This window comes from Rattus norvegicus, chromosome 19 (assembly GCF_036323735.1).
Source record: "Rattus norvegicus strain BN/NHsdMcwi chromosome 19, GRCr8, whole genome shotgun sequence".
NCBI classification, from domain to species: Eukaryota; Metazoa; Chordata; class Mammalia; order Rodentia; family Muridae; genus Rattus; species Rattus norvegicus.
Window position 1 is genome coordinate 670,828 of NC_086037.1, and position 286,957 is coordinate 957,784.

At 46.1% G+C, this 286,957-nt stretch overlaps 5 protein-coding genes and 2 pseudogenes across 21 annotated transcripts; 2 read left to right on the top strand and 5 right to left on the bottom strand.

The window, feature by feature from the left end:
• Nucleotides 1-7,326: 7,326 nt before the first annotated feature.
• Cmtm2a (CKLF-like MARVEL transmembrane domain containing 2A) lies at nucleotides 7,327-14,447 on the top strand. Its single transcript, NM_001013142.1, has 5 exons — nucleotides 7,327-7,590; nucleotides 7,694-7,852; nucleotides 11,009-11,110; nucleotides 11,803-11,882; nucleotides 14,100-14,447. The coding sequence occupies exons 1-5, from the start codon at nucleotides 7,432-7,434 to the stop codon at nucleotides 14,101-14,103; spliced, it is 504 nt and encodes a 167-aa protein (NP_001013160.1). The 5' UTR covers nucleotides 7,327-7,431; the 3' UTR covers nucleotides 14,104-14,447.
• A 6,602-nt stretch (nucleotides 14,448-21,049) lies between these two features.
• Nucleotides 21,050-33,568, bottom strand: Ctbp2-ps2 (C-terminal binding protein 2, pseudogene 2; annotated as a pseudogene).
• A 132-nt stretch (nucleotides 33,569-33,700) lies between these two features.
• On the bottom strand, nucleotides 33,701-42,171 carry Cklf (chemokine-like factor). 2 transcript variants are annotated; one of them, NM_139111.2, is made up of 4 exons: nucleotides 41,929-42,171; nucleotides 39,592-39,750; nucleotides 35,537-35,632; nucleotides 33,701-33,869 (listed from the first exon to the last, which is right to left on the bottom strand). In NM_139111.2, exons 1-4 carry the CDS (start codon nucleotides 42,004-42,006, stop codon nucleotides 33,747-33,749), a joined length of 456 nt encoding a protein of 151 aa, NP_620811.1. In that variant the 5' UTR covers nucleotides 42,007-42,171; the 3' UTR covers nucleotides 33,701-33,746. The 2 variants fall into 2 exon arrangements, with proteins under 2 accessions (NP_620811.1, XP_038953401.1); XM_039097473.2 differs by lacking the exon at nucleotides 39,592-39,750 and having other exon boundaries at nucleotides 41,929-42,166.
• Nucleotides 42,172-42,215: 44 nt separating this feature from the next.
• Tk2 (thymidine kinase 2) lies at nucleotides 42,216-66,518 on the top strand. 9 transcript variants are annotated; one of them, XM_063277837.1, is made up of 10 exons: nucleotides 44,469-44,641; nucleotides 45,369-45,406; nucleotides 48,682-48,756; nucleotides 51,042-51,095; nucleotides 53,420-53,509; nucleotides 55,417-55,490; nucleotides 61,724-61,812; nucleotides 62,363-62,442; nucleotides 63,877-63,957; nucleotides 65,574-66,518. In XM_063277837.1, exons 1-10 carry the CDS (start codon nucleotides 44,509-44,511, stop codon nucleotides 65,622-65,624), a joined length of 765 nt encoding a protein of 254 aa, XP_063133907.1. In that variant the 5' UTR covers nucleotides 44,469-44,508; the 3' UTR covers nucleotides 65,625-66,518. The 9 variants fall into 9 exon arrangements, 7 of the variants coding, with proteins under 7 accessions (XP_063133910.1, XP_063133906.1, XP_063133907.1 ...); NM_001106166.1 differs by having other exon boundaries at nucleotides 44,494-44,641; nucleotides 64,853-66,512; XM_063277840.1 differs by lacking the exon at nucleotides 44,469-44,641 and adding an exon at nucleotides 42,216-42,305 and having other exon boundaries at nucleotides 63,877-66,518.
• A 2,261-nt stretch (nucleotides 66,519-68,779) lies between these two features.
• Nucleotides 68,780-74,752, bottom strand: Rps20-ps7 (ribosomal protein S20, pseudogene 7; annotated as a pseudogene).
• A 413-nt stretch (nucleotides 74,753-75,165) lies between these two features.
• On the bottom strand, nucleotides 75,166-122,026 carry Bean1 (brain expressed, associated with NEDD4, 1). Of its 6 annotated transcripts, none has more exons than NM_001400978.1 (5): nucleotides 121,629-122,026; nucleotides 110,745-110,852; nucleotides 82,653-82,913; nucleotides 78,967-79,117; nucleotides 75,166-77,237 (listed from the first exon to the last, which is right to left on the bottom strand). In NM_001400978.1, the coding sequence occupies exons 2-5, from the start codon at nucleotides 110,767-110,769 to the stop codon at nucleotides 76,898-76,900; spliced, it is 777 nt and encodes a 258-aa protein (NP_001387907.1). In that variant the 5' UTR covers nucleotides 110,770-110,852; nucleotides 121,629-122,026; the 3' UTR covers nucleotides 75,166-76,897. The 6 variants fall into 6 exon arrangements, with proteins under 6 accessions (NP_001387907.1, XP_038954158.2, XP_038954155.1 ...); XM_039098230.2 differs by having other exon boundaries at nucleotides 82,653-82,916; nucleotides 121,629-121,758; XM_039098227.2 differs by lacking the exon at nucleotides 121,629-122,026 and adding an exon at nucleotides 121,037-121,329.
• Nucleotides 122,027-151,047: 29,021 nt separating this feature from the next.
• On the bottom strand, nucleotides 151,048-190,104 carry Cdh5 (cadherin 5). Of its 3 annotated transcripts, none has more exons than XM_039097688.2 (12): nucleotides 189,954-190,104; nucleotides 178,530-178,728; nucleotides 167,156-167,444; nucleotides 166,232-166,348; nucleotides 164,646-164,810; nucleotides 163,385-163,572; nucleotides 161,759-162,009; nucleotides 158,082-158,224; nucleotides 157,008-157,132; nucleotides 156,558-156,666; nucleotides 154,702-154,947; nucleotides 151,048-153,158 (listed from the first exon to the last, which is right to left on the bottom strand). In XM_039097688.2, exons 2-12 carry the CDS (start codon nucleotides 178,707-178,709, stop codon nucleotides 152,638-152,640), a joined length of 2,334 nt encoding a protein of 777 aa, XP_038953616.1. In that variant the 5' UTR covers nucleotides 178,710-178,728; nucleotides 189,954-190,104; the 3' UTR covers nucleotides 151,048-152,637. The 3 variants fall into 3 exon arrangements, with proteins under 3 accessions (XP_038953616.1, XP_038953617.1, NP_001100877.1); XM_039097689.2 differs by lacking the exon at nucleotides 189,954-190,104 and adding an exon at nucleotides 180,153-180,297; NM_001107407.1 differs by having other exon boundaries at nucleotides 152,480-153,155; nucleotides 189,954-189,995.
• Nucleotides 190,105-286,957: the final 96,853 nt, after the last annotated feature.

The following is a 286,957-nucleotide window of genomic DNA, read 5'->3' on the forward strand; positions in this document are numbered from 1 at the left end:
TTAAAGCAGACAATGGAACAGCTATTGCAGGCGAGCATTTGAGACTTTTTGTCGACAATTTAATATTACCCATATTACTGAGATTCCCTATAATTCTCAAGGACAAAGTATTGTGGAACTTTAAAAGAATACCTTCAGGGGCTAGAGAGATGGCTCAGTGGTTAAGAGCACTGACTGCTCTTCCAGAGGTCCTGAGTTCAATTCCCAGCAACCAGCTCACAACCATCTGTAATGGGGTCTGATGCCCTCTTCTGGTGTGTCTGAAGACAGCTACAGTGTACTCACATATATAAAATAAATAAGAATTAATTTAAAAGAAACAATATCTTCATAAAATAAAAAAAGGAGGCATTATATCCCCATACATCACACATTTATTTAAATCATGCTCTCTTTATTTTAAATTTTTAAAATTGGGGTGCCAAGGAACTCTCTGTTTAGTGTTCTAAGGCACCCTACAACTAGGCATACTTATGCCTAGGTGAAATAGAAGGATCCACTTATTAGCATATGGCATGGTCCCGATCAGGTATTTAATATGGGGAAGAGGGCAAGTTTGTGGGTTTTTTTTTTTTCTGGAGGATGCTGAAGGCGTGTGGTGGCTTCCAAAGTGATTGGGGAGACATGTTGATGCTGAGAGAAAAGATGATGCTGACCTGTGAGCTTGCCGAGTGCCCTGACAAAGATGATGGAAAGCTGTATTGGACATATGTCCCTGATCCACCTTTGCTTGCCTAAATCCCAGACTGGACAAGCTGCCTTGCTTCAAACTTTCAGACCTTGTGGGGCAGAGAACATAGAAACTGTGGAAACTGGCTTCAAAAACTTAAAAAGAGAAGTTATAATGACTCTTCTTTCCTTTAATGTAAACCAGTTATTCTGACTCAATCATGGACTGGTCTGGAAATCAATCCGATATTGGAAATAACGACCTTTATTTGAAAGGCTGGTTCTGGACATTTTCAGAGACACATTTGGGAACTAGCTGCAGTTCTTAAAGAAGATATGTTAGCAGCAGATAAAACTGGGACAGGATCTGGATGTAGAAAAATGACAAGACCTGGATTTCACACAAGTGTTAGTCCATGTGGTAAAGCTCTTCATCTTTTATTAATAGTCATGTTAAAATTTTGTATCTCCACAATATTTAACGTAAGTTGTATTGGTTGTACACTTTCTAATTGCGCTAGTGTATTGAAACCTGGCAGGTCTGCTCTGGTGGTTTATCAATTGGTTTTTGTTTTATTGCCTGTGAGTATTACAGGACCTTGGTAGTGTGAAAAAAAGGCTTGCGAGCACTGGAAGAAATGAGTAAGGCTTTAAACAGAAGCAAGAGGGTAGTGGGCTTGAATATTGCTGACATAGCAGTTTTAATTAATACAATAATAGCTAGCACCTTTGCTTCTGCAATTGCTTTGACACCAGAAGTTAAGACAGCTACTTTTTTTAATCATTTAGCAAAAGATGTGACTAATGCTCTAAGTACTCAAGAGGATTTAACTTTTTTTTTTTTTTTGGAGCTGGGGACTCAAGACGATTTAGATAGGCATTTTGATGCTCTTTATGATACTATTCAAATTATTGGAGAGGAGGTTCAGAGTTTAAGATTAAGAAGCCATCTCAAGTGTCATACTACATAATGATGGATTTGTATTACTTCTAAAATTTACAATGATAGTCACTATAATTGGGAAATAATTGGGAAATACTTTTTAGACACTTACAGGATGTTTAGTATATTTCTAACACCTGGATGTTTTAACTTTGCATAGTGAGATTATGAATTTAAAAAATGCTGCTCTGCTGAGCTTTGATGCTGCAAATATTGCTGATAAAAATTTTTTCATGGACTGAGGTCAAATTTCCATCTTGGTCAAGCTTCAAAAATGGCATATGTAGCTTGATCATGCCAGCCCTTATTGTCCTATTCTTGCCCATTGTGTTAAAGATTGTCTTTAACAACATCAACATGTTGGCAGTCAATATACATGGCTTGAAACTAAAAATGGACCCCCAAACAGAGCTGTTAATTTAACAGACTGGCAGTCAAAGTCAGGTAAGTTCTGCACAGAGCCTTACCAACCTAAGAGCATTGCTTTTGATAATGCATATTCGACAATGGGTAAGAAAGGCAATCTTATCAGAACAACCTAAGACAGATGCAGTCTTGTCAATGAAATGAAAAGGGGGGAGATGTGAAGAGATTTTTGGGGCCACTTGGCAGGAATTTGACATTGGGGCAGAACAAGGAAGTAGGCCTACTTCAGGCAGGAATTTGACATTGGGCTAAGACAGTGAAGTTAGCTCAGGAAGGAATCTTATTTTAGGCTACAACAAAGAAGTAGGCTTCAGGCAAGAAATATGACTTTGGGCTAGGACAGGGAAGTAGGCTCAGGTATCTTGGTCATCCTGATAAGCCCTTAGAAACAACCACCATGGGACTTTACTGCCTTGCTTGTTCCTTGACTATTTGTGTTTATTGTCTTGCTTGTTCCTTTAACCTGGAACTGACCTTATTACTTGCATGTAATTAAAATGGTATGAAAGCAGACTGGGAAAAAATAAACTCACCTCAGCCTCAGAACTGACTGGGGTCATGCTACAATGTTGTCTAACTGTATTTTCTCTTTTTAATCCTAGCTCCTGTGCTGGAGAACCTGTTGACTGACTAAGCTGACTTGGTCATGTTCTTTTAGGGAGAAAATAACCTTCCTGAAATCCAATTTGTATTTTATAGTCAGAGCTAATCTTAAGCCATACTAGCCCTATTCCTGCTATTCACATGGCTACTAGCTGCTGTGCTGGGGAAAAACTCCACTTTGTCAGAATTTGAGCAATGAATGAGAGAAAAGATAAGCAAATAAATTTGAGTTCTATGACTGTTGCATCTTTTAAACAAGTAGATAGACAGAACTGTCTTTAGAACAGCTGGGAAGTTTGGTATTTCAGCATACCTCCTATCCAGAAAACTTTGATAATCTCTCCTGAAGTTGCTTAGTGCCTACAGGAGTTGAAATCTAGGGTTCCGACAGTCATGGCAGAGCACCATCAGTTCTATTTGGCCCTTGCTAAGAAAGAACAAGAAAGTAGGAAGGAAGACACTTCTAAATCAGCTCTATAGACTAGAGCCTAGGAAAGTCAGGTGACCAAATCTCAGGAGAAAACCAGGTAGAGGTACAGCAAAATCACTGCACTCTTCCTTTTGAGCTTGCTTGCCAGGCATAAGTCTGTCTAGGTTGACTTGCTTCTCTTTAGGCAGTACTCAGAATAATGCTTGGTTTGCAAGGTTTCCTACCATACCCATTGCAGTAAGAAACTCTGTTATACTGCATCTGAAGAGTTGTGGGAATATCCTGCCTCACCTAACAGTGATAGGGATCTTTTCAAAAGGAGAACTGTGAAATGATCACGCTTCTTCCTTTCTTGTTTAACATCAGGTTTTTTCAGAGCTAAGGGTGGTAGCTGATTCTAGCAGCTTCTCAGTCTGGTATAGCCCTGTAAGAAACATGCAGGAATCCCTTTGTTTGGCAAACTCCAGTATGCAACCCTATTCATTTAGGCTAATCAGGGAATGCATTCTCTCTCACACACTATAGAGCCAGTAGGCACTGTAGACCAGTCCAAGATCATGTCATATTTCCAAATTAATTTGCATTTTGTTCCAACTGCAAGAAAACTGAAAGCCTTCTACTTAACCCTCCAAGGATTGTCATTGTTGAGGTTTCTGGTATTAGAGCTGACACAGACATGATAAGCATGAATAGTGTTGTTACAACTGAGTTGATAACATCCTAAGAACACAGAAAGAAGTCAGCTTGCTGTCAAAGACAAGGAATAGGGCTCTGTGCATAGAGGAGCTCTAGGTTAGGAGTTCCATGGGGTCTGTGGGAAAACAAGACAAATATGTCCTGCTTTAAAAATAAAAGGTGGGAGCAAGCCCCTAAACATGTTTTTAAGCTGTGTTTTATTCAGTTTTGCAGGCATCAATGTTGTTTAGGAAACTAAAACGTTACCGTAAAATAATGCTTATAGTTGCTCTATGATCTACCTAATTGACCTATTAGAACACATGAATTCATTTAATTATTTAAGCATTTATATATTTGTTTCACTTAACATACATATAGCTAGAGGGAGAACTCATCTGCCTAGGAAAGAGATCATTATGGAGAAGTTTAGAGTACAGAGGGTCCCTTAGGAAGCTGGAATGTTATTTTTTTTTTTTAAGGAAATGTGAAAAAATTGCTGTCAAGTAACTTTGTTTCTGAGATGCCATTAATAAACATTAAGCCAGGCACAATAGGTCAAGCCTTTAATTCCAGCACACAGAACTTTGAGGTCAGCCTGGTCTACATGGGGTCTCAGACCAGCTAGTGCAGCCTAGGGAGAATCCATGTAAAAACAAACACACAAACAAACAGAAAACAAATCCCACCTCAAACCCTAAATTCCTGGAACTTAGTTTTAAAATGTATTATCCAAATACGTGTTTTAATCTATAAAACTTTTACAACTAAAATGCACTACATATAAAATAGTGCAAGAAAAACTCCTGATAAATTGGTGTCCTAGTTACCACTCCATGCTGTGAAGAGGCACCGTGCGTGACCAAGGAAACTTACAAAAGGAAAGCATTTGATTTGGGGCTGGCTTACAGTTGCAGAGGAGGAGTCCATGACTATCATGGTTGGGAGTAGGGCAGTAGGTAGACAGGGACCGCATGGGAGCAAATGGCCAAGAGGTTCTATCTGATCTGCAGGCAGCAGATAGAGAAAGGAAAAAGAAACATCCTTTTGAAACCTCAAAGCCCACCCCCCCCACCCACCCAGTGACTCAGCTCTTCCAACAAGGCCACAGCTCCTAATCCTTCCTACACGGTCCACCAACTGGGAACCAAACATTCAAATATATGACCCTACGAAGACCCTTCTCAATCAAGCCACCATACTATCACTTTGAGTTTTCTGGGTGAGAGAACCATATTAAACACGGATATAAAAGAGGAGGTGGGAGAGGTGGTCAAAACTGAGTAAGTCAGCTTGTTCGAGGAGGAAGGGATCCTGCCTAGGTTGAAGGGCCTTGTGTGTGCCCTGTACTGCTCTAGCTCTATCTTTAATGTTCCTCGCTGTTTTATAAATAAGGAATCTAATCTATCTAGCCTCTAACTTGCTCTGTAGTTGGGGATAACCCTGAACTTCTGATTGCCCTGCTTCAACTCCTCCTTCCTCCATGCTGGATTACAGGTATGCACCAGCACCCTTGGTTTAGGCAGTGCTGGCATCCAGCTCGGGGCCTTGTGCATGCTAGGTCAGCATCCTGCCAATAACAAGCAAGTTGCCAACTCCCTGACTTAACCTCTGAACGTTCAGGTTTGCAGACACTCATGTTCTTAGACTGAGGTTAGGCACTTGACCCTGGCTCACAGGTTTAGATAAACTGAGCCTAAATCCTGATCCAATGGAAGGATGCAGGGAGTAGCTGATCAAATGCTGGAGGAATGGGAGGAGTAAGGGAACAGGACTTGGTTCTCGGTTAACAGTGTGGAGAGAAGTTACTCAAGGAAAGAAAACAGTTTAAAGCAGGGCTGATGTCTCAGTGCCACCTGCCACCAGGAGCAATGGTCCGAGCTCCAGCCTGGGGATCCACAGAATGGAAGGAGAAACTCAACTCCTTCCTGATGGCTCTAACCTCCACACATGCTGTGTCATGCACAGGACTGCGCGCGCGCGCGCGCGCGCGCACGCACGCACGCACACACACACACACACACACACACACACACACACACACGTAGACAGAGAAACAGATACACACATGAAAGAGAAGAATCAAGAAAAAGAGAAACTTTGAAAAGAGTTTAACTTCCTGCAGTTAATTTAATAATTGGTGATATTTTGTCAACCCCACTGGATTGTGCCAAGCTGGAGTTGAGATCTTGGAACAGAGCCCTTTGCCCTGAGAAACTCACACAGGGGCTAGAAGAAGACTTTCTAGGAAACTCATCAAGTAGCCCAGAGGGAAGCATTTATGGCTGCAACACCAGGTGCTGTGATCTCTGGTCCCAACCTGGCAACTCATTAACTGAGCTTTGTCTTGTCCTGCCAGGGTCCCCACACACCCAGCCTCCGTGTCTTCTTGCCTGTAAGGGCAGCAGCAGGGCACCTCCATGTCTTTCTTTTTGCCTTAGCCAGGTTTGCTTTCCCTTCCCCTCACAGACTCTGCAGCTGGGTTTTCTGCATCTGGAACCTGTCCCTTCCAGTTACTAAGAACTCCAGACCAGTCATCACCCCACCCTCAGCTCTGCTAGGCTCTCAGACCTGGCACAGTGGTCCTCAACCTTCCTATCACTGGGACCCTTTAATACAGCTCCTTATGTATGGTGACCCCTCCACCACAAAATTATTTTCATTGCTGCTTCATAACTATAATTTGCTACTGTTATGAGTTGTAATATGACTGTTTTCTGTTAGTCTTAGACGACCCCTGTGAAAAGGTCATGCTAAAGGTCATGCTAAAGGGTCGGGACCCATAAGGTGAGAACATCTGATCTAATAGCTAGTCAAGTTCAGGCCCGTGTAGGCAGCAAAGCCCACTGCCTCCCTTTTCTTGGAAAGAGAAACCTGGTGTACAGCAGCCAGGAGGGACCGGAGGCCTCTTGCAGCTCCTGACCTGGTGGGACAGGAATAGAAATGAGAGATGAAGCTGAGCTTGTGAAGTAATCTAGCCTTTCCTTCCCACCCGTGTTGTGTCGGACAGGTCCTGTGCTTCTCGGCAGCAGTCCTGTGTGTCATCGATGCATTGTTGGTTACCGAAAAGATGAGGCACAAAGCAAAAAGTTCCCTGGGGAAGAAAACTAAGCCCTCTACTACCCGACGGAGGCAGAAGCAGCGCTGAAGTCACCCAGCCCTCCACAGCATTTGGCAGAGACTCGAGATCATGTCCACCTATAGAATCACTCCCTCCAGGCCATCACGGAGCGCCCATGCCACGTGAGTGTGACCCTAAATGCAAGGCTTTTAAGTTGGCAACATTTCCGCGTTTTCATGTGGCCTTCTGGAAAAGTTGCGAGTTATACTTCCACTCAAGGTTGACCCAGGAGGTCTGGAGGGAAAGCACCCCAGGGAGTGGGAGCAACAGCCAGAAGCCAGTTACTCCTTTTCAAGGAAGGCCTGGCTAGGACCAGTGGGGCTCAGTGAGCGTGGGTGCACGGACTGCCTGGTTCCCGCTGGACAGAGGAGACCTTGCTGGTGCACGAGATGAGGTGGGCTCGCGCCAAGGAAGAGCAAGCGTTGGAATTCTGTAGTTCTAGTGGTCAGTTGAGAGCCTCCCTTGAACAGGTCTGGAGGCACCCGGCTCTCTCTTGAGCTGGGCCTGTTCGGGGACTGCACGCAAGGGTGGGCGGTAGGGAGTTAAGAACTGCTTTTAACAACCATGGCATCAGGAATAAGGTATGCATTTCGGCCCAAAGGAGCTCAGCGCAAGGAGGACACGACCCCCAAAAAAGGGATTCGACGCTATCTGTTTGAACTGAAAGAGGGCAATAAACAGTTCTGGCTGTCGGGACACGCCGTTACAAAGCTTATAACTTTGGTATATTGGATTGGAATTGAGGTGTTGTTGGGATGGGAGAGGACCTCGGAAATAGGTGAGAGTGCTTGCAGTAGGTCACGTGTATTAATTTTTTTCCACCCAGGGCTGCATAATCACTGCACTAGACTACTTTGAATCAATGCTCCCACATCCTGTTCTGGTCCTGGTCCTCAGTATGGAAGTGGCAATCTACATATTCTTCATCTTCCTTAATACCTTTGCCATCAACCGGTACATTACCTTCATCTTCTGGCCTATGACAGTAAGTAACGACTGTGGTGAAGGTGCTGTGAGTCACATTCTTACACCTGGAACTTGGGCTTAGGCTGGGAAGCTGGGTTGAAGAGGACTTACCCACAAACATATTTTTTTAATTATTTCTTGCATTTAAGTGATTTGATCTGTTTGGGTGCCTTGGGGGTGCACCATTTCTGCCTTATCTTAATCATTAAGTAAATAATTTGACAACAACATAACCCTGTTATTCCTTTATAATTAATTCATCTTTCCCCCACTTGTTTGAAATGTTGTTTTTGTCAGATGCTAAAAGAATCCCACATGTAAGATTCACTTCTTGTCTTTCCATTCCATTTCCTTGGTCTCCCTTTCCTCTTTCTCTCTTTTTAAAGGTTGTATAATATTCTGTGTGATAGGGATTCCACCTTGAAAGCAGATGTTAGGATAAAAATAAACATAGGTCTTCCTTACATTGAAAATAGAGACTAGAATGTTCAATAAAATGTTAGCACACCAAATCAAGCAGCACATCGGAGCAGCCTATCACAGAGAAGCATCATCCATCAGGGATGTAAAGATGGTTTTGTCTTCAAACTCTATCAATACACTTGTACTCTACTATATTGACAACAAAAATATAAGTTGCCAGAAAACTATTTGGTAATGATCAATAATAGCTTTTGTAAGAATCCTGACAAACTGGGCTTCAAGGACTCATCTGATCATAGTAAGAGGTGTCTACCCGGCATTGCATTTCTTAGTGAAGCCTTTCTTTATCAATCCTGCTGACCCTGTCTCTTATTGAACTGAAATCTGAGTATAATGTGACAAGAATGTGCAGGTGTGTGCAGAGTGGGGCGGAGAAATAAGGATTGCTCCCATGTAACATGAGTCTCTTCAGAGAGAACACAGAGGAATCTGCAGCCACAATTGGTCCAAATGAGTGACTAAGGTTTCTGGGGCCCAAACAGCAGTGCTGCTGCACGATAGCAGAGAGCAGTGAGAAAATGTGACCTTCACACCATGCAGAGTCTACCTCGTGTCTGAGAATAAACCTGCTGAAAGACAAGTTCAGCTTTATGACAAGATTATGAAATCTGGTGAATGGATATCAAGGGAAACCTAATGAGTTGGGAAATCTGCTGCAATCCCAGGTAGGAAGTTCTTACCGTAGAGATGGCAGACACAACTGCCGACGGATGAGCTCTGGTGCACAGAGGTGACTGACGAAGCTGTTATACTCCTGAATTCACAATAGCTGTGGTTCTATACACTCAATCTGGCCCATTAACACCCTCCATGGAAGGTTCAGGGGCTAACCTAAAAGATTTGTATGTAGTCACAGGATTGATGCAGAAAGAACAGACATTTTCTTCAGCTTGTAGCCATTGGTAAGATGCCTTGCTTCTGTATACAAATCCCCATCCATGCTCCCAAACCAACCACAGTGAACTACTCACTGGGGCCCAGGCTTGCATACGAGCATGAAGGCCCAAGTGGGCACACACACACACACACACACACACACACACAAAAGAGGAGAAGGTGGGGATAGTTGAGAGGAGCAGAGAATCCAGAATAAGAAGCACAAAGAGAAGGTGACAGGGAGAAGGGCCTGGAACATGTTTGAAATACTTTATATACATGTAGGAAAATATAATGAAGCCATAGTTGTTTATAACTACCATGAGTTAATTAAAAGACACCTGATTTACCACAAAGCTTTGGGGCTAGAGCAGGATTTAACTAATGGAATTGTTACAAGTTGAATGTTTGTGTCCTCCGTGAATTCATATCCTGAGACTGGGCCTTTGAGGGAGCCAGAAAGAGAAAAGAGAAAACACTGAGTGGGGACCCTGATATAAAACGATTATTAATATCATTACAAGAAGAGACAGTAGCATCTTCTGTCCAATGAAAGGTCATATGAGGATAGAGAGGGAAGGACAGCTGTCTCCAGCCAGGCAGAAGACTCTCAGCAGAAACCGGGTTTTCTGGTCCATGGATCTTGGTCCTCCCACCCCAAGAACGCTGAGAAGATGAGCATGTGTTGTTTGAGGTACCTAGTCGATAGCATTTCATAATGGTGTGCTGAGCAGACTAATGCAGACTCAGAGAATCCAGACTTCTATACATCCTGTGACTTGTGTAAGGCAGAGGTGGCATTGAAGAAGAAGACTAGGGCAGGAGCTGGAGTCATGGTGAAGCAGTTCAGAGCACTGGCTGCTCCTGCAGGGGAGCTGGGTTAGGGTCCCAGCACCCAAGCAGCTCCCAAACTGCAGGAAGTCTAACTCCCATGAAGCCAGTGTTCTCTCCTGGCCTCCTTGGGCACTGAGCAGATTTGTTAGGACTCCATTCTTTATAGGCAACACACTTATACACATAAAATATAAATTAAACTCTTTTCTTTTAAAATACAATTGGACAGAATATTCAATGAGAGTATGTAGGGATATTGGCAAGAAGATTGTACATCCCCCTAAAATTAAAAACAAATTAATATTTAGACCTTCTGAAAAAAATAAAAAAAAATGGGACAATGGGTACAAACACATAGAAATTCTGGGCTTTGTTTTGCTTTTTATTCTCTTTATTTTATCACCACCCATACATTCTGTGTTGGGAGAAGAAAGGTTGTATGCAGTAAGAGAAGACCAGATGCCCCAAGGGAAAAAGAGTTAATAAAGGAACAAGCCATCACAGAAGGTGGTCCAGGGGTGAGGCAGGGGCTGGGGTAAGAGGGAGCTGCAAGGCTCCCAGTGCTAAGTCAGAGGGAAAGAATGTCCTGCCAGCAACACTGCTCATGAAAGGCCCTGAGAGGAGAGAACAGAGATGATGAGGGGAGGAGCCCAACAGAGGTGCCAGGAAGTGACCTGGCTATGCATTCACTTACATGATTATTGATGGGCACCAGATAGCTGATTATGTAGACCAGATGGTATCTCGTGTCTCCTGAGGGCTGTGCCAGTTAAGTTTAGACTTTGTGCTCCACTCACAGGAGCCAGCATGGAGTGACTGGTTGACCTGCCTGGTCAGAAGTTCATTTGCCTTTATATGTTTTATGTTAAATGATCAGAGAGAGGGAGGCATTTGAAAATGGTTCCGTGGAGGAGATCGTGCTGTTTCCAGGGTGGACGGGTCACAGCTCTCTAAGACCAACTTCTCTCTCTCCCACTTTCAGGATCTATTGAACAGCCTGTTCTCCTGTGTGTTCCTCGCAGGCTCTGTATTCTTTGCTTTCAAGGCTAGACGAACATTGCCAAAGCCCTACTTAACTGCTATGGTAAGGTGTTTTCTGCTTAGCTGTGGATTTTCTTAAATCACTGTCAAATAAATCCTAGAGTCAGGCGCTGGGAGGGAGCTCATCCTGTAGAATGCTAGCCTTGCTTGATTTACCATACTGCAAAAACCTACCGTGGTGCCTCATGTTTGTTTATAGTGTTGCACGAAGGAGATAGAAGCAGAGGATCAGAAGTTCAAAGCCATCTTTGGCTTAAACGTGATTTCAATGCCATTCTGGGGTGTATGAGGTTATATCTCAAATGAACGAATACATAAAGCTTGGAGTCATAGCAAATTTTTTTTTCTTTTTTTTCCTTTCCTTTTTTTTTTTTTTTTTTTTTTTGAGCTGGGAACTGAACCCAGGGCCTTGCGATCGCTAGGCAAGCGCTCTACCGCTGAGCTAAATCCCCAACCCCTGCAAATTTTTAATGATCAAGACACAGTTTAAAAAGAAAACAGGTGGTGTTTTGGAAATTCATCCCGCTATCTGTGACATTCATGTATGTATAAAGAAGAAAGGAAAAAAGATGTGGGGCCGTTGGGCACAAAACGACAGATGGCAGACCTAGGGTCCAGGATTGGGAAGTTTGAGGGGTACACTGTGCATCAAGTCTGATAAAAGACAAGGGAGGGCCTCTGTGAGTTCCTCGTACGTATGACCCCCAAATAATGAACAGCCATTTGCTTTCCTAGATCTTCATGGGAGTTGCTGCAATCTCTTGTTTCCTCGATATTTTTCTTCAACTCCCACACTTCAGAGGCCTTCAGATGAGGTATTATATGAAATAGTGAAGGTTGTGTTATCATAGTTGATGGGAAAAGACACTTGCATTTCCATCGTGGTTGTCATTTGACCGACTAGACATAGATATACACCTGTGAAGTTATCCACCATAAGCAGCATATTTAAAACAGCCATACATGGCAAACCTTAGTCATAGACTGATTGCCCATACAACAGCGGTCCCATGAGATGATGTCACCTGGTGATATCAGCGCCATCTTGGTGTCTATATTTCTATGATAGTTTGCACAACAAAATTACTCAATAATATATTTCCCAGAGTGCGTCTGTGAAGTGGCACTTGATTGGCACCCAAACCCCTAAAATGTTCCTCATGCCCTTGTTAATTCCTTCTTCCTGCCTACTCCAACCCCAGGGGTCCACTCATCTGTTTTCTGTAATTTGTGTATTTTCTATAAAGTTTACTTCTGCTTTCTATAAATACAGCTTTTGTTGTAACAGCAGATGAGCTTTTATTTCTTAGAATGTCCTATAAATAGCCTACTGTGAACTCATTTGTCATCTTTCATCCATCATAATCATGAGAGTCATATGTCAATATATATCCGTATTAATACTTCATTCTTTTCACTAGCATTCCATTATGTGAATATGTTGCATTAAATAATATATAAAAAAGGTACCATCCCATGCTAGTGCCAGCTACTCTCCAGCCCCAGTGATCTCGCTGCCCCATGCAGCAAGCACTCATCTCATGGTTACCTGTCACAAACCCCTCTAAGCCAGTAAAATCAAAACTCTGGAGGCTTGTAATTTATCAGTCAGATTTATATCAGTAAATTCTCACCCCACAAAATGCCAAAAGAACTCAGAGCCACTTATTGGACAAATTGTCCTGTAATAATCCCTCCCTTAAATGATATTCATAGCTACCTGTGACTGTTTAAAGCCACATGGATCTGGGTCGTCCTTCTCTTCCTCCATCTTCCTTCCTTCCTCCCTTCCTTCCTCCCTCCCTCCCTTCCTTCCTTCCTTCTTCCTTCCTTCCTTCCTTCCTTCCTTCCTTCCTTCCTTCCCTCTCTCAGTACTCTCTCCTGCCTCTCCAAAACTCTCAGCCTGCCCTCCTTTTCTACTGTCCAATCACAGGCTCTAGCCTTGTCTTTCACCCACCCTCACCTGCTTACAGACAACAATCTACATGGATAGACCTGTTCCCCTGCCCTTCATGCATGTGTGCACTTGTGTGTGTGTACATGAGTGTGTGCACCTGTGTGTGTCTGTGCATGCCTGTGTGTTCCAGAGCATGTGTGTGGCTGTGTGTGTATGTATGTGGTATGTGTATGCATGTGCGTGTCCATGTGTCTCTGGGGATTAACAAATGCGTTTACATGTGTTAAGTTAGGGACCTCTCACACCTCTCACTGAGCTACATCCGAGCTCTAGTCACATGTTCTCTATCCATTCTTTAACAGGTATCATTTAGGTTCTTCCCACACTAAATGTATTTAGTAAGAGGAATTGCATGAAAATGCATATAGATTTAGTTTTCTTCTGACAATGTTTCTACCCATGTCCTCCCCCTCTTCCACTCCCACTCTCCCCTTCATCTTTCCCCTCATGGCAGCATTCAACTGAAGTTTAATAGTAGATTGCAGATTACTAAGAGTTAAAGAATTGTGAGGGAGCAGACGATGAAGAATTCTAGGCAGCCAGGATGTAGATGTTTTTGAGAAGTAGCAAGAAGCAGAAAACAAACAAACAAACAAACAAACAAAAAACAAGCAGAACAGAACAGGGCTTGTCTGGGGAAGAGAGGAAAGGGCTTTGGGAGGAGGTTTTACAGAAGACAACCTAGATGTGCTTATAGGAAGATGAAGAGAAGAGCTGTCAGAGGAGGGCAGACTGAGGGAGAAGGGAGATACTCGGAAGGGACAGGCCTGAGAAACACAGTGGAGTGATTAGCTGCACTTGAAACAGGTCACTTAGTCTTCTAAACCGCAAGCAGGAATCAGTTCCACATGTTAGCCATGTCTCTCAAGTCTACAATGTATGGCAGAAATCTTACTGTTTTTAGACCTCATTTTGTGGCTAGGGATATGTGTTAAGTCATGGTACAGCACTCACATACCTGAGACCCTGAATCCACCCCCCAGTACCGCACAGGCACACACCTTCCCATAAACTGATTGTTTCTATAGATTAGACTTGTATGACCGATGACTATGTCTCTGTTTTCTCCTTTTAGGTAATAACTGTGGCCTCTATGACCTTTTTCATCATGGCACAAGCCCATGAACCATATATCGTTATCACTGGACTTGAAGTCACCATCATTCTCTTTCTCATAGCCTTATATATGTGCAGACTTGACAAGATGGTGAGATAGCTCTTTGGCCTTTGCTTGTAATTGAGAAACTTCAACGTTAAGCCTTAACTACCTTTCCTGTCATAAGACACCTTAGTCAACTACGTGGTACTCCTAAATCTTTTAAGGTGATCTCTGCTCACTGCTAAACAGTCCATGATGTACTTGGGGAAGGCTCTCAGGGATTCAGGATACCCACAGAACATAAATTATCTTTACTGTATCTACCAGTAGGTGTGGCTGACCTTTCTCTTAACTGTAAATGTTATGAAATATAATCTGGTGGCCAGCGAGGGTACCTGGAAGACCCATACCAAAGTGTGCAACTAAGAAATAAACACCACAAAACAGACCTGGTATGAGGGAGGTTTATTTGCGGCAATGGAGGGGAATGAAGACCTGAAGAAAAGGGAGCAGGGAAGAGGGGACAGAAAGAGAGGAAGAGAGACTGATCAGGAACAGGTTAGGGGAGGGAGAGAGAGAGAGAGAGAGAGAGAGAGAGAGAGAGAGAGAAAGAGAGAGAGAGGTGGAGAGGAGAGGAGGAAGAGGAAGAAGGTGGAGGAGGAAGGAGAGAGGGAGGAGAAGAAGAAGAAGAAGGAGAGAGAGAGAGAGAGAGAGAGAGAGAGAGAGAGAGAGAGAGAGAGAGAGAGAGAATGCTACCTCTGCTGCTCCTAGCTCTGTTGGTAATGCAGGTGATGATGCTGGTGTTAGGTTCCTCCCTGGGAAGAGCCTAAGGGAATCACCTGCAAACTAACATTCCTCCCTTTTTGCTCAATTGAAATGAGGAGCTAGGAAGTGGTAATGGTGGTCAGGAGTGAGGTCATACTGTGCGGTTCCAGCTGGAACAGTCTGTGAGGCTAGACTGGAGCACCTGTGGGTAGCTACTCTAGAGCTGTCCTGGATGCAGATTTTGAGTAAACACCTATATTTGTCAGGAGGCTATATATACATATTAGAGGCAGAAAATATAAAGTTGAGTAGGTTAGGGAAAAGGTTTTTTCCCCCGTAGGTATATATTTGAAACCTTTGGGCCCATGGTCTTGGTAGTTGGCATAGGGGAGTACCAAAACCAGGGAAAGGGGGAGGAATCCCACCCTCTGGAATAGACAATAGGTAGAAAACTTATGCTATTAATCAACAGGGGTATTTATCCAGGTAGAGTTCATTTGACCCATGAGAGGTGGGTCCATGAATTCCCTGAAGCTTAAAAGAATCTTTTTAAATTTATAAAAAAATAAATTTGTTTAAAGCGTGAACACTATTTGTACTGGATGGTTTTGTGTGTCAACTTGACACAAGCTGGAGTTATCATAGAGGAAGGAGCCTCCCTTGAGAAAACACCTCCATGAGTGAGTTGTAAGGTATTTTCTCAATTAGTGACCAAGGTGGGAGGGCCTAACCCATTGTGGGAGGTGCCATTCCTGGGCTGGTAGTCTTTGGTTCTATAAGAAAGCAAGCTGAGCAAGCCAGGGGAAGCAAACCAGTAAGCAGCATTCCTCCCTGGACTCTGCATCATCTCTTGCCTCCAAGTTCCTGCCCTGTATGAGTTCTTGTCCTGACTCCCTTCAATGATGAACAGTGATATAGAAGTGTAAGCCAAATAAACCCTTTCCTCCCCAACTTGCTTCTTGGTCATGGTGTTTGTGCAGGAATAGAAACCCTAAGACGCTATTTAAAGTGTGGTTAGGGAAGACAAAAATCTTTCGTGGAGCAGAAGGTCAAGAGGGGCTTTCCCCTTCTATCCAGAAGACTGAGTGTACATACATTTAGCACAATGAGAAACATTTTTAAGTCTCTACTTAAAAGATGACCAAAGGAAAGTTAAAATCTTGAACTTGTAACTATGATAGTTGATCATATAGCAGAATGTTTTACCAGCATTAAGCTAATAATTGATCAGAACTCCACTACCAGAACCAAAGACTACCAGCCCAGGAATGGCACCTCCCACAGTGTTTAAACTCTGGACTTTCAAAGTCCTAATACAACAGTAACATAGCGAGGGGAAGAAAACTGAAGCATTTTTCATCTTTTATGTGCCTTAAATCACTTTCCTCTTACCACCTAAGTTTTTCACATCCTCCCAACATTCATAGCTTGCATTTACCAACCTCGAAACATTTTCTGAGATCCTCAAAACACTTTTTTAGATCCTCATAACTTAAGCTTTCATATCTCCAGACCCTATATAAATTTTAAATTTTTCTTATTCAGTTATGAGACACAGGTGGTTGATCACCGAAAGAAGTCACTGGGAAGTGAGTTTCTTTAAAGGAATAGCAAAAAGCTACTGTAGCCTGCTTCTCTTTTCTTACTAAGCCTGTGAGCAAGGCATACCTATTTGCTTTTCTAGCAAGAGATCTGGTAATTTTGTTTTTAAATTTTTTTATTTTATCTACTTTTATTTTTTACAGTCCAGTTATTACCCCCTCCCAGTCCACTCTCCCACAGTTCCTCACCCACCCACCCCTGCCCCCTCCAGGTCTCCAAGAGGATGTCCTCTCTCCCCTGCCCTCTGGAGGCCTCCCTACTCCCTGGGGCATGTCTTCTCCCAGACCAGGAAGTCCTCTGCTGTGTATGTGTTGGGGGCCTTGGACTAGCTAGTGTTCGATGCCTGGTTGGAGATCTCAGTGGTCTGGGTTAGTTGAGTCTGCTGGTCTTCCTATAGGGTCGCCCTCCTCCTCAGCTTCTTTCCCTAATTCAACCACAGAGGTCCCTGACTTCAGTTCAATGGTTGGATATAAGTATCTGCAGCAGTCTCAGCTGCTTGTTGGGCCTTTCAGAGGACAGCCATGCTAGGCTCCTGTCTGTAAGCACGCCATAGCATCAGTAATAAAGTCAGGTTTTGGAGCCTCCCCTTGAGATGGATCCCAAGTTGGGCTGGTCACTAGACTGCCTTTCCCTCAGTCTCTTCTCCATTTTTTTTCCTGCAGTTCTTTTGGACAGGAACAATTCTGGGGCAGAGTTTTGACTGTGGGATGGGAACCCCACCCCTCCACTTGATGTTCTTACTGAAGGTGGACTTTACAAGTTCCCTCTCCCCACTGTAGGGCATTTCATCTAAGATCCCTCCCTTTGAGTTCTGAGATTCTTTCACCTCCCAGGTCTCTGGTACCTTCTAGAGGGTCCCCCCAATCTCACATCCCTGAGGTTGCCTGTTTCCATTCATTCTACTGGCCCCCAGGCCTCTCTCTCATGACTGATCCCCTTTTCCCCTCCCCTTCCCCTCTCCTACCCAGTAGCAACCTTATCTGTGATAGCCAGAAGCTGGAAACAACCCAGATGTCCCACAACGGAAGAACAGATACAGAACATGTAGTTCATTTACACAATGCAATACTATTCAGCTGTTAAGAATGAGGACATTAGGAGTTTGTCAGGCAAATGGATGGAACTAGAAAATATCATCCTGAGTAAGGTAACTCAGACCGAAAAGGACATGCATGGTATGTACTCACTAATAAGTGGATATTAGCCAAAAAAATACAGAATACCTAGGATACAATCCATTGAACTAAAGAACAAGAAGAGCCCAAGTGAGGATGCTTCAATCCCACTTGGGAGGGAGAAGAAAATAATTACAGGAGGCAGAGATCTGGTAGCTTTAACTAGCTAATGAATTGACTAACATGGTGGTGGATTACCTCGGGGATAAGCAGCTAGTTGCCTGTTGTTCTCTAGCTGTCAAGCTACAGTTAGCTTAGCTGTGAGTATGACCTGAGAAGGGTAAATTATAATCCAAATGCCATATACTAGTTAAAATGAGAGAAATTAGTCCATAGTTTGCAACCTAGACAGTTTTCCCAGGCTCCCATGGTTTCCATCATAATGTGGGCAGAGACAGTCTGGCTATCAGGTTCTTTCCTGTGGAAGAGGAACATGGGAGAGATAACTTTACCTTGTCTTAAGCAACATGAGACAATTAACACTCTGGGTATCCTGTTTGTCCACAGTTCAGGCTGGGCCCTGGCAGTGGGCAAGACAAGTGCCCAGTGGTTGGTGTACCAAAATCCAGATGGAGTCCTTTATCACTGTGCCTATATCTTTTTAGAGACCTTGGAGGGGGGTGGTGATCACTGTTAGTATTTTGGAGTCTGTGTCATAGTAAGTTTAAATAAATATTTAATGCCATATCCAGAAGATTCCTGACAAGACTGAAAGCTAGTACCTATTCAGTATACCTGAGTTAAACAATCTGTTTGTTTCTAGTTATTTGCTCTAAATTGTACCCAGCAAACATAAAACAGGAAGTCAAATAAGCTTATCCTTGTAATTAACTGTATCAGTTCTTAGCATGACTTTAAATATAATCCTGAACATATTAAAGATATCATTCATAAGGTTACCCACTATTAGCTTTCATTATTAAAATTATAGTAGCTTTTGAGACTAGAACCTGTTAGGATAGGACCTTAAAAATCACCACTTTGAGTTGAAGCTCTTCTAGGATCAGAACAAAACTCTTCAATCTATGTTAGGGTTAGGGTTAGGGTTAGGGTTAGGGTTAGGGTTAGGGTTAGGGTTAGGGTTAGGGTTAGGGTTAGGGTGACTGTACACATAGTCCAGAAAGAGACTAGGAATTTTCTGATCTTCATATAGTATATATCATTATAAAAATTTATAGCTTATAAAAATCTAGTGCTATATTAGATCTTAATAACTTAAACAAAACCAAGGCCAAACATGTTTCTGTGGCAGTGATCTTTAATTTTTTTAATGTTGTAAACCTCTAAAATAATATTTAAAGCACCTTTTAAAAAGTGAAAACATAGAGCAACATTGTAAACAATTTGTCAAGACAGTACAGAAATCATACAAAATGGTATCTCAATTTTAAAGTATCTTTGGAGACCTGCTTCTCTGATCTGCTCATGTCACATGTTCCTGCCCTTAAGCAAGATGGAGGTGAAGCCATGACATCCCATAACAGAGATGGCTGCCAGCCATGTGACTGCCTTTAATCAAGATGGAGGTGAAGCTACGGCGCCACCTTTTCAGCCCTTAGCAAAGATGGCAACTAGACATGCATTGGTTTTATTCCAGAATGGAATCAGGTCACATGACTCAAGATTCGGTGAACACAGACTTTCAATTACTGTTTTGATCCTGGACTTAAAAACACGCTTGAGTTTGTAAAGTGTGAGCAGTTAGACATTTTCAGAGCTAGCAATAAGGTAGAACAGCATAAAATAGCAGTAGAACAGTATGAACAACTTCAAAATTATCCACACTTAAATAACATCTGAATCCCTATGAGATTAGATCCAGTGGCCAGAAAACCAGAGGATGAATTGAACATAGGTGGCTGGTGGCAGGAGAAACAGCATTCCCACAAAAATCCACATCAACTTAAAATATGAGACTCGTTGTTACCTTTTTAGTCTAAAAAGAGACACAATAATAAACAGTTCATTAGGGCTAAGAAATTTTATAATTGCTGCTTCATATCATGTAATCATCTTGAGATGGTAATGTTACATGGCAGGTATGTGGCTGATCGTTCTAATATTTAAAACATGTTTCCTAGTACATCTATCTATCTATCTATCTATCTATCTATCTATCTATCTATCTATCTATCTATCTTATCTGTCTGTCTATCTTTATCTATCCTATCTATCTCATCTATCTATCATCTGTATGTCTGTCTATCATCTGTCTATCTTTATCTATCCTATCTATTCTATCTATCTATCTATCTATCTATCTATCTATCTATCTATCTACCTACCTACCTATCAACTGTCTATCTATCTATGAATGTAGCATTCAAATTATATGCACATATACACAGAGTTAAACCCGTTATATACATAGAGTGGAATTTGAGTTAAGTACACACATATGTGTTCTTAAAAAGAGCTGAAAAAAAGCCAAATATTGTTGCAAACTAGACTTTAACCCATACCCAAAGGGCAATTTATAAATCCTTAGATGAGAGTTAATAGCATAATCAATCTTTTTTTGATAAAAAAGCCTTTAATTGTGCCCAATAAAATAAAATCAAACCCTTAGGAACAAACTTCAAGAAAAACTAGCAAGTTTGTGGAGTGAACCTAACATAAACATCCTGTTGCTTTTGAAGAGGGTTCTAGTTTCTGTTGCTTTCAAGTTTTCTGATTTGCCGCTTTCATTATTTAGATATTTATTTGTTTGGAAGAGTGCCCTGTAAAGAGGGTTCCTACTTAACTCTGGGCAGGTGCATTTGTGCAGTTATACCCACGTGGATAGATGGATAGAAAGGGAGCAGGCTCACTGGTCACTGGGAGGGCTGTGTGACAGTCACTTGGACTCAGCCTGTTCTGTTCCCAGGGAGCCATGCAGTCAGTCTTCAGATTCTTCCTGTCTTTGTAACCTCTGCTCAAAGCAGATCCTGTATTAAGGGCATGTCTTTTCTTAGGCTAATTGGGAATACAGTTCAGTACAGAATAGAGACTTTTTAAAATGCAGTTTGGTCAATGCATTGTATGATCAGTTTCTGTGTAGTCTGAGAAGTTTTGCAGCCACTAAAGTTAAAACCATACTTTTAGAAAAACACTTATGGAGAGTATTAATTGACCACTTCAGGCATGTATTAGTACTGGGTAAATATCTTTGACCTCTTCAGGCACAATACCCAGTGTCCTGATAAGCACTTAAGACTGCTGTGGCAAGCTGTTGCAAAGTGGCAAATACACACATTTCCTCTTTTCTTCCCCTTTACTGAAAAGGCTGTGAAAACTGTAAATCTTGTTTTTCTGATGAGATGGTATTGGAGTGTACCCAACTTTTAAGGTTTTCTGGAATACTAAAAAGAAAAAAAATACCTATGAACTGTTATGTCTTTAGTTTCTCTCTCTCTCTCTCTCTCTCTCTCTCTCTCTCTCTCTCTCTCTCTCTCTCTCGTGAACACTCAGTAAAAAGGTGTTCCCAGGATGAAAGGTCATTTATGCTGCATGCTAAAACCAGGAAGTAATTTTCAAAGTTAGGTGACTCCATATAAATTAGTTGTGATAACTATACTGGTAAATGTTACTGTTCCAGTAGTTAATATTTTTCTACAAACTGTCTCATTTTCATTTTTGTCAGTGAATAATAACAAAGTCAATAGAAGGCTGCTGCTCTAAGCATTTAGCATCCATAGGGTCTAGAGTACTGATCTCCATGTGTAGAGTTGATTTTTTAGAAGGCAGTTCCAGTTAAGCAAAGCCTTCCTCCCAAGAAAGCCACAAAGAGCTGAGAGGGAAAAACTAGTCTCTCCGTACATCTATGTTGTACCCAAACCTTGTGGTACAGAGTTGGGCTCAGGACTGAACCTTGTTCTGCATATTGTAGTTTCTTGAGTGTTCTTTCCCCAGTTTGTTTGTTTGTTTATTTATTTATTTATTTATTTATTTATTATTTATTTATGACCAGCGACCCTGACCACATGTAAGATAGGTACCCATTCTTCCCTGTGGGAAAGAATTAAAGAAGGCTTCATTTTTTGGACTCTTAAGAATGGTGCTTTCATTAGTTTCTATAGCAGACTGCTGGCTGGGAAAAGGCCAACATTTTTGGGAAGTCAATGCTATGTTAAGCTCTTGAGCTAAGCCAACAGCTATAAATTATTGTCCCAAGAAAATGTGATGCTGTCCTTTGTCAAAGATTATACATGGCTGGGTGGCAGGTGTAGGTATCTTTAGATGGACTGGACCAGTAATAGTTTTATAACTACATGGTTCTTTTTCTAGGGTGAAACCAGTACTTTGTTTTTATTCTGATGTTGTTCTTTGGAGTCAATTTATATATAATCCTTTCTAAAGGACTGTTTAAGCACCTGCAATCTAATTAAACAAAACCTAGGTACACCAGGGATTCAGATCTGACTTTCTGTTTCTGACCATTAGGTTTACTTTGCTAGATATAGCAAATGTTAAGTAAAATACTGGCATGTAGATGGTTGGGGCCTCTTTTTCACAGTCACTGACAAGATCTGTGATTGTGAAGGTAGCATTCTTCATGTGAGCTCTCCATGTGAGTTCATTTTATAGAGCAGTTAAGGGGGCCCACCCTCCTGCAAAGGTGGCAGCCAGGCAGGCTTACCTTGTAAGACACTTTGTTCTCTCTTGAACCTTGGAATTGTGAGACTTAAAAGCATTGAATGCTACTTTAGAAGGTAAGTACAAGTGGAAGTCTTCAGTCTGTGGTCACTTTGTAAATATTAGCTCAGGTTATCCCCCTCCCTCTCCCCCAAACAAAAAGAGTTCACATCCTACTACATTTGGGCATATTAAATCAAAATTCTAAAATAAACCAGTTTTGTTTCTGGAACTGACTTCACCTTAAAGCACTGCCTCATCTTCAGGATAGCCTGCCTAGTTTGGACTTCTGTGACGTCAGACACTACTAGTACCACAAGAGTTGGAAGCTGGCTGACTGACAGTGTGATGATATCCCAGCTTTTACATAGGTGAGATATACTTAAATGTCAGGACTTAAAAGAAGTTTTCATTACTTTTTATTGAAAACTGCACTGAATGCTAATGTCCACCTTTACTATAAACAAATACAGTAATGGAAACTCACACTAAAACAAGACATACTTCTATAGCCATTATTTTTCTGTTTGGGACAGTTTGAAAGTTTTTCTTTTGTCACAAAAACAGGAATGTACCTATACAAAGGCTCAAAATAGGCCATCTTTAAAAACAAAAAAGGCAATGATTCACAAGACTATGAATAGAACATGTAACTAGCTGATACAAATCTAATAGGATTTGTTAAAATCAGTCACAGCTAATGGCATGTCTGAAGTGTTCTTGTGTAAAATATCACATGAAGAAAAGAATTTAATCAATGTCTAAAAAAGTGGATTTGTTCATAGACAATCTGACAAGTTACCATAAAAAGTGTTTCCCGAGACATAAGGAAATACAACAGTATTCTTCTTGAACCCTTCTTCTCCAAGACTTTCCACTCAATAAAATAGCTGAGGAGCTGAAACTGAGAAAATATATTTGAGTACAAACAGCTTGTGAAACTTAATACTTTTTTCTTTTGTTCTTTTCCTTTTTGTATTATCAGAGGGTTTTACTGAACTCACAACTGACTTCACTGCTCAGATGTGAAGCCTTCTGTACAGGAGCTTTTGCTTCTTCAATCCTGTGCGCAGAGATGTCTACACCGGCAAACAATGTCCTCCCCATCTTGTCTTAATTTTAATCTTCCTATCAGCAAAGGAGGCACCAGCCCCTGGAGACCAAAGGGACTAGCCTTGATGGGGATTTCCTCTCAATTTTTTATTGATATTCGGAGCTCTTGATGCAACATTCTACAGCAAGCTGCCCAGGAACTGCTGTGCCCAGGGATTGATAAAGGAGAAGCTCTATTCTTTGTAATTTGATGCACAGATGAAAAACTTAACACACACTAACAGAAGTTTGGTCATTAATAATCACATCCTAGTCTTTCTACACTTCTGGAAGCAGATACCATCTTGTTTTTCTAGCTTTTGAAGCTTTAACACTGCAGTATCATTGATGTCCAGGATCAGTTTAAAAGACCATCAAATTCATCCATTTTCTACTGTCTCTCGGTCCCAAGTTTCTCTGAATGGACCTTCAGGCTTTCTCTGCTATTGCTCATTGGAGTGCTCTCGATTGTCCCCGTGTTTTGTGGGCTGGTTGAAGGGGGGAGCTTGAGAAGGGTGGGCCACTATGGGGAGGTTGTGAGTCACAGGGATGATTCCTTCCATAGCTGGAGGAAGCTCTCCTCAAGCCACACCTACAATGCCTGGTGGACACCTGTATGTGGCACCACTGAGCTCAGGATGAATTGTTTGCTGGTTAATGACTGACCTAGAAGCTGAAGTAAACGAAGACTTCTTTGTTGACAGTTTTGTAAACTTTCTGGGACCTGTGATTGTTCGACGGATCTTGGGGGCATCTGCTTCCCTCATTTCTAGTGATGCTTGTTCTCTGTACCAGGCTGTGTGTGGTGTGCAGATGAGATTTGGAGCATCCTTCAATGGGCCCTGAGCAAAGCTGAAGGGCTCAGACTCATGTACATCTAGAGCAGCTCCTTGTATCTTACCCTCTTTGAGGGCCGGAGCTAAGGTTTTCTCATCTACCAGGCCATCTCGGGCTGCATTCACAAGGAATGTTCCTTGCCTCGTCTGCTTGGTAGTGAAGTCATTGATGAGGTTGGTGGTTGTGCTCGTTCAGATTGCAGTGCAAGGAGACACAGTCACTCTGGTACAGCAAGTCCTGCAGGGTGTAGACCCTTTGCACGCCCAGAGACCGCTCTACCCCATCCTGTAAGTAGAGGTCATAAAATATGATGCTGAATACATAGGCCTTGTCTTGAACAGTAACTGCCTGCCCAGTGCGACCAAAGCCAATGAGGCCCAATGTTTCCCCTCGGATCCGAGCAGCTCCCGAGGCAACCTCCTGGATCTGTTCCACACTTCGTACCTTTGTGCCTTCTCGTAGGGCCTGGTACAGCCATGTGTTCCACTGATACAGATTGAGGATGTGGCAGACTGTCGAATCTGCTCTCTCCTCCACCACAGCAGATGGGATGTTGCACATGGCGATCCCGAGGTCGCCAACAGCCTGGATGTCCACGTTGTCTTAGTCACTATCAATTCAGCAATAACTCTCAGGGCCTTGAACTTCTCCAAGTCTTCCCGGGTGAGGGTGATAGTGTGGTACATCATGACACCTGCAGCCTCATTCAACACCACCTCATGGATTTCTTGAGTGGACTGTGCATTGCAGGAGGAGACAGTGGCCAGGTCCTTCAGGATGGGCATTTCCACAGTGCAGTCTCCATCAGTGCCACTAGGGGGCGGGGGTACAGGAGGTTGTTCATGATCTGGGGGCGGATACCTTCACAAACCCTGTCCAATCATTGCTGCTTGATTTTGTGCTTATCTACAAGGGCCATTCTTTATTGAACTTTGCAACTCTCTGATTCAAAAGGCAAAACAGTCTGCTAAGAACTTAGGGGAACTCACAGGAGTCTGTGTGCATTGCACCACTATGGACCCAATATAAATGTGTTCACAAACTCTACAGCTCATGCGATGGGCTGATTTTTCAGGAGGCGCAGCTTCATCGGTTCACCACCATTTACAGCAATGAAGCCCTTGCTTGAAAGATAAGAAATTGGAAGGGTTTCATAAATCTCACAGGGAATTCCTTTAAACAAGGATCGTCAGCAAAATTCCATAAATTACCCCCTGGCAGCCTTGAGCAATCACCTCCAGCACGCATTTTTGTTCCTCCTGCCTTTGTGCATAACTACTTGCAAACAAATCAAAGTAAGACCCACTCTTGGTTTTTCTTATATGGCAAGGTTCCGAAAACATCTGGAGGGGAGGCCTTGAAGCCAGGTTGTGCTGGGACTGAGGAGAATGACTTTCACAGTTCAGAACCCATCAAGATGGATTCTCACACGGAGGCTTCAAGGGCTGTGCTGACTCAGCTGAGTTGAAGGTGGGGGCCCACTTGAGTGTCCTCCTCACCACGGCGTCTCATGTCACCCAGCAGCTCCCTCCTGGCCATGGAAGCCAGCTGGTGAGAGGCAAGCTACAGGAGGAAGGCCAGCATAGTCAAATCTTAAGACATACTTCTTTTTAGAATATGCAAAGAAGTCAGAGATAGGTTTTTAGGAGTGGGGGAATAGAACTTTTAAGTGTAGAGCAGAGAATCATCTGTGTGTGTCAGTGAGAATCTGGAAATCAGTAATTTTAGTTTCTTTTTTTAAAATTTTTTTTAATTTATTCATTTATTATATATAAGTACACTGTAGCTGTCTTCAGATACACCAGAAGAGGGCATCAGATCTCTTTACAGATGGTTGTGAGCCACCATGTGGTTGCTGGGAATTGAACTCATGACCTCTGGAAGAGCAGTCAGGTGCTCTTAACTGCTGAGCCATCTCTCCAGTCCTAATCTTAGTTTCTGAATGGAGACAGCACTATTGATGCTGGTCAGCTGCAGGGAGGTAGGGGGAGGGGCGGGGAGGGGCGGGGGCGGGTCGGGTCAGGGCGGGTCAGGGAGGAGCAGGAAGGGGCACACAGGTCCACATGGGCAGGTCAAGAGCCAGTGCCACGGAATAGGAGTGTAGGTAGAATTTGGAATCAAATTCACAAATGATCCATTTAATTTAGGAGATTAGCGGCTAGATTTAGGAATAGCTGTTGGTGGGAACAGGTATATGCCCTACCCTGCCCTAATCTGTGTTTTTTTTTTTTCGGAGCTGGGGACCGAACCTAGGGCCTTGTGCTTGCTAGGCAAGTGCTCTACCACTGAGCTAAATCCCCAACCCTGCCCTAATCTGTTTTAAGTTATAGACTAGATGTGGGAGGGTTACCAGGCAGGAAGAAACATGGCTTAGAAAAAAGAGAAATACAGAATGGTGACTTTCGTTCCGTTTACCGGATTGTTGGCAATAACTGTACGCAGTTCCCATGGGCTGGAAGGATTCACCAGCTTGAGCTGAAGGCATCTAAGAACACAGGTAGGAAGGACTAGAACGAGTTGGTACAAGCTGTCCAGTCAGGTCATCACTGCCGGGTCCAGCCTCGACATAGGATCAGAGTTCTAAACTGGAAGCAGGGATATCTGGAAGGCGTATGTATAATAACTACACAGACAACTTTTCCATATAAGCTGACAGGCATTTTTCAAGGTTTAAAGCCCCCCGGGCCCCCCAGCTTGAAGCTGCATGCACTTTTGCTCCCCCCTCCCTCGTTGGGCTGGAGGTTGTGCTCTCTCTTGTTCACTCCCTTTCTCTCACTCATACACTTGTGTGGTCTTCTTCCACACACTCCACACACTCTTCTCACACACTTATTTTCTCTCACTCACACCACGCTCACTCTCCATGCACACCTCACATTCCCTTTCCTCACACTCTCTCATTGTCTTTAACTTTCCCTAGTCTTTGTTAACTCCAAAAGCAGGCAGAAAAAAGACATTGTATAATCATTGCCAGAGCAAATTCAAAAGAATTACCATATCCCACAAAGAACTAAGAATTACAGTTGTTCCCCAAAGTTTCAAGCTTCTCCTATTCCTAGGCCTGTGGCAAAAATAATAATTGCAAACTTATCATTATTTAAACTTTTGACTTATTATGCTGCAGAACTCAGAGCTCTGAGGTCAGCTACTTGCATTTTCCTGTGAAGCTCTAATGATAAATGACAAAGCTGCTACTTGCATTTTCCTGTGAAGCTCTAATGATAAATGACAAAGCTGCCGGACTGTGGCCAGAAGGAGTCAAGTTAACCCTTAACTCACCAGTTCTGCTAGCTTCCTGCTTCTGCACACTGCACACAATGACTCTCCTCAGAGTCCCAGTGTTGTGAATTAGTTTTACTAATATAAAATTTATGCATTCTATACTTTCTTATTTGTAAATATCCAAAGGAGACCAGGAACTACTCTCAAATATTGTTAAAACTCATTTCATAACTTCAATAGTTTTTCCTTTCTGAATTAGTGTTTCATGTTTGTGTTCCCTTATTCCATTTTTCCTTATTCCATGACTATGTCCCTTGTACTAATGCTTTTTCATGATTCCAGTAAGTTCCTTCACTTTCTGGTAATGGATCCTGTATGAATCTAGTAGTAGGTGGCTCTGTTTCATTTTCTAATATTTCTATACATGATTTCTTCAAACTTTCTTTGCAAGTCAAACATTAATCTGGAACTACCATTGTGTAGTTATTACATTGTTTCCAAGATGAGAGCACATGGCATGCACCTGGGCCATTAGGACTGTGCTGTGCTGTGCCCCTATGCCTCAATTTTTAATTGTTTAAGAATCTTTACATCAGTGAACATCTAGTTCCACAGAATTCACCAGAGCAGAAGGAGAAGGAAGTAGGAAAGTCAGATATAATAGAATAATTATGCACACTAAGGCCAATTGGAAAGCAGTCCATGCACAAATGAACTCTATACAGCTGTTGTCCAGGGCTAAGGTTAGGAGAAATGGGAACAACTTCTTTTACAAAGAACTGCCATGGGCTACTGACATGTCTCCACTCTGGAGCTGCCTCGGGCTTCTGAGGTGTCTCCACATGGTATGCTGTTCCTAGTACATCACAAGAATGAAGAGAGACCAGGACAGATACCCGAGCAGACAGGGCACACCTGGTGCCAGGTTTTCAGAGAGAGAGAGAGAGAGAGAGAGAGAGAGAGAGAGAGAGAGAGAGAGAGAGAGCAATCAGTAGAAGAATGAGGCCTCCAGGGAAGCCCTTTTGCTGACCAGAAGGGAAAACTCTCCAATTGGTCTGTGAGTGGAGAACTCCAGAAGTGAACAGAGCCATGAGGGCAGAGAAGGACAGAAAGGATTAGAGAGGAAGAGAGGCTGGCCAAGATCCCGTGGGAACAGAGAAAGAGGAGGAAGAGTTAAGAGCATCAAACAGTCTTCTCATATGCTGCTGCTGCTGTGCTGCTGCTGCTGCTGCTGCTGCACCTGGCTTGTTCCTGGATTGTCCCTGGCTTGCACCTGGCTTGCTCACACCTGACTCATCCGGTGTACCTGGTGGAGAGGCAGATGATGACTAGGCTGTTGCTAGGTGCCACAGAAGAGCTTAGCAGAATTGTCTGAAAGCTAACAATGTTCTAAAGAAATTTACATTTTCAATCGTGTTAATAAATTAGAGCATGTTCTTAACTTTGCCCATTTATTTATTTATTTATTTATTTATTTATTTATTTATTTATTTATTTATTTATTTAGCTATTTTATTCTGTTATTGAAAATAGATCCTTGGTTTAGCCTTCCTCTACAGCTCCCAAGTTCCTCTCCCCTGGAACCACTCCCTTTCTGTATCTCTTTAGAAAAGAACAGACTTCTAAGAGAAAACAACCAAACATGACAGAATGAAATATAAGATGAAGCAGAAACTATCATATTGAAGCTGGACACTGCAATCCAACAGGCTCAAATATTATCTCAAAATAAAAAATAGAGAGATAGGTGGGGCTGGAGAGATGGCTCAGTGGGAAATAGCAATTGGTGCTTCTTGCAGAGGACTTGGTTGGGTTCTTGGCACTCGTATGCTGGCTCTCAATCGACTATAACTCCATTTCCAAGAGACCTGGACTGCCTTCTGGATTCTCAGAGGGAACCGAAGTCTCCCAGAGAGCTGCCTGCTTTAAGTGCTGGGATTAGAGGTGAGGGCCACCACTCCTAGCAAGTCTGTCTCCTGAGGAGAGATCACTACTACTGGTCTGTATTTCTAGGAGAAAATCTACCCGTAAATATAGAAGTAAAGAGATGCTGATTTTGATCAGAACACTGAGGTAGAACCCCAGTTTTCTTTGTCTGAACAGCTGATTATCTCAGTCAGTCCCTGCGAGATTCTTGGATGTCGCCTAATGGACAAAGAACTCAATCTTTGTCATCTACTAAATTCTGAGATGTGTTAGTATCTCTTTCCACTCTGTTCTCTCATTCCTTTTTTTTTTTAAATTTTAAAGTGCTTTTCTTTTTAAAGTTGTATGTGTGCACACATGTGTGTGTTCACAGAGGCCAGAGAAGGCTGTCAGACTCCTGCAGGTACACTTAAAGGGGATTGTGAGCCACCTCTGCTGAAACCTGATTCCAGTTTAAGTGCTGAGCCATTGCTCCAGCCTCCAGAGGGCTTTGCAAATGGTAGGGTGGCTCACTAGTGCTCCTGTTGGATCCAGAACTCTCATTTTTCATCTTGGACTGTTTGTGACACCCATGTGTATCTTGGTTGTGTCCCTACATTAAACCTGTTGGCATTTCATTAGCATTTCAGCTAACTTTTAATCAATAACAAATTGTTATTTTAGTGTGTTTTCTCCCCAGGTAAGGTTTTGAAGTTTTCTTCTTATTGGTTTTTATTTTTACTTCTTTGCTAACTATGGGTCATTTTGATGACTGTAGTGAAGAGAAACATTTCCTTACTTTTTATTTTGCTTGTTTTATTTTGTTTTAGAAAGAGGGTCTCACTATGTCCTGGGTTGTCCTGGAACTCACTATGTAGACCATGGTGGTTTTGAACTCACAGAGATCTGTCTGCCTCTGTCTCCTGAATGCTGGAATTTAATCGAGGTGTTCGTCATTGGCTTGGCTTCCTACATGTCAGTTGATTATAGGAAAGCTTTTTATTTATTAATTTGATTGCCACCCAGCTAAGTTATTTTTCTCTATGTGATCTCCTAGTGGATTTAAGACTTGTGATTGTGCCAGTGAAAGGAAATAGCCTTGCCTCTCTTCAGATAGTCTCACTTCCTTTCCTGCATCATGATGAGGGATTCTGGAGTGATGGTCACCAGGAAGAGTACTCACTAACATGGCAGACACCTTTCTCTTTGTCACGTGAATAAGAACACGTGTGATACCCTAACTAAAGAGCTTGCTGATTCTGGGGTAAAGATGTTTAGTTTTAGAACGGCAATGAAATCTCAATTCTTATTTTCCAGCTCTCTCTTCCTCCTCTTCCTCCTTCCTGGGAATCAGAAAGAAATGTTCATGTTTTGCACATGTTCTCAAACACTGATTTAATCTCAGAACATTTCACTTATAATATGTGGATTATTTTAAGAGCTCTAATAGGAAATCACCCTTGCGGGTTGGGGATTTAGCTCAGTGGTAGAGCGCTTGCCTAGGAAGCGCAAGGCCCTGGGTTCGGTCCCCAGCTCCGAAAAAAAAAAAAAAAAATGTTAGGAAATCACCCTTGCTTTCCTCTGTGTGATATATGTTTTAAAAGTAAAGATGAATTTTTTTTAATATGGTAACATTTTTTCCCGTTCTGGGATCCATCCTGTGATCTCACACTTGCTAATCATCTTGTATATTAATCTTTGCTTTGGTTCTGTGAGATCTCTATTTTGTTTCCTTTTTCTAAACCTGATCAGGTTTCAATGTCAGTGTTCTACTGACTATAAAATAATTACTCAAAAAGGGGATGGGGTCCTAGCTCAATGGTAGAGGTTTTTTTTTTTTGTTTGTTTTTGTTTTTTTTTGACAAATGCAAGTGGATTCAGTCTTCAGAAAAGCAAATCTTCCCCAAATGTGTGTGTGTGTGTGTGTGTGTGTTTGTGTAAACAGCTGGAGCGTCATCAGAATATCTTTTGCTTTGAAAGGGCTGACCCTGAAATCAACCCTCGGTCTTATGATTCACTGTTTAAGAAATACTTTAGGGAAGGATCCTTTCAGAATTAAAATGACAAGCTAAACCCCATTTGTTTATGTTTGAGGAGATGGTTGCTGGAGAGGGTGCATGTGGAGGTCAGACAATAATTGCAGGGGATGCTTCTCTCCTTCTGCCTTAGGAGTTCTGGGGATTGCAGTCTGGTGTTTGGACATGGCTCTAGCAGTTTCCACACTTGGCCACCTTACAGGCCCCTTGCTTTCCTTTGTTTTTCACGTTGTTCCCTTTGAATCTCTCTATTTTGGGTTCAGTTTGGATCCTGAAACTTTCCCTCCCAGGTGGTTTGTGTCCCATCTCAGGTCCCTTCACTGTCAGGGATGGTTAGGAGCACTCACTCCCTCATCCTGACTTTAAATGGCTGCCCTCTCTCTCTTCCCTTTGTCCTGGATTCTTGCCTCTCATGTATTGCTTGACTAGTTCTTCTGGATGGTGGTTCTTATTGGTTGTGCTTGCTACTTTACAACTCTGTCATTACTCATTGTTTTCCTACTTTCATTTGTCAGGGGGAAATCCTAAGAGGAGGAGGACAGGGGACCCTGTAGTCCTGAGGATTGATGTGTAATACTGGGTGTGGCAGATCAGTATTTAGTTCTGGAGGCAGATGCAGGCAGGTCTGAGTTCAAGTCTTACCTGGTCTACATAGTGAGTTCCAGGCCAGCCCGGGATACTCTGTCTCAAAAACAAAAAGTGTGGGGACAAGAAAGGGAACAGCAAAGTGTGGCATAGGGAACAGTGGAGACTTTGCTCAAGCAACAGCTTTGTGCTCAACTCCCAAGGCCACCTACCCTCCCTCCACCCAGCCAATCAGCTGGCAGCTTCTGTTCACCATCCTCAAGACCTTCAACATCCCATTGGCTGAGCAGCAAAAGTGCTTGAAGCAGTCTCTGGATTCAATCACCTTGTCTGTGCTCTCAGTTTGTCTTTTGATGGTTGTAAGTACCCTGGATCGTTGAGGCGGCGTCACTTTCTCATGTTGGATGTGTTTCTTTGGTAATTTGTCGGTAATGTGATCTCTGTGCACTGAATGCATGGACTTACTAGATAGTGTGGTGAGTACTGAAGATCCCTGGCTGGTTGGTGTTCCCAGTACTGAAGGTCCCTGGTGAGGTGCAGCAGAGGCAACAGACACCTGTGACTGTGAAGGTGAGGAAGCATCCCAGACTCGATTGTGAAGAAGAGTGGCTGGAGTCACACTTGGACCCATTCCTGCACTCATGCCTGGTAGATGCAGGATTCATGGTGGGTTCCAAGCCTGATTATGTCAGGCTGGCCCTGCCCCTCCAGTCTGATGGGTGATCACAGGGCGATGGTCCTCTGTGGAACTGGCTTCAACAGCTGCTGGCAGGCTGTCCCGTGTGCACCTGTTTTTCATGGCTGCTGCCTAGCCTAGCAAGCAGTCTTCTGTCCTTGTGTGGAAAAGGTGCCTTGCCTAGCCTGAAAACTCAAGATCCAGCAACTACATCCACAGGAGCTGCTGCCAGCCAACCCAGAGAATCGGGGTTCTGGAGATTTGGGAGGTATGTGTAATGTCTATGCGGCATGATGCAAAATGCATGAAAGCAGAGGTCATCCCATTTCAGTCTATGACCGCTGCAGTAAAACATCCCACAAGAGATGTACAAAATGGCGCCCCCAGGTAAAATTGAGGCACCATTATATCTCCTCAGCCTGCAGCCATCCTAGGAGCTGTCCATGGTTGTAAATCTCCTTTCTTGCCTCTGCAGCACTCCTTCTCCACCATTAACCACGCCCCCCCAGACGGCCCATGGAGATGGCACCTTGGCAAAGACAGCTGAGGCCAGGAAGGACTTTCCACCCTAACCCATGGCCTGGATGCAGGGAAAAGGGGGTGAAAAAAAAGCCACCAATCTCTGAACAGGAAAACCTATCAATCCCTGAGTTCCCCAAGCTCAGGACTTGAATTTGCCCAGAGAAGCTCAGAGATCCTATATAAAGACTGCCCCTTTGTCCCATTCCATGCTACCCAGTCCAGCAGTTAACCCCGGATTCACATTTACACACCACGGTCCCCCCAATGAATGTCTTTCATTAGATTTTCTTTTCGATGTGACTCTCTCCTTGGAAGGAGCCAAGAAGGAAAGAAGCAATGAAGAGAGGAAAGGAGAAGTCAAGGGTCCTGAGCTCAGCTGGGAATTTCCTCTGTTGAGAGGGCTTCTTTGCAGAGCTATGTGGTTTCTGAGTTCCTGTGCCTCAGGACACCCTCCCACTGGGACCCTTTCCCCAAAGAGCTCTAGCTTGGGTCAAATCGACATGAAACTAGCCGGCACTCACATTGAAATGAGACCTACAGAACATATATGGAAGTATAAAGAATTTAATAACTAGTAAAAATGAGTATAAAATTAACTGTCATCTACATCAGTAGCAGACCTGTTCTGATAAGGTCCATGTGGACGAAACCGGAGTTTCTGGCACATAAGGGCACAATCAGCAACAGTACATATTACTGTCAGGAAACCAAACACCTGCAAACAGAGACACTGTCATCAGTTTCTGCCATGCAAATTCTCAGTGATCTGCCCATTGGGTTCCTTTCCTGTCAGGGTAGGGAGCTTGCTTTCTGTGCTACCGGCCAACTCTAAAGTGGGAAGTAACATTAGAGAGCTTTGCTAAGTTTCCCCCACACCCACCCGCAGTAAAGGAAAAGAGAAGCACAGTGAGCAGAACTCACTACCCCTGAGGTGGAATGCAAGTTGCCTCTCCTTGATTTGCTCTGGCGTGTGTGTGTGTGTGTGTGTGTGTGTGTGTGTGTGTGTGTGTGTTTTAAAGCCCTACTGACCATATTTAGCTATCACCCCACATTTCTCTCTCCAGTGGTCGGCTCTTTGCTTTTTCTATCACCAAACTTGTCTGGTGCTGGCAGCTGCTCAAGATTAAGTCCTGGGGACCATACTTGGGATACAACTTTTGTAGAAGTGGAGTGATAAGATGCTCCAGAGTGAACTTTCAGAGGCTGGGCACCATCCGTGTAAGGCAGAGGAGTCTAAACAGGTCTGAGGAAAACAGAATTGAGCTGAAGGGAAAGTGAGCGAACTGCAGTTCCACTGCCAGTGAGAAGTATCTGTTCCCTCTCTTCTGGGCTGGGCGGCATTCCCTTTACAGAGCATTGCTAGAATAAAAGTTATGTATGAAATAGTCTATGTTCTTTTGGGGAGAAAATAAAGCCTTTGAAATTAAATGTGTATTTTATAGTCAGAACTTATCTCAACCCACACTAACCCCATTCCTTCTGCTTAGTAGCCACATGGCTCCTGGCCACTCTGCTGGGGAACAACTCTACTTTGTCTCCGTTTAAGCAATGAGTGAGAAAACAGAAAAGTAAATGAATTTGAATCCTATGACTCATCTTTTAAGCAAATAGACAGAACCATCTTTAGACTGACTCAGACATACCTCCTATCTAGAAAACTTTGATAATCTCTCCTGAAGTTGCTTAGTGCCTACAGGAGTTGAAATCTAGGGTTCCGACAGTCATGGCAGAGCACCATCAGTTCTATTTGGCCCTTGCTAAGGAAGAACAAGAAAGTAGGAAGGAAGACACTTCCAAATCAGCTCTATAGATTAGAGCCTAGGAAAGTCAGATGACCAAATCTCAGGAGAAAACCAGGTAGAGGTACAGCAAAATCACTGCACTCTTCCTTTTGAGCTTGCTTGCCAGGCATAAGTCTGTCTAGGTTGACTTGCTTCTTTTTAGGCAGTACTCAAAATAACGCTTGGTTTGCAAGGTTTCCTACCATACCCATTGCAGTAAGGAACTCTGTTATACTGCATCTGAAGAGTTGTGGGCATATCCTGCCTCACCTAACAGTGATAGGGATCTTTTCAAAAGGAGAACTGTGAAATGATCACGCTTCTTCCTTTCTTGTTTAACATCAGGTTTTTCAGAGCTAAGGGTGGTAGCTGATTTTAGCGGCTTCTCAGTCTGGTAAGCCCTGTAAGAAACATGCAGGAATCCCTTTGTTTGGCAGACTCCAGTATGCAACCCTGTCCATTTAGGCTAATCAGGGAATGCATTCTCTCTCACACACTATAGAGCCAGTAGGCACTGTAGACCAGTCCAAGATCATGTCATATTTCCAAATTAATTTGCATTTTGTTCCAACTGCAAGAAACATGAAAGCCTTCTACTTACCCCTCCAACCATTATCATTGTTGAGGTTTCTGGTATTAGAGCCGACACAGACACAATAAGCATGAATAGTGTTGTTACCACCGAGTTGATAACATCCTAAGAACACAGAAAGGAGAAGTCGACTTGCTGTCAAAGACAAGGAATAGGGCTCAGTGCATAGAGGAGCTCTAGGTTAGGAGTTCCATGGGGTCTGTGGGAAAACAAGACCAATATGTCCTGCTTTAAAAATAAAAGGTGGGAGCAAGCCCCTAAACATGTTTTTTTTTTTAAACATTAATTTATTTTACGTATACAAGTACATGGTAGCTGTCTTCAGACACACCAGAAGAGGGCATCAGATCCCATTACAGATGGTTGTGAGCCACCAAGTGGTTGCTGGGTATTGAACTCAGGACCTCTGGAAGAGCAGTCAGTGCTCTTAACCGCTGAGCCATATCTCCAGCCACCACCCCCACCCCTAAACATGTTTTTAAGCTGTGTTTTATTCAATTTTGCAGGCATCAATGTCTTTTAGGAAACTAAAATGTTACAGTATAATACTGCCTATAGTTGCTCTACTATCTACCTAGTTGGCCTCTTAGAACACATGAATTCATTTAATTACTTAAGCATTTACATATTAGTTTCACTTAGCTAGAGGAAGAACTCATCTGCTTAGGAAAGATAGATCATTATGGAGAAGTTTAGAGTACAGAGGGTCCCTTAGGAGCTGGAATGCTAACTGTTATAAAAGGAAATGTGAAAAATATTTACTGTCAAATAACTTTGTTTCCAAGATGCCATTAATAAACATGAGGCCAGGCATGGTGGGTCATGCCTTTAATTCCAGCACACAGAACTTTGAGGTCAGCCTGGTCTACATGGAGTCCCAGGCCAGCTAGTGCAGCCCAGGGAGACCCCAAGTAAAAACAAACACACAAACAGAAACCACATCCCATCCCTACCCCACCCCTAAACTGAAAACAGCACACATTTAAACTAGTCATTTCCAGGATAAGCCCCTCCCACATTTGTCATGCAGTAGTTTGCCAATTGTTGTTTCTTCTGATCATTTCTCCAAATGGAAGCATTTTAACAAGAGCAATTTACATTTTTAGATTAATGTGTATTGTGGACAAATAAATCATCCTCAACATGGAATGGTCTATGCATGCTTACAATAAGCAGGCAGGAAGAAATTGATGAAGAAATTGTAGATTCTAGAAGAAAAGTAGTCAATTAAGAGAAAAGAGGCTTGATTTAAGGAAAGAAAAGAGTTGCAGCAGATAGTGAGACTTGTCTTGGGTGGATACTTTGCGTCAAGCCAGCAGGCCTCACCCCAGCCTGCAGCTGCGAATAGTTATGAGTTAAGCTGTAATTGGCTTGATACAAAAGTGTTCCAGGGAGTGCATAGATGGGGGGAGGGGAGAAGGATATGCATATGTCTGAATACCTACTCTCTCTAGAGGAAGTTTAGAATATCATGTTTGTTTATGTATTTTGGGGGTTTGAGACCTGATTTCAGGCTGTAGCCCAGGCTGGTCTGTACTTATCCTGTAGCCCAGGCTGGTCTGTACTTATCCTGTAGCCCAGATGGGCATCCAGCTCCAAGGCCCCCTGCTTCGGGCTTCTGCAAGCAGAGATCTTAGGTGTGAGCCTGCACAGCCAACTTTGAACACTGTCTTTTCATGGAAAGCTAAGAATGCAGCCAGGCACCGAGGCATAGCCCTTTAACCCCAGCACTTAGGAGGCAGAAGCACACAGTTCTCTGGGAGTTCAAGGGCATCTTGGTCTACACAGTGAGTTCTAGGACAGCCAGGGCTAGTGAGAGACCCTGTCAGAAAACAAAAAATATAAAGCCCCAAACTCCAAATATGCTGTGAAGCACGATGCAAATTTAATTACAAAAAAGGAAGATTTCATAGTAAGTTTGAAATGAACCTCAAAGCCCTTTAACGCTAGCGAGAGCCTCTGATTGCTCTCCTACTCAACCTGCAGGGACCCCAGTATTGCTACTGCTATCTGTAGAATTCCCTTAGGAAACAGGAAATTAGAGCACTGTGGCCTCTTGGTTATGAGTTGTCTTCCTTCTGTGCTTGGTCTTACAACCTTTCTAGTACCTGCCAGCCAGTCATGGCAAGCCACTTTGGAGAGTACCTACCAGGGCCTGTCTGCGATCACAGCCAGGGGTGGAAGTGAGGTTTACATATTTTAGTACTTTTCTTTTTGTCTATGTGACATTCTTTAGTATTTCTGCATGGTTTCATTCGCTGACACTGGGCCTCCTTGGTCCCTTGCCTGCCTTTCTTGGCTGCTTCTCTTCACTCTACATTCTCTCTGAGCTCTCGTTCTTTTCCTAAGCTGGTGATGTTATCATTTCCACCCAAAGATGCCATTGGGCTCCTTAGCCTGTTCTTCCTCAGTAGGTGGGTAAATACTTCTCCAAGGTCAGTATTTACACTGGGGAAGCTATGGCAGGTAGAGTGAAAGCTGAAGGCTAGCCTGGGATACAAAGTGAGTTCATGGCCAATTTGGGCAACACAGTATAAGACCTCATTTCAAAATAAAAAGTAAAAAGAGGGCTGGAGATGTAGCTCAGTGGTACAGTATCTACAAGTGGCAGTAGAAATACTAGCCAGTAGAGTAACAGTGATGACATTGTGCAGAAAGCAGATGTTGTATCCAGTTGCGAGTACTAGGAACCTCATTAGAGAATTCTTTTCTCCCTCCTATAGCTATAACCTTAGTCCATACCTTCATCATTTTATGGCTGGATTATGACAACAGTCTAGATGGTCTCTTTAAACTAAACCACTTCTAGTTTGGGCTTATTTTTGACTTGTATTATGTTATTATTTTGGGATAGGGTTCCTTTCCATCTCTCTGTGTAGCCAAGAATGACTTTCAACTTCTGATCTTCCTGCCTTTACCTCCTGAGATGTTGAGTATAGGTGTGTGTTTATGCTGCAGAGGGGATCGAATTGAGGGCTGTGTTCATGTGTGACAAGCACTCTACCAACTGAATTACACACCTCCAACCTGAAATTCTCATCACTTGCTTCCAAAGATGGTTCCAGAAGGTACCATTTAAAAGCATGCTTCTGGGTTGAGAACAGCTCTGAAGTCTTCTCTCCTTAGTTAGCAGCCTGGATATAAGTACTTCAGAATCCAAGAGGACATGACAAGTGCAGTGGATGAAGAGGTGGCAGCTTCCTGTTTAGCCAAAGGGGGCATGGAGAATTGGGGGTGCATAGGGCAGACCCGGGGAGACAAGGTACTGGGATGTGACTTGAGAAGAGAGAGGTAAAAAGTTCAGCTGTTCTTTGTTTTGTTTTGTTTTGTTTTGTTTTCCCTAGAACTAACTTTGCAATCCCTTGCTGAAGGGCCACTTGGACCCACCCGATAATTTCCATTTGTCTATTTTGACAGCTGTGGTAGCCACTGGAACGGTTGATGGGGCAAGCATTCCTAATGGTATGAGCGGGTCTTGTGACTCTTGTGTCTGCTCTCGGGACTATTTTCCTCCAGTTGAGTTGCCATGTCCGATTCCCATAGGGTAGCCTTTGCTTCATCCTATTGTATTATTTTGTCATGTTTGGTTGTTTTCTCTTAGAAGTCTATTCTTTTCTAATGAGAAACAGACAGGAATGGAGTGAATCCAGGGGGAGTGGAGTTAAGAAGTGGGAGCAGCAGAGGGAGGAGAAACTATACCCAGAATACATTGTATGAGAAAGGGATCTATATTTAATAAAAGAAAGAAGCAGAAAGGGGGGGCAGAAGTTAAGAACATGCTCTAATTTATTAACATGACTAAATCTAAATTTCTTTAGAACATTCATACCTAAGAGAATTCTCCAAATGGAAAGTTCAGCCACACCTACTAGCCCATACAATAAAAAGAATTCATGTTGTATGGCTGCCCCGAATCTCTGAGGATCTTCCTCAAGAAAAACATGGGGATCTTAGCAGTGAGCAGAGATCACCTTAAAAGATTTAGGAGAACCAAGTCGTTGACTACAGTGTCTTCCTATGGCAGGAAAGGTAGTTAAGTTTTAAGGTTGAAGTTCGTCACTTACAAGCAAAGGCCAAAAGAAAGATCTCATTGTCTTGTCAAGACTGCACATATATAAGGCTATGAGAAAGAGAATGATGGTGACTTCAAACCCAGTGATAACGATATACGGTTCAGGGGCTTGTGCCACGATGAAAAAGATCATAGAGGCCACAGTTACCACCTAGAAAGAGAAAACAGAGACTTAGTCGTTGGTCATGCAAGTTTAATCTATAGAAACAATTGGTTTATGGGAAGGTGTGTGCCTGTGTGGTACTAGGGCCTGGACCCAGGGTCTCAGGTACGTGAGTGCTGTGCCGTGGGTGGCTCCTGAAGAATTTTTGGTAACTAAATACAAAAGTTCTATGATTCAGGGATTCCTGTCTTGGTGATTAAATGGAAGGATTGTGTGAGTTAGGAGTCTACTTGTTTCTTGGTTCCTCTTTCTTCCAGCTGCTAGCCTAAAAATTAGAGCACATTAAATAGTCACACTGTGTAAAGATTTATGTGTATGTTTCAGGTGTGCAGTGCTCATAGAGGGCAGAAGAGGGTGTCCCATCTCCTGGAGCTGGATTTACAGTTGGCTGGGAGCCACTCAACATGGGTACCAGGAATAGAACCCTGTTCTCTATAAGGGCAGTAGCTGTGGCACTGAGCTACTGTCCAGCCTCTTATACTGTGTAGAGAAGTAGAATCGGGGGCTGGAGAGATGGCTCAGTGGTTAAGAGCATATAATGTTCTGGCAGAGGACTTGGATTTGTTTTCCAGCATACCATAGTGGTTCACAACCATCCATAACTCCACTGCCAGGAGATCGAATGTCCTCTTTTGACCTTTGAAGGTAATGAACATTCATGTGGTGCATATAAACACTCTCACATAAAATAAATCGATCTTTTACAAAAAAAGCATCTGGGTGGTAGAGACAGATGGAACTCTGTGATTTCTCAAGACCAGCCAGAGACATGGTATGAGACCCTGTCAAACCAAAACAGAACAAAAACCAAGTTATATCAAACGTAAACTTCCCCACTTCCCCTAACTCTCTACCTCTTTCAGTGCTCTGGAACTAAAATACCTTCTTGAATAAATAAAGCAAAGGTAACCTCTCCCTTGGCTCCAGAGTACTTTTCTGAATGTCTCATATGAATCATAATTTGGAACTATTTCTCAGAACCACAGATTTCTGGTATGGGGAAGGTTTCATATGCAATTAATTTACTCATTCATCTGAAGTTTGAATCTCCTTTACAACATCCTCACTAGTGGCCATCTGTGCCTTCTGTCATCTGGGAAATACTGCCTTCTCTATCGGTCATTTGACTTTGACATCCCTTCAATAAAATAAACTCTTTGTGTTGTGTGGAGACGTTACCCTTGTAACTTTTAACCATCTCATGTCAACTCTCCAAAATTTTAAATGATTTACTTTTCTCTGAGTTTTCTTACGTTCCTTTTACTGTGTGGTAGTTTGTGAGTAAAAACAAAACAAAACAAAACAAAAACAAAAACGAGTGTACGACTGACCGCTTTTACAGGTATGGCTGAGGAGAAAGTTTTATTGTAGATAGGATGGAGGCTACAGGCAGAGAGGGAGAGGGGGAGGGGGAGGGGGAGAGGGAGAGGGGGAGGGGGAGAGGGGGAGAGTCCGTCAAGAGACCAAGTGAGGAGCTGGGGACCAAGAGACCTGGCTGAAATGGCCAGTTTCATGGAAATGAGAAGCGGTGGGTGGGGGGGGGGGGAGGTTTAGGGTAGGGGCGGGGTGAGAAATTCTGGGAGGAGCTACAGGTACAGAGTGAGCCCTGTCCGGGTTTCTTTGGGACCTGGCAGTTTGTACTTCTCTAACTAGCTGAGAATATTACCCTTTAATGATGATCTCCTTTCTCCAAAGTGCTGTCAAGAACAGACTGCAATGCCCCTGTTATGACTGGAACCCTAATACCGGCAGTTTCCTCTTTGCTCTCTCTCTGGGTTGTATCCGCTCTAAGTTCCGTAACATCCAATGCCCGACTTACAGTAAAAGACCATCAATTAAAAAAAAAAAAACAACTTTATGGTTTCTGTGTGGTGGGACTGCAGCTGCCTTTTCTTGTATGTTATCACTAAGTTCGTAAAATAAGTGAAGGGTATTCGGACAGACCCATGGGTGTGTTCCTACATCATCTGAAAGGGAAACCACTCTACCCTATGGTTCTTCCCTGATCAGACTGAGCAACAGAGCAATCAATGCCTTGCATCTGGAAAGGTGTGGCTGGAAACCAGGTGGCCGAGCAAATGCCGCTCCAGGCTTCCGAACCCAGTCTTCTCTACCCTGGAGCACTCCGGACCACCAACCGCCCTGCGTTCCCGCCCGGGTCCTCACCAACCGCAGCGTCTTCACAAAGCATTTCAGACTGAGGCAGAAGGGCTGATGGTCTACGACCTTCTGTGGAGAGTCCATCTTGCCCACAGACCCAACAGTCAACGCTTCTCTTTCAAGCCTTCTCAGTTAATTGCTCTCCAGGACTCGCGCAACAACTTCAACTGCCGGTGCTGGGCCAGCAGTACTTCGGTCCACCTAAGTCCAGACGCGCGTGCGCACTAGCGCGGACCGCCCAATGGCTCCGCCCACTTACCGCTAAACTTCTTAGAGCGCAGACTTGGAGCCCCGCAGGTCCACTCTGCCTAACCCAGGCCAGAACCCCACCACTGCTCTGCCCTGGAGCTTTCCTGTGGCGAAGCACTGTTGGAGTAGGCGAGGTAAACCCAAGAATGCCAGCCCGGCCTCCTCACCATTTAAGCATCTCAAATGCCACCTTAGGATTTCCCTTGGTTACCTTGTCTAGTCGTTCCTCTGCATTTTTTGAGAGCCCATTCCAGATTATTAGTATAGCCCCCAGGAAAACTGATATTCACTGGTAGAAAGTTAGACTTAGGCAAGAGAAGTCCCAATGTTCTGTTACTCTGATTGACTATGAATAATGAGAACATATTACTTTATTTAAAATTAAAAAAGCTACAAGAAAGGAATTTGAACGTCTTCAGCACAGAAATTATTCTGAAGAGACAGACTGATGTGAATCCTGATGTGAATATCACACAATGTGCACATGGAACAAAATATTACATGGTATCTTGTAAATGTGTACAATTATGTATCAATTAAAATAAAAATATAAATTCTAAAAGCAAGGATCTGTCTGCTTCTCTGCTTGCAGAGTCTGGGGTGCTCATCAATAGTTATAGAATATAGAGCCTGAACTTATGGCTTATAGTCTGTCCTTGCTCTTAGAATGTGCAAGACTGTCTGTCTCTGGAGCACTTTTTGCCTCCCACTGCTCTTAGCTGTCTCACAGTTTCTAAAGGGCTCCAGTGTAGCCAGGACTACACCATCTCGGAGCACTTCATTTCAGACACAGGAAGTATGTGTCACTTCCGTTATGTGAGTTAAGTCTTGTGAATTCTCTTAGGTACTTGCATAACCACCTGTCCAAGTTTGCTTCTGTGTGATAAAACAAACACTAACCAAAAGCATCTTGGGGGAATAAAGGGTTATTTGGCTTACAGGCTACAGCCTATAATAGCCAAGGGAAGGCAAAACAGGAACTCAAGGCTAGAACCTGAGGTAGAAGCCGAAGCAGAGACATGGAAGAACTATCAGTGTTTACTGGCTTCAGTTCTCTGTCTTGCTCTTTCATAAATACCCTCAGCTCACCTGCCCAGGGACAGTACTGCCCATAGTGAGGAGGCCCTCCTTCATCCATTAGCAACAAGAAGACGCCCCAGAGACATGCCCACAGGTCAATCTGACACAGCCAATTTCTCAGCTGAGGTTCCCTTTCCTGAGGTGTTTCTAGTTTGTGTTGCGTTGATAAGAACTAACTAGTACACCGACCCAGTCCATTTCGACCTCTTTGGACCCTGCCCATCTAGGACCAGTTTATTCTGCTGAATCTGATCAGCAGTTACCAACAACCTCACCCTAAGATGCTCACAAAAAAAAAAAAAAAAAAAAAAAAAAAAAAAAAGGTTGACTTTGATTTTGAAGATTAGATTTGCCTTTGCTAGATGCCTGGTAAGTAAACAGGAAGCTCTGTTGGGGTGATGGCTTCTGGTTACAGATCTAAAAGCAAAAACTTGAAAATGTCTCTCTTCTTCATGCCCAAGATGACTGCCAGCATCTTGCCACCTGGAAGTAGTGGAAAACTTCTCTACTCACACATTGTAACTGCCCATATACAGTCAAGGTGGCAACATCCGGGTTTATTGGTCTTGAATGCGTGAATTATAGTTACCCAAGCTGCACTTAATCCGGGTTTATTTTTGCTCCCTGCTTACGCGTGGGGCTAACATGCTTTTTTCTTAACCCTTTTGGTCCATTCAGTAGAGATACTCGTTACGTTCTCCCGAGGGATCCAACATTAAAGTCCAAACGTTGCCAAAGACTGTGGGCTTGGGAAACAACAGCTTTCATTCCCTCTCACCTGTGTCCCTCACACTGCTTTTTGTGATGATGGGAATTAAACCGAGGGACCTTTAAAGTTCAAGGACAAGCTTGAAAAATGTTCCCAAGTTGACAAGGTTTACTTGCAGAGTCCTTAGAATGAAAATACAGGACCTCTGAATAGGTGGGGCTAGGTGTGGATGGGGGCGGCAACCTAGGAAGTAATCAGATATACTAAGGAACCAAAGAGATCCACCCCCCTTTGGCCCCCCGCCTCACCCTCCCCCCGGCATTATTAGCAATCGAGTCTCTAAGTCTACTTGGGTCAGGGCCATTCTGCTGTCTGTTAGCAGGACAATCCTGACTTTGAATCTCTTCCGCATAGTCTAGAGGGAGAAATACTAGCGGACCCCTTAAGGGGCGGGGCCTGGCGAGGGGTGGGGCGGGACCTGGCGAGGGGTGGGGCGGGGCTCCAGGACGCACCGGAAGGAAGTGGGACTTGCACATGAACCAGAAGCAATGCTGCTGCGGTCGCTCCGTAGCTGGGCTGCCCGGTCGCTACGCAGCATGGGCCCGGGGAGCTCAGGGAGCCCCGGGAGTCTCGATTCGGGCGCTGGGCCGCTGTGGGCACCTCGCCGCGCCTGTCCTCCGGGTAACTAGTACTTTTGTGCCACCTCGTAGGGGCGCCGCTGGACCCCGCCCCCTCACCTGCTAGTCCCTAGGAAGGGCCTGGGGACTGTGGAGCCCAAAGAACTGTCTGGACCCGCACTAGGTGGGGCCCAAACGCGGCTTCTCGACGCCCCCCCCCCTTTTTTTGTTCAGATTCTTTAAGCCTGGGGAGGTGGCTAGTTAGGGCACAGGCTGTATTTAATCAGCTCTCAGTGGATGCAGGTGTCTGCGGACCCAGAGGGCGAATCCAGGCTTCTGACTTTCTCCTACTCTTGCTGGCAGTGCGGATCTCTCTCTTCTGAAATAGAAACCAGGTGGCATGGCTTTCATTGGTCTCGGGCTGCTGCCAGGTGGGTTGGCAGTGTTGCCAGCCTTGGCCTAGAGAACAGACAGCCTGGGTCCCAGCCCTAAGTCTAAACCCACCCCTCGGAATCTCTCGAGTGTAGGTTATTCTTGTGTGCACTGTGACGACCCTAAGCACACAATCCAGGTGAAACGGAAAGTAGAATGTACCAAGCGAAGGGAAGTAAGCAAGCACAAGTGGACCTAGACCCAGCCTGCCATTATACAGTGTCACATACAGGACCCAACCGTAGAGAGTTCTAAGAATGGTAAACATAAGCCAAGGAGCAAGCATACAGAATCTGGTCATTTACCAGCACAGAGCAGAGTGAGTAATTGAAACATCGATGTCTTTTCTTTTCTTTTAGATAAAGATAGAGAAAAAGATAAGGAGAAAAAAGCAGTGGTAAGTTTCTCTCTGCATGCCTTCTCCAGCTACGAGCCAAACAGTGTTCGATACACAGTGAGAAAACAAACTCCAGACGATATCCAGGGATAAGGTTTCTCTTCCTTCTTGTGGCCCCAGGCCCTCTCCCCAGATCCCACCACTGTTAGCCATTTCTGTCGTGTACAGGTGGGAGTGGGGCGTTCAGGTAGTACTCTTCTTCCGGTATGTGTGAACTACAGAAGATGCTGATTGAGTAATGTCAACAGTTTTAAAATGTCCCTATTTGCTTCACTGCCGATTGCCCTGCCCAGATGGGGGCGGGAGGGGGGGGGAAGTGTTCCCATTACCTTTTGCTGTCTAGAGGAGACCAGAGAATCCATGAGGGTCCACAAGGTGGGCTCTGGGGGTAGGGCTATGAGGTCGAAGGTCAGAGGAAGTGCACGTTGGACAGGTTTAAATGTTGAGGCAATATTTTGGTTACCATCAGCCCAAGGGTTCTGTTTCTTCCTTTGAGATCATCTTGCCATGTACCTTAAACTTGTGTTCCTTCTTCAACCCCTGAATGCTGGGATTTTGGGTGTGTGTCACTACAAGTGGTCAGGGGCTCATTTCTGTAAGGGAACTGAAAGCCTGTAGCTCGAATGGCTTGGGAAAAGGTAGCTGGAGTACCTGATGCCTCTGGAGGGTAGAAGGTGTGCCCCCCCCTTTGCCCCTCCTGGGGGTCAGTGGGGGTAGTCAGGAGGATGAAATGACCCAGGAAAGGAGGAGTGACGTCACAGGGAGAGGAGGCTTGGTCTTCAAGGCTGGAGAAATGGTTCAGCAGTTAAGAGCTCTCATTGATTTTACAGAAGATTCAGGTTTTTGTTCCTAGCACACACATGACAGCCCACAAACTGTTTAATTCAAATTCTAAGGGATCTGAATCCCACTTTCCCACCCCCTTTTCTGGTCTTCATGGACAACAGGCATACATTGGAGAACATGCCATCTCTCCAACCCAACTCTGTCTCAGATAACTAAAAGTGAAAATGAGAGTAGGGGTGGATTTCAGTCAGTAGTGTGTGCTTAGCAAGCATCAGATAAGTTCCATTCCCAGCTCCAGAGAAAGGTGCTCATCCACACCAGTCACAGTGGCTGGAAATTAGACCCTGTCTCAAGGAAAGTGGGCTGAGTTGCAGCACAGACACAGAACTTTGGGCCAAGCTGTCTGCATACTTCGGCAGCACATCCTCCTACCTCTGCAATCGTCTGTTATTTTCTTTGCTACCCTCACATTTACTGTGAACACTGTGGAGGGTGGGACCAGATTTTCCATATGAAGTGCTAGCCACATAGTAGGCCTCCAGCCAGCAATTGAAAGAGTCAAAAATGAGGGATAGGTCAAAAGACAATGGTGTTACCTTTGCATTGAGTTTGTGGGTGATATTTTCTATGTGATGACTTAAACTTCTGTGGGCAGACACCACTCAAAATATTTTTAGATGTCAGGCAGAGGTTGGTGGAGTGGCTTAGCGGGTAACGTGCTTGTTACATAAGCATGGGGACCCAAGTTTGGACCCCCAACCCTTGCATAAAAAGCAAAGCATGTGCCTGTCACCCCTGTGGGGGGGGGTGGGTGGGACAGAGACAGGAGAATTCCATGCTAGCCTTAAAAAATAAGGTTGAGAATGCTCAAGGAAGATACCTGGAGTCTGTTTTTTGCATGCATACGCATGAGTGCACACATGTGCCCACACATATACACTCACAAAAGAAGGATCTGGGCTGAATATGGTGGTATATGCCTGTAATTCTATTCAGGAAGCTGAAATAGGAGGATTACAAGTTCCAGGCCAGTCTGGATTACATAGTGAACCCCCATTAAAAAAGAAAAAAATTGGAAGCCTTCCTTTGCCAGACTATCCTTTTTTCCTCTTGTGTTCTCATTTATATGTTGCTTGCTCTGTGGTGAAGGGTGGAGAAGAGGCTGAGCACATTTGAAGTCTACACTTACCATCCCTCTTGAGGATTTCATGGTGGGAGTAGGGGCAAGTGTTTCAAACAGTCTGAACAGCAATGGCGTCTTTGTAGTGAACAGGAAAGAAATATCAGCTATAGAGTGATGTCTAGCTTAAGTGCTGTATTGGATAAGAACTCCAGGCATGTGGTCTTCCCACGAACAAAGGTCATCTTCACGAAGGAACAGCAACAAAAGGCCCAGTAGTGCCCTCTGGGGCGGCTTTTTGTTCTTTACTTTACTCCTTTGGGTTCATTTTGTATTTACTCTGGGTTCTGTCATATGAGCTGACAGGGACCTGGGATTGGTGGATGGCCTTGCATCCATGGGAAGTGTCACTGTCCATTCTGGGCACTTGTTAGGGTCAAAGCTGGAGGTCTTTGCTGCCAATCAACAGTGTACTTGGTAGGGAGAGTTTTATATTGGGTGTGGTGAGGAGAGGTGTGATAGGTGTTATGTGTGAAATGTGACAGGTATCACAGGTCATAAGAAGACCTAGGTGTGATTAACCCACTGACCAGGTTTACTGCCTTGGCAAATCACCACATATGGTGAGTACTTCAGCCAGGGTGTGAAGCAACAGACCACTGTACGAAAGGGTGGGCATGTCTCTGTTCGACTCAGGATGTGTAAGAGTGTCTGAAGGAGCCATTTGTCTTATAATGAACTGTGCAACCATTGTAATTTGCTGGAACCAAAACCCAAATATCAGTTGAGGGCTTCTCTGTACAATCTGCAATTGCAATTGGATCCTGGACAGCACACACTGCTTTTCAGTCTCAAAGATACGGATCAGAGTCAGGTTAAGGAAGTGGAACACTTTTTTAGCTGACACACATCAGGGTGGATCTAGGGAAGGACTCCGAACTTGACTGGGCAGGCAAGTTGTGTTGTGGTTCAGGTGACAGGTGGTGGGTGGGGAGAAGGGAGTGTTGGTTTGAACTGAGGATGTAGTCCAGGGGTAGACAGCTTGATAGGCGTGTGTGTGTGCGCGCGCATGTGTGTGTGTGTGTGTGTGTGTGTGTGTGTGTGTGTGTGTGTGTGTTGTAGGTTTAACCCCTAGCTTATTGTTAAAACAGGAATAAGTGGGGCTGGGTCAGGTGTGGATGGGTCACATGGGTGTCAGAAGGGCTCAACATGAGGGATGCTTTTTCCTACTGTTTGGTGGGATGTTGGGGGGTTCCTGAGGCAGGGTCCTGGCCAGCACCAAGTGGGCTATTTACCCGAGCCTAGTTGTTCGGTCACGATTCCCTGGGAGCATCATCTCTATCCCTAATGTACATTTGTTTTCCGCCAGGTTTGTATTGAGGGCAATATTGCAAGTGGAAAGACGACGTGCCTGGAGTTTTTCTCCAACACAACAGACGTCGAGGTATGGCTCTCACAGTGGGTTTGCAGGAACCTGAAACACCTCAGTGGAATAAGTGATATGGGGCACAGGTAGCCCTGTCCAGCAGAAGACTGATGCCAGCCGCCAGTGTGGTCCACAGCCTCGTGGAGTGAAGTAGAAGGAGCTTTGTAAGACACCCCAGATGCTAACATGTCAACACGAAGTCAGTATTAAAGTAATAAATGGGCTGTTCACATTCTGTGTTTGATACTAAATCCCCGGGATCTGGACTCATAGTCCATAGTATCTGGACAGATAGTCCCCAAGTCATAATGTTTCAACTTAGGATTTTACTTGACTATACAGGGCTGCCAAGGCAGCACACGTTCAGTAAAACAGCACCGAGATGCTCAGTAGATTAGTATATAATGAATCTCAACTCAGGCTATTTTCAAGTGAGGATACAGCCCCCTTGTAAGAAGAGGAGCATCTGTGGTCAAACTTCAAGGTCATTGTGGTTGCATGTGGCTTGTGGCCCCTGTTTGGGGCCACTACACAAGTCCTGTTATCCTGAACAACTGCTTGCTTCTTGGGAGCTGGGGTTTGGGTGTGTGCCAGGCAGCATTAGCCTGTGTACCTATGGGATCCCTGAGCTCCCAGGGCCAGGTCAGCTTCCCTGGTGGACAGCACTTAACACGTGTTGTCACAACTTGTTGCTGGGAAAATCTTGTGTGACTCCACCGGGCAAGTATACTTGGGAGTTCTGCCCCATCTCCCTCCAGGTACATTTCCTCTTTGCAGATTTGGTGCTGTGACCTGTAGTTAATATTGACTGTCAGTGTTGGGCGATGTCTCATCAATCACCAGACTGGAAAAGGGTGTCTTAGCAACCCAGCACCTGCCTTGAGTGGTGACCCTCTGAATAGAACATGAGAAGTGCTTATGTTCCCACTGTAGATCTTGGGACCAGTTAGCAACAGTAGCCAAGCAGTAGCTAAAATTATCCAAAGCACCGTGTTAAGTGTTTATGGCATTATCTAATTGATTCTGTACTCATTTGCTTAACCCTTCTGAGGTAAGCACTATTAATTACCTCTGCTGACACGAGGAATCAAAGGATAACTGGCTTATAAAATTTATATGGTATGATAGTTAATTTTAGTTGGCAGCTTGCCAGAAATAAAGACTACAGCAGCCTCCCACACTGAAGTGTGGTTTCAGTTACTGGAGTCAACTAGGATCTGAAAGTATTAAGTAGAAACTTGTAGATGTAAACAGTCATAAAATTTAAATTGTGCATTGTAGTATGATGTACCCAGTGAGACCTCACCCTGCCTGTGTAAACCATCCCTCTGTTTAGTATAGGGGAAAAAAGGCACAGCATGTATCATGCTTGTTGTATCTGAAGCTTCAGGCATCCACTGGGGATCTTGCAACATAACCCCAGTAACAAGGAGGCAGGACTGGGCCTGGAGAGCTAATGAAATATTACCTGTATACATGTTTAGAGGGTGTTTCTGGAGAAGACTGATATTTAAATTGGCAGCCTTAATAAGTAGGGAATATCCACCTTTTTTTTTTTTTAATTTATTTTTTTTAACTTGAGTATTTCTTATTTACATTTCGAGTGTTATTCCCTTTCCCGGTTTACGGGCCAACATCCAATATCCACCTTTAATATAACAGGCCATATGGTTGGCCACAGTCCTGGATGGAACAAAAAAGGAAAGAAAAGGGTTTCCTCCTTCCTCAGAACTGCAGGCTTTCCGGCCTTGGGACTTTGAGACTTAGCCAGAGGTCCCAGGGTTTCAGCCTCATACTTAGCATCACACCAATGACCTCCCTGTTTTCAGGCTTTTGACCTAGACTGAGCTGTGCTGCTTGCTTCCCCAGAACCCAAGCTGTGGACAGCTTGTCATGGCACACAGGTCTTGGCCTCCGTAATTACACGAGCCAAGTTTGCTAATGAATTTCATCTTGTATGCCAGTTTCTATGTTCATGCAATTGGATCTGTCCCTGTGGAGAGTCCTCACCTGTCAGGTCATGTGTGTCGGGGTCAGACCCAGCTAAGGCTGGGGATTTCAGGGAGGCCACCTGTGTTTGTTTTCAAGCTGTGAAGAGCTTGGTTTACTTTGCTAAGCCTACTCCCCTTTAGACTGAACTCATTTGCAGTCATTTGCAGGTCATTTCTGGAAGCCATAGGAAGGACTTCCCAACCTAGAAGGAGCTGTGGCCATTCAGAGGGTTCATCCCACCCTTGTCCTATAGTGCCAGTCTGTCTGTATTCTAGACTTGGCACGCTGTCACATGTTTTCTGTCCTTCCAGGTGTTAATGGAGCCTGTGCTCAAGTGGAGAAATGTCCACGGTCATAACCCTCTGGTGAGTAGTTTGTCTGTTGCACAGATGCCAGCTTCCCTGAGAGCACCTAGGAATGCTGGTGCTGAAACCTGAGCCCAGTACAGTCAGTCTGACCTGACTGTTAGCTGATTTGGAGGAATGGAGAATGGTGAACCAGGGATTTCTGAGGCTTGGATGTGTTTCACGAAGCCCAGGAACCTCTAATGTTGTCTCTAACGTTGCAAGTGGCTTAATTTTCCTTGGACCTCATTCCAGATCATCAGGTTTCTAGATGAGCCTCCGATTTGGGTTTGGGCTTCACATTATCCAGTAATGGATCCCTGTGGTTTACCCCGAAGCTACCTATCTTCCTTCCCAAGGCAGGGCTAGAGAGTAAGGGACCATAATGAGCACGCGCCCCTTCTTCCTCCCATACTCAGAAAGCTTCGTGCTACCTGCTTGAAAAAAAGACTGATAGAAGGCAGATACTACCAGAGGGGATGAAGAAAGGAACCGTGTTTCTGGGCCCCATGCTATGGTATGGGGCGCTTAGTATTTCTCAACTAAGAAAATGGCTGTGTAGGTTAGCAGTGCCTCGCAGTGCTGTGGCAGCACCTCGTGGGGTTTGCTGGACTCAGGTCCACAGCAGACAGCACTGTGTCTGCTAGCACACAGCTGTGTTGCCTGGGCTTCAGGATCTGCTTGCTCATTCACTCAAAGAGGATTTATGACACACCTTGTACGTGGCAGACACTGCTCTGCACACCGGGACACTGAACAATTTAATAAAGTCTCCGGTCTCCTGGCCCTAAGATCCAGTGTGGAGATGAAGGAGACAGGTACTAGACTGTGGTGGCCGGTGACATGAGCTGTGAGGAGAGCTACAGCAGGTGAAAGGATGCTAGTTAGAGAAGACAAAAGCTCAGTTTTTAAATAAGAATCGCACAGGGCTGTGACACGAATCTCACCTGTGTGCATGTGGAGTAAGATGGGTCGTCAGCCATCTTTTGGTATAACAGAGAAAATCCACCGGCCTTCATACAGAAGCCAGAGAGGAACTCAAGGCTTGATAGCAAATAAGACAACTGTAGTTTAGATGTCTGAGACTAAAGGAGACACTTCAGAGACCAGAAGGACAGCCTCAGAAGGTTGCATTATGGGTATTATCTTCATCATCTTCATCATCATCATCACCACCACCATCATCATCAGATATATTTCCACTACTTTCTGCTGGTTGGAGATGCAAGACTGATGCTTGTGTGACAGTTATGGGTCACCGCACTGCTTCTGTGATATAGAAATTTACTTGTTTCTGCAGTCATCCAGCTTCTGTGCTGAGATTTTCTTTCACCCATAATTAGGAAATTAGTTCTCAGTGCTGAGGACTTGAGTGCCATGAGTTTACTTCAAGAAGAAAAATCAAAACCAAGCAAAACTAAAAGTGCAGAAAAGAAGCTAGCATAGTGTCACATGCGTGATCTCTCCACTTGTAAAAGTTGAGGCAGGAAAATCCCAAGTTCTTGACTGTCCTGTCTGTACAGGAAAACCTGGTCTTCCCTCTTCTCTCTCCAGACAGAACCCCCACCCATTTCCCCAAGTATGTATGTGCGCGCGCACGTACACACACCACACACCCACACCCACACCCACACACACCCCTACTCCCGCAACCCCCAAAGAGAGAAGCAAAAGATTACTTGAGAGCACACTGGATCAGGAAGTGCTTTTATCCACAGTAACAGAATGATTGAGGGCTGGCCTCTGTTTTATTAGGGTAGGTAGGAGAATGCATCTCTGTTAAGGTGACATTTGTCAGAGACCCACACATGAGTTAGGGAAGCACTGCAGACACTCGAAGGAGAAGTGAAAGAGGCAGGTACAAAGGCCCTGAGATGGGGGCCTGTTTGGCATGTTTGCAGAGCTCTATAGAAACTTGTGTGGCTGGAAGCTGATTGGCCAGAGAAAGAAGGGTAAGAGACAAATGGATGGCAGTGGATTTTTAGGGCCTGTGGTTCAGATGAGGGTTTGGATTTGATTTGAACACAATGCAAAGTTCCGACAAGGGAGATGTTAGCAAGCTCATTTTGGCTGCTGAATAGAGAACAGACCACAGGGAAACTCAAAGGCCAACTACGAATGTCTGAGTGCTTTTTCCTCAAGGAGCACATCCTGGTCTGGCTGTTAGGGGCTCTCTCATAATTGTGTTCACATCTGTCTCTACCCACCCTACTCTGAGAATCCTACAGCCTACATCTCTGGCCCTAGCCCTGCACCTGTAGGTTTCCTGGAATGGCTTTCGGGCTTCTAGACCTGGGTCCCGCATGTGCCACTTGGAGACAAAGTGTTTGTTTTCCATTCTGCAGAGTCTCATGTACCATAATGCCAGTCGGTGGGGCCTCACGCTGCAGACATATGTGCAGCTCACCATGCTGGACCAGCACACTCGTCCTCAGGTATGTTGTAGGTCTCATTTCAACCTGTAAACATCCTTCAGATTTGTTTTTGAAGGTGTTGTCAGATAGAGACATTCACTATGACATCCCTTTGGGCCTTTATGCTGTGCAATCTTTGACTTCAGCAAGGTCTCCTGTCCTCCAGGTGGTTGTCCTGGTGTCATCCTGTGCTCACGTTTGTAATCAGATGAAAAGTTGATAAGGATAACACTCAAAATGCAACCTTCTGAGGCTGTACTTCTGGTCTCTGAAGTGTCTTCTTTAGTCTCAGACATCTAAACTACAGTTGTCTTACTTGCTATCAAGCCTTGAGTTCCTCTCTGGCTTCTGTATGAAGGCCGGTGGATTTTCTCTGTTATACCAAAAGATGGCTGACGACCCATCTTCTTTCACATGCACACAACTGAGATTCGTGTCACAGCCCTGTGTGATTCCAACTGTTAACCATCCTTTAACACAGAGTTCCCTGGACTGCAGCATCACTGTCACCTGGGGACTTGGTAGAAGTGTGCATTTCCTAGCTCCTCCCCAGATCTACTGAGTCAGAAAATCTAGGGCTAAAGTCTAGGAGTCTGTGCAGAACTCCTGGACATGTATTCTGTGTGTCTGTGTTTGAGGACAGTTGATCAGACCTTTGTGAGGTCTGGCTTTCAGATCCCAGAAAGACTCTAATTCACCTTGGGTCACAACCAGGTGTAGGGGCAGGACAGGGCACATAGCAATACTTAGGCCCTTCCATTAGCAGGGGCAGAGTATCTTAGGCGGTAAGGTGGCAAGGGTGACCATGGTTGCTACCTCTGGGCAAGCTTTATACATAGCTAGATCCTTTCCATGTAGAAGACAGGATACCCCTATAGCCAATCATGTTAGCACAGTCATTAGGCTGAGCAATTTACTCCAAGTCTGGTTACCTGCAGCTGTAGGTCTCATTTTCTGTTGACATAAATATGTATCTTTTCAAATTGACAGATGTGAATAAAGTCTTTAGAATAATAGGAATTTGTCCTTTCCAAATGTTTTCCCAAAGCATAGAGAGCAGAACACCTACTGTTAGCACCTTCCCCTTGGCTTGCTCTGCTCTGTTCTGCCTAGATGGGCATTCTAATTACATCTGATGATACGTGAATATTATGGGATATGGGCTGAAATCTGCTAAGGAGGCAGAGATAGAGCTGGTTGGACTAAGCAGGAGAGAGATGGCTGAAGAGGGAGCCAGAAAAAGAAGGGCAGCGAAGGATAGGAGAGCATGGACAGAAGGGATGGAAGGAAGCAGATGGGTGAGCAGAGATCCCGGAGGGCCGAGAGGTAAGCAGACAGGAGGCTTGGGCTTGAATGTGCTCTGGGTCACACTGTTTGTCCACTAGGTGTCAGACAGGCAAGTCCCTCCTGCTCTCCAAAGGGGCATTGTAGACAAGGGAAAGATGATCCTTAGAGGGTGTGAGCAACATGCAGAAAGGTGCTGTCCAGCCTCTTCCCTGCTGGGCAGTTGACTTGTCAGTTTCAGCAGGCAGAGCCTCCCCAACCCTAGCCTTTTGGGGCTCTGCTTCAGACACTCAGGTCCTCATGTAAGCGGATTCCCGGCTCAGGGCTCCACTCATTAGACTGACAGTAAGACAGTGTTGCCAGCGTGTTCCGTACCCTAGTGAGTCTCCTCCTGTGAGAGGTACTGTGGGGCCGCTGGCAGTCCTGGGCTCCTTTACTGTCCTCTGCCCTGTAAACTTCAGGTAGAGGGAGATGCACAGGGAGCCTCATGGCAGATTTGGCTTCTGTCGTCCTGTCGTCCTCTCCTCACAGTCTCTGTTCAGCAAAGAGAGGTGTTTACCGTGTGATGGATAGGCAAGTGTTCAGGGCTTCCTGTACCTTCCTCCTCTTTACCTGAGAGTAAATTCCTTTTTCCATTCCTTTAGATGTCACCTGTACGGTTGATGGAAAGGTCAATTTACAGCGCAAGATACATTTTTGTAGAAAACCTGTATAGAAGGTACTGTAGCTTGTATAGTCCATCATTTATTAAACAACTGGTTTTGTGTATGTGTGTATATGTATATATGTGTGTGTAGGTGTAGGTAGATGTGGGCCTGTAGGTATGAGTGCATAGGTGTGGGTATGTAGGCGTGTGGAGGCCAAAGGACAACCTTGGGTGTTGGTTCTCAGGAACTATCCATATTACTATATTTTTTCCTTTAGTTTATTTAGTTTTATGTGTATGATAGTTTTTTGCTTACATACATGTATGTGTTCCAGTATGTTCACAGAAGACAGAAGAGGTTATTAGATTACCTTGAATTGGAGTTACAGATGGTTGTGAGCCATGTGGGTGTTAGGAACTGAACCGAGGTCCTTTGAAATATTAGCAAATGTTCTTGCTCACTGAGCCATTTCTCCAGCCCTCCACCGTGCTTTCTGAGACAGAGTTGCTCTATTGGCTTCGTTATTAGGCCGACTGGCCAGCATACCTCAGGGATCTGCCTGTTTCTTAGTCTCAGTGCTGAAATAACAAGCAGGTAGCCTCACGTCCATGCTTTTTACATGGGATCTGGCAGTTGAACTTGGCTCCCCATGTTAGTACAAATACTTTACCAGCAGAGCTATCTCCCCAACCCTAAACTACTGCTGGTGGAGTTGCCTATCCACCTGACGGATACGGAGCACCAACAGTATTGATGAGCGTCTGTTGCGTTATAATATTGTTTAACAACCCCAAAGTCCAGTAGTGACAGCCACCTTCCTTTATTGCCAGGTCAGTTGAGAGGTAAGACAGGTGGCTCCTTTTACATTGGCTGGGCTTAGCAAAATGTCTGGGAATGGGCTGGACTAGAATGGACTTGTTCAGGGTAACCCAGGCAACTCCTTTCTCTCCCTCTTGCCCATCATCCCCTCTGGGACCAGGAGTAAGCATAGGCTTGTCATCTCATGTGCATGGCATAGGACAAAAGTCCCAGTGGGAGCACAGCTGCATGTTCACAGTTGTTCCACCCTGTGCACATCCCATTGGTCCCACACCCAGGGTTGGCAGACGAGGGAGCTGAGGGGTTCAGGGTTGGCAGGCAAGAGGGCCGAGGGTTCTGTGGCACAGTGCAAGGCTGATGGGAGGATGAAGGTTGCAATGCTTGGAGCATTTAGTCTGCCTAGTGCTTATGCCATGTGTAGCTTCTGTCCTCACAGGCGAAAGCTTTTGTCTAGATGGTTGGAAGGCTTCTAGTGAACCCCTAGTGCTTTGGGCTCAGTGTGGGGTGGGGGCTACACTTCTGTGCTCAGGTATTGATGATTTGGGAGGGTCTTAGAGGAGTCAGGTTGCAGACTGAAGTCTGAAGTTTCAGCCCTTTCTGAGCTGTTTCCATCTTTACAGCCGTGAGTCTGGTTCCCCTTGATTCTTACCACTTCTTCCTGCTCTGAGCCTGCAGTACCACAGCCACTTCTTGGGCAGCTGGTTCTGACACTTGTGCAGGATGTTCCTGGCTCCCCAGATCCCTCTGTACTAACACAGCTTTCCTTAAGGTCCTGCCCCAGCCCTGTGTGTGTGTGTGTGTGTGTGTGTGTGTATGTGTGTGTGCGCGCGTGTGCGTGTGTGTGCGTGAGAGAGAGAGAGAGAGAGAGAGATTTCCTGTGAACCTGGGAGACAGCACTGCCTCTCTCTTGAAGGCTGTTTGCTGGGCTGGTTTGTGAGGTATTAACTTGGAGTACAATGGCCAGAGGTGAGGGGAGAGTTTGAAATCCTTGCTCTCTCCACCCCTTCTCCTTTGGCCTTGATCTGGGCTGTTTGTGGGTGGCAGAGGAGGAGAATGTAGCTCCCCCTTTCTCTTTTTCTCCCTTTTGTTCCTTTTCCAGCTCCTTTCCTGTCCTGGTGACTTTATGGTTGTACTTCTCTAGCACCTGTGGTTTGGATTTTTGTGAGACTCTGAAGCACAGAAGAGTTCAGTCTTTGTTTCTGTCCTTGTGAGCTGATTGTTTTGAGGTTGTGTAGCCTGCAAGAGAGCAGGCTTCCCTGAAAACCTTCCTGTTTTCTCAGAAGAAGCCAAAGACTGTTGGCCCACATGTGACCTTAGGTAGTTCAGAGGCTGCTGCAGCACTGGGGTGCTCTGAGAGCAAGACTACTACTTGCCTCAGGGTACAGGGCCGTGGGAGAGGGCCATGACCCTCAGACTTCTGTGGGAATGGCTTAGCTCCTTGCCCTCCTAACCACTCGGGTGTTTCTTCTGAATATCATCCTTTATCCTAGGATAACGTTCATATCTAAATGTTAGACATTAGTCTATATACTTATCCTGAGAAAATGGATGATCTTTTAGTAAATACCATGTTTATTGAGTGGCCTTGAGTGCCCCCTGCCACCCCCCAGTCTCATGCCCTAAGCCCTAAGGTCAGCAGAGAGAACCTAGACCAGGCATCGGAAGCAGCTTCTCTAGGTAGGTAATTGGCTTGAGAACTGGACCAGCTTTGTTCATCCTTAGACACTGGGGCATTTGTGTAGGGGTTAAGGGGTGAAGCTGGCCCATGGACTGGACCTGCTGCGATTGACTTTAGGCTCTGTCTGGCGAGGGAGGAGCTAAGACAGGATCACATAGCCAGCTCCATTCCAAAGGTGGAAGCAACAGTTCAAGACAAGGAATGATTATCAAGCAAAGGGTGAGGAATAGTGATAGGCTCCCAGAGTTCTCTTATTTAGGACAACCCAGAGGTGCCCCTGTTACCATACTGACAGGCAAGGCTCCTTAGTACTGCGGCCGAGGCCAGGACTTCAGTGTTTATCAAGCACCTTCTGGTTGAGGAATATGATGTGTATGATACAGGGAGCCCTCCATCCCTACACCTTAGCCCTTTTCCTGGGGAGGAGGCTTCTGTTGCAGGAACAAGACTGAACTCTGAGAATTGTCCTTGGGACTGAGGGTTTATGGTTCGAGGTTTCCTCTTTCTTGCACTCTTCCTGTGATTTCCATTTCACATGTGTTGCCTGAGGTTTGCTGGTCGGGTTTTTACACTTTTTGTGATAAAGGTTCCCAGACTTCTGTCCAGGACTAGAGTGGGGCAGCTGTCAGCCAAAGGCTTTCTGTTTTGACAGTGTAAAGGGTTTTCGATCAGAGCTTCAGAGGACCAATGGGAGGAAGATGGGAATTTGGGGTTCTTGTAAAGTCACTCTTCTTGTAACTCCAGCATGCCCAGTGTACTGGGTTATCACAATGGGGTGCCATAGAGAGATTGTCTAGAGCTTTCTGCCTCCTGTTCCCATCTCATCCTGCCGTATGAGAATTAGTCACCAAATGTAAACAGTGCTGAAAAACCAAATAAGAGCCAGGTAGACCCAGGATTGTGCAAAGTGCAGTTTACTAGGGATTTGTGGGCAGAAGTGTGTCTTGGGTGATGGAGCAAGATGGAGGATGGATCCCAGCACCCTTCAGCAGGAAGAGAGATTTATTTGTTCAGGCTGGCAATAGCACCTAGCTTTTCTTAAAGCTGTCAGGGTTGCTGGGCATGGTAGTGCATGTCTTTAATCCCAGCACTTTGGAGGCAGAGGCAGGCAGATCTCTGAGTGTGAGGCCACCCTGGTCTACTGAGTGAGTTCCAGGACAGCCAGGGTCACACAGAGAAACCCTGTCTCAAAAAATCACCACTAAATAAACAAAAAGCCGACAGTGTGTCCTGTGTCAGTTAAGCTATCTGAATGGCTATCTGAATATCTTTATTTCCTCTTTAGGGCTTGGAATACAGACCAGGTTCACATGGTGGATAAAATACAGTTGCAACCAACATGTTTCAGCCTGTACCATAAGTAATGAAGAACCTTAGTGGTAGCCTGTATTTGGACCAAAATGTCTTGGAAATGTCTTGTGGAAGCTCAGTGGGGTACTGAATTCCCCACTTCCTGTGATGCTCAAGGGAAAGGCTTGCTAATGTGCATGGTAGAGAGCCCTTTCATACACAGAGGTCTATTCATGGCTGACCTGGCAGTGCCAGGTTGATCTTTTCCCTAAGGTTCCTTGGAACCTTTTGCTGAGGATCCGGAGGTAGGGGCCTGGCTTTGCCATCTCTTATTGAAGATTTGGGTTTCTGGGAAAGCCAACAGATGTGAATTGGTGTTCTACCTTTCCTTAAAGCAAAGTTTCTCAGTGTTCTCAGTGTTCTTGCCTTTGGGATCTTGAACAAGTGAAGAGAACTGAAAAGGAGAAACCCACCTCTTAGGTGAGGTGGGGGCAGAGTGAGTGTAGTTATGCCAACAGCAGTCCGAGAGAGCTTTGTGTGCATTGCTGAAGAGGAAGATGAACCTTCATGCTGTCCTCAGAAAAAAGGAAGGTCTGAGCTGTGGCACTAACTGGGCTATGATGCAAAGCTGAGGGTGGTGCAGAAGCATCCTATGGCTAAAGAAGCCACACAGGAAGTGTAGAAAGCTCTGTGGGCAGAGGGATTGAGCAAAGGTTTACAAGATTGCCTGCTGGGTCCTCCTTTCCTAAGGACAGGCTAGAAGAGTGGAGTGGGCCCAGATGGGAACATGGCATTGGCTCACCCGGCACATGGGAACAATGGGCAGGTCCTCCCCACCTCCACTGTCCTGGCCCAGAACCAGGAGGCTAGGCCACAGAAACACACTGATCCAGGTTAGCCCTACAGGGAGGACAACTAATGCAGTAGGGAGCAGGTGGGACTGTGGTGAGGTTTGGGCCTGAACCCCCATGCTATCCTCAGCTGGAACTTAGGGCTGGGGCAGGAAAAAGTGTGTTTAATTATCAGGTTGCTGTCTTAATTAAAATAGTGTGTCATTGTGTAGCCTAGGCTAGTCTGGGACTAAGAATTTTATGTAGCCCAGGTTGGTGTCAATCATAAAGTCCTCCTGCCTCAACCTCCTAAGTGCTAGGGTGCCGCTGCAACCAGCCTTTGATTTGTTTTCTGAGCATCAGGTATTTTCAACTGAACTAAATGGAAACCAAGTACAAAGTATGGCGAACAGTGTGGCTGTCCGTGGCTCAGGTAATGAGTTGATTTGGCCAGGGATACTATCGCTGTAATGAAACACCATGACCAAAAGCAGCTTGGAGAAGAAACAGTTTATTTCACTCACTGGTCCATAGAACAGCTCATCATCAAGAGAAGTTAGAACCAGGAGGAACTAAAGCAGGGACAGAACCTGGAGGCTGGAGCTGATGCAGAGGCCATGGAGGGGTGCTGCTGCTGGCTTGCTGCCTTGCTCCTCATGGCATGCTCAGTCTGCTTTCTTATAGAACCCAGTGTGTATGTATGCTCATACATGAGTGTGGAGGCCAGATAAGGGCACTGAGTTCTGTTCATCACTTTTTTACCTTCTCGTGAGATAGGGGCTTGAATGAACTAAAGCTTGCCTTTTGGTTAGACTTGCCAGTCTGGGAGTTCTGTCCGTCCCAGCACCCCAGGGCTGGGTTTATAGGGACCCAGGGCCATGCCTGGCTTTTTTCCCTTTTCTTTCCTATGGGGAATTGAACTCAGCACTCAGCTCGCAGAGCTGGCACTCTTATTTACTGAGCCCTTTTCCCAGCTTTGCTTTTTTCAGTTTTAATATTTAAACTATATAATAATGCTGCCTCACTCTTATTTTGAGCACTGGTACTTTGCTCAAGTATGAAAAGTAAAGAGCAAAGGAGAAAAAGTCTACCGTCTGCAGCTTAGAGAACAACACTGCCAGCATGTCTGTGGGTTTTTTTTTTTTTTTTTTTGCAAATGTGTGGACATATATTTTTTGTGTGGTCAGGCATATGCATACAATTTAACCTCCCGTGTTCATTGAGCATCAAGTTCAGAGCCTTTCCCCTGCCTGCATATGGCTTTACTACCCCATCCTTCAGCTACTATGTGCTTTTGCTGCAGAGGTAGATCAACCACTGCATTTCTCATTATGCTGAACAGTGGTCCATGGCACAAATCCATGAGTATTTTCACAGAAAACGAATTCTAATGATTCTCTGATCCACTCCACTTGAAGGATGTCTCCATGTCTAGAGGGCAGACAAAGGTGCTTTTGTCTACTTGAGTTCAGTTCCAAAGTAGTCTCCATCAGTCACTGCCCTGGCAGCTCCCATCTCCTAGTGGTGGAGTCAGACAGATAGATGATCAGGATACCACGGCCATCTCTGGACCACACTATGCAACATGCTCTTGGTACTGCCCTTCCAAACAGAAGCCATCCCTTGGTTCTTTGAGGAAATGACATAGCACATGGGTGAATAAAAAACCTTTGACCTCTGATTGCAGTGGGAAGATGCCCGAGGTTGACTATGCGATTCTGTCTGAGTGGTTTGACTGGATCATCAAGAACATTGATGTCTCTGTTGATCTGATAGGTAAGACAGTCTCTCTCTGTCCCCTACCTGGAGCCTTCCCTGGGCACAGCTGGGGAATACTTGGGAGGTTCCACCTTGTAGAGACAGGAGGCAGGGACACCTATCACCCATGATTCCTTCTCTCAGAGCTCCCCAAAGGCAGGCAGAATTTAGGGGTTTCTTCCGCCTGTGAAGAAACTCTAGCCTTGGTTCTGTAAACTTCCTTCCCCTGGGTCAACTACTTCCAGGGGCCCCATCTGTTCTGATCTGATGGCTTTTCTGTATCATGTGGGAGGGGCAGAAATTGGGTAATGGCTAAAGCCAATGGCTCGCCAGACCCTGTCTAAGAATGGAATTCTTTAAACATCATGATGATACTGTGGGGCTGAGGACAAGAAAGGGGGTTGGGGTCTGATCAAGACTCCTGTTGGTCACACAGACTGAGCAGGCTTAGTAAGGCTCATGCCATGACCAAGGTAGCTCCTCTCCACCCCAGCCCATGTGCTGCCCTTGTCTTTGCTCCCACACCAGGAGCACAGCAGTCAGTGCCACTTGTGGTTTTACTTCTCAGTTTATCTTCGAACCACTCCTGAAATCTGCTACCAGAGATTAAAGATGAGGTGCCGGGAAGAGGAGAAAGTCATTCCGGTGGTAAGAACCAGAACCACCTCCACCTCATCCTGCCAGCCCTCCCTCCTCATCCATCATGACATTATCAAGGTTATAATGCAGAAACCAGGAAGTACAACAGAAGGGAACTCTGGCTTCCTCTATGGCTTTGGAGCCCTTGTGTGTCCAAGGGCCACTTTACTTCCTGTAAACACACACACACGCACATACACACACACGCACACATACATGCACACTATAGATTACGTATCTGCTCTTGTACAGTAGTTTGTCTTCATACACGCACATGCATACGCGCACACACCATGGACTTTGTACAGTAGTTTCTTTGTCTTTAGCTGTGATGTTACCTCCCCCAACCTTCCTTACACTGGGCTTAGGCCTCCTATGGTGAGAACCCTCAGGATAGCATATTGACAGTGTTTGTTCCCATTTCTCTTTATATGAACATTTTAGATTTTGGTCTTATTTCTTCTGTCTTTAACATGTGTCCTGGGGCCTGGCACCTAGAAGTGGCTCAGTTAATATTGTACCTTATATGCAGTTTTCCTTGAAGGATAATAGGGGCTTGGCAAGCTCTTTTGGGACATCATGCTGTTCTGGACTTAAGATGAAGTGGAGCGCTGAAAGGCCTGTCTGATCTCCTAAGCTCAGTCACGTTTTGTTGAGGACTAGCAAGGCACATTCGAGTCATGAAGGCCCAGGCCTTGCTCCGAGCACTTCCTTTGAGATCTAAAGGCAAGAGTGACAGAGGATGGAGCACTGTGGTCTGTGCTGTCATGAGGCTTGGCAATGCCATGCCTGGAGTTCTTCCAAGCCGTTATCCAAGGGCTTGACAAGGTCTTTAGGACAAGCTTGGCTCCTAGTACCCAGGGGGAGTTGAGTGGGTAAGAAGGCGGCAGCGTGGTTTGTGGCTGGCCTTTGAGACAGGGCAGAGTGTTGCTGGAGGAGGTACCAGGTAGCCAGCATACACTGGCTGAGTGCCTGAGAGTACATGTAGTCAGGGCTTCCCAGAGTGGAAGTAACAGAGGCATGGGGGCATCTGTCTTCTTGTCTTGGAGCCCCACATCAGGCTTTCCACAGGAGTGGTCCTTGTGGCCTGCTTGGGCAGTCTCTAATGAATGCTCTACAGGGAGCGTTTAGGACAAGCCAGAGGGAGAGTGTGTATCTGCTCAGTCTGGGAATACCTGTCATTAACACATGGTAGAACTGGGTCTCCCACTGGAGAAGTGGCAAGAAGTGGGAGCTGGGGAAGAACCAGTGGGCGGTTGGGGATGCAATGACCATTTAGATCACAGGCTGTTTCCACAGCCAGGCTGGTTGTTACACGGGCCTTTGTTCATGTCACTTCCTAATAGTCCTTGAGAATTCTGCTTTGCCCTGTCCCTGTGAGAAGACTGTTGGTGGGTGGGTTTCCCCCTTCCCGCTCCCACAGCTGTTGTATTTCTGTTGCAGGAATACCTCAGTGCTATTCACCACCTCTACGAGGAGTGGCTGGTCACTGGTAGCCTTTTCCCAGCTGCAGCCCCTGTTCTGGTAAGTCAGTGTTCCTCCCAGGGTGGAAACTTTCCTATGAGAGGAAAGTCCAGAGAATGTCACCCATGCCACAGAAAAGAGCTCTGGACAGAGACTCAGAGGGATGTGGGCTTGAGAAGGCTAGTTATTTTAGTAACATGTCATACACAGCATCACGACAAGAGTTTCCCAGTTGCTCTGGACCTGTGTTTGCATTTGGACCTTTGGGAATATGGCCTATTCTTTAGTGGGTGACACAGAGCCATCATCACGGTTATGTGACTCAGTATCTTCTGAAGCCATCTCAGTGGCTGTCCTTAGTTGTCACACAGTGGCACTTCAGGAGGTGCTGAGGTATACAGTGCCACACTCCTTTGCCTCTGAGCTCTGGGGCCCACTGTAGCAGTGTTTGTGTGTCCTGCTTATCTGTATGTCCTACTGCGTATGCTCTGTGCTCTAGTGCCCTTTCTGCATTTCCTCAGGCAGACAGGTGCTACTTGGGGCTGCCACATATCTAGCAGGGGATCATGGGCTTTTGTTTATGGCCTTGGTCTGTAGGCCACATAGACATTATAGCCCTGAGAGGGAAGTGTCAAGGGACTTCTTCACTGTGGGAGCGTTCAGAGTTTATTGTTTCCTTTACTGTGAAAAGCAAACCTGAAAGGGGTTTGGGAAATGGGAGAGTGGCAGAGAGCTTGTCTAGACATTGGAGTACCTGGGTTTAGACTCCAAATCCCAGTGAAAAGAAAGGGCATTGTTGCCAGGATGATTCTTCCATGGAAATCCGGTTGAGTGTTGACTGCCCTGGAGCCGGAGTCTATGGTTCTGACCTTCTTGGTCTCTCAGCCTCCTGCCTCCCTCCCCAGTGGGCTGGAGTTGGCTAGTGCAGCCTGTGATCTGTTTGTTTTATTTCCAGGTGATTGAGGCTGACCACAACTTGGAGAAAATGTTAGAACTCTTTGAGCAAAACCGGGCCCGGATATTAACTCCAGAGAATTGGAAGCATGGGCCTTAGGACTGAGCGGTGTACAAGCCAGTGTCAGGAACAGCCCAGGCAGGGCCAGGTCAGCTGCTAGGAACACTTGGAAGAATCTACTCTCAAAAGGGTCTGTATCTGATCAGATCTGTTTTCACAATGGTCTTTTCATTGTAGTACAAACCGCTTTTGTCTGTCAGATCCTTGCAATATACTTTCCCCGAGGTCCCCTCCTGACGCTGAAGCTCTGTGTAAAAACACTTGCTGTATCCTTGGGGGTTGTTCTGGTTCCTATGCATCAGGTCACCTTGTGGGGTGAGGGAGCAGTCTCATCCCAGGTAAGGATTTGAAACCCAGAGAGGTGCAGGGACTCTTCAAGGTCACAAGGCAGGACATAGTGGGGCTGGGACCATTGAGATACCTGGCTTGGGCTGCCTCCTCCTAAGCAGTTCCCCTCAGCCCTTCTGTTCTGAGCGCCCGCCGGCCCCCACCTCTGTGAGAAGAGCTGGCAGTTTGTGGATTCTGTCATCTTTCGGTACCGGACAAGTTTCAAGGAGACCAGACATCACTAGGCATTGGCACACCTCTTATTTGGCATGAGCCCAGGGTTTCCTGGCATGAAGGTACTGTAACCTCTCTTCCTTTGTCATCTGGCCCTCAGTGTCCACTGGGGAATCCTGGACCAGTCTTTGCACGGTGCCAGTGTCCTTGAAGATGAGGTCTTTCCCAGACTCTGCCAGTTTCATGTCATTCTATGTCAGAAAAAAAGGGCTTATGGGACCTGGACACTTTACCCTGTGCCGAGGGAGGCCAAAGGCAGCCAGCTGGGCTTCCAAGGCCCCATCGCTTTCTCCTGTCCTTGTGTGAGGACCAGTGCCCTTGCTCCAGTGAGAGTGACAATGGCCTTAACTCCTTTGAAGTGTTTTCCCATCTGAGTGGATGTCACGGACCACAGAGCATGAAGTCATTTCTATTGGATCAGAAAATACCTTAGCTTTGCTTGGCCATAACTGCACCAAAGGTGCAGCTGTTACTTGAACCAGTCGAGACCAAGAAAAAGACCGACATTCCCTGGACAGTGAGATGGAAAGTCATGGCTCTCCAACAAAGGCATTTAAGGCCTTGCTGCTCTTGACATTCTGGGCAGATGGAGCATCTGGAGAAGACTGGACCCAGATGATAGAAGGGGACGATAACTGTACTCTGGAGAGACACAGCGTGGACTGGGCGGGGCTGCAGATGCATGTGTCCAGCTGGCTCTGCTCTGCTCTGCTCTGCCTGTCTGTAGGTGCCTGGGATGCCTGCCTGGTAGCTAGAAAGAGGGCCAAGAGTCCAGCTCGTGGCCTTTCCTGTCTTGGACTTTTCTGTTAATATGAAGAAGAATAGCAGCCAGGGGGATTGTTTACCAGCACCTGCAGTCTAGCAATGGATAAACCGTAAACCTGGGAAAGGCAGGTTTGAACCAGCAGTCCTGATGGGGCATCTTTAGAATTAGCAAAGGAACAGTCCAGTACTTGCCCCTTTGCTTAACCAGAGCACCTGTTTTGGGAAGAAATGTGATGTTTCTCTTGCTCTATGGTAGCAAATAAATTCTGCAGCTAAACTATGATGTCAATTTTCTCTCTTTCTTTTTTTTTTTTTTTTTTTTTTTTTGAGTAGGGTTATACTTTATAGCCCAGACTTGCCTTGAACTCTCAGCAGTATTTTTATCTCAGCCTTTTGAGTTATAGGCATGTGGCACCATGTCTGGTTTGTGTGTTCATTTTTGATTTGATGTAGTTTTATTTTATTGTTATATGTTTGGGTGTTTTGCCTATATATAGATGTGTGCCTGGTGACCATAGAGGCCAGAAGAGGGCAATCTTTTGGGACTGGAGTTACAGTTGTGGGTTGCCATGGGGATGCTAGGAATTGAACCTAGGGTCCCTAGAAGAGCAACCAGGGCTCTTAACCCCTGAGCCATCTCCAGCCCCATGTGTCCATTTTCCAAACACCACGTTTCTTAGTATAGTGTGCATGGTTCAGAAAGAGCCTGCTGTCCTTGCACCTCGACACCGAAGAAAGGAGACCATCACCAATAGTGGCTAGGGTTTGCAGAACTTCCGGCTCATAGATCACACCTGAAACAGCCAGAACTAGCTTTCCCAAGGGGGCGGCTACCTATCAGGCAGACCTGGAAGGGAAAGGGTCATGGAACAAGTGCCAGCCGTAACATCTCATGGCTAGAAAAGGTTAGGTAGCACATAGTGGGCCACAAGGCCTACTAGACACAGGGCATCACTGCCTCCAGCTGTCTGGGTGGTTGGTAGAGTGTGGCAGGGATTGGCATCCCTAAAGAGCCAGAGTGTCCTTGCTTGATCCCAAGACTACTTGTTCCTTCCATCTGCGTCAGATTTTATAAACTGCATTTTGGAGGGTCACTTCTCAGGTTTTGTGAGAAATGACCTGTGACTAAATAAATTTGGAAAAAACTCTACTAAGCAAGGTCCCCTTGCTTCTGGCCTTCAGGATTCTGCAGGCTGAGTAGTAGGCTATTAGGGTATGGGGTTATTGGAGAGAGAGACTTCCCAACCTCTTGGACTCTGGCTTCCTAAATAAAAATGATTTTAAATCGTGTATGCCTGTGTATCTACATGATGTGTACATGTGTTCAGTGTATATGGAGTCCAGAATAGGGTCCTGGATGCCCTGGAGCTGTAGTCACCGTGGTTGTGAGCTGCTGGATGTGGGTGCCAGGGATTGGATCTGGGCTCACTGTATAGTTTTCAAAGCTCCTTTGCCAGGTAAGGTGAGGCAGGCAGTCAAGGGATAGTTCAGTAACTTGGGGGCTCTTCTGGGTTAGGCTAGGTACAGCTCCCTCTTCTATTAATAACAGGCAGTCCTAGCTCCTTTACATGCACATACTGTGCACACACTCCCCCTCCTAACCAGGTAACCTAGCAACATTGGCTCACTACCTCTGTCAGGTTGCACATTCACTCTTTGAAACAATGGGGTAAGTTTCTCTTCCCCAACAACAATCAGATGATTTCTATTTAAATATACCCCCAGTGTGTCTAGGTATGAAGATTAGAAAGGCCGATGTGGCCTCACGTGGTCTCGGGTAAACATGCAGGATAAGGCAAAACCGTACCCTGGATTAAGTTTGTAGGCATAATCTTCTATTTTTACCATCTTATGTCTCTATGCATAGCAGAGTGTCTGTATGATGAAAGTCAGATGCATTGTTGGAAAGGGTATGCACAGAAGAAAGATGATTAGATGTCCAAAGCTGTCAATCAAAACAGAGAACCACCTTCGCTCCACCTCTTAGTAACATACCATTCATTCTCTTGGGAACCATAATTGGAGCCTTGAGTATCCTCACCCATGCCAGTCTTGACAGTGTGTTCCTCTCCAATCTGTCACCACTTCCCCCTGATTAGAGTTACTTGGCTATGGTCTGTGTGGTTCAGCTGAAATGCTGACATGACACACACTTCTAACAGCTCTGGCAGTAATACAGACATGCCTTTAGTATACACTTTAAATCCCAAACAATGTAGGTAAGGTTAGTTTGTAGAAGGAAGCACCCATGCTTGAAAGTGATGTCTAATTGAGTGGCAGTGTGACAAATGAGAGATTTGACAGGATATCAACTCTCATGAGGAGAGGGAAGGCAAGAGCGGTGATGTAAGAGAGCAGCACAGAAAGAGAGGGGTGGGGCAGACTTCCCTGGGCAGTTTTACTGAGATATGTGGAAGGTGAAGACAGAACGAGCCAGGGAATGAGAAGTAATCAGAAGATTAGAACAGATTGCATAAGTTCTGAGGCCAAGCAGAGCAATTCAGTCAGATGCTGATAGAAGCCAGTTCTAATCAGGAGAGGAGTTGGAGTCAGAACAGCTGTGTTGAACCAGCCAGCTGGAGTTCACAAAGAACTAGAAAGGTGAACCTATTCAGCAGTAAGTCTCTGAGACGACAATTATATCTGGTAAGTTACATTTACACAAATTGGTGTGAGCTCTTCTTTTTTAACATCATGTTAATTTATTTAAACAGTTAGACATCTGCAACGGTGACTTCATCCTCCACTTCTGGCTCAATATAGGTGGAAGTAATCTGCTTAATAATCTCAGAAGGACAGTGTAAACCATTGAATAGCTTGCAGATCCTCATTTGGAAAAGATTTCGCTTGGGATCTTCACCACAAGGTGTTTTTTCTGGTAGTGATTCTCAATGTCTCGGTATGCATGCACATCAGCCTTTTCACATTCAGATTCTTTTCCTTTGCGCCTTTGATCAAATCTGCACAAATCTCCAGCGACTTCACATTGTAGGTGGTGAGCATGACTCAAATTCAGTGAACTGCCAGCCTCCTCAGGCTCCAAGGGCTTCTTTCCCGTAATCTTTAAATGCCATGGCAGAGGCATGGCTTCCTGACAGACTTACTCTTCAGCAGGAGTGAACAGCGGTGAGTCAGGATGGAGCAGACTGTACAGCGCTCCACAGCGTGCACCACTCTCAGAGAGCTCAGCCCTTATTTTCAATTCTTTGGATAAAAGGCCAAAACCTAGAAATACCTGCTGCAACCCTGACAGCTCTGACCATCAGTAAGAAAGGCAGCAGCTTCACAGGTTCTGGGATTAAAATGCAAGCATTTTTGCATGGGAGGGGAGTTCTTCTTTGGTATATCATCCCAAGTCTAGCTGATATTCAAAGTCATTCCTGTCCAATATTGTGAAACTTATTAGTTGAGAATGGAAGGCTTCTAGATGGGGAGAGACAAGACTCTAGGTCCTTGGCTGTATGGGCTGGCTTTGTGTGTCAATTTGACACAAGCTAGAACCATCACAGAGAAAGGAGCCCCCCTTGAGGAAATGCCTCCATGAGATCCAACTGTAAGGCATTTTCTCAGTTAGTGATCAATGGGGTAGGGTCCAGTCCAGTGCCATCCTTGGCCCGGTGGCCCTGTGTTCTATAAGAAAGCAGGTTGAGCAAGTCACATGAAACAAACCAGTGAGCAGCATCCGTCCATCAGCTCCTGCCTCCAGGATCCTACCCTTTGTCCCGACTTCCTTGAGCTGAGAAGGGCAAGTGGAAGTGTAAGGCAAATAAACCCTCTCTCCAAGTTGCTTTCTGGTCATGGTGTTTCATCACAGCAACAGAAACCCTGACTAAGGCACTTGACCAAGAAGTGTGTCTGTGTGCGAGGCGATGTAAAATGAGTCTCAGCCCCCCCCCCCTGCTTTTTTTGAGGCAGGATTTCATGTCACTAAGGCTGCCCCTCAAACCCAGTATGGAGCTGAGCCTGATTTTGATCTGATTCTTTGACTTCTATCTCCTGAGTGCTGACATGCACTCAGGTATCTTACCTGATACCTGATAATCACCAATCTCTTTCTTTGATTCCGCAGCTGTGGGCAGACTTGTTCCTTGAAGAGAAGCTGGAGTGGATTCCTTTTCTACTAGCCCAGACCTCACAAAACTGGCAGACTCAGTTTCCTCCTTCTTGTGGGATTATTCTGTTTGCTTTGGGTTTCTCATTAAGTTAACCATCTCCCCAGATCTAGACATTTTAGTCCCCAGCACTTGAAACCCATCAGCCTAAGAGCCACTCACTTCTAATTCTCAAAGGGATTCTAGAGAGAAAACACTGAGCATGGCTGCTGAAGTCTCCCCTCTGTCCTCACATGTTTGAACCTGTCCTGCTTCTCCATGGCAGCTTTCTGACCTGATGCCTGCCTCCACATTTCACCTGCTGAAGTCTGGTATATTTGGTGTTCAGAGACCCAGTTATACATTCTGGGCCTTCAAGAGAGTGATGGGCTCAGAGACAAACTGCTTTCACTAGCTGCCCAAGCACTTAGCCTCAGGAGAGCAATGAGGATTAGTATGGGGGTTGGAAAAGGGCTATTCAAGGACTTCTTTGGTCTCAGTAGACTGGAGAACCTTCACTTTCAGCAGGCCCTAAGATAAGATACTCACCCCCCCCCACTAACCTATGAACTTGGGCTTATAAAGGAGGGGGATCCAGTTAAGGGTGCATCCTGGGCAGAGGGTCCCAGGTATGAGACTTAGCACTGCACTGTCATCAAGCTCAGGTATAACACCAGGGAAAGGGCTGTTTTCTGTCAGAATAGAACCATATGTTGTTACATGTTCTCTATTCCAAACCTCCCTCACTCCTGTTGAGCTCTCTGCTGGACCACCCCTTGGAGAATAACCAGCCTTGACCCTGAACGTCCAGTCTCAGGTAGACAGCTCAAATACTCAGGAACAATCCAGGAACACAGAGGCTGGAATAGTTCTGAGGGAGGCGACAAATCCCTGGGCTGTAGTCTAAGGCCCTATGTGAGGTCACAGATCCACACCTTAGACTTTGGCCAAATTTATGTCTTTCATCAGAAGCAAAGCTGTATGAAAACAGGGTGACTGCATTTCTTGTGAGGGTCCTGTCAACGGCTTTAGGACGGGGTCTGCAGCTAGGCACAATGGACTTTGGAGCTGGGATTTTCTGGGCACAGTGTCCCCCTCCCTGTACCAGGGAGATAAAAGTCAAGATGGATTCAAGATGTTGTGCAGTGAGTCCACACTAGCTGGAGGCCAATTCTGACTTCATCTGCTATGGGTCTTGGTCAGCAATCATTCCCTTGCCTTCCTGGGCATCTATAATCACCATGTGGTCACCATCCACCTATGGTTGGTGATCACTGAGATGGATGGTTGATGAGTACAGCCAGGATGGGTATGGCATGATGGAGAGACACAAGGAGAGGAGAGTGTGGTGGTTTGGGCATGGCGGGTAGGATGATGGGGAGGGAAGAGGAAACAGGTTAGAATCTCATATCTGTGAGTATACAGTCCTCTTTGTCTCTTCCTCTTTTGGAAACCCCATCCTAGGATCAAGTATTTGGTTTACTATCCCCAGAGTGGCACATGCTCTCAGGACAGAGGTAATCAGAGACCCCCTTGTTCTGTCCCCAACCACAGCCCCTTAGAGACTTCAGGGAGTCCTGTACAGTCCAATCAGATTCCTGGGAGATCTGATATTTGCTTTCTGCCAGAGAGAGCATCTCTTCATTCTGGGTCAGAAACCAACCAAGTCAGACATGGGACATTTACTGTCGTTTTACCAGTGGGAGAATGGAGGCAATGTGGTGGTCAGAGTCCGGAGTCTTAGTCAGGGTTTCTATTCCTGCACAGACATCATGACCAAAAAGCAAGCTGGGGAGGAAAGGGATTGTTTAGCTTACATGTCCACATTGTTGTTCATCACTAAAGGAGGTCAGGACTGGAACTCAAGCAGGTCAGGAAGCAGGAGCTGATGCAGAGGCCATGGAGGAGTGCTGCTTACTGGCTTTCTTCCCCTGGCATGCTCAGCTTGCTTTCTTATAGAACCCAGGACCACCAGCCTAAGGATGCCACCACCCATAATGGGCCCTCCCATCCTTGATCACTAATTGAGAAAATGCTTTACAGCTGGATCTCATGGAGGCATTTCCTCAAGGGAGGCCCCTTTCTCTGTGATAACTCCAGCTTGTGTCAAGTTGACACACAAGACCAGCCAGTACAGACAGTCCATCAATCCATGCCCTTGGACTTCCTGGATCTAGCCATGCATGAGTTTAGTCACACGAACCGGTAAGTATTCTTTCTTGCCTTTTGCAACTGAGCGAAGTGGAGGGTGATGGTTGGGTGATGGAGGGTCAAGCTCTCCATTTTAATAGAAACCAACCCTATAGTCCTCCCCAGGCCTCTAGTACTCATGCTGACGAGGGCGAAAGTTTTGTGGCAGAGACTATAACCTTGGAATGTCTTATAGGTGTGCTGAGTGGACACATCTGTGCTATAGCCCAGTGGTCAAAGGTATACCTAGTCTCCAAGCGCAGCCTGACTAGGCTTTGGCTAGACAAGGGCTTCTGGGCCAGAGAGCTTGGGCTTAGGAGATACCATGTAGCTAAGCAGAACAGAACCCAGGACAATGGATCTTCTTCCTCTGCTGATAAAGCTGTGGTCTTCTACTCATATCCAGTCCTTAGACAACCATGCTAGTGTCAGAGGATGCAGACAGGAGCAGCTGAGCATGAGTGTGAGCTGTTCCTGGGTGTGCAGATGGGAACCCTGCATGCAAAGGGTCCTGGTGTGGGCACATAGGCTGTCTGAGTAAATGTGTAGGAAGGAGGAGGGAGTTATGCAACGGTGATGCGTATATGCATGTGGTTTGAATATGAACACAGGCTTAACCTGGCGATGGTGAATGTTGCCCATGGTGGCCACGGACTGCTGTCGCCTCACTAGTCTCTTGTTCTTTCTGCCTTTGCTTTGGTGAGGCCTGGTGCTCAGCTGTGGCAGAGGCCTTTGGTTGCTATCCAAAGCTTGGGACTTTCTGTGTCCATCCATAATGATTCAGTCACGTTATGGCTTTGTCTGCCAACAGCTGTGGCTTCCGGGTATGAAGTCCTCCTCTGATCAGAAGAGCCTGCATGGCAGGAATCAACACTCACTCCATAAAGGGCAGCCTCCAAACAGCGCTGCCAAGAGCCAGGTATGAGTGACACAGACCTGTCACATCCAGAAGCCTGACTTTGAGGCCTTCAAGGCATGGTGTGCCCCATCTCTTGGGTTGCCAATGGGAGAATTCGGTGGCCCGTATTCTCCCAAGCTTTCTTCATCCCTCTTTCCCCTTGCCTTCCATTCCCCTGAGGCTATTTCCCTGACCAGTACTTTTGATAGTATGGCTGTGTTCCAGGGGCTGGTCCTGCTTCCTCCTGGCATAGCATCCGAGTGATAAACCATCACATGCTATCTTTTAGGGATTCCAGGCGCCCAGCTGTTCTCCTTGGGCCCTGTCTCTGGCAAAGGGAGGACTCAGACTCCTCGTCGGAATGTGCAGAGCCTTGAGCATGATTCGCACAGCCCAAGGAGTATGTAGATAGAAGAGACAGGGAGAACCAAGAGGCTGATAGTTCCAGGGGTTTAGTCTTTAGAATGAGTATCAGTGTAGGTGGTCCCGGTGGGGGTCAGCATGTGGCTGGACAGACACCATCACCGTAAAGGAGGAGGAACCTCACAGAGGAACATATTAGCAAATAGAACAGAGGGGCAAGTGTTTTTGCATAGAGAGGGGAACAGAGCCAACAGGAATTGTCAGAAAATGAGACCCAGGGAGAGAGTCTCCTCTAGAAAATCAGCAGTATAAAGACAAGCGCAGGATCCAGATGTCAGTTCAGGCTCAGCATACAGCTGTGAGTGTCCTTTAAAAGCCTAGGCAGCAGTGGGCTTTAAAGTAAACCGGATTTCCTCCTCCTAGGGCGGGGTCTGTGACAAATGAGCAGTGGCAGCAGAGAGCCACCAGGTGGCAGTGTGTGCTTGAGTGTGGCCGGTGCTGGACAGCAAGCCTACATTTTGCCAGCAGGGAAATGGGATTTCCAGAAGGAACCTGTGGGTCCCTGTCTCATAATACCCCAACACCCCCATCTGCCTCACCTTGTTCAGGCTCATGCCCCAATTTTAGGGTGTGATTTTGGGGTTCTCTATGCTAGCTGAAGGAAAACATATCCGAGAAAGACAGTCTCTGTGTAAAAGGGGTGACCAGGCAAAGCCTCCCTCTGAAGGGCAATAGGAAAGACGAGTGTTTCTGCAGAAGGGAGCAAGGAGCTTGTTCCTATCTATTTTCCTCGGAAGGAGAAGGCCTTTGGAGGACTGAAGGCCAAAGGTAGTACCTTGTGTATGTGGAGTCAAGATCTGAAATTGGTGGCTCATCCTATCTTGCTTGCATCAGACAGGTCTCAGAAGTGGCACCATGTTTCATGAGAAGGGGGATGGGAGATGGCTTAGAAGGTAAAGTGCCTGCCATGCAAGCAGGGCGATCTGAGTTCAGATCCCCAGTAAGACATAAAAGTCCAGGTGCATGGGCTGGGAGGTGGACACAGGAGGTTTGGAGGACTTGGGTGGCCAGCCAGTCTAATAGGGGTCTCCAGGAACTAGGGGCGCAGAGACAGGAGGATTGCCAGCTGGACTACAGAGCAACATCTTGTTTCAAAAACCCAAATACAAGCAGAGAAACAAAAAGGAAATCCTGAGATTGTGCAGACACACCCCTCCCTGCAAGAGCGCCACCTGGTGCAAAGTTGAGGAACAGCCAGCTGGGCGTGTCAAAGGTCAGAGGCAGACTCAGACAGCTTGTTCAGAGCTTTCTCTGAATTTGCAGGACCAGGAACCCCCAGGGCGCCCATACACTCACTCCTCGAAGGCATTACTTCTTTCTATATCTTTGTTGATAATGAGCATTTATTTTGAGTACAGAAAAGATACATTGTTGCTTATTCAGCCTCATCTAGGAAGGAGAAAAGCTGTTTTGTAGATCCCTCCAACATGTTGAGTAGGCAGGGATGTTTTTCGTCCCCTGCCACTTTCCAGAGCTCTAGAAACAGGCTGCGTTTCTTAAGAGTCTCATCTCTGGGGTGCATTTTAAAGGCTGTACAGTACAACAGACAGACATTTTTTTGCCTAGAAAGCAGAACACCACAAAGGTGGGCAGAAGTGCTTGTAAACAAGGTTCCCTACCCCCAGGCCTGTGAATCCAGGGTGCTGCTCGCAAGATGCTACAGAACCTGTGGGCTGGGGCCCTTTCAGCTCTACATCAGAATAAATGCTATTTCTATATAAAATAAAAATCAAAATAGCCATCCTTGCCACCCCTCTGCTTAGGAAAGGGATTGCTGAATTTTCTTAGCCCTTCATTGGAGGAATTGAATGTGGGAAGGGGATCGGTAGGGATATGTCTGCTGCTTTGGGATGACTGACAGAGGTGGGAGTCGGGGAGGCAGGAGGTCAGCGGCACTGCTGACAGAATACTCCTCAAAGGTGCTTAGCTTTGGCAAGCTGGGTCTTCAAAGATCACCTTGTCACCTTGTCTTTGACGGAGACTGCTGGAGCTCACAGGCTAATATCTGAGCCTTTCTCCAACTGGTTGTCTCCACACACCTGCTTCCACGATGGGATGTTGGCAGGAGACACTGGTCTTCTCATAGTGACATGGAGTTTTTTGTGGGGTACATTTGTGGTTTTTTGTTTGTTTGTTTTGTCTCTGCATATGTCCCAGAGAGGCAAGGCCAGAACTCATCAACTCAGTCCCCAGTTGTGAGTTGCCACCCTGGCTGACAGCACTGGCTTGAGACCTCTTAGACTCAGGCTGCCAGGACTGGCTGGGCACTTACTGAGCAGTGGGCTCTTGTATGCCTCCTCTGAGTAGTGTCTAGGCAGCATGGGGGTGGGGGGCACCCGTACCTTGTTTTCCTTGAGCTCTCGTGGCACAGACATAAGAGCTGTGATACTCCTCCATGACACATGCCCAAGGGCCTGTCTCCCCCTGAAACTTAGGGTGGGTGTCTGAGCTAACCCCACTAGCACCGCCAAACTGAGGACATTGAGACAGGCTAAATGGGCTGTGAGGACCTCCAGGTCATGCCTAAGCCACCAGACCTGTCTTTCTCCACCTTGTAAGTGGCAGGATGGTGATGTTGTGGCTCTTCTGCCCTGGAGTTGAGGGATAGGCACAGTGCACAGTGGGACCTCATTGGGACCTGTCTCAGCTCCCAGTAGGATAAGCCCTGGGGTAGGTGTTATGGTAGGAAGCTGACCAAGCAGTCTCTTCAGGAGAATCAGATTGTAGCCACAGCCTAGAGGAGGCTGGGGAGAGGGTAGAAAGTAGGGCTTCCTCTCACCTCTACCCAGCACTGTTCAGAGAGGCACTACCACCAGGCACCAGGCTGGGAAGGAAGAGATACCAGGTAGGGAACGCTTCATCTAAAGAAAACCTTCCCAGGTGAGTTTGTGTGGTAGTGGGACCTGTGCATATACAGGTGTCTACATATGTGTGGGGTGTCAGTATATATTTGTGGTCATTTATATGCATGTGCATGAGTTGTGTGTGCACCTGTGTGCCTGGAGGAGACAGGGTAGCCTGGAATGACCGACCAGTGGGACTCATGGACTCAGTCACTCACACAATCCTTTCAGGGCTGGGGGTTGGAGCCTGGGTTGGGGTGAGTGAGCCCTGGGAGTTACTTGGCCGTGGTTCTGGTCCCGGCAATGGCAGCAGGTCAGATGGAGAGCCTCCTCCACACACGGCTTCATAAGGTGGCAGCGTGTCCATGGAGACAGTGTGGAGGCCACTCTGGCCATGGGTCCTCTGCTCTTGCTGATGGTGGCTGTGGCTGTGGCCGCTGTTTGAGTCAAGGGCGCCATTCAGCATGAGGCAGGAATCTGTCATCGAGTAGGGTGGTGGTGCATCCGTGGGGACATACAGCTGAGTGGCTCCTGGTCCCACGCACTCCTCATAGCTATGACAGAAGAGTTTCCACTCAGGGGTTAGAGGTTCCAAGGCCTTAGGGCAGGTGGAAGAGTCTATATTCTGTGTGGTGAGGAGCTGCTCTCATTGTGAAGTAGAGTCAGCCTCACATATGCTGGCTCCCATGAGACCTTCTGGTCCCCAGGGAGGGCAGTCTGACACCCTTAGCTGGGTTAGACTTTACTCTCATATCCAATGTGAACCTGAGCAAGTCCTTACACCCCTGCCCCTCTCTCTAGGGTTTAGATTCCCCGGAGCAAGAGCAGCTCCTGTCTAGGGAGGAGTCCCAGCCTGGGCATGGTGAATGGGCCCAGTAGGACCCCCTGAGATGTCTCCACTGCTGTTTTCTAGATTTAGGAAGGAGGAAGGAGTCACTGGGGCCCCTGAAACCATAGCTGTAGGGCTACAAGCATCTTCTGCTCCTCCCAGAGCCTCTGGTGGGAGGGAAATGACATATTTACCAGGACCAGGGTCTGGGAGAACCCAAATGGTTAAGAAGGCACTGTCACTACACAGGGTCCAGTGCCCCAGCGAAGGCTAGCCATGATTTCCATCCTAATGAATGGCTTTTGAAATCTGGAGATCTAGATGCCACACACAAAGGGCAGAGGCCTAGTGTCTAGCACGCTTCCTTCTGTATTCTTCCATTGTCCTGGCCACTGCCCTTGTGTCTCCTGACACAGTGGATTTTACTCCTCCTTCGCAGGCACTGCGATTTCTTTCCTTGTGTAAAGTAGGATGGGTCAATTAACTGGATTTTTCTTGGTGCTAAGAAGGCACTGTGGGTAGTACCGAGTGGACTAGAATCTCAGAGCTCCAGAAGGTGTACCCTGAGGACATGCCAATCTCCCTGTTCCCCTGGGAGCCCAGCTGGTTTAGCCTGAACGGGGAAGGAATTGAACTCTAATGGGTACCCCTCTGTCCTTGTGGTTCATCTAAAGGACAGGGTCAACAGGTGCTACTTCGATGGATGCAAAGGTATGGGGGGATAGAGTCTGGGAGGAGGTGGGGCTCTCTGTGAGTCAGAGCTATCTAGGCTCACATCAGATGGGAGTGGACTGCTGAGAGCCCATCCTGTCTGGGCTAACTGAGATCAGGACCTAGACGGGCTTACAGTTAGAGTGTGAAGTAGGTCAGGCGTGGGACTGACTGTGAGAAGGAAGGACAGGACTTAAAACAATGCAGAGGCCAGGGTGAGGACTGGAAAGGTAGGCTGATTGCACAGCACACAACGGAGACCCAACCAATGACAGGGGCTAGCCAAGTCTGGGGAACTCTGTGGCTACAACCACAATGTATGAGAAAGACTGATCTTGGGGTGGGTGTGGGTTCCTGGTGTCATGCACAGACACTCAGCATATTTTCCTCCCTGAATGAATACCGGTTCCATAGTCATGATCCTAAACACCCCACTATTCTTGTCCCCAGGGAGATCCCTTAAGGAACTTACTGGGGCTCAGGAAAATTGTCGTGAGACCACAGCAAAATGAGAAGGTTTCTCTCCCCATCACCCATCAACCTGAAGAAGGAAGCTGGTGTCCGTGGTGTCTCCCAAGTCATGTCTATCCTCAAAGGGACTTGCTTGGTTGGAGGGAAGAGGCCATGGCCAAGCCAACTGGAATCCTTTTGTATTTATACATGGGGAGCTGAGGTTCTTGCCCTGGGTGGGAGATCTTTTCATCCAGGGGACCCCTGTTCTCCCCACCATGGTGCCTCCTTACCCTGGTGGAGAATCTGGGTACAGCTCCCGGAGCACGGTGACATCCACTTCCCCCTCAGAGCTGATGTCCAAGGGCGGGGGCCAGTCCTCAGCAGGGCTACAGGCGTAGGGCATCCTGTGGCTGGAGTGGCTGTGTGTGTGTCCTCCAGATGCTGCAGAGAACAGAAGGACAGGCTGTGGTAGGATTTCCCGCAAAGTAGCCATAGTCTATCCAAGGTTCGGAGATTCCCACATGACAATCCCCTTACCGGACTCAGCTGGTTCTATCCCAAACAACACCACCAGAATGTGAGCCCTGTAGAGTTCTGGGAGTGGGGTCACAGAGAGGAGACTAGGCTGGTCCTATACTGGGAGCTTCCAGGGTGGATGACAGTTTAGCCCAGTGTAGTGATAGCACTAGATGGTACCTGCTAAGCTTTGATAAGTTAACTTGGTCATACCCTCTTCTCTCCAACTGAGCAAGTCCCCTTGAGGATGGAAATGACTCAAGAGATGTCATCAGGATGCTAGTACAGGACTTCGGGAGAAGAGACAGGTGTGCTCAGCACACATGTGACTCCAGAGATCAATTCCTAGTCTCCTACAAACCTCTCCTAACTTTTGACCCAACAGCAATGGAAGAATCTGGATGAGGAACCATATCTTGAGGTCCAATTCCAGGGTTATTCATGGGAATCAAGAAAACTCTCAGATGAGAATATTATGGGTATATCTATTCATTATTGGTGGCTCTGCCTGGCTGGAAGGTCATGACCCTTATTTTATCCCCCATATCGCCTGTATCTTAAAGGTCTTTCTATAATGAATACACATTACATTTCTACTAGAAGAAAATAAACCCAATAACAGGTTGTGAAAAAGGAGATGAGGTTTATTCCTCTTCAGGTGTCAGCTGAAAAATAGAAACTTGGAAGGATGTGAGAGAGGAGAGCCAGGGGGAATGAGACAAAACAACAGAAGCTAGCTAGAGCCACTGGGCACTGGAGCTGGGGTCCTGCACTGGTAGCACCGCCCAGAAGGATCTCTGGGCTCCCACAGGGTGGGATCCACTTGCAGAATGGAAGCTGGAGCTACCCCTGGCTTGGGAACTGTAGAACTCATCCTGGTTCTATTTGAGACTTACCACAAGGTCAATCCTTCCATAGCCTCTGAAAAACCTCTGGGGTACAGGTGGGGTGGACTACACACAGGTCCTGCTCTCATGGGTGTCACCCCTGTGACTGAGGCAGGAGGCGAGGATCCTGGTTTACTTTGCTGGTAGGGATAAGGAGGGCTGGGGATACCTCCCAAAGGAAGTAAACAGCCTTTGAGAAGCCGGGAAGCTTCAAAACAGTGGCTGGGCAGAGGTAACACATGTGTAAAAGGGTGGGTGCTAGAAGAGCATGAGGTGCTTGGGGGTGGGAGGGGTGGGAGTGGGGGTGGGGCAGTAGGGGCTGAGTGGGAGGAGCAGGAAGGCAGGAAGGATATGTTGGGTCTGCCAGGATAGTAGACAGTTAAGGTAGTACCTGGGCTCCTCGTGGGAACATAGGTCATGCCAGCCTGCTCTGGGCTGTATGTACCCTTGACTTGTCTGCTAGGGAAAGCTTGGCTCCTGCAGAAACTTGGGGCCTGGGCTGGCTGAACTTCCTTCTCTATCCATGCAAACCTGCTGACTTTTCTTTCTAGTCCTAGCTGGCTCAGAGAGCATGTCACTAACTGGCTGTTTTCCATTGCCACTGCTCTCAGTCTTGTCTAAGATTTGGCCTTTTGTTTCTCTCTAGACTTCCAGAGGAGCAACATCTAGGTCCAAAGGGCCTTTGGCATTCAAGTGTCTGCTGCACCCAGCCCTAAGCCTATAGGTGACCCTTTAGGGCTGTGTAGGGGTTAGGGTTAGGGTTAGGGTTAGGGTTAGGGGGTGAGTGTACCCAGGTCAGCTACTCAAGGCTCGCATCTCTAGTCTATCTCTTGCAAGAGGGTGACCCCAGGACCATTGTTCAACTGCTCAAGTTTGGTCAGCAAACTGAGAGGTGGAAGCACAGCTAGCCACTCAAGACTGTTGGGAGGAGGATTTTGCATGATGAGATTATGCAGAGGAAGCTCCAGGAATCAGCAGGTGCTCTTTCCCACCAGTCCTCGGTGCTAGCTTCAGGGGTCCCTTAACTGCTAGTTCTCCTGTTTCCTCCTCCTGCCTTGAATGGGGAAGGCCCTGCAGGTCAGCTACAGTGATAGGCCTCCCTTTTCTCATAGGGCAGGTGGTTTCTAGTCTGGGTAGTGGCTCTGGCTACCCCATGCATGCTCCTGTGGGCCTTGTTCCTGCCATGTAACACTGTCTCAGAACGGAACCATTCTGCTTCATGGGTGGTCCTTGCCAGGAATAAGATGGAGTCAGGTGGCCATATAAAAGTCCATGCATTCTGACCAGACGGACACTCCTGGGACTGGTTCCCCCTCTCCCCAATAACCACCAATGTATGACAAGAAACCCCCACAATGATTTTTCTTTGTGGGCTCATATTTTCACTGCTTATACCTTCCATCATTGAGTCATTCATCTATCTGTATAAGTTCTCGTCCTATCTCCACTCCCACCTGGACCTCAAGTTCCTATTAACTCACCCAGATCATCTATCTCACTCAAGCGTATGACTCAATTCACTTGTATATCTATCCTCTATACCCATTCATCTGTTTCTCCATTTGTCTATCCATCCGTCATGCCTTTTATCCATCCATTCCCTCTGCCCGCCTATCCACCGATCTATGCATTCAGTCCTTTATGTGCTATCCCTCTATTGGCCTATTCCACCCACCAATCCGTCTCTCCATCTCTTCATTCACCCACCCATCCATCCTTCTACTCATTCATTTCTCCTCTCGTCCATATCTCCACCTACCCATAACCCATCCCTTGTTCATCCATCTACTCATCTACATACTTACGCTTCAATGGAGCATCCACCTATCTACCCATTTCTCCATCACCCACCTCACCCAGCCTTCTGTCTTTTACTCATTCATTCTTATTCATCTCTCTACTCACTCATCTTTCTATTTGTCCATCCACATATCTCTCTACCCATCCACCCACCTAACCATCTTCTATCCATCCTATCATCCACCTGCCCTACCTACTCACAAATCCCTCTATCTCTCCATCCATCCATATCTCCATGCATCCATGAATCCATGCATCCATCTATCCATCATCCATCTATCCATCCATCCATCCATCCATCCATCCATTCTTGCATCCATCCATCCATCCATCCTTGCATCCATTCATCCATCCATCCATCTATCCATCCATCCATATCCATGCATCCATGAATCCATGCATCCACGTATCCATCCATCCATCCATCCATCCATCCATCCATCCAATCTTGCGTCCATCCATCCATCCATCCATCCATCCATCCATCCTTGCATCCATCCATCCAGATGCCATCTGGACCAGTATCAGCACAGCATGACCCAACAGTGGCAGGGGCTGAGGAATGTGGCACACTTTCTGTCTGGCTTTTAGCCTCTGTAGATCCTTCTCTTGGTAGACCACAGGCCTGTTCATGCTGTGGGACATGATATTGAACACTTGTGCACTCTCCCTATAGACCAGGATACTTTCCTGACCCCACAGCAGAGATTCTACCCTCTGGGCAACTCCTTAAGTCATTCCCAGTGGCAGAAGTTGTATGACTCAAAGCTCACCGTGGTCCTGCTCGTATTCTCGGTGTCGGCGTCGGCGGTGGCGGTGGTGGTGATGGTGGCGACGATGACGATGGTGGTGTCTCTGGATCCGGGCCTGTCTGTCCCTTCTGATGCTTCCCACAATGATGGTAATGCAGGAGAGAGTGATGACCACACCTATGACAGCGCTTGCCACCAACACTGGAGACACCAGCAGGTGGCTGTGCTCAGAGCTCTCGGAGAAAGTGGTGGGGTAGAAGTAGCTGGTACGATTGTATCGTGCTACTGTGGACAGAGAGAAAGGACACTCAGCTGGGTTCTAGGCTGCCACCTTATCTCAAACCTGATGTCCTGGGTTTAATTTATCTCTAAACAAATGGAGGATAGTCAGGGTCAGGCTTCTTTTCATCCTGGTTGTTCCTGCTGTGGGAAAGAGAAGCAGGACTCCACCCAAGTTCTTGTAAGGGCTTCTGTTGTAGGTTATCCTACTTCATTTCCTCTGCCTCCTCATAGGCAGGAAAACTCAGGACAATGGACCTGCTCAAGGCAGAACTGAGGCTCAAACCGAAGAATCTCTAGACCAGGATTCTCTTTTACCAAGATGCCTAAAACATCTTTACCGAAGTCTTGGGAAGGGGACGGGGATGTACAGAAGGCAAGAGTATAAGGACTTGGGACAAGTGTCTCAAGGAGGGGTCAAGTTAGCCAGAGTAACCACAGGCACCTGACCAGGCTCAGGAATAGCTCATTGGTGAGTCCCACCGAATTCCTCCAGCTCACTGAGGGTGGTGGTCCAAGTATCCCTTATCACACGTATGTGTTCCTAACTTCTGGACAACCATGGGACACAGATTCTCAGACTTATAGGACATCAGGGGCATGGCAAACATGGGAAGAGGGAAGGTAGGTCATGTCTGGATCCCATTCTGAGAGGGGTTTCCATTTGTCTGCCCACAGCCCATGGTAGGTATGCCTGTTGCTTAGGACTGTATCCATGCCTTGCATTTGGTAACTCTTTGTGTCCTTGTGTCTAGCAACCAGACTGGGTGTATCAGAGGTGCCTACTGTGTATATGATGTGAGTGGTTCCAGACCTGAGAACAGATGGGAGAGTGCTGAGGAGGGTTCAAGTTGCTTTGAAGCATTGAGGCTTCTGTCTTGGGTGGTAATCAAGTAGAGTGTGAATGGAAATCTGCTTGGGTAACCAAAGAAAGGCTTTTCATTCTATGTCAGGGTCTCTTGATCCACCTTTCAACGGTGGCTGCTTTTCTCTTCAAATCTCTTCCCAGCACTTCCCTCAAAAATTCCACTCAGTCACCTCAAAAGCCCCAGAACACAAGGACAAGTGGGTAAAGAAAGAATTCGGGAGTTTATCTTGGACTTGAACATGTCTGGCAGCATGTTGGCTCACGATGGGGGCTTTTGCAGCTCAGTGGTCATCATCAGTAGTGGGTAGGTCACTGTTATCCCTGCCTGATCCCCTGGTGGGATGTGCATTCCATGGTCCTTGCTAGGTATGCATGCCTCTCTTTGGAGTGTTCTCTCTCTCTCTCTCTCTCTCTCTCTCTCTCTCTCTCTTTCTTGCCCCTCCCTCTCTCCACCCCTCCCCCCTCTCTCTGTATGTATATATGCATGTGAGCACATGTGAACATGGAGGTGTATGCATGTGGAAACCTGAGGATGTCGAGGATCATTCTCTATCACTCTTCTACTGCATTCACTGAAGCAAGGTCTCTCAGTCAAACTCAGAGATTACCGGTAGGGTTGGTTTCAGTAGCCAGCTGACTGGAGATTCTCTGTCTCTAACTTCTGAGGCTGGGATTATATGGCCTCACAACCCACCCAGCATCTATATGGGTTTTGGGCATAATAACCCATAAGAAACTGCAGGCTCCAAGCTTGGGTACAAATGCTTTAATCATGCTCACACTTCTTGACACTCTGACAGAGAGTGTGGATGAAAATTGATTCTTGGGATTCTATGAGGGCAAATGCAGGCCAGTTTTCAGAAGCCCTACTATGTGTAGGCTCAGTGCTTAGATCTCACTTCTTAGAAGTTATTTTCATCCAAATCTTCCCACTTTGTGTGAAGACACTGAGACTAAAAGCTGTTAGATAGCTCAAGTGCCATTAGGTAACTGAGGCAGGCTCTCTGTGATGTAGTTCCCTCACTAAACAAGTCAGGAGGAGATGGAGAAGAAGCTGGCAGGGGCATTAAAACAACAGGAAATGGAAGATAGAACTGAGTTATGTAAGAATGTGAGTAATTTAATTCTCACTGGGATTAATGTATAAATGTGAGATAGCTGTGGCAAGATGTATATGACAAGCCTTAGAAAAATCACCGACTATGGTGGGAAATCTTTTAATGGAGTCAAAACATTACACTATAAAGGATTCAGTTATAGCAAAAAGGAGAAATGGAAGACATGAGACACACAGACAAAAGTGAAATGGCATGTGTAAACACAGCTGTATCAACTGTCATGCTGAATGTGACCTGTTAACCTGCCTGGCCAAGGGGCAGAGTCTGTCAGGCTGGGCAACTGTCTGTAGGCATCTCACTTGGGAACCAGAATTAAGAGTGAAGCAATGGAAAAAAATATACTGTGAGAACAATTATAAGATTGCTTGAGTGTCTGTAATCACTAAGAAAAAAGAAACTTTAAAACAGAAAGTCATTAGAAATAAAAGGGGCGTCTTATAATAAAAGGGTTAATTTTTCAGGAAGCCACAAAAGTTATAAACATATATTCACCTAACAACAGAGTTCCAAAATACAATAAGCAGGGGCTAGAAACATAGAGGGAATAGACGTAGTACAACAACGGCTGGAACTTCACTATTCCATTTTCTATAAAATTAGGTAGAAGCCAGGTGTAGAGGCACATATCATAAACCCAGCAAAGGAGAATCATGAGTCCAAAGCCAGCCTGTGTTACATAGTGAACCACAAACTAACTAATGAGATACCCAACCAACAAATGAACAACTAAGCAGAGAAAAACAGAAAATACAAGAGGAACAAAATTATAACAAATTGGACGGAACATACACCCACAACACTCTGCCTGACAGAACACGCATTCTTCTCCAGCACAGTGGAATGCTTTCCCGAATGAGCTGTATGCCAGGATGTAAGATAAACTACAATTTATTCTAACTGATCAAAACTATACAAAGTATGTTCTTTGACTACGAGGAAGATTAGAAGGACTAACATCAAGAAATTTGTGAAAATAATAAATATGTAGAAGTTACATAACACACCAATAAATTAATAACAAGTCAGAGAGAAATGCATAGGGGAAATCCAAACATACATTAAGGTGAGTTTGAGTGAACCCCTGTGCGATGATGCTAATGCAGTGGCTAGGGGGCATTTACAGCATCAGGTGCCTATATACTTTTAAATATGGCCGCACATCAATGAATAGCTTCTCCCTGAGAATGCTGGAAAGAGAAGGGCAGACTGGAGTCTGTGTAAGAAGAAAGAAGAGAGATTAGAGTAGAAATTTGTGAAATAGAGACTCAAAAGACTTAAAGATGCACAAAATAGATGAGTCTTAAGCTAAAAAGATCAAGTAAAGGAGGGTGGAAGGAGAAGGTTCAGAATACTATAATCAGAAACAAAAGAGGGAACATTACTACAGACCTTACAGAAATACCAGTTTCAAGGAGAACTGTGAACAATTAGATGCCAGCAAATTGGATATCTTGCATGAAATGAACAAACTTTTAGAAATACTCAAAGCTGGGTGAATAGACCTGGGATAAATCAAAACCTCTAAGCAGATTTATCACTGGTGAAGCAATTGAATGACTAATAAAAACAATTCCACCAGAACAATCCAGCAAGAGACTGCTTCATTGGTGGATTGTACCAAACATTTAAAGAATAAATAACTTCAATGGATACAAATTTTTCAGTTTGGAAAATGAAGAAAAAAGTTCTGGAGAGGATAGTGATGATGTTGTATAGCATATGAACAGACATAATACACTTCATCTGTATAGACAGAATAATTAATATGTATAATTGTTATATAAGTATGAATATATATATGTATATGAAATAATGCCAATTTTCACAGAATTCTTAAAGACACTAGTATAGAGGAGAAAGTTTATCAACTTATTTTGTAAGGCCATGTTTACCTGGATACAAAAACCAAAACAATCCAATATTTATAGAGCAAAGCCTCCTGTTACAATGCTAGTGAAATGCATTGCTTGACTTCATGATTTCTGATTTGGTGAACAGTTATTGGATACGACAAAAAAAGCATGAGAGATCAAAGGAAAACAGATAAACATAACATTTATAACCTGTTTGTACCAAATGGGACTACGAAGGACTGGGCAACACAATCTGCAGAATGGGAGAGAAATGTTCGTGAGTCAGATATCTCAGAGCATGTGAGAGTCTAGAATATATAAAGAGCTATCACCACCCTGGTAATTTAAAGATTGTACCATTAGAGGTAAACCATGATCAGAATAGACATTTCTCCAAAATACAACTGGCAAGTAAACACAGGAAAATGTGCTGGGTATAGTGGCACATGCCTTTAATCCCAGCACTTGAGGAGCCATAAGCTGGCAGATCTCAGTGAGTTTAAGGCTAGCCTGGTCTACATAGTGAGCTCCAGTACAGCCAGAGCTACAGAGTGAGACTGTAGTGGTTTGAATAGGAATGGCCCCCATAGGCTCATAAATTTGAATGCTTGGTCATTCGGGAGTGATAGTACTTGACAGGGATTATGAGGTGTGGTCTTGTTGGAGTAGGTGTAGATTTGGGGAAAGTGTGTCTTTGGGCTTTCAAATGCCCAAGCCAGGTCCAGTGTCTCTGTCTCTGTCTGTCTCTGTCTCTGTCTCTGTCTCTGTCTGTCTGTCTGTCTTTCTGTCAATCTCTGTGTTTGTCTGTATGTCTCTGCCCTGCTCGTGCAGATCTAGAAATAGAGCTCTGAGCTCCCTCTCTAGCACCATGCCTACCTGCATCCCACCATGCTTCCTACCATGATGATAATGAACTAAACCTCTGAAACTGTAAGCCAGCCCCAGTTAAATGTTTCCTTTATGAGTTCCCTTGGTCCTGGTATCTGTTCACAGCAATAGAACATTTGAACTTAGAGACCCTGTCTTGAAAACAAGCAAGCAAACAAACAAACAAACAACAACAACCCCTCCAAAACAACAAAAAACAAAGAAAACATACGGAGATTCAAATAGCTATAATCAGTGGGACCAATAACTCCGAGTACTGGGGAAGAAGGAGCATCTTCTAGACTGCTCAAGGGAATGCATAGGATATTGCCTGTTTTCCGAAAGCACTCTGGTCCTTTCCAAATGTAATCTCAGATGACCCAGCCACTATTCCCTAGGCATATACCAGGAAAACATGTCTGTGCAAAATTAATATTCAAAACAATACCATTATAACCCCCAAAGAACACAGAATACAGCTTCTTCTTTTTCAGTCTTTAGACTTTTTCTTAAAAACCACATCCTCAGAGAGTACTGATTTCAGAGGTCCCGTGGTAGTTTTGGTAATTGTGGATGCTTTGGGAGGCAGGGCTTCACGGGAGGTCTGTAGGTCACTAAGATGTACCCTCCCTGTGAGGTTCTGGTGGACTCTCTCACTTTCTGCTCTGACTAGAGATGTGCGTGCCGACACGCAGTCTCTACCCATTGTCACTCATGTAGTGAGGTGGCCAAACAAAACAGGTTGACTTTACCTGACACTATAGAATATACAGTGTGTGCTTTCTCCAGATGATGCCACTACAGTCTCTGAATGCCTCACTAGCTCATGTGTTTACTTAGTCATTATGATTCTGTGTCTTCATGCTCCTTGCCTACCTTACTAGTCTGTTAGCCCCTTGAACGCAGACCTCCCATCTGTCTTGCCTAACTCACTAGATCTGCAGCACGTGATCAAACATCACATAATAGATGCTCATTAAATATCTGCAGGATGACTGAATAAACTGCAGTGGACTTGGTTGGCTCTCTGTTTTCTATTAGGCTAGAATCCGGTTTCTCCTCTCTTTAACAGCTTGAATTTTAGATGAAGTGCCAACTTCTCATTTTTACTGTCAGCTATTGTTTTCTGTCTTTCTTCATGATACACAGATGAAAGGTGAAACTCCCCTGCACTTGCCTGCACCCCCGTTCCAAAGGGATTATTTTAAGTTGTGCTACCTGACCTCAACGTAGGGCTAATCTGTAGCATACCTTCTACTATTTCATGTCTATGCCTGTGACAGGCACTACTAATCAATCATGATTCTCCTTCCTGTTTGACAGCCTTACTATCTTTTTCAACAGGGCACTCCATGCAATGACTTAAGCTGCCTAGAGCTGGTCATGAATGGGTGCTTTTGGCCATCAGTTATTTTGTGTGACACATGCACCATGCTGTCCCACCCAAACTAATGGCCATGCTCTTGTTCTTACTTCAGAGTCAAGGGGAGGGACTGTGGCATGCGGGGGTGTGCACTACTAGGGAGCTTAGGGCAAGAGTCTTGTTCCCAGTGGGACTCTAGGCTATCCCATTCTGAACCTAGATGTGGGGACGGCTGGGAGCACAATAGTTATAGCATGATCTAAATGAGATGTACACAATACTAGAAAGCTCTCACTGTCAGGGTGGCAGGTGCCTAAACTGTAAACAGAAGGGTATGTGTGCATGTTTGTGTGTGTGCGTGTGTGACTGCACATGTGCATCTATACCCTGTTTCCTTTACTCAGTGTGCAGAACTTACTGCCGACAGTGCTAGCCCCATGGGGCAACCTTGAAGATGTCCCTCCCTCCACCTGCTGCAGCAGGAAATGAGAGCCTTGCCTTGCCCGTGGACTCCAGGCTCATTATGAGTTGGGTGGAAGATGGCATCTTCCATGCCTGTAGATGAAGCCAGTTGGCACCAGTGTCTCTTGCATGGCTGGCCGGGAAATTAATCTTCCAGTCACCACCATCCACAGAGGAGGCTCTGCTTTGAATTATGAGAGCAACTCTGGCAATTTCCAAACTCGGGACCATTTTATCAAGAAGATAAATTTGACTGCAGAGCAATAACATGACAGTCCCCCTTCAAACTCCCTCCCCCCAGCCCCTGCTTCTCTGTCCCCTACATCAGCTATGGCAAGGGCAGAGGAAGAAGCTTTGTCTTCTTCTTTTCCAGGCAACTTCTCCAAAGGTACCCAGGGCCAAGTGCACACCACTTCACCATGTACATGGTTCCCTGCTATGTCACCATTCCTCAGAGTAGGTGGTGGCTATCTCTACAGTAGTGTGGCTCTACCAGATCATTTCATTTAATTCAGTGATAGGATCCCTGGGGAAAAGGTAAGGGAACAGCCACAGGGAGATTAAGGAATCTCCTCAATGTTGTAGAACGCTACAGAAAAGGATCAGAGCCAATGGGAAGCCAGAGCCCCTGCTCTACATTTTGATGAAGGTCTGTGGACACCAGGTGCTGTATCCTGGGAGCCCAGGGTTTCTTGCAAAAAGAAAATTTCTCTTAAAATGATGCCTGGCTTTCAGGCTACTTTCTGTGTTGTCAGGCTGTGATCTAGGCTTACTAAGGCCAAGTTAGCAGACCATTGCTGGTGAGATACCAAGTTTCCAGAGGTGGGAGCTCATGTGTCTCAAGCAGGTACACGTGGAAGGGGGAGTTGCGTAGGACTGGGCCATGTGCCACTGCTCTGTGGGTGTTCTACCTCTGGATTTATTCCAGAACATCTGGAGACATTCTGGACTGCAGAGTGGGACTTGCAAGTACTGATCATACTGTAGCTTTAACAAGATGAGCATTTGGTACACAACAGGCAGTTGACACGTTCTCTGCACAGAGGTTTAGCTCATTTAAACCCCCAGAGGCAGGTGTCTTTCCACACAAGATAAGGAAGCAGAGGGTCAGGGCTAGTCAAAGGGATAGAGCCAGGGCTTGGGACAGATTGTGATCTGAGAACCTGTGATCTAAGAAGCCTTGGTTTGGAGTCACTGGAGAATGGGCACACAGCCTTTCTGTCTGTTACTCTCCTCTGCCCAGGGCTAGATCAGACAGGAAGCCCAGGAGCCTATGAATGGCACCAAGAGTGATCAGTGACTCAGGGGTCTGTGTGCCTAGAGGAGAATGAAGGAGCTGCTCTCTGTCATTCTTACGCATTGGCCCCTCTTCCTGTCCATCATTCATCAAACTCTCCAAGTCTGATTACAAGGTCCACAGATACGTGCAAGCCAGAGTATGCACATCGCCGATGAACAAAGGGAGTTCATCAGGCCTTGTGGGAATTTTTGTTTGATTTTACTTTGTTTCTGTTTTGAGACCCTATGTATGTATAGGGTCTTTGTACGTAGCCCAGGCTGGCTTGGAACTCACAATTCAGTTTCAGCTTTCCAGGCACCAAGATTACAGGAATATACATCATGCCCAACTGTAGGTCAAATCTTGAGGAAGGAGTTCAAATCTAGGGAAGATCACCAGTTCATAATAAACTGGTCTAGCAAATTGCACTGCACAAGAACTTTGGGGCCCTGATGAGGGTCAGGGCGTGTGAGGAATCACAAGAAGTGAAGGCTGCAGAGAAAACTGATGGAGGGTGGCCAGGAAGACACCATGGGGGCTCTTAAAAGTCAAACCAAGAGGCTGTCCTTTGCCTGTGGGCAAACAGTGGCATTGTCAGAGTGTTTTAAGGGTGACTATGGGCTGTAAAATGGGAGGTAGACAGGCCAGAGGCATGATGGGAGGAAGGAGACTTGTAAAGAGGCTGCTGTATCTAAGCATGGATCTGGTGATACAGGATGTTGAGCATATGCTCCCACACCATGCAGGGCAGACCACAGACCCTGGCTTAGGCAGATGCACTTGAAGCCACAGCCTAACACTTCAGAGATTTTCTTGGCTCCATCAACCTGTCTTATGAACAAGCTCTGGAGACATCCTAGTAATCTCCTATTATGCAGATGGGGTTCTGAGGCCTCACAGGGCTCAGGTGGTGTCACTAGTGTGTCACTGGTGGCCACTAGTGTGTCAACCAGGTTCTGGTGCTTCTGGGTTGAAGGTCCAGGAATGAGCTGGGATTCATAATAGTTCAGAAGGTCTTAAATAATCTGTGTGGATACCACTGTTACCCCATTTACAGATGAAGACACTTCACTTTGGGGGCTGAAGTAACAGGCTTAGGATCAAATGCCAAGTGCATGTAGGTCTGGGATGTAAACCAGGGCTTACCTGGTTTGTGAAGCAGTGAGGTACAGAAAAGCATTATACTTTGCCTGTGGATTTTCCTTCAGAACTTTATGCTCCAGAAGTTGGGACCTCAAATCACAGTAGTGAGTGGAGGTGATTTTCAAGAGGGCAGGGCTCAGTGGAAGGGAGACAGGTCATGGACCATTACTCTTGAAGGTACTGGTCTTGGAACAAGTTAGGTCTTATGGGAGTAGGTTGTAGGATTGTTATGAGAGAATTAATGTTGACCACTCTCTCTTCCCCCCTCTCTGTCCCTTCCTCCCTCCCTCCATTCTTCCATCCCTTCCTCTCGAGGATTTTAGTAGAAGCCAACGCCAGTGTCATACATCTACACCCTCAAGCCTGTGAACCAAAGTAATTATAAACTAGCCAACTTCAGGTATTTTGTTTGTCTGCAACAAATAGACCAAGACATCGGGAAAAGAGGATACAATGGAAGGGATAAGTATTTGTTCTATCCTGTCTCTAAGACTCATTTATTATGTGACTTTGGGCATAGTCCTCTCTGGACCTGCTGTCTGCCATAATTGTTCTCCCTGCAGGATGGATAGGTGAGGTTAAGAGGGAAGAGAGGGGTTGACAACCATGAAGGGAGATAATGAGATTCAAGATCCCTGTTAGCCTGAGTGCTATGGAGTAGTATGGAGAACTTAAGCAGGTCAGGGACACTGTAGCAGACCCTGCTACTAAATCTAATGCTGAGTACAGCATTTGGGCAGCCAAAGAGTCTTAATGAGCACAGAGAATACTCTTTCTAGCCCTAAGCTATCTGAGCCTCAGGGATGTGGAGAAGGCACAATGACAGCAGGATGCTGAGTCAACGTTTTTGGACCATCCTCCCAGGCCCACTGTCCCAGAGATTCTGGTGAGAGAAAGAAGGGGAGGAAGCAAGGATGTAGATCTGACTGTCACAAAAATTCCTAAGGCATTTGTCACAGGTGCACTTCCCTGCGAAGGTCTGGGCTCAGCAGGGCATCCCTTCATAACAGAAGTGGGCAGGGTAGCCATGCAGTCAGTGGAAGGAATAGAGGGAACATGGTACAGGTGTCAGTTTCCTCTACTTCCTATTGGCAGGTCCCAGCTTCCTGCAGGGAAGTGCAGAGGACAGAACTTGTTGACTTGGACTCTTTAACATCTCCTCTCCTGCTGCCTTGAATAACATCTCAGCTCACTTGCTGACACCCAGCCATGGAGTAGATGCTTCAAGAGACTGATATGAGGATGCCAGAGGGCTTGACAGGTCAGAAATGTCTCAGAGAGGACATAAGGGGTGGCACGCAGAACAAGATGAGAGGCAGGAGGACCAGGGACAAAACCACAGAGGAGTTAGGTCTTAGAAGAGCTCAGGGCACTCCAGGGGAGAGCGGGAGTGTCACCGCAGACCACGGTGGGGGTGTGTGTGGTGAGGATAAGCTACTTGCTGCTCAGGATTCTTCTTAAAATGGAGTTGTACCTCTGCAAGAAGTCAACTCATGGCCTATCAGGGTCTGTTTGTGATGTCCGGAGTGGGGGCAGATTGTGGTAGAAAGCAATGAAGTATAAGGTTGTCTACTTCACCACTTCTCTATTAACTAATGAAACCTTCTCAGGCATTATCTATCTAGGTGGCGCCTTAGTATCTACCTAGTAACCCACTTATCTACACATCTATTTACCCACCATCCATCCATTTATCAATCTTTCCATCCATCATTCATCTATCCATTTGTAAACACATCCCTTTACCAACCCACCATTACTTGTTTGTTTGTTCATCTGTCTAAACATCTACTCATCAATTATCCATCCACCTACCTATCATGTATCTATCCATAAATCCATCTTCCCACCTACCTATCATCCATTAATTGAGCCACCATTGTTTAACTATTTAACCTTCATTCCCTCATCCATTCATTTATCTATCCATCTATCTACCTGATGCATCCATCCATCCATCCATCCATCCATCCATCCATCCATCCATCCATCCACCCACCCACCCACCACTGGGTAACCTATTCATCCATTATCCATTTATTCATGCATCCTGAACCAATACCCACTAAGTGCTTATTTCATGCACATTCTAGGCTTACACCATCACCATGAATCAGACTGAAATGAACCTCTGAAACTAGACAGCGAGAGATCTCCCAACAGATGTTGTGGCACAGAGACGGGGAGACTCACTGTGTCCGTGGAGCCTCCTGGTCCCACTTCAGCAGAGCATCCTGCTCCCATCTGGTCTACAAGTCAGAGTTAACAGGAGAGCATGCCATTGTGAACCAGAAGGTTTTCAACCACAGTGTTCAGATATAATTGGGAAAATATATGCGACCACCCACAAGCCTTTAAAGATTCTCTAAACAGGAGCCCAGAGTGATTTATTCTACTATTAGGACACATCCTGCCTCTGAAATAAACACACTAAAATGAGCTCAGATGCCTCTCCACATACCTCAATCCCATATCTGTGCCATTTGGCCATCATTCCTTAATACTTTATTACTGGCTTGTAGAAATATTTATTCATGGGCTGGAAGTCCACTGAACCAATTTCACAGGCCAATTTCCCCATTCATGAGCCAGCTGCTGTTACAGACCAGAGCTGTGGTGGAAGAATATACTTGTCTCAAACCCAAGCCAGCTCTCATTTCCTTGCTAGACCCATCAGTGGCTTCAAGGGCTTCCTATTCCTTTTCCTCTCTATCTAGAGCCGGCTCCATATTTCTTCTCTCTTCCCCAGGGCCGCAGACTGAACCCATTACCTGTGCAAGTGTCCTGGACAAGCACTCTCCCACTGAGCTACACCTCCAGCCAGAGAAGCCAGGTTCCTAAATATTGGTAGAGTCACTGTGTATGCTGGATACATGGAGGTGTGAAGCTGGGCCAGGAAGCATCGTAAGTGTCAGGGTGAGGGGACTGGCTGGGGCCACCCATCAGCCAGGAGATCAGCTCTAACTTGCCAACTCACATCATGAGACTTAGAATCATGATAGAAAATGACCATTCACTTTAACATGGAATTTCTAGGAAGTCATGAATATTTAATCCATAGAATATTAAATTCACAAATGTTACAAATTTCAATGTTGTAGTCCCTGGAATATGCTGAAACAGCCTAGATCTGTGATGGCTGGGGCTTTCTTAAGTGCTGCCTTCTCAGAGTTTCACTGTGACCTTCTGTCTCAGAGTCTGGACGGAGGTAACTGACCTAGGAGGCAGCTTTATTCGAGGTGTGTCACTGCAGGTGCTGTCCGTCAAACCCGTTAGTACTGTCCATCAAACCCGTTAGTGTCTGTTCTAGCTTCCTTTACATTTGAGACAAAATACTCTGGCCATGAGAAACTAAGGGAGGAAAACGCTTACTTCTTACTTCATATTATACTTCCAGGTCACAGTTCATTACTCAGGGAAGTCATGGCAGCAACTGGAGGCAGGAGCTTGAAGCAGAGACCACCAAGGAGCACTTACTTACTCACAGGCTTAGGCTTAGCTAGCTTTCTTGGATAGTCCAGGACCACCTGCCTAGGGACGGTGCTACCTATAGTGGGCCGGGCCCTCATATATCAATTAATAATTAAGACAATCCCCCACAGACATGCCTACAGCCAGGCCGATCTAGATAGACACTTCCTCAAATGACTGCGGGCTCTCTGAAGTTGATAATTAAAGATAACTAGGACAGAAACTCCATGTAAAACATATTCAAGATAGGAAGATCATTAAAGATCTTTGTTTCCCCCAAAGAGCTGATGCACAGGGGAGCAAAAGACTGGCAGTCATATTTTTGGCACATGCCTATGATTCTAACATTCAGGAACCAGTTCAAGATCATTCTCTGCTACATGAGTTCAAGGCTAGCCTGGGCTATGTGAGACCTCGTTACATATGAACAAAAGAAAACGAAGCACAACAAAAGAGAAGAACATGGAATCTGCATAACTGATTCTCTTTTCTCTTCTTGTTTGGCCCACAGTACAGTCAGAGATACTTCTGCAACTGATTTCAACACGAGTAGAAACTGGTCTTTCCTCGTATTTTTTTTTTTGGTGCTAATTAGTATTATGTAAGAAAGAAAATCCTGATTATTTCCACGAGTCAGACCTAGGGTCCATGTAGACCACCACTATGTTATTTGCTATTGGAGAATGAAAAATCTTTTTGATGTAGGGGTTACCTTTCCCCACCCCCCACCAAAGAAATGAGAAGGTCCAAAAGCTTTAGGGAGAGGAAGTCCTGCAGGTGGTAAATATAGTGATTAAAACCCATGGTTAGTGACACAATGATGTTACTGATGTCCTTAATGTCCTCGTCTCTCAAATAAGGTTTGAAAGTGTTTCTGTGAATCGCACAAGACCATTGCACTTCATGAATGCAGTCACCAAGCTGGACATGATTATCAGAATACCATTTCAATTCTACTTGAGCAAGGAACAGTGAGACCTTGGAAAAACAGGAGTTCTTGCCTGGGATTGCTTTCCACATTCCCCACCGACTCTGTTAGCTTAAATGTAGCAGGTCGTAGAAGTCGGCAGCTCCCTGATACTGTGGATAAGAGACAGTACAGTTTACTTAGAGTGGTCAAGCAGCAGTCGTGGTGGGGAATAAACAGGGTTAGCTGTTACACTAGTCTGAAGTTGTGGCTCTGAGTGTAGCAAGAAATAATGGGTTAGTGCACTAGCTTGCACGGGAATGACCTGAATAGTCATTTCAAGGGCTTGAGAGGCTCTCCAAATCAGCTGGGATTGACTACTCTCTGGCATCTATCTAGTGGAGCAGAGCCCAGATCTCTTTGGCCAGTGGTCCTTAAGTTTCCTAATGCTTCGATCCTCTTTAATTCAGTGCCTCATAATGTGGTGACCCCCAACCATAGAATTATTTTCCTTGCTATTTCGTAATTGTAATTTTGCTACTGTCATGAGTCATAATGCAAATATCTGTGTTTTCCTATGACCCCTGTAAAAGGGACATTCCACCCACTAAAGGGAGTCATGACCCACATGCTGAGAACCTCTGTCTTAGGTTAATGCAGCCTTTATTTATGTGCAAAGCGATGTAATCTTACTGAGAGCAGAAAATGAAAGCCAACTGGAAAACAACCCGGGAAGCGAATGTTTCCCTGAGCCTCACACTACAATTTGCCAGTAAGCTGCTCTATCTCAAAGCATTTGAGTACAACCTCTTACTGTTCTATGGGTGAACACTGAGCACTGCAGATTCCAGTGAACTTGGTGGGAGTTGCAGTCTTAAGACTGCAACCAAGAAAGAAAAACCCAAGTAGAAAAAGCAGCAACTGTTTGGTGCAGTAGAAACCGATTTCTTACAGCTTTAACTCAAACCGTGTCGACAAACAACAGCTCCTATGGCATAAAAAGTAAGAATACATAGTTACTAATTTATCTAAAATGCTCAATGATCAACAGAAACACAGAAAGAAATAGGAAAATATGAGTTATAGTCAGAAAATATCAAATAGGAACAAAACAAAAACCAGTCAATAAAAACTGTCTGTGTTTCAGATGTCAGACTAGATAGACAAAAACTTTAAAGCAATGATAAATATGTGTAAGTCAATGAGGAAAGTTGTGTTTAAAGAGTTTAAGGAAAGTATGATTACAATGCTTCAAGGAATAGAATATTGGTAAACCATAATAAAGAACGAGATGAAGCCAGGCAGGGTAATACACACCTGCAATCCCAGCCCTTGGGAATTAAAGCCAGGAGGACCAGGGGTTTAATGCCATCCTCAGGGTTCTAGCTTCCTTTTTATTGCTGTGATGAAACATCAAATATCAAGATAATTAGACAAGATTTTGTAGGTATAATTTTTCTCATTCTCAAGTAATTTATTGATGAGTATTTATGTGTGTTTGTGTGAAAGTAAACAGATGTGTGGGTGCTCAAGGAGGCCAGAAGGTGGCACTGGATTGCCTACAGCTAGAATTATAGGTGGTTGTGAACCACCTGATGTGAGTGCCAGGAACTGAACTGGTCCTTTGCAAGTGTCCTTCGTTGCTGAACCATCTCTCTAGTTCCCTCATTTCTTCCCCTAGCTTCCTTAAAGATATAAGGTTCTGCAATAATAACTATAAAGCCGTTTTGTTATCTTCATGTTACATAAGGATACAGTGACTATGATAAATAAAAGCACAAAAACAGTCAGGGAAATGCATCAGATCAAAGCTTTACTGGATTGAATTATTACTATTCTGAAATAGATCATGATACAGGGAGAGACATGTATAATCCTCAGAAGACTATAACAGCAAATTAAACATGTTTATTTTAATGCCAAAGAGGCACAGGACATGGGCAAAAGGATGGAAGACAGAAGGAAAATACACTAAAATGACCCTAATACTAGTCCATTTTTTATTAATTTTTATTAATCTGTGTTTGTAAAAACATATGGGTAGATTAAGCAACAGAGAGTATCAATAGTGAATAAGTAGACAAGATCAACTGTACACTGACCTCAAGAAACACGTTTTAACTAGATTTAAAAAAAAAAAACCCAAACAGATGAAAATAAAAATGAGAGAAGAAATACCATGCAAGTAGTTGGCAAGATTTGTTTTTACATTTTTTTATTTACTGAATCTAGTCCGTGCGTGTGTGCACACACACATACGTGAGCCACAGCATTCATGTTGAGATCAGAACACAACCTGTGGTGTAGGTTCTCCTTCCATCATATGAGTCCCAGGGATGGGGCTCGGAATGTCAGCCTTGGTGGCAAGAACCTTAACATATGATCGATCTTACCTGCAAAGTTATGCTAATTTCAGACATGTTTAATTCAAGGTAAGAAATATTACTGGAGACAAGGGCACTTCCTAGTGCCAAGTCAATATATCAGGAAGATATAATTGTTGGGTGGATATACGGAACAATGAGTTCCCCCAAAAATGTGAGAATGTTGTTGTAATTGAAAAGCCATGGGGATTTCAACACTGCATCTTCAGTAAGTAATACAACAGCTATCTAGAAACTCAGCAAGGATCTGGAAGGTTTAAAGCACACTAGTAACCAGCTTGACATAATCGATACTTGAAGAACGACACAAGCAGCAACAAATTTGGAAAGATTAAAATGTACAAAATATGTTCTTTGGCTATAGTGTGATTAAAGTGGATACCCACATTAGGAAGATACATGAAAAATGTTGCACTGTCTTCTCCAACCACTGCACTCCTTAGTACAAGAGAAGGAATTATAGCCCCATGGTTGCTGTTCCTGCTCTCCTGACCTGGAAAAGATCCAGGGTTTTTGAGTCTAGCACACATTAACAGTGGCAGAATTTTGTCTCTATGTCCATAGAAGTTTCCCCAGTATCCTGAATTAACTGCACAAAGGTTAGCACTGTGCTACAGGTAATGTATCGTTAGTAGGAAGAGAAATATCTAGAGGAACTTTAATCCAGCAACATGGCCACTCTGGCAAGGGATCACATCCAAAGATAAGATCCGGCCAGAGAGCAGACACTCCCTGGATTACAGTATTATCTGGCTGGGCTATAGACATGCCCTTAGTACATACCTTTAATCTCTAACAATGAAGGTAAGGTTAGTTTGTAGAAGGAAGCAGCCATGTTTGTAAGTGATGTCTAATGGAGATGCAGCCAAAGTGATAAACCAGAGAAAGATTTTACAGAATGAATCAAAGATAAGGATATGCTGAGCTCTTAAGAAAATAGCACAGAAAAGCCAGACACAGGTGGTGGTGGTGGTGGTGGTGGTGGTGGTGGTGGTATGTGGCAGTTTTACAGGGACAGTTTTACAGAGACAGGTTGCAGAGAGAACAAGCTAGACATAAGTGAAGGTAGAATGAGCCAGAGAAAGAGAAGGAGACAAAAGATTAGCACAGATTGCCAAAGCTAATATGAGGCTAAGCAGAGCAATTGAGTCAGAAGCTGAGAGAAGCAACTGAATCAGTCAGCTTGACAGATTAGATTGGAGGGAGGTTAGAAACTTCTAGCCCTAGGTCTAGGGATAGTGACATTATAGAACCAGGCCAGCCCAGGTTACAGAGCAAGGTCAAAAGTCATGGGTTCAAATGCTACCTCTGTTTCTGGTTGCTAGTGGCTATTGAACTCTTTGAGCCTCTTGACTCATTTGTAAAATTGGAGCAGTATCCTCTGATATAAGCTAACCAAAACACACTGGCTAACAGGGTGGCTGGCTCATAACAGGTGTTCAATATATGGAATTAAACCTTAGAACCCTGAAGCTATTTCCTAGATGCAGATCTAAATGTGAAGGGCTACCAGATATGGTGGCACACACCTTACTTAAATCCCAGCACTCTGGAGGCAGAGGATCTCTTGAGTTCAAGGCCAGCCTGCTCTACAAATTGAGTTCCAGAACAGTCAGAGCTACACAGAGAAATCTAGTCTTCAAACAACGACACCCGCAGCAGCAAAACCAAACAAAAATAAATGTGAAGGGCAAAGCCATAACACTTGAAGAGGAAAATTCTATAAATACCTTCATGACTTTAGAACCTTTAAATAGGACACAAAAGGGTCTAACAATTTAAAACGTACGATGGATCTGCACTGAAGTGAAAAACGCTAATGGGAGTTTGGGCCACATAGTGGGATGCTGAGAGGGTTCAAGGATTGCCCAGGGACTGAGATGAGAACAGGGTCAAGGTCATAGCTGAAGTAGGCAGGGATGCTAAAAAACGACTCGTGGGAAATATCCCATCGTTAACCATGTGCCCCAGGATGATGCAGAACACCTCTCTAAGCTGTTTGTCAACTGAAACAGGAAATAATCCTTTTCCTCGTCTTCACAGAACCACCCTTTCCCCATGATTAGCTTTTTACCCTAACAGGCTTGTTCTTCGCTGGATACACAGGAGATTAGTCATGCCATCCATTACGGCCGCTCAATGTCAAACAGCACTAACAGCCGAACCCATCTGTGATGATGCAGGAAAACCAATTAAAAAACCCAGGCCTCTTGTTCATCAGAGAACCCAAGACAGCCTGCCTTTCTTCAAATGATAAGAGGCCCCATGGGAATCCTTTTCAGATAGAAATATGCAGTCCTCAGCCACAGCTGACAGGAAGTGTGTGCTGTTTACCAGAGTGTCTTTGAGTGACGGCTCGCTTCAGCAGTGCCTCTGGAACCTCCACTACCTGACTCAGGGTTGACCGAGTTGCCTTTGGGTCCCTACTTCTACAGCTGAAGTGAGTGTTCTTGGTTCCTAACTTAAACTCACAAATAAACCTTCATTCAGCTTTTGTGTATCTTGGCATTATCATCACATCAAAGCCAGCTTCAAACTGAGGCAAGGTGCCGTGTGTCCCTTCATTCTGAATGTACTTCATCAACTTGCTATACCCATGGCATTTGTGTGAAGATGGCAGTGTTGCAGCTGGGCCTTTCGTTTTTCAAATCCCAGTTCAGGAGCTAAGACAGAACAAAATCTGACATGGGCATGACAGCTAAACATTTCCTAAGCCAGGCTGGGAGCTTCAGCCTTACCCTTCTACTAAAGTCCCGTATTTTTGCTTAACCCTCGGTATAATTTATATTTCAAAAGAACTTAAAGATCATGGGGCCGGGCTTCTGAAGATATGAATTCAGTTGTAAATTACACACTGTCTGGGTTGCTGATAGTCATGTTGTTGTAGATAATTGGATTTCACGCTCAGCAGACAGGCCAGCACATCACTACTGCAGGTATAATTGATCACCCCGCTCCCTCACAATGCCACTGTCCCCAAGGTTGACAGTGTGCTGATGACATACTATGCATGTGTAATGGCCACGTGTCCTCTAATGTCCTTAAAATGTCAGGGTCACTGAACATATTTTAAAGTACTAGGGAAATTTCTGAAAAAGCTTAAATTATTTCATGAGTGCTCTCTTAAATGTCATTACACGTGTATTTACCGGAATCTGAAATGTCAGTAACAATAGAATAAAACCTTTTCCACAAGATGGCTATGTGATTGAAAGTACTCAACATAGTTTTCAAATTTGTAAAATTTTATTCTTGGGATGGCAGCAACAAACTCTCTACCCCAAGGAGTACAAGAATATATTTCATAATCTCATGTTCAGTTAAATATGCATAAGCTAAGTAATTGCATATATGAAAATAAACACTTATTTTATGGACTACAAAAGTAGGTATATTCTATTCATCCAAAGACACTACAATAAAAAACAGAGGCAATCCCTAGTCTGGAAATTTTGTGCAATAATATGTCTTGCTGAGAAGTCATTCACAATATATAAAGAGTGCCTAGAAATCAACAATAAAAGCACACCATAAATGGGCAAAAGATTTAAGAGGTCTCTTAACAAGACTATAAAGTACTATACAAAGTCACCATAGAAATTCAAGCTAAAACCTCCACACACTATTTCTGTTTCCTACGTGAATGGCTAAGATGAAAAACTTAAGACTATATCCATGGTTGTCAGGGCATACAGTGGTCAGAAATCTCACATTTGCTCATAAGAGGCCAGGCAGGAACAGCCACTTTGGAGGTGTTTAGCTTTTACCCTTGAAAGCTAAACACATGTATATACTTCCATTCAAGCTCCTTCTCCCAGGTGGGGTGTCTTTTATGTTCACTGGAATTGGGTCATATACTGAGATGGCCATGTGCAGCTACTAAATAAAAACTAATTAAATTTAAGAAATTCATCTCAACATTGTTTTTGAGTGCTCAGTAGCCACATGTGGCTTGGGCTGTTACCGAACAATGAAGATAGAGACCATTTTCATTACTTAAGAATGTTCTCTTGGATATCACTGTACTAAGACATCAAAAGCACAGTTAATTAGTTCATCATCTCAAAATGGAGAACACCCAGATACCCATTTGAGTAGAATGGTATATTTACGCAAAGGAATACTACATAGTGGAGAGACTACATGATCTACAATTATACTCAATAAGGTAGGTAGAGTGTGCAGTGCAATGTTGAGCAAAAGAGCACACTGCACGATCCCAGTACAGTGTGACACATGGGTAAAACTAGTTGTGGTTGCCATTGGCAAAGGATAGTGAGTGGGGAAGCTTACGAAGGAGATCTGGGTGCAGGTTAGACTGTGCTTCCCAGTAGGAACATGCTCAGTTTGTGACAATTCTTTGAGCTCTGCGCCCTGGTGATGGTAGATACCTTTCTGTATGCACACTGAAGTCAGTGGAGTGCTGGCAAGGGAAGGGGAAAGTGTGATGGGGAAAATAAAAGAGATAGAAGGAGGAAGGAAGGAGGGAAGGAGGAAGGAAGGAAGGAGGGAAGGAGGAAGGAAGGAAGGAGGGAAGGAAGGAGGGAAGGAGGAAGGAAGGAGGGAAGGAGGAAGGAAGGAAGGAGGGAAGGAAGGAGGGAAGGAGGAAGGAAGGAAGGAGGTAAGGAGGAAGGAAGGAAGAAGGAAGGAAGGAAGGAGGGAAGGAGGAAGGAAGGAAGGAGGGAAGGAGGAAGGAAGGAAGGAGGGAAGGAGGAAGGAAGGAAGAAGGAAGGAAGGAGGGAAGGAGGAAGGAAGGAGGGAAGGAGGAAGGAAGGAAGGAGGGAAGGAGGAAGGAGAAAGGAAGGAAGAAGGAAGGAGGGAAGGAGGAAGGAAGGAGGGAAGGAGGGAAGGAGGAAGGAAGGAGGGAAGGAGGAAGGAAGGAAGAAGGAAGGAAGGAGGGAGGGAAGGAGGAAGGAAGGAAGAAGGAAGGAGGGAAGGAGGAAGGAAGGAAGAAGGAAGGAAGGAGGGAGGGAAGGAGGAAGGAAGGAAGAAGGAAGGAGGGAAGGAGGAAGGAAGGAAGAAGGAAGGAAGGAGGGAAGGAGGAAGGAAGGAAGGAAGAAGGAAGGAGGGAAGGAGGGAAGGAGGAAGAAAGGAAGGAGGAAGGAAGGAAGGAAGAGATTCAGATTTATAGTTTGCCTGTCTCCAAGATGTAAATACTTCCACATGGAGATTTTAAAGCTACCAATAGTTAAATCATTTGCTCATTAAACCCCTAAATATTTTTTTAATTGTTGACTCTTGTGGGTGACATTTCTGCTTAAGAGAGAAAGAGAAAGAGGGAGGGAGGGAGGGAGGGAGGGAGGGAGAGAGAGAGAGAGAGAGAGAGAGAGAGAGAGAGAGAGAGAGAGAGAATGGAAAAGAAGGAAAGAGAAAATCTCTAGAGAATGAGCAGGGTAGGGAGGCTCAGCACTCCCTCCAGAGGTGGAGACTCAGGTACCTGAAGCTTGAAGTAGGGTAAGGGCTGCTCCAACCAGGAGCTAAAGTTAGGCTTCTCTGACTGTCCCTGGTGTATGGATTAGGGACATGTGGGATGGGAGTGGGGACCTTGAAGTGACCTTTGTCCCTTGAAGCAGTTCTGCCATTTTATCCCTTTCAAAGGAGTCTGGTCTTCCTATCCTGAGCTCAGAGTGGGGCCTCTCTCCTAGGGCAACTTCTCACCTGTGTGTGGCAACTGCACTTAATTCTGAGGCAGGAGACTGAGGGTGGCATCAACTCATACACTATGTGACCTGATCCAGCTTCTTCTCTACCCTTGTTTTCCATGCCTGTGGTAAGAGGGAGTTGGGACAGAGATTTGGGAGGAAGAGCTCCTGCAGAAGGGTTATATCTGGCCTCCATTACAAGGCTGGGTGAGCTGGTTTGCTTCTGGGCGAGGGGAGGGGGACCCTGATGACAGCTGTCAAAATTGCTACACAGTCACTGTGCCAGGCTGGGGCTCACGGGAATGGAGAGAAGCTTATTCCTTGGGGGGAGGAGCAGTCTTAGGAGGACCCTGTAGGGAAGTCTGAGTGTAGGTTTATAGCTACTGTGGGATTAAAAGTCAGGGAGGAATCAACCTTACTGAGCAGTCCCTGTGTTTACCAAACCCTCAGGTCAAATTGGAAACTTGGCCCAATTATGCCATTTCACAAGGGGCTAAGCAGAAGTTCAGAGAAGTTAACTACATTTGCTCCAGTGCTGGCTGAGCCTGGCTCCTTCAGACTTAAGTGCTGCCCCAGCATTTGGGCACACCTACTCCCACAACCGACCCTTCGACCCTTTCCTGCCGAAGACACATTCCATCCAGAGATGCAGGGGCTGAAGGCTGGTTGGGGGGCTGAAGTGTGACAGTTAGTGGGGTGGTGAGGAGTGTGGAGTTCAATAGGCAGAAGGATGATTTTCTCCTAAACTGTAGAGAACAGTCTCTAGAAGCTGATGGTTCAGGGACTCACGGGGAGGGGGGGATGCAGGATCCCTGGGCAGGTGGTTTCCCCTCCAGGTTCTGTTCCCTTCTTTCTGAAGCAGACAGGCTGTTCAATTCTTTGGTGGCATCATAGAGGACAACCAGCCTCTCCCTAGCTCTGGGAAGTGTTCCAGGCACAGGGAGAGCTGAGCACCGGGGTGGCTAACTCATGGGAGCCCTTGGCAAAGGAACAGCGATGTGCTTACTCATCCCTGAGCTGGAGAGTAGGCCATCCCTCCATGAACCCAGCTTTGGGTGACAACTCCAGGGATCACTCTTGTCTTGGCAAGACTACTGGGTGTGGAGATCTTTTGCCCTCCACCAACGCAATGCTCACTCTTGAGTTCCTTCTCTTCCCCACTTTCCCATACTTGTCCTGTCGGTGACCTCATCCCACTTCTCAGCACTGACAGCTCCCCAGTTTACACTCCCAGCTCCAGACTCACCCTTGAACCCCAGGCGCATATGTCTAGCTGTCTGCCTGCATCTCCACCCTGGTGTCTACACAGCATCCCAGATGCAATGTGCTTTCAAGTCCAGCCCAGTCAGGTTGCCAGCTGTTTCAGGATATTCCCCAGTTCAGTCACTGACAGACGGGTCCTTCCACATGCTCAGTTCCAAACTTCTCATCCTCCCTTCTCATCCACTCCATATCCGAATGGCTTCACTTTCCAGTCTGTTTCTGGCTTCAATCTCTGCCCTATGCCCTCTCACTACATCCTGGACTATTTCCTGGCCATCTGATTACCTCCATCTCTCCTTTGGTCCCCTTCCAGCCTCTCTTGCCATACCAGGGTGATCAAAACTTTTTTCAGCTTGTAATCCTCCAAAGATTCCCAGGAAGCAAAAGCTGAAATCTGACTGTGGCTTCTGGAGCCATGCATCATATGACTGATGTGCTAACTCTGGTTCTTTCCATGTACTCTTCAAGACCACTGTTCCTCCTCTGCTGGAACAAGCTCCCATTGTTGAATGTTCCCATTCAGAGTACTCTTCTACAAGACACCTGTATCAGTCTTCCCGCTGATAACCATCTACCATAACATCTAACGATGTTTGTATTTTTGACAATTGTATGTGTGTGGGTGTTTTGCTTACACATGTCTGTGCATCTGGGCTTGCATGCCTGTGGAGTCCAGAAGAGGGCATGGGATCGCTTCGAACTGGAATTAAAGTGGGTGGCTACCATGTGGGTGCAGGAAAATGAACTCAGGCCCTCTTTAAGAGCAGTAAGTACTCTTAACTGCTAAGCCATCTCTCCAGCCCCATTATGGACTTAACTCATTTCTACCTGCTACCTCATCCTGCCGTATTTGCTGCATACCACCCCAATACCTTATAAATAAACACATACCCTGTTTATGCTCATGTAAGTGTGTGCACACGTGTGTGGATGCCAGAGTACCTCCACTATCCCTTTCTAGTTTTTGAGGTAAGGTGTCTCCCTGAATTTGGAGCTCACTGACTGGATGGCCAGCAAACTCCAGGAATTGTCTTGTGCACATGCTACCACACCTGGCTCCACTTGTATGCTGATCCAGCTGTGGTTTAGTTAAAATTGAGACCTGATCACTCCCATTCTAGTCTGATCCCCCATCTTCTAGCTGTAACACCCTGATTAATTCCTTTACTACCTTTAAGCCTCAGTTTCCTTAATTAATTAATGGACACATTAATCCCTCTTTGCAGAACTTCTTCAAGGAAGTGAGGAGGCCACAAGAAACACGGATCCTAAGGCCTTACAAGTGTTTCCCCATGCTACCTCACAGCATCCCTTTAACATGAAAACCTTTATCAACTCCCATTTTATAAGTGAAGAAACTGAAACCCAGCAGTGAACAGCCTTCCCCTTGCTTCACCAAGAGATAGACAAAAAATAGTGATCTATGGGTATTTCCAGCTTACATTTAGAGTGACTCTGAGTTTACATCTAGGTATATTGGGAAAGAGTACCATAATTGATTAGTGAAGTCTGCTCTGGACACAGATATGGTGGAATATTGAGTGTGCTCCATTATTTTCCCCCTTTGCCTTCAAATCTTTCCTTCTGTTGATAGTTACAGAGGTAACTATGACAACAAGAATAGCAAAGAAACACTGTACTGTGAATGTCCCCCAAAGGTCCACGCATTGATGAGAAGTAGTAGAGCCCTTAAGAGGTGGGGCCTTGCCAGGGAAGTCAGATCACCAGGGACATGCCCTTGAAGAGGATGTTGGGAATCCATGAGGCAAACAGGTTTCCTCTATTATTGTTATGATGTTCTACTTCATCACAGCCCCCAAATCATGACCAACTGACCATAGTCTGAAACCTCTCAATCACGAGCCAAATAGCTGTGTTCTCCCTAAAGCTCATTGTTCTGTCACAGCAACAGAAAGCTAACACACGGTCCAAATCCCATTTTACCCCTAGAGCCTCACCTCTCTGTTTTCCCATCTCCACTGTTAAAGACATGGCTGACACAGAGACAGGTAGTCGGTTGGTTTCTTGAGCATCTTTTTAGAGCCTGACACCAAGCTCAACTCTCTCCCCTCAAATCTGAGCAGCAAACTGTAAGATTCCACCAGTTCCATTTTATAGATGAGCAAACTGAGGGCTTGGGAAGGTAAGTACTCCCACAGCTGGCAAACATCAGTGCTAGGGTGTTCCCATATCAACAACCCAACATTACCTTACTCTCAGGGGGTAGGGGGGGGCATCTTGGGCATATGGGGCCCTGCCACACTATGATTCCTGCCAGGCCTCTGGCAGCCACCATGAACGACAGTGATATGGCCTCTTGACTTCTCCACAGATTGTGGGGTATATCTCCCCCTCTTATTTGCTTTGCTACATGCTTAGTCTCCAGTCTCTTCTGCCCTCCAAACAACTCCTTCAGCTCCATCCCCAGAGGCCATAGGGAAGCAGTTTGCTACCACCACACAGGGAGCTCCATGGTGCTGCCATCTGCTAGATGACAAGGAAGAGGATATGTAGCATCTGTGCTTAGCGCCTAGGTCTCCAGGGAGTCCTAGGCTGTTCTGCCCAGCAGAGCCCAGATGGAACCGATTCTCCCATCTCCAGACTTCCTAGGTAACAACGGACCTCTTCCACACTCAGGCCTCCAGGCAAGACCTCTCTGTATGCTGGGAAAGGTTCACAGACATCACTTCAAGCAGGGGAGCCCCCTTTCCTTTTGCACCCACATGGCCTGCACACATCCAGTCTTCCCTAACACAGTTCCCCTTTTTCTTGTTCTCGCTGCATTTCTCCCTCAGTCTTCCCATCTTCCCAATGGGGCTGCTGGTGAGAGCTGTTGGAAGTGCCCTGCAAGGGGCAGAGACAAGCTGAAGTATCTGAAGGTGAAATGGGGTTGGATGTTAACAGACCTACAGCCCAGCCCCTTGTGACTGATGTCTGTCCAACTCCCAGGAGGCCAGAGGAGCATGCTATATCCCCAGGGGCTGCAGGCGTTGGCCGCTCTGGTTTCAGTCACCTTGCTCTCTGCTCCAGGTAGATGTGACCCCTCCACTCTCTGCAGACTTCCCAAGCTCTGACTCCTGGACAGAGGTCTTTCTTCGGGAAACCGCTGGGCTTGGTTTTCCCTTTGGTGGGTCTCACATTTAAATCACAGGGGCCGGGGGAGCAGAGAGGTGTGGCAAGGTCACCATGTGAGCTAACATGGTGGTCTCTGCCATGTTCCTCACTGCACAGAGCAGCTCTAGATGGAGGAGGGGTGTCAAAAAGAAGGGGGGTGTGGGCGTCCTAAGTATTTCTTTTCTTTATTGTTTTTAAAGTTTTACAAATTTAAGACAGTGTTTCCTTCTATAGCCCAGGCTGGCCTGGAGCTAGGGATGACCCTCCTGGGTGCTGCAGTTACAGGGCCGCTCCCCATGCCTGGCTGTTAAGAGCTCTGTTGGGGGCTTTTCAGGGTTTTGAAGTACCCCCTCCACACCCCTGCGCACCATACCTGAGTGAGGGTCTTAAGTCTGCATGGTGGCAAAGCCCACAGGGTATTGGCTTCATTCACGTGTCCATTTGCTTAACCAACATTTACTACCTACTAAGTGCTAAGCAATGAGCTTGGTGCTGAGGGCAACCAGAGGGCAAGGCCAGAGCGGTCCTGCTTTCTGGAAGCTCACCTTCTGTTGGGATGTGGTCAGGCAATTAAGCATAAAGGGAAGTGAGCAACTTCTAGACTTCTAGATTGTGTCTGAAGGGGCGGGGGACAAAGGGGCTCCAAATGGCAAACTGCTGGCCTCACTCAGAAACCCCAGGATTCCCTTGGGCAGTCAGCACTGATGGGTATATGCACAACAGGGAGACTGAGAGTCATTCATAATTCTGGCCTGAGGACTAGATTCAATGGTGGTACCCAAATCAATATATGTATGGTTTATATCACAAACTGATATAGATGTAGATACAGATGTAGATGTAGATGGTTTGGAAGGAAGATAGACCATTCAGTTTGGGGCAGGTTGAGTATGAGGTGGATCGGGGGCAGTAGAAGGCAAAGTGACCCAGGAAGAAGCTGGGACAGACAGGCTGGGAGGAATCTGCCCGAGGCTGCATCCAGAAGCAGGGCAACAGAGCAAGGATGAAGTCTGGCTGTGCAGAATAAGGAGGGGCCTAGGCTGGACCCTGGGTCTAAGCAACAGGGACAGGTACAGTTCCCCTCCTCCATGCTAATGGAGCCTCGATGGACAGGATGCGTGTACAGAGTGGCTGGAAGGATCAGGAGTCAGGAAGGGGGAAGCCACCAACAGTGTCACATACAACTGGGCTCTCCTTCTCCACTACCCTCCTCCCCCTCTTCCAGGTGGCCAGAGTTACCACATCTAGCTATACTCTTGGCAGATGAGCCTACAGCTGGCCCCTTTCCTGCAATATAAGGGGTGAGGACCCTGCCCAGATTCTGACTAAATCCCATCTGTGTGGGACATGCAGCCCTGGCCCCCTTCACTGGCATTCCCTTAGTACTCCAGGAGTTAGTATCTGGGGCTGTGACTATGTGAGAAAGATGTGCATAGCCCAGGGTGGCACAGACTAAAGGTAGAAACTCAGGCAAACCTTAGTGAGAGTGAAGTGAGAGTCAGTGTGTGTGGACACCAGGACAGCAGGTGGTGTCCTCTGATGTCACCTCAATGCATAGCCACGACTTCTCAACAATCACGCATTTTCTTCAGTCAATAGGGGCTTTCTGGTGAGAGGCGTGGGTTGAATTTCCTTAGGGAGTCAGTCTCAAGGACCCAAAGTCATTAAGCATCATTTGAGGGCATTTAAGTTTTGGAAGAACTGAAGGCTTCTGTTTCCCACAGAAACCATACATCACAGCGCACCATCACACTAATGTCCCTGGAAGGCTGGCAGTGTCTAACATTCTCATCTGATGCTTTGCTCACTTAGTTGGCCATGCGGTTGTGGGTGGACAAAGTGCATTCTTTGTATGCTTCAGGGCAACCTTGATCCACATTTTGAGAACAGGACAAAGTGTGACTTTTAGGTTCCAGGGAGCCCATTGCAGATGTTGGCACTGCCTGTGTCCCTGTGCCCTAGCCCCAGATTCAGTCCCTCCACACTAACCCTGGTCAGACTCAGTGCCTTGGCCAAACATCCTGGCGCCATCCTCACAGCTCCACCCTCTAGCTCCGTAGTAGCTGGACCCCAACAGTGATGGACGAGGAAGAGACTTACAGGGGCAAGGGCGTTTGAAGGACATGTAATCCTTGGAGCAGAACAGCGGAGCCAGCCTGCCCACGAGCACAGCTCTGACTTCTTGAGGGGGGAGGCCCCTCCACTCACCTGTGGAGACACAAACAGGCAGGTGATGGGATGCCTACAGCATCCACCATGTCCAGGGGCTAGGTGCTTGCATCACTTTGGGGGACAGGTCTTAGGAACACATTCCTAGTCTGGGATCCTTGGGCTAAAAAGTATGTGTGTGTGTGGGGGGGTGTAGATACAGGAATAGGTGAATGCTTGATGAGGTCACAATGATGGGGGTGCAGATCTCTCTCTTTGGTGGACCTGTAGTGGGACTGTAAAGCCATGAAATTCTACTGTGGACCATTCACTGTTCCCACATCTTCCATGGGCTACAGCATCCCCAGTTCCCTGGGGCTGTAAGGCGTGGATCAATTCTTAAAGTCTGATCCAGAGTCTTCATTTCACAGAGGAAAACAGACCCAGAGAAGGGAGAAGCTTGTTCACAGGTTTGTGGCTGGCTTTGGGAGGGTGTCCCCTGACTCCCAGCTCAAACTGTGTTATGATTGTTGCTCTAAGAACCAAGGTGCTCATTTGAGGCTCGGAGAAGTCATGTAGCCTGGCCAAGATCCCACAGCTGCCAACTAACAGGCAGCTTCCCTCTCAGATCTGCTTCCCTTTCCTGCCCCTGGCCAGCCAGCACGTCCCTTTAGAAGGTAGTTAGTGCATCAGCTTAGGAATAAACGCAAGTGGAAGGGAGATGACTCTTCCCTATCTGTGCTTTATCCCCCCATGAACTTGGTGTGACACCTAATTTTCCGTGCTGCTAGGCTTGACCGGCTACTTTAACTAAAGCTCCTTTACAAGGGGAAACATTTTCAAAGTAATATCCTCTCATGCTACACTAAGTAATGGAACCTAGCCAGTCTCTCCTTGTGTGTCCTCAAAGAACACAGCAAGGTGTTACTTCTTAGGGAGTGGCACGCTTGACTTCAGAAACTAAAATGCACTTTAAGAATTTTATTGTTGTTATTGTTGTTCTATTTTCGGATGGGCATTTCGCCTGCATATATGCCTGTGTCCACTTGTATATCTGGTGCCCTTAGGGACCAGAAGAGGACTTTTACTTCTTTGAAACTAGAGTTTCAGAGAGTTGTAAGCTACCATGTAGGTGCTGGGAACTGAACCTGGGTCCTCTGGAAGAGCAGCCAGTGCTCTTACCTGCTGAGCCATCTTTCCATTCCCCTAAAATGCACTTGTGGGGGTGACTGAGTAGGACCATTGATGCTGAGTCCAGGGTCTCTTGCAAGGAGGCCAGTGGGAAATAGCCTGTCCCCTTCCCCTCTGTCTTGAAGGCCACCACCCTCTTTGATTGCACCCTGTGGCCAGAATGTGAGCGTCAGACCCCAGGCTCTCAGCCTAGCCTTTTCATAGGGCTTTCTGCCCCAAACATGCAGGAAGTTTGGATGGCGCCCATTGCCTGAGCACACTGCGTGGAAACATTGACTTTTCTGTTTAGTAAGTGAACAAGGGAACTGTCTTTGGACTCCCTTGCTTTTCTCCCAGATCTCTTAATACTAAAGTCAATGCAGCCACTTCCTGGTATTGACTCTGGACAAAGCACTTCACCTCTCTGAACCTCATATCCTTCCCAGGGAAGCAGGGATAAGCTTGGAACAGACCCTAGGAACAGCAGGCGTGTGACAAGCCTCCAGGCGCTCCCTTTGTTCTCAGTGGGGGGCAGGGGAAAATACAACTGATCTGGGGACACCTCTGTGAGTGGCGGCTTGCCACTCTCCTTCCAACATTGTTCAGCTTTCCCCGTGTGAACCCTAGGCTGGCCTGACATTTACTCTTGGTGTCCATAGAAACCAAGGGAGAGAGTGGGAGGGGTGGGGTAGGGGGGTAGGGTTGGAGGTGATCTCCCAGGCTGCCCAGAGAACGGATTTCACACCAGAAGAGTCAAGAAAAAAAAATTTAAGGTCTGTGAAACTTGTTTTCAAAAATTACATTTGTAGATCTGCAGGGGTACTATGTGTGCATGTGCATGTGTATGTGTGTGTGTGTGTGTGTGTGTGTGTGTGTGTGTGTGTGTGTGTGTGTGTGTGTTGAGGCATGCCAGTGAACAGATATCTCATCCTATTGCTCCACCTCTCTCTCTCTCTCTCTCTCTCTCTCTCTCTCTCTCTCTCCTTTCTCCTCCCTCTCTCTTCCTCCTTCCCTCCCTCCCCCTCTCAGCACTTGTGCATATATGTGCACACACACATGCCTGTGTATGCCTATATGCATGTGAAGGCCAGAGGAAGGCATCAGGTGTGCTACTCTAGCATTATCTACCTTATTCCCTTGAAACAGGCTCTCACTGAACCAGGAGCCAGCGAGCCTCAGAGACCTTGTCTCTCTTCCCACAGCCTAGCTTTGGGTTACAGGTACACATGGCTTTCTTGGCTGGCTTCTCTCTTTCTCTCTCTCTCTCTCTCTCTCTCTCTCTCTCTCTCTCTCTCTCTCTCTCTCTCCCTTCCTTTCTTTCTCCCTCCCTCCCTCCTTTCTTTCCTTCTCTTTCTTTCTTTCTTTCTTTCTTTCTTTCTTTCTTTCTTTCTTTCTTTCTTTCTTTCTTTCTTTCTTTCTTTCTTTCTTGTGGGTGCTGGAATCCTAACTTAGGTCCTCATGCTTACAGAGAAAGCCTTATTTACTGAGCCATTTCTCTAGTCCCCCAAGAAATCTGTTTTAAAGACAAAAATGGATGTGTTCATCCCTTGCTCGAACCCCTTCCACAGCTCCCCTGCACCTTCAGGCAAATGTCCCATTCCTCACTCCAGCATCCACAGCCCCAGCAGCATCTTCTAACTCTCTAGTGTACTGGCCTAGTGCAGGGGTTTAAAAAGTGAATATTGAAGGTATTCCTGTAGGGCTGCTCCTGAGACCCAAGATGCCATGGGGAGGTGCATGTTACCTTCTCTTGAGGGGCTCTCCTTAGGGTGCTGCCTCTCTGGGAGGACTCTCTGGGGCTACCTGTTCCCCTCACTGGGCCCAGTGACTCTGAGGTGAAGGCTGATGTTTCTCAGGCCATAGGGAGGATGGGTGTCTCACAGCCCAGGGCCTAAGAACTCCCGTATTCCATGTGGTCTGTGGCTCAAGCAGACAGTCCTACGTGGGGAGGCTTTGGGGACACTTGGCTCTATATATGTGGTTTGTATGGCTAAATGCTTGTTAAGTGCTACTTCGATCACCTGCTCTGTTGGGACAGGGCCTTAGGCAGAGGAGAAAACTGAAGCCTAGGGTGGTTTACTTGGTCAAGGTCACAGAAAAGACAGGAAGAGGTGTATACACAGCTACTTTGCCACTCTTGGTGTCCTTCACTTACTGCCCCTGGCATCCATGGGGATCTGCTGTTGCCCTGGTGTTTTGGTTAGCCTACTGGCAGGCTACAGTTGGGCTCTTGGACTTCAGGGCTGTTTTCTCTACCTGGCCTACTGTTTCTGGCCTGTCTACTTGAAGAACTCCTATGTTACCATCAAATCTCAGCTTTGGAGATCTCAGATCAGTCACAATGGTGGCACTTTCCCAGCATGGGGACATCCTTGAAGCCAACTCGAAATGATCCTAGACACAGAACACCTTGGGAGGGTGGAGGATCAGCATGGTCTAGGCACAGTAGCTTGAGGCTCAGTTTGGAGGGTATTTCCCCAAGTACCTGGAGTGTTAGAGTAAGTCAACCTTAGCCTTAGACTAATGTATGGTGCTATGCAGCGATAGCCTTCAAATAATGATCCGAATGCCAAGAGCAGGCTTTTCCTGTAGACCTGATTATCTCCACACAGCCTGCTGTCTATGGCTACACTGATATATGTCACATCCAGGCCACCATTCCCTGTACTGCACACTGCAGTTTACACGTCGCCTCTGGCTGCACTGTCCCAGCACCCATTCCTTTCAGTCCTGCAAGGGGTCTCCTCAGATCCTTGGCAACAGAAAGAATGGCTTTTCTTACTTTTGAAATTTTTCCTTTTTTTAATTTAAAAAATTTTAAATTTATTTTCATTTTATGGATTAAGTCTTGCTATGTAGCCTATGCTGGCCTTGAACCCAAGTTCCTTCTGCTTCAGCCATTTGAACACTGGGTTACAAATGTGTATCACCACACTTAGGGTCCCAGGTATAATAGGCAAGCATTCTATTCCTGATTATTTATATGTGTGTGTGTGTGTGTGTGTGTGTGTACATATATATACACATTCCACATATATTCCACATATACATTCCACATATATTCCACATATATATCCCATATACATATTCCATATATATATATCCTTTAATGGGGTTTCTCCGGATTCAAAAGGAGAGGTGTTCAACCCTCAGTCTATTTTTCTCCTCCAAGTGACTTACAGGAAAGCCACTGCCTGGTGGCATCAGACACTCTGGGCAAAACCCCAGGACAATGGATCTAGATGTGTGCTAGGCAACCATGTGAACAAGCCTACCTGGGGTTCCTGTGTGTGGACAGAGCTGCCAGGCAGTAATGGGACAGTTGGACAAACCTGGTTCAGGTGGACTGAGACCATGATTTTTCTGTATGTAGGAATTGTACCCAACCTGTCCCAGCCAGTGTGGGCCCATTTAAGGTCACTATTATCCTGCCTGTCTCGCTCTGAGCCTAGCACCAGAGTCAGCTGTGACTCATCTCCAGACTGGATTGCCTGGTTCAGAATGCAAGGGAGGGTGGGCGGGTAGCACTCCAGGCTTTGAAGTGGCTAGTGTGTGGAGACCATGTCCTTTGTACATCCTTTTATGGTCCTGTTCTGGGCACACCTCCACTCTGGGCTTGCGGGATACTCAGACCTGGATAAGGAGAGTGTGGGGTCTCCTGGGGAATATTGCCAGGGGAGACACCTGCCTCACACCAGAGCAGACAGGGAGGGCTTCAGGAATGGGTTGGAGCTCTCTAATCATGTTCTAGGGACCATGAGACACACCTGCTCCATCGATGTCCCATTCTGTCAGCTTACCAGGTCCTCAACATGAAACTCAACTTTTATAGATGAGCGTTCTGAGATTCAGAATCAGAAGGAGGCCTGTCGAGGTGGTAAGCACATTGCCCTAAGAAGGCTCCTCGGAAGAGTCATAGCTGGGCAGGGTCAGCTTTTTTCATTTCTGGAGGACATTCGTGAGCTTAGGGTGACACTGACTGACAGGTGATGGGGGAGATATCTGTCACGGGTTCTGATGCTACAGAAACTCACCACTATAGTGGCAATGGTCACATATGCTGGGCAACAGGGGAGACAGGACAGAGACAGATGTGCAGGCGGGGGGGGGATAGTTAGATAAAAAAGAGTAGGTTTTGATAGGAGGGTGATAGGTGAGCAGAGATAAGATAAGCCATCTGGGGAGGAAATTCTAGTTGAGTGGAGTGGAGCATTTGAATGCCCTGGGTAGGAAAGTGCAGGGGAATTTGACAGACATTTGGATCTGAGATAGAAGGTGACGAAGGGGAGGTTGCGATCATGGTTCTGAGTCCACTCTGGTGTAGAGGGGCAAACTGCAGACTATGTGTAAGTGACATAGATAACCTAGCACCCTGCCCGGCCCACAGGAAGTACAAAGTGACTACCGAATGAATGAATGACGTCATCTCACAGGGCTTTGTTCTCTGGATCTGTGGGTGGGCATGTGATCACTCAGAGCAGGAAGGAAGTGAGAAATTTTCCTGGACTTGGTTAGATGCAATGCTCTTGCAACGGGTACTACCCACCTCACCCCTGCAGGTCTAATGCCACCAGCAGAACTTTGTTCTGTCACAGGAAGGGACCCAGCTGGGGCCTTCAATGGGGAGGTCTGTGCCTTGGTAAGTGCTGCTAAGTCATACACTATTTATAGTGTGGTTGACGTCAGGAGAATAAACTCAGGAGTTAGGGTGAGGGAAAAGATAGTGGCCACAGAGGGGGTAAGGGACCTTTAAACTCACTGGCAGGCCCCATGTGTGGTGTACTGGACTGGTCAAGATCTGTCTGGTGGTTTTGGGGTTTCTACTTGCACTAATTTACCAGAACTGTCCCTCTCTAGCAGTGGTTCTCAACCATTCTAATGCTTTGACCCTCTACCACAGTTCCTCATGTTCTGGTGACCCCAACTACAAAATTATTTTCATTGCCACTTCATAACTGTAATATTGCTACTGTTATCAATTATAATGTAAATATTTTGGTAGACAGGTGTTTGCCAAAGGGGTCACAACCCACAGGTCGAGAACCACTGCTCTCTCTGTAGGGTGTAACCCCACCACTGTGGCCAAAACGTAGAGGTCTAGTGTCTTAGGCAATCTCATGATCTAGGCCATCTGCAAGCTGGTCTGATCTTGACCAAGAGTACATAGAAGTCTGATTCAGGGCTTGGTAACACCAGAAGAGACCCAGGCAGGCATTATTTATGATAATGAAGTATGACATAATCCCAATGTGGCCACCACCATCAGTAAGAGAGGACTGAGAAATCTATGGTACCCATTTATAGTGGGATACTATATAGCCATGCAATAATGTTTTCCAAAAATCTTAATGACTTCTAGACCCTCAGTATAATGTTGGAAAGAGAATCTTGAGTATTTTAGGGAGAAAAAAACAGGTTATAGAACCATGCATGACCTTTATTTTGTAGAACAGAGTTCTAGTGAAAACATTCACACACAGCAAAAGATTAGGATGAAAACAGAATATACTAGAGGGATTAAGGAAAATTTTTATGCATTATATACTTTTTTATAATACCCAACATTTTTTTACAGTGAAATGTATTGATTTTATAATCTGAAAGATCATCAAAACGAAGATTCAGAAAAGAATCCTTTGTGGTAGAAAGTAACTGGAAGGAAAAAAATCAATGCCAGTTCATTGGGAAAAGGCTAATTTGCCTTTGAACTTTTATTACTGAAAAAGATTTTTTCCTTCTTTTTTCAGGTTAACTTCACATCTAATCTACTGATAAGAAGTTACCTTAAGATACTTGAAAATAATCTTTTCTGTGGTATAGGGGATTGAGCCCAGGGTCTTGTATATAGGACATAAGTGTTCTTCCACGGAGTTAATCCTGTTAATCCTCCCCACACTCTGGATTCTAAACATTACTTTTCATTTTTATGTTTGTTACTAAGTAACTCAGGTTGACATTGAACTCACTCTGTAGTCCAGAGTTGTCATGAGCCTGTGATTCCCTTGTCTCAGACTCTAGAGTGGCTGGGATTACAGTTTGCATCTTAATATTCATCAAGCTATCTACAATACTTAAGCAAGTCTTTTTAAAGAAATTCCTCATTTTACTTTTTGCATGTGTGTATTTGCATGTGTAGTCACGTGTGTGTGTGTGTGTGTGTGTGTGTGTGTGTGTGTGTGTGTGTGTGTGTGTTTGTGTGGCTTGGGGGGTCAGAAGAGGGCATCAGATCTCCTGGAGCAGGAGTTACAAGTGGCTGTGAGCCACCTAGTGTGGGTGCTGCAAGCTAAAACATGCTGGTCTTTGGTCAAAACAGCGCCAGGAGCTCCTAACCACTGAGCCATCTCTTTCAGCTCCTGAAGCAAGTCTTATTTGCCAAATATTTGAGGGAACAATGTCTCCCATACTGTAATATTTTGTTTTTAATCGATCTACACACTTGGCAAGAATAATAAAAATAGCAGACCTCATGTTTGACAAGACATCTTATGATTTTGCATAGCTTACTGAATGTTGAATGCCATTCTAGTCTCAGGAGACATGAGAGGGAGTCATATTCCTGAGAGAAGGTAATGGTTAAGTAAGGGCTATAGATGTTGGAGGTGATAAATGCTTCGGAGGAAACTGAAGAACTGTGGATAATGAGTGGGAGACTGCTCTTTTAAGTCAATTTGACTAAATGAGTTTGATAATTGTATGAGGAGAAAAAAAAAGAGGAGTGTCTAAAAACGCGATAGCCCACGGACAGTTAGCACCTTCATTTTCAGCTCTTAGACACAAAATCATTAAGATCTCCATGGAGGAATCATCTTGATAACTAATTGCATGCCGCCGAAGTTAAAATGTGTTAATTATCAATTTCACAAACCCCGTGTAAAATTACGATGAGTCACAGTGATGTTACCTATTCTATACCCAGTTCCTCAGCCTTCAGGAGCCTCAGTGTTCTGACCGACACCGTGGAGTGTCGGTGATTATAGGATGGTCCTGCCTGCCCCCACTGTACCAAAATTGCTCTTGTCTTAGATCAAAGCAAAAGTGCTTGTGCTTACAAAATCCTGTGTAAGGGATGTTTACAACACAGATACAGCATGGCTCCTGGCCAAGTTCCACTGAACATGGCCGTACCCCTCACATGCACTATTTCTTCAGTCTTCATGACTGTTCTGGCAGGTGTGCAATCAATACTCATTCCATTTTCAAGACAACACTGTGTCTACAAAGGGGGGGGCACCTGCCCAGAATCAAATGCCGTAAACCTGCCTGCTAGCTCCAAGAGCTGTGCTGGCAGCCACAACTCTTATCGTATGCTCACTTCCCAGGGGGCAAGCTTCCCTGGCCTCAGTTTCTCTTTTAGAAGCTGTGAACAGATTGGTTCCTTCCTGCTCCCTACCCCATGCTTGGCACTAGGCCTTCAAGAAACGGTAATGCCCTCTGAGGGCGCTCAGTCGATTATTGCCGAAGAAGACCCATAATCGCCCCACATCCCCATCACACTCCCTATCAGCTCCAAATACTGAGTGAAGCAGCAGAAAAAGCCTAATTAGCTTCTGATGAACTCCTCTGGGAAGAGGCGGGGAGAAGATTACAGGAGATGCAGGGAATGGGACACCCTAATGAGTGAATGGGGTGCGGGGATAGAGGAAGCTACGAAGAAAGGAGAGAGGGACTTCTGGAAGGAAGAACCTCTAGGCAGCCATTCTGCCCAGCAACAGGTAGACACACTTCCTGTTTTCATCCCAGCAGGAATGGGAGGTGTCCTTTGCTTTCTTTCCATGCTCCTGGTTCCCTACAACCTCTGTGCCACTCCGTGGATGCTCATATTTTCCCTAAGACCTAGGCACGTGACTGGTCTGCTCCAGGCCTAAGGTCCCAGCTGCCCACACTCAGGAAGATTCTTTACAGAAATCAGGCTCGATCTTAAGTTCAAATCATGCTGTCTGTCGCCAGCTCCAGTTCCTTCAGCAGGTTCATCATGGGCTCCTGGGCACTAATGGCCTGGACAGACATGTCATAGTCAGCAGGGAATCACACTCATGGTAATCTAATCTCACTGACCCATTGACTGAGCATCTTGAAACCTGCTGGAACCATCACCTGTGGCTCACCGAAGTCACCCCTGGCAAGCAATTCTCTCTTCACCTAAACCAGAGTAGATCTAGGTGTCTAGGTGTGTAAGTTCCTCTGTACACTGTGTGTGTGTGTGTGTGTGTGTGTGTGTGTGTGTGTGTGTGTGTGGTGTTGGTCTGGGGCAACAAGTACCAGCCAAAGGCAAAAGAAAAAAAAAAGGCAGAGTATCCCCTTTTAGTCAGTGAGACTCTTGAAACCTGGACATTGGCATAGGAAAGGTTTGGGCGGGACAGAAGATGTCAGCAAGTGCCTGAGAGAGAGGCTGAAGGAAAGTCTTGTTTTGCAAGATGTCAGGAGGTTCCCTGGGAGCCAAAGGCCTCCTTAGAGGGTGAGAAAGAAGGGGGCACCATGTTTCCTCACATCAAACTTGCTTTGCCTCAGAAAATGACACCTGTGGCCAAATGCAGTCAATGGCTAGATAGATGTGTGTCACGTTCCACAGAAGAATCGTCTAATGATCTGGATTCATCTTCCACACATTTTAGAGGAGGGAAACTGAGGCTCAGAGAAGTCAAGTGTCTTGCCTAAGATCACACAGCTGGGGAATCAGCCAAAAGGGTCTCATGGCTCCAAAGATCCTGCACAGTCCGCTAATAGAATCATGCATACTTTTCAAAGAGGGAAACTGAGGCATTCATTGGTGATGTCATCTAGTAAGCAGTCCTTGTAACTGAGGAGCATCTAGAGGGCCATCTGTTGGCCCTCGGGTGCACTTGAACTCTGAATGAAGACTCTTACAGACCCCTGCTTCTCTAGTATGTCACTTGTGCTCACCCCTTCCCAGGCTAGGTTTGGCTGCCCATGCTGGCACAGGAGTGGCTTAGGAAGATAGCCCAGTGATGACCCTACGAGCCTGTTCCTGGACTGCAGAGCCTGAAGAACAAGGAAAGGAGTAAGCTGGGGTCAGAGTGGGCATTGCCAAGCTTGGGAAGGTGAGTGACGGGTACCTCTGCGCAGTCAGCAGAACCGCCACTTCAGCTTCGGGTCCTTTGCAATAGACGCACGCGAAAGTCTGCCTTTCGGAGGGAGGGGGCGGGGGAAGGGAGCTGCGAGAACTCTCTTTCTGTCCTAGGTGCGACAATATGTCATGGTCCAGGTAACCCGGTCCTTGGAGCGTCAAACTTCCTGGCTTAAGGAGGTGGGAGAGGGTTCAGGCTCAAACTCCGTAGAACCCCAGCCCCTCTCCTCTCTCACCCAGACAAGAGTGTGCCCTAGTGTCTTTTCTTGAGTGGGCTGGTCCGCAACCCTCAAAACCCAGGGCGCAGGGTTGGAGACCCTGTCATGGGCTTGTACCCCGGGGGGATACTCGTCTGAGACTCAGGCAGACTCAGGATTCTTCGGGTTTCCTTGGGGTTCGTGGGTCCCGGTGACCCTTGTGGGGGTGGTCAGGAACCGCAGGCGTCCCGGGAAAACCGCTCAGTTCTCGCGCGGTGAGGTTCCGCTCCGGACCGCGTCCCCCGCCGCCCAGCGCGTCCCCAGCCGCGTGCGTAAGCAGCGGGTACCCCGTCTGCGGCCCTCCCCGAGCCCCGCGCCCCTTACTCGGCTTGGCTGCGGCGCTCCGCTCCGTGCGCCGCAGTGCCGGCTCCAGCTTCGGCTCCAGCTCCGGTCCCACTCGGGCTCCGGCTCCCGCTCGGATGCCACCGCTCGGGCTGGACTGGGGCGTCCCGCCGCTCCGCCTGGGCCTGCTGTGCGTGCAGGGGCGGGGCGCACCGGCGGGGCCCGGCAGAACCGACCCGCGCCCGCGATTCCCGGGCGAGCCGCCGCCGCCGGCTGTCTCTCGGGTCCTGCCCTGCCCTGCCCTGCAGCAGCAGCAGCCCCGCCCCGGCCGTCCCCGCGCCGCCGCTCGCGCCACCGTCACCCTCTCGGGTCCTCCTCGGCGGCGGCGCGGCTCCGGGGTCTCAGCTCGGCGGCGCCACGGCCCGGGTCATTGCTGAGACGGGGACGCGGAGGAGGTGGGAGCGCCGAGCCGCGCCCCTCTGCGCACAGCCAGCCCGACACCCACACAGAGGCGGGAGGGCGGGGCAGGGCGGCGGGGAGGCCGAAGGATGTAGGGAGACCAGCGCGCCGGGCAGACTTGTGAAGGGTGGACAGACAGACACGTGCAGAGAAGGGTGGGCCAACCATATGTCAGGGATGGACAGCCAGAAAGGTTGGACAGAGGCAAGAGCTAAGCGCAGAAGGCAGGGTGGGGGCAGCAGAGGGGGCATAGGCTGCTGGCTTTTGGGATGGGTAGAGGAGCCTGTCAAGGCCGCTAGTTGCCAGCTGTAAGAATTCTCTTCAGGTAGGCTTGGCCACGGCCTTCAATCTGACCTATCAGCAGGCCTATTTTCTTCTTCCCTTGCCCACCTGATGGCCTCTGTCCTGGCGCTCAGTCTTGCCAGGTGCAAGACTGCCTTGGAAGATGCCTGGCTCCGGGGAGGGACCAGGGCTCTAGCACCTCCCCCACATGCACCCCACTTTGTGGCCTCTGGCATGCCACAGCCTGTCCCCAGGCCTGTTATTTTTTTTCATTATTACTACAATAATAAGTTTGTTTTTTGCACACTCAAATATACTGGTGTGTTCTACTGTTACTGGTAGAATCATTTGGAATATTTGTTCACCTAGGAAAGTCCCACAAGGGCTGATACATCTTGGTGAGACTGCAGGGGTCTGCCCAGGGTGACACTTGGTAAATCTGACCAGTGAATCCATAAATTGAGTTGTTGCCAAACCTTTCCAAACCCGTATTTTATTAATGAGGGAGCTGAGGTTTGAAGGAGGAAGGACATCCGAAACCCTGACGCCTGCCACAGGCCAGAAAGCAGTTCTCGAAAATAAAACGCGATGACAAAGAGCTGAACATGTTGATGATAAAACCTTGGGGAAGCAGAGGAGCCCTGGGGACCTTGTGGAAGAGAACTGAGCCAGCTACAGGCCCCAACTGGGAGGTGGGGACAAAGCAGGCTCCAGGAAAAAACAGATGGCTTTGTACCTTAGCTCTGCTAGGCACCATGGCTCCTGTTTCCCTGTGGGGAGTCAGGGTTAGATCCCTTCCCAACCTCTGTGGGTAACTGTTCATTTGGGACTCTGCATCCTTGACTGGCTCCCCTCTGAACACCTAGCCCCCAGCTAGGGGTTCATCTCAGCTATTTAGGGCTGTCATGAGGGGAAGCTTGAGTGCGTGAACACTGAATGAAGGGTCAGAATGAAGGATCCTAAGAAAAGGCTTGGGTTTGTCCAAACTCAGACATTTCTTCTTATTTTGTGGACGAACATATAAAAGATCAGGAGAAGAGACGATAGGACCAAACCAGGGAGTGAGGACTGGAGGCTGACTACTAGGCCACAGCTCTGCCCACTGCACCAAGAATGGCCACGAACCCCTGAACAGACATCAGTTGATCCAGATGTATTCGAGGTAGAGTGGTCGCTCTTCGGCAAGCCTGAGTGTGTATGTGTTTTAGGGGTATGTGGTGTGGGTGGCACATTTGAGTGGGAAGTCACAGCCCAAAGAGTTCGTTGCATTATACTCCCACCATCTTATCTGAGTATCTCTGGTCTGAGAAACCTGGGCCTCGGAACCAAAAAGCCGTTTCAAGTGGACATGGGTGAGGCTAGGCCTTATTTAAATGAGTTGGATTGTGACTGCTTGGCCACTGTCTCTGTATCTGTACCCATCCACAGATGCATACAAGAGTAGAATTTGAGGAGGACATCAGAGAAAGAAGAAGGTGAAACCATCCACTCTAATACTGTATTTCCTCTCTCCTTAAAAATAAAAGTTGTATAACTGCACACATCCTTAAATAGAAGGAGCTTGCTGAGTGTGGCCTTTTTCCTCACCTCTGTCACAGTTTGAATAGTTGCCCAGTACTGTCCTTGAGGTTGATGCTGGATTTTTATTTAACCGTTTCTCTATTGGTGGACATCTAGCTTGTTTCCCTTCTCTCCTGTAGACAACGCCTCAGTAGACATCCTGATGGGTAAGTTCGTACATGTCTATGAATATCTTTTGTGCCAGCGGATGTGTCAGTGTGCTTTACGGACATCTGGGATGCATAGCAATGTCTGGCATTTTTTTCTGTCAAGAATCAAGCTGGGAGGGGGCAGAGGGAAGCCCTTCAGGGATTCATGTGGTCATGGTAAGGTTTGAACATCTTCCCAGAGTTCTAATGCATGAGGATTGAAAGATGGGTAACTTTAAGAGCTACCTGAGCTGTTATGGAAGGAGTGGGGCCACTAGAGCTTCATCTTTAGAAATTCTCCTCCCTTTGCAACACAAAGCCATTTCCACTCCCCCACCCCCTCCCCACCCCTCGACACCCAAAGTGTGGCCCTTGACCTTGGACTTTGGAGCCTTTAGAGACACAGGCCAAATGCATTTCTGTCCACTGTAAATTACCAGTCTGTGGTATAGCATTACACAACGGACTATGGGCACTTCTCAGGACAGTGCACCGAGAGTCTCCAAAGGCTGACTGCTGAGGCTTAACCCTAGAGTCACAGGATACTTCAGGCTACCCCAGTCACTGACAGGGAACTACACACTCCCCCAAAGCAGTGTCAGTTTGTAAAGTGCAGGTTCCTTAAGTCATCTGGTATACTTTTCTAGAAGTATGGTACAATGCTTTTCCAGTCTTGACCTATATCATAAAGAGCCCGAATCTCTACATGTCCTTGACCTTAGAGTGTAGTTAAGAAGCCCAGAAAACCTCTTCTGCCAATTTGATGAAGAACTTTCTTCTTTATATAAATTATGTTTTCATTGACCTGGAGCCTGCTCCGGTGGCACTAGTTATTGAAGAAGCAAGGGACCTTGGCTCATAACTGGTGGGAGGTAGTAGAGAGAGGGTCTTTAACATCCATACTTCTTGGGGACAGATCTGGTATGCTGAGACCTTGGGTAGCCTTGTGTACACAATCCCTCACCCCCCCCCCCCCCGCTCCATATACACATACACAGATGGAAAGATCAAGACCCTTGACATTTACTGATTCTCCAGTGATGTACGGCTGGGTAGGTGGCACCAAGAAAGAATAAGAGTTTTAATTTTTTTAATTAAAAAAAAAGCCAGGTGTCCTCTAAATCAAATATTGTCATTTGTTTCTCTAGGGCTTTGTTCCTGCTGTGGCTTCTGAGCTATTGTATTAAACTATAAGTTCTAGAAAATGGGTAGTGATATAAATTTTTATGTCCTTGGAGTTGTCTATGAGGTCTGTGGGAGCTGGGCTACAGCTATCCATAAATACACTAAAATAGGGCATAAGATCTTTTTTAAAATATTTTTTTATTTATATGAGTACACTGTAGCTGTCTTCAGACACACCAGAAGAGGGCACCAGATCTCATTACAAAAGGTTGTGAGCCACCATGCTGTTGCTGGGAATTGAACTCAGGACCTCTGGAAGAGCAGACAATGCTCTTAACTGCTGAGCCATCTCTCCAGCCCCATGACAACTTTTTAAAATAAAAAAAAATTAGAGCAATCCAAAACAATTAGTTTCTTTAGGACATGTTCGTACATGTCATTACACTCTGTTTATATCTGCTCGCATTACCTTCCCTGTCTCCTCTCCCCTCCTACGGACCAAAATAGTCCTTCTCCCTTTCTTCTTCCTTTCATGGAAGAGAAATTACTTTATCTTTAGAAATTTTATTTATATGTATGCATTTGTGTATGCCTCCTGCCTGCAGGTGCTCTAGGAGCCCAGAAGAGGGCTTCTGAGTCCCTGAACCTGGAGTTTAGTTGTAAGCAGCTTGACTGGGTGCTGGGAATCAAATGGGTTCTCTGGAAGAGCAGCAAACACACTTAACCCCTGAGCTGTCTGTACACTGTTCCCTCCCTCCCTCCCTCCCTCCCTCCCTCCTTCCCTCCCTCCCTCTCTCTCTCCCTCCCTCTCTCCCTCCCTTCATTTCTTAAAAACTTTATATATTTATATTTTAAATAGTCTGCATATATGCCTGCACACCAGAAGAGGGCGTCTAATCCCATTACAGATGGTTGTGAGTCAAAATGTGGTTGCTGGGAATTGAACTCAAGACCTCTGGATGAGCAGACAGTGCTCTTAAGAGCTGAACCATCATCTCTCCAGCCTCCTTTCCTTCTTTTTGATGATATTTCAGGTAACCTATTCTACCCTGGAACTTGGTACGTATTCAAGGATGACTCTGAACTTCCTTGTAAAACTACTTTTTAAAATTTTATGTGTGTAAATGTTTTGCCTGCAGTATGTCTACATATGTGGGCATCAGATCCCCTAGGACTGAAGTTACAGATGGTTGTGAGCCTTCCTGTGGGTTCTATGATCAAACTCAGGTCCTCTGGAAGAACAGTCAGTGCTCTTAACTGCTAAGCCATCCTTCTAGCCCCTGACCTTGAACTCTTGATTCTTCTACACCCACCTCCCAAGTGCTGGGGTTACAGGTTTTTGCTGTCACATCTTCCTGGTTTCGCATATGTTTAAACCTAGGTTCTGTATGAGAAAGAACAACAAATACTTCGTTAATGATTCTTTCACAAGTAAGTTAAATAAAAATTTTAGACATGTGTTCACTTTATATTTGTGTGCCATTTGTGATTTTTATCCTTAAATCCTTTATCCATTTACAGTAGTAAGCATGGTGATATTTTATCCAGATGGGTTTTCCTTATGCCAGACCTTCCCCCCTTTTATTGCACATACCTGAGTCTTGGATCCTGAGAAGGGAGGGAAATGAATATGGGCTTGATTAGCTCTGGAGGGCTTTTTGGAAGAAGGGACATTGATGGCTGAAAAGGGTTAGTACAGTAAAATCTAAGGATGAAAGATGAACACAATGTTTAGAAAATGAGAGAAAAAGCAAAGTTACTTTCCGGGACTGTTGTCAGAAGCAACACCCACTGCTAATACCCACAAAGTCCTGAGTCCGGTTCTAGACACACAGTGAGGTCTCAATCTATGTTACACACAAATTGAATGCTAACTTGCATGAGAGAGCAAAGAAAACCATGTTTCTTACAGCTTTCCTATTTGTTTTTGTTTGTCTTTTTTTTTTGTTTTGTTTTGCTTTTTCTCTGGTGGCCCCAGAACTGAAGTATCTTGAGTTGCAAAAAAGTATCAGCGTTTAAAATATATCAGCTGCCAGACACACAGTTTTTAGAGACTACATTTGGGTCTAATTAAGAATAATACTGACATTCCCTGAACTCAGGCGTTTAAGGAATTGTAAAGAGTTAACTCAGAGTGCAACGTGCAACCCATGGCCCTCTTCATTGTTCATTCTCCCTAATCAAGGGAGAGTAATTCACATGACAGACTGCAGCCACAAGAGTGAGGGTAGGACAGCTACAGGCTACAGAATGGAAGACTGACAGTGTTTAGTGAAAGAAGCCAGACACCATATGACTCTGTTTACATAAAGACTCAAAGAAGGAAGACTGCCGGCTTGAGAGTCTGGGTAGGTTCTGTTTGGGGCAATGTTTTAACTCAGCAAGAGCTTTGGGTGGACCCACAGTGGGTACTGGGTGCTGGGTACACTACTACATTTTTTTTTTGTGTGTGCAGATGCTCTGAACAGCAGAATGTTATAACTCTAACTACTAAACTATAATAATAATAATAATAATAATAATAATAATAATAATAAGGTAACCAACAACAATAATAGCAATCACAACAATACTAACTAATTCTAAATAATAATAATGTATCTGGTTGTCCTGCACAAGTCCAGCTTCAGAGAGAGAGAGTTGGGCTCGTAGCTTGAAGGTGGAGGAGGTGGGATGTGGGTGGGGTGTTGACATGGAATTCCAAACAGAAGAGGCAGAGGAAAAGGAAGTAATATTTATTCCGTCTGTGCAAGACTTTCTAGACTATGAAAATAGTCTCCTTTCTTCTGATCAGCAGTTTCCCTTATCTTTTCATTTATTTGAAGGCATCTCTTGAATATTACATATCTTGTTATATAGTGCTTCCCTCTGCTACTGACTCAGTCCCAGTGGGGTGGGGGTGGGGTTGAGGAGAAGAGTTAAGTGTTTGGGTGGGTGGGAATTAATTTCATCTTCAGCATGTGTAGAGATTGTACATCTCTGTGTCATCCTGGAGTTTTTAATTCTCTGTGTACTTTTTTTTCTTTTTTGGTTCTTTTTTTTCTTTTTTTTTTTTGGTTCTTTTTTTTTTTTTTTTTTTCCGGAGCTGGGGACCGAACCCAGGGCCTTGCGCTTCCTAGGTAAGCGCTCTACCACTGAGCTAAATCCCCAGCCCCTACTTTTTTTTCTTTTTCGCAACTTGCTCACTTAAAAAATATTGTTTCCTTTTATTGTGACTTATTTCCCGATAGAGGAAAATAAAGGTGTGTGTATGTTCTCCGGTGCCATAAGGCACCCGCTTGCCAGAGAAAACGTAGAATGTGTGTGCTTCGAAAAAGTGGGTTCGAGTCTTTCTGAAGGAGTTGGACTACGGATGAACGATAATACGGAAAACATCATCTGCGCATGTGTGTCTGTGCATCTTTCTGTGTGTCTATGATTTCCAATTCTATCTTAGAGGATAAAGGTGAAAATGAAACAGGGTCGAGTTGAGAGAGAAACGGGGCTGGCCTGGCACACAAGAGAGTTAGAGAAAGCATTGAGATGTGCCCTCAGCCTCTCGGTCTGGAGGGCCGGAATCACAAGACTGAAGTTCAAATCCTTCTCTTCCATATACTTACTGTGTATCTTGGGACAAACTGCTTGGATTTTTGGTGGGTTTTCACTGGAGTGGTCAGTGTGAAGGGTGACTTCTGCCCTGCCTGCCTTTCTTTCGTGCCTAGCCTTCTCCCCAAGAGCTTCTGATGATTCCTGGGAATTCAAGAAAGTTTCTAGCCACAATTGCCCCTCCACGACTTGGAATAGGGAATGTCAGAGCCCAGCACCACGGTGTTAGGGCATTTCCTATGTGACAGTCTACCTGCCAGTCATTTTCATGTCTTTAATTGACATATGATGACTATACCTACTTTCAGGGTGCCATGGGCTATTCTGATTACTAGTCATTTTAAACTGTCGATGACCTTGAAATGCCATAGTGAGAAGCTGTTTCCTGAAGCATGTACACTGATTATAACATTTATACCCAGTTATATCCAGGCGGGAGTAGTTAAATGTCTCTAGGTGGGGAGATGGATGCTTGTGAACTTGGCCTAGAGCTAAGGAGTTGTTTTCTCAGCATCTCTGTGAGGGCTGTCACCCTGGTCTCTTCAGTGTTGTATATGTGCACTTCTAGAGCAGAACACGCACTTGGACTGGTGGTTCATACTCAAGCTGCTGATGCCAGAGGATGACAAACGTGAGGCTCGCATGGGCTACACAAAGAGTTCAAAGATAGTCTAGGTGAATTAGTGAGACATTATCTCAAAACACTGAAAGGATTATAAAACGTGGGCTGGAGATACAGTTCAGTGATAGAGTTCTTGCCTGCTATGAACAAAGCCTCAGGTTTGAGCCAGAGAACTGTGGGTGGGGCTGAGTAAGGCAGGGTACACACTGGTCTCCTTACCACAACTCAAACTCTTGACGCATTGCTATTTGCCCAACTGCCTCCCATCCATCTTTGTCCTCATCAAAGCCCTTCATGAATGTCACTACTTAGGGTTTCTATCTATTGGACCCTGTGGCAGTAGGGTCCAGGTTCTTTCTGATGAGGGTCCTGCCTATCTGTCTAGGTTCTCTCCTAGCCACTGTCCATCTTAACTCTGTACCTTGGCCACTTTAGACACACAAATGGCCCCTTGGGAGACTTCTCTGGCCCCATTTTCCCCTGGGCTGAACAAATAGAGCTTTTGTCCGGCAGGCAAAGTTTGCTTGTGTATGTACTTGTCTCCCAGGCCTGCTTCTCCAGGGCAGGAATTGAGTTAGTTCAACATCAAGCCCTCAGTTTGAGGTCTTCCACAAAGAGCTGTGAATTTCTTGAGAACAATAGGAAACGAAATTGGGAAGTTAGGGCCATGTATGGTGGCATATGCCTTTTATCCCAGCACTTGAAAGGCAGGGGGAATCTCTGTGAGTTTGAGATCAGCCTGGTCTACAGAGTGAGAGCCTTTCCAAAATCACAAATTAACTAAAAAATAACAAACTATAGTTCATGGACAACCAGCAAAACCCAGTTTGGTGAGGACAATGTCATCATCTTTGCCAGGATGCTGCTGACTTCTACATTTATTATTTTTAGACTTAAACAAAAGCCATCAGATCAGTACAAAGAGTTCATGTATACCCTTTACCCAACTTTCTCCAATGCTAACAATATGATGCCAACAACATATGTAATCATAAAACATGGAAATTAACAGGATACATCACCCTAGCCAATTTTTTGAGAACGTTATTTTTCTGTTTCAATTCGGGATGCCGAGTCATTCACTGCTGTTGTGTCCCTTCAGGCCCTTTCAGTTTTGGACAGTTCTTCCTCTGTCCCTTGCTGTCATGGCCTTGACTCCACTGATAAGTATTGATCACGTTTACAGAAGCTTTTTATGTATTTATTTCCAATTCCTGTTTGGCTTCCAAATGACTGAAGTTTCCGGAAGTTTGCCCTCAAGACAGGCTCTGGGTAAGAATTCTTTCCTCCTTCTCCTTGCTTCCCTTGGGATCTTCTAGGGTCAGACAGAGGCACATCAGAAGGAGGTGATTAGTATTTCTTGACCTTGGACATTCCTTTCTGGTCTAGCCAACTCTGGCCACATCTGCGGTTGATTACACAATTAGCCATGCACAATGACCTTGTGATGGACGTGGATACCTTCTTGTTCCACCCCTTGTTCTGCACATCTTTCTACATTTTCCCCTCCTTGTTCCCCTTGGTAACAGATTGAAGGGAGGGGACCCCAAGCCTGGCAGGCCAGGAGCACACGCTTTCCAGAGGTGACGCATTAAGATTCTTGCCAGACCTGCTGCAGAGGTGGGTGCTGGGTAGGGAAGGAGGAGCACTGTGTGCTGAGTCATGCTCAGGGAGTGAGGTGATCATTGGTGCAGTCATCTAGAATGGGGCTCACCCTTGGTGACAAAGTACCAATAACACAGCCTCACTTATCGAAGTTTGGAAGCTCATCTTCCCATGATACACTGGGGTTTTTCTGAAGGAGGATGGAAAGAGATACAAAACACATTCCCATTTGTCTGACCTGAGCAAGCCCTCGCTTTTTAATGTGCTTATTGTTAACTCATAGAGATGGGATGAATCTGATGCAGGCCCTGCTCTCACTGTGCTTATATAGGGAGACAGACCATCCAGGAGCCTAATGCCTCGTGACACAGGCTCTCTTGGAGGAGTTTGTAAGAACAGGGAGAATGACTGCTCTTAACTAGTGGGCCATCTTTCTAGACTCCATACATTCGTTCTCCTCCCCTGCCCACCTTTTTTTTTTAAGACAATTTTAAAATTTAAATGTATCCGATCATATTTTTCCCTTTCCCCAAGTCCTTCTAGATCATCCCCCTTCCTACTCAACAAACTTTTACTTCTTTCTCAAACAGACAAATAAAAGCCCAACACAATTACAAAGTGCTGTAAACAAACAACTTTCCCCCAAACCCAAACCAAACCAAACCAATATTAAAAAATAAAAACAAAGCAAACATACACAAAACTCCAACAAACTGTTACCAAATAAAGATACACACGCACGTGCGCACACGCACGTGCGCGCGCGCGCGCGCGCGCACACACACACACACACACACACACACACACACACACACACACACACACACACACTGTGGCATCCATTATGTGTTGGTCAACTGCATCTGAACATAAGGCCTGTCCTGGAGTGTTTGATAAACCCAGTATTATCCCAACGGAGAAAAACTTTCCTGGCAGGTGTGAAAGACAGTTTAGTTTTTAGCTTTTACCCTAGTGGCTAGGTTTTCTTCCTTCCTTCCTTCCTTCCTTCCTTCCTTCTCTCCTTCCTTCCTTCCTTCCTTCCTTCCTTCCTTCCTTCCTTCCTTCCTTCCTTCCATTTTAAAAAATTTAACAAAATGAAATATAAAGTAACACACAAAAAAAATGATTACATTGTAGGTGGCCAAGAGAAACCAACAGAAGACAAGAGTTCCAGAGAAAGCACAGGAATCTGAGACCCACTTGTTTGCCCACTCAGGAATCTATACAAATACTAAACTGAAGCCATGACATAACCACAGAGGACCTGGTGCCATCCTGGGCAGGCCCTGTGCATGGTGCTTCAGTCTCTGGGAGTTCACATGAGTTCTGCTCACGTTGATTAGATCATATTGATCTTCTTGCTTTCCTCCAACTGCTCTGGCTCATACCCCTCTTTCTGCCTCCTCTTCTACAGGGTTCCCTGAGCTCTGGGGAGAGGTTTGATAGAGACATCCAATTTAGACTCAGTGTTCCAAAGTCTCTCACTCTCTGTGTAATGTCTGGCTGTGGGGCTCTATATTAATTCCTACCTACTGATGGAGGAAGTTTCTCTGATTATGAATAAGACATTGATCTATCAGTAGAGCAGAATATCATTGAGAGTCATTTAATCACTATTCCTTTTTCTAACCCCAGGTCCCTGGCCTATCTAGTCCATGGTCCTTAGTAACTCAAGCAGCATTAGTTATGGGCTCCATCTTGTGGAATGTGCCTTAAGTCAGATCAGTTACTGGTTGCTCACTCCCACAAGCTAGCCTATCTTGCAGGTAGGACAGCATTATAGATCAAAGGGTTTGTGGTTAGATGGGTGTTTGTGTTTCTTTCTTTGGTAGGATGCAGAGTCCCTTCCTGTATCTAAGATTCTGGAACATAGGAGTGAAGGCTCCATATAGACACCAGCTTGACGTCTTTATGTTCAGTGAGTTGTATAGTTGTTGCCTTTAGCCTTGTGGCCTTGCTGTCAGTCCCTGGAGAGCAACCTATCATTGTGACAATAGTCTGGATTGTTTGGAGATTCCCATAGGGGCCCCTTTGGTCAACAACTCAACTAGCTGTAACCCAATCACAGGGACTTGAAGCTTCATTTGGTGACAAGAGATGGAGGGTCGGGACTCTACCTTACCCATTATTTTGGCGATTTTATTAGATTGCTTTCATATATGTACATGATTTAGGAAATTTCTACTGTATTACATTTTCATTAACCCTGAAATGCCCCCTAACTTTAGGTGTTTCTCCCTGTATTTCCCTCTCATGGTACTCTCTTCCCTTCCCCTTCCTGCTCCCTTCCACCCTCCTTCTCATCCATTTACAATTATCATTCTATCTCTCTTTCTTAAAGAGATCTATCAGTCCCTTACATTATACCTACCCTCTGTGGTTCTATAGATTGTAGCTTGGTTATCATTGACTAATATCCACGTATATATGGATACATTCTGTATTTGTCTTTGCAGACCTGGGGTACCTCGCTCAGGATCTTTTTCTTTTTCTTTTTTTCTTTTCTTTTCTTTTTTTTTTGAGTTTCATCCATTTGCCTGCAAATTTTATGATATTCTTTTTTATAAAATGGTTGAGCAACACTCCATTGTGCAAATGCACCCTCTTTTCTTTATCCATTCTTCCAGAGACATCTAGGTTGTTTCCTTGGCTACTGTGAATAGGCAGCAATGAATGTTAAGCAAGTACTTTGAGGTAGAATTAAGTGTCCTTTGAGTATGTGCCTAAGAGTGGTGTAGATGGAACTCCAGGTAAATTGATGCCCGTCTTTCCGAGGAACCACCACACTGGTTTCCATAGTGGCTGGACAAGTGTGTGCCCCCACCAGCAATGGATGTGTGTTCTTCTTATTCCACATCCTCGCCAGCATGAGCTGTCAGTTCTGTTGATCTTAGCCATGCTGACAGATGTAAGATATTTTCTATTATTTGAGGCTATTGTGAAAGGAACTTTTTTTCTGATTTCTTTCTTAACCAGGTTTTCATTTGTGTATAGGCTACTGATTTTGGGGAGTTAATTTTATATCTAGCTACCTTGCTGAAAGTTTTTATCAGCTGTAGGAGTTTCCTGGTGGAATTTTCTTGGCCTACTTGTGTATAATATCATATCATCTGCAAATAAGGATACTTTGAGTTTTTCCTTTCCGGTTTGTATCTCTTTGACCTTTTTCAGTTGTCTTATTGCTCTAGCTAGAACTTCAAGTACTATATTGGATAAATATTGAGAGAGTGGACAACCTTGTCTCATTCCTTATTTTAGTAGAAATGTTTTGAATTTCTTTCCATTTAAGTTGATGTTGGCTGTGGGCTTGCTGTAAAATTGCCTTTATCAAGTGAGGTATATCCATTGTGTCTCTAGTCTCTTGTAGACTTTTATCATGAAAGGATGTTGGATTTTGTCAAAGACCCTTTTTGCAAAATCTAATGAGATGATCTTGTGGGTTTTTTTCCTTCAATTTGTTTATATGGTGGGTTATACTTACTGATATCCATATATTGAACTATCTCTGGGTCTCTTGGATGAAGCCTACTTGATCATGGGGGATGATCTTTTTGGATGTGTTCTTGAATTCAGTTTGCAAGTATTTAATTAATACTTGCAACTATGTTCATGTAATTCTTTTTCTTTATTCGGTCTTTGTGTGGTTTTGGTATTAGGGTGACTGTTACCTTGGAAAGTAATTTGGGCAATGTTCCTTCTTTTCTATTTATTTATTTTTTGGAATAATTTGAGGAACATTGGCATCAACTCTTCTTTGAAAGTCTGGTAGGATTCTGTGCTAAAACTCTCTATCCCTGGGCTTTTATTTTTGGTTGAGAGACGGAATGTCTGCTTCTACATCACTGGAGGTTATAGGGATGTTTAAATTGCTTATTTGATCTTGCTTTAAATTTGGCAAGTTGTATGTTTCAAGAAATTTACCCATTTCACGTAGATTTTTCCAAACAGGTTTTTAAATACATCCTTATGATTCTCTACATTTCCTCCATGTCTGTTGATATGTCCCCCCATTTTCTTTCTAATTTTGCTAATTTGGATACTATCTCTCTGCCTTTTAGTTAATCTGGATAAGGATTTGCCAATCTGACTGATATTTTTCAAAGAACCAGCTCTTTGTTTCATTGATTCTTTGTACTGTTTGTATCTGTCTCTATTTTATTGATTTTCAGCCCTAAGTCTGATTATTTCTTGCCATATACTCCCTTTTGCATATGATTTTCTCCCCTTTTTGTTCTAGAGTTTTCAGGTGTGCTGTTAAGTTGCTAGTATGAGACCTCTTCAATTTTTTTTTAAGTCTAAGTACTTAGTGCTACGAACATCCTTCTTAGAACTGCCTTCACTGTGTCCTATAAGTTTCAGTATATCGCTTATTCATTTTCAATCAATTCTAGAAAATATTTTATTTCTTTCTTATTTTCTGCGTTGACTCAGTTTTTATCCAGCAGAGAGTCATTCAGTTTCCATGTATTTGTAAACTTCCTATTCTTTTCATTGTTGTTGATATCCAGCTTTAATCTGTGGTGGTCAGACAGGATGCAGGGTATTATTTTGACTTTCCTGTATCTGTTGAGGCTTGCTTTGTGTCTGAGTATGTGGTCAGTTTTGGAGAAAGTTTCCTGAGCTGCTGAATGGTTATATTCTTTTATGTTTGGGTAAAATGTTCTGTAAATATTTGTTAGGCCCATTTGGTTTGTAGCATCAGTTAGCTACAGCATTTCTCTGTTTAGTTTTTGTCTGAATGACCTGTCTATTGGCAAGGGTAGGGCATTGAAGTCTCCCATTATCGATGTGTGAGAATCAATTTATGATTTAAGTTGTAGTTTTTAAGTTTTTAAAAAAGTGTGTGCCCTCGTGTTTGAGGCATAGATGTTAAGAATTGAAATGTCCTCTTGGTGAAATTTTCCTTTGATAAGTTTGTAGTGTCCAGTTTCGGTTCAAAGTTTATTTTTTCAGATAGTGGCTTATTTATAAGATAAATGGCTACACCAGCTTGTTTCTTAGGTCCGTTTGCTTGGAATATATTTTTTATAAACTTTTACACTGAGGTGGTATTTATCATTGATATTAAGGAGTGTTTCTTAGATGCAGCAGAAGGATGGATCCTGTTTCTCCATTCATTTTTTTAGTCTATGTCTTTTATTGGGGAATTGAGACCCTTGATGCTGAGAGTCAACAATTACCAATGATTGTTGATTTCTGTTATTTCACAGTTATTCGTGGTGGTGGCAGTGGTACATGTGCGCACACGTGCACACGCGCATGTGTGTGTGTGTGTGTGTGTGTGTGTCCCCTTTTTTAAAAAAAAACTTTGCTAATCCTGGATTAATTTTGCTCCCTCTGTTTTCTCTGATGTAAACTTCTTTAAGTTGGAGTTTACCTTTTAGCACCTTCTGTAGAGATGGATTTGTAGATAGATATAGCTTAAATTTAGTTTCATTGTTAAATGTTTTGTTTTCTCCAACTATGGTGATTCAAAGTCTGGACTGACATGTGCAGTCTCTCAGAGTCTGCAGCACATATTTCTTTATGAGTCTCCATTCAGAAGTTAGGTATAATTCTAATAGGTTTGACTCTATGTTACTTGGTATTCCCCTCTTACAGCTTATATTGAAGTATCCCATGTATTTCCTCGATTTATATCATGAAGGCAGGTTGGATTTTTCAAAGGCTTTTTTTTGGGGGGGTCTAATGAGATGATCATGTGATTTTTGTCATTCACCAAGCCTATATGGTAGTTTATATGATTACATATGTTTATATCGTGATTAAATTTTTGGATTTTCATATGTTAAACCATCCTGGATGAAGCCTACTTAATCATGGTAGATGATCCTTTTTTTTTTATTTTTTTTATTTTTTATTTTTTTTTATTATCTTGAGTATTTCTTATATACATTTCAAGTGTTATTCCCTTTCCCGGTTTCCGGACAGACATCACCCTCCCCCCTCCCCTTCCTTGTGGGTGTTCCCCTCCCAAACCTCCCCCCATTGCCACCCTCCCCGCATAGTCTAGTTCACTGGGGGTTCAGTCTTAGCAGGACCCAGGGCTTCCCCTTCCACTGGTGCTCTTACTAGGATATTCATTGCTACCTATGGGGACAGACTCCAGGGTCAGTCCATGTATAGTCTTTAGGTAGTGGCTTAGTCCCTGGAAGCTCTGGTTGCTTGGCATTGTTGTACTTTTGGGGTCTCGAGCACCTTCAAGCTCTTCCAGTTCTTTCTCTGATTCCTTCAACGGGGGACCTATTCTCAGTTCAGTGGTTTGCTGCTGGCATTCGCCTCTGTATTTGCTGTATTCTGGCTGTGTCTCTCAGGAGCAATCTACATCCGGCTCCTGTCCGTCTGCACTTCTTTGCTTCATCCATCTTGTCTAATTGGGTGGCTGTATATGTATGGGCCACCTGTGGGGCAGGCTCTGAATGGGTGTTCCTTCAGTCTCTGTTTTAATCTTTGCCTCTCCCTTCCCTGCCAAGGGTATTCTTTTTCCTCATTTAAAGAAGGAGTGAAGCATTCACATTTTGATCATCCGTCTTGAGTTTCCTTTGTTCTACGGATCTAGGGTAATTCAAGCATTTGGGCTAATAGCCACTTATCAATGAGTGCATACCATGTATGTCTTTCTGTGAGTGGGTTAGCTCACTCAGGATGATATTTTCCAGTTCCAACCATTTGCCTACGAATTTCATAAACTCGTTGTTTTTGATAGCTGAGTAATATTCCATTGTGTAGATGTACCACATTTTCTGTATCCATTCCTCTGTTGAAGGGCATCTGGGTTCTTTTCAGCTTCTGGCTATTATAAATAAGGCTGCGATGAACATAGTGGAGCACGTGTCTCTTTTATATGTTGAGGCATCTTTTGGGTATATGCCCAAGAGAGGTATGGCTGGATCCTCAGGAAGTTCAATGTCCAATTTTCTGAGGAACCTCCAGACTGATTTCCAGAATGGTTTTACCAGTCTGCAATCCCACCAACAATGGAGGAGTGTTCCTCTTTCTCCACATCCTCGCCAGCATCTGCTGTCACCTGAGTTTTTGATCTTAGCCATTCTCACTGGTGTGAGGTGAAATCTCAGGGTTGTTTTGATTTGCATTTCCCTTATGACTAAAGATGTTGAACATTTCTTTAGGTGTTTCTCAGCCATTCGGCATTCCTCAGCTGTGAATTCTTTGTTCAGCTCTGAACCCCATTTTTTAATAGGGTTATTTGTTTCCCTGCGGTCTAACTTCTTGAGTTCTTTGTATATTTTGGATATAAGGCCTCTATCTGTTATAGGATTGGTAAAGATCTTTTCCCAATCTGTTGGTTGTCGTTTTGTCCTAACCACAGTGTCCTTTGCCTTACAGAAGCTTTGCAGTTTTATGAGATCCCATTTGTCGATTCTTGATCTTAGAGCATAAGCCATTGGTGTTTTGTTCAGGAAATTTTTTCCAGTGCCCATGTGTTGCAGATGCTTCCCTAGTTTTTCTTCTATTAGTTTGAGTGTGTCTGGTTTGATGTGGAGGTCCTTGATCCACTTGGACTTAAGCTTTGTACAGGGTGATAAGCATGGATCGATCTGCATTCTTCTACATGTTGCCCTCCAGTTGAACCAGCACCATTTGCTGAAAATGCTATCTTTTTTCCATTGAATGGTTTTGGCTCCTTTGTCAAAAATCAAGTGACCATAGGTGTGTGGGTTCATTTCTGGGTCTTCAATTCTATTCCATTGGTCTATCTGTCTGTCTCTGTACCAATACCATGCAGTTTTTATCACTATTGCTCTGTAATACTGCTTGAGTTCAGGGATAGTGATTCCCCCTGAAGTCCTCTTATTGTTGAGGATAGCTTTAGCTATCCTGGGTTTTTTGTTATTCCAGATGAATTTGCAAATTGTTCTGTCTAACTCTTTGAAGAATTGGATTGGTATTTTGATGGGGATTGCATTGAATCTGTAGATTGCTTTTGGTAAAATGGCCATTTTTACTATATTAATCCTGCCAATCCATGAGCATGGGAGATCTTTCCATCTTCTGAGGTCTTCTTCAATTTCTTTCCTCAGTGTCTTGAAGTTCTTATTGTACAGATCTTTTACTTGCTTGGTTAAAGTCACACCGAGGTACTTTATATTATTTGGGTCTATTATGAAGGGTGTCGTTTCCCTAATTTCTTTCTCGGCTTGTTTCTCTTTTGTATAGAGGAAGGCAACTGATTTATTTGAGTTAATTTTATACCCAGCCACTTTGCTGAAGTTGTTTATCAGCTTTAGTAGTTCTCTGGTGGAACTTTTGGGATCACTTAAATATACTATCATGTCGTCTGCAAATAGTGATATTTTGACCTCTTCTTTTCCGATCTGTATCCCCTTGATCTCCTTTTGTTGTCTGATTGCTCTGGCTAGAACTTCAAGAACTATATTGAATAAGTAGGGAGAGAGTGGGCAGCCTTGTCTAGTCCCTGATTTTAGTGGGATTGCTTCAAGTTTCTCTCCATTTAGTTTAATGTTAGCAACTGGTTTGCTGTATATGGCTTTTACTATGTTTAGGTATGGGCCTTGAATACCTATTCTTTCCAGGACTTTTATCATGAAGGGGTGTTGAATTTTGTCAAATGCTTTCTCAGCATCTAATGAAATGATCATGTGGTTCTGTTCTTTCAGTTTGTTTATATGATGGATCACGTTGATGGTTTTCCTTATATTAAACCATCCCTGCATGCCTGGGATGAAGCCTACTTGATCATGGTGGATGATTGTTTTGATGTGCTCTTGAATTCGGTTTGCCAGAATTTTATTGAGTATTTTTGCGTCGATATTCATAAGGGAAATTGGTCTGAAGTTCTCTTTCTTTGTTGGGTCTTTGTGTGGTTTAGGTATAAGAGTAATTGTGGCTTCATAGAAGGAATTCGGTAGGGCTCCATCTGTTTCAATTTTGTGGAATAGTTTGGATAATATTGGTATAAGGTCTTCTATGAAGGTTTGATAGAATTCTGCACTAAACCCGTCTGGACCTGGGCTCTTTTTGGTTGGGAGACCTTTAATGACTGCTTCTATTTCCTTAGGAGTTATGGGGTTGTTTAACTGGTTTATCTGTTCCTGATTTAACTTCGATACCTGGTATCTGTCTAGGAAATTGTCCATTTCCTGAAGATTTTCAAGTTTTGTTGAATATAGGTTTTTATAGTAAGATCTGATGATTTTTTGAATTTCCTCTGAATCTGTAGTTATGTCTCCCTTTTCATTTCTGATTTTGTTAATTTGGACACACTCTCTGTGTCCTCTCGTTAGTCTGGCTAAGGGTTTATCTATCTTGTTGATTTTCTCAAAGAACCAACTTTTGGTTCTGTTGATTCTTTCTATGGTCCTTTTTGTTTCTACTTGGTTGATTTCAGCTCTGAGTTTGATTATTTCCTGCCTTCTACTCCTCCTGGGTGTATTTGCTTCTTTTTGTTCTAGAGCTTTTAGGTGTGCTGTCAAGCTGCTGACATATGCTCTTTCCTGTTTCTTTCTGCAGGCACTCAGCGCTATGAGTTTTCCTCTTAGCACAGCTTTCATTGTGTCCCATAAGTTTGGGTATGTTGTACCTTCATTTTCATTAAATTCTAAAAAGTTTTTAATTTCTTTCTTTATTTCTTCCTTGACCAGGTTATCATTGAGTAGAGCATTGTTCAATTTCCACGTATATGTGGGCATTCTTCCCTTATTGTTATTGAAGACCAGTTTTAGGCCGTGGTGGTCCGATAGCACGCATGGGATTATTTCTATCTTTCTGTACCTGTTGAGGCCCGTTTTTTGACCAATTATATTGTCAATTTTGGAGAAAGTACCATGAGGAGCTGAGAAGAAGGTATATCCTTTTGCTTTAGGATAGAATGTTCTATAAATATCCGTTAAGTCCATTTGGCTCATGACTTCTCTTAGTCTGTCTACATCTCTGTTTAATTTCTGTTTCCATGATCTGTCCATTGATGAGAGTGGGGTGTTGAAATCTCCCACTATTATTGTGTGAGGTGCAATGTGTGTTTTGAGCTTTAGTAAGGTTTCTTTTACATATGTAGGTGCCCTTGTATTTGGGGCATAGATATTTAGGATTGAGAGTTCATCTTGGTGGATTTTTCCTTTGATGAATATGAAGTGTCCTTCCTTATCTTTTTTGATGACTTTTAGTTGAAAATTGATTTTATTTGATATTAGAATGGCTACTCCAGCTTGCTTCTTCTGACCATTTGCTTGGAAAATTGTTTTCCAGCCTTTCACTCTGAGGTAATGTCTGTCTTTGTCTCTGAGGTGTGTTTCCTGTAGGCAGCAGAATGCAGGGTCCTCGTTGCGTATCCAGTTTGTTAATCTATGTCTTTTTATTGGGGAGTTGAGGCCATTGATATTGAGAGATATTAAGGAATAGTGATTATTGCTTCCCTTTATATTCATATTTGGAAGTGAGGTTATGTTTGTGTGCTTTCATTCTCTTTGTTTTGTTGCCAAGATGATTAGTTTCTTGCTTCTAGGGTATAGCTTGCCTCCTTATGTTGGGCTTTACCCTTTATTATCCTTTGTAGTGCTGGACTTGTAGAAAGATATTGTGTAAATTTGGTTTTGTCATGGAATATCTTGGTTTCTCCATCTATGTTAATTGAGAGTTTTGCAGGATACAGTAACCTGGGCTGGCATTTGTGTTCTCTTAGGGTCTGTATGACATCTGTCCAGGATCTTCTGGCCTTCATAGTTTCTGGCGAAAAGTCTGGTGTGATTCTGATAGGTCTGCCTTTATATGTTACTTGACCTTTTTCCCTTACTGCTTTTAATATTCTTTCTTTATTTTGTGCGTTTGGTGTTTTGACTATTATGTGACGGGAGGTGTTTCTTTTCTGGTCCAATCTATTTGGAGTTCTGTAGGCTTCTTGTATGCCTATGGGTATCTCTTTTTTTAGGTTAGGGAAGTTTTCTTCTATGATTTTGTTGAAGATATTTACTGGTCCTTTGAGCTGGGAGTCTTCACTCTCTTCTATACCTATTATCCTTAGGTTTGATCTTCTCATTGAGTCCTGGATTTCCTGTATGTTTTGGACCAGTAGCTTTTTCTGCTTTACATTATCTTTGACAGTTGAGTCAATGATTTCTATGGAATCTTCTGCTCCCGAGATTCTCTCTTCCATCTCTTGAATTCTGTTGGTGAAGCTTGTATCTACAGCTCCTTGTCTTTTCTTTTGATTTTCTATGTCCAGGGTTGTTTCCATGTGTTCTTTCTTGATTGCTTCTATTTCCATTTTTAATTCCTTCAACTGTTTGATTGTGTTTTCCTGGAATTCTTTCAGGGATTTTTGCGATTCCTCTCTGTAGGCTTCTACTTGTTCTCTAAGGGAGTTCTTTATGTCTTTCTTGAAGTCCTCCAGCATCATGATCAAATATGATTTTGAAACTAGGTCTTGCTTTTCTGGTGTGTTTGGATATTCCGTGTTTGCTTTGGTGGGAGAATTGGGCTCCGATGATGCCATGTAGTCTTGGTTTCTGTTGCTTGGGTTCCTGCGCTTGCCTCTCGCCATCAGATTATCTCTAGTGTTACTTTGTTCTGCTATTTCTGACAGTGGCTAGACTGTCCTATAACCTGTGTGTCAGGAGTGCTGCAGACCTGTTTTCCTGTTTTCTTTCAGCCAGTTATGGGGACAGAGTGTTCTGCTTTCGGGCGTGTAGTTTTTCCTCTCTACAGGTCTTCAGCTGTTCCTGTGGGCCTGTGTCTTGAGTTCACCAGGCAGGTTTCTTGCAGGGGAAAAGTTGGTCCTACCTGTGGTTCCAAGGCTCAAGTTTGCTCGTGGGGTACTGCCTAAGTCCTCTCCGCTGTGGCAGCAACCAGGAAAATCTGTGCCGCTCCTTCCGGGAGCCTCCGTGCACCAGGGTTTCAGATGACGTTTGGTGTTTTCCTCTGGCGCCTGGATGTGCACAGAGTGCAGTCTCTTCTGGTTTCCCAGGCGTGTCCGCCTCTCTGAAGGTTCAGCTCTCCCTCCCACGGGATTTGGTTGCAGAGAACTGTTTATCCGGTCTGTTTCCTTCAGGTTCCGGCAGTGTCTCAGACGCAGGGGTCCTGCCGCTCCCGGGCCCTCCCCTATGGGAACCCAGAGGCCTTATACAGTTGCCTCTTGGGCCAGGGATGTGGGCAGGGGTGGGCAGTGTTGGTGGTCTCCTCCGCTCTGCAGCCTCAGGAGTGCCCACCTGATCAGGCGGTGAGGTCTCTCTCCCACGGGGTTTGGGAGCAGAGAGCTGCTGCGGTCCGGGATCTGCCGGTGTGGGACTTCCGGTAAACACAGGAAGTGCCCGGCCTTAGAGGAATTTTGCCTCTGTGTGTCCTGAGTTCACCAGGCAGGTTTCTTGCAGGGGAAAAGTTGGTCCTACCTGCAGTTCCAAGGCTCAAGTTTGCTCGTGGGGTACTGCCTAAGTCCTCTCCGCTGTGGCAGCAACCGGGAAGATCTGCGCCGCTCTTTCCAGGAGCCTCCGTGCACCAGTGTTCCAGATGGCGTTTGGTGTTTTCCTCTGGCGCCTGGATGTGCACAGAGTGCAGTCTCTTCTGGTTTCCCAGGCGTGTCCGCCTCTCTGAAGGTTCAGCTCTCCCTCCCACGGGATTTGGGTGCAGAGAACTGTTTATCCGGTCTGTTTCCTTCAGGTTCCGGCAGTGTCTCAGGCGCAGGGGTCCTGCCGCTCCCGGGCCCTCCCCTATGGGAACCCAGAGGCCTTATACAGTTGCCTCTTGGGCCAGGGATGTGGGCAGGGGTGGGCAGTGTTGGTGGTCTCCTCCGCTCTGCAGCCTCAGGAGTGCCCACTTGATCAGGCGGTGAGGTCTCTCTCCCACGGGGTTTGGGAGCAGAGAGCTGCTGCGGTCCGGGATCCGCCGGTGTAGTAGATGATCCTTTTAATGTGTTCTTGGATTCAGCTAGCAAGTTTTTTATCGAGATTTTTGCATCAATGTTCACACAGGGAAATTTGTCTGTAATTTTCTTTCTTTGTTGAATATTTATGTGGTTTAGACATCAGGGTAATTGTGCCCTTGTTAAAAAGTATTAGGCAATGTCTCTTGTGTTTCTATTTTGTGCAATAATTTGGGAATGTTGGTTCTAACCATTCTGTGAAGACCTGGTAGAATTCTGTGCTGAATCCATGGCCCTGGGCTTTTCTTGGTTGGGAGACTTTTAATTCCTGCTTCTATTTCACGAGGGGTTATGGATCTCTTTGTATTTTTTATCTGGCTTTTGAAACTGTAACAAGCCCCAATTAAATGCTTTCTTTTATAAGAGTTGCCTTGGTCATGTGTTTCTTCACAGAAATGGAAAAGTGACCATGACAGACATGGTGCCAGGGGACTGCAGTATTTGCTGTACTAGACCTGCCCCTGAGGTTGGTTGGTGGAAAATGGAAGACTTTGAGACTACAAAAGCAGCTGGACACTCTAAGCAGGGCTTAATGGGCCAACCAAGTAGGTGCTTAGAAGACAGTGAAGAGGGCGATTTAAACTGTGGGGGCCCAGCTTCTGAGTCAAAAACTCAGAGGTGTCACAGGGTATTTGATCACACTATGACCTCCAAGATTGTGTTATTTATTGGAAAAGAAAGAGCTGTTTCTAGTTGTGGTGTGTGCACCCTTAAAACACACCTTTAATCTCTCTGGCTGGAATATAGACGTGACCTCAGTATACACCTTTAACCCCAAAGTTAGTAGAAGGGTAGAATGAAGTTAGTAGTGAAAGAATAAAGATTTTAAACTAGCCCCCACTGACCCTGCTGTGAGGACAAGTGCACCTCACAGCAAAGAATAACATAACATGTTTTGGGGTTGTAGCCTGGCTATAGCCACCACAAACCATCTGGCCTCGATAAGGCCTGACTCAACAGTCCTGAGAAAAACAAGAACTAGGGTCAGTTTGCCCCAGAAGCAGGGTGGCCTAGAGTTAAACTGAGCCCAAGTTACAAACCAATGAAATTGCTTTGTGTGACTGTTGCCAACTACCTATGTAATTTTCCCTATAAATACCTTCCCCTAATTGGGCTCGGGGTCAACTCCTCTGTCTCCTGTGTGAGATACGTGTCGTCTCCAGAGCTCAGGTTCCTCAAATACACCTCTTGTTTATTACATCAAGACCGGTTTCTCCAAGTTCTTGGGGGTTGCGTCGTCTCGAGATTTGAGTGGGGGGGTCTTCCCCACCCCGGTGGTCTTTCAATAGAAGGAAGCACCCACGTTTGAAAAATGATGTCTGATTGAATGGCAAAGTGACAGATCAGAGAAAGATTTTTCAGAATAGAATATGTCCAACTCTCATTGGAAGAGAGAGGAAAAAGACACTACTTGGAACAGTACAGAGGAGGTTCGGGGGAGAGGAAGGGTCCATTTTACCTGGAGAGAACAAGCTAGACACACATGAAGACAGGGAATGAGAAGGACCCAGAAGATCAGAACAGATTGCCAGAGTTTGAGGCCAAGCAGAGCAATTCAGGAGAGGAAACAAGGAAGCGGAGGAGAGAGGGAGGGAGGGAGGGAGGGAGAGAGAGAGAGAGAGAGAGAGAGAGAGAGAGAGAGAGAGAGAGAGAGAGGGAGAGGGAGAGAGAGGGAGAGGGAGAAGGAGAGGGAGGGGGGAGGGAGAGGGAGAGGGGAGAGGGGGAGGGAGAGGGAGAGGGAGAGATATATGCCAGATTGATTCAGTGCAGGGAGGAGTCTGATCCAGAACAGTCGAATTGAAAGGATCAGTCAGAGATCAGAAAGAAAAAAATAAAGGGTGACCTTATTTAGCAGTAAGTCTAAGAGGCTGAAAATGTTCTAGGCCTAGATAAGATTGTAGGGACGCTAGAAGCTTCCAAGACTAGGCCTAGGTTCGCAGACTGAGGCTATAAGCCTCGGAGATGATAATTACATCAGGTGAAATAAAAGCTACTATTACACAGAGGTAAACCTCATCAACCTGGAAGATACAGAGTGGAGAATATCAGGTGCTGAAGACAAGGCAGAAGAAATGGATGCCTTGGTCAAAGAAATGCTAAATCAAAAAGAAAAAAGAAAGATCAGTCATTAAGACATCCAAGAAAGACTAAAATGTTGATGCTTCATTCCTTCTTAGAAGGGGGAACAAAATACTCACGGGGGGAAATACAGAGGCAAAGAGTGGAGCAAAGACTGAAGGAAAGGCCATCCAGAGACTGCCCCACCTGGGGATCCATCCCATCTGCCTACACCAAACCCAAACACTATTGCTGATGCCAAGAAGTGTTTGCTGACAGGAGCCAGATATGGGTGTCTCCTGAGAGACTCTGCCAGAGCCCTATTGATACAGATGAGGATGCTTGCAGCTAACCATCGAACTGAACAAGGGACCCCAATGGAGGAGTGAATGGACTGAAGGAGCTGAAGGGGTTTGCAATCCCATAGGAAGAACAACATCAACCAACCAGACCCCACAGAGCTCCCGGGGACTAAACCACCAACCAAAGAGTACGCATGCAGGCACCCATGGCTCCAGTCACATACGTAGCAGAGGATGGCCTTGTCTGGCATCAATAGGAGGAGAAGTCCTTGGTCCTGTGAAGGCTCATTTTCCCAGTGTAGAAAAATGCCAGGATGTTGGGGTGGGAGTGGGTGTGTGGGAGTGGGAGCATCTTCATAGAAGCAGGGGTAGAGGAGAAGGGACATGGGGGAGGGAAAAAGTATTACATTTGAAATGTAAATATGTATATCCAATTAAAAAAGATGCCCACGAAATCAGGGACATCATGAGAAGAGCAAAGTTATGACTAATAGGTGTCTTATTTACAGACAAAGAATCTGTGGCTTAGAGAGATTGGATTGTGTTGTTATGTGAGGCTTGGAGCTGTTGACTTCTGACATGTCCGGATCTATCAGCTCACCTGGCCTGGGGCCTAGGCATTTTCCAGACGTAGGCTCTTGGAGCTAAAATGAGGAACCAGGAAGTTTGTCATATCACGCATCTCACACACCTCACACACACCTCACACACACCTCACACACAGACACCCGTTTGTTCCAGAGAATGGACTCTGCTGGTCTAGCTACAGATGACTTGAACTGTGGCATGTTGTACCTCAGGCGCATTCATAATTACCGCCCAGAGCTACATACCTATGTTTACAGTATTCAGGGGGCTTTTTTTCTCTGAGTTTGGGAGTTTTCTTTGTGAAGTCTCACATCCTGCTAGAGCCTCATGCGAAAAACAAACCCCCTTGCTCTGCACAGCTTCCAGGCTACTGTGTTAAACACACACACACACACACACACACACACACACACACACACACACACACACACACACACACACATACACACAGCAACCATGACTTGGGAGCATTGCAAGTTAGCTGGACCCGAGTCTAGGCTATAAAAGAACATTACAAAGTGTCATGAAATCCCTGGAAACTGGTGTATCTACAGACTTCTCAGACACTACAGACGTTTTCTCCATAGGCTCAGGGAGACCCACCCCAATTGTGTCTTTTATATCTGGACAAAGAAGAACGTTAGGCGTTTTATGTGCCACAGAATCATTTGGGCTGAGGGGGTGTTGTCTGTTTGGAAAAGCGGCCTTCTCTTGCGTAGATTCTTAAAATTGTTAGAAATTCAGGGGTAAAGAACTTCAGAGGTGAAGAGGTTAAAGCCCTATAGAGAAAGTTCAAAGACATTTTCAGAAGTAAGCAAGAAAGTTGACCCGCTAGTAACAGTTGTTCTGGGGTCAGAAGTATCGACTTCAAAACAGTTTGGTAGCAGGGAACAGCAGGCACACATTTTGTGCCAGCACTCCGAAGGGAGGTTGAGGTTGGAGGGTCTACAGTGTGAATCACGGTCACTTGGTGAGATCTCATCTCAAAACAAAATCAAAATAGTCAAGCAACCCATCCAATCCCTTTCCTGTCCTTCCAAAAACAAAAGCAAAACCCCCACAACTCAGTTTACTTTCACAAAACTCTCTTACATCAGTAGCAAAGCCAGAAAAATTGCTTTAAAATCATCTTTCAATATTTAAAAGCAATGGGGGGGGGGCTGATCCATTCTCCGTTTTGCAGTTACTTTACAAATGAACATGAAAATGTTTCTGTGGTTCTAAGAATGTATGTCAATAATAGAAAACTTGGAAGTGACTCAGAATTTCATAACCTGGGGGTGGATGTTTACCAGGAAATCACGGGGACCAGTGTAGTGTGCTTAATTTTGAATTTGATTTAAGCTCACCTCATGAATGGATTTGGTAGCTACAGCTGGGTCTTTTGTTTTGTAAGACTTAATTATTTTATCTTATGTGTGCATAAATGTTTGTTCCACATGTATGAATGTGCAGCATTGTGAGTGCCTGATACCCATGGAGAGAAGATGTCAGGGCTCCTGGAACTGGAGTTATAGACAGTGGTGAGCTGCCATGAGGTGCTGGGAACCAAACTCAGGTTCTCTACAGGAGCAACAAGCACTTCTAACTGCGGAGCCATCCCTCCAGCCTTTGCTCATTCATTTTTCTCTAAGTCCCTGTCACAGTCGACATAACCAAGTTCTTAATGTTGGAGATTGCCTGTGTTCCCAGTTTTGCTTTGTAAATGGCACTGCACTTAACATCAAGGTATATACACCTGGTACATGTCTCTTGGGCTTATTTCTTGGAAGGAATATTTTCAGGATGGCTCGGGACTTTGCTTGTGAGAGTTAAAGGCTTCATGTGTTACCCACAGGATAGCAAGATTGTAAGGTATTTTGACCTGAGAGGCCATAGAACCATGAACCGTGTAGAGACTTACTGGTTCTGGTCCCAATGGAACCCCCTGGACTCATTTGGAGTGTGTGTGTGTGTGTGTGTGTGTGTGTGTGTGTGTGTGTGTGTGTGTGTGTGTTGTGTGGTGGGGCACACTGACCGTGTTCTTCTAGGGTGGGGGAGAGGTGGCAGGTTAGAGAAGGGTTATAGGGTGCCTGTGATACTCATAAACTCAAGGACCTTGGGTTGCTTTAGGCAGTGTGTGGGAGTAGGTTCCTGCCTCTCCAAACAAGAACTTATTGAAGTTGTTTTGCCATACCTGAAGTTCATTCTTTTAAATACAACCACCTCTGTCAAAACAAGGAATCCCCAGGGCCTGCCATCTGTGCTAGGGTGCCAGAAATTGGGATAGTGGTTAGGACCGAGCATTTGTAAAAGCAGCTCGCCCCCTAGTGGGAAATTTCTGATTTCTCAATGGCCCGGAGTGTGGTGGTGCTTCTTGGCGGAGAAGTCTCCTGACCACACATATCTTTCTGGGAACCAGGCGGCAGGTTCTAGCCCCAACTCTGCCTCTTAATGCGTGGCTCTGACCCCATTGCACCGTGCTCTAGGCCTCACCTTGATCTTCTGTGAAATGAAGGTCAGGAGGACATCGTAATTTGGTCCTGGAGAGTAAGTAGCAGGGCTGAGACATTGCTCCTCTCTACTCGGCCTGAGCGCCCAGAGCGCTGGAGTAGGCAGTCAGATTCAAGAGAGCATTGGGTTTTTACCCTGCCATGGCATTCAGTAAAAGCCTCAGGCCTCAAAGTGGGCCCTCGGCCTTCATGAGAGTTCCCTGTGATTCAGGGTGACTGGTGAAGAGTCCAGATTTCATCTAGAGAGGACTGGGGAGTCAAAGGATTTGAGGGCGAATACTCTTTGGAAAAGAAGGTAGGGAAAGATCATATGGAAGGCAGACTTAGAGCAGAGGCCTCATCCAGACACTGAGCTCAAGGAACAGCAAAATGCAGGTTATCTCCCCTGGCAATTCTGGAAATAAATGCCAACCTCACCTTCATGTGGGTCCCCAGGGGCTGTCCCTGGGCCTGTTGCTTGCCTGCCTGCTTGTGTATCCTGGGCCCCTAAATAGACCGTCTTGTCTGGCCTCAGTGGGAGAGGATCTGCCTAGTCCCACAGCAACTTGATGTGCTGGGGTTGGGGATTGGTGGTGTTGTGTTAGTGTGTGTGTGGGGTGACACTACCCAGAGGGACCTTCCCCTTCTCAAAAGAAAAGGGGAAGGAAGAATGGGGAAGAGGTACTGTAACTTGGTCATAACTCTATCTCCCGCTTCCTGCACCTTGGAGCCCTGCTTCCAGGAGCATCACCATTGGGAAGAACACAAGGGACCATGGAAAGAGTAGCCCAGAAGCTGTGCATCTTCACAATCTGTTCCCAGGTGACTTGCTGAGCTACCTGGTGGACTATCCAGACAACTCTTTTTTTTTTTTTTTTTCGGAGCTGGGGACCGAACCCAGGGCCTTGCACTTGCTAGGCAAGCGCTCTACCACTGAGCTAAATCCCCAACCCTCCAGACAACTCTTGCAAGGCCTTGTTCATTTGACTTGACTGGGAGGAACTCCAGAACAGTCTTTCCTGTTCTGGGCTTGTTAGAAACAGTCCCCACCAGCTGCTTAACATGAAAGGTGTCTTTGCCAACGCCAGGGAAGAGGTGATCAAACCTTCAGAAAGGGCAAATGGAAGAGAAAGCTTTTTTGTAGAAGGATTTGAAAAGCACAGGCATATGCTTTGCGACCGAGATGCCCCTAACCCCCCATGTGTGTGTGCAGGGCTGTGTGTCTCTCTGCCCAGGAAAAGAACCTACTTCTTTGCTCATTACAAATGGTGTTGTAGCTCCCTTTCCCAAAACAGCAGCCTGACTGCTGTGTATAGTGGAGCATTGAGGAAGTGGGGGGCGGGGGTTGGAGGGAGGCTGAACGGATAGAAGGTTGAATTAGATCTCTCTCATTTTCTGTCACTATTATTTTTCTCTTTTAAAAGAATAGACCTTTTGGTTATCTGTGAACAAGTATGCTTAAAGTCAAGTGTCCTCCAAGGTCAGAAGATGCCCTGGAACTAGAGTTACAGGTAAACTGTCCAACGTAGATCCTGGGAACTGACCTTGGGTTTTCTGCAAGAGCAGTAAACAAGCTTAACCAATGAGTGATTTATATAGCCCCATAATCCACTTTCTTGGTGATTTACAAGCTCCCTTGTCATCTGAGTTCCTCTGACGAGAGCAGTAGCAGTTGTATATGTATGTGCGTGTCTGTGTGTATGAGATTGTGTGTGCATTTGCACACTTGCACGAGTATGTGTTTCAATCAGCTCTCTCAGTTCTAGAAAGGGAAGAATTTCAAGAGGTCTTTATTTAGATATAAAAAAAAGGTACAGTACATCTCATGCACCAGGGTGACTAATAGATAGTCATTATCCTTACAGCAATTACTACAAAAGGAAATCGAAACTTTCGGGAATTGTTCATCTAACTAAGAAACCTGAATCAAAAAATTGTTAGCCTAAATAGCAAACTGCTTATTATGCAACAAGCCTTATTCTATGTTTGTGAGAACTAGAGACTTATAAGTGTTGTTAGTAAAAAAAAAATTAAGAGAAACTAATTATTGATTAGACAAATGTCAGTGCTATCTATAGTCCCCTGCAGAGAGGCCTTGTTGGGGGAAGGGTCCACAAAGGAGGGTGAGCTGACAGCATGTTTCTGCCTCACCTGGACTTCTTTTTGTCTATATGTCCCTTCCTCCAGCTGTGACCCAGTGGAAAGTTACTCAGCTCCCTCCAAGGGAGAGATACAGAGACGCCACTGCTCCTGAAAAAGGACAGGGGCCTTGTATTCTGCAAGGCATGCCCGGGGCTTGGGGTTCATTCCCTGAGATGTGGCAACTAGGCAAAAGGCAAGTGGTGTGGTGGCTCTGTGGATGCAGTTACATTTGCTTTGGGGCATTGGCCAGGCTTTCGGAGGCTGCCTTTTGGGAGCCTCCAAGAGATAAGCAAACAGCAAAAGAAAAGGAAGGGTGAGTGACCAGGCGAGGCAGGTACCTCCCACAGGTAACCCGGGCAGGTCTTAGCTCTTCTGGGATCTTTCTGGTGAGTGGGTTGGAGGCTATCCTTGCTCTATGACCCTGTCACCTATGGTCTCCACTGTCCTTCCTGGGTGAATTCACAGTTGCTTCAAAATTCGACAAGCCATTTCCCTGAAGTGGACAGAATGGGTCATTGCTCAGTAAAGCAGTAAATAGGGCTGGGCCTGCCGGATCATCTCAGGACCCAAGGTCAGGAGCAGCTGACTGTCTCCTTCCTCCCTGGACAGGCCTGGGGAGGGGCTGGGGAGTAGCTGGGCATTGGGTAGATGTGAGGGAGACTCAGCAGTGCTGGGCCTCCTGAGAGCAGGCATAATGGATCAGTTACAGCCTCCCTCTGGACTGGGCTTGAAGTCCTGTTCAATAGCTCATGCCATCCAGTCTTCTGCCATCAGACAGACAGATAGCCTTACCAGGGGCTCGGAGACCCTTGCGGAAGACTAGAAGTTTAGCATAGTCAGTTTTGCTTGGCAGTTTTGAAGGGACAGGAGGTCTGGAATAGATTGGGAGTGTGTGTGTGTGTGTGTGTGTGTGTGTGTGTGTGTGTGTGTGTGTGTGTGGTGGGGGGGGGGCAGGATGGGATCCCAGAGAGAATACTAGTCTCGCTTTTCCAGTTTTTTGGAGTGGCCATCAATAAGATATGTTTCTGTTCCTGGATATTTAAGGGGCCTGAAATTTGCTACCTTGGGGATGGAAGTGTCTTTGGTACCCACAGGCAAGGGCCACTGGGTTGGAGAGTCTGTGTCACACCTTGGAAATCAGGGAAGGCAATGTCGGGTGTCTGATCCAGGTTGCAATGAGATTGGGTCCCCAGGCCCAAAGACCACAAACCCTAGATGATGAGCTCTTCCTGAGGATCTGAGCCATACAGCTCTGCCAGCATCTTGAACCTGGGTCCCCAGTCATTGAGGAAGTCATAGTCGATGTCAGAGTCGGAGGAATTGGTGCTCAGGGAGCTGAGGGACTCTGCGATGGACTCTGTGCCCTCGTAGCCGTAGATGTGCAGTGTATCGTAGGGGGGACCACCGCCATCATTGTCTGCCTCTTCTTTCTTCACCTCGATCATGGTGGCCATCTCTCTGGGCCCTCCGTGCAGGCTAGGCGCCAGTCGTGGAGGCTTCTGCACCTGTGTGTATACTGCTGGCCGGGCATCCATCGTGGACCGCAGAGGCTTGTTGGAGCCGGTGCGCACAGAATTAAGCACAGACACGTCGTAGCTTGTGGTGTCCATCTCGCCACCGCCCTCCTCGTCGTAGGTGACCAACTGCTCATGAATCTCAAGCGCACTCTTGCTATGAGCATGCGCCTGCTTCCGGAGCCGCCTCCGCAGGAAGATCAGCAAGGTGATCACTGCTAGCCAAGAAGTCCGAAGAAGAGATGTGGGTCAGACAGGTTCATTGGATCAGCCTAGACTCCCAGGGCCACTACTATGACTGGGCAAACAGATTTGGTTTGGCCCAAAATATAAGTCAGTGGCATATACCTACTGAAGACTGGGTGGGAATGGGTGTGGGAAGGTCCCCTGATCCTTGAGCTGTGGAGAGCTCCCTCAATGAGACCCAAGCCATCAAGTTTTCTAGCCTTGAGTTAGTTACTAATTTGTTAAATACAAAGAGTGACCCTGGCCTCCCCGAGCCCCAGTTTTCCTGTCTGCAGTGTGGATACATTGAATGCCCCCGTGACACTGGTATTTTGCGATTCTGTGATGTGGGTGGCATCAATACTTTCATCATCATCATCACCACCATCATCATCATCATCACCATCATCATTATCATCATCACCACCACCACCACCACCACCACCACCACCACCACCACCACCACCACCATCATCCATGAAAGAGAAGTCAGTCTCTAATGTCTCTGGCACAGAGGTCCAGGAAATGAACACACACAGTGGGAAGTTCAGAGGCCTGGAGCAAAGGCTGCCTGTACCTCATGACATCCTCGCTTCTCTGTGTGCGCCTCAGGGCTGGTACAGCATAGAGAAAGTACTTTCAAGAAGGAACATCCGCTCTCAATGGGAGAAGTCAGACTCTGCTGGGTGCTAGTGTAAAATGCCTTTCCTGGCAGCTTGCTCTTCACAAAGCCTTGTCTGAGATCTGTTTCTTAGGCAATGTCAGACCTAGGTGAAGCCTAAAGTGCCCCAAAGTGACAAGGCTCAAAATGAAACAAAAGCAAAAGCAAAAGCAAAACAAAACAAAACAAAAAAATGCAAACCAAAGCAAAAATGGACTCTGGAGGAATTCTAAAAAAGCAAAAAAAAAAAAAAACCCTCCAGCGACATTCCAGGCTAGAAGTCTCAAAACTTTCCATTATAAAGGAATTTCAGAAACAATTAAAGCTAGAAATGGTGGCACACACCTTTAATCCCAGCACTCTGAGGGCAAAAGCAAGTGAATTGGAGGTCCACATGCTCTACAGAGTGAGTTCCAGGCCAGTCAGGGGCTGTACAGTGAGATCTTGTCTCAAAATAGATGAGTAATACAGTAAATAATCATTTTAATGTACATCGGTGCCCCAAACAACACCCAGAATATAGTATGCACTCAAAATATATTTAGCAAATGAAGGAATGCCAAGTGTAGATTCATTTTCTTTTTTGTTTTGAAATTGAAGGTGATATTGAACCTGGTGCTTGACACATGCTAGTGACCCTGTCACTGCAATACACCAGGTTAATTTGAAATGGAGTTAGCTTGAAGAATGATTTTATGGCTCATCCTCCTTTCCCTTATTCCATATAGCACCAGGTTAGTGGGGTTACCTATTTATATCTCTGTATCCTATACATACAAGAACTGTGAACTCCAGAGTAGTGCAGGATAGGGCCAGAACCCTGCCTCTTCTCTGAAGCCCTCTTAATGTCTCCTCCCTGTCTATGAGACACTGACCTGTGATGGTGAGGATGCACAGAAAGATGGCTACCAGTGCCTGGATGCTGACACCCGCCTGTGCGGCCATCTCCTCACAGAAGGTGAACTCGCCCTGTTCGTTGCATTTGCACACAGCCACTGTTAGCGTGCCGGTTCCAGTCAGGCTGGGCATCCCATTGTCGGAGATGAGCACAGGCAGGTAGTGGAACTTGGTATGCTCCCGATTAAACTGTCCATACTTGACTGTGATGTTGGCGGTATTGTCTGCAAGCATCAAGACCACAGAGTGAGGCTCTGCCAGGAGCACCTGCCCTCTTGTCCCATGGGGGGAAGCTGCCTCTTTCTGCGTGATTTCATTGCCCTCTTTGTTTCCCGGCCTCATGTTTGAACCCTTTAAGCACAGGCTTGTCCCTTTGCAGAGGATGTACTTGGGTGACTGCTTTGACCCAGCCTAAGGGTGGCCAAGTCAGCGTGTAAGACCCCAATTTTCTGTTTCTGTGGTCAGTGGGTACACATCACTTTTTCCAAACCCATCCCAACAGGGGCTTTTGCTCAGCTCATTGCTGTATTGTTTTACACACACACACACACACACACACACACACACACACACACACACAGATACACCCCCACACACACTGCTGTCACTGCTATTCAGTACTCAGTGGCTATGGGCAAAGGAGAGATGGTCTACTTTTTTTTTTTTTTTTTTTGTAGGTTCCTGGGAGGTTGTAACACTAATGGTCAGAGGACTTACTTAGCCACACAGCCAAAAGCAAATTGGGAGAAATGAGAGACTCCAATATATAGAACATTTGTATGCAAACGACTCTGAGACCAACAGACCTGCTTCCTGTTGCACATGGGATATGAGTTTGGGGGTAGCTCCTAAATTTTCCCTAATGGATCCCAGTTCTTAGTTCGTTCAAGGTACACAAAGGGAATGGGATGATGGGTATTTTTGCAATGACATTTTCTGAGTATTGAGTTGAGTCATTAACTGTCAGCACAGCATGGCTGCCTTCCTCATTCTGTGGGCCATGATGCTCATCTTGCTTGATGCATCTGTGGCTGATTGCCTATATATGCCCCTCACTCTCAGGGACCCTCTTCCCTAGTTTTCCCCAAAGATGACAATGGGCTGTTTCAGTATGGGACCCTCATTGTGTCATCAGTAAGGGACAGGGAGATTTCCTCCCATGTTCGGATGAACAGTTGCTATAGTCATACCTGAGGGTGTACATTTTTCTTAGAGGCTGTGGAAGCCTGGCCACTTTCAGATGGAAATCAGCTTAGGGTCATCACTCTACGAAGTAGATCTTCACCAGGCCTCTGACTGGCCACTACTGACCTCACAAGACTCTCTGGTTTCTGACTGGCTGAATAGATATGCTGTAATATGATGTGATTGGTGGACCGGATCCTGTTCAGGGAACACTTTATGGTTGATACCCGTTCTAGCTGAACTGCAAACAAAGCTCATCACATTTCTGGGGTTTATGACTTCCTATTTCCAAGTTTGAGATCTTTGGAATGATCCCAGTATTAGAAGGAGCCTTTAGATAGTTTGGCTGAGCTGGCTGCCTGCATCCCTGTATCCATTCTGTGTTCCTCTTCAATGAAGCCTCTTTAGGGTAATGGTGACCCTCTGGATCATGTCCTATGGACCATGAAGCCTGGCCAGGAGGCTTCAACTACAACGTAGGCCAACTGTGCAATCTACGTGGTGAAAGTTGTACAGAACACTCCATAACTTAAAAGACCCTCTGGAGACCTGTCACCCCATGTTGGACTAGTACTTGATCTTAGTGCTTCAAGACTTTTAACCGACACCTCTGACCTTCTAAGAGCCGACCGCCTGCTCTGCGGCTTACCGTGGTTGTTGATGAGGGTGAAGTTGCTGTCCTCGTTCTTCAGGGCAAACTTGAACTTTGTGTTTACTGGCACCACGTCCTTGTCTGTTGCAGAGATCTGTACTACCAGCTGGAATGTGAGAGATGGGGAAGGATCAGTGTGGTTTCCGGGTTCAAGGATGGGTTTAGACAAGGCTGTGGCTGCCTGTCACCTGCGGCACTATGGTCTCCCCCAAGACACTTTGTCTTACTACCATCCTGCACTCACATATCCCTGACCTATTCTTCAGACACTCCTAGAGCCTCCATTTCTCCGCCTGAAAAATGGGAATAGCACTTTATTCAGGGTTGTTATGTAGTTACTTTATACTTAGGTAACTCTAGGTGGGCAGGAAGGTTTTCTCCCAAGTCATCTACCTGAAAACACACTACTTCTTGGTCCCCCATCTCCTCCACTCGAGGCCAACTCACCTTGCCCTGGGCAGCATTCTCACATACTTTAGGTTCGTAGGGCTGGGCAAATTCTGGGGCGTTGTCATTCTCATCCAAAACTTCAATGTAAATCTGTACAATGGATTCTTTACCTACAGGGTTACCTGCAGGGGAGACAGCTTGTCATTATACTGGGCCCAGCTGATGCTGGCCTTTGAAGATGTTTTGATGGACAGTCCTGGGGCAAAGTGTGGTGGAGGCCATTTTTTTTTTAAGGAGGAAAGGCCAAAGATGACATTAGAATGGGAGGAGGACAATGTGGGGGGTAGACCTTCATATGTAAGCAAACTTGCTGATAAGAATTCAAGAGCTAACCATCCTCAGCACATCTGAAGAGGTTGTAAAAGAGTTAGTAAGTAAATCAAGCAAACAGATACAATTGATTAAAACAATGCAATCGGACACATAATCATGCACTTTTAAAAGTAATGTTGTCCCCTCTCAGGAACCCCCATGGGACCTGGTTGCTGTGGGAAAGCGAACACTAGTTTGCTGGGTGATTGTTACAACTCCCCTTACTTCTGTCAGAATTCATACCAATTGTTGCAGAACGTTATAATCTCTACCTTTGAGAGCTGCTTCTTGGCTCTTTCACTGGTGCACACATAACTTTTTTTGTGCACAAAGGAGTGTTTGCCAAATGTGTTTGACACTAAGAATCGTGCAGCATTTGTTCCATGCACAGCCTTCGAGGCTCTCTGTGTTCTCTGGACCAAACCCTCAGAAAGTCTGTGTGTAGCATGTGCCTTTGCTGAGTCTCATCACAGAGACACTTGAACAGTGTGTTTTATCACAGAGCTTCTTAAACTATGATGCATTCAGTCTAAGGTGGTACTCTTATTATTCTGTCCTTCCGACAAGGTTTTGGGTGCTCTATATGATGGTGGTCCAAGGAGCACATTTAGAAATGGAAGGTCAAACTACCCCAATCAGAGAATGTTTCCCTGGGGCCCTTAGAATACATTTAGAGGTCCAGAATGAAGAGTCATGTCGGTTTTGAAAGAATGAAGGAAAAGAAAGGGCCCAGGTAGCTTGGAAAGTGGGGCCACTCACCCCTAGAATCCAATTCGTTGGCCTCCACAGTCAGGTTATACCAGGCGTGGGTTTCTCTGTCCAGTTCTTTCTCATTATAGATGTTCCCTTGTTTGGTTATTCGGAAGTATTGGCCTCTGTCACTGGTCTTGCGGATGGAGTATCTGTCAGGAGAAATGGGTTCATGGCTTTCCTTGTCCCTTGCTGTTTCCAAAGTCCTCACCATGACAGAGAATTTGACCCCTGTATCCTTCCCCATACCCCTTTCTAGTGTTCCCTACACTTACCACCCCGAGTGAGTAGCCTGTACATGTTCCCAAAGCAGGAGGATGCTTGACCTGAAGGATGTGTTATCTTATGATTGGATGGGGTACCCAAGACTCCACCCAGCTGCATTTCAAACTAAGTAACTTTAAAATCACTTACACTGCAGTTGGAATGTGTGTGTGTGTGTGTGAGACAGAGAGAGAGAGACAGAGAGAGAGAGAGAGAGAGAGAGAGAGAGAGAGAGAGAGAGAGAGAAGGTTGTTGCTACTACTGAAAAGCCATGGCAAAAAAAGTAACACAAAATATAATATGCTTTTTTGATAGGAAGAAGGCCTATGTCTACAGATTAAGCAATATTTTGACATAACTATAAAAAATAGCAATAATTAGGCATATTCTGTTAGTCCTTTGAATGTCCCAGTGATGTGAGAAAACTGAAGGGTTCAGACTCTCACGAACGAAAAGTAGATTCCCTAAGAGGAAAGGGAAATTAGACCCACTCCAGATGTTCCAACAAAGGTGAATGCTAGAACACACTGGTGGAACTTTTGAAGAAAAGTCTATGACCTGGAGATTGTACAAGTACATCATTCACAAAGATAGGTTCTGATTATGCACAGAAGAAATTGTTTTGAAGCTTTAAAAGTTGTCCTAATCAAAAGTAGAAACCTGGTTTGGGAGGAACTGAAATGAAGTTGTTGAAGCATGTATGAGTGATGCTTTTCATTAGAAAACATTTAAGATTTTGTAGACAGAAGTAAATCTGCGGTCAAATGTCTATGAGAAAAAAAAGGAGGGTTATAGAAAGATGAGGCACAAGAGGAAACTTGTCCCATCTGAGAAATAGGACATATAAAACAAGACAAGTGAGATCAAGCCCAGTACTGAGGATGAAAACAGCAAGCAGGCCGAACACAAACTCTGTTGAGATTAAAAAGCCAGCCCAACTGAGTGCTGTTTTCAAGAGACAGCTTAAAGCCATGCAATCTAGAAAAGTCAGAAGTAAAAGTCGGAGAATTTATCAAACAGAAACAACAAGCTTAACGTCACATGGCGTGGCACTGGGGACCAAAAGCATGAGAACAAACTAGATGGTTTCACAGAGGTGCAGAATTGCAGGTCCTGCACTCAGCTGTGGAGCACTGGCTCTGTGTGCACAGACCCTGGCTTTTAGCCCTTGCACTGGACAAAGAAGTTATAGGACATAAATGAAGGTAAAATAGTGGTAGATCTTAGTTAACTGGACAGAAAAATTAAAATACAGAAGTATTGATATTTCGGTAAAAAGAAAATGGGTGAAATACAACTGTATTATGTCACAGAACATATTAGACCACCCTCAATCCCCACAGCACTAGTACAAGAAAACCAAACCAAGCAAACCCAAGTCAATAAAGTCCCCAACCAAAGAAACAGCCAAAGTTATAATTATAAATCACTTGGAATAGATGACAGTGAGATTGGGTCCCCACATGCGTGAGGTGGACCCAAACTGGAAAGGCTTGCTTTGTTCTCAACAAGAAGACCTAATACTGCCAGGCCTGGTGATGCAGGCCTGAAATTCCAGGAAGCTGAGGCAGAACCTCAAGATCTGTCTGGGCCATCGTGTGAGTTCATGGCTGGATTGGTCCACTTACTGAGACCCTGTCTGAAAATGGGGGTGGGGGGAGAAGGTAGCAGAAGCCTGGGGGTGTGGTCTGAAAGGTAGGGTGCTTGGGAGGCTCTTGACCAGTGTTTGTATTGTAAATAAAGATTTTCCAAAATCAATATATAAAATTAATTCTTGGGTTGTCAAAACGGCTCAGTGGGCAAAGGTATCTGTGGCCAAGCCTGATAACCCGAGTTCTATTCCATGGTCTCACATGGTCCAAGGAGAAAACTGACTCCCATGGGTTACTTCTGACCTCTACATTTGTACTGTGGCACATACCACCTCTTACACACAGAATAAAGACAGAAAAGAGGAATAAAATAAAAAATACCTCATTAGGATATAAATATATTTTAAAACTATATGAAAACTACTTTTATGAAGCCAAGTATGGTGGAATGAATGTATGCTGTAATTTTGGTACTAAAGAGGAAGTGATAGGATTACAGCAGTTCAAGGCCAGTCGAGGCTACATAGACCCTATCTTTAAAAAAAAGGAGAAAAAAATATACTCGAGTGTGAGAATGGTCGTTTCGGATTAGATAAAAATGCAGAGAGAGAAGGGTTCGAGTCAGCAGAAAGCTGTTGCATTGAAGCAGAGTGTCACAGAGGAGCAGGCAGAGTGGGGAATTCAGAGGTAGGGTCAAGGATGGGTAAGAACTTAAATATATAACGCCAGTGATGAAATAATGACGTCAACAGGCCTGGCACAGCTGGCTTCATGTGTGGGATAAAATTGGATTGGATTGAATTCATTCTTACTACCAAATATTAGGAAGTCTGAGCAGATCTATGTATTCCCTTTGTCCCAGAGGGTAGAGGAGGGAAATTTAGTTAAGTCAGAGGAACAAGGACATGGGGCTGAATGTCTCATTCCACACCCTCCAAAGTCCACGTATTAGAAACTCTATCCACAGATGCATGTATTTGTGGTATTTGGAGATTAAGCTCTTGGGAGGTAATTACCATTAGGATTAGGATTGGGTCATGAGGGGTCCCCACGGTGGATTAGTGGCTTTATAAGAAGGTGAAGAAAGACCTACACTGGCAAGCTATTAGGTCTCACCATGTTACAGCAAGTAAAACCTCATTAGATGGCAATCAGGTGCTGGCACCATGCCCTTGGATTTCCAAGCCTTTAGACCCTTAAGATAAATAGAGCTCTGTGGCTCATAAATTATCCAACCCATGCTATGAAGTTGTAGTAATGGGAAACGAACTAGGAACAAGTATTGATGGACTGTGCGGAACATGATCCAAGGAAAACAGCAGCGAAAACACAAACAGTAACAACAAACGCAGCATCCGTGCATTGGTACATTTGTGTGGCCATGAAGGGAAGGAAAGGATACTCAGCCCACCTGAGAATCTGGTGGGAGCAGGAACTACCATAGATCTCTTTATAGAAGTGTATAGTTTCACCAAGTGAAAGCAACACTCTGGCTTTGTGTCTTGGGAGAAATCTCTCTAAACTAGTTTTGGTGATGGGGCTTCAGGTAAGCCATTCCTTTTGATGGCCTCATTAGACAGGAACTATGTAAGTCAAGGTCCAAAGTCCTTTAAAGAACAGAGGATGGCCTGGACCAGACAAGAGAGACAAGACAGGAGCTGGTGGGAGAAGAGTGTTAGTAGAAAGAGCCAAGGTTTAGCCTCAGCATCTTTCCATGGAGTTTTGGCAAGACCATGTCCTTCTCTGAGCCCTAGTCTGAGACCATTAGGCATAAGAATGACCATGCTAGGATCACCATGGCATCATCACTTCATGCCCACACTTCTTTACCCTATGCTGCGTTGAGCCTTGTCGGGGTCTTTGGCCACCACAGTGCCAATCAGTGGTTTCTTCTTGTTTTCGGGCAGGTGGAAGTGGTAGAAGCGTCGCTGGAAGACAGGGGGCTCATCCACATCTAGGACATTGATGATGATCTTGGCTTTGTTTTTGCCCGCAGTGCTGCTCAGGTATCCGAGTCTGATAGTGGGGTCTGTGGCCTCGATGTGGAACGTGTACTGCTGGATGAGTTCATAGTCCAGGGGCTGCATGGGCAGGAAGTATAGTGACTGGTTTTAGCCCATTTCGTTTGCCTGGTACCACCTCTGTACCTGAGCCTGTTCTATGAATCAAGGACATGCCCAATCCCAGTCCTTCTCTCAAGGGGGCAATACCCTAGTGGTTCTGTTCAAAGGGAGTAACTTTCCTGGTTTTGCTCAAGAGACTTCTCCTGTGTTTGTCTGCCTAGCAAATTTCTTCCTGTTCATCCTGAGGAATGAGTAGTAATTTGCTGTTGAGCAGTTAGTTAGTAAGAGACCTTCTCAGCAAGGGGCAACACCTTCTTGTCTGGCATTATTGTGCAGCCTTGAATACACCAGTTACATTTTTTGTTGTTGTTTGTATGCCTATCTTCCCTATTGTCTGAGAGCTTTGTGGACTCTGGTGGCTTTCTGTGCATTCTCAGTCCTCTACTTTAAAATTCTGGAAGCATAAGGCTCCTTCCTCTCCCTACTCTTCTAGATTCAGTAAGTCAGACCGCTTGCTGTCACAGAAGCCACTGTTCATGGCTACTTGTGCCCTTAGTCATACATTCTTTACATATGCTGATAGATTTCTACTATTGGGACACAGGGAGTTAATGTTGGGGGCACAGTGCTGGTGAGTTTTTAAATGTCAACTTGCTGTATAATCTGAAATCACCTGAGAAGGGAACCTCAACTGAGGAACTGTCTAGATCAGGTTACGTATGGGTTTGTCTGTGGGGGATTATCTTGATTGTTAATGGACCCAGTCCATTGTGGGCAGCACCATTCCCTAGGCCTGGTTCTGAACTGTATGAGAGGAGAAAACTAGCTGAGTGCATTCATTTCCTTCTGATTTTGGCTGTGGATGTGATGTGACCAGTTGTCTCAAGTTTCTGCCACTGTGACTTTTCCTTAACAATGGACTCAACTTGGAATTGTAAATCAAAAACAATCTTTCTTCTCCAAAGTTACTTTTGGTCAAGGTTATTTTATCACAACATGAGAAGTGAGACTAGAACAAGTGTTGTCTGTCAGCACTGCAGGGTTTGTGGCTGCTTAGCCCAGAGCCCGATCTTCCTGCTGCAACTCTGAGACATACTCTGGGCTCCACTTGTACCTGTTTATCAGTGATTGCCACCTATCCTTGCGCCTGAGGCTTCTAGGGAATACTACCCAGATAAACATTTCACACCCAAAGTATTGCCTCTGCTGTATCTCTGGAATAACTCAGGCTGAGACTGTGGGCTATAGTCTCCAGGAACTCCTGGCCAACTCTGAGCTGAAAAGAGCATACTCCTTCAATGGCCTGTGGCTCAGAAGTGATCCCTGAGCATGTCCTTTGGATACTGCAAAGTCCACAGCCCATGAATGGATTCAGTTCTGCAGGTCAACGTACCTTTGTGGGTTTGATGATACCCTCATTACGGTCGGGGTCTGTCTCAATGGTGAAGGTGTCCCTGTACTCGCCCTGCATGATGCTATATTTGGTCATCCGGTTCTGAGGCTCATCTGGGTCCTCAACAGAGAGAGAGCCCAAGGGCTTGCCCACACGGATATCTTCAGGCACCGAAAATGTGTATGTGGCTGATGAGATGAGCATAGGATACCGCAAAGAGTTAATGAGATAGATAAGACAATTGTCTCTTCATATTATCACACACACACACACACACACACACACACACACACACACACACACACCACATGCACACATTGTCCCTTCATATTATCATACACATGCATGCACGTATGCACACACAAACAATAGAAATTTTACCAAGGGTCTTACCCAGGCTAGGCAAGCACTCTATCACTGAACTATACCCCTAGCCTTTGGAATTTTGAGATTGAGGCTTGCTCTGTAGCCCAAGGTGGGTTTGAACTTGCAAATCTCCTGTCTCTGTCTCTTCAATGCTAGGGTCACAGGCATCTGCTGCCACCTATCTGGGTATCAAACCATATTTTGCTACAGAAAACAGGCAAGAAACTTAGGATTGTGTGATTCTGGGTCCGAAGATAAGGAGGCCTGCCTTGCCTTTTGCCCATCTGTCAAGCTAGCAGGGAGTTAGCTCATTCTGTACATTGGAACATCAATAGACAAGAGAGACAAATCTTGCCTTCAGGAAGTAATAGAGCTACTTTAGAACTAGATAATTTGGGGGTCAGCTGAGGCCTGAATTTCCACATAGCTAGTGGGTTCCATGAACATACCAACTTACTTTTCCTGCCTCTCTCACTCGGAGCACAGGAAAAGCTCTTGACACACAGTTTCTAAAGGGAAAATCAATTTGTAGGCATGTTTACAGCAGGCTTTGGTTGTACCCTATTCTCTGGGATTTTATAGCTGGGCCCTCAGTCTCAGAGGATCTGGGCGAAATTGCTTTTGTCTCACAATGGGACTTGAAGCATTGCAGTGCTATCAGCAAGGCTGTGATTTTTTTTTAAATCTGGTCTATGAAGGACTCAGCAGTGGACAGTTGGGTGACTTGGAGAGCAAGGCATTAGGATGCACCAGGGTCTCTATATTCTGGCTTCAGAAGTGCCCTGGGATATGGCAAGAAGTAGAGAGATTTGGGGCACTGTCTGAGAGCTCCCAAATCACTGAATCTGGATCGTCTCAGCCCCTGTCTACTTAAGGGCCTATGAGAGGGGCTTACACTGAGTAAAGATGGGGAAGTTGTCATTGATGTCTTCCAATCTGATCAGCACAGTGGCTGTGCCTGACTCTCCCCGCAGACCCTGGGCATCTTGTGCTTCCACCACGATCTTGTATTCAGCCCGTGTCTCTCTGTCCAAGTTTTTGTCCTTTGTGAAAATGAGTCCTGAAAAGAAAGTGACCCAACAGATATTGTGTTACCTGAGGAGCCTTGAGAAAATCTGAATGCCAAGATCCTTTCAGAAATACACCGGTGACTCCACTATATATCTGAGATTGAGATCCCTAGAACTATAGTCCACTGCCTCCATACCTTGCCCTGTATGGCTAAAAGTTGGCCAAATGTATGGTTCAGTATTGTTCCTAGCCAAAGAGAATGTAATGTTGAGAAAGACCATACTGCCAATTCCAGACTCAGAGTGAGATAGATTAGTGATGTCTGCCCTGGTACACATAAATATGATTGGCTATGCTGTGTCTTAGAACTGAGAGTGCTGTACTCGATTAATGATGTCTGTATTGACATATGCAGAAGTGGCTGCCCTTTTTAGTGCTACGAGTGCTGTGATAGATTAGTGACATATCTCTTGGTGCCCTTAGAAGTACCAGTTGCTCTGTGTATTTGCTCATCTTCTGGAAGACAAGTGTGTCTGGCTAGACTAACTGGCCTTCTTTCTTGCTTCCGCGGTTCGGTTCTTACAGTTTTTTAAATTTGTTAAACACCAAATTTGGCCTGAGAAGCCTTCTGTACTTGCAGACTTGAATCCTGTGATGAACTGCAACCTAGTAGCATGTAAATAAACTAAAGCCCTAACTTAGGAGTATGCTCAGCCAATCACAGCAGCTGGGCTTCAGTTAATCATAGGCTGCCACCTGTTCAAAGCTATTCAAATAAAGCAGACACCCCAGCTGGAAACGACCGAGCTGTTTCTAGACTGCAGGTTTTTTTTTTTCTTCCCTGCACTATAAATATCACCCAACTATGTGGCAGCCCTGGGGTTTCTCTGAACTTGTTTGGCTTCTGGGGTGTCCCAATTTGTGAACTGTTCTTTGCAAAAATTAAACTCGATAAAATTTAATTGGTCTAAAGTTTTCTCTTAACGAGGCACAAAAAAATTATGTGGCATGGCTGTGCCTATGCAAAATCTAATTCCAACTTCACAGCTACTGCACAAGGGACCATGAGCATTCCTGTTTTCTGGACAAAGGAAGCAAGGTTCTTAGGTGTTAGATAACTTTTCCAAGGGGCTGTAGGGCTGAGCAGCAGTTCTAGGCTCAAATCAGATGTCTCTGAACATGTACAAAGACCTTCCAACCACTATGTTCTTTTGAGTCCTGGTCTATGCTTGGGTGAAAAGGCCCTGATTTTCTTTCTGGACTTGAGTACATGTTTTGGGCAGTTGTCTGCTTTCTTCTCCCCTAACCCACTCCAATATGTCTTTATATTTATTATGCACTCCTTCTCTGGATCAGTGACTGGTAACACCCATCAGATTAGAGTTCTCTCTACATTGGCCCCTGCAATATTCATGCCCCTCTCCCATCCCTCTAAATAGGCACCCTCCCAAAAGGTTTAGTCATACAGACCAGAATTGTCGATGGCGAAGTACTCATTTCCTTTCACCATTTGGTACAAGACAGTGGCGTGGCCAGCCACCGTAGGGTCATCTGCATCCGTTGCTGTCACACGGATGACAGAGGTCCCTGTGGAGAGAGAGAGTTCTGGTGTTTCTGCTCATGACTGTGGTCCTCACCCTGTTTCCTGGTGATAGTAAATGGGGTTCTGCTGTTCCTACTTGCCCAAGCTGAGGGAATGAGGGTTGCTTTGTGCCAGAGGGGCCATCACGAGGACAAAGTGCCAGCAAGGGTGAGCCCAGCCAGATCAGTCAGAAAACAGGCAAAGAGAACAGGTGATTTGTATGTTTGCAGGAGAAATGAAGGTGTTTGGGTTTGAGAGAGTAACTTAGGTGATGTCTGGGTGGATTTTCCTTTTCTGAAAGTATGAGAATGTGGGACTGGGAAGGGTATTGCAAAGCCCCGAGAGGGATGGAGATCCTATTTCTCATCCTTTGGAGTTCTAGACTTCCTCAAGGAGGTCTGGTCCCATGGTCTTGAGCGCAGATCCTGGACAGAAGACTAGAGAAACACACTCTCTGTCTGGACCTTCTGGAAGCAGGTTGAGGATAGGTTAGTACCTCCCAAGCCCATATCTAGGGTGATTACACGCTCTGGGGTCAGGATCAGGGCCCAGGCTATAAAGAGAGTCAGTGCTCAGCACATTATGAGGATTAAAACCCATCTATGGTTAGGGTCAGGTTTTAGTTTGGGACTAGATCAGAGGTTAGCCTTTAAGGACACATTTCAAAATCATGTAAAGGTGCAAGACAGCATCACAATTACTTCCTTGAGCTTACTGGAGCCCAGCCTTAAGCATTGAGGTGGTTGATGTGAGAGGTGTCTTCAGGCTGGTGTTGAGGAGGGGAGGAGAGAGAGGAAAGACTAGGCACATACCTATAGCTGACATCTCGGGCACAGATGCGTTGAATACCTGGTGCGTAAACACAGGCCAGTTGTCATTTACATCATGCACCTTGACAGTGAAGCTGGAAGGTTGTTCCAGGTTTTTGTTGGTCTTCTTGTCCACAATGAGGGCAGTAAGGAAGTACTCAGAGACTTTTTCCCGGTCTAACCTCTCATAGGCAAGCACATCCCCTGTGTCAGCATCGACCCTGAAGATCTTGCCAGCTTGTTCTCCTTGGAGCACATACTTAGCATTCTGACGGTTCACATTGGACTTGATCTGGGGAAGAACAGGCAACATGAGCTGGGAATGGGCAGTGGGTGCATACACGAGTGTGCATGCTTGTGTGTGTGCACACATGTGACGATGCATGCATGTATGCTGACCATATGTGTGTGTAGTGCTGAGTAGGGATGCTCACCCTGACACTGACGCTTTAAACAAGAACTTTCAACTGGTCACCAGTGAGCTTGTCTTCACCAGGTCACTGCAAGCACGGTAGTGATGCATCTTTTTTAGCTGTGTCCAATGCCTAGAATGGCACATGGAGCCTAGTCACGCATTTGCCACCAGAGAATAATAGTGTCTTTCTCCCTTGGAAGACATGGGTTTTTACTATCTCATCTTTAAAATGGACCCAATTGGATTCCTAAGGTTGATTTGCACTAATGGATACAGCTTCCCACTTGGAAATGAATGCCAGGAAAGCTTGGCTTCTCTTGTTCCGTGCAAAAATGGGACACGTGCCGGTGATGTGCTAGAACTGGCTTCTATCAATATGGCTTTGAAGACTTGGTTAGAGTTGGGGAATATTTGTGATCAGGCTGTCAAATGTGGCCATATTAAAAATTAAATTATCTGAACGTACAATGAAATAAATCATCATCATAGATGGTTTGTTGACCCAGGATTTGGGCATTTGGAACCAGTCTAGGAGACATGCCTCTGGAGATGGTGCCTGTTGCAATTTTCCTAGAGAGCGTTGACAGGAATGAGAAGGTTCACACTGAGTGTGGGCATCGTCGCCTTACGTACTGGGCAAGTGAAGCAGCTTCGTCCACCTCTCTCTGATTTCTCACTACAGATGCTTGCACTGTAATGTCTTCCCCACCAAGACGGATTGCACCTTTAAACTGTGAGCCCAGTTAGCTCTTCCTTCCTGAACTTTTGTTAAGTATTTTCTCACAGCAACAGAAATGTGACTAATATGGCTATTCGAGAAGCAAAGATTTACACATGCTCAGAATTCAGATGGGGTAGGGCCGTGCACGTCTTGTACTAACTCTGCCTTCAGGGATGTCACAGAGCAGTTCAAAGGCTGAGTGTTTACACTGTGGGAATTGGCACGCTCTACACATCTGCACTCTCCCTGCAAAACCAGATGTCAGACATTTATCAGCACAGTTAAGTATTGGTCCCAGTAAATTTGCTTTTGGAATGAGGCACAAGACACTCTCTTCTTGGTGATTTGCAGTGTCTAACCTGCAGAGCAGAACTCCTATGAATTTTGTTTAACTCAGGATGTCCTGCACCTCTTAGACCTCTGAGCTTTCTTTCTTTTATACATGCTATTAGTAGCTTAAGGAAAAGCACTGTGTGCCTGGCACCTTGCACTGAACATCATTGAGGTAAATGATAGTAAATGCTAATAATAGACCCACAAGTCAAACAATAATACGAAGTTTGAGAGCTGAATATCCTATATTTTACAACTGGAGGATATTTAGTCTAAATCTTTATGAGCTCAAAATAGTACTTTTTCTAGAAGGCTAGAATGACCCAAACAGAATTCCACTTGAATAAAACAGAAATTGGATGCCTACCAGGTAGCAGGCACGCTATAGAACCCATAGATATCCAAGGCCCCGTTCTGGCTCTCAGAACTGAGGCTGACCCTTTGGATCAGATGAGGCAATACCCTTGTGTGCAGGTGTGCAGTTAGAACTAGTTAATAAGGTGGGAGAAGAGAGAGGGTGGTCAGGAGGTCAATACAGAAGCCTCAGAGGAGAAGGAGGTAACAAAAGGGTATGGACCAATCCTGGAGTTCCAGAAGTGTCCCTAGAGTTTAACAGTTGTTAGTTCCCATGTGCCTGTTTCCCCTTCACCTCAGCAGCACACGTTACACTAGTGTGGTCCCTTGTTACAACGAAGGGACCAAACGGATGAAGTATTATTGCTTAACACAGGTAACTTCTACAGATTTTCATGTTTTTTAATCTTGTATTTATGTCCCACTCACCATCCAACCATGCCATTTAGTTATGGTTTTACTTTGGTGGTAACAGTTTCCGAGAGTTGATTTTTGATGAACTTGATGGTTTGGAGGAGTGGTGGTCAGGACTCCCACTGGATGCCTTTCCATGTAAACTTCTCTGTTTTTCTCACCACTGAACTGGAGTATAGTAGATTTGGCCCCGCCCCTTTCTAATATCATTGTGTTTGGGTGAAATATCTCAATGCCAACAGCTGCCCTACCCTGGCAGGCTACTCCCAGCTGGCTCCCATTGTCCATCCAGGTTTATAAACAAACGCTCCAGACTTTGACCCTGATAAACACGCACTTCCTTCAGATTGTGTCCTCAGAGCCAGGAGGGGACCCTTGGAGTCCTGTGTTTGTGTCTTGTGCATACTCTTCTTTTATCCAGGATGGGGATCACGTGTGGTTCCTCTACTTCTCTGACCCCATGTTAGGTACCAAATAGATTCTGTCATCACAAGACACAGAGCATCTGACGCCCTTCCAAAGCTTGTCCTGTTTGGCTCTGGCCTGCACTTTCTGATAGTTCTTCATGACTCATCTTTCAGATCTCCATCACGGCTAACCATTCTCCTCAGAGGATGACTCATGTCCAGTTATCCCATTGGGAAAGCAATAGTTGGACTAATGGCATTTCCCTCTATGACACAGAGCTCACTGTGTAAGTCTAGATGTGTGTCTTTCCTTCTGACTGGTCAGAAGGCAGGATTTACATCAAATCCATTTCCAAAAAAGCCATTCTTGGAAGTCAGAGCAGCCTGTGTGCCCAGTCAGCGGGCTGTGGGTGGGGCTGTTAGTAGACACTTCCCAGACCACTCCACCTGCTTCCTTTAGCAGGAATTGGGGAGGCCATTCTGGTGTTGTGTTCAGACTTGTGCCTTCCCATCAAAGGTCCTCTTCAGCCTGTTTCTGTATCTCCAAAACACTTCTGTCCACACAGCTTGTGGGGTTCATTGATATATGCTGTTCCTCTAGATGTCAGGCTCTCAAAACCTGACATCGACCTCATGTTGTGTCACATGCCTAAATGTAGGAGTTGTGAAAAATTTGGCAACAATGAATACTTTCTTCATGCATAATGACAAAATTCATAATCCAACGTGCGATGGTATCTGTAGCAGTGTTTGCCTGTTCCATATCATAAAACTTCACCACTGCCTTGGTTCTCCACCCATGGCACATGGCATATGCACTAGGAGGCATTGTGTGTGCACTGGGCATTGTGTGCACACTAGGCATTATGTGTGCTGTTGTGCCACAAAACACCAACGAGTGACACCTGAGACACTTGGCTCAGATTTAACATTACTATATGGACTACAGTGACTTTCCTAGGCATACAAAGTTACAGTTCTTATAGAAATAATGATATGGTAAAAAGACCTTTAATGATTATATATATCCTTATAGGAGATAACCTTTAAATATATATTTATATTTAATATGTTTATATCCTTATATATTTATATATCCTTATAAGATATACACACATATTTATATAATATTAATTGGTAATTTATTTAAAATTAATTAATTAATTATTTAATCATTAATTTAAAATTAATTATTTATTTTTTGGAGATATGGTCTAACTATGTAGCCTTGGCTGTCCTGGAGCTTGCTATGTAGGTCAGATTGGCCCCAGACTCACAGAGATTCACCAGCCTCTCCCCCCAAAGCACCTGGATTAAAGATATATGCCACCATGCTTTGTAAAATAGACTTTTAACATTTTCTTGCCACCATTCCTCGGTGTAAAAGAGTCAACATTAGTGTGTCTTTGAATTGGATTGTGTCAGAGTAGTTGATTTTGAAAATTTCTGTTTGAGTTGTTGGCTTGAGTTTCATTAAAAAAGTAGTTAAATGAATTTTGTCTTTGAAGAAAATAACATAAAATAGTTCTAAACACGCGTCTGCTGTTGTGTGCTATGTTTTTATGCAAAGCAGTGTTTTCACACCGAGTATCACAGAATCAAAATATTGAGCCGGGGTGCCTCACCTTCAATATCAGCTCCTAGGAGACAAAGGCAGGAAGATTTTTGTGAGCTTGAGACCAACCTGAACAACATAGTGAGTTCCAGGCCAGCCAGGGCTAAAAGCAAGACCCTGTTCAAACAGATAGACAGGAAATAGACAAACATATCTATTGTTAAAAACACTGAATCCAACACACTTCATGCCTATAGTAACAAATATTCAGCCAAAGTTTTTTGAAATTTTAGTGTGTGTGTGTGTGTGTGTGTGTGTGTGTGTGTGTGTGTTAGGGGGAGGTGGTGTGTGTACACACATAGTGTATATACATACATGTGGTGGCCAGAGGATAGTCTTGGGTGTGTTTCGAGGCATAGTCCACCTTTCAGGGGGTACAATATGATCCCTTACTAGCCTGAAGCCTGCTAAGTAGGTTAGACTGGCTGGTTCACAAGCCCCATGGATCTACCTGTCTCTGCCTTCTCAGTGCTGGCATTGTAAGCAAACACCTCCATGCCTGGCTTAACAGTTATTTATACAAAAATAAGTGTCAATTTCTTTATGGTGCAAATTTGCTTTATTTTAATGAATGATAGTTACATGTATACCAAAGAATTGTCTAACAATGAGTTTCTTTATGATTTATTATCAGTAAGCCTGCTTTATGTTGACCTGTATACCTATTTTATATGTCTATATAACCTGTTACATAAAAATTCCCCAGGGACAAAGAGATTGTAAAGGGAAGAAGCTTGAGAAGGCCCACCCCAGGCCCAGGCAGAGGGTGGTAAGTGGTTTCTGTAATGGGTCAGAGAGAAAACAATTTTGGCTTTTTGGATCATATAGTCTTGGTCACACAGCACACTCATGCTGCTGTTATAACATAAAAGCTGCCATGGGCGATCAGTAAATTAATTAATGTATCTGTATTCCAATAAAACTTTATTTATAAGATCAGGCAGAGGGCCATATTTGGTCTCTGGGAAAAGGTTTTACATTCCTACTATCCAAGAGAGTGGTGAGCACATTTTTGCCCAGTGCTGTCTTCCTAGCATTCAGTCTAAGGCTTGGAACTGCTCATTCTTCCCCCAGTGCACCGACCTGGCCCTTCCTATAGCTGGAGTATGGATTCAAAGAAGCTGACATGGTGAGACTTCAACGCTGTCAGCTTTCTTCCTCATAGGGCTTAACAAGCTTAATCCATCACCCTCTGACTGCATGTGAAATCACTCTATGCACCCATTCCTTTGAATTAGAGTGGGTGATTTTGATGTTCATGACCCGTTGACACAGTGCGAAGGTTCATTCCTCATTTAGATAGTCTCTAAGTTCTTGGAAGATGGACTTCTGTGGATCATATTTTAGAGTTGGACAACAAAGTCACAGACCTTAACACTGCTTCTCCAGAGGTCAGGTCTAGGTCAAACACCTCATGAGTAGGGGGTCTTAACATTTGGGGAGCTGTGTGGAGTCATGGGGAGCCTAGCAAGGATAATCTGCAAGAACTACCCCTCCCCATTTTATTTTATTAATGTCAGTATCTAACTATATGTCTCAGGCTAGCCTTGAACTCTTGATATTTCTGTTTTGGTCTCTTGAAGGCTGGGATTTGAGGTTTACACCACTATGCTTGATGGAAAAGGTTTTTGAGGAGGCTCAGTGCCCATGAACAAGGTTGGCAGACGATGGCCTGCATGATCAGTGTTGTCACCCACGTGACTTTGTAGAAGGCTGCCAAGACCTTTTGTGACCTCTAAAGCAGGAACATCAAATACGGCCCTAGCTGATCCTTCCCTTAACTTTGAGTCTTCAGGCCAGACTGATCTCTTCAGCCTTAGCACAGGGTGGTCTTGTTAATGATTACTACTCTGCGGATTGACATGTGGGAGAAAAATGAACCACGATGCTCATGGCTGCTTCTGCCACAGGTACAGCCCTCATCATAACCATTCTCTTTTACTGTCCATCACCAGAGCCCTCCACCACCATCAGTACCACATTTCCATAATTACCACCATTACTACTTTCTCCATTCCCTTCACCATCTCTGTCAGCACCATCACCACTTCCACCACCTACTCCTTTACTTTCTGCCATGCCCACTGAATCAATACTACCACCAGTAACTCTGTAATGGTCTCCATTCTTGGGGTGGTTTGAATAGGAATGGCCTACACAGGCTCATATATTTGGATGCTTAAGGAGTAGCATTAGGAGGTGTGGCCTTGTTGTAGGAAGTGTGTCACTGGGGGTGGGCTTTTGGGTTTCAAATGCTCAAGTCAGGCCCAGTGTCTCTTTCTCTCTCTTCCTGTTGCCTGTGGATCCAGATATAGAACTCTCAGTTGCCTATCCAGCACCATGTCTGCCTGCATGCCACTATCCTTCTCTCCACGGTAATAATAGACTAAACCTCTGAACTGTAAGACAATCCTCAATTAAATGTTTTCCTTTATGAGTTACCTTGGTTACTATGTCTCTTCATAGCAATAAAATACTGACTAGAACAACTCTCATCTCTCTTTATCCACTTCACTAATATTGTGGCTTAAAACTGAAGTGACGCCCATAGGCTCATGTGTTTGAACACTTGATTCTCAGCTGATAGCACCATTTTAGAGGACTATAAAACCTCTAGGAAGTAGATCCTTGCTGGAGGAAGTAGGTCATTAGGGTGAGACTTGAGGTTTTATAGCATGGACCTACTTCCTGTCCAGTCTCTGCTTCCTGACTGGAGAACACTATGTAGCCCTATTCCTCACACTTGACCCATCATGCCTTTCCTGACGTGATAGACTGCATCCCTTTTGTCCTGTAAGCCAAAGTAAACCCTTCCTCCTTTAAGTTGCTTCTTGTGGGGTGTATTTAATAAAGGATAATCACACTAAATCCAAAGACCGAAAGAAGTTAAAGAGGAAAGATCGTGTGTGTGTGTGTGTGTGTGTGTGTGTGTGTGTGTGTAAAACATATTGTCCTGCGAATGGGAGGAAGAATAGATTTTATGGATGGACTGGGGACAAGTGGGGATGGGAACAGGAGGGATCAGTTCGGGGAGGGAGAGATGGAAGGAGAAAGTACAGGGAGAGACTACTGGAATAGGCAGCACTTTAGGGGGTGATATAGAAACCTAGTGCAGTGGGAACTTGGGAATGAGGAGGGTGACCCTAGTGAGGACTCAAACACAACGATAAAAATAAACAAAGAAAAAAGTTAATGAAGTGATACCTAATGGTAATTTGCTATACTCTAGATCTGAGAGGAACCCAGACACCATCAGAGAGGCCTCCTCTAGTAGTTGATGGGAGCAGGTGAAGAGACCCACAGCCAAACACCAGGTGGAACTTGGGGAACCACACAGAAGAGGAAGTAAGGAAGGATTGTAGGAGCCATAGGGGTCAAGGACACTAGAACACAGCCATAGAATCAACTAAACGGGGTTCATCTGTGTTCACCAAGACTGAATTAGCAACCATGGAGCCTGCATGGGTCTGCACTAGGCCCTCTGCATACACGCTTTGGTTGTTTAGTTTGGAATTCTTGTGGGACTCCTAGCAGTGGGAGTGGGGCTGTCTTTGACTCTTCTGCCTGCTTACAGGACCTGTTTCCTCCTACTGGGTTGCCTCGTCCAGCCTTGATATGAGGGTTTGTGCCTGGTCTTACTGTATTTTCTTATGCCACATTCAGTTGATATCATTGGGAAGCCTTCTCTTTTCTGAAGGGAAATGGAGGAGCAGTGGATAGAGGGGAAAGGAGAGGTGGGGGCAGGTGGGAGAAGAGGAGGGAGGGGAGGCTGCCGTTAGGATGTATTGTCTGAGAGAAGAATTTTTTTTAAAGAGAGAGAAATGTGAAAGTGACTAATACAAGTGTCATTATCAATGACACAGTCACCACCACACCATCCATGATCACTTAGGCTCAGTGCCTTGACGTGTAGAAAGGCAGTATATCCTGGTTGAAGTATGTGGTAGAGGAGACTGGTTCACTAATGACATCCAAGAAGCCAATGGGATATGTTCCCCTATTTTCGTCTAGGGAACATCCCTGATGACCTAACTTCCTTCTCCTAGGCTTCGCTCCTCAAGATTCCATCATCCTCACTGGGGCCACAACTTTTAGCACATGCTCTTTAGGGGACGTTGAAGACCTAAATATAACATTCTGTTTTAGTATATGTGCTGCCGAAGTGAGCACAACATTCTGTTTTGATCAATAATTAGTGTGTGTGTGTGTGTGTGTGTGTGTGTGTGTGTGTGTGTTGACCTCTGAGGACAACTTGTGGGAGTTGTTTGTTTCTCTCCTTCTGCCAAGTGGGTCTTGACAATTAGTCATTAGACTCTATGTGAATGCCTCTGCCCACTGAGTCATCTCTCTGGCTCATAAAAAAGCAAATGAAACAAACAAATTCTGTGTGCATGGACGTGAGGGCAGGTGTAAGTGTGTGTCACAGAACACATACAGAGGTCAGAGGACCACTCTCAGCATTCTCTTCTCTCTTGCCATATTTGAACTCAAGTCACTAGGCTTGCGTAGCAGGTACATTATCTGTTGCACCATCTCGCCAGCCCTGAGTGATAATATCCTGGCTCTGACTACCAAGAGCTCATGGTCATCTCCCAACACCAAATGAATGTAGCCAATCTGCAAGAGTCCATGCAGTATCTACAGTTCCTGTATTGCTCCAAAGAAGTTTCTTCTGAGACTGAAGGAAAGCTTCTGAGCCTTTAAGAATAAAAGCTGAGCTGGAAGACATAGTGTCACAGGTCAGGCATTCTTGTTTCATAATTGTGATGGTTGATGTTAATTACCAGCTTGGCTGGATCTTGAGTCAGTCATGAGACAAACCTCTGGGCCCACCTGTGGGGGATTATCTATGTGAGTATAACCTTTGGAGATTCCTTCGAATTCTTCTGTTAATTGAAGTGGGTCTACCCGCCCATTGTGAGAGGGATCATTCCCTGGGCAGAGGTCCAGGTCTGTATGCAGACAGAAAGCCAGCCGAGTAAGCATTCATTGCTTTGTTCTTGATCGTGGATGTAATATACCCAGCTGCTTTAACCCCCTGCTGCCCTGGCTTCCTCTTGATGACAGAGCGTACCCTTGAACTGTGAGCCAAAATAAACACTTTCTCCCTGAAGTTGTTTTTGTTAGATTTTCTAAAATCACAGCAAATGGAAAAGAAACTAAGACATAAAGGAAGAGTCGGACTCATGTACGATAGAAACCCAGCATGGAAAACACTAAATCTCATAGTTCCAGGTCTAGCATCTCAGGCTCAAGGCAGAAGGATGTGAAATCCAATGGGTTTAGGGAGCCTGTTCCCCATGGCTTGTCTGATTGCAGTCTCAATGGCATCTCTCTTGATCTGGCTCTATGTCTGCACTTCTGGCATATTTAATTTTTGGGAATCCCCATTAAAGATTCACCTTCATTCTCCCAGATTCATAGACTACCTCTCAGGGGATGCCTTCATGGACTCCAAACCTACCATGCTATCTAACTTTCCAGACTTTCCTTTGACATTTTAGTAGAAGCCTGTGACCCCACAATTGTTATAGCTCCATACCTGAAAACCAACCTCATATGAATGATACCCAGGTATAAGGCTGGCTTCAGAAGCAGCCAGACTACCTTAGATTGTGAACTCAGTGGCCTCTGAGTGCCTGACCAGTCAAACTCAGGGAAGGAGATCCCAATCCTGTGGAAATGATTCCATTGTCAGTCCTGTGAGAGTAGGGTGTTCTGGGGTTCTCTTCTCAAACAAGTCTGTGGACCTTAGATGGGTAGTGTCTTGCTGATTTCTGAGATGACCTAAAGGCATCTTTCCTGTCGTCCTGTTGTAAAGAATTTGACTTATTTTTAATGCACCAATTTAAAGGCTCACAACTAAGACCTTTCCTTGAGTCTCAAAAGGTTGTGTGTCTTTGAGCCTGTGTAAAGGAAGAACAACAGGGAAAACCCACAGCAAAGCTAGTTTGTTCAGCTCATGCTGTGTGGGAAGTAGAGCGTGTGTGGTGGGGGATTGGAGTCCCAGTATCACCTTCAACTGCACACTTATAATGACATCCCACTATGCCGGACTCCCTATAACACCACAGGTTGATAAAAAAAATTAGCACATGACCTTTGGGAGGCATTCTAAGGTCCAAATTATAAACTCTCTCACTTACTCATTTAGAGCACTGTCACCATGACCACCAGTGTTATTCCCATTTCCTTCTTCTTGTCTACCAACACCGCAAATATTGTTACCACTACCACCACCACCATTATTACTACTATCTCCACCACCATCAACGCCTCACTTTCCCCTTTACCATCCAAACTATTGGCACCATTACTACTCTTGTCAAGACCAACATTGCCAAGAGCGTCACCATTACAATGACCCTCCCTACCATAACCACTCTCATCTTCCCACTTATTATAAATATGATGGTCACTATCACCACTTCCACCACCTTCATTCATCATTATTATTGCTGCCTCCATTACCACCACTACCACCACCACCACCACCACTACTACCACCACCACATCATAGTCGTTGTCAGTCAGTAGAACTATTAACTCCCTTATTCCTCTGTCACTATCATAATTATACTTACCATTACTATCTGGCCATCATTGTCTTTATTATCTTTCCTTCATTTTCACTGGCATTACCACCATCATTTTTATTCCTATAGAAACACCTTCACTCTTATCAGACCCACCATCATCTCATCTCAACTGCCATCACTGTCACCAACCCAACCACTAACTCCCGTACCTTCTTTACTCTCATTACAATAACCTCCACATCTACCACCACCACCCTCACCACCACCACCACATCACCACCACCTCCAACAAAAACAACAACAACAACACCATCACTACTATCACCCTCACCATTACTACCATTATTACCACCACCATAATCAACATTACCACTACCATCCTTCTCCTTACCATCATCACCTTTCTCTTTCCTACCACAACTATCAGCATACATGTCGCCTTCACCATTCTCACCACCCTGTTCATCACCTCCTCCTCTTCAGTGACAACCACTGCTGTACTCATCACCATCTTGGCTACATGGTTGTGACTATGGTCCAGTGTTGATAACGACCATCACCCTGGAACCCAAGACTTACCTTTCCCACATAGTGGGGCAGCGACTCATTTTTCTCTTCATCTATGTGCATTTGATTCCAAATCCAGTCTCTCTTTTGGCGCTGGTGGACAGGCAGCATGTTGGGGCCTGCCATCGCTGCCACTGCCAGCAGGCCCAAGAAGGTGCCCAAAGCAGTGGCCAGCTCTGTGAGCCTCTGCATCCTTCTTGGAGGAGCTGATCTGGGGAAAGAGGATAGACACAATCAGGGCACAGTGGCCACTGTCCTATGGAGCAAGTGGCTCACTCTACATTCCAACATTCCTTTGTCTCTCTCCTTCTTTATCTGTTGATCAGCTGACACCAGCAGAGTGATATGCTGATCTAAGTAGAGAAGGCAAACCCAGAAACGATTTCTCCTTATACCCACATAGGATGACATTAAAGCAGATGTGGGGGTATGAGGTCCCAAGGAACCTGGGAAGGATACCCAGAATACTGATGTTCAAGCTCCCAAAGCACCATGGGGGCACTCAGAATATCACCATTTTGCAGATGAGGGAACTAAGGCACAGAGAGGTTAACTCCAGCTGAGAATGAAGCCCCAGCATCTGACCACAGCCAGTCAGTCACCTCCAGGGAGTGCTCATCATTGGCCTGGCTCTGTTCCAAGTGCTTTAGACACACGGTCTCATTTTCTCTACCTTCCAGCCTCCAAGGCTGGTGTAGTGGTGACCCTCATTTCACAAATGAACTGAGACACAGAGACACTTAGTAACACCCCCAAATCACCAGACTGTAAGGAACTGGGCCAAGGCTTGGACTAAGTCTGTGTGCCTCAAAATTCCAGCTCTTTCCTGACGTCTTCCACAGCTTCTCTGAGGTAGATTTAGTGGCTCCCCTAAACATCTCCAGCCTGAAGTCTCCTTTGGTATTGCTGTTGCTTTAGGAAGGCTCCTATGAAATCTCAAATATCTTTTTTAAAATATATTATTTATGTGTATGTGTTCCACAGAGCCTGGGAGGGGGCCCTGGATCCCCTGAAGCTGGGATTACAGATGGTTGTGAGCCACCATGTTGGTGCTAGGACTTGAACCTAGTTCCTCTGCAAGAGCAGCCAGTGCTCTCCGCCCTTGAGCCACTCCTCCAGTCCCAATCCCAAATACCTTAATCTTGAGGTTAGCTCCTCACTCTAAAACCTTTGGGTGATGGCTGGCCTATTGGAAGGGACTTGGGAGACTGGGGTACACAGGGCTGACTTCACAATTTGTTGGTTCAGTGTAAAGCAGAGTGTGGGTTTCCTTTTTGTTTTTTAATAGAAAATTTGAAGTAGAGATGAAAGAATTTTTTTTATTCTTTTTTTCAGAGCTGGGGACCGAACCCAGGGCCTTGTGCTTGCTAGGCAAGTGCTCTACCACTGAGCTAAATCCCCAACCCCGAGATGAAAGAATTTTAAACTACACAGGAACTACACAGGCTCTACACTCTGGAAGGCAGCTATAGGCTCAAATGGGCATCACTCAGAGATCAAGTTCTGCCTCTTATTTAAGTTTTAAGCGCAGAAAATTTCCAGTGCCTCATGGTGAGAGAGGCCTCGATGTCATCATCCCTATAGCTTCTCATCCCTGACCACCCCTGCCACCCACCCAGGGCCCCTGTCACTAACCTACTGTTCCTGGGATGGTATGGGGAATCGGTACAGGTGCCTGGAGAGAGATGAGGGACTTCAAGGAGCTGGAAGGGATAGCCTCCTGCCCTGCTATTGAGGGAAGGGGTGGGCCCTGCATATCACAGGACTTTCCTAAACTCTAGTAACATTGTCTCCAGACCATTGGTGCCACACTGGCCTCAGTAAGGGTTGGGCTGTCTGCGCTAATCTTAGCACCCATGGTTCCTTGTCTTTCAGTTCCTCTGAGTCTGTCCTAGAAGGAAGTGGACCCCAGTGTTCTAGAATGTTCCCCTAACCCCAATACAGGTGCTATGTGCCTAAGGGAGGTTCTGTATCCTCAGGTAATCATTGAAAAAGGGGTCTGCCTAGAAAATGCCAGGGGCTCTAGGAGTAAGATGCCAGGCAGGAGAACACAGTGACCAAACAGTGGAAAAGGGTAGTGGAAGCTGAAGGCCTGTTAGGAATCTGGTCCTGAGTCAGGGAAGTGACGCTTGACTTCACCTTGCAGGCTATGTGAGTCATTTCCTGCTTTCCTCGGGGAAGAACTGCCAGGCTTGGGTTTTTCTGTTCCCCTCAAGTAAGAAGTGACTAGGAAATAGAAACATGATACAGTAGGAAGTGAAACAGAAGATTGGAAAGAGTTCTCAGGCCTGGGGTGTAAGCAGAGGGCAGGAACCTAAACACTGCACTGCTAGGGGTGAGTACCTCCTGGATGTAGGATTCTTCTAGGCAGTAAGGCAGGCACAGCTGTGAGTCAGGAAGACCTGTCCTGGAGCTGTTCCCCTTCCTGTCCCCTACCCCCCGGCCCCACACTGGGACCAATAGGAAGATAAGAAAGTGGGGATTCCATTGGGAGAAGTACCTGTGAGGAGGAAGTGGTTAGCAGAGACTGGGAGGCCACGGGTGGCCTTTCTGAGGTGGTTTTCTTGTATTTTGTAGCACTGGGGGGTGTAACCAAGGGCCTCATGTGTGCTAGACAAGGGCTCTATCACTGAGTGAACTCCCAGCCCTGTCAAGAAAACTATTTAAGACCTGAGTGTAAGAGGGCCAGAAGAAGGAAGAGAATTTCAGCATGTAGCACTGGGAGGAATGACGCCCCAATGAAGAAGAGCAGTTACCACGTCTGAGGAAATGACGAAGTCTCCTGGGCCAGATGGAAATGAGCAGAAGGGCCAAGGCATTGGAGAGAGGTTATGTCAGTGTGACAAGTGAATGATGTCCTCCTCCAAATACCCATATCCTATACACTAGAACCTGAAAGTCACCTTACAAAGGGACTCTTGGGGGATATGCTTAAACAGAGTATCTTGCTTGAGATGGGGAATTGATCTTGGAATACCCAGGATAATCCCCAGGTCTTTTGAAGACAGAGGGAGAAGGATCAGGATCAAAAATCAGTATCAGGATCAAAGATGGCACTTATTGGTGGGTAGGCCAGTAATCTCAGCTACTTACGTGGCTGTGGCAGAGCTGTCTCAAGATCAAGGCCTTCCTCGGCTACAGGCTGAGTTCAAAGTCAGTCTAGGCAATCAATCTAGGGGGTTGGAGATTTAGCTCAGTGGTAGAGCGCTTGCCTAGGAAGCGCAAGGCCCTGGGTTCGGTCCCCAGCTCCAAAAAAAAAAAAAAAAAGAACAACAAAAAAAAAAAAAGGCAATCAATCTAGGGGAATTCTGTGTCACAAATAAGGATATAGCTCTGTGGGTAGACTGCTTGCCCAGTGTGTACAAAGCCTGAGTTTAATCTCCAGCACCAAGTAAATATATGGCGGCACATGCCCATAATCCCAGCATCTGGAAGGTAGAGGACCAGAAGTTCAAAGGTCACCCTCAGTTGCATAGGAAGCTGGAGACCAGCCTAGGACACTTGCTTCAAAAAAAAAAAAAAGAAAAACTGAAATAAAAGGAAGTGTGGAGAGAGGGCTCTGAATGTGGTTCTATAGTAAGGCACTTGTCTTGAATATGTGAAGGCCTGGATTCTGGCACCATAAAAAGATGTAGTGAGATGAGGCTGGGGTGCTGAGAGACTACCAGCTAAGGGGTGTAATGGCTGCAGGAGCTGAGAGAGGTCTGGCCATGGGTTCCTTCTGAGGCCTGTAGAGGGGTTACAACTCCGGCTTTATCCCTCTGAGAACCATTCCAGACTCCTGGCTTTCAGAATTGTAAGGCAATACATAAATAAACACGTGTGGCTTTAAGCCCTCAGATCTGTGGTAGCTTGTCACCATCATGGAGGATTATGGTCTGCTTACTGCGCTTGTTCCTGAAGCATGAGCATGCATGCACTTAAGCGGTGCGTGCCTATGATCCCGGGACTTGGGAGGCACAGGTGGAATGACTGTCAGAAACTTGAGGTCCGTGCGAGCTATATCACAATATCTGGTCTCCAAAGAGCAATAACAATATTTTCAGAGAGTTTCTGTAGGTCATTCTTTTTTCTTTCTCCTAGGCACTCTTCCTTGCCCTTACCACCTCTGCAATGAATCACAAAGCTTCTTCTAGGACTACTAGTCTTAGCCTTGGCCTCTGGCTGGGTTTGGCTAAAAATGTCCAGCTGGTGCTCTGGTGATGGGAGGAGAGAAGTGGGCCACTCCCTCCCTGTTCCTCTGGTCTCTCTTTCCCTTTGTGGTTGCAGCCTACAACATGCCAGATCCTAGTGGGCACCCTCAGTGGGATTTTGTCTCTGGGTTCTGCAAATGTTTCTCTTTTGCCCCTTCAGGCCTAGAGTGATAATAACTTTCCCCCATTGCTAATCTCTGGGTGCCTCCATATGTAGCTTGGTCCCTGCCTTACCACCTCCAGCCCTCACTGGAAGCTCCTTCAAAGAGCCCACATTGGACATTGAGTTCCCTCAGGGGACTCTGTGTGACACACAGAGCAAACACAATTTCTTTACGGGACCTGTTGGAATGAGAGATGAGAGAAGGGTTCCGAGGGCCAACGATAGCCACTGGCTATATGAGGAAATTATTCTTATATTAGGCTTCAATGAATCAGAGTTCACCAGTGCACAGGGGACACTAGCCTGTTGACCTTTGGCTGGCCACATAGAATTATCAAAGATGCAGAGCTGACCTTCTACTCTATGTCCAACAGAGGTCTTGTTGTGAACCCTGAAAAGAAAACCTCTAACCCACGAGGTTACCTGCAACTTCTCAACCTCTACTAGGAATGCCTTTTGCTCTCACTGTGTCCTTTACAGCAGGGGACAGGGAGATCTGTTCACTCTGACTTCTTGTCAGTCAGCTGTTGGTGAGGAGGGAGGGCCATAGAGTACAGGCCCGTGGGAGGTGGGATCTTGTGAGGCTGGACCCTATGGTGTAGAGTAGGCTGGCCTCCCTCAGCATATTATCTGATTTAAACCTTGCTATAGCTTTGAGGCAATTACCAATAGTCCCCCTTCTGCAGTTGAGGAGGAGAAGGCTCTGTGGGAGCTCAGACTGGAACAGCTTGTCTTGCATCACATCTCTCTCTCTGGCAATACTTGTCATAATAAGAGTTCTCAGTGCGTGGCTTTCATAGATATCACTTCATTTAAATCTCACACTCTCCCTAGCACGTTTAGGATGTAGAAATTCTCATTCCCATTTTGCAGATGAGGAAGTCTAGAGATTGCCCAGCGCACAATCTGCCCTCTTCTAAATTTTGATTTTCTACATACAGTCTCAGAGGGATCCAGGGGGGTCTTTCCATTCCCATAGCCACACTTACTATTACCTTTAATGTTAGAAATTCAGCAGAGAGGAAGGGTTTTGTGGGACAGCCATTGTCCTTTCTTCCTGTGTAGGGGTGGGAGCTATGATGGCTGTGGTCTCTCTGGAAGCTGAATCTCCTGAACGTTTAGCCACTGCCCAGGTAATGCTGTCTCTATCCTCTTATTTTCCCTAGCAGAGTCTCATCTCTCTTGGCCTTTCTTACTAGCTTCAAAAGGCTTAGAATGTCTCTGTTTGGAATCAGGGCACCAAAGATATCTGAACGGCGTGAGGACCTGTGTAATGACGTGCTGAGCATCTCTGTTGAGTAGCTGGGAACTTGTGTGAACACAGCAGCCAGGGCACAGTGCATAGTGGCTCAGATGTGGGTGTGGGACACTCATGGGTTGCCCGTATCCCTTGCCAGCCAGGAGCTGTGACAATGCCCTACCTCTGAGGACATGCTCATGTGTTGAGAGAAAAAGTCCAAGTGGATGACAGGGCTTGCTAGGGTTAGTCAGTCTAAGAATGCCACGTAGATTCTGATTTTGAAGACAAAGAATACCCTAATGTTGAGCATACACAGAGCTTGGGGCAGTGGGTATTTGTGTCTCTGAGAACCTGAATATGGCTGAACTCAACTATGCCCTGGAAGGTAAGGATCTTGGAGGCTCTTGGAGTCTGCATCTCGGGAGGCTATGGATCAAGATATCAGAAATGAGATACCTAGGCCAGATTCTGGGGACTGAGTTAGACAGGGCAGGGCCTCATGGCTGTATCTATTGCTCTCTGGGTTCCCTTTGAGGCTCCAAGTATAGTCCTAGCTAAGAGACCTTAATTCCAGGACCTCCTATTTCCAGAGGGCTCGATCACACCACTTTCCTGAAGGAAGCCAGGAGAGGACAAGATTACACAGTCACTTGCACACTAGTACCTATCTTATATAGGCCTTTGTACCTGTGGACCCAGGATGGAAACTACATCATATAAAAAGAACTTCAATGTGTGCTGGGAGGAAAGGATTTGAGAAGCTGTGAGAGGGTGTGTGGGTGTGGGTGGGGTAGTTTGGGGGACAGAACTGGCAAGCAGCCTGAGTCCCAGGAGGGAACTACGTTTTTGTTTTTGTTTTTCTCATTCACCTACTGTGGGACAAACAAGTAAAGTCTCCCTTCCCTTTGACTTTATAGCCCATCCGTCCCTGTCCATAGCACAGCCTCAAAGACCCTAGGAGATGGGTTCAGCCTTGAGTTCTATAGATTGCTGGCAGAAGGAGGGCTTTGGGTCCAGCAGAAGTGGGGAGGGGTGTGGAGTAGCTGCAGTGTCTCTGGGGCTCCCTGGGACTAGGTTCTGGCTTTGTAACTGAACAGATGTAGGAAATTTGGCTCTAGCTAGAGCCCCTCAGCGGGGTATAAGGCCAGTGTTTTGGGTTTGTCCGCCCCTGACCACAGGCATATGATCAGGGCCTAGTTAGATTTTAGCTGCCAGGTCCTGCCAGTTTGAGGAGGCTATTCACTATCCTGGAGGGTTCCAGGGTGAGTAAATGATCTGTCTATCTGTCTGTCCATCTGTCCGTCCACCTACCAACCTCCCTCCCTCTATCTCCCCAGGGCCTCATATCCTAGGAGCTGGTATGAGTGACCAGTGGCTCTGTATATAGACACATTCCCACAGCAATTCCACAGAGCCGACTCCCTTATGTCCTGTACAGGGCCCTCTCCTCTATCTACCCTACAGCCTTCAGTGAGGACTTGGGGCTGGATCTAATGGCTAAGTGGAACCCCAGGGAGGGCCTCTGAGGATGGAATGCTCAGCCCTACCCCAGTCCCCTGCAGACTGTGGACTCCAGCTGGAGGTCTGGGTCAGGGATGAAGGTCAGGGCGGTGGGTGGAGATGGCTCAGAACACATAGCGGGTGTGCCTGTGTTCCGTGGCTTTGGAGCCTGAGCTCTGTGTGTGGCCCTGGGCAGTCTCAGCCTGCCTACCCTACACTTTGAGCCTCAGCTAGGATAGGACTTGGATCTAAAGGTACACGCACCCCCATTCCTCTAGTGATTCCTACCTCCTCCTCTTGAGCCTCCATGTTTGCAACTGGGTTTTGTCAGTGTGGACGTTGGAAGGGCGAAGCCCATCAGCTATGAGCTGACCCCTTGGGGGCTTTCTCCTTTCTTGTAGCTCAATTTAGCATGGAGACCTGTTCCTAGAGGTTCCAGACCTGCTCCTTCCCTGGGACCGTTTCCTGGTTTGGCTTGAGGCTTTGTTCCTTTCTGAATCTCCCTTGTCTAAGCTCTTCTTGCAGCCTTTCACCTCTCCAGCATGAAGCCACGCTCCTGAGCCAGCCAGCAGACTGTCAGCCCCTCCAATTCTTCTATCTTCTACCTTCCTACCTCCTTTCCAGACATGAGGCATCCTAAAGGTTTCTAGAATGCACAGTGATTGTCCTATACCCAGATTGCTGGAGTGTCCTTCCTAGTTTTACTCTCTGAGTGAGTGCAGCACCAGGCCACCTCCTCCATGAAGTCTTCTAGTTGCCATCAACTCCCAGCCCAGCCTCTGCTTCTTAGCCTGAGCATCTTCTTCCCAGAAACATTCTGGCTCCAACTTTGTACGTCATCCTAGTGTTTGGGTACATAACCTCAAGGTAGATCTGGAGTCTGGTGGTGTAGAATCCCTCTGTGACTCAGTCTCCTATTCTGAAACTGCTTCTGGTTCTCTTTTACTCACAGGATTTAACCATGTATATTTGCAGACAGCACCTTGGGTGGTCAAAGCAAATGAAACCTGTGGTTTAACTGAAAAAAAAAAAAACACCTCTTGCTTATTCTCAAATACCCCCTCTAACTGCTGTCATATTGCTAGATTCCATTAAAACTTGATCTTTTAGGACAACAAAATAATTTTCCCTACAGGTCTTCAGAGAGAACACACATATCCCTGAGCTGTGAGTCTCTTAAGGTAAGGCTGCCAAAATAGAACTCATAGGCTGTTGCTGCTTACCTCTTCCCATACCCATGGCAGACATCACTAATCAATCACACTGTTAAAATACAACTTTTGAGATAGAGACTTCCAATAGGACCAGATCTTGTCTGCAATTTCACTGATTTATGGTGAGTCTTTGAGTGCTAGGTCATAAACTAGCTCTCTGTCTCCTATGGGGAGGCTCAAGCATCAGATAGAGGACTCCCACCCTAGGGAGTCTTTTGGCCTCCTCTGAGCATCCTCACTTGGGCTGGGTTGGTGAAGCAATTGTGGGGCATCAGAACAAGATCCATATGTTTGTCTGTTTGAACCTGACCTATGGCTCATGTGCTCTGTGGTCTGCGTTTTGCTCTATCTGGGCTTCAGTGGCTGCATCTGTAATAAAGGCAACAAACACTGAATCCCTGGAGAGGAGGTCTAGAAGATGTGACACCCCACTCTACACAGACAGCGCTCCCAAGTATGCGGGTGTCTTGACCTCTACCTACCCGTCCTCTCAGGTCTAGAGCTGTGCCTTCCACTGGCTGCCTCACATCTGACCTAATTTCCTGGTCTTGCCTTAGGCTCATCTCCTATTTCCCTGATCCTCTCCAGGGGTAAATGTTATTCATCACTATCTGTTCACCCCTGATCTCCATTTCTTCCTGCTAGCCTGCACATCTGCCAGGTTGTTCCTGAGTGGATTTAAGAGTCATCCTCTGACACAGAGAGATGGGAGACCAAGGCTGAGTTTGTGAGAGCTGTGCAAGTCTTCCTGGAATTCCAGGTCCCTATTCTTCCTTCAAGAAGTTCTCTGTCATTTCTCCTCTCAATGCCAACAGGGTTATGATGGATTTTTTTGTATTTCCCCAATAACAGTAGAATCAGTCTCAGGACAGTTCCTGCCTAAGTTATATATGATTGTCTATTCTCTAAATTCCAATACAGAGTATGGCTATGCAGTCAGCCTATCCCCTCCCCTTCTCACTCTATACTACTATGTGCTACTACGTGACCCCATGTCTGGCTAGCCTCTCTGGATCCCAAAGGTCCCATCAGCCATGTGGGTATTATTCACATCAACTGAGGGAGTGCCAGCAAGGTGATAGAAGCAACTAGAAAGGTCCACTCAGCCAAGGGTTGAGATTTTTGCTGGGATGGTGGCTAGTGTTTGCTGTCTCTGAGGTTCTCGTGCAACTGTGACTCATTTAACTTTGGGAGAAAAAGTGTGGCCCTTCGGGCTTCCTGTTCCATGTCCGGTTCTTGTTTAGCTGCACAATGGCCCGGCTGAGACTAAGGGGTGAGCAGGTTAACCCCTTCAAGCTCCCGGGAACTTCTTCCAGTTGCTTACTCTGAAAGTTAGAATTTGAAGGGCTGCCCTGGGCCCCTTGGCGTCACCTGGTACTCTCCGGTCCACAGATGGCTGGGCTTCGGGTCAGATGCAGGGGAGTTTTGTGACTTTCTTGCCCACCAGAGGACAGTTAATTGTTCTGGGTTGTCAAAATCCTCCCTGAGACTCGGCATTCCGCCACACTCGAGAGAACCTAGAGCCTACCAGTTTCTCAGATCCTTCAAGCTTCCTACCTTGAACCCGTCACCTGTTATTAGTGTCTTGCCTGCCTGCCACATTCCTCCAGGGGTAGCTAATGAACATGGATGCCCAGAGGAGCTTGCAGCAGGGGTAGCTAAGTATATGACCTCTTACTTCAGCTCCTCCTTTCACATGCTGGGTGCCACCCCCTAACAGGGGACTTGTGCCTGTGCTTTGGGGTTCCAAATCTTTGTGGTAGTCACACCCACCTATTGCTATGGGGCAGTGGGTAAACCCATTCAGGATTCCCTGGTTATCTATCTGCCTCTCATTATGATTTAAGCCCAGAGCTGAAGGTGTATATCACAAGCAAGGACTGAAGATGCTTTCTCAGTTTTATGGTCTAGGAGCCAGAGATCTCGTGTAACCACAGGTTCCAGAAAGAGCCTGTTCGTGGAGGATTAGATCTAAGGTCCAATCGTCATCCTGACTCAATTTTCACACCGACGCTCCTCCAGATCGAGGTTGCTTTCTCTGAGTACAGAGAGACCCTATTTCTACCTCCTTGGGACTGGATTGGTAAATGCAGGAGCCATTGTTTTATTGGAGTATTCTTTCTGCATGAACCATCTCCACTGTTCACCACAGATTGTGAATAGAATTACACCCAAAAATGTCCTCTCCTAATGAAGGTTTGGAGACCTTAGGTTACAGTCCCAAGGCCACACGGAAATGAGTAGGCTGGGATCAGTGCCGAGGGTCACCGTCTCTAAGCTGGGCTTTTGGCTCAGAGATCCTTGTCTCCAGGGCCAGAGACTTTACTGAGCTGCATGGCCACAGGGATTCTTGAGCTCTAGGCTCTGAGTATCTGCTGTTGGGGGAGAAACTACAGGCTTCCTTCCTGTCTGCAGCCACAAAAACACAAATCCCTGAGAGTCTAGGGGAGATGAGGGAAGAGGGTTCATAAGTGGGACCCCAAGTGCCCAGAGCTGAACCTCAGAATGCCCATCTTGAAGGTGGGGGACATTGACAGAGGGAACAAGTACCTGTTTCAGCTCCCCAAATTCTATTCTAGTTCGTTGAGGAGTTGTGGGTAGGGATAATGGGGGTGGGGAGGAGGTAAGTCAGACCCTGGTAAATCTACTCTTTTAGCCCTGGGCCAGCCTGTCCTTTGGGCAGAAGGCAGAGCTAACCCTGATAGATAGGGAAGGGAAGCACAAAGCTGTTATTTGGCCGTTCCACATAAAGCAGATTCCACTCAAATCCAAGGTCCAGACTCCAGTCTGTCCTAGCATGCTGAGGGACAGTGGAAGTCCTCTCCTCTTTGAGCCTGCTAGCCACAGAAACTTCGGGTGACTGGAGTTTCACTGAGTAAGACAGTCTACTTATAAGGCTGATGAGCCTTTCTCTCACATCAGCTCCGAGATGGCCATTTGCGTCCTTGCACACTAAGAGATATACATTCCTTACCCCTACTCTGGCCCCAGCAGAGACTCAGTCTCCGGAGAGGCAGTCGTCCCTTGGGAGTCCTACAATGCCCATCCCATATGGGGGAGCCAGGATGCTCCCAGTTTTAGCCCCTATGGGACAGGAGTAGAGAGAGGTTTGTGAGCCTCACTTACCTTGTCCGTGAGCTGAAGACTCTCCTCTTCAGTCTGTCGAGGGCTGAGCTTTGTGTAGAGCTCTGTTGATTGCCTCAGGAGGGGAGAGGGGAGCCACACCCAGGCTGGGAGGGAGGCAGGTTTTCCAACTGGCTCTGGCCCACTTCCCCTCGGGATGGTTTCCTGTTATTGTTCCTTTGTGAGCTGCCTTGCAGATAGGCAAGCCCTATGGTGGGGCGGCCTCAGCCTGGTTAGCCTGGCCCCGTGGATGCCTCGGACCTGCCTGGATATTCAACTCATACCTCAAGTCCAGATCTCATCTGAGGAGCTGTGAGCCTAGGGCTGGCTGTGGGGACCCTAGGCGTTTGCCAGATCGTTCAACCATACCTGGAAGGCAGGTGTCATATCCCCCACTTTACAGTTCAGAAAGCAGAGGCTTACTGGGTTGATTCTCAGCTCGACAGAATAACCAAGACAGAAACCCAGCTACCTCAGCTTCTCCACAGAGCTGACTTTCCATGAGGACTCTGCAGTATGGTGGAATGAAAGGGGGCTGTGGCAGTCTCAGGAGTGAGATACCTGAGAAACGGGACAGACAGTCACTTCCAGCACCAGAGTGCCTGTCAGCTTCTTCCAGCCAGGGTAGTATGGGTTTCAGTTACAAGGTAGCACCAGCTGTTGGTGGGCACACCTCACTTTACAAATACTGGGTGATTTAGTTTTACTTCTCATGTAATCATGGGTCAGCCAGAGATCAGTCTCCTCATCTGTATAATGGGGATAGTCCTAGGGTTGAATCATCAAAAGAAAGAAGAGCTAATAAGACAGCAAAGCAAAAGGTGGACTCGAGTCCCTCAGAATCAAGAGATTGGTGAGAAGAGGTCAAGATTCTCTTCATTCATTATGTGATGGGCTAGTAAAAATTTCAGGCTACTCGCTCAGACTGAATGACTTGGGATATATAGGGCAGGCCCCCTGAGTGTACCCTTTGGCAAATTGCCTGGGTTTCTTCATGCATAAAAGTTTGGGAAGTCCTCAACTTGTCCTGCTTTTCAGTGAGGCAAAGAGAGACATAGGAGAGCAGATTTTTCCAGGCATCGGCAACTTCATGGAGAAAACATGGGCAGGGTTGGGGGATTGGGAGGAGAGGGTTTTCTGCTTGGTGTAGGGGGTATTGGGGATGCCCATTAGGCACCCAAGTAGAAGCATTGGGCTTGGTGAGTGGGGATGGGTTTCTTATCCAAAGAGGAGCCATGTTGGTCCACCGCAGTAGACCAGCTTGCAGGGAGAGAGGGCTCATCCTCAGAAGTTTATGGATCGGTTACAGGAGGGCTCTGTAATAAAGGGGTTGTGGAAACTAATGAGGTCAGGAGGGAGGCCAGCTGGTTTTGCCTGGGTAAGGGTCTGACTAGGAGAGTTCCAGCCACTGACTGTAGCAGGTTAAACCAAACTGATCAGAGGGGATAGTCAGGGTGAAGGGGTGGGGGAGCATCAAGGCAGCAAAGTCCATGTAGTCATTCAGTCCCTCCAGGCCCTCTGAGAAGGAACTGGAACCGGGGCCCGGGACAGAGTCTAAATTATGTTAGAATGTTATCGTACTGAGACTGTGTGAGGACAGATGATGACATCAAAGTAAGAAGGGTGGCCAGGGAACTGTTGCTGGGGCTGTTCTGAGCTCTGAGTGGGATCCACAACATCCAACCACTGTGTGGTGTGTGTGCTTCCAGGATCTGTTCTGTTCCCTGCCCAGTATAGACTGCTCCCCCGTGAGAGCTGCCTGTCCTGGTGGTCTGTGTACTGGACAGATGGACACTGGTCTGTCAGGGTAGCACTTTCCACTGGGTCTCAACTCAGCGCTGGCAGGCTGCCAGGGGTGGGACTGTCCTACCTTCAACGCAAGCTCCTTTTGTACTCTAGCCCTGGTGGATATTTCTGCCCTGAAAACAGCCATCGTTGTTGTCTGTAAACAATAAACAACGGGCAGGCAAGCCTTGAATGTGTCCTGGACTCCAGGGATGGCAGTGGAGGTCTACATAGCAGAAGTTCAGTCCCAAAAGGCTAGGCTAGTGCTTCTAAGATCCCCTTTGGGTCCAATGCCTGATTCCACCCACTTCCTGATCCCTCCCCCACTCCAAGCCCATTGGAGGAGGGCACATGCTCAGGGAGTGGCACAGAACATTCAGGAGGCTTCCAGGAGGACAGGAAACATGATAGTCTGCCAGAGCAGATTAGACACATGCTGCAGGAGGAAGTGGTATGAGGGGCCAGGGGATGCTCACCTAGCCTGGCCAAGAAGGGAGTCCTGTGCGAGGAGCTGCAGGTCACGAGACTGGGAGACCCTGGGGCTAGATCCTGTTTGTGTGTCCTAGACCAGCCTATTGGCTTCTCTAGCTGCTCTCCTCACCTGTGAAATGACCTTCAGGGCACACTTTTCAGGACTAGGAGGAAGTCATGGAGACACTGGAAATCATTAACACAAGCAAGGCATACTGAACATGCGCTTCATATGTGTGTGATCTCTGGGGCAGGAAGGATGCCTCAGTGGCTAAGAGCATCAGTTGCTCTTCCAGAGGACCTTGTTTCTGCTCCTAGTACCCTTATGGCCACTAAGAGCTGTCCGAAACTCTAGTTCCAGAGGATTGACTGCCATCTTCTGGCTTCCTCCTGAACTGCAAGTCTATGGTGCAAAATATCCCTACGCATGAAATAAAACATGAGGCGTGATCCTCAAGCCTCAGAATCACTAGGGAGTTGGAAATGTAGATTCCTTGCCCTCACCTGAGGTGGGTGGAGACAGAGTGCCTGGAGATGGAACCCCAACATCTACGGTCTGGCAGCCCCTTAGGCCTTGTAGCTGAGCACTCACATGGAGGCCCACAGCCACACACACACACACACACACACACACACACCCCACACGCACGCACGCACACACACACACACACGCGTGCGCGCGCGCACACACGCACGAACGCACGCACACACACGCACACACACACGCACACATGCACACGCGCACACGCACACGTATGCACACACACATGCACACGCGCGCACACACACGCACACACGCACGCACGCATGCACACACACGTACACACACACATGCACACACACACGCGCACACACACACATGCACACACGCACGCACACACACACACGTGATGTGTGCTGCTGATAACTAGATCTTCATTTAGCCCCCGGGACATGCCTGGGGTTAGTTGTTATTAGCCTTGCACAGATGGGGAACATGAAGCTGGGAATTAGGTGCTGCCTGAGGTTTGAGAGCTATTGCTGGTGTTGTACCAATTCTGAAACAGGCTTTCCTCGTCGCAGGGAACCTCTTTACCCACCAGGCTTTCCTGCCCTTCGACCATGTGTCAACAGAACTCTTCCGGGTCACAGTAATTTTCCGTCAATAAAAGTTCCCTACTGTATGGGGCATTCGACTTGAGGGCAGGAAGGCCATGCCTTCCGAGTCCTCAGCGGTGATGCTGGATTTAAAGGAGGCACTTGAGCTCCACCTTCTGGGATCTGCCTGTGCTTTTCTGTTTCCTGCGTTCAAATCTTTCTCTTGTTTGAAGAGCCCCTTGATCCTCTCTCTGACTTCACCTCCTCTGTACCAGCTTTAGGACTCACGAGCTCACCCACGGCTCATCTTTCTTCTCCCAGCCAGGTGTGGTGCGCTTGACCTGGTGTGGAGACAGATGGAGTGCTCCCTACATGAGGCCTTCGGGTTATGCAAGCATCAGAATCAGGGGTGGGACACTGAGGGTGGACCTACAGCTTCTCCAGGGACTGTATGCCCCACAGTGTTCCCAGGAGTGTGTCCCACACTCCACTCTGCCTGTGTGCATTCAGTAGTGGGGATCCCAGTACTTCCCCTGCCCCCCCCCCCCCCAGCCCACTGCTGCCTTGTCTGGGAACCAAGTGACGAGCTGTTTCTTGTACGGTCAGCATTATTGCTAGTTTGTCTTCTCTTCTTGCTTTTCTTTTCTTTTCCTTTCTTTTCTTTTCTCTTCTATTTTCTTTTCCCTTCCCTTCTCTTCTCTTCTCTTTCCTTCTTTCCATCCTTTTTCTTCCTCTTTTCCTCCTCCTTTCTCCTCCCTCACCTACCCCTCCTCCTCTCCCTCCTCCCCCCTCCTCTTCCCTCCCCCTCCCCCTCCTCCCCATCCTTCTCCTCTTCCTTTTTTCCCAGATATCCCAGGCTGGGCATAGACTCATGATCTTACTGCCTCAGACTCTCAGATACTGAGTTCACTGGTTTGCACTAGTCCTACCTGGCTCTTGATACCTTTCCATTTGTCTTGTTTTTGCCATCGTGGGCTGACTGCTTGGTACTCCTGACTGAGCTTAGTGTCGCTGAAGAACAGGGAGCAGATCTCCTTTGGAGAAGCTGCCTGGTGGCAGCAAACTTCCCTATAGTCTGTCTGCAGTCAGATTTGGCCGCTTCAAAATTTTCCTTTTCTCCATATAGATGCTTCTGATATCAGAAGGTGTTCTGAGGCTCCTAGTATGAGTCCTCCTGTCTGCCTCCATGTCCTAGGCTTTAGAGCTTCTCTCAGATGTGATGGCCTTGAGAGCAGGGATTGGATCTAATCTTCTTACAGCACTGAGCGACTGGCCCATGTACTTGTGCCTGGCTCCAACTAAGCTCCTTCTTATATATGTCTGCCCGGCCTTGCTGAACACTGTCGATTAGCCCAAGGATGGCCACGTGCTTCCTGCTTCTGAGCCAAGCTGTCCTTCTCTTCTAGGATGGTTTTCCTTCCTCACCGTGCCAGCCAAGGCCTCCCAACCCTTCCATGCCCAACTCAAATGCAACAGCTTTCATTGAGCCTATCCTGTTCCCCTTCCCCACTTGAAAGTCCTCCAACTCTAGTTGCTCCATCTGTTCAATTGCAAAGCCTGCCACCGGAGCTCTGGGATGGTGACTCTTCACCGACAACTTGACGAGATTTGGAGTCACCTAGAAGACAAACCTCTGGATGCGACTGCGAGAGGGTTTCCAGAGAGCTTTCACCTTGTATATGGGCAGCACCAGCCTATGGACTGGCATCCCAGACTGAATTTAAAAAAAAAAGGAAAAAAGGAAGAAACAAGCTAAGCACCAGTCCGCATCTCCCTCTGAGCCAAACAGAAGTTGCGTTTCTCATGTGTTTCAGCGCAGCAATGAGAAGTCACTAATAGAGGCTCCTTCCTGGGAGTCCTCACCACGTTTCCCCTGGCTTGACTTGCCCAGGGTCTCAGCTCCAGCAGCTGAGCCAGGATCCCAACTTTCCTTGTTGTTTGGATCTCGTCCTCCCTGTGAAGTGCCACCAGATCTCAGTACTGGGCGCTGTTTGTCAATGTCTTCATCTCACTAAACACAAAACACACACAAACACCCACCCAATGGTGCCCAGGCTTTTCCTAGCTTTGTGCCAGGATGGAGGAAGCTCATCACCTACTAGGAGATGCTCAGATGAGCATGAGTCATTTGGAAGGGACCCAGACTGGGTTGGGTGACTGCTTTCATGCTAGGTATTGTCAGAGAGGTGACCTGATGTCCCCCAAGCGGCTTTGAAACCATAGGCCCAACCTAAGAGGTTCTGTTTTAGGAAGATCCCTGTGGGGTGGCCGTGTGTGTGTGTGTGTGTGTGTGTGTGTGTGTGTGTGTGTGTATGGTGTGTGTGTCTGTGTGTCTGTGTGTGTATGGTGTATGTGTATGGTATGTGAGTCTGTGTGTGTGTGTGTGTGTATATGGTGTGTGAGTGTGTATGGTGTGTGTGTGTATGGTGTGTGTGTATGGTGTGTGTGTGTATGGTGTGTGTGTGTATGGTGTGTGTATGTGTATGTATGGTGTGTGTGTATGGTGTGTGTGTGTATGGTGTGTGTGTGTATGGTGTGTGTGTATGGTGTGTGTGTATGGTGTGTGTGTGTGTATGGTGTGTGTGTGTATGGTGTGTGTGTGTATGGTGTGTGTGTATGGTGTGGAGAGAGAGAGAGAGAGAGGACATGAGAGTAGGGTGGGGGATGGGGGCATGGTCTGAATCTTGATCACAGAAGAGGCCAGAGGTTAAGGCAGTTAAAGCTGCAGCCTCAGGAGCCTGAGAAGGAAGAGGGGTGTTGGGCAGCCTGTCCCAGGCCAGGAAGGAGCAGAGCAAAGACTGCATTCCTGGTGGTGAGAACAATGGCAGTTAGAGAGCTTCTGGGGGTGGAGGGGGGCTAACTCCCCAGAAGAGTACTTTCCCAGCTGTCTTGCTTTCTCTCAGACATCCTTTCAATGTTGTTGAGGAAGTGGGGCCAGAGGACCAAGAACCCTGAAGCTGGAACATCCAGGCTGAAAGAGCTCAGCACGGAGCCTGACAAGGACCGGCTGAATTGTCCTTTTCAACTTTCCTGACGCCATGACCCTTTAGTACAGTATCTCATGTTGTGGTGACCCCCAACGGTAGAAGCATTTTGCTGCCACTTCATAGCTGTAATTTTGCTACTGTTATGAATCATAATGTAAATATTTATGTTTTCTGAAGGCCTTAGGCTACCCCTGTGAATAGGTTGTTCAACCCCCAAAGGGGCCAAGACCACTGATCTAGCTGCCCCAGACCAGCTGCTCAGCTTTTGCTACCTTATTTTCCCTCTCTGTAAAATGGGGGTGATTATGCGCCTTCTTCAAGGGTTGCTGGGAGAAGTTATTGAGAATATTTATGCAAAGTATGCAGTAGTTACTCAGTAAATTGGGAATGAAACAGCAGACGTGGAGACAATGGTGAGTTTACATGGAGCTAAGACTGTGTTCGTGGCATTTGTCTGATAATGTGAATGTGTGAGACCAGGCACAGAGCATACAAGGCATTTCTGTGGATGTGTCCCAGGTTCAGTATTTGGAGTGTAATTATATACTGAATGGTATAGCTGGGTCCGGGGAGGCCCACATCTTGGACATTGCTCTCCTCAATTCCTCTGGAATTCCCAGCTCAGGCCAGCACACAGACAGAGCCTCCTGTACTCCATCTCCTACAAGGGCCCAGAAAGGGTAAAGCATTGCTTGGGGTGGCCCAGCAGCTGGGCAGGACAGAATGAGACCAAGGACCAGCCTTCCTGTCTGGAGGGCAGGCGTGAGTCTGGCAGACCTTGGTGACCGGAAGCTGAAACTTCCGGTCTCCAGGCCCCACATTCCCTTCCCTCTCTGTCAAAGCATCCTGGAGAACAATGGGTAGGAGCCTTCCCCATCTGGGGGGCAGGAAGGTGGGTCTGGCCTGGCCAGCTTGTTGGGGCAAACAGACGCAGGTCCTACGCCAGTTTCTCACCTAAGCAAGTCTTCCAGCTCTGTTCACAACCCTTCCTAGACCCTCAGTGCCGTGCACAAAGCCTCCTGTGGCCCAAGGCCAGTCCTTTGAGCATAGTGCAGCCAGAGGAGAGGAAGTGTGAACTGTTCCTGCAAGTGCAGCTGCTAGAGAGAGCCTAGCTTAGGTGGAACCAACTCCTCAGGCTGGTATGGGTCTTGAGGAGCTCCAGTGCCCCCTCCTTCCATGTCACTGAGACCTAGGGGAAAGCAGGAATAATTTCTCTTACCCTACATTGTAACCTTGGTTTCTCCAGGGCAGAGGAGCTCAGTGGATGAGAGCAGCAGACCCAGAGCTCCCTTAATTTCGGGATCTTCCCTTGGCGGTCCAGTCTACCTCCATCTACTTTTGAAATGATTGAGTCCAGATTTCACAGGCAACTCAATGAGTAACTGCTCTCTACGGACTCCATATATTCTGATGAAGACTCTCTCCTTCCTGGTCTGGTTTTTCTGCAACTGTCACCAAGCTGGGGAGGAGACCACAGGTGACATAAAAGAGGGATGGCACTAACGGAGGCAAGGGGAAAGAAAGGACAGGAATGCATGGGGGCCTGACTTCCTTGAGGAAAGTCAGGTCAACTGAGGAGGAAACAGGGGTCTTCGGTCTAGACAGATGCCCCACAGGATGGTATTATTTCTGCAACCCCTCCTCCGCTCCCTATCTGATATCCTGGCTTCCTCTGGGATTCCCCAGCCTGGGTCAGAGAATTCATCTCTCTGATTACAGTTTTCCCAACCATCATACTGCTGTTAGGTCACAGTATTTGCAAAAGTCACATCCACTGCCTGCTGCCTGGGATTCCACTCCTAGCTTCTCCAACTGAGTGAGTAAGTGTGTGTGTGTGTGTGTGTGTGTGTGTGTGTGTGTGTACTCTCAAACCATATACTGATCCTCAGTACTTAAGAGTACTGACATCACCTTCTGAAGAAATCTAACCCCCTTGCCCAGCCCCTGGTGGTAATCTTTCTGACACAATGAGTTTTCACACAAATGGACTCATGTTTATGAGGCAGCCTTTTGTGACAGGTTTCTTTCACACTGTACAATGTTTTCAAGGACCGTCGTAATGTAGCATGCATCAGTACCCCGACAAAGCATGTTCACTCTATGGGTCTACCATATTTGGTTGATCCAATCCATCAGTTGAGGGATATCTGGGTCATGCCTTCTCTTTCGCCATCATGAATAAGGCTGCTGTGAACATTGCTGTACAGTGTTTTGTGTGAACATTTTTAATTCTCCCAGCACCATAGATCTAACAATGGATTTACCAAGTCACAGAACCCACAACTCCATTTTGAAACTTTACAGGTTTTGTCAAACCATTTTCCCAAGCAGAGGAGATAATGTTTCTCTGTCTCTTCACTAATGTATGCTGTTATCTGTCTTTTTATTGGACTGCTCTTGGTGGGCGGGCACGAAGTCTCATTTCTTTGTGATTTTGATTTGCATCTCTCCAGGAACTTTTCATATGTATATGAATATGCATAGCTTCTCTGGGAAAATATCTACTCAAATCATCTGCCTTTTAAAGCTTTAGTTGTGTTGTTTGCCTTCTTGTTACTATATGTTAAAAGAGTTTGCAAGGGACTGGAAAGATAGTTCAGCGGACAAGTGCTTGTCTAGCATGTGAGAAGCCTTAATTCAACCTCTAACAGTGGGAAAAAAAGCCTTGTTTCTCCTCCTCCTCCTCCTTCTCCTCCTTCTCCTCCTCCTCCTCCTCCTCCTCCCCCTCCTCCTCCTCCCCCTCCTCCCCCTCCTCCCCCTCCTCCCCCTCCTCTTCCTCCTCCTCCTCCTCCTCCTCCTCCTCCTCCTCCTCCTCCCCCTCCTTCTCCTCCTCCTCTTCTTCCTCTTTTCCTTGTTTTTAAGTGTTCTGGGTATAAGTCTATCATTAAATTCGTTAAATATGTAATTATAAATATTTTCAACTAAACTCCAAGCCTTTGAATTCTATTGATAGCGTTTCTTGAAATACAAATGTTTTCAGTTTAATGAAGTCCAATGTATTTACTTTTGCTGTGCTTTGATATTTAAGGGAAAAAGAAATATTTTTCTTCCCATTTTAGGTTTATGACTGAGGTCCTATAATAGCGACAAGACGATGAAGTTTTACATTATGACAGACATGAAGAACCAAAGGCAGAGGGAAACCTCAGTATTTTACGCTGACATTTGCCAGACTGTGGATAGTTGTAGGAACTGTGATGGAGGTGTAAGCCAAGGATCATTAACTGAGGGAGTCTTGTGAGGCCTGTGCATTCGGATTCCTTTCTGAGTCTCTACTTTGCATGAAGTAACAGCCTTCCTGCATATAAGGAGAATACTTCTTTTTGTTTATTTTAAGATAATATTTCTCTATGTAGCCCAAGGTGGCCTTAGCTCTTGCCTCTTCTTCCCAAGTGTTGGGATTATAGCCTTGCACCAACAGACTGGGCTCAGGAGGGGAGGTCTTGCTGATGGTCTCATGACCTACTTCACAGAGAAGCCTGGAGAGAACTTCTGCTTATCTCTTAATCGCCAAGGTTCTCTATTTTGAACTATAGCATCCAACCTAAGAAGCCATAGTCCAAGGATATGAGGGAAGGCTGTGATTGAGGTCTGTTTTCTGTGTGACTCACCCAGGCTGCCATGAACCCACTGACTTAGAGCTGGAGCGACTTTGTGGGACTGAACCTGTAACTTGCCCTAAACGCCTGGTTAACATCAGAACTCGCTTGAATTGTTGGGTGCGCAGTTGGTGTTGCAATCAGAGAGAATGTGGAAATAAAACCACTCAGCCTCCTTTGGGGCAGCCTAACACCTTGATTTCCAGAAATCCCCCCCCCCCCCAAGTGTGGCTCTTAAAGTGTGGGTTGACTAGAAACATTGGCAAATCCTGAAGGCCCACCAGGTTTGGGCGTCAGGGTCCCAGGAAGTGAATGACTCTTGCCTTAGGTTGCAGTGGATTGTTGGGGGTGGGGTACAGTGGGCTTCCCCCAGCCCCCCAGCACTAGGAAGGGAGTGCATATCTAGAAATTCTGACCTACTTGGCCTGGGATGGCTGGATTTCACTGGTTTTAAAGCTCCATGCGTACGTGCGTACGTGCGTATGTGCCGTGGTGTGCACCCTGTACTAGATCACTGCTTAGGAAGACAGTCCTCCAAGGTCAATCCCCCAGCGGAGAAGCAATATCTCTGAATGAATGAGGGTACCGAGGAGAAAGGAGGGGCAATAGTCCTAAATGCTGACATTCCTTCGCCCATCTTACTATCCCTTTATTTAATGCAACCCCTTATGAGATCCCACTGAGTTCATTTTGGAGAAGAAAAAGATTTTTGACGTCGCCATCTAGCGGCCAGTGGTGAAATAGACGTTTCTGAGTAATTTACAAAAGGCTTCCTTTGAGGAGTTTAAAGACTACTGATTGGGATGATATTTTCAGTTCGTAGGATACTTGTTTAGCATGCAGAAAGCCCTAGGTTTGATCTCCAGCACTTCTTAAAACCTGGCCATGGTGGTGCTCGCCGGAAACTCCATCACTGGGGAGGTAGAGGCCAGGGGTTCATGGCTGTCTTTGGTCACATTGTGTGTTTAACGTGTGGGTCATTCCATCTCAGAAAAAAACTATACCTTACTGGAGACGTGGGTCCCAGGCTGCACAGAAAATGATGAAGGCTTCACCTGGAAGGACAGCTCTGTCTACCCTCAGGGCTAACTGACATTCCTTGGACAAACAGCTGGAGGAAGATGCTGGCTTTCAGATGTCCGTGGTGGTGGCAGATTATTCCAGGTGCTGAGTGCCTCAAGGAGAAGGCAGATATGTTCTGACCAGAAGAGGCTTCCAGAAGCTGCGTGGGGCAGGGTGGGGCGGGGTGGGGCCGGGACAGCAGGAGGAGCAGTGATGAAGTCGTGAAAGGAACCACTTCCTAGACGTTTTGTTCAGGATCTTGACAAGGGCTCAGAGTGATGATGGCTCCTGCTGGGGCCAGACAAGAGCCCAGAAAGGATTTCAGGACTGGGCTGCTCCAGGGTCTCACTGCAGCAATACATGGGGAAAAAAAAACCTTTTCAAGAGGATAAAGGGGGTGTTGTGAGCTTGGGATGTGTGTGTACAAAGGAAGAGGTGATTTTTTTTTTCATATAAATAGTTCAGTGTGGACAGAACAGATTTAAGAACTTGAATTGCTGGAGGTAAGGCCTGGCCTGAAAGTCCCCATGAGATGTTTGCCCTTGTTGGCTAACATTAGTATTAGTATTAGTATTAGTATTAGTATTAGTATTAGTATTAGTATTGGTATTAGTATTGGCATTAGTATTGGTATTAGTGTATTAGTATTTTTGTATTTTGGCTAGGGTCCTTTAGCCACAAACACGCCTGCCACTTCAAGGGAAGCCAAAATTCCAAAGAACACAGTTCAGGAAACACTGACCAGTTAGAAAGTCTCCAGTACTGTGTCATGGGACCCTGTGAAGTGGCCTTTTGGATGAGCATGCCTCATTGGTGACTTAGAAGACACCCAATGTCTACTGGTCCAGTCAATAGGCCATGAGAACCCAAATTGGATGGAGATGGAGATGGAGTTATCGATGGCTTTGACAGGGTAAAAAGTAGTTCAACAAACTCTGAAATACTGCCACTGAGAAATGAAGACCCCAAACTTGGGCTTAAAATGCAGAGTGGATGTAGGCATTCTTTACTTTCTTGGACTATGGAGACTGAGTTCTGGGCCTAGCACATGCTAGGCAAGTACTCCATGACTGAGACACATTTCCAATCCTTAGTATTACCATTGAGCCCCAGTCAACTACAGGAAAATTAAATCAAATTTCATAACTTGCCTAAGATCATACAAACTAGCAGGCGTCAGAGCATATGAGGGACAGGACCCCTTTAGGGTCCGCTAACTCTGGCCTGGACAGAGCTGACTTGAAGCATCATGCTCATTCCTTTCTGAGCAAGCAGTGCATGGGTGGGGAATGGCTGTAGGACAGCTTAACTTAGGGCAGAATAGGAGGCAAGAGATAGCAAGTCCCTCACTGTCAGGGATGCTCAAAGTATGGCTGGGGAGATCCTGCCAGAGTTCGAGAGATGGCTCCTGCAAAAAAGGCTCAGGTCATTTTTTTCTTTGCAATTCAGCATTTCTGTCAGGACTCCTCCCCACCTGTGTGTACAATGTATGTGCATGAGTTCTTGTTTGGGTGTGCATGTGTGTGCAAGCTGGAGGTTCATGTTGGATGACTTCCCTAATTATTCTTCCCTTATTCTCACCGAATGTGGAGCCCACTGATTAGGTTAGTGAGCTCCAGGAGTCCTCCTGAATCTACTTCCCCAGGACTGGGGTTAGAGGCATGCTCTGCTGATCCAGCTTTTTATGTGTGGGTTGGGGATCCAAACTCAGGATCTTGGGCTCTCCTGGTAAGCTCTTAAACAACTGAGCCATTTCCCCTGTCCTTTGGTAGTTTTTAAAGTCCTTATTATGTGGGAGAATGGTAAGTTTGATATAGGGAAAGTATACATTATTTATACTATGCTAGGGTTTCTCCGAGGATACTCCTGAGTTCTGGGGGTGCCTGGGACAGATGTCACACAAATGTTTAGGGTTCACCCTGCAGCTAATCATCACGACTTTGGAAGTTTTGTTCATTTCTGTTTATGATGAAGGAATCGGGCTGCTTATACTACCTGGATGCCCAGTTGCTGGTAGCAAGATTTGTTATTCCATGCTGTTTTTAATGGGGTCTTATGACCTGATCCTCACTTTGGGGATGTGGTTTCAGGAACTGGGTAGACTTACTTTGGGATTAGAAAGCTATAACCACTGGATTCAAGGAAGTCTCCCTGGCATAGAGGAAGACAAACCCAAGCTATCAACTTAGCTTTTCTGTGCTCCAGTTTCCTCATTTAGTAAGGGAGGGAGTGGTCAGGAGACACTTGCTGAGGTGTGTCTGGCGCTACCTTCTGCACATGGGAAATACTCAGTGCTCATGTTCCTGCTCACTGGTCCTTCTTGTCACAGATGGTGCCAGTTCCCAGGCCTCATCCTCGAAGGCCAAGGCCATTGCCTCTCGGGACTCTGGCTTTGGAAGGCTTCCCAGGAGTCCTGGAGCTGAGCGTTCGTTATCTTTTCAGCCAGTATGAGACTTTTGCTTGGGGCCTCCCAGCTAAACTAGTTTCGCCTTAAATACAAGGAATCAATCCTTGTAGCCAAGCTGTTATTCCACCATTGATTTGGCATAAATTTGGAGAGAAGATGGCTAATAAATACTTGCAGAGGCGATAAACACTGGGGAGAATTATCTCTGAGGCAGCTGCTAGGGGTGGGTTAGGTGGGACAGTCAATTCCCATCTTCCCACCCCGAGCTTCTGCTCCCACCCTGAGCTCCTCATTAGCTGCTGGATGAACTACAGCAGCAGAGAGCTGGCAGTATTGCTTGGTCTGTGGTGGATTTAGGGAGGAAGTGAAGGAGAGGGGGGAGGGGGAGGAGGGGAGGAGGAGGAGTCGCTGAGGTCTTCCTGGGACTGCTGCTGAGACCAGCTTAGCAGCACAAGCAGTGAGGGGAAGGCCTGTCCCTCTTCAGTCCTTGCTTCCCACTACCCACTTCAGTGTGAAATCTAGGCCCCTACCTGTGTATTTATGGGTGGGCAAATTAAGCTCTATGCCTCTGTCTTAACACCTGCAAAGCATACATTCCTTGGGAATTCCCTGTGCAAGATGCTGGGACAGTGTGCTCCACAGTCAGTGTCCCTGCATGTGCCAGTGGTGACAATAACTATCACTTTAAGAGTCAAAGGAGAAACTGTCTCCAAGGTTTTCAGACCACAGAAGGCACTGAGTAAGGGTTTCTGCTATCTGGGGATACACTAAGAGGATTGAGGGGGGTCACCCCTCAAGACCTGTACCCTGTCTTTCCTTACTATAGCCTGCTCTGTTGCCAGCTCTGCTGCAGCCATCCCAGAAGAATGATTGTCATTGTCCTGGGATCCCCCGAGCCCCTGAATTTCATGGACTCAGTTTCATGAGTTCCCCACAAGGTGGCAGGCCAGGAAGCAGATACTGGGGACTGGTGTCACCTTCAAGGGCTTCTGCCAGCCAGGCTCCACTTTTTAAAGGTTCCAAAGCCCCCTGAAGTTCCTCTGGGGAACAAGTCTACAAAATACAACCCTCCATTAAAACAGAGCACCTCATCCATTCTTGCTCATAAAGGCTGCATTAGCTATTTTCCTTACTTCGGTGGCAAAATACCTGAGGAAAACACCGTAAGGAAAGGAAGGTTTATCTCAGCTTGTATCTGAGGGCGCAGCTGCAGGAGTGGGAGGCAGCTGGTCACCTCTGCAGAAATCAGGAAGCAAAGCGACAAATGCAGGTGCAAACTCACCCTCTCCTCTTTATTCAGCTGGGGACCCCAGCCCAAGGAATGGTGCTGCCTACAGTTAGTGACTCTTTCTACTTTGATTAACCCAAATCTAGACACTCCAGAGCAAAAGGTTCCAGAACTATGTTTTAGCTAGGACACATAGCATTAGCTGCAATAAGACCCCGTCCCCAAAGCTTGTTCACTTAGGAAAACAGTGGTTTGTAATGTGAGCTAGTAATAAGCGAGTGTTTTCCGAAGTGACCGAGGTATGGGGACTGGGTGTTATTGTAGCTAATGCTGCTTATCTTGGCTGACACATCATTCTAGAACCTTCCCCAACACTCAGTACCAGTCATTGTTGGCCACCAGTGACAATTAATTTGCTGTGCCTGTTCCATATTTTAATTAATACTTAGAAATCAAACTGAGTATTTTTTTTTTAATTGCAGACCCATTTCAGTTCATAGCCTTCTGCATAGTTCCAAAATGGACCCTCCAATTATGGACCAAATCTGGTTTCTAGCATGCTATCGGGTTTAGCTGCGTGGAACAGTTCTATCATTCAACTTCTCCCTTTTTCCATCCTTCACGCGCCAGCTATTCTTTATAAGAAGCCTTCCTCTTAAGTACCTCGTGACCTCAGGCCTCTCTCTCTCTACTTGCCGCCTCTACCTCCCTCGTGGGGCTTCTTCACAATACAGGCCAGTCTTGAGGTCAAACTTAGCTGCCCTCAAACTCTCCAGACTCCAGTCTGGTTGCCATAGCGATCTGTCCCCTATGCAAATCTGGACACATCACTTGCAGATCTAATACCTTTCTACCTGTGGAAGTATTTTCCAGGGACCCTCAGAACCAAGGGACCTCCCACCCCTTCGAGAGCTCAGCAACTCGAGATGGTACCTTAGGACTTGGAGGGATAAGGAATGTTAGACTTCAAGGGTCTTTAGAGGGTGCGTCCTGCCCTACCCGCCCCTCCCTCCTGCACCCCTGCAGCAGGTCTCTCTCATGGCTTTGAGGCATGGATGGGGTATGGGATGAACACGAGACAGTTCCCGTCTAGAAGGGGTGAGGTTATGTCTGTCTTGGAACACTTTCTACAAGATCCATTTAGCGAGGCCAGCTGGGGCAAACTTGCAGTCTCTTGGGAAGAGAGAACAGCAGGAGCGAGGGAAACGACACAACGGCGCCCCCTTCAGGCCAAGGTCAGTAGGTTCATTTCCACAGCTAGGCCTCCTGCGCTTGGTTCAGTTAGCTCTTACCTCAGATAGTGAGCAGGCTTCCTCTCTTTGAATACTCATCATTGAAGAATGGCATGCAAACTGTGAATTTACACAACTTAAATATATGGTTCAATGGGGGTGGGTGAAGAAATACATTTCTAATTACCCAAAACTTGCCTGATGTCCCTGCTAAGTCCACATCCACACTTTCCCTGCCAGAGGTGAGCATGAGACTGGCCATGCCAATTCTTCATGCAAGTTATGGAGCTGTATAAAAACAGGGTCTCCAGGCACAGGTCCCCTGTGTACAGGGTCTTTCTCAACAGTGTGCCTGTGTGATTCCTTTGTAGTTATTGTATGGATTTTAAACTTGCTGGAAAATACTCCATTATGTGCTGTGTACAATGCAACTTGGTACCTTTTGTTTACTCAGCTTTCCTTTTGTACTTGGGCTTTCCCCCCCTTCCTCTGCTTGAGGCAATTACAGACAGGGTATTTCCTCCCGTCAGGGTTTCTGTTCCATGCCTGGCATTGTCCTATTGTGCTCTGGTCCTGGTTATCAGTTCTGTTTTTCCCCTCTCCGTGGGCACCTGTTTGACTGCTGGGCCTTAGGGTGTTTGACCTGGACTTGTGATGGTATCGTGAGGTCTCTCACTACTTTGGGAGGCTCAGCTATGACTCTGTCAGCCTTAGTCTGGGGAGAATACTGGGGACTACGTGTGTTTGCTCCTCTGTTCTTACTGATGCTGACATTTGTGGGCCACCTTTTAGCACTGGGTGCTCTTGCCTAACTCTCTCTTCATCTGCATCCGTTGGCTGTCAGCCAGTTGGGAGGCCGCTTGTATGCCTCTAACCAGCCTTCAAGGATGCTTCTGGAACTGGGATATTTATCAGAGACAGATCAGGAAAGCCAGCACCATGAGACAGGCAGCTCTGTGCTGCCTTGGGGGACACATTCTTGGCTGTCTTCCCAAAAAGCTCTTGGTGTGGTACTGTCTGTCAGCATTAACAAGCATGGGTGTCCTTAAATGTTTTTATCTTTGTGTGTGTATGTGTGTGTGTGTGTGTGTGTGTGTGTGTGTGTATGTGTGTGTGTGTGTGTGTGTGTGTGTGTGTGTGTGTGTGTGTGTAATCTCAGAGTCTGGGAGGCTGGGGCAGGTGAGTAAAAGACCAGCCTGGGCTACATAACAAGACCGAGTCTCAAGAAAACGATGCAAAACCAACAAATTCGAGATTTCTCCTAGACGGTGTGGTTTTGCTTTAAAGGTGTATGCCTTGCTTCCATCCTTGTCCCCTCCAAGATCTTGGCTAACATAAGACAGCAAGGCAAGGAAGCACCTCCTTTGTAGATGGAAAAGGTGAGCTCCGTGTTTATTCTGCCTTTTCCCATGGCCTAGCTACAGGCAATGTACACTTTACCTCCTGCCCTAGAAAGGGCAGGAGCTATGTTTGGAAGGGACAGGATCCGGGGCCCCCACTTAATGCTGTAGGGTGATAAAGAGCTGGAAAGATATGACGAATGTTTGTTGACCATGCATGCAAATCTGAGCTGTAATGCGTTACGTTTAGCTGTGTTGATCCTGAGAAAACTGCTCTCTGTGCTTCAATGCCTCAAAGAAGCCATCTCCGTTTGTGATGGCCAACGTGGCAGATGCTATTCACCTGTGGTCAGAGCGCTTGGAGCTCGAGACCGATTTTAGTTTAATTTTAATGATTCAACAACATTTAAATCCAAATTGCTGGGACCAATGGCTGTGATATAGAATCCACCACTAGAGGGCAGTACTGGTTGTCTTCAAGCCACATACATACACAAAACCCCCAAACACAGTGTAATCCAATTTAGTGTTAAAAAAAAAAAATTAAAGCTTTGCCTGCTCTTTCTTTGTTTCCCACATGTATTTTCCCTTTCCTTTTGGACTACGGATGTCAACGCCTGGGAGAGACTGACCTTCTTAATGGGGACACTGGAGGGCAGCAATGGGCATTTCCAAAATGCTCAATCACAGGTTTCCTGAGGCCCCTGGCAGTGTTTTGTGTGTGTGGCTGATGGCCAGCAGCCTCGGGGGGAATGCCAGAAAGCTGTGTTTGCTGAGCTCTGTCCTCTTTTCCTGAGCTGGGCAGCTGGGTGGGGAGGTCGTGGAAGTGGGGGTTGGTTGTTTTATAAACAAGTTCAAGTTCCCTTGTCTGTTGGTCTCTGTAGCAATTGTGTTGTCAGTTGCTCAAACCGTTTTATTCTGCAGCCGAGTTTGAAAACGAGCGTAAGGAAGAACAGACAGCCCTGAACACGGAGTCAGGAGACCTGAGCGTGAAGCCCCGCCTAGCCACCTGCCTGCTGTGGACCTTATACAAATTGCATGGCATTTCTGGGTCCCTGGTCTCCTCTTTTGACACATTATGACCTGACGCAGAGAGCTGCATCTGCATGAAGTCATCTCCTTTTGGTTATTCGCTGGGCCTGTGCTAGTCAGTTGTTGACCACCTTAAAAGAATAACCGAGGGAGGATAATCAACTTTCAAGCAGCAAAGACTTATTTAGACTCATGGGTTTGGAGGGTGCAGCTCATGACTTACTGGGTCAATTGCTTTGGTCTTTCTTACGGTCAGGCAGCCCATCACGGCAACAATATGATAGCAGAGCAAAACCACTTACTTCATCGGCCAGGAAATAAACGAGAATGAGGGAGTGAACTGAGCAGTCTCTTCCAGAGGCCACCCATCCCCAGTGACCTAAAGACCTCAGTAAATCCCACCTCTCAAAAGTCAGTTTACCTTTCAACTGCACAGTCATGGGCACCACATCTTAACACACAGCCTTTGGAGAATATCACAGATGGAAACCAGCAGGGCTCAAAGCCTGGCCCACCTGCTGCCCTGCCTTTTCTGCCTGACCATGCTGCTGGCATGGACCCAGGAACCGTGTAATAGTAGGGACAGAGGTGGCAACAGCAAGGAGGAGGAAGGACTGCAGGACTAGGCACTTCCAGGCACAGTGAGTGACCATCGGCTGCTTGGACAGATGAACCGAGGGACCCCAGTGTCTTCATCTGATGGACTGAAGTGGTTCTGCTGACAGCTTCAGCACCCGTTTTGAAGATAAAGCAGGACCTTCATGATGAGCACATCTGGCACAGCAGGTCACCAGCCCATATTTGAAAAGCAACAGGAGGCCTGGCATGTCAGGAAAGTGCAGGAAGAGGGCCACCAGCTGAGGGTCTGGACACAAGGTTGTAGCAGTGGAGGGAGAAATGGGAAGGGGTGGTTGCAAGGGTCCACAGTCCCTGGATCTGGCCCAGAGGAGCTCTGGGAAGCTGGGTGAAGTTACACATGAGTTGTGCACTAGGTGTCTGTGTTCTTTGGGTTCTAGAGGGAAGAAACTAGATGAGAATTATTGTTTTTATATCTTTGTCTCAGGGAAACCATAAATGATTTCCTATTCACCACTGGGTTAACCTCTTAGGTTGCTTAGGAGTCTCTTGGCACTGTAGTGGAGTGAGGGGTCTGCATTTGTGTTTCCTGATGCACATCAGCCTTTCCTGTCTCATCTATTAGCCTTCTGCTCATTACTGTTTCCCATTTTTCTTTGCGTGTGTGTGTTTGTGTGTGTATGTGTGGTGTGTGTGTGTATGTGTGTGTGTGTGGTGTGTGTGTGTTCATGGATATGTGTGCTTGTGCATGTATGTATACATCTGTGTGTATACTTGTGCAGGCATGTATATGTGTTATATACGTGTGTGTGCTTATGCATGTGTGTGTATGTGCACATGTGTGTGATTGTGTATGTGTCTGTAGGCCACCGGTCAACCTGAGGTGACATTCCTCAGGTGCTATCCACCTTATTTTTTGAGACAGCGTCTCTCACTGGGATCTGGGTCTTGCCAGTTAGGGTAGGCTGGCAGGTCAATGAATCCCAGGAAACTCCTCTCCCACCTCTGTCTTCCCACCCCTGTATCACAATCACACACTACTATAGCTGGCTTTTGGTGTGTGTGTGCTGGGTATTGAGCTCAAGTTCATATACTTGCATGTCAAACACTTTACTGACTGAGCTACCTCCCTGAGCTCTCCACCTTCCTTGAGACCTCACTGTGGTCTCCCTCTGGGGACTGATTGTGAAGGTAGAAGAGTGTGAGTGTGTGTGTGTGTGTGTGTGTGTGTGTGTGTGTGTGTGTGTAGTAAGAAACCCCTCAGACTCTATTTGTGGAATTCAGTGTCTGAGAACCAGTCAGAGCTCTCACTATGTGGAATTGCTTCTCAACAGCCTGTTGCCTGGAGCCCTTCCTGAAGTTAGGATATAAAATGGCCTTCTTGTTGATTTGCTCACCTTGGGGTAGGGCAAGGCAGTGCCAGGCTGCAGGAAACAGGTGGAATCAGTGTCGATAATATTTATTAAATTTAATTGTTTGAAAACATCATCAACTCAATAAAGATTTGGTATAAAAATGACCCTTGTGGAGTAGGGAGAGGGCTCATTTGGCAAACTGCTTACCTTGTAGGCACAAGGACCCGAGTTCAATTCTCCTCAGGCAGGTGTGGTAGCATATATGAGTAATTCCAGCACTGGGGAGTTAGGTGGATTCCTGGGGCTTGCTGGCTGGCCAGCCTAGCTCACTGGTTAGGTACGCCATTGGGGGAGCCTCTCTAAACAAAGTGGGCTGTGCTCGAGGAATGAAATCTAAGTCATTCTCTAGCCTCCATGCACATCTAATTATGCATATGCATCCCACACATGCACATACATACACCGGTCATTTGACCAGTGAGATATTTCACTCCCAAGTTTTGACACTAGCATATATCTCTACAGTTGGACAAATATCCACTAAACAGGAACCCTTCATTGAGAATACTGGAGGCACACTGGAATTCAAGGCTACCAGTACTGTAACCCATTAGCATCTATACGGTCCAATTGAAGACTATCAAATGCAGGGTAGTCCATCCATATTAGTCCATACATGATCCAAATTATTCTATTTGCTTGCTGTGGCACGATTGATACACGAAGTCGTGCATTAATATTCCAAAAAGCACACACACACACACACACACACAGACGGACTTTGTGTGGGTTATGAAGTGTTTAAAACATTCAAATTGTTTTTTGACATTTCAAGACCAATGAGTTTAATACAGAAGCCTGGATTCCTAGTTTACTGGACAGCGTTGTCCTCACGGGGACCCAATCCCCATTTTGTTGCTACTACTTGGGGCTCAAGTGTTCCCTCCAGGAGGAGGTATATGCCCTCTCACTGTTTGTGATGGTCACTTGATTCCTTTGAGCATTTGAGTGTGTGACCCCAGGTCTGTACTGACCTATGCAAATCTATGCAAGAACTTCAGAGCCTCTGATGCATGGAGAAAACAGCAATGCCTCCTCCCTAGGGGTGAGGCTCAGAGGGAAACAGCACAGCCTTCCTCTGGACCAAATGTAGATACTGAGAGTGTACACAGCAAGTGTCCACCATAGCTTTCTCTCTCTGGATATTTATGGTCTGAAAACCATTCCCCTATAAAGCCTGTTCCTACTAAGATTAGCTAAACCTGTCCACTTGATCCAGCTGTATACCATAAACCCTGCCTCCTTTGTTTATCTGTATGTAATAAATGCAAGACCTTGCTCTGCTGTATGCATTAACCCTGCCTCTCTGTTTATGTAATAAAAACACTGTGTTTCCGGGGTGCTGAAGTATCTTCAACTGAGAGCTCAGGCCACACAACTTTGGCTTTTCTGTCTCTGTGTTTGTCTTTCCTTTATTCCCTTGTACCCCAGTCAGATCCAAGTCCAAAGAGCCGTGCTAGATGTGGCAGTGTTCTCTCCTGCATGGGTCTGTCCTTGAATCCAGCACTGGCTAGAGTCTGAATGCTTTGAGGATTCCTGGGTCAGGAGGCTGACTCTGATTCCAATAGTTGTGGGTGCTTTAGTTTGCTCCTCTGTTCCCAAAACACTCACCAAAAACAACTTGGAAGGGGGAAGGGTTAATTTGGGTTATGGGTCACAGTCCGTCACCAAAGGAAGCTAGTGCAAGAACTCAAGGCAGGAACCTGGAGGCAGCAAAGACCGTAGGAAATGCTTACTGGCTTGCTCCACGTAGTTCACTCTGATAGCTTTCTTATACAACTCATGACCATGTACCCAAGGATGGCACTGCCTACAGTGGTCTGGGCACTCTCATACCAATTAGAAATTAAGAAGATGCTCCCACAGACATGGCAACTGGCCAATCTGATAGCGGTGATTCTTCAGTTAGGGTTCTCCTTTTCAAGGAACTCCAAGCTTGTGTCAAGTTGACAACAGAAGCTAGCTATGATAGGAGTCTTTGTCCAGTTCGTTTCTCTGGACATGTATCCATTTCTCTGTAGCTGAGACGATCATTTGGTGGGCATTGTCCTCAGTTAGTGGACACTTGAAAAAAAATCCTAGATTCTTAACCTGTGGGTAGTGACCCTTTTGGGGGTTGCTATCCTGCATCCTAGATATCCTGCATATCAGATATTTACATTATGATTCATAACAGTAGCAGATTTATAGTTATGAAGTAGCAACGAGATAATTTTATGGCTGAGGGTCATCACAACAGGAGGAGCTGTATTTAAATTCCAACCAGTGTCTTAGATGGAAGCCTGTAGTGAGCAATGGCTGGCACAGGTGGTACTAAGCACCTTCTTCTCTGAGTTTGGGCCTTCCCAGCTCCCGTAGGACTGGTTGAAACCTCAGTAGCAACTACATTGAGGCTCAGCTCCTCCCTCCACCCAACTCTGTCTTTCTCACTTTCTCACAAGTATCTTGCCCAGGACACTTCCCAGCATCTCTTCCAGAGTGGTTCCTAAGGAACACATTCCAAGACTTGGCAGGTCTTTGTAAAAACCTGGCATCCTTTTGGCATGCCCCCAAACCATCTTAGAACATCTGGATTCTTTTACAGCTGAGAATTCCATAGTGAAACGGGCTTTCCAGCTGTGGTTTGTGGCTGAACGTCTGCTGTTTGCAGAGCAAGTCCTTGGATAATTTGGATACTGTTGTGGCCACCTCAGATGTTGATATAAAACAAGGAGAGACAGAGAGAAGCACATTCTATTTAAATAATCAAACTAAATCCAAGCACTTGCACACCACAGCTGCTTGGGGGAAAACAGTTCCAGCTTCTTGCCTTCTTCCAACCCGGGGCTTTCTGGTTTTTCCAAACCGGTGTTTGTCTTCTGGCTTCCACTTAGAAGAGAAGAAGACATGGGGCTTTGTCTTTTGGTTGACCAGTCCAATCAAGAAAGGCATCCTCGTCCAAAGATGAGGTTGTGACTTCATCACCCAAATGATACATCTCGTTTCAGAGTCTGCAGACATAGTGTCATCTTCAGAGTAAGATTTCAACTCTTTGGTCTGGGACTTGGGACAAAATCCCTAATTCAATGACTTCCTCTCGACACTGTTCTCATCTCCTACAAGTTCCTGCCCAAGCAAATCACCTAAATTTTTCTTGAACCTCCTGCTCCTTTGTATCTGTTTATCAATGCAGGAATGGATCTATCTCTCTACCTTTTGTTGTTGTTGTTGTTGTTGTTGTTGTTGTTGTTGTTGTAACATTTATTCACTCCCACACATAATGATACAAATACTTTTTTAAAAGCTGTGTATTTGAAAGTTTTAATGGAAGCCTCGCATCCAGCCCTGGCCCCTGTGGCTAGGAGTTGTTCTTGACATCTGCTCTAAGTCTTGCTTCTCCACTTATCCAAGCTGTTCTTGCTTTAGGACAACTGAACTGTAGGAGCAGAAGTCATTTGGAGAATTCATATTAAACTAGAAAACTTCAGGGGGCCGGCAAGATGGCTCAGTAGGTCAAGGCACTCTGCTGCTAAGTCTGATGACCTGAGTTCGATTCCTGAAACCCACGTGGCAGGAGGGAACTGACTCCTGCAAGTTGTCCTCTGACTCCCACATGCTTGTAGGAATAGAGAAGCCTGTGTTTTGTATGAGCATGGACACACGCACACACACGCACACACACACACACACACGAGCACATGCACATACGGGGAGGGGGGGAGAGAGAGAGAGAGAGAGAGAGAGAGAGAGAGAGAGAGAGAGAGAGAGAGAGAGAGAGAGAACAAATAGGAAAAATTCAAGTGTAAAAAAGAGAGAAGTGAGACTGGAAGTCATGGTCTTGTCTTACATTTTCACGAGTCTTTGTGGAATGGGTCTGGCTCCCTTCTCTCTGTCTCAGGGAGTTGGGCAGGGCTCTCCTGCCAAGACAGCATACACTCAGGCTGTGCTTCCTTCACTTATCCTAGGCCAGTGGTTCTCGACCTTATGCTGCAACCCTTTAATACAGTTCATCACATTGTGTGACTTCCCCCCAACCCCCACCATAAAATTATTTTTATTGTTATTTCATAATTGTAATTGTTCTACTGTTATGTATCAAAATGTAAATATCTGATATGCAGGATGGTCTTAGGCAACCCCTGTTGCCTAGAATGCAGTGGCGAGGATTAGGGGTGGGGGGCAGCAGCGGTGTGACCCGCTGGTTAAGAACCGCTTGGATGCAGACGCTACTTGCTCCCAGGACACGGAGGCCCCCTGAGATCTGTTTTATCTCTTTAGGTCCAACAAGGCACATTTAAAAACAGTGATCATTATGTGCCCCACCCTTCTCTCAGCCATCTCAGTCAGTCTGCATCTAGATGGGCCTGGTGCGTGTTTGTGAGGGAGGGGAGGAGGCTTAGGATCCACCTCTGGGGAAGCGATCAGCAGCTACAAGGGTTGGGCAGAGGTAGTGGCTTTGTGAGCAGTGTAGCAAGAGCTCAGCTGGCCTCAAAGATCTCTGGGTAACCCGAGTTAGGGTAGGCCTTCTTCACACCCCTTCACTGCTCAGTCATTGTCACGGGCTCCCTCGGAAGGAGATGGGACTCAAACGCGCTGCGGTTTTCTATAGTTGATAGCTGAACACTGTCTCCTGGCAGCAGGTCAGTCTCGGGGAGAGGAGGGAGCTTGGTTCCGAAGTTGGGGTACCACAGCATCTACCACCCACGTACTATCTCACTTAACTTTCTCAGAACTCTAAGGAGGCTGATTCTAGCGCAGTCTGCTTTACAAAGAAACACAGGGAGGCCCAGAGGAGTCTCTCTACCCCACTCACTCAAGGTCATGGCACCAATGATCTTCATCTTTTTGGAATTCCCCCAAGATCCTTTCTTACAAAGACTCTCAGTGTTTCCCAGTAGCTTTGTAGAATTAAAACGCACTGATGCCAAGGGCTGGGGACGTAGTTCATGGGTAGAACATTTGTGTAGTTTGCAGAGCTTCAGTTTTGAGCAGCACTGAAAAAACGAACAAGCAAAACCTTATAAACTCCTAACATTTGAGTCAGACATGGTTAAAAGGAGGAGCAGGAGGCTGGAAGCCTGAACTGCAGGTACCTTGAGAGGCCAGGAGCAATCTGAAAATGCAGAACTTAGGATTAGCCATTAGCTTTTATTTAGACAGATGAGAGAAGTTCTCCAAATATTTACATACCAGCTACCGTGAAATTCGAGTTAAATCTGTATTTATTTTGTATCTTGTCATCATAAAGTTGATTTTCTGTCCGAGAAATCTTTCCTAAGGGGGTGAGACTCTTTCCTAAAATATTGAAAGGTTTATTTTAATAGTTCCAAGGACTGTAGACTTTTACATCGGAGACCGTGAATATCTGTTACGGAGACTAAATTTATTAGAATGTTTGGAGGAAACTGTGTTTGTTCACTCCAAGTTGTAAACTCTGGTTTTCGTAAGAGGTTAGGCTCTCTCACCAGCTCTGTGAGAACGAGCCTGCTTGGGCCTCGCTCTAATGAGCTCCGCCCGCACAAAGCCCTGGGTTGCTTCTCAATTAGGGGGCATGCATGAAGTCATTTGTGGAAGATGAGTTTGCAGGAACAATAAATAAATGACTGGAATGGAGAACTTGAAAACAGTGCAGAACTTTGCAGCCTGGCGTTGACGGGAGCCCTGTAAATGGGGTTATGACACACGGGTACTAAGTATAACCCCAGGGTCCTTGCCAGTGATGTTATTAAGACAGTTTGCTTTGGGTGTGTTATGGGTTGAAATGCCCCCACCTCCCATTTATGCTGCAGTCCTAACTCTCAGAACTCCAGGATGTGACATTTGATGGAGATTGGTGACTTAGAGGCAGTAGCCAAATTAAAACGAAGGTGTGGGTGGTGGGCTCAACCTGCAGGACTGGAGTCTGTACACAGAAGGGCTATTTGGGCACAGACAAGTGTACACGGAGGAAGAAGAGGTGGACATACACATAGGGGGTTGACAAGCCACAAAGAGAGGCCTGGGATACATGCTTCGATCCCAGCTCTCAGAACAAGCCAGCTAGAACAACACTGTCCGCCACCAGAATAGAAACAACACATGCTAGTTTTTAAAGCTGCCCATTTGGTGTCCTTGGCTTCCATTGCCTTTGTGTATTAGTTAACGTTCCTCGTTGCCGGGACAAAATATCTGACATGAACAACTTACGGGCAATGATTTATGTCGCCTCCTAGTTTCACAAGGTTTTGGTCCTTTGTGGTGAAGATGCATTAGAGCAGGAAGCTCATGGTGGTATAAGCTTGTTCTGAACTGCGGCAGGAACCAGGGCCCAGATAGATTGGTAAAAGGCCCATCCCTGGTGATCTATTTCTGTCAGCCAGGCCCTAGTTCTGAAAGCTTTTAGAACATCTTCCACATAGGGCCACTAGTTGAATAAACATTCAAAACACAAGCCAGTGGAGGGGTACAATTCAGACCCGCACCAAGGCAGCATCTTGTGGAATTCAGTTCTCCAACCCTGACTCCTCTTATTCCAATGTGCTGCACTACTCCATTCTTCTTATCGATCTTTTGCCTCTGCTTCCTGATGAGAGTTCACATTGCCACAGTGACTCTCTGGAAATCTATTCAACATCCCTTCATCCCTGCTCCCTTGGCATCCACTCCTGCTGGTACCGCCTTGTTAGTACCGATCACGACCACAGAGAATGGCCTTGCACCTCTCACTGATGCTCCAATCCTCTCACTCTTGGTGTTTCTTTGACAAGAAGAGCCTGGGCTGGCCGTGAACTTACAATTCTCCTGCCTCAACCTCCTGAGAGCTGTGACTACAGGTGTGTACTACTGTGCCTGCTGTACTGGCCCTCCCTTCTCTTCCCCCCTCATTCACCTGCTTGCATACCCACATCTCTGTCCTGTAGGTCATACGTCATCCCCTCCCCACTCCTTGTCTGACAGTTACCCACAGCACCAGCCCAGTATGCCTATCCTCAGGTCCCCCTCTGCCCATGACCTTGCAAGCATAGCCACAAAGACAGGCTGTTCGGCGCCAGCAACACTGTAGGGAGGCTCTGGCACCAGTCCACCTGTCGGGACCGAGATTCATTTTCTTTCTAGGTTCTTGTTCTTTCTTGGGTATCATTTTTTTAAATGACAATTGGCTCCAGGTTGATGATAGCAAATCTGGAAAGTGAGAAAAAGAAATTTATTTTTCACTGGTGAGCCAGGAAAAAGCATTAAATATAAGCTGTGGGTGCAATTGGGAAGTTGGGCCCTGTAAGTGAGAGCTCTCTGTGTGTGTGTAAATCAGTGAATTCCGGCTCGTAGCTTTCAATATATGGCTGTGGACTGGTAGGTGTATATGGAAACAAGAGGGATCTGTATGTAGTTGCCCAGGTGGATTGTGTGTGTGTGTGTGTGTGTGTGTGTGCGCGCACAAACACTATTGTGCATGTAAATGGGTCTGATGAAGCACAAGTGTACACAAGTATTTGTGAGTGTGTACACATTTATGAGTGTGTGTGTGTGTGTGTGTGTGTGTGTGTGTGTATGGTGATGTTAGCTTCGCAGCAAGCAAGGGAAGGAGTTACTGTGGAACTCTCTTTAAGCAGTTGGTAACTGTGACACTCTCCTTGCTTCTCTGCTGGTCTGAGGTTTCTGAATTTCAGAGCAAAAGGAACTCTTCTTACGTCCCTAAGATTTGTCCTGCCCTTCTATCCTGCCTCAGGACTATCTGGGATGAGGCATCCTTCAGGAGATCTGCTGAGGAGGAGCATCCAGCATTCCCTGCTCATCTCTGTTCAAGCCAAGTGTGTTCCAGCTCTACCATGATCTAGCTGTGCCAGATTCTTCAGTTCCCTGGGTGAGTGAGCCATGTCCATCCTGCTGGCCCTGGCTCGTGCACACGGTTTCTGCCAAGAGCTTGGAAGAACATGCAGGGTCCCTCTGCCAGGACCAGGCTGCCAAGCCTCTTCCAGTTTGCACGTGCTAGGAGGAGAACACCCAGCTCACTCGTAATAGCCAGCTCCTTCCAGGGGCCCAGACTGAACGCAGCTGTGACCCAGGCCTGATCTCCACATGGCACAAGAATGGTCCATCCGTCCTTCCTTCCTTCCTTCCTTCCTTCCTTCCTTCCTTCCTTCCTTCCTTCCTTCCTTCCTTCCTTCCTCCTTCCCTTTCTATTTATATGAATACACTGTCACTGTCTCCAGACACACCAGAAGAGGGCATCAGATCTCATTGCAGCTGGTTGTGAGCCACCATGTGGCTGCTGGGAATTGAACTCAGAACATCTGGAAGAGCAGTCAGTGCTCTTAACCGCTGAGCCATCTCTCCAGCCCCACAAGAATGGTTCTTAATTCTACCCTCACCAGCTATTCCTACAGTCGGCCATAAGCTTGATTTAACCATGCAACCTGATAACCCCTCTTTCTACCTCTCGTTTTCCCTAGGTTTCCAGTTTAGAGAAAGGGGTGCCTGAGAGAGTGCCATGGGCTTAGCATGTCTTCAGAAGAGTGGCTGACACTGCTGGTGGAGTCCAGGGAGGGGACTCTGGATGGTGGCCTCATGATTTGGGGTACTTCCTCACCTTAGCTTCCCAACTTCCTCCTCCAGCTCCCAGACTGGATTCATCTCAACCCTCACTGAGAAGAGGGCATCTGGGCTATTTCAGGCTACTATGGCAGAATACGTCACCCAAAATACTACAGAAGAATACTTTCTCATGGTTCTGAAGACAGCCTAAGCACAAGTCCAAGACTGTACGTAGTGAGGTCCAGCTCTCTGCTTCATAGAAGGCTGTCTAGTTGCCTTGTCTTACACAACAGAAGAGGCAGGGAATCTATTTTTATGATGGTACTAACTCCATCCATGACTGCACTTCTCGTATTCTCCAATCTCTTCTCAAAAGTCCCTACCCCTAATATTGTTTTGTTGGCCGTTATACATACGGGGAGGATGTAAGCATTCTGTAGGTATGTGTGTTGACTCACTGAGAAGTATCTAGTCATCAAGACTTTCCAAAAGACCCAAAGGAGAGAGTTGTGTGGTGACAACCTAAGGGGCATGTCAGTGACTCTGCCCAGCAGTTCTGAGGACCAAGTGGGACTGAGGAATTGGGATGTAATTTCTAGTATAGTGAATGCAAAAGACATTCCCAGGTCCTATGACTTGGGTATGTGGCTGTCAGATCCAATATAAGGCATCCTTTTATATTTAAATTTCAGATGAAGAACAGGTACTTCTCTGTTGTAGGCATAGCCTATGCAACATTTGTGACATAGTCCATTTTGTAAGGTTACGTCTTCCCCAAAAGATGTGTTCAAGTCTAACCGCTGGAAGTGATATTCTCTGGAAATGGAATATTTGTAGGTTTTACTAAGTAAAAGTTGAGTCCAGCATGACTGGTGTCCTAAGAGAGAAAAAGAAGAGGCCATGTGAAGACGTGGAGACCCACAGAGAGAGTTTCACATGACTGAGGTAGAAAACAAAGTGCCATTCCCACCAGCCAAGGGATGCCAAGGAGTACTGGCACCACAGGAGCTGAGAGACAGGATGGAGTGGAGTCTTCTGTGAATCCTTCAGAGAGCTAGCTAGGTCTTGCCCACCTTGATTTCTGACACCCATCCTCCAGACCATGATAGAGCATCAAAGCCCTTGGATTTGTGGTACCCAGTTACAGCAGAGCTTGGAGGCAGATGTGTTTATAATTAGCCTCTGTCTGAAATGCAAACTAAGAAGATGCTGTTATTTGTTGACTTGGGCACCTCAACGGAGGGCATCATCTCTGGTGCTCTCTGTGAGACCATCAAAGGCATGTTGCCCTTGCCCCAGAGTGAGCGCCCCTGATGTACTCCAGATATGGGGGCAATATTGTTTGTCTTTTGGGGGAATCTTCTACTTAGTTCTGTAGGCCAGTTATCATACCTTCTGACTTCAATGAGACCCTCAAACTCTTGTCAGCATTGAGGCCTGTGGGGTGGGAGTTGACAGTACGATCAGAAGATCAGAAGCCTAGAATCATCCGGAAAGAGCTAACCTTAACTGAAGAATTGTCACTATCAAGCTGGCTGGTTGTCATGTTTGTAGGGCCATTTCTTAATTCCTAACTGATGTGAGAGGGCCCAGGCCACTGTAAGCAGTGCCATCCCTGGGCCATGGTGCTGGGTTCTATTAGAAAGCTATTAGAGTGGACCATTTGCCTTAAGCCAGTAAGCTAGTAAGCTCAGTTCCCGCCTCCAGCTTCTAGGTCAACCCCATTGACCTCCATTTTCTGGATGAGGTGTGACGTTAGCAGAGAGCTCTCAGGATATGTGGCTTTCCACCCAGGGGCAGGGCCTCTCTCTACTTTCGTCCTGCCGAGACCCATGGGGCAAGCTCCGGGAAAGCAGGAGCTTGCTTCCCTCCAGAAACTCACAGCTTAAACAGAGAAGGATGTGGGTAGAATGTGGTCAAAGCTATGAAAGCCAGAGAGCCACCCCAGGAAGGAGTGGACCAGATGTCACGTGTCTTGAGAGAGTGGCAAGGGTGAGGCCAAAGCTGACTTTGGGCCACTAGCTAGGAACTGAAGCTGTTTCTGTGCCTTTCCCAATGGCCCACCCTCTTGCCTGTTTCAGGGCTGATTGGAGCAACCTATAAATTTCCCCCATTCACAATCGCTGTAGCCTCTATGGGGCTGGAATTGAATGGAAAGTGGATGTGAAGGGTCCCTGGCTGAGCAGGTTTCTGTGGCAGGGAGGACAGCCTTGCGGGGACAGCTGTGTCACAAGGTTGCCATACCCCACTGTTCCCAAATCCTTCCCAAACTGTGGAATGATTGGGCTCGACACATTCATTTGCTGCCCGTTAAAAGTCCATTTTCTGAACCTAAGCTAGAGCCCGTGGGCGTGTTTGAGGGTCTCACTGTGAAACAGCCGCTGCAGCCACTTAACACACAGCATAAATATTAGTCTGTCCCAGAACGAGGCTCAGCTGCGGTTGTCTTTGGCTCACACATCTGGCTGAGCTGTTTGCCTTCATTCCATCTCTCCACGCCTGGCTCAGGGGACATTTCAGAATCCAGGCTGGGTGTGTTTGGCTGACCTGAGTCCACTTGGGGGATTCAGCCCCAAAATCCTGATGGGGAAAAAGAATTCCACCACTGAACAGATGAGAGGAGGGGAGAATGGAGGCGTGGGGTGTCTTGGGCCCATCACCTTATCTACAGAATCAGACGAGTCCCCAGGAAAACAATTCTCACCTGTGCAGCAGGAGGTCAATGCTATACTGGTTCCTTCTGGCTGCACCACCAAGGAAATCTAGTAGGCTCAGAGTGGAATGGCCCCAGCCCAGCCTGCCCCAATTGGGCCCACAGTCTTCTCTGGAGTTGTTAATTCTGGGTATGAGTCATAGTATCACCTCCATCATATGGTGCCTATGGACTCCAATGCTGGGTGCTGGGATCATGGTGACAAGTGGGACCATTAAGGTAGCAAGATAGATGAGAAATTCAGATCCATCACTAAACAAAATAATTTTAGTTGTAAGTGTTGGGAACAAATTCCATGGCAGGGAGAGACCAGAAGGCTCCTGGGGTGGTGGTGGTGGTGGTGGTGGTGGTGGTGGTGGTGGTGGTGGTGGTGGTGTCATGGCCTCTATAAGGAAGTGACAGGTTTGAAACTGTGTTCTTAGTATGCTTTTATTTCCTATGGTAAACACCACGACCAAAGGCAACAGAGGTATGGGTAGGTATTTCAGTTTACAGCTTACAGTTCATCATCAAAAGAGGCCGGTGAGGCACTAAAGGCAGGAACTTGGAGGCAGGAACTGAGGCATTAGCCATTGAGGAACACCATTTATTGGCTCGTTCCCACGGCTTGCTTAGCTGCCTTCTTATACACAGCAGGACCACCTGCCAGGGATCGCACCACTCACAGTAGCTGAGCTCACACAAGCCCATCACTTTGAATAATCAAGCCTCACAGACTTGCCTACAGGACAATCTGATCGAGGCAACTCCTTAACTCAAGTTTCCATTTCCTGCCTAGACTGTGTCAAGTTGACAATAAAAAGGGAAGGAAGGAAGGAAGAGAAGGAAGGAAGAGAGGAAAGGAAGGAAGGAAGGAAGGAAGGAAGGAAGGAAGGAAGGAAGGAAGAAAGAAAATCCAACCAACACAAGCTAGGATCTCCAACTTTTGTGAATCTCAGGTTCTGAGTCAGTACAGGGGTGATGGGGCTCCCCTGTGCTCATGGCCAAAGGTGGATCTCAGGGCCTCATGTGGTTCTTCAGAGCAGCCTGGCCATTGGAATTAGTAATCAACTTCCCTCGTGCCCTCAGATCAGTTTCCCAAATCTTTACGTGAGAGCATGCTGAGGGTGTAGATCCCTAAACTGAGAGCAGTGCTGTCATTTGTAGTCTCAGTCTGGAGCCTCTCTTGGGGCCAGGGTTTCGAGTCCAGCCTGAACATCAGAGCAAATTCCCATCTCAAAAAGTACCAGGCACACTGCTCCCTGTAGGATGTGAGAGATCTTGGGACTGGCAGATTTGCAGACACCTCAAGTTACATGGGTATCACATGACACACATGGTGAGGATCATAGCTTAGATGCCTGAGTGAGGCTCCTTCTATCCCTCCAACATCCAAGATAACTCTATAAATCAGGAAAAGCTTCTCTGAACCCTGCTGGCCTGTCTGCTTTCAGTCTCAGGACACTGCCCCCCACTGCCCACTAAGCTGTGTAAAATGCTGCTTTGAAATAAGCAGCTGCTGAGAATCCCAAAGCATTCGGAGTTTATGAATGTACAGGACAGGACATCTTTCTGGAGAGGAATATTAAGCCTCGCTCCTGGCCCCAGCATGATGCTTTGGAGGGAAGTGGATGCTGGGGTCCAGTAGGCACACGTCCTCCCATAAAAGAGGAAAGTCAGTCCGTCAGGAACAGAAGTGGAGCAGGTGGGCTGTATGTGACTGTGTGGGGATGTCCTGGGCTCTTCTGGCCACCAAGTCTAGAGGCTGAGCCAGGAGTCCCCCAGTATATCAATCCATACTCCCCACTTCCTGGTCTGCAGCTTTATTTCATCCAAATCCTTTTCTTGTCTAATCAGCATGTGTCACACATGCTGATGTAATAACAGCCTCTAATTATGCATCTCTGAGACCACTTGCTGTCTGCTGTGGGATGGGAAAAGGAGGAGGTTGGGGATAGGAGAGCCTCTCTCTCTCCCTGCCATGCTGCTTTATTCACAGTGCTGCCTTTTCTCTTCATGACAGAATTCATTCTGTTCTGGTGTTATCCCTACCTTCTGCCTCAGCTCAGGCCAGCAGTCTTGTCCTATCCTGTCCTGGCCTTGGAGAAATGGAAGAGGAGCCCATACAGTGCTGGCCTAGGGGGTTCCCTGCCAGGGCTTTGGAAGGTTGACCCACAGGCCAGCAGGGACACAGCCAGGGCTTCCTTTTCCTGGACTGTGGGTGCATTGCTCTAACCAAAGCCCTTGCTAGTGGCTTGCTGTGTTGGCTTCTTTCATAATACTGGTCTATGTCAGGATCTTCTCAGGGAGCAACCAGGTTGGGGGTCAGGCCAATAACCTAGTATGGCTGTTTCCTCCCCCTCCATCTTGTCCTAAGACATTTTCATAATAGAGATAAGGGTAATCAAGCCAGTGGTTCTCAGGTGTGATGGTGCACTGGAAATCTCAGTGCCTGGGGTCTCAGAGTCCCATATATACCCATTTGAACCAACCTCTTAGGAAAAGAGGTCTGGACATCACCACTTAAAACCTTCTCCCAGGCCAGGCTGTGGCAGTGCCTGGCTAGGAGTGCAGATGAGTGACGGACGACACAGAGCAGACCTTCAGCCATCGAGAGTCCGTGCGTCACTGCGGTCTATTGTGCTCAAAGTATCGCATGGCGCTATGTTAAGCTGTTCATTTATTGAAGCATGCGGACTAAAGAGTGCTTCATTAATTTAAGAAATCCGTGATAAAAGAAATACAAGTTTACCCACATAAAGGGGGAGTCGGTGAGAACAAGCAGATGTATTTGGTGTCTCCCCACCCACCATGGCCTGGGGAGAGGAAGAAGGAGAGGGGAGGAGGAGGAGGACGGTGAGAAAGAGGAGAGGATGAAGGAGGAGGAGGGTGAGAAGGAAGGTGGATGACAGGAGGGTGAGGAAGAGGAGGAGGGGGTGGAGGAGGGGAGGGTGCTAAAAGGAAGTGGTGAGTCTGTAGGAAGGAGAGGTGGAGGAGGTTGCCAGTGGCCTGTGGAGAAACTGTACTGGATTAGGAAGGGTTTAGCAGTTTGGAGATGTCCCCCACACCACATTGGGAGCTTGGTTGCTGGATCTAAGAGAGGCTGCCTTTGAAGGATTCCCTAAGCTAAGGCCCCAGGGGCTGCCTGAGCCAACACTTTTCACAGTGAAAGAGAGGGGCTGTGGGGGAAAAAGGCAAGTTCCTCTACTTGGAAAGGTGGGGGTAGGGTGGCGAGGTATGAATATTTAGAGGACTGGGGAACTGCTAAAGATATTGATCCCCCAGGCTTTTTCTCTGAGGAGGCAGGCTTACTTCAGTTTGAGCTCAGGGCCGTCAGCACTCCCTCAGTACCATCATCTCAACCATCTAGGCTGCACCCAGGGTACAATACCCCACCCTACCTCAAGAAATGGAGGTTAGATTTCGCATCACCAGGGACAGAAGGTATAAAGCCAGACTTAATTGGCTATTTAAAAAGGTGCCATGGTGTTAGTGGTATTGTGATAAGCTGGTATAAAACTCATACTTACTGTTCTCCCAAGACACAACTCACACAGTTAACCGCAGAACAGTGTTAGAGGGCCACAGAGGAGCCCAGCAGGTGGCCCGGGGCTCCTGTCTGAGACAGGCTGATTTACAAAGGAGAACTGTGCTCAGGGCCACCCTCCCAGCATAGGAACTTCAGAATGACAGTCTGGAGGCGAGAGATGCAATTCTTCCTGATCAGGATAAGGAGAATGGGTCTGGGAGGGATGCGTGTTTAGGATGATGGGACTGGAGGATGGGAGGTGGGGTTGGAGTTGTTAAAAATACAGATCCCTGGGCCTTATCTCAGTTTGGAGTATATTGGCCTGGGGATCTGGGAATCTGTGTGGTTGACATGCAGACTCTAGGGTGAGAGGTAGGGAGAGTCAGGGACCAGGGCTGCCCTGGGTAGATGTGCATAAAGTCAGCTGGAGGAGGAAACCAGGTAAATGTGGGCAGGGCCAGATTTCCTGCCATTCTCAGTCTGCTCTCGGCTCTCTGCCTTGGGGCTAACATTGTTCCTGGGGAGCACATTTCGAGTTCTTCCTCTTGGTATCTATGCCTGTGATGGGTTTCTTCCCCAAGCCAGGTCCCGTTTCAAAAGAAAAAAAATGTGTGTTTTGCCCTGAAATTGTCACATTTACTGGAAACAAACTAGTCTGTCTAATCTAAGCATCTAAATCTGCTTCCTTCCCCACTGCTCACACAGGACACATGGCTGCTCCGTTTGCACATTGCTTTTCTCCTGGATGAGCAAGTTGCCTACGATGTGAACAGATGAGCGGAAGGAGGAGGAGTGATAAGGAGAAGGAGATTTCAATGGTACCCACCTCGGGCAGTGGTCTGGAGACCCATCTGTGTTGGGTCAGTTTTCTGTGTCTATGAGGAAAACCCTAGGCAGTTGACTTAGAGAAAAAAAAAGGTTTATTTGGGCTCATGGTTTTGGGATTTTGAAGGTCACATTGCTCTGGGTCTGTGCTGGGGTAACACATTATGACAGGAAAGTGTGGCTGAGCAAAATTACTTCTGGCACAGGTTACAGAGCAAACGGGGAAAAGGAAGAGACTTGGGTACCTACAATTCTGTCAATGACCTAAAAGCTTCCTCAAAAGGCAGGAACTTCAGATTAGGCAGGCCCCATCAGGTTAGTGTTCAGTGTTCCTGCCTCACTCGGTCCAAATGACAGTTTCCGCTGTTCTAAGACCCTTCTCAGGGGCCACCAAACTCCAGGGCACATACTACCCATTTTGTTTTGTTGTTTTTCACATTCCCACTGCAGCTGGTCACAGGCTGCCATCTTTGCCCATTCCAAAAATGGTGTTTGCCTACCGGAGAGAAAGGTCTCATGGCCTCCATGATAAAACAAGATGTAGCATTCCTTAAACCCCAGCACTTAGAAGGCAGAGGCAGGAGGATCGCTGTGAATTAAGAGGCCAGTCTGGTCTACATTGTTGAGTTCTAGGCCAGCCAGGGCTACACAGAGAAATCCTGTTTAAAACACACATCACCATCACAACAATAGCAACAACAACAACAACAAAAATAATAAAGATAAAATAAAGATGAGAAGGATCTCTTCTCAGTGGTGCTCACTTTACTGAGTTGGAATTGGGGTAAACTGGTCAGCAACCTGGATTATGAACTGGCGTATTTTACTGAAAACTGGACTGAGGGAACACATTTAGCATCATGTATCTGTGAGGAGTCTGAAGTTCTCTTGCCTTAGTATTTTTCTCATTGCGATGACACTATCTGACAGAAATGCAATTTAAGAAAGAAAAAAAAAACCCACCACCCTTGGTTCATGGTTTTCAAGTGAAGGAGAAGGCTTGATGGAGTTCCTGGCAGCAGGAGCTTGTGGCTAGAACTCCACATTTTGGTGGCAGGAAGCAACGAGCTCAAATTGACACCAGGTGGCTATTACTCATAAAGCCAACCCTTTAGCAATCTACTTCCTCCAGCTAAGTCCTACTTCCTAAAGGTTCCACAAACTCTCCAAACAATGCTACTTTCTGAGTGCCAAGTGTTCAAATACAGGAACCCATTGGGGATTGTCTTACTCAGGGTTTCTATTCCTACACGAAACATCATGACCAAGAAGCAAGTTGGGAGGAAGCTTACACTTCCATACTGCTGTTCATCACTAAAGGAAGTCAGGACAGGAGCTCACACAGAGTAGGAACCTGGAAGCAGGAGCTGATGCAGAGGCCATGGAGGGGTGTTGCTTCCCCTGGCTTGCTCAGCTTGCTTTCTTATAGAACACAAGACTGTCAGCCCAGGGACAGTACCACCTACAATGAGCCCTTTCCCATTGGTCACTAATTGAGAAAATGCCTTACACCTGGATCTCATGGAGACATTTCTTCAAGGGAGGCTCCTTTCTCTGTCATAACTCTAACTTGTGTCAAGTTGACACCCAAAACCAGCCAGTACAACTGACCCCTTGTCAACTTGACACACAAACACATCACTATTAAGCCTCAACACTTATTTTCTTATTCATCCCGAGAACTAAATAACTTTAAAAGCCCCACAGTCTTTACAAATTCAAACATATTAAAATTCAATCCCTTTAAAATATCCAATCTCTTTTGAAATTTGAAGTCTTTCACAATTCAGAATCTCTTAACTGTGGGTTACACTAAAATACTTTATTACTTCAAGAGGGAAAAATATCAGGGTACAGTCACAAGCAAATAAAAGCAAAATCAAACTCTAACCCTCCAGTGTCTAGGATCCAATTGCCATCTTTTGGGCTCCTCCAAAGAGCATTGGTCACTTTTCCAGCTTTGCTCTCTATAGCACACAGCTTGTCTTCTAGGCTCCAGCTGCCTGTACTCCACTGCTGCTGTTGTTTTTGGTGGTCATCCCATGATATTGGCTTCTCCAAAGCACTGCTCTCTTCTGCTGCAACTGGACTGCACTTTCACAAATAGCCCCTCATGCTCTTTTCACGAGGCCAAGCTTTAACTGCTTTGCATGACCCCTACAGTCCTGGGCCTTCAACTGCATCTGAGGCTGCACCTTCATCAGCCTCTCCTGGTATCTCACAGTGCCAAGCATCAGCTCCTATCCCTTCAGGTTTCCAAAACTAGTACCTGGGTGACTCATATATTATCAGACTTGCCTACCAACACAAGGTACTGCCTCTGGAACACAGCTTCCCAGTGCTCTCAAGAAGCACTTCCCAAAGATTTCACCATAGTGATGCTGGTCTCTTCTTTCTTTTTTTTTTTTTTTTCTGGAGCTGAGGACCGAATCCAGGGCCTTGCGCTTGCTAGGCAAGTGCTCTACCACTGAGCTAAATCCCCAACCCCGCTGGTCTCTTCTTAATCAACACTAATTCCTTAGCTCCAGCTGACCAGCATCAATAGTCCCAGTAATGCAAAGGTTCGCTTAACTTGTTCTGGTATCTTGTTAATCACAGCTGTTCAGCCCCAGCTGACCAAAACCACAGAATCTTCACAATCAAAATAGCGATTGCCCTGATAAGAGTCTTTATTCTTCCCTCTGAAATTTCACAAACCAGGCTTCTATCTTCTGCACTGTTCTCAACACTATCTTCCAAACTCCTATAGATCATCTTATAGAGCTTAATATCCCAATGGCTCTTCTAGCCCAAAGTTCCAAAGTCCTTCCACTGTACTCCCCAAATAATGGTTGGGCTGTCATAGGAATGCCCCACAATACTGGTACTAGTTTGTCTTAGGGTTTCTACGGCTGTACAAAACATCATGACCAAGAAGCAAGTTGGGGAGAAGAGGGTTTATTTAGCTTCCACAGTGCTGTTCATCCCCAAAGGAAGTCAGGGCAGGAACTCACATAGAGCAGGAACCTGGAGGCAGGAGCTGATGCAGAGGCCATGGAGGGGTGCTGTTACTGGCTTGCTCCCCCTGGCTTGCTCAGCTTGCTTTCTTATAGAACCCAGAACTACCAGTCCAGGGATGGTCCCGCCCACAGTGGACTGGGCCCTGCCCCCTTGATCACTAATTGGGAAAATGCCTTACAGCTGGGTCTCATGGAGGCATTTTCTCACCGGAGGCTTCTTTCTCTGTGAGAACTCTGGCTTGTGTCAAGTTGACACACAACCAGCGAGTACAGGAACCTTTTGCATTCAAACCAGAGAGTGGGTGCACACACACACACATATGCATATGGACATGCGAGTGTGTGTGCATGAGTACTCGTGAGTGCACACACAGTGATTCAAGCCCTCTCCCTGCTATGGAGTCTATGGAGTGTAGACTATGATAAGAGCAAGGCCTTTAGAGGAAGTCATTCTTGCATTCATACCTTAGATCTGTTACAGGCTGTAACCTTCGACAAATTCTCCATCCTCTTTGAACCATCGTTTCCTGTTGAGAAACAGGATGCTCTTGATACCTTCTGAGCACTTAGAAACCTGGGAGACAGTTCTCTAAGTACGTGGCACCTCCTAGGAGCTCAATAAATGCTGGCTGGTGTGGTTATCATTATTGTCATTAGCAGCTCTGATGACTTCATTTTATCATCTGTTTGTGGGTGGTAGCTGTTGTCCCCTCCAGCTGTTGGTGCCTGTGCTGGGATCACCCAAGGCCGTGCGGCTGCCTGCAAGGGCATAATTTCATAATTAGGTTGGCAGATGCAGGATGCCGAGGACCCCCTGTCGGGGATCACAAATTAATTAGTGTAGTTTGTGGAGGAGGAGGCCCTTCCAATATGTTTGATGATGATAAGCCAGTTCTAGGTGTCTAATGACTCAGCGGAGGGCTGAGCCCTGCCAGCATCAGTGGGAGGCCATACTCTTAGGCTACTTAATATACCCAGGTGGTCTGGGAGGTTGGGTGGGGTTCAGTCACCCAGAATTGCAGCAAGGCCATGCAGAGAAAGTGTGCAAGTCTGTCAATTTGCTGGTTTATCCAGGGCTGGGATGCCGGCTGAGTATCTCAAAACTCCCAAACAAATCACCAGGCCACACTCATCTGTTATTCTCCTGAAGCCCCCGGGAGCCTAGGGATCCATAAATGATAACGTCATGTCCCAGGGCAGTGGTTGAGGACCACCAACACTGCAACCCCTTAGCACAGCTCCTTATGTTGTGCTGACCCCCCCAACCGTAGAAGGATTCCATTGCTACCTCATAACTGTGATTTGGCTGCTGTCATGATTCATAATGCAGACCAAAATCTTGTTCATCTCTTCACTGAATGCAGGTTGTCTGAGTGCTTCACAGGGTTGTGCTATAACAACTAAAAGTCCTGTGGGCCATCCCTGCAGAAAGCTTTAGGGGAACCTCTGTCTCCATCCTTGACCTTGCACTTGCAATGGTTAGCACTTTCTTTGTCAGTTTGAGGGAAGCCCAGCTGTACCCCATCCTCACCAAAACAACATGCTTTTCTTTTAGCCTCTCCAAAGGAAGGGCAGCGGTTAGCCCTTGTTTTGTTTCATCTTGAATTCCCATGATGACTAATAAATTTGAGTGTATCCTTTCTGCAATAGCAACTGTTTATATATTTTCCCTCTGTTCTAGTCTTGTACCCAGTTAAGAATTTAAGTTACTTGTCCTTTTGCTAATGATTTGTAAAAATTGGGGGTTCTGATGATAGATTGGTATAAAGGCCTGTGCAGCCCCAGGCTGTAGCCTGTGCATTCCTGCATCTTATTTTCTTTACCTTTTCCTCCCCTCCTTCCTTGAGGTGTGGTCTAATGTAGTCCAGACTGATCTCAAACTTCCTGTGTGGTTGAAGATGGCTTTGAACTTCTGACCCTCCTGCCACAACCTTCTGGAGTCAGATGAGCTACCGTTGCGCCACGAGGCCGGCCATGCCACAACCTTCTGAATGCTGGGATTATAGGTGTGAGCCACCATGCCTGGGTGTTTAGGTATTTTTCTTCAGGATGCTCTTGGGCACCTGAAAGTGCTGTGTGAAGAAAAGAGATACTGGGGCCAGAAGAAAGGGAATGTGTACGGTTTAAAGACATCTCCATGTACAGTGTACAAGGTGTTCAGGGGAGAGAATGCAGACAGCATGACCAGTAGAAGATGGATGCCGGGGGGAGCATTTGGAGGTGCTAGTGAACTGAAATCCCAAGATACCATAGGTACAGCTGATTGTGGTGTGGATGCTGGTAATCTTAGCGTTCGAGATTGGGGTAGGAGGATCTTGAGTTTGAGGTCAGACTGGGCTACAAAGCAAGGCCCTGTCTAAAAAAAAAAAAAAAAAGAATCAATCCAAACCAAATGAAACAGGACTTGGCACTTGGCATGTGAAGTCATAGATGAGGGTTGAAAGTGAAGGAATGAGTTTGAGGAAATGGGAAGGTAGGATTGGAGGACCTTTGTTGTGGAAGCCCATCTGTGAAGAGGGTAGATGGTTGCTTTTAGGACGTAATCTGTAAGAAATGTCTCAGCAGCTGGTCCAGGAGAGATGACAAAGGTTTTCTCTGTAGTGGAGGGTACAGATGGGTGACAGTGGTATCTCATCCTTCCTTCACTCGGGGATCTGCTGAGAGATAATTATAAAGTGAGTAAGAACACACCCATTGTCATGATAACACTGTAACTACCACCATGGGAAAGGGGAAAATTGGTGAGTTTAATGGAAAAAGAATCCCGTCTTTTAGACAGTGACAAGGGGACCAAAGAACAAGGGGCACATATGGCTGTGTCTTGCATTGGCTCCACAGGGTGGCTTTGGGATAAGCCAGTGGGGAGCCTGGGTACCAGGTCCTGAAACAGGGAGGTATTGAGCTTAGTGGGGTGGGGGGTGGGGGTTAGGGGGGACGGAGGGTGGGGGTGGGAGTGGGGGTGGGGGTGGGGACTGGGGGTGGTTAGTGACAAAGGGACAGAGCCCAGTTGGCATCTGGGTGTTATGTGTAGTTGAACAGACACAGGTCTCTGCCTCTGCCTCAGAGACTTTGCCTTTAGTTAAGTCCTTTAAAGTGTGTTTCTTCATCTTTCAAACTAGGCTAGCAACCTCTAGCCAGGCCTCATTTCTTTATCTGCCAAGCTGCATGCTAAGAAAGCCCCTGGCTTACTGTTCTGCTCCACATCTGGGAGAGCCTAGAATGTCTAACTGGAGTCCGCTACTGCACTCACTGTCCCTGACTCGGAAGCAGTTCATAATGCCTGGTGTGGTATAAAGAGGAAGGTTTTTCAGGGAACTTCTGTCCTGTTCTCCTGCAAAAGACGCAAGCTACAGGGACCCCTGCAGGGCCTTAGGGAGAGTTGCCTGTGTCTAGTTCAGCAAAGGCTTGCTTTCCCGTGGCCTCCAGTTAAGTGAACGTCACTCTCCATCACTCTCAGGTAGGTTTCCTAGCTATGCTATTCACAGCAGTCAAGGAGTTCAGACTCCGAAGGTGATTTCTCCCCGAGGAGCTGTTACAGTGGTCATTCTTGCAGAAGATTCAGTCTCCCTGGGTTTTCTGCCTGGTGTGGTGCCCTGGACCAGGGAGAAGGGAGCAGGCTCAGAGGACAAGGGCGATCAGGGCAGGGCTGTGGTCTGTAGGAGGCCTAGACCGGTGAATAGGGCTGAGATTGCATGAAAATAAGCACTGTTGTTGCAACTGGGCATACTTTTCCTCTTCTCTGCAAGACGAAAGTAGGCAGAAAACTCAGGTAAGTGCCTTAATAAGAGGCTGTCATAGGCTCAACAATAGCTATTAAAGACTATAATTATTTACATATGGGAACCCGAGAGGGAGGACTTTTAGGTGCACCTTTCAAGCCCACATAGTGCGGATAGCAGAGTTAATTTCCAGCTCTGGGATTGTACTTAAACATTGGTTACCAAGGGCATTAGGGAGTTAAAGATCCTTCGCAAGCAATCAGACTTCAAGCTAATGGAATTTCCACGGGCCTCTGAGGCACTGCGAAGACTCTGCACCCAGCACAGCGGTGGGCTTTACAGGAGGCAGACTGACCCAGAAGCCAAGCTCAGGAGAGTGCTGAGGTGTGCTGGATTGAGAGGGAACCAGCCTTGCTTTTTACAGCTTGGAACTTCCCTTTTAGAACGTCTGCGCTGGATGTCGATTCCTTTGACGGTCACTAGGGGGAGCCAGGGCTCTCAGCAAAGGTTTCTCTTCTACCGCTTAAATCTAGCCCAAGGAGATAGTTAGGCATTCAGGATTCTTTTCTCTCTTCCCCTCTTTTCATTTCTCTTTGAGACAAGGTCTCTACATGTAGCCCACGCTGGCCTTGGAGTCGCGGTCTCCCTTCCTCAGACTCTCGAGCACAACCATTAAAAATGGGCACCGCCACTCCTGGCTAGTATCCCGGATCCTAAAAGCTCAGTTGGCATAGGGACTGAGTGGCTGGTGACTGACCTGGAAGAGTGTGCAGTGTTCATGAAATCTCTTCCAGGAAAACTTCCAGAGGATCCTCCCCCCAACTATGACACCCCTGGCTTTCCTGAGCTCTATGTGATTTTCCTGGGCACTCGCATGGCCTCCCTAGGAAGAAGGAAGAGGAAGACTGGGTCTACCGGTTCTTTCTCTTCTTCATCTTCCTCTCAACCTCGCTTCCTTTATTATACATTTCTTATGTTCAGGGGTTGTTCCATGTTCCTGTTTGTGGGAGCTGGAGGATGGTGGACGTGAGCCACGTTAATGACGATTTGGAGACACAGGGATTTGATTAAAGCCTGGAACATTTGCGGGAACATGGTCTATGGAAAATAAAACCCCATTTGGTGAGCCGGTCTCAATCATGGCTCCACGTGGAACATCCAATGTGATATTCTGTTAATGCAGCCTGCTGGGAGGGGGGGCTCACATGTAAGATGGGGCCATAACCCCAAGTTACCCACAACCTTGTATGGGGAGCCACATAGAGCAATGGGAGAGAGGTTTTCTTATTTGCATCAACCCCTTGCCCACAAGCTCTTTGTCCTCAGATGAAACAATACATTCTTGTCTTTCTTCCAGTGCTCCACACAGCCCAGTTAGGCTGTTGGTGTGTACCACACCTCTGATCTGTCACTGGACAGTGGATTCCATCAGAGGGAGGATAGAGGGATGTCTAAGCAGCCTGCAGCGTAACACTTCTCAGGGAGTGGTTTGGGCTTCTCCATGGATGATGGTGCCCTTCATGTGGATAAGGACTTAGAAATGATTTTCAACTATGTGGACCAGTACTGGCCATGAGGACTTGGGGGTTACTCCGAGGAAGAACCTGCCTATGAAGCAGGTGGCCACAGGGTTCTGGGATACAGATACCCAACACTGAACCCTGGAGATGACTAAGTTCCAGGACAGAGTTACTGTTTTCTTCCCAGATGCTGCGAAGGGTAAGTAATACGGGGGGGGGGGGGATATTACCAGGCACCAGATTCAGTGTTTGCAGCACTGGGGCACAGATGAGAAAGGGACACTTTGAGAGCTCCGCCATCCTGTTGCTGATGTAATGGCCAGTGTCCATGGACTCAGCTTTGCCCTGCCCACCCACCCACCTGCCCTTCCACTCCCCATTGAAGAGAGAGCAAGTGGGATTTAGGCTTGGTCCTGCTTCTTTGGCAGGCAGCATTCTTCCATTCTGTTTAGCTCACTGTTTTCTCTCCCAGTTGCTACTGAGAATGTTTTCACATGCTTCAATAAGATATTTGGTTTTCCTTAAACATATTTTAATAATTAAACAGAAATTGAGTCATTTTAAAGAAGAACAGAGGCGAGCGACAGTACTGGTGGTTTGTATGCGAATGTGCCTCAAATCCCAGCTTTGTTCAGGGAGGGTGGGAAGCATGTTTAGAGCACAGTCTATGGAGACTCCAGTTCTGACTCTCACGTTGGGAGTTGGAGAGGGGGAGTCTTGGATCTCTCTGAAGTTAAATTTCCACATCTATAAACGGAGCTAAAAAAGACCTAGGTGGGTATCCGGGAGGAACCAGTGAGGCGACGCTCACTAAGTGAACAGCATAGGGCCAGGCATGCAACTGATACTTGATACTTGTACACCATTAAACGTTAGATTGCAACTGGGTTGGGTGGAGACCGTAGGGGAGAGAAGCAGTTTTTCCTCTCCCCAGTAGAGGAAGGGTGCATGGCTCTAGGGCATGGAGAGCAGAAGGAAATGGGTTCCTTGTAGGGTATTGGTGGGGGGGGGCGGGCAGGGAATATATGCAGATCTTGTGGACAGAAGAGCCCTTCTCACCTCTACCCCTGCTCTGCCACCGGAGTTCTCCTTCTAAGATTTAGTTTAGAATGAAGGGTGTTCATTAAAAGATCCTGGCTATTGTTAACCTTGGAGGCTCCTAGTTTGGAAGCCCGAGTTCTCTGCTGGGTGCTCAAAACAACAAGCTAGTTAGTGAGAGTGCTTGCAGCTGATGAGAATTGTAGCCGTCACCCAACTGGAAGGAAAAGGGGCTGTGCCTGAAAAAATAAGAGTGGCTCTCTCGTCTGCTCATCCATTCATTCATTCTCCACCTGCTCCGGTAGCAGGTGTTAATGTTACAGCTTTCACTGAAAACAGGGGCTCTTCCTTCTCTGGGACAAGCCTAATTATAGTTCTTTAAACTCAGCAAAAGGCAGACATTCCAGGCGCCTTGTCATTTGGATGTCTGTAAGAAGTCTGTGGTTCTTTGTTTTTTTGTTAAGTATTTACGTGACATTTGGTCTCTTCCTTTTCCTCTCTTCCTCCCCTCTCTGTCTCTGTCTCCGTTTCTCTCTCTCTCTCTCTCTCTCTCTCTCTCTCTCTCTCTCACACACACACACACACACTCACACACACACACACACACACACACATTGCTTTGACTTATCCATCTGTCTATGCACATTATTGGATTATTAGCCCTGCTAGTCTACTGGGGATTGAGTTCAGAACCTCACACATGCACACAAACACCAAACCACTGAGCTGTGTTTTCCAATCTTGCTCTGTTTCCTCAGACCTTAAGCAGGAGAGAATACCTAAAGCTCGAGCTTAGGCACATTTCCTGGGTGCTCTCCTTCCAGAGACAGACTTTTCACCTCCCACATGAAGCTAGTTTAGCTTCTCCATGATCCTCCACATCTCCTCAACTCATCTGGAAGCTTCCATGCACGCTGCTCTCCTTGTCTGGAGACTTCTGTCTTCCTCAGCATCTGAGACCTCGGTCCTCCTTTAGGTAGCTGTCTCCAGATTTTCTAGCCCTTTTCTGCTCTGGAATTCCCCATCCCACATTCCAGATCACCGCCTGGGACTAGAGGTCTGTTTCATGAGTCTCCCATTCGGCCTTAGTCCTGAATCTGCGAGGCAACTTGTGGCAGCAGGTCTGGCTTTAAGACCCACATTTGCAGAAAACTCTTTTATGCATGAAGGTCAAATCCAACTTGAGCAGCCGAGTGCTCTATGATCTCACTCATAGCTCATAAGAGGCATGCACTAAATATATGAGAAAGTGTTCAACATCATTAGCCATCCAGGAAATGCAAAGTCAAACTACATCAGAGAGTCCTTCTCACTCCATTCAGAATGGTTATCACGAAAAGAAATCAAACAATAATGAATTCTGGCGAGGACGCATGTGTGTGGGGTGGGATGGGGAATATAAACTAGTGTGGTCACTATGGAAACAGTATGGAGGCTCCTCAATTAGAAATAGGACCACCCGGTGCTCCCACGTACTGCCCCTGGGCATATAAGTCAGCATGTAAGAGAGATTCCCACACATCCATGCTTATTTTGGCCAGGTTGTGGAATCAGCTTATGTGCCCAGAAATGGGTGAATGGGTAAAGAAAACTTGGCACTAATACACAATGTGGTTTTATTAATTTATAATAACAATGGAATATGTAATTTTTAGGAAAAAGGGGTAGAACTGGAGATTATAATGTGTGAAATAAGAGATTCATGAGGACAAGGAGGGCATATTTCCACTTATATAGGAAAGCTGCGATCAGAAGGAAGAGTAAGCCATGAAGCAGGAGGGAGACAACTTGGGAAGAGAAAGGGAACTAGAGGATGAAGAGAAGGAGGGGTAGGGGATGAGAGCAGGTAATGGAGGGGAGAATGTACGTGGCATTCCTGGATGTAAATATTATAATGAATATAACACTGATTTAAAAGGCATCCCTAGGGTTACACAGCAGAGAGAAATAGAAAGGGCAACGACTTGAGTATTATGGTCTAGTCCTCTTGTCCATCTCTATGGCACAGTGCTAGACTCAGGGGGAGTCAAAGAAGGAGTCCCCTGAGCGCAAGCTACCCCAGAGATGGATTGAATGTGGAAACCAGTCTCATGGGCTTTAAGGGAGTATAGGCAAGTCTAATTGCAGCTGCTGCTGGCTGGCTCGTGTGTGTGTGTGTGTGTGTGTGTGTGTGTGTGTGTGTGTGGTGTGTGCGGTGTGTGTGTGTCTGTGTGAGTGTGTGTATGTGTGTGAGTATGGGTGTGTCTGTATGTGTGTGTGCATGCATGTGTGTGTGTCTGTGTATGTGCGAGTGTGTGTATGAGTGTGAGTATGTGTGTGTCTGTGTGTGTGAGAATGTGTGTATGTGTGTGTGTCTGTCTGTGTGTGTGAATGTGTGTGTATGAGTGTGTTTGTGTATGAGTGTGAGTATGTGTGTGTCTTGTGTGTGTGCATGCATATGTGTGTGTCTGTGTATGTGTGAGTGTGTGTGAGAGTGTGAGTATGTGTGTGTCTGTGAGTGAGAGTGTGTGTGAGAGTGTGTATGTCCATGTGTGTATCTGTCTGTGTGTGTGAGTGTGTGTATGTATGTGTGTGTGTCTGTATGTGTGTATGTGTGAATGTGTGTGTGTGTGTATGAGAATGTGTGTGTGTGTGTGTGTGTGTGTGTGTTTATACATAGCCCCTTGATGACTCTACCACATGCTTTTGCCACTCAGCGCTGTCCCTCCCACACTTAAGCTCAAAGCACTTCTTTTGCTTTGTTTTATTCCCCAAAGGCTCCGATATGACTTACAAGAAAACATTCGATAAAGTCATAATAAAATATAAATAAGAACAGCAAGGGAGGACACTGTTCACACTAGGACGACACATTTTCTGTATTCTGTGACCCTTCTGAACCACACTTCCCTCTATCCTCAATCCTTGGGTGTAGAGAGGTCTCACAGTCACAAGCTCTAAGTAAAGCACACAGTACTGTGTGCTTTCTGTGGCTTCAAGGTAAAGATGCAAGGCTTCCTCAGGCTCCCTTGTGCATGCATGATCAGTAGGTTCCTTCCCAATCAAAGCCACTAATTTGCAAGGCAAGTCACTGTCAGCTTTCCTTAAGGCTCTCACTGTGCTGTCTCCCCTCCTTGATCAGCCTTCTCCTGATGAGCTGGCTCTGCCTGCTTGCTTTAATCCAGTGGCTTTGTGGGCACAATGAGAATGTTATACTAAGGGACAATGTCAAAACCATTGAGGGCAGAGCTGAAGCATGTGCCAGGAGCTCCATGCCAGGCACTGGAAAGTGTTCCTCTTAGGACCCAAAGTGTGGGCTGCAGAGCCACAGGGCCACTAGTCCACTCCATTCTCACAGATGACTCAAAACCATTAGTTCAGCCACTGAATCAGTTTCTTTGCTTTGGGTTATCTGGAAGCCACTCTTCCTCCGGGAGAACCCTCAAAGGATAAGTGTGCTAAGCAATGGAGATGCCAAGTTATGCTTGGTAGGTGGCTGTGAGATGTAAGAGTCTGGAGGGAGTTGGCTTGGTTGAACTCAGAGGTCATCATGGTGACAGACATGGTGACATCTCTCTCCTCTGGTAGGTGAGTGACCTGTAGCTCTTTTGATGGAGGTGGCTTACCTAGCATGTGGGTAATTTTGTAGGGTCTGGGGACTGCACATCAGTGGACTTGATAAGACCATTTTGATGGATATTCTATTATTCCTTGGAGGATTGGGGTTAGGGAATCCTAAGGGAGAAATCTTGGAAAGGGCCACATTCAACTTCAGTGTTGCTCTTGACCGGCTTTATGGCCTTTGGCATACCGGATCTTCAGGCTTTGGAGCAAGCTGAGACATTGAGCTTGACACACACGGCATTTGCAGAAAAGGTCCAGCCCTACTAGGAATCTTCTCTCTATCTCTTACCCCAGGTGAGTAATTTATAAACAGCAGAAAACTTCGCCATAGCTCAGGAAACTAGACAGTCCAAGATAAAGGCATCAGTGATAAGATGTCCATTGGGGACGCAGTCTCTAGCTGGGCCTTGAATTGCATCCTCCTCAGGAGATGCTACGGAATCACAAGGTGGAAGAATAGGAGGGGTAGAGTATGAGTCAGCTCTCTGAAGCCTCCTTGACAAGCGACTAATCCCGTTCTCAAGGCCTGTAAGTTTCAGCACCCAGGGGACATTTAGACTGCAGCAGATCTGAATCAAATGACCCTTGAAAATTCTTCCTGCTTTGGGGACACAAGGCTTGGACACCAGTGAATCCTGGAATGATCTTGGAGTCTGTCTGTTAAGAGCTTAGCTTTTACTGAATGCCAACAAATATATAAACAGAAGCTTCCTACGATGGAACTTGACCTAGTAAATCTGAGAGGTGACACTTATGGACGGTAGTGATGTATGGTGGCCAAGGAGAGGTAGGAAGTTCCAGTCCCCAGGCCGGGGGAGAGCCTCCTGGACCTGCGTAATGGCCCGAAACCGGGGCCAATGAGATAGTTGGGCATGGTGAGGGAATGGCAGTGAGCAGAACACATTTTAAGATTCAGAGGGGAGAGTGGACATGTACCAACGGGTGAGGTCATGCCAGTTGCAGATTACCAAAGCAAGGGACATGGGCCTGGGACTCTCAGTCTCCCTTGGCTCCACTACCCTAGCCCTGATAATCCAAGGTCAACCATCTGGACTCTGATACCCAGATACATTTGAGGTGAGTCTTTAGTGGCCAGTGGGGGTGCTTATTGTCTTGACCCACACGTGGTTCAAGTTTCTGCTTAAGATCTTTCAATGATTCCTTACTGCCTCCTGACTGAGAGAGTTCACAGCAGTCTTTAAGGCACTGGGTGATCTAATCTCTCCTTTCTTCACTTCTCCACCTGCTTCCTTCACACTCCCTTCCCTCTCTCCTTTCCCAATCCCTTCATACATATCCTTTGTAGTTCAGTTCAGTCGTTGCCTCTCCCAGAAGCCCTCCCTGATGTTTGAGTCCCTGATGATCTTTCATGGTTCTCCATTGTTTAACACATTTCCCTTTTCACTTTGTCTCCCCAGCAAGCTGACAGCACCCCTGAGCTGGGCAAGGCCTATCCTTTTCCACTATATTTTGGTATTTGGCAGTGCCTGGCCCTTCGTAGGTGCTCATAAATCCTTTCTGTATGAATATCTGATGGAGTGAATCAGTACAGGTTGTCAATTTCTTCCTGAACCTTTGCTTGCTTCTGGATCCCAGCTGGGACCCTGAATCCCCAACACCCCACCCCCACTCCCCTCCCCCACCCCCGCCCGACGCTCCAGAGGCCCCAGAACTAAGATTCTACCACTTAGATTCTGCACAGGTTTTGTTCTGTGCGTGCCTATTTCTGGGTTTTCATTTCCACGGCCAGGTGCACAAAAGCACTCTGCGTTCCCACATCCCTGAGCCCACCCACCCGGTTTCTGATGCTGCGGAGACCCTCAGATTCTTCAATAGGAGGACCTTTCATCTTTGTGGGCTCATCCTTTTTAGAAATGCTTTTCAAAGCTGCTTGAAAGCCCCGAAGGTGCCGCTTTGATGTCTGTGTTAGCTTCACTGCAGGGGACAGGCAAGCTTACTTAGGTCCCCTGGGGCCTGAGGATGGGGAGGCAGGACCCTTACGGGATCCTAGGGAGGTATGGAGGGCTCAGGGCCAATCAGCTAGGACTGGAAGTGGCAAGGGAAATCTTCCTTACTTAGTAAGCTCCATTGTAGACATCCTCCAACAGCTAACAGCTTCTGTGTCCTGGCTTCTCCACACAGCCCGTCTTAGGACCCTGCCCCTACTGCCTGGGTGCTGAATATCGCCCCAGCTGTGTTCTCCACTAGAAATTTGTCCTTGACCAATGGGAACTTTGCTCTCAGGCCCCTCAAAGCTGACTGACCGGTGTTCTGCAGGGAGTGGTTATAAAGGCATGTCTTCCTGGCCTCAATTTAGTCCAACATCAGAGGGGACGTTCTTCAGAGATGTCTCTCTGGCTCAGCTGTAACTGTTATCATCGTCCACTGTGGTCAGCTTTGGCCATCCCACCATACTTGTGCTTTCTCAGGGCTCTCTCCTGGGTTTTCTAGGAGCTTCTCCAACTCAGGGTCCATTTACTGGAAACCCACGGAAACATTCTTTCAATCCAGATGCCTCAAAGCCTGTAGTCCCCAGAGAGGGAAGAAATGTTGAGAGGCCCAGCAGCCCCACAGGTCCCAATCCCCATCTCTCCCTGTCTACTTCCCATAGGGCCTGGGTTGAGGAGTCACTGCCATTGAGCTGGCTGAGCTCTTTAAAGTGCCTTTCAGAGAAGTCCCTTTCACAGATGTTCTAGATTTCACAGGAGCAGTAGGCAAGGCAGGTGAGGCATAGGATTGTGAGGAGTAGGGCCTGAATGTGACAGGCTTCTGACAAAGGCCATAGTAGGCAACATCTTGACCATCAGGTCTGAAGGAAGCACCCTACCTCCCTTTGCTGCAAGGGAGGTTGCCATATCTGCAAAACAAGATGGCTGTTCAGCCTTTTCCCGTTCAGACACAGATGTAGGAATTATAGAAGTGTCCTGGCTAGTTTTATATAAACTTGGCATAGACCATTAGTGAGGAGGGAGCCTCAGTTGAGATTCACAAGATCAGGCTATAGGCAACTGGACCTGGGTTCTATAAGAAAGCAGGCTGAGCAAGCCACCAGGAGCAGTCAGTAAGCAGCACCCCTCCATGGCCTCTGCATCGGCTCCTGCCTCCAGGTTCCTCCCATGATAGGCTACATTGCAAAAGTGTGAACCAAATGAACACTTTCCTTCCCAGTTTGGCTTTTGGCCGTGGTGTTCCATGGCAGCATTAGAAACTTTAACTAAGACAAGAAGCTTGAGGAAGCTCAGTACTCTGATGCCCAGAGAGACCCTGTTGATCTCTTCAATGGTCAATCCTTCTATCCTTGAGGAGTGAGCTGTAAGAACTTGAGAGAAGGGTGATTAGCAGGACAGAAATAGAAGGGAGGCCCCATCCCCAAAAATATTCCTTTATGCTGTTTCTTACAGTGCCCATGGGGCATCTTGACCACCTTCGCTGACCCCTGAGGAGACTCCTCACATCTGAAAGTGAGCTTCCTCCCTGGGGAGTTGACCTGTAGCTAACTCCTGTGTCCCGTATTTCTTGCTCATCAGCAGTGGGCAGAGGACAGAATGTCTGGTGCTCATCTTGAGGGTCTTCCTCTGGTACTCTCCTTGTTCTGGTTCTAGTAAAGTAGGCTCATGCTGAATTAGCCACCGCTCTACCCTTTTCCTGTGTTTTTTAGGGAGGGGCCAGGAAGGTCTGATATATAGATGAAGAAAGGAGGGGCAAAGGATTTAAATAAGGAGCCCATGGTCATCAGAAAGAAGATGGATGATGGAGCTGGGGCCGAAACCTAGACCCACTAACTCAGAGTCCTAGTCTTTACCTTGAGCTCTTCAACAAGTTAGAGATTATTAAGTATTTGGTGAGGACATGGAAGTCAGAGCTCCTACCTCAGGACTTGCCTCCTAGCCTTGTCCCGAGACTGGAGCCTAGAAGAGGACTTACTATAGGACTTTAGGGTTGTGGATTTGGTCTATGTGAGCCACGTACCATACTGTCGAGTGATCCCTTGTGGGCTTCCGGTGACAGCTGCAGCTCTATGTCCGGCAGCATCGCCGGAAGCATGGAAGACCGTGCCCTTCCTGCCCCAGCTGCATTGGGGTGCCTCTCATCTCGCTGATTGGAACTGCAGCCAGCATCCCCCACATCAGGCAGCGCTAACTCTAGTGCTGGGCGCCATTTCCCGAAGTCTCCCGAGGCCATCAGCACTTGATTCTATCACTGTGTGCTGATGAAACTTGGTGAGTGAAAACTTGCAGTGCCACTTGCAGTCTTTGCAGAGCTAAGCCAATGTGGGGTATTGCAGGAGGTCCTTTCTTTGCTATTTCTAGCATTCATTGGCTGTCTGCCTTCCTTCGCCCGTAGCTTCCCTCCATCTGCAAAGCCAGTGATACAATTGCATATTTCTCATATCCTCAGACCCCCTTCTCTCTCCTTACTTGGGGCATTCTGGGATAATCCCTCCATCTGTGACAGCTGATCACAGAGTCTTGATCTGCAATTCCCCTTTGCCATGTAATATCACCAACGTATAGGTCCTAAGAGTTGGGACCATGAGACACTCTTTTATCATATTACACCTGTCATGGCTGTTCTAGGAGCCCATTTTTTCCCCTAGATGCCTCCCCAGAGTCACTTTGCCCAGTTCTCTATTGATGATCTCTTGGGCAAGTAATTTGCACTTGACCCCCTGTCTTAGGGGTCATGTTCTAGGGCACACAGGATGGGGTTCGAGCCAAATCACACGCTTGGCAAACTTTTATGAAAGACACAGCAGAAAATATGAAATTCCCAAGTGATCCCTAAAAATATTATGTTGGAAAAAAGTTAGTAATCCCAGGCTCTGAGATGAGACAGAGAGCTGTGTGTTTCTGTAGGACATGGCCCTGTGGGTGGATTCTGTCAGGACAAGAAGCAGCTTTATTACCTAGCAGAAGGAAGTCTGAAGGGAGGAGTGTTACCTTCCACTGTACATCTTTCTCCATCCACAGGACTCCCAGATCTTGCCAGGTAACACACATGACTGTGCTAATAAAAACCTCCTCATTCTCCTCGCTTAGCAAAGCCCGATGCTAAGTAATTGCTTGAATCGAAGTTATTAATTGGGTTTCTAATATACTTCAGAGTTGGAGTTGGTTTTGATTAGTACCCATCACTGTTAAAATGGGACTGTTCCACATGGGCACTGGAAAAAATTTCCTGAACAAAACACCAATGGCTTATGCTCTAAGATCAAGAATTGACAAATGGGATCTCATAAAACTGCAAAGCTTCTGTAAGGCAAAGGACACTGTGGTTAGGACAAATCAGCAACCAACAGATTGGGAAAAGATCTTTACCAATCCTACAACAGATAGAGGCCTTATATCCAAAATATACAAAGAACTCAAGAAGTTAGACCGCAGGGAGACAAATAACCCTATTAAAAAATGGGGTTCAGAGCTAAACAAAGAATTCACAGCTGAGGAATGCCGAATGGCTGAGAAACACCTAAAGAAATGTTCAACATCTTTAGTCATAAGGGAAATGCAAATCAAAACAACCCTGAGATTTCACCTCACACCAGTGAGAATGGCTAAGATCAAAAACTCAGGTGACAGCAGATGCTGGCGAGGATGCGGAGAAAGAGGAACACTCCTCCATTGTTGGTGGGATTGCAGACTGGTACAACCATTCTGGAAATCAGTCTGGAGGTTCCTCAGAAAAATGGACATTGAACGGCCTGAGGATCCAGCTATACCTCTCTTGGGCATATACCCAAAAGATGCCCCAACATATAAAAAAAGACACATGCTCCACTATGTTCATTGCAGCCTTATTTATAATAGCCAGAAGCTGGAAAGAACCCAGATGCCCTTCAACAGAGGAATGGATACAGAAAATGTGGTACATCTACACAATGGAATATTACTCAGCTATCAAAAACAACGGCTTTATGAAATTCGTAGGCAAATGGTTGGAACTGGAAAATATCATCCTGAGTGAGCTAACCCAATCACAGAAAGACATACATGGTATGCACTCATTGATAAGTGGCTATTAGCCGAAATGCTTGAATTACCCTAGATGCCTAGAACAAATGAAACTCAAGACAGATGATCAAAATGTGAATGCTTCACTCCTTCTTTAAAAGGGGAACAAGAATACCCTTGGCAGGGAAGAGAGAGGCAAAGATTAAAACAGAGACTGAAGGAACACCCATTTAGAGCCTGCCCCACATGTGGCCCATACATATACAGCCACCCAATTAGACAAGATGGATGAAGCAAAGAAGTGAAGACCGACAGGAGCCGGATGTAGATCGCTCCTGAGAGACACAGCCAGAATACAGCAAATACAGAGGCGAATGCCAGCAGCAAACCACTGAACTGAGAATAGGACCCCTGTTGAAGGAATCAGAGAAAGAACTGGAAGAGCTTGAAGGGGCTCGAGAACCCATATGTACAACAATGCCAAGCAACCAGAGCTTCCAGGGACTAAGCCACTACCTAAAGACTATACATGGACTGACCCTGGACTCTGACCCCATAGGTAGCAATGAATATCCTAGTAAGAGCACCAGTGGAAGGGGAAGCCCTGGGTCCTGCTAAGACTGAACCCCCAGTGAACTAGACTGTTGGGGGAAGGGTGGTAATGGGGGGAGGGTTGGGAGGGGAACACCCATAAGGAAGGGGAGGGGGAGGGGGATGTTTGCCCGGAAACCAAAGAATTATTATTAAGTATTAAATAAATAAAAAAAAAACTGAAAAAAAAAATGGGACTGTTCCCACTGACTGCTGATTTTCCTCCGTAGTTTAGACACCATTGGATACAGGGTCTATTCTGCACCTTCCGAGCTTTGAACCATGCCTTTTCTCTCTCAAAGAAGTACTTCGTGATCATGGGCCCTTCCTTGCTAGAGTCAAACAACCAGTGGACTCCACTAGCTGGTGGAACAATTCTCCTAGTCATTTAAAAATAAACCTTAAAAAAACCATCAGGCCAAAAAAAAAAAAATAACAATTCTCCTATTCTCCCTGTTAACATTTCGCATAGTTTCCCCCAAATCGCACAGGTATTATATGTCTAAAGGGCTCCACTGCCCATGAAAAAATTCAGAATACGGCAGATAAATCTTAGGTCTCCATTTTTCTAAATCCTAATCCCCTCTCTTCCTCCCAGCGGGGTACTCTATAATGAGTTTGATGTAGTCAGCCCTGAAGAAAAGAAAAGCCGTTCACAGGCGCTCGCAGATCCATAGGCAACAATGGTGTCCCTGTGTGTGTTTTCCGGTTCACAAATGGCACTACGCTATTCACATCACTCTGCAAGTTGCTTTATTTCATTCTACAATGTGATTTCTGGGTCTGGGTCCAAACTGGCAATTCTAGTTGATTTTCTTTAAAAACAAAACAAAACAAAACAAAACAAAACTACCATGTTCTAAACTTAGAAAAAAATCAGTTAGTGGATATGTGGGTTAGTTACCAATTCTTTTTGCTCTTTGAATCAAGGCTGCAGGGCACACCCTTCTGTGTGTCTTTGTGTGCGTATGTGAAGGGGTCTACAGAGATCCCAGGGACCGAGACCATCTGGACATTGCCATGGGATGGTATTCGCAGTTGGAATGGAAGCCACTGTTCAGAAAGACTGTGCCGACTGGGGTACCCCACCTGCAGCCTGGGCTAGTACCCTTCTTTTCCTGTGTCCTCATCTGCACTTGGTAGTGTCTGACTTTTGCCAGTCTGGGCAGATGCTGTGTCTACTCTGAAACCAGGTTGGTCTCTGGAAAACTGACTGTTCTGTTACTCTCTCTCTCCCTCAGCTGCAGGGGAAGTCGACTAGGGAGGCATATCAGTGTAAGGTGTGGTGGGTTGGGGTACAGGATAGCAAGGTAGAGTCAGGGTAGAGAATACTAGTGAGGGCAGCCAGGATAACAGGGCTGGGCTTGCATTGAGCCTAAGAGGAACTTGGAGCTGGGAAGGCAGGACTGCAACAGCAGGTAGGAGTCCGAGGAGGGCTTTGGTGCGCAGTGGTGTTGGGAGCTGGCTGTCCTGGGAGTACAGAAAGGTGTTTGAGTGGGTGTGGTTCTGGGGTCCAGAAGCAGAACAGATATAAGTTAATGAATGAAGAGCAGACTAGATGCTGGATACTCTCTGCTGGCTGTGGCTGGACCACACACAGGTGACAGGATAGTGCACACAGATGTCATACAGACATAGCCCATAATTAAGGACGCCCTTCTCCCTTCATCGAGTACTATGCCTGTAGGTCTGACACAGCCCCTGTTTCATTCCCATCAAGGATTCTTCAGATGGATGGAGTCACAAAGGTGTGTGTGTGTGTGTGTGTGTGTGTGTGTGTGTGTGTGTGTGTGTGTTACTACCATTAGGGATTCTAGATCTTCCCAAAGAACAGGCATAATGGCCCTGGTGACCATTTTAAGGAGACTCAGGTAAGAGTTTTTTATTTGAGAGGGCTGAGTCCTGGGGTCTTTTCTGTTATCCTGTTCCCTTTGCAGAGAACCAGGGGGAGCACTGGACAGGAGATGCCAGTGTGATTGACAAAGGGACATCCTAAGCTCCACCTACTTCCTCTTCTTTCTTGCTGTGGTCTAGCTTAGGATTGGCGAGGGTGGGCAGAGGAGGCTGGCTGTGTATATGAGGGTGGATGTTTCCTTAGCTCAAGTGTTGGAGGAGCACTCACAGAGAGAGTGTGAGTCCAGCAGGCCGGCCACAGGGGAAGGGAATTGTGGTCAGAGGGAACAGCATATGTAACAGCACGGAGCTTCAAAAAATTCTGACCAGAAATGCACATTGTGGTAGAGAGGTGCGGGGTGGGAGAAGTGACCATCGTTCAATGAAACCCGAGGCATGGGCGACTGGCCAAACAGAATTTAGTCTTGATTTTGAAATCAATAGAAAACCTAACTCATCAAGTAGGACATGTGTCATTAGATTACCAGTCTCAGTACCTTATCCTGGACACTGGAGATGGAGAGAGTCGCATACTGATGATGACAACTGGGCACTCAGTTACGCTCAGAAGCCTTGCATATGTGGTTGTAATTCTACAATCTGTCCTAAGAGAAAGGCATTGGACAGCTATGGCATCGTTCCCGTACCTGTAGTCTACCTGGGGCATCTTGCCCAACTGAGGTCTCTTCCACCTGTCTGGAACGGGCTCCCATACTGAAAGCATAGCGTCTTCTCACAGACACACATCTTGGGGGCAGTCACGGCAACCTCAGAAAGCAAGGCCAGCCTTGTGAACGTATTTTCAAGTCTCTTATGTTATTACATCCATTAAAGACTCGATTGGCCAAAGCAAGTCACATTATTCCACTGTGATGCTGTAGCAATTATGGGAAAGGTTTATTTGCACTTGGGAGTAGTTTTCACTCCTCACAAAGGAGCTTTTTGTCTTCACTTTGTAGAAGAGGGGGAAGGGATGGTTTGTTCCAGGAATCGTAGCCGGCTTGCAGTGAACCAGGAGGTTTTGCTATGGGGTGGGATTGAAGCTGCCTGTGGTGGACTCTTCTTGACTTATTCAGAAGTCCACCATAGCCACTGGGCCATCCCAGAGGTAGAGACTTCTCTATTGATCATTCCCACCAGGGATGCCCTCTGTCCTGCCTCATGTGTGTGCTGACCAGCCTATGTGAAAGAGTCTCATGTCGGACCTAGGAATAAAACACCCGGTTCTGTGTCTGCAGTCAAATCCCTTTGCTGTTTAAGGGCCATTGACACCGTCTCTTCTGAGAGCATCCTTCTGTGATGACTTTTCTGGATCTTGGGTAAGTGGGAACGTGTGTGTGGGGACTTTGAGACCTGTGGGGCTAGGCCCAGGGTGTTATGAATAGCTTGGCTAGTTCCCACTATGGTTCTCTCAAACCTGTTCTGAGTCAGTCAGTCCAGAGGGGTTGTTTCCCCACTACCCATGGGGTGACGGTGTGTTCTGAGAATAAGCCTTCTCCTTGGTGACAAGCCTTGCTGAGGCAGAACGGCTCATTTTATAGACGTCTGCTTCTGGGATGTTATTTACCTAGTTAACAATCGCGGCACATGCTGGCTTCAGTCCAGGTTCTATCAGTTTTATGTCTCAGAAGGAACAACATGGAGGCCCGGGAACACCCTGGATATGGATGAGAGTGTGACCCAGGGTGGTCAGCTTTGAGTGGATGCCGCTGTGACTCTGAGAGAACCCATTACTGCACAGGATGGTACAATCCGTTGGAAGTGAGTCTAGGGTCATCCAACTAGCTTAGTAGCATCAGGAGCGGTGGGAGTAGGACGATACCACTTCCCCACCCATTCGTTCTGCAAGGCAGGCCTGGGTGAAATTGGTCCCACTCTGAATGATGTCAGAGGTCATTTTAATCTGCAGCTTTGTTTTTCAGACATGCTCAGAGCCCAGCTGAAGAAGAGCTGTCTGTTTAATAGGAGTCTGGGGAAAGGTTCCTGTTTATCAAAACACACCCACACAACAAAACTGCCGAGGAGTTCGCATTGCCAGAATCAGCCTGAGGCCAGGGTGAGGTGAAGAGATAGGATCTTATTTATTAAAGGAAACAAGATTTTCTCTTGCTGCTCTGCTACAGGAGCAGATGCTCTGAAGATTGACGGAATCCTAGGGCACAGGGAAGGAGTGTGGCGTGGGCTGAAGTACGGACTTATTCAACACCTTGGTTCGGGACTCGCCCACCAACCCTTTCCCAAGTAACCACTAATTTGCGCATGCTCAGTGGCTGTTCTGCAAACATGAATGGAGGCTCTCATCCAATCTCCTATTAGCCTTCTCTGGTAGGTGTTACGATGACATTCATTCGTTCGTTTGTTCGTTCATTTACTTATTTGTTTGTTTGTTTGTTTATTTATTTATTTTTAGGATCTCAGGCTTTGTTCTTCCACCTAGTCTCCAGGCTGCATCTCTGCACGTAGATGTTTCTTTAGTTTTCGATGCATCTCTGCACGTGGACGTTTCTTTGGTTTTCTGGTCTCACCCATTATTGTAGGACCCTTAAAGCTGGGGATAAACTTCACCTGAACCTCTTCTTCTTCACTCTCTCTTCCATGTTTTTCCTGCTCCTGGGTTGTTTGTGAGTGTCCTCAGATTATAAGGCTCTGGGGATTCACTGAGGAAAGCAGGGACTATGTTCAGAGCTCTCTTCTGGTTTCTCCCAGATCAGTTCCATAAATCTTTTCTGGTCATCTCTGATCTATTGTGGTGCTGTTAGCAGATGTATTGCCTACTTTTCTGGCTGCTGTGAGCAAATACTCAAGAAGAAACATTGAGAACAAAGAAGGGGTTATTCTATCTCAACGATTAAAGGACTATGGTTCATCATGGTAGGCAAGGCTTGGCATCAAGACTATGCGATGCTGGTCACATTGCGTCCACAGTCAGGAAGCAGAGAGGTGAGTGCCCGTCCTTATGTTTCTTCAGTGTTTTTCCTTTTCATTCAGCCCCGGACCCCAGCCTGTGGAATGGTGCCATTCACGTTCGGAGTGGATCTTCACCCTTGGTTAAACTTCTCTGGGTATGTTGTCACAGACTCACCCAGAAATGTGTCTCCTGGGAGATTCTTGGGTTTAAGTCTTCAACCCACTGGAGTTAGTTTGGTGTGTGTGTGTGTGTGTGTGTGTGTGTGTGTGTGTGTGTGTGTGTGTATGTGTGTGTGTGTGAGTCTGCCTGTGTGTGTTATATGCACATGTGTGTGTTTAATGCCACATGTTTTCCTTGACCATTTTGTATCTGATTTTTTTTCAAGAAAGGGTCTCTCACTGAACCTGGAGCTGACATATTCAGCCAGTGAATCACAGGGTATGCTTGTCTCACTAACACCCTAACCCTTAGTGTTAGGATTGCAAATATGAATCACCACACCAGGCTTTTACATACACGGGACACTAGAGATTCAAGTGCAGGTCCATCTATACTCTACCCACTGAACAATTTCCCCTGGCCTGTTAGTTTTTGTGTATAGTGTATGGCAAACGTATTAGTTGTTTAGCTTGTGCAGAAGGCCACAGACTGGGGGATTAGAGTTCTGGAGGCAGGAGTTCAAGATCAAAGTATAAACCAGGGTTTCTTTCTTGTGACATCTCTCTTTTTCTGGCTTGTGGGTAGTGCTGGTTCTTATTGTATCCACATATAGCTTTTCAGTGTGTGTGTGCAGGTGCAGGGTAGGAAGAGAGAGAGACAGAGAGAGACAGAGAGACAGACAGAAAGACAGACAGAGATGGAGAGAGAGAGAGAGAGAGAGAGAGAGAGAGAGAGAGAGAGAGAGAGAAAGAGAGAGAGGAAGAAAAAGGAGGAGGAGGGAGAGGAGGAAGAGGATGTAGTCTGACATTTTGTTTGTTTCATATATGGACACTAGTCCTGCTCCTCTAGCTCAGTGCTTCTTAACCTTCCTAGTGCTGAAGCCCTTCCATACAGTTCCCTATGTTGTTGTGACCTCCAACCATAAAATTATTTCATTGCTACTATATAATTGTAATTTTGCTACTGTTATGAATGGTGATGTAAATGTGTCTTCCGATGGTTTTAGGTGACCCCTGTGAAAAGGTTGCTAGACTCCCCAGAAGGACGGAGATCCACAGGTTGAGGAACACTGATCTAGAATCTTGTCTCATACACATGAACCATTTTATTCTTTTTGCTTTCCGGGCCCATCTCCAGTAGGGAGATAGAAAGATAGAAATTCAGGGCTTCAATAGTCAAAAGGTCCCAACAGGTGAATTTTGGGAGGCCCCAGTTCTGGGGTTCCTATTTTATTCTGCCATTATATACGTTCCTCAACCAACTGGAGCTTAGCAATATGTTTTCACATCAGGGAGTATGGATTTTCTGATACGGTTTTTCAATTTCTGGCTATTAGAGAGTTCTTCTGGATTCCATACACATAGTAAAATGGAATTTTCAGTTGGTAATGGGATTTTGATGGTGAATCATGTTGATATGTATTCCTGTTATTTTGTTGCTGTTGTTAAGATTTGATAGTGTATATAGTGATGGCTCTAATCATGCCATCTTCTCACGTATACACTGTTATACTTCACTCCTCCTCCCCTCTCTTCCCTTTTCATCCATTCATGTTCTCGTCCCTTACTTGCCCCCAGACAGTGCCTCTCCTGCTTTCGGGATGACTCCCTGTTCCATCGATAAGTCTGTAAGTGATATAACTCTGCTCTTCCTTGTAACTGAATAAAACTCCTTCACGTGTTCCACACCACATTTTCTTGACCAGCTTCTCTGTCAAACTGCCAACTCAGCAATATAAATATTTCAAGTCCACGAATGTGACATGTTTATATTGTAAAATAGCTTCGTGTTGTGGCCTTTGCTGCAACTTGAATCATTTCGTGTGGTATCTTCCCCACAGCCCCTGGTCAGCTCTAGAGGAATTAACTCAGGTTTTATTTACATGAGAACATTTAAAATTTCTCCCTAATTTTGAAGGATAGTTTTTTGACAGCTCTGGTGGTTTGGGTGTGTCTCGCCATTGCTTTACGCCCTACAAGGTTACCGCTGATAGCCTTATGGATGCTTCTTTAGATGCGATGAGTTGCTTTTTTCTTTAGCTGTTTCTTAAGATCTTCTCTGTAACTTTGACTCTTATTGTTTGATTATAGTGTGTTTATAGATGTAGGACTCTACGTGGTTCATTGGGCTTGAATTTGTGAGTTTAGTTTCTTCCTCAGATTTTTGGGAGTTTGGGGAGTTCGGGGTCATTAGTTCTTCATCTGTCTTATTATCCCCACCCCCACACCGTTTAGATTTCTATAGTTTGTGTATTCGTTTTGTGGATCTTTGTGAAGCCTCCCAAGGCTCCTAAGCTCTTCTCAGTTTCCTTTGTTCTCTCTTCCCCTGTCCCCACTATTTCCAAGTACTCAGTCTTCAAGTGAGTTGATCCACCTCCCTGTTTCTGTCCACTACTGAACTATAACCATGGATGCTATTTAGTATTTTTTTTCCATTTCGAATATGGTGTTTTTCAGCTCCAGGATTTCGTTGTGTTCATTTTGGTAGATCTTTAATCTTGTTCATGATTTTCTTCAGTTGTCTATTTGTGTTTTTTAACTTCAGCACAGTTATTTAGACTCCTTTGTCATGAGTTCAGCCATCTGTATTGCCTTAGGGCTGGTTTCTGGAGTTTTATTTACTCACTGTTTGCCATGCTTATGTTTTTATTTATGTGTCTCTGGAGCCTTTGCTGTGATTTGAGCATCTGAAAAATAACCTCCTCTCCTAATGCTTAGAGATTGGTTCATGTGCAAATGAAGGCTTCTACCAATAAGCCAAGATAGAGTGCTGAAACCCCTCAAACCTCTCCTGGGGATATGTCCTCTCTGGGAAGTAGAGGGATTATTATTATTATTTTTTTAAATAAATTAATAAAACAAGCCGGGCTTGTTCTTTTCAGGAGATGCCTCTCCCGTGCCCCCTGGTGTCTCCATGTGGAATTGCAGAATATTTACCCCAGCTTCCTTGAAGTTTGCCTGGTTGCAATGGCTTCCGTAACTGCCATTCACATCAGTGCTTAAGTCAGGAGAGAGACCACAGGCAGCTCCCAGAGAAGCCAAAACACTGAGTGCATAGCTCATTCTTCTGTTTTTAGCTTGAGGCAGGAATCCTGTATGGGGGCTTTCTCTCTTGGTTGTGTCACGCTGCACTGGGTCCAGGGATTTCTTACTAAATAAACAGTACCCCAGTTGGTGATGCTGTGAATGCATTGTAATATCTGTCTTTGCATAGACAAGAGTGACTGAGCATATGTGACACATGCACAGACATTACAGCTGCGCTCTGACCTTCACAAGGCCAAGGAAGAGGATGCAGCCTCCCCCTCCTTCCAACTTGAGCCCTGTTGTGAGTTTGCTCCCATTGCTTTTCCAATACTAATCTTCTGCCTGGTCTTTGTAAAGATCTCTAGTAGGCCTTGTTATCCCTATTATGCAGATGAGAAAAAGGAGGCCCAGGGATGTCAAATCATCCACTTCCTGTGCTGTAAGGAGTTGGGAGATGTAGGTGAACTCAGGTCTGCTTTCCTGCAAAATTGTTTCACTGTCCCCATGACAATGGATGCAGAGACCCAATCTTAATCATGTGTCCTCTAATCACCCTCAGTGTGCCTGGCAGAGTCTAGGAAGGGTTTAGTGTATAAGTAGGCTCCACGTGTAGCTAGTTGTTGCAGGGCGGTAGCCTCGCTGCTGTCTGCTGTCCCCTGACCTACCCCAGCTCCCTTGCCTGTGTGGTTAACTTCTCTTTTTCCTCTGCTTATGTTCTGGAAGTCTGGGTCAGGGTATGCTTTTGAGCCTGGGACAAATAAATAGAGGAAGGGTAAAATCAGACACCAGGCAGGACAACAATTTAAACATACCAGACAAGAACCCCCACTTCCTCCTGACAGTTGCTTCCACAGAGAAAATTGTCAGTGCATTGATTTTGTTACTCCAAGTCTCTTTACTGCCACCTGCTGAAAGTTAGTGGCAACATATGCATTTCTGATTATGACTCAAAGATACGCCCAAAGGCAGAGCAGACTCTTAGGCCATTTGCTTGGGTGGCTGTTCTAGAAGACAAATCTGGAACATCCAGAAGCATAGGAGAGGTTCGTGGATCTTCTTTGCTGATTGGGTTTAGGCTAATTGGTCCTATGTAGCCCCCAGTCTTTGAATGCACCACACTGGGTCATACCTGTTCCTGCACCAATGCTTGAACACAGCCTTGTTCGAATGAAGGGTGTTAGGAGCACAGCACAAACGCCTTTGAGCCAACAGATCTCTAGAGAAGCCAGGAATGTTAAGCACACATGATGGTCTTTCCAATGGGAAAGATGAAAAACATATTCTTTCATCTAGAAAGCTGGAAATTGGAAGTGATTAATAGCCAGGTGATCTGTGTTGGGCTATATCAAGCCCCTACAATCATGACTGGAGGTGGTTAGTAATCTAAATGATCCTTAACACCAGGGACTCCTCAAGTTCACACAACTTGGATCAGAGATTCCTAATGGTCTAAAGGACTGTTGCTTATATTACCTATTTAGTCAGCCATAGGCTCTCCAAAACTCTCAGAACCAGGACCTAGCTATTTGGCTAATAGCCCAAATGACCTCTGTTCTATCTGACAGAGGCCAGGCCAAACCCTTTCATAGGGTGATTACCCACTATAGGTAGACTATCTCTAGAGCCCACTTTTTGGGAAGAAAAGGTGCAGTGGCTTAACTATCCTCAGAAAATGGCTTGCTCTCAGAGGGGCAGTCTCTCCAAATGTTAAAGCATCCAGAATACAAGGAAATAGAAAAAGAGTTCACGTAAGGTGCCACCTCCTCCTTCAAGAGCTACCAGCTACCAACGCGAAGCCTGGGAGTTGGTGGAGAAATGCTCCACCCTCTTGTCTTGTCCTTCAGGGAACCCATTCCTGGGGCCTTCCTTTCAGTTGCCTAGAGGGGCTTCGCTTCTCAAATCTAATTTCTTGTGCTTTTCTGTGTGCTTTCCACACACACTTTGAGGATATTTTTCTTCCTTCTGTCATTCCCCCTTAGGCCTTCACTCCTGTCCCTGAGTTTTCACTTGTGCCCTCAGCTTGTTGTCTCCTGTACCTATTGGGGACCCCATAAAAGTCTCCAAGTTCTGGCAGCCTTGGGGACTTCCTCCTCCCCCTCCTCTTCTTGTAACACACACACACACAGAGTAAGTGGTTTACCTTCATGTATGTATGTGTACCACATGTGGGACTAGTGTCTTCATCAGATCCCCTGATACTAGAGATACAGATGGTTGTTGCCACCATGTGGGTGCTGGGACCTGAACCATGGTCGTCTGTAAGCACGAATGCTCTTAACCACTGAACCATCTCTTGAGCCCCAGCTTTGGACCTTTTCACAGTACTTTCTCCCTTGAGAAAGCTGAAGAATCTGATTACTGGTTGAAAGGATTGGACACAGAGCAGCTCAAGCAGGGAGAGCTGCAGTGACAAGACCCTGGGGCTAGAAGGAGAAACGGCCTATTCTAGGAAGACTTTCAGACTTTCAGAGGTACCTCACCCCTGACTTCTTGTCAGTTTTGTAGTATTTTGGTCTTCGCTGCTCCACAGAAACAAAATCCCCAGCATTTACACCAAGATCTTGCCACACATCACAAAGGGGAGAGCACATCTGAGTGTGGACACATGCCTATTCAATTTTGAGTTATGCAAAGGTGATAAGTCCCCATATAGTCAAGGACAGAAAAGCACAAGTAATTAGATTTAAGGAGCAAATATTTGGCCTCATTCCCCATGGTAGTGGCAGTAGTGAGAAACAGTCTTTCTTTTTGCACTTCTTCCTCTCAAGAGTCCCCAGAGATTCATCCCTTTCATGTCTCAGGGCTGTCGCAGAGGTGGTTTTGCCTGGGTTCCCATTCCATTGGCCTAAAAAGGGTTTCCCAGACCCTGGTCAGTTTACTGTGGTAGGCCCTGCTGGATCTCTGGCTTCATGTCCTGATCCCCAATGCCAGGCTCCGAAGAGCCAGTGTCTCAAGTTTTTGCCCTTGCATGCAAGCCGAGGTCTACGACCTACTGGTGTTTCCTTGTTTCAAAGTGAGTTTAGTTTCTCTCTTTTATTTTCTTTGCATCAGGATTGTGGTGTTTAAATCCTGCCTTGGTAGAACTGGGTAATTCCTTCAGTTACCTCAACGACATAGGGACAGTAACTGAGCCTGACTTGAGTGACAGTGAAAGGTTTGATGTCACCTAGCTGGCCCCTGGTATTGGAGTGAGGTATTTGAGGCTGCAGAGATCTCTGTCCCTGAACCATATCCTCTGTGCGAGGATCCCATCCGCCGCCAGGGGGCGCTGTGCCCACGCGGCCGTCCTCCAGTCTCTCGAGCCTGACCGCCGCCCCTCTTGGAGCTCTGACTAGCTGCAGTTGCTGACTGGGCTCTGGGTTGTGTGCACTTTCCAACCAGGTCCGCCAATGCATGCTGTCACAGTTGGGAACTCTGATGAGATTCGTTTCCTTCTGGCCTCAGTTTGCGAGTCTGGAAAGTGGCTTTGTGGTGCTGCCTGCTGCTCTGTGGCCACTCCTAAGCTCCAGGTCTCCTGGTTTCTTGGGCTCAGGGGTTTCTGGAATTTGGCGCCTAACTCAGGCCCTTTCAGTTGTCTCGGCAGAGAAAGCCACTTCTCCTTCGCTTCTCCCACCTTTCTCTTGTCATCCCCTCCCCCTTCTATCTTTAACTGCTGAGGTCATTTGAGGACTTAGTTCGAATCTGGTGTCTTCTCTCTAGAGGAGACCTGTGCTCTAGAGCATGATTTTACCACCCTCAGATCCATCTATAGTTGCTGCTGACTACACAGGTGAAAATTTAGAAGCCTCTGTCTAACAGCCTTGCTTCCAGTTCCCCCTCAGCCCTTATCCTAGAAGGGAACAGGATCTAGGGATTTCCACGTTTCAACCAGACTGGATTGTTCTCTGATCTACCTGTCACTTGCACAGGAATGGTGATAGAGGAGACTTAGGTATGTGTGCTTTTGGACCACTGAGGCAAGCTGCCTCTGAGAGGTGGGTCTTGAGCTTGCATTTTAACGTTTCACCCAGGGCGATGCTGACCTTAGAGATTGCTAATCCAAGACGAACCTCTGAGGTGGATGATGAAGTGTCATCCTATCCCAGCAGGCTTGGAGAGGGAAGATGGTTGGGAGCCTAAGAGAAGGGGCAGGAGGGAGGAGTCACTCCTAGCTGCAAGTGCTGATTGGTAGTTTGCCGAGACCTGGGGTAGGCAGGTGAACGCAGCACTTCTTTACAATTTTATAGACAGGGCAAAGGCCCATATAAAATCCTGAAATGTGCAAGGTTTGTCATGAGAAAGTGATGACTGGTAGCCATTGCCCATTTCTGCCTGGGGGAGGCAGTAGTGAGCTACATATGGGTAGTGCTTTCCAAGGAGTCTCCTACCTGAGGGCAGGATAACCGGAAAGACCGGAAGCCTTGGCTGACTGGAAGGGGACTGGACCGGAGCACAGGCTATGCCCTCTGCTGCCCATCTTTGGGCACCTGCCTGCCTCCTCCAGGAGCTCTCCGGAGGAACCTGTAATGACAGTGTTTCCAGGAAGCTGACAGGGTAATGAAAATAATTTAGAAATGCTGAATGGGCCCCACACATCCATCGTTTTAAAGGCAGATATAAAAAATGTAAAGGGTATGAAAGCATGGCTCTCCCCAACCCCGACCCTGGCCTCCCAGCGTCTTCCCCCAGGCAACAATTAGCACGCGCTTTCTGCAGAACTTTCCACATACTGTGAGGCTACAAACACGTACGGCCATATGTCTCCCTTTAAAAATATAGCGCATTATACCAACTCTTCTACACCTTGCTTCGACCTAAAAATACATTTTAAAAATATATATCTTCCAGACAGCTCAGTATCACCATCTGAGGCTGCTCTCTGTCTCCCTGAGTAAGAGGCTGTGTCCCCGAGGACAGCAGATCTCTCACTTGCCAACTGACCACGGGCAAGTTGCTTAATTGATCTGTACACTAGCTGCTCATTAAAAAACAAAAGACAACAATAACAACGCTCGTTTCGTGAGCTCCTGAGAATTCAAGGTCGCACACAGAAAACAGTCTGTATAGTGCCCGGTGGGTAGAAAGTGCTCATCATACTATACACTAGTTGCTCATTAAAATAGACAACAATAATAATAATGATAATAATAATGATAATTGTTTCATGAGTTCATGAGAATTCAAGTTCATAAACAATACAGAGTCATTCCACATAGAGCAATGATTCTCAACTTTCCTAATGCTACAACTCTTTAATACAGTTCCTCATGTTGTGCTGACCCCCAACCATAAAATTATTTCATTGTTACTTCATAACTGTAATTTTGCTACTGTTAGGAACCATAATGTAAATAGCAGGCAGGAGAGCAGGTATGGGACCCCGTGTGGGTTGCGACCCACAGATTGAGAACCACTGGATATGGAGTCCGGCGTGCAGTAAGTGCTCCATGAATTTGGGTTATTAAGGTCATTGTATTTTAAATCTGAATGCCCTGCCCTGCATTGGGTCATGCAAGAGCTCTTGACTCTGGAGGGCTTCATTATGAGAGGCCTTGCCTCTCATCAGCTGTGTGCCCTTGAAAAGAAAAAATTTTCCAGACCCTCTGGTCCTCCCGAAAGTTTTAGCCACTTGCAGGGGGTTTGGGGGCTAGATGAGATAAAGGACAAACACGGCACCTGGGCAGGGCCTAGCCTGTGACAGTAATGAGAGGCTTACAAAAAAACATCAGCAGCAACTGTCCTTTAAGCCTTTGCCGTGAGCCGGGCGTAGGGCTTAAGTGGCCTCTTGTGAGCTCCTGGTAACCCTGTGCTATTTATCTCCCGGCTTTCTCAAGCCCTCCTGTGTGTCTGACGTGTTCTGTGCTTCTCAATGGGGTAGCTACTATATTACCCCTACTATACAGCAAAAGGGTCACATAGCCAAGAAGAGTTTGGTTTAGGAGCTGGTAAGATGGCTCAGTGGGTAATAGCATATACACGAGGACCCATGTTTGAATTCCTGTTACCCACATAAAGCAAAAGCCAGTTATGGCTGTGCATGTCTGTAACCCCAGCTGATTGGTTCCCAGAATGCCCTGCCCAGCCAGCCCAGGAGAAATGGCAAGTTTGGTGAGAAATCCCTTTTTAAGGCAGTGAAGCAGAGGGAAAGAAGAAGACATTTGACATCCTCCTTTGACCTCCATATGCACACCCATATTCATGGAAAACTCACGCACATACACAACACTCACATATACAACACACATACATACTTGGTATACACATACACACATATGCACACAGATGCATACACAACATACACACACATATATACACATATACATACACAAAATATATATACACAACACATACACATACATCACATATACAACATATATACATATAAGACACATACACATACACACATACATACACAAAGCATACATACATATACACATGCACACATACCCAACACATACATATCATACATATACACAACATGTATACATACACATATACATAACACGCATACATATTCACATACACACATACATATATAACACACATATACACATACTTGACACACATATACACACATACACAGATATACATATACACACATGCACACACATACATATACAACACACATACACACATATGCAACACACACATATATACCTGTGTGCACACACACATATACACAAAGAAAGGGAGGGGGATAGAAAGGGAGGAAGAGGGAGAGAGAGAGAGAGAGAGAGAGAGAGAGAGAGAGAGAGAGAGAGGACAGGATATGAATTTAGAATATGATGCCTGGTCATTTCTTGAGGCTCCTAGAAACCTACTCCCCTTCTCTTCTCCTTCCCTCTGCCTCCTAACTCCCTCTCTTATGTTCTGACCTCCCTGACTTGTTGGACTCTGGATGTGTCCAGAGTATGTGTGCATGGCCCTTAGGTACAGGAGCAGAAATCTATGAGCAGATACTGCAGACACAGCCAGTCTATGCTCCCTTCACAGCTCCTGTGCCAGCACACCTTACCTACTGTGTGTGGCTGTGGCTGCCCGTGGGTAGTGGGTGCTGAAACCACCAGGCCTCTTAGTGTGCCCCATCTATGTGTGGTGCGAACAGCCTTCAGTGCCCAGAACATCCTTCTGTTTTAGATGTGGTGAACCAGCGGGCTCTGGCCACCCAGTCATTTGCTTGACAGAACTGTGTCATTAGGGCCAGAGGGAGATAGCCTGTTTTTGGCTTCATTCAATCTGGTGTCCCTTTTAGTTCTGTTGCCTCTGTGTGAGGCAGGCAAGCACAGCAGTTTGTTTAGTAGCCGAGAACTATGTCAGTTTTGGGTTATGCACACTTCTCTTCTAACAATTCCTAGCTTCTCTACCTGCATATACTTTGCACATACCCCCTCTGTGAGCAGCAGTCTGAGACCAATACCTACATTGACTGCACATACACCCTTCTCAAAACATTAAGGGTAAATTTCTCTGCCCATGAAATAACCAGATTTAGACAGTTTTTATTCAAATATATTTCCAACAAATCTACGAAATAAGACCAGAAGGCTGATCAGACTAGAACTGATTTTTGGTGCATGTGTATAAGGCAAACTGTGCTCTCAAAGTTAATTTTTACGAGGAACCCCCAATTTCCCACCTTATCCCTATGTGTAATCAGACATGCTTGTGATTAAATGAGATGCATTGTGAAGGGACATGTGCAGCATGATTATATGATCTAATTTCCTAATCAAAGTAGAGAATCATCCAAACTATACCTCCTTGTAGCAATCTTTCCTTCCTTTATACCCATAAAAAGATACCCCAGGTTGAAACCCAGGCCCCTTGAGTGCTCCTACTCTCATGGCCAAGTGTTCCCTTGTCTTTTCTATCAGTTTGCTTGAAATAAACTTTCCTTGAGATTTTTGCAAATCTGTGGGGGCTTTTGCTTCAAATCTTTGAATAAGTTTAGGTGGAGAACCTGGGAAACACTTGGTTCCATCCCCAACCATTGATAATATTTAATAGTTCTTAGTTCTGCAGCCTGGGTAGAATTGGACTGGTAACATCTATGGAATAAATCCAGTTGTGTCTGGGTATAGTTTGTACCTGAGAGTTCATATCTTGGTAGCTTGGTGCTTGGGATGGTGATATAAGAAGCAGCAGAACCTTTACAATGTGATCTCCATCCTATCCCATCCTCTTGCTATGGTGACACCATCTGCCATGAGGTTCTTATCTGAACTGAGCCGTGTCCTTGAACATCCAGAACTCTGAGCTCAATAGACCACTTTTCTCACTAAAAATAACTTGCCTAAGGGATTTTTCTCATAGCAACAGAAACAGACTAACACAATGGAGAAGAAGATATGTAGGTATATATGAGGCTAAAGTCTGGCCCTGACCCAGCACATCTGACTGTTCAAACACACCGTCCATGCCTAGAAGGTTATGGGCATGTGTACTTACACTCTCCTATGATCCAGAGTAACTGGGATTGTGAACTGGGTGAAGTCTCCTGCAGGGAACCCATATGACTATAGCAGCACTGAGCAGGTGAGCACACACAGCCTGTGCAACTGGGCCTGGACCCAATATTGCAATCTGTCTGGGGCCTCAAATGATGAGGTTGAGAAGGAATGTCTGCAGAGGTAGGTGGGTGTGGCCTGGGAGCCGGATGGCACCAGTTGCTAGGCTTTCTAGCCCTGGCCGCCATCCTTCCTGGCCAGCTCAGTGCACACACATCTGGATGCAATTGTCTGAAGCTGCTGGGGTGGGACCCAGACTGTGGCTGGAGCTTTGTGCTGTGCAGACCACACAGGGTCCTTGCTTGCTCTGGTACCCCATGTGGGTCAGGAAGGCAGAGGAGAAAGAGAGGCATGTGGGTGGGAGGATGTGAGATGTGCCAAGCACATCTCTTTCTTCTGAAGACCTTTTAGCTTTCCCCAACAAATCAGAAAGTCCAAAGGAAGAAGCTGACTGTACTAGAGCCACACCAAGTTTAAATCAAGCAGACCCACAGCACACATGTTTTTACTTCTAAACTCATCAAAGGAACTTCAGGCCTGTACAGCATCCTAAAAATATACCCTGAACTCTCCTCATGCCCCACCCTCTCTCTACTCTGATTTCTTTTTACCACCATCGTGACTTGAATATTATTGGCAGCTTGCCATCTTTCTCTGGTCTTAAGCAGCAGGGCTTCATCCAAAAGTTCATACCGAATAAATTTCTGAGGGTCAGTGGGACAGATGGGGTTCTGCTGAGGGAAACAACTTGTTCTTTGGCACAGAGTGTGTTAATACTAGAGAAAACCCAGCCCAGAGAGGAGCAGTGACTTATGTCAAGTCACATAGCCAAGATTCACCCTGAAGTGCTATACAGCAGGAGACATCCGGCTGCAAGCGCAACCCTGTGAGCTGCTATACCCTCTCTGGGATAATTGGGATTGAGTCCTATGCGTGATGGAACCTTATCAAGGCAAAGCATGGGGGCTTCGTGGTGGGAGGCACCAGGGAGGGCTCGACGAGAGGAATCCTGACCTGGTTGCCTGGACTCAGTTTCCTAACTTTGGCTGTAATGGACCCCATTTGGAAATAGTAATGTAATAGGAATGTGGCTGTCTTGGTCAGGGTTTATATTCCTGCACGAAACATCATGGCCAAGAAGCAAGTTGGGGAGGAAAGGGTTTATTCAGCTTACACTTCCACATTGCAATTCATTACCAAAGGAAGTCAGGACTGGAACTCACAGGGCAAGAACCTGGAAGCAGGAGCTGATGTACAGGCCACGGAGGGATGCTGCTTACTGGATTGCTTCACCTGCTTTCTTTTTTTTTTTTTTTTGGTTTTTTTTCGGAGCTGGGGACCGAACCCAGGGCCTTGCGCTTCCTAGGTAAGCGCTCTACCACTGAGCTAAATCCCCAGCCCCTTCACCTGCTTTCTTATAGAACCAAGACCACCAGCCCAAGGATGGCCCCACCCACAGTGGGCTGGGCCCTCCCACCCTTGATCAGTAATTGAGAAAATGCCTTACAGATGGATTTCATGGAGGCATTTCCTCAAGGGAGGCTCCTTTCTCTGTGGAAATTCCAACTTGTGTCAAGTTGACACACAAACCCAACCAGTACAGACACTAACATTTGTGGCTGACTGAGCAGTGAGGATGGTTACACCTTCATGTGTCAGCCCATCTAATCTTCCAGTTTCAGGCAGGCACTGGGAATCCTAGGCTGGAAGATAAGGACGCCGAGGCTCAGGCAGGTGAATTGACTTATCTAGGTTGTGCCATCAGTCTCAAACCCAGGCCACCGGTGACTCTAATCTTCTTCTTAGTTGCCATTTTATTTGCTCCATAGGCTTGGGGTGAAAGTTCACAGTGATCTTGGGTGGGGTGAGGTAGGAAGGCCTCTCTCTGGTCACCATTATGGTGGTAGAGCCCTGCAAGAAATGGAGGCAGAGGCTCCTGGGCAGAAATCCTCTCTTGCTGGGCCTCCTCCAGGAGGTCTCCTTTTTCTCCCGGGGTCCCACAGCCTCTAGAGCTGAGTCTTAGCCCCTCCTGAGTCTCCTGACTCCCGGAGTACATCTGAGATAACTGATTGTAATCTGTGGATACCAAGTTATTAGTGGATGAACTTTCCAATTAGGTACCTCAGTTGAGCCAGTACGGTCCCTGGGCAGTTCCTGAAATCTGCCCTTGTGTGGAGTAGCTTCGTGAGTTCTGCAGTATGTTGTGTTCTGAGGTGCCGGATGAAACAATATTGGAAGAGAATTATAGGTTTCCTTTCTGGGCAGCAGAGAGAGCACTCCTAGGTTCCCAGGCTCCTTTCCCTCCCTCTACTCTGGCTTGGATCTGTAGGGATCACTGCTCTTGGCTGTTGGAGCGTTTGTGTGCTCCACCCTTTTTGTCCGTTGAATTTAGCTTTTGAGGTTTCTTAACCAAATTCTCCTGGATGAATGACATTCTGGATGGAGTCTACAGGAGTTGGTGGAGGTAGTGCCCTCTCCCCAGCAGCCTCCAAGCTTGTCTTTGAGTGGTCTGGTCAGCTTTAAAGAGGTAGAGTGTCTCTGTGATGCTCCTTCTCATTGAAGCACTGAGGGAGGAAGGGTGCTCTTGGAACGCAGGAGGCTAAGAAAACTTAGCACTACTACTTCTCGTGAGAATGGATTATTGTGGAGTTCTGCCTGTTGGTGGTGATACCTCCTAATATTGGTCTTTGTGTCTATGCAAAGTTCGCATTTATGGACTTCAAATGTGGACTCTTTGGCAACTGACCATGATGGAGGGCAGAGATGCATCTCCAGTAATGGCTCTTCAGAACGGAGGGATGCACACTCCACCTTTTCAAAGCTGACCAGATGCAGAGCTAAATCAAGTCTCCATGTTGTCCCTTTGTATCTCCCCTGGCACCCACACCTTCTCTCTAGGGTTCTGTTGCTTTCTTTTCTTTTCTCTTCTTTTCTTTTCTTTTCCTTTCTCTCTCTCTTTCTCTCTCTCTCTTTCTTCCTTCCTTCCTTCCTTCCTTCCTTCCTTTCTTTCTTTCTTTCTTTCTTTCTTTCTTTCTTTCTTTCTTTCTTTCTTTCTTTCTTTCTTTCTTTTTGGCATTGCCTCTCCTGTTCTTTGGATTCCATTATCTGTCTAGACCATTCCTCTTCCTTGACTTGAGGACAGACATGGGGTGGGGAGCTCTTCCAGCCTTTACTGCTCAAGGCTCCTGCTTCTTCCTGCTGCCATACTCAGAGGGGAGCTGTCAAGACGAGTGAGAGAGTCTAGAGCTCCATTTGAGAGAGCAGGGCAGGAGACTAATCCTGCAACTTCCCCAGGATCAGACACACACTTGTCCTGTAGAAATAGGAAGCCGATGGGCAGAGAGTGGGATTAGCTGGTGTTAAACTCTGTGTTTTTAAGGTGTCTGTCTTCCAGGAGAGCCAGCAACAGGCTTGCTTCTTTCATCTTTCTGAATAAGGAAGCAAGCAAATCCTAGGGACAGTGGCTGGGGTCCCAGCATGAGTGTGTATGCATGTGCCTGTGTGGGGCAGTGTGTGTATGTGTGTGTGTGTGTGTGTGTGTGTGTGTGAGAGAGAGAGAGAGAGAGAGAGAGAGAGAGAGAGAGAGAGAGAGGCAGGCAGGTGGAGCCCATGTACCTATTTACATGGTTTGGCATGTGCATATTCCCTCAATTCTAACAATGTACTTATCAGCTTGAAAACCTTACCTGTGTGTACCGTGCATGTACACCCCACCCTGAACAATGGAGCAAGTTTCTCCAAACTTGGACTGTGTTTATTTAAATATTTTCCCATCATATCCCGGTTTGGTAGGAAGGCTGATCTGGTCTAGACTAGCTTTGGGTGCATTTGTAAGAAGGTATAACTTTTTACATAGGTGAATATTTAGTGGGAGTCTCCTATTTACCATCTTATGCCTATGCATAATTGGACATCCATGTGATTAAAAGCCTATGTGATACAGGAGGGGACAAGAGCTGTCAATGATTTTTTTTTCACCCAACTTATCAAAACAGAGAACTTCCCTCACTACATCTCTTAGTCACCAAACCCCTTCTCCTCTTGAGACCCCCAGATGATATCTTCAGGCCCTTTGGTATCTCTGCACTTACACCAGCTGTGTATTCTGACTTGTTCTATAGTTTTGTTGTAATAAAGTTGACTTGACACTTAATCCATGAGGCTTTTTATTTTAATTCCCTACAAAGGGGCCAAGAACCTGGAAACACCCAGCCCATGTCACTATTGTGTGTAACCCTATTACGTAGGCTATTTATATTATGAGGGAGAGGGAGAGGAGGAGGGAGGGAGGGAGGAGGAAGGAAGGGAAGGGAGAAGGAAGGGAGGGAAACATGGAGTGGGAGGGGGAAAGAAGAGGGAGAGAGATTATATAATAGACATTATATAAAGTGGAGAGGCTGGATTCAGTTGTTTTTCAAGACTTTCAGAAGCCATCCAGGGCCCTTTAGAGACAAGACAGACGAATGGTGACAGACTGGCTCACAGGCCCATGACCTTGGCCATATGTGATCGTCAGCTGTGTGGCTCAGCTTGGAATCTCTCCGCACTCTTTTCTCTACCTGTGAAACTATCTTGACTCGGGGGTTGAGAGGGCAGTGTTTAGTCACACTTTTGAGTTCTTCTGGCCCCACAGATTCTGGCTCTGCTTCCCTTGTAGGTCTGGGGTAAATTAGCACCTCCATAAATGTTTGCTTCCTGCCTTTAAGATAGGGTGTTAAGATAGATTGTTCAAGAACCCAAAGGAGCCTTTGAAGAAGAATATTCTCTATGGCCTTGGATTGTGGATTCCTGTGATTCCTTCTCTGTTCTTCTAGGTTAAGGAACTACCTACCTGAGGTTGGGTCTCATGGGACCTCGTCTCTAAGGACATGTGGCCTCTTCACACCAGTCCTCACCTTTACTTCCTAAATGATCAGACAGATTTGGCCTGGTCGTGGGACCTGTATGTGTTCATGAATGTCACAAGGAATGCATTTTCAGCAGGATAGGCCATTTAGGAATCACACCTTCCTCAAGTGGGAGCATCATGGCTGTTGGGACTCATACAGGCTGGGGCTGTTCCTTAGCCACACGGCTGTACAAATGCAAGGTTGCTCCTGGTGCTAGAGCAAAAGCCAGGACCCTAGAGGCAGATGAGCTGGACTCAGACTCCCATTCTGTACCTATGTGACATGAGGCAAGTTCCATGGCTTTCTGGGTCTTGGTTCTTTGTTTTTGAACACTCTCTACCTATCCCACTTGCCTGGCCTAGCAGACATTGCCTCAAACAGTTATAACTAGGTATCTGCATGTCTGGCTGCTGCGTCAACCAAGAACACTCTTAGTGCAGCCCACAGTACTGTCTTGCAATTCTGAGGGGTTGGAAATTTTATGTGCCTCTGGAGCTGAGGATCACACTGTATGCCCAAGATCCTTCCCTGGGGTCTGCTTCCTTGCATGCCTGGTCTCCTCCTTGTTCTCAGACATCACTCTCAGCTCTGCTTCCTTGTCTCATCTCAAAATGCCAAGCCCCCTAACTCTCTCATGTGAGTGCCTGCAGGCTCACTGGGCTCCAAATCATTAACTTAATCCCACCTGCAAAGTTCCTGTTATTACTGTTCCCTTTGGGGGTTGAATGACCCTTTCACGGGGGTCCCACATCAGATATCCTGCATATCAGATATTTGCATTGCAATTCAAAACAGTAGCAGAATTACAGTTATGAAGTGTCAATGGAAATAATTTTATCACTGGGGAATCACCACAACAAGGGAAACTGTATTAAAGGGTCACAGCCTTAGGAAGGGTGGGAACCACTGTATTTAACACACAAGGTAACATGCTCACTAGGACATGGCTATGATTAGGGAGGGGTGGTTGTGGGGAATATTAACCCCCATCCCCTAAATTGGAAGAGACTGCTATGAAAGGGGAGGGAAACGGAGCACACAGGTGACAGCAACATTCCAAGGAGGGTCTTTTCAGTCATTGCACAGACTTCTTTTGAGTGCCAACTGTATACTAGACTAATCTTTGTTCCTAGAGAAACGATGCACTAATGAGAGACTTGGATAGTGAATATGTTAATATAGCAAGAAGGATGAAGCTTGGAGAAAAGTCATGAGTGCATGTGTTGTGTGTGTGTGAGTATGTGTGTGTATATGTGTATATGTGTGTGTGTGTATATGTGTGTATTTGTGTGTGTATGTGTGTGAGTATGTATGTGTGTATATGTGTGTGTATGTGAGTATGTGTATATGTATGTATGAATATGTATATGTGTGAGTATTTGTGTGTGTATGTATGTGAGAATGTGTGTATGTGTGAGAGTGTATATATGTGTGTATTTGTGTGTGTATGTGTGTGAGTATGTATGTATGTGTGTATATGTGTGTGTGTATGTGAGTATGTGTATATGTGTGTGTATGTGTGTGTGAATGTGTGTGTGAATGTGTGTATGTGTGTGTATGCTTGTATGTGTGTGTATATGTGTAGATATGTGTGTGAGCGTGTGTGTATGTGTGGATATGTGTGTGAGTATGTGTGTGAGTGTGTATATGTGTGTATTTGTGTGTGTGTGAGTATGTATGTATGTGTGTATATGTGTGTGTATATGTGAGTATGTGTATATGTGTGTGTATGTGTGTGAGAATGTGTGTATGTGTGTGTATGCTTGTATGTGTGTGTATATGTGTGTGCGTGTGTATTATGTTGTGGGTTAGCACTGTCAGGTGAAAGGGAACATTCCGGGGCAGAGCCTAGAATGAAACAAAAAAACAGGAGAGCCCTGCAGAGTCTGGAGCATCAGGTGTTGCTGTTGTATGGGGGATTGAATTGCCCCTGAAAACTTGTATTTGTCCTGATGCTGGCCCATGAATGTCATCTTTTGGAAAACAGCATCTTCCTGGATGTAATCAAGGGGTCAGGTAAGATAATGGGAGGCATCCGATCAGTATCCCATGGGGCTAGTCTTTATCTAGAACAGAGGGACATATGCTCGAGGCTGTTAAACTGATCTACGGAGCTTTCCTCTGTCACTGTAAACAAAATAAACAGTCACAATCGTCATTTTCAGTCATTCATTGTCAGGTGTCCCAGAAGCATATCTCATTTACCCTCTCATAGCTCTGTGAGGTGGTTTTTGTTGTTGCCCATTTCACAGGCAGGAAAACTGAGGCTTAACAATTCTAAGTGATAACTATCTGCACTCAGCTACTGAACTGGGTTTCTGAGACTTAAGCCCACATAATTTTTGCATCCAAGATTATGCAACATCTCCCCACTACCCCCTGGAGCAGCTTGAAGGTAGAGATGATTTCTTTCTTTTTTCCTCGAATGTTTCTGGGTATCCAGTAGAGTGCCTTTCACAGAACAGCCAGTTAAAGCATATTGATTTTTGCATTCGTTAATGATCTCTTAAGTCTTGACAAGAGAGTTTAGTTCAGTCAAAACTTTTGACAAATCCCAGACCAATTTTCCCTACTCTGTTGATTTATTTATTCTGTAAACATTTGTGCAGAGTCCCTGTGTGCCTGGGACAGGTTGCAGTGAATTTTCTTTTTTTGGTTCCTTCCTGAACAGACTAACTACATGTGCAGCTTGGATAAGGCCATGTTTTTATTGGTCTTAGAGTAAAACACCCAAAATGTCCTCCTGTAATAGCCTCAGGGGGACCCCCCCAAAAAAAACCCGAGAACTGGAGGCCGGCTTCTTCCACAAAGGCTCATGCTTTGGTTCCTTCTACTTGTGGCTTTGGGGCATTTGTACAGCTTTAGAGCAGCTAGACTCTCTCGGTGGCTGTCTGTTCTGCCTCCTGGTGAACAGGGCATCTTCCTGGCCATTAAGATGTCTGTTCTCTGTCCCATCTGGCTATGTTTGGTGGTGGGGGGTGCTGAGAAATGGGGTGTGAGAGCTCCCCTGAGGTTGCCACAGGGAAAACATCTCAAACAGTAAGATGCCATTTCTTGCCCATTCGCAGGCGGAGATGAACTCTTACAGTGACAATGAAAGGACTGTGTGACAATGCCCAGGCTGCACTGTCTCTCCCCATGACAGCGCATTAGGAATGGTGCAACTCCCTCGAAGAGCAATTGAGTATCATGAGCTGAACCTTAAATAAGCTTGTGGCCTTTTCTTCAGCAATTGCTTTCCTAGGGTGGGCGCTGGTTAAATCACAGATGCAACGAGCTTTAGATGCAGTGTTGCTTGTCAGTCTTTATGGTAGCAGAACTCTGGAAAGATTAAGTGTCCAGCAGTTGGGCAGTGGTTAAATAACCACTTCCCCCATCCCATCCATCCAATAGAATGGTATGCATCCATTTAAAATGATGCTTGTAGGTATTCGTGTTGCTGTGGAAACAGGGGTCATGATACTTGTTTTTACAGTGTGCCAGGCACGGTTCCTAGACTCAATGACTCAGGTAATCCTCGCAATCTCTCCTTGCAGGTAGAATGTCACACTGACATAACTGATGAAGAAATGACCAGCCACTAAGGTGACAAGTCAGGGCTCATCTGCCTTGGTCGTACTGCAGGATCTTGAGCCCCAAGGGTAACACTGCAGGATCTCGAACCCCAACTGTATCTTGACCATTTACCACTCTGCTTCTCACTGTGACTACAGAAGTAGAAAAACCAAAACCACGAAACTCCACGTCCATCCACTTCCGGTTTTTCTGGAAAAGAAGTCTGTTACCTACTCAAAAAAGACCAGAAAAGGGCTGAGGAGGTGACTCAGTAAATACTGCTTGCTGTGTAGGTGCAAGGACCTAATTCAAGTTTTCAGTATCCTCATTAAAAGAACCAAACCAAACCAAACCAACAACAAAAGCCAGGCACGGCAGCATGAGTTTGAAATCCTAGGGCTGGCAAGACAGTGACAGGTAAATTCCTAGTTTGCTGGGCAGCTACTTCTGCCAAACTGTGGGGCTTCCAGGCTCACTGAGAGACCTGGTATCAAAACATAAGGGGAGGAGGGAGCAAAAGAGAATGACACCTGACATTGACCTCTGACCTCCACGTACATGCATACTCACTTGAATACGTGTACCTTACGTACTCAGAGAGTCAAACACACAGCCCTTCCCCCACTTGCTCTCACACAATTACATGTGGCCACACATATAGAGTCATACACACAGAATCACACACACAGAGTCAGTCACACCCACACAGCCACACACAGCCACACACAGCCACACACAGCCGCCTGGCCCTTTAACTACACAGAGTCAAACACACACAGTCACAGTCACACACACAGCTATACACACATACACCCACAAACATACACAGCTGCATACAGAGCTAGCATACATACATATTCCCACGTAAATATACAGCTGCACACACATACATACACAGCTACATACACATGCATACAGACACACAACACATACACACACACAGAGCCACACACATACACATACATACTCATAGTCACACACACACACACACACACACACACACACACACACACACACAGAATCACACATACAAAAACAAACAAAAACCCCCTTGCTTCCTTGAGCACATAACCCTTGTTAACATTTAAACTAGTAACAAGGCAGATTCACTCAAAACTCCTAAGTTTTCTTTCCCCCTCTAAGACTGACACAAATGAAGGTGACCAGATACCAGGTATGATGGTTTGTATGTGCTTGGTCTGGCACTATTAGGAAGTGTGGTCTTGTTGGAGCAGGTGTGTCACTGTGGGCATGGGCTTAGGACCCTCACCCTAGCTGCCTGGAAGTCAGTATTCTGCTAGCAGCCTTCAGATGAAGATGTTGAACTCTCAGCTCTGCCTGCATCATGCTTGCCTGGATGCTGCCATGCTCCTGCCTTGATGATAATGGACTGAACCTCTGAACCTGTAAGCCAGCCCCAATTAAATGTTATCTTTATAAGGGTTGCCTTGGTTGTGTGTCTGTTCACAGCAGTAAAACCCTAACTAAGATATCAGGTTTCCTTAGCCATTTCCTCCTATAGATAAAAGCTGCTTTAAGGGTCTGGGATGGTGCCTCGTACAGTAATGTTCTGCAAACACAAGAAGCTGTGTTCGAATCCCCAGTACCCATATTAAAACTAGGCATGGTGGGTCGGTGCTGGGATGGGGGAGGGTGGAGACAGGAGGATCCCAGGGGCTTTTGGGCTAGCCAGTCCAGCTAATGTACAGTCTGGTTGAAGTGAATACTTATGCAGCATACGAATGCATACACCACAGACACAGGAAACCTGTGTTAGGGTGGCCTTTCAGGACCTCAGATTGTCTGCCATGTTCTCATTTCTGCTATCTCCCCAAACATACCTTTTCTTTGTCTTCTACTTCTTTTTAGAGGTGAGTAAATAAACTGGATTGGCAATATTGCTCCCTTTGTAGTAAAGCAAGAAGGAAAAGGTCCAGGAAGTGTCTGTGTGACAAGAGAACCCTGCTCCTGGCTGTGGTTGCAGGAGGTGTCTAGGGTGTGCTACACCTTCCCTCTGGCTGTTCTTTGCCTCTGAAGCGAGAAACAAAGAACCTAGTGCCCTCTGGTCCCAGCTGCAGTGCGCTGAGAGTTATCAGGCCCAAGGTGTGGATTCTCTCTGGAGGCTGGTTTTGGACTTCTGTTTAGGATCTCTTCTAAGATCTCATAGCAGTGCACCTCAGAGGTTGCAAAGGGGCCTGAAGATTGAGGGGAGATTGGTTGCTGTTTCTTTCCTTTTTCTCAGTGGTAAGCTGCTTCAGATAAATCTTATTCTTGAAGCAGGGCTCCAAATGATGTTGCCTGCAAGGCCTTGAGCTTCTCAGAGACAGGAGATGGCTTCATGTAGAACAGTTTCTTGAGGGGCCTCTAGTGGGGGTGGGGGGGGAAGAAAAGGTCTTGTGGATACTGATCTATAAGGAGGCAGAGACACAGAAAGACACAGATTGCTTTGGCTCAGAAATGGTGGTTTTTGAAATGGGGGCAGAGGTAGGGCAGCCAGAGGAGAAGACTTGGAGGAGATATCCAAGGCCCCATTTCAATGTCTTTGTGTTGTGATGTCATCTTTGCATTTTCAAGCCCTGCCGCCTGATGGAGTCACCTCATCTCTTTAAACTATAGGTGACTGGCAGTTGGGAATCACCTATGTTCTAGGGTCATGAGGATGAGGAACGAAAAAGAGATGGTGGTGATCCTGAGCTCCTTTGCAGAGAGGACCATTCTTCTTCCTGCACTCTGGTTTGCTTGGCAGGTGAGTGGGCTTAGTCTGTGACAAGCACTCCAGGAGACTGGTTGGAGAAGGCATCAGAAGCTAGAGTTTCCCTCCTCTCCACTGTGTCTCTGGTTGGGTTTCCCTGTAGATTTTTGGCCTTGCTTTTTATTTGTCTTCAAGACAAGGTGTCACTATGTAGCCTTGGTTTGCCTAGAGTTCATTGTGTAGACCATACCGACTTGAAGTTACAGAGATCTGCCTACCTCTGTCTCTCGAGTGCTAGGATTAATGGTATGTGCCACTGTGGCTGGCTCAGGCTGGTTCTGGGTCTCTTGTGTGTTTCCAGCTCATCATACAGGATTCCAGCTCCCATTGAGTGACCACAGATCCAGCCTCCAGTAACATCACAGCTTTCTTTTGTCCCTTCAGCCCTGGGATGGTGGCTTCCTGCTGTTTATTACATTGAAGTCTCCTGGTTGGTTTAACAGCTCTCTCTGGGTTATCCACACTGCTAGGATGCCCCCAACTCCCCACACAGTTGGCCCAGACAATTGTGGGTGCTGGAGAGAAATCTCGATTTTGCTATAGGCTAGAGACTAACTAGCTAGTGGGATAGCTGCTGTCTGAGGCCCAGAGCCTTACAACCAGGAGCCTCAAAGGTGTAAACAGCCCTGGGTTCAAGTCCAAAGGTAGGATATAAACTTTCCAATTCAAAGACTTTCACACAGAGTGCACCCCCCTTACTCCGATAAAATTAAAGGATAACTTAAGGGAGGAAAGGCATGTTTAGCTGCTAGATTCATGTGGGTGTATGTGTAGGGTTAATCCATCTGGGTGTGGAAGACATTGTGGGTCCCTCTGTCTGTGATGGCAGGAGCCTGTTGACTGAGAAGTGGAGACCATGGTCAGAACCAGGACAGGTTTGACCTTCAAAGGCCTGCCTCTAGTGATCTGTATCCTACACTCTGAAAGATCCATAGCCTTTCAAACAATGCTACCTGCCCAGGATGGAGTGTTGAAACCATGAACATGTGGGAACCATTCCGGACTGAAACCTTAGCAACCAGCCATGTTTAGGAGCAGATTGTGGAGGGCAGCATGTTTTACTGGCATATTGAATCAGCTGCTGATTTCATCCAGGAAAAACAATGCCATAGACATACTGAAAGCAACATTTAATCACATATCTGAGCACCCCACCATCCAATCCAGTAGACATGCTAAATCAATTGTCAGACTTATTCTCTGAGTTTGTTCCAATCCAATGATGTTTCCCTGTTTCCCTGGTTGGACTCTTGTCTGATGCAGGGATGAAAGTTTTCTTGTGACATTGGTGTTCTGTTTTTAGATAGCTAAGTAGGAAAAAAATGTCAAATTCAATGATATTTCTCAAATCATGTGCCATGAGCGATTGAGTGATGATGTAAGTTATTATGGTCTCATGTCATTGTAACATGACAGTGTATATCTTTTGGATTTATTGTTTGTGTCTAAATTAAAGTCTACTTCTAAATTTATAGGTTTGTACTCTGAAAACATTATAAAATAAACTGTTGATATTAAAATCTCATTAATTGTTAGGATTGTGAACTATTGCGAGAATAAACTGTTGCAGTAATTAATTTTGTTGATGAAAGTAAATTTTATTATTCAGTCATCTTCAAATATTTTCAGTCAACAAATAGCAGAGAGATAAATAATGGCTAACACTCAAATACTAAGAGTGTAAACTAGATAGCTTTAGGAGGAATATTTTTCCTTTCTGAGGCAAGCAATATTTATAATTTTAAATAATAATATAGAACAGAATAATAGGAATTAGATTGTATCACGGTTACAGTATTTGTGGAACCTGCACTGGTAACGTTAAACAAAACAAGCTTTAATAACTGCATTTAATTTTTAGCTATTTAATCCTATCTAGGAGTTCTATCTAGGTCATGAGGATTTCAAGAAAAGCATTTGAATGTTTCTTGATATCCCGAGAGAATGAATTGGAAGCGAAATGTCACCTTTGCTACTTCAAAACATGAGGAAAAACCTCCCAAATTATGTGTAATAGTCGCAACGAATCTGACCCAGATGCAATAAGAATACAAAACATGAAGGATTAGGGAAAGAGGAGGCGACCCAGATAGTTCTTCTTCCCTGAACTCAACAGGGAGGGAACAGTTATTTAATATTACCACCGACTTGAGATAAGAGGTGCTAGGACCACCCTGACTGCTAACAGCCCTCAGGGATTATTATTTCTGCCTTAAGACAGCGGCTCTTCCAAACGAGACAGCAGAAACATGAAAGGTAAGTTCAGTAATAATAATAATTATTAATAAAATAATACTCATATAGATAATTACATAATAATTATTAAATATAAAAATATATATAAATGTATCTCATGTAGCCCAGGATAGCTTTGAACTCACTATGTGTATAGCCAAGGATGTCCTTGAACGACTAACCTCTTGCTTCCACTTCTCGAGTGCTGTCATTAAGGCTAGCACCACTCTGCCTAGGCAATCATAATGAATGTGTAAAATAAAATGCAAGAAATATTCTTGGACCGAATTATTCTAGGCACAGCGGTGTCCTTGCAGCCCAGAAGCTCCACCCTTGCACCCTGCCTCTGCTAGGTGGCAATTCCAGCATCAGAAATAGATTTCCTCTACCCGGTTCACAGAGCAGTAGCTGGAGGAGATGTCAAACCCCAGTGAGGATGAAGCCTTCCGAGGCTTGAGCTCATGGTCCCCAAACAAGCTGCAAAGTCTTTATTGGCTAGATAAATTTATTTGGCACAGACCAGGTATCAAAAATTCTCCCTCTTCTCTAATCTAGTCACCTCAGCCTGTGAGATCATCAAACTTCTCATTTTCCAGAAGAGAAAGCAAAGTGCACACAGCCCAAATCATTTGTCACTTGCCCCAATCCATAAGGGCTAGCAAATGGCAGAATTTGGGCTTGAGCTGTGATCCTGCTGACTGCAGTGAACACACATTAGCTTCCCCACCCTGGCAGCAGGTCCTCTCCTTGGATGTTCAAGGCCATGAAACCAGCTTCTTTACCTGACCCATGAAGAAAGGAAGAGGTGCAAGGTCGATATCAAGAGGGCGAACATCATTGTAAGTTAATTTCAAGACTGAGCCCGGGACGGTGTAGACAGAGCCAAGCCTTATCAAAACAGTATCCGTTGTATCTGTTCTCCAGCTCCATGCTTGGGATCCATCAAGACAAATCCTGCAGGCTTTTGGAGCGTTCCGCAAAGTCACTGAAAAAACAGTCCGTTTGCTGCCAGTTGTGGAGGGAAATGCTGGTTGCTTTTTAATTTACCTTGTGGAATGGCAGCTGCTGGGCATTTGTGAGCTGTGCATGACCACTAGATCTCGGGGCTGAGAGCCAGACACTTTGGCCCGATCCCTGTTCTGGAGGTGACACGGGTGTCTGAGACCACTGTCTGGGAACAACTTCGAAAAACTCCCTGAGCATTGTCAAGCATGCTCAGGAGCTGCCTTTTTGCTTCAAGGCATTTTAATTACCCAGTGAAGTGGCAGCAGGGGAGACAGGGCCAGCCTTGGAGACATCAGTGGTTTGGCTGGAGTGAAGTGGCCCAGATGTTCCAGCTGCCCCTAGCCTCTCTCTGTCCTGATATGTCTGCTAACACTCTAGACTCCGCCATCCAGCAGAAACATAACGTGAGCCACATAGGCAATTTTAAACTTTTCCAGCAGCTAGATGGAAAGAGCTAAGGGATTTGGTAGAATTAATCTTAACAATGTATTTTGTCTAATATGGTCATCTCATAGAGTCCATTGGGCACTGCTTCCAGGGCCTTTCTGGGTGTAGAAGATTATGGTGCTCAAGTCCTGTGTAAAATGGCATATAATATGCTTCCATTACCTGAAGATTATTTATAACACCTACCACAATGTCCGTGTCATGTAAGTAGTTGAAATTATGTACTGTTTAGGGAATATGTAGATATATATATATCTTCTGTGGTGTTGGACATGGAACCCTGGGCCTCACATTTAACATGCACTCTACATTGAGCCACCACCCATTCTGTTTAGAAAATGTTGACCACAAAAGTGACAGACATTTTGACCTTCACATGGTCCTTTATCTGTATCAAGGCACTTACCATCTTCCTTCTCTAATCAAAGGCCTTCAGCAACTCCCACTATTGGACTGTTAGAGCCGGCTTTGTATTACTGCAATTTGTGTGTCTTCCTTCCTCCCACTCCAACACAAAGGAGGAGGACCTTGAGTTCTCTGAGCTATGTTAATTTTCTGTCTTCTCTAATACAGCTCCTTGGGACAGAAGGGTGCAGCAGGCATTGTGTATGGCTTTATATGAGTCTCTGATTTCATTACTGGGGCATTTGTAAAAGGAAGACATTTAACCAATGGAAAATGGAGCAAAAAATTCAACTCAGATCTGTTGATCTGTACCTGGGGCAGCTCTTTTGCTCTGGGCTCAGACTCAGTGTCTCAGAAAGTCTGAATTAACTCTAAGGTTTGAGTCACCGCATCTCATTCTTCCTTGGAATGAGCAGCAGGCAGGTGGAAACTGTGTAGGATGGAAATGTCTCCTGACTCCTATTCACTTTCCCATCCCGGCTTGGCCTGTAGGAGTGCTGACCTTTGCCTCTTTGGGAGCTTGGTAGAGCAGAACCAGCTTTCTAGGCAGCTAGGCAGCAAATTGGAAGGTCAGAGTGTGATAAATGTCTGCATGGTGCCACACTCTCCTATATGGTGCTGATGCTGGCGCTCTGCCCTCGACTTCCCTAGACATGGCAATATTTATGAGATGTGTGATTCACCTCCACTTATTGCCAGAAAGTATGATGCTGTGCCTCGGTACTGCATTGAGGGCACGATAAAAATAAAGATGTGCAACTAATAAAATGTCAATTAGTATTACAGAAAAAAAAAGGAAAGAAAAAGACTGACGTATATTCTCTCAGTGATTTCTCACTAATTAGCCAAATAAATATGCAAGCCTCCCACTCGAGTGTGTGTTTGTTTGCTTTAGAACACTGTAATTACATCCCCACCCACAGCTTGGGAAGCTTCTGGGAAGCGGAAAACCTCCACACAAGGGCTTTGGCTAAGAGGAAGTGAGCCAGCCAGTTTCAACTGGGCTGAGACTCCCTCCAGCCCACCGGTGTAAGTTTCAGGACTATGGAAGCTGAACTGATTTTTTTTTTTTTTTGTCAACTTGAAACAAACTAAAGTCGCCTGGGAAGAAGGAATGTCAACTGAAGAAATGACTCCATCAGTTTGGCCTGTGGGTATGTCTATGGGGCATTTATTTTATTTTATTTATTTATTTTTTTGATTGCTGATTGGTGGAGGATAGCCCATGCTTCTTTGGTGTACTGGCTGGTTTTGGGTGTCAACTTGACACAAGCTGGAGTTATCACAGAAAAAGAGGAAATGCCTCCATGAGATCCAGCTGTAAGGCATTTTCTCAATTAGTGATCAAGGGTAGGAGGGCCTAGCACATTGTGGGTGGTGTCATCCTGGGCTGGTAGTCTTGGATTCTATAAGAAAGCAAGCTGAGCAAACCAGGGGAAGCAATCAAGTAAGCAGCACCCCTCCATGGTCTCTGCATCAGCTCCTGCCTCCAGGTTCCTGCCCTGTGTGAGTTCCTGTCCTGACTTCCTTAGGTGATGAACAGCAGTGTGGAAGTGTAAGTCGAATAAACCGTTTCCTCCCCAACCTGCTTCTTGGTCATGATGTTTTGTACAGGAATACAAACTCTGACCAAGACATTTGGGCAGTGTCATCCATGAGCAGGCAGGCCTGGCCTGTATAAGAGAGCAAGCCATGGAAAACAAGCCATGTAGCATTTCCCCATGGTCTGTGTTTCAGTTCCTGCCTTGGCTCAGTGATGGGCTATGACCCCACAGTTGTAAAATTAGACAAACTTTTTTTCTTCAAGTTGGTTTTTTCTTTAATGTTTGCTAATTAATTAATGTGTGCATGCTTGAGTCTATGTATGTGCACTGTGTGTGTATGCAGGAGCCTATGGAAGTCAGAAGAGGCATGGATTGGAGAACTAGAGTTACAGATGGTTATGCCTCTCTGTGTGGGTGCTGGGAACTGCACCCTGGTCCTCTGCAAGACTGGTAACTGTTCTTAACTGCTGAGCCACACTTCTTTCCAAGCTGATTTTGGTCAGCGTGTTAGGACAACGAAAAGCAAATTAGCATGCCTTCCATTATGTGTATGTTTTGTGTGGCTCCCTTGAACTTCCTGGCAGGTAAACCATTATGCTTAGAGGAGAGTGAACTAGGGAGGGACCGCAGAGAGATGAATTAGGTACAACTTTGAGCAAAGTCCCGAAATCTTCACCCTCTCCCTTCCCCTTTGTTGGGAGGAGGCTGACCTGGCCATCCTGGCTCCAAGGCAGCCTTCATTTCCACTATGTTGTGCTCTACCTTTCCGGTGTGTCCGTACCCCCTGGGTTCTGCAGAAATACGACTTCACTCTGTATTTAGTTTGTAATCGTTTCTTCAATTTTGGGGTGTGTTAAATTATGTTTTGAAAAATGTACCCCTCCATAGAACTTATGCTGTGAAGAGAGTAGAACGTGTAGATAGCTAAAAATCAATCCACAGGTTGGTGATGTGTCACGAGAAAACTCGTTATCAAAAAGCTGCTCAATAAAAGTGGAGAGACAGCTAGTTCAAAGAACAGGGGCCATGAAGATGAATAATTTGGAGTCATAAGACCAGCTTTGGGGTCTTAATCTTTCTTCCTGTTAACTGCACACTGTGAGTAATGTTTAATCTTCCTTGTTCTAATATAGACTAGTCTACTTTGGTGAGCTTAAATTTTTCATTATTTATTTGTGTGTGTGTGTGTGTGTGTGTGTGTGTGTGTGTGCATCTGTGAACATGTGTACATGTATGTTTATGTCTTGGGTACGAATGTCAGAGAATAACTCTTGTGGAGTTCTTTCTTCTTCCCTTCTCTTCATGGCTTCTGAGGATTGAACTCAGTTGACAGGATTTTTCAGCAAGCATTTTTTCCTACTGAGCCATCTTGACAACCCTTGGTGGATCATTTTGTAGGGCAATGTATTCTGAAGGGTAGATGACACAATGTAAGTGAAAAGAACCAGAGAATGGTATCCTCCGTAGAAAGCTAGAGACAGAGTTGATGAAAAAACCATTCCACAACCTCCATTCAGCAGACAGCTCCAGCGAGGTTAGGCAGTGCTCAAACATACACACACCCAGTGTGGGCTAGTGCCCAGCATTTAACCTCAAGTTCATGATTCTTTCTACTGTAGCCTGATCCTTACTACCTGCAGTGGCTTGGGGCTCATGCTTTGTCCTGTGGTGTGTTTGCTCCACATCTCTCACCATATCTTACTATTGTCCTGGGATAGATTTACACACCTAAGATGCTACTGACCTTATCTAATAAAAAGGAATCAGGATCCAAGGAATCTAATTCTTTACCAAAGATCATTTCCTGTTATGATCCCCCTGTAGCAAAATTAGCTGCTAACTCTCCTGTTAGCACAACCCAGCCAGTATTACTAGGAAATGAGAGGAAAATCAGTTCAGTGATATGTGGGCTGAGTCCAGGGAATTCCCTACCCTTGGTGAATATTAACGTTATGCTTTAGAAGTGGAGGGAATGTTCTGTTAAGTGGAAAAAGAGTTGCAGAAATTTTACTTTCGAAAGTCAAGTTAAAAGTTCCTTTTTTTTTCCCAAGTCAAATTAATTTTTGTCTCAGGGCAAGAAAAAGTAAATTAAAAATCACAGACTGCCTCTCCTCCCAGGCCCCATCTTCTCTTGGGTTTCCTTCCCTCTTGGCTTGAGTTCCAGGTTTCACTGGCCCAGTTTGGGCCTCTGAGAATCCCCAGCCTCATCAGGTTCTGCTCCAGGGATCCTCTGACTATGGCAAGGTTAGGAAGTCTGCCCTTCCTACTGTCTTACCTTCCAGAAGCTTCCCTTCCACCTGAGCATGTGTATGCATAAGGACCAACATCTGGGCTTATGGCTGCCACTCCTCTCTTTTCTGAGCAGTGAGGTATGTTCAGTGGGAGAATGAGCAAGAGGTTGGAGGTCATCCAAGAAGCTTGCAATCGGTTCCTGGCAAGGGGTGTATGTGTGTACTGGACGCACATGCTAACTGTCTGTATTTCCATGGGACAATGCCCGTGTGCCTGTGGAGGACACTTAGCAGTCAAGGATCCACTAGACTTGGACCTGATAGCCAAGGGTAGCGTTCTATCTCCCAGTAACTGTAAGGTCAGCTTGGTTTTCATCTCTTTACCTGGTGGTCTTTGCCAGTTCTGGGCATCAGGTGAAGTTGCAAGGGGGACCTGGAAGCTTTGCCTGTGATAGCTCTAAAGTCTCAGGAGAGCCTAAGTTGCTGTGTTGGCCAGGGTCACTGGACATGGGCAACCCATGTGGTGTCTGTTCTGTGTGCAGAAAGCCCAACTAGACTGGCTCCTAACACATGTGCTTGCAGGTTCTTGAACATGGTAATTCTCATGAATGCTAAGAGACAGAAAAATCCCAAAGTTCAGAACATTCTGTGACCAAGGAGCTTAAGAGGGTGGCCAACTTGGAATCATGTATCCAGCATTTTCTTAATAATAGCATTGACACCCTGGGAAACTCCTCACACCCTCAAAATGGGGCATTAGGTCACTCATATACCTTTTCCATCTTAAAGGTGGGGGCGCAGGGAGCTGGAATGACAGCTCAGACAATAGTATGCTTCCTGAGAAAGCATGGGGAACTGAGTTCAAATCCTAGAACCCATGTTAAAAAGCCAGATGTGATGGAACACACTGGTGGCATGAGCGCTGGGAAAGCAAAGCCAGGTGAATTCTCGGTGCTCAGCTAGCCATCCTAACCAGGCCAGGGAGAAGAACACAGATGGTGCCTGAGGAACATTGGAGGCTGACTTCTGACATGTGCATGCATTGTGCACACACATATCAATTCCTACCTTGACTTCTGATCTGTACACAGATTACATGCATACACACACACACACACACACACACACACACACACACACACACACCCCACACTCCTATCTACCCATCCCCACCCCATAGACAGGAGAAAAGACTCTGGTCCATAGAATAGACTCTGGTTCACGGTCAGAGATTCAGTACTATCTTACCACACACACACACTTCTGGCCAAGGACAAGGGCTCCATCCACATGATATATATGAGCATCCAAAGAGATAAAGTTTTTCCCAGGCTCATGTCACCTGTTGGTATCTGACTTACAGTTGTTCTCTGTTAACTCCATTATCTTTAATTTGCTAGGAAACAGCCTGCAGGAAACCTCTGGACACTTTCTCTTTAATGAAACACAATTTGATTACAAATCATCACCATTCCCCAGCAGACAGCCTTTTCTGGAGGGCTTCAGCCTGCTGCGGCCATACTTGCTTGATTTCTGCATTTCAGTGGAGCACAGCGGAGGCTTCTGAATCTTCTAATGGCTCCCAACACCCAGGAGGCCTATGCATTAATACCAGGTGGACATGCCCTCTCTTGTGCCTTTACGAGCAACACTTCTTTGTAGGCCCCTGAATGTAGGGCTCCTGTAAGCCATGCAGGTTCATCAGAGTCTTGAGTTCATACGTAAGAACTGTTTTTGAAGTTGGGGTGGTGGTACATTCCTATATTTTGAGCACTGGGGAGGTAGAGACAGAAGGATCAGGAGTTCAAGGTCAGCTTTGGCTATGTATTGTCTGAGGCCAGTTTGTGTTACAAAATATTCTGTCCCCCACACAAAAATATTTTATTTTTTTTATTATTTTTAAAAAATAATATTTTATTTTTTATTACAACAGCCAGTAGACACCATCATGGCTAGTCTGATTCATCAGACTAGATATGGGTTTGATGTGTCATTCAGTTAGTCTAAGGTCAAAGCTCAGAGCCGTGAAGCCAAGTTGGAGGAACTGCTGTTTCTGTGGATCCCAGAAATCCTTGGCATGTGAATGTATAAGGTGGTGTGAGCAGTGACGACCCTTCTCCTACATAGGTTTTTAGACCAAAGAGCATAGCAAGGGTACTGTTTCCTTAATGGAGTTATCTAGAAGTCATAATGAGACTTGGACACAGTATCAGAGATGGGGTGGGGGAACAACTACTGAATATTCTTCTGCATATGTCACTTTTGTCTAGTGGTTCTCAACTGTAGGTGTTGACCCTTTTGGGAGACCCTTTCACAAGGGTCACATGCCAGATACCCTGCATCAGATATTTACATTATAATTTTTTTTAAAGATTTATTTATTTATTATACAAGTATATTGTAGCTGTCTTCAGACACACTAGAAGAGAGCATTGGATCCCATTACAGATAGTTGTGAGCCACCATGTGGTTGCTGGGATTTGAACTCAGGACCTCTGGAAGAACAGTCAGTGCTCTTAACCACTGAGCCATCTCTCCAGTACATTATAATTTGTAACAGTAGCAAAGTTACCGTTATAAAGTAGCAATGAAACAGTTTTCTGGTTGGGGGCATCGCAACATGTGTTAGAGTATTGCAGTGTAAGGCAGGTTGAGGACTACCTGAGGAATTGTATTAAAGGGTTGCATGCAGCATTAGGAAGGCGGAGAACCACTGCTCTTGTCCTTTGAGCTGATGAACCATTTGTCTTCCTGTTCTACAGTGGCCCAGGAAACTGAGAACCACAGCTCCCCAATTTTCTTACACCGTTTCCTGTTCCTCAGACTCCACACTCCTCTTCAGACTCCAGTCTTTACCGATTCTTGCATCCTCCACCTCAAGGAGGCATAGACACCAGCAGCAGCAGACACAGGAACTGGCAGGTTTCTTTTAAACAAGTCAGTCACACTGTGGATTTATGAATCCCCATTGTGGCTGATGCTACCTCTTAGGAGGGCTCTCACTCCTTCTGGGCATAGGTTCCTTAGCTGGGGAATGTGTTTTATATGGGGGCCATAGTGATAATGGACGGGACAGAACAAGGGGGAGAGGATTTGCTAATAGCATGTAGCTATGGGATACATTCCTTAGCATTAGGAAGGTTGCGTTAGGTACTGGTCTGCCCTTTGAGCCATGCAGGTCTTAAGGACATTATATGACCTCTTTAGCTGTAGATTCAGACAGGAGTTGCCCTGACTCGAGGATGTTGTGATAAGAAAGACATGGAGGTACAAGTAGGTACAATGCTTAGCCTACAGTGGGCTCCAGAGTCCAGCATGAATACTGTGTGTTTTGGGCTGGATAGTGTGGTAGCCTATACTCTATAAACCAGAGCTCTTATTGTCCTGGGGCAGCAGCGCCCACTCCCAATCCCCAGTCATTGACTTACAGGACCAGAGCTCAACAGTGGTAGGACAAGTGGCCCAGGGTTTTGTGCACATTGAAAGTCAAGGCCAATTCCAGGCACAGGGACTTGTGCTTTCTGATTGGAGGATTAGTCTGGGCTTGGGACTGGGCTTTTGTCTACTCAAAAGATGGATAACATTGAGTTTAGCATGAAACATTCAAGAGGTGCCTGAGGCACTGGTCATGAGGGCAGGGTCATTATAATCCTCATTACAGGAGCTGTATGTCCTAGGTCAGATCAGCTCTTTCTGGTCCACTCAGTGTCTCCATGGGTCACACTGAAGAATTAGATTAACTTAGTCCTTGGATCTTTCTGCATTTCCCCATTCTGTAGTTTTCTTGGTACCATCTCTTTACTTCATATTCACAGTCTCACTTCAGTCCATTTCTGTAGGGTTTTGGGTTCCACATCTTCTCTGCCACAGGACACAGCTACTTCAGGTGGGATGCAAGAAGTTGACCATGCTCATTCCAAGCTGTCACCTAGTGGGTGTCAGGTCATAGGGCAGCCCTGGGACACTGTTCCAGGGGGTGAAGAAATGCAGTCTAATGTGTAAGACAGCTGAAGCTGGTGCAGGGGTCCCAGGCCTATGACAAGGCTGGGGCCACCTGGTTCTCAGGCTCTTTGACACTCAGAAACCACTGGGAGCCACAGAAGAGCTAAGACTGGAGTGTGTGTGGGGGCCTTGGGCTGGATCTAGCCCAGGTTAGGGGAAAAAGGAGGGGAGCTCCTGTTGGTCCCGTGGGGGGAGTTCTTGGCTTGTCAGCGGTTAGCTTGGGCTTGGGCTTGGTGGCAGCTGTAGCTGGGAACACAGAGAGGTCTTCTACTAGAGACTATAGAGCAGCTCTATAGGCAAAGGCCTTCTCCATGGCTCCCCACAGTGAATCCTGATGAAAAGAGGCAGACCATGGTTTTAAGGCATTTATTATCCTGGTGGAAAGTGGATGAGTAAAACCATATCCCACTTCTCAGGGTGGGCCTGAGATTAAATACCTTTTGCAGGGAGGAGTGTCTGGGAAGGAAAGCTTATTGGTTAAGCCTTCTAGGCCTTTAGGTTACCTCATTATAATGGAGATCTGTCTTGAGCCTTCATGACCACAGGTCACATCCTCTACATGTGGAGGGGCTTGGGCATTGCGCTTATGTGACTGGTGGCCACAAATCTATGGGGACCTGTGGCTAGTGACTGGGGTCTGGTACCCAGGAATCAGGCGAAGTACCTACCATCCCTTCAGGGTTTCTGGGGCTTCAAGCCTTAGCTCAACCAGGGATGAAGCTACTTTCATGGACCCACACACACACATCTCTACCTGCCATTCTGGAATATACATTCCTTTGGGATAGTACAACCTCTTTGGAGAAATCTAGAAAAATAGGATCAGAGTCTGGGCTTGCATAGCAGTAAAATCAGTCTCCTCTAGGGAGGCAATGTGACAGAGGCTCATGGATTGACTCCATTCCCCAGCGTTTTAGAAGCACCAATATTTTAATTGCTGGAAGCATTGTAGATCTATCCAGCAGCCCAGGAAAATAGATCCTGAAATTCTATTCACATCAGGCAACACAAAGGGCAGGAGCTTTCCATTAAAGACAGAGGCTGGAGAAAGCAAAGCATCGGCTCCTAACTTGAGGCCCACTCGGGATGACACCTGTCATCCCACAGTGGATGAGTGACTGGGACTCTGACATGTGTCATTTACATGGGGCTCTTCTAACTTTGAACTCCTGGTTCACTGCACTCTTCTCTCCCTCACTAGTCCCACACATTAGACACAACTGTGGTTTCCTTCTGTTTTAGAGTTTGCTGTGGTTCCCTGGCAAAGGGACCTGGTTCTAAGATCCTCTCCTTTCCTCTCCTGTCATCTCCTGTCATCTCCTGTCCTCTCTTCTCCTCTGCTCTGCTCTGCTCTCCTCTCCTCTCCTCTCCTCTCCTCTCCTCTCCTCTCCTCTCCTCTCCTCTCCCTTCCCCTCTCTTTCCTTCCTCCTCTTTCCCATCCCTTCCCAGCTCCCCTCTTCTCAACTCACTTCTCCTCTTCCATTCCATCCTCTCTCCTTCCCTTCTGTCCTCCTACCCATTTCTTTCTCCTCCCCTTTTCTTTCTTCTCCTCTTCTCTTTTTCATCTTCTTCTTTTCTCTCCCTTCTCCTCTCTCCTACTCTTTTCCCATCTCTCCTCCTCCCTTCCCCTCTTCTTTTCCCTGCCCTCCTCCTCTTTTCACACCCCACCTCCCTTTCCCTTTCTCTACTTTCTGTGGTCCTCATTGGATATCATTCTTTGAAGAAGGCTGCATAGTGACACTTGGGTTGGGAGTAGATTCCAGTCTTGCCCTAGAAAACAGAGGGGCTGAGCATTGTTGGCACAGTCCCTTGTCATATGTTCCTCACATACCTCACACTAACATTTGAAGTGCTGAACTTGAGATCAGAAGGGAAGGGGCAAATGAACAGAGTGTTGATGGGGGTGATAGTTATTTCTAGAAGTTTCCTTGGCTTAAACTTGATTCTGTTGGGGTCCTTGGTGAGTCTGTTGATTCACTCTTTGGGACTCAGTTTCACGATATGAAAAGTTAAAGCATTGAAACTGGTAAACCATAGTCTTCATCTTGAACTCTCCAGAGGTGGGCTGGTCAGGCATAGTTGAGCCTGTCAGTCTTGGGTGCTACCTAGCACAATCCGTTTAGCTTTCCACACAGCCCTTTGGTCAAGGTCCTATTAGCCATGTATTTACAGATGAGCAAACATAGTTGAGTGAGGGTAATATACCTGCTCAGTGAAAATAATGCACAAAGCTAAACTTGAGAGCCATTTATTTTTTAAGTGATGGGACTTGAACGCAGGGCCTTGCATATGCTAAGTACCC

Coding starts and splice junctions, on each gene's coding strand:
- Cmtm2a (NM_001013142.1), top strand. CDS start 7,432: ATGGCATCAGGAATAAGGTATGCATTTCGGCCCAAAGGAGCTCAGCGC. Junction 7,591..7,693: donor TTACAAAGCTTATAACTTTG/GTATATTGGATT, acceptor TTTTCCACCCAG/GGCTGCATAATCACTGCACT. Junction 7,853..11,008: donor TCATCTTCTGGCCTATGACA/GTAAGTAACGAC, acceptor TCCCACTTTCAG/GATCTATTGAACAGCCTGTT.
- Cklf (NM_139111.2), bottom strand. CDS start 42,006: ATGGACTCTCCACAGAAGGTCGTAGACCATCAGCCCTTCTGCCTCAGT. Junction 35,633..39,591: donor CTTTCTTTTGGCCTTTGCTT/GTAAGTGACGAA, acceptor CTGTGTTCTTAG/GATGTTATCAACTCGGTGGT. Junction 33,870..35,536: donor CAATGATAATGGTTGGAGGG/GTAAGTAGAAGG, acceptor CTCTGTTTGCAG/GTGTTTGGTTTCCTGACAGT.
- Tk2 (XM_063277836.1), top strand. CDS start 44,509: ATGCTGCTGCGGTCGCTCCGTAGCTGGGCTGCCCGGTCGCTACGCAGC. Junction 44,642..45,368: donor TCGCCGCGCCTGTCCTCCGG/GTAACTAGTACT, acceptor CTTTTCTTTTAG/ATAAAGATAGAGAAAAAGAT. Junction 62,443..63,876: donor AGGAGAAAGTCATTCCGGTG/GTAAGAACCAGA, acceptor TTTCTGTTGCAG/GAATACCTCAGTGCTATTCA.
- Bean1 (XM_039098230.2), bottom strand. CDS start 110,769: ATGTCCTTCAAACGCCCTTGCCCCT. Junction 79,118..82,652: donor AGAATACGAGCAGGACCACG/GTGAGCTTTGAG, acceptor TGTTCTCTGCAG/CATCTGGAGGACACACACAC. Junction 77,238..78,966: donor TACCCAGATTCTCCACCAGG/GTAAGGAGGCAC, acceptor CTTCTGTCATAG/CTATGAGGAGTGCGTGGGAC.
- Cdh5 (XM_039097688.2), bottom strand. CDS start 178,709: ATGCAGAGGCTCACAGAGCTGGCCACTGCTTTGGGCACCTTCTTGGGC. Junction 164,811..166,231: donor CTTCGCCATCGACAATTCTG/GTCTGTATGACT, acceptor CTTTCTTTTCAG/GACTCATTTTCACAAAGGAC. Junction 153,159..154,701: donor GTGCATCCTCACCATCACAG/GTCAGTGTCTCA, acceptor CTTCTTGGCTAG/CAGTGATCACCTTGCTGATC.